Here is a 214269-nt window from a genome sequence, read left to right as displayed (position 1 = left end):
TGTTCACGCTGTGGTTCTCTCTCTCTCTCTCAAAAATAAACTTTTTTTTTTTTTTTTTTTTTTTTTAAGTAGATCAATATTTGCATCAGGGAGCTGAGAAAAAAGTAAAGACTTGTGTCTGGAGTACAATTCCTCGTTTCCCGCACATGCGGTTCAGCATTTAATTCGTGTGGAACATAAATCTGCGACAGTTGGTCAACTGAATCCATCTAGGAATGCTCCCATCCCGACCTCTTTTGTCCCCTGCTCGCGTGTACCTGTCGCAGTCTGCTGGGGCTGCCATCACTATGCGGCGAGGTGTGGGGGGGAGGCTGGAAGTTCAGGATGGGGATGCTTGCAGGGTGCCGTCCCTTCTGAGCCTCCTTTTGGCTCGTCTGCTGGCTGCATCTTGCTCTGTGCTCATGTGACCCCTTTTGTGGGGGGGGGGTAGGGGGGAAGGAGGGGGTAGGGAGAGAGACCGACCCAGAACAGACAGGCAGAGGCTGAGAGCAAGCTCTTCTGGTGTCTCTTCTTAAAAGGGCACTAATGCCACTAATCCCCACCCTCATGACCTTGCCTGACCCTAATTGTCTCCCAAAGGCCCCATCTCCAAATAACATCACACTGTGGGGTTCAGGCTTTTTTTTTTTTTAACTTTTAATTTATTTTGAGAGAGAGAGAGAGAGAGCATGAGTAGAGGAAGGGCAGAGAGAGAGAGGGAGAGAGAGAATCCTAAGCAGGCTTCATACTGTCAGTGCAGAGCCCGACGCAGGGCTCGATCTCATGAACTGAAATCTGAGATCATGACCTGAGCCAAAATCAAGAGTCGGAGTCTTAACTGACTGAGCCACCCAGGCGCCCCTGGGGTTAAGGCTTTAACAAGAATGGAAGGGGACACAGACATTCAGTCTGTAACACTGCCCCGCTGCCTCCAGGCACTGCTGTCTGCACATCTCTGTTTCTTCGGCTCTGCTTGAGAGCTAAACGTGCCTGTATTTTTACGTAACCCTGTCATTGTGACTAAGGAGTACTAAAGTACTTACTTCTTCTTTTGCTCATTCCTCTGACTTTGATGCACTAGCCAGTCTCTGCAGCACAGTGTGGAGCATAAATCATACCGATAGTCATCCTTATCTTATTCCTAGTTTTGAAGGATGCATCTAATGATTTGGCAAAAATCACATTTTCTCAGTGTTTCTGGTAATTATCCATATAACGTTAAGAATATTCACACCCATTCTTCATTTGCAAGAATTCTTTATCATGAATGATTTTCTGTTGTTAAAATATTGTTAACACATTTTCTCTTGTTAAAATACTGGTTTTTCAAGTTTAATTGTACCGTTGAAATTCTTCTACATCTTTGCTAAGTTTCTGTCTGTTTCATCTATTGCCTGCTGGGAGGGTGTGTTAAGACTTTGCTGTGGGAGGGGACTTACCCATTTCTCCTTGTGTTCTGTCAGTTTTGCTTTTTATAGAGGTCCAAGGATTGTGTGTCTTCTTGTGGAATTATTCCTTTAATGATTTTTTTTTCTCTCTAATAAGCTTATATTGCTGATACTAATGCAGCTGGTCTAAAATCATTTTTTAATATTTACTTTTGAGAGAGTGAGAGAGTGCGTGTGCGCATGTGCATGAGTGGGGGAGGGGCAGATAGAGAGGGAAAGAGAGAGAATCCCAAGCAGGCTCCACACTGACAGTAGAGAGCCCAATGTGGGACTCCATCATGACCTGAGCCAAAGTTGAATGCTCAACCAACTGAGCTACCCAGGTGCCCTGGTCCAAAATCTTTCAGAGAATATTAGCCTAGTATCTCTTTCCCATCCTTTTTACTTTTACTTTTTCCCATCCTTTTTAAAAAAATTATTTCCTTCGAATAACCTGTGTACAGAATTAGATTAATTATAATGCTTGATAGGAGTCATGGTCCACGAATGACTAACTACGTTATTAGTTTGGTAACTTAGGTAGTTAATTTAGTACTTAGCACTCATTAACATGCCATTAAACACAAACAAAACAAGTTAAGACCTTGAAAAACACCTGTGTTATCTGATCACTTGGTACCCCTCCCTCATCCCGTACCTCAATTTCCCAATTAAAGGAACATCATCTTAAATCCTGATTTTATAATTTCTTGCTTTCCTATTTTTATACTTTTACTACATATGTTTTCCTACTAACTAGAGTTTTTGTTTTAATTGATTTTAGTAACTCTATAAAATTTTCTGTGTTCAATCTTGTCTTTTAACTCCTCAGTGTAATCCGGTTTTGTCTATTCTGATTGTCAGTTTATTTCTACCACCCAATTTTGTCTTTTCTGTTTTCCATGATTTTTTAAAAAATTTTCTCAGTTCCTGTTTTATGCTGCTTAGTTTGTATTTTCTTCTTTTTTCCCCCATTTACATGTTTGAAAATTACACATTTTTAGTCTTTATTTTTACTGGTTACGTGTAAAATTTTAATATGCCCACCTGACTTGTGAGATTATGAAACTGATCTCTATCTGTGCCCTTCTCCATGATATTACACAAAACCTGAATACCTCCTGTGAACCTGCTCCAGCAGTCCACACCACTGTGGATTAGTATTCTAGTTATGCTTGACCCCAAATTGACCTTGTCATTATAATTATTGTTGTCACTGGGTTTTTAATAGTCAATGACTAATTAGGTTTTCATGTGTGTGTTTTAACAAGTTGATTTTACTCACTGAGGCTTCCTTGGAGATTCATTTCTCTTCTCACTGAAGCATGTCTTTTGGTGGTTTAGCGGTGGTGAGTTCCCTTCGGCTTTGTGTGAACATGCTTTCTTTCCACTCTCCCCCTTGAATGTTGGTTTCCATGTATTTGCAGTGACAGAGCCCCCATTCACTCAGTCTGTGTAGAAGGCTTACAGTTTTTCTCTTTCAGCACTCTGAAGTGCTTCTTCCAACTTGAGATTTATGGCTTCCATCAAGTCGGGCAATTCTCAGTCAACATCTCCGTCCAAATTCTCTCTCAGGAAATACCTCCTCCTGGCTCTCCCGTTACATGTATGCATTGGGCGTTCTCCTGCTGTCTTCCAGGTTCCTCCTTCCCATTGTGTCTTGCTGATCTCTCTGTGATATATGTCTTCAGATCAGTCATATAGTTTACGTATTCTCCATGAGCTGTATTTAATGTGCTGTTTACTGTATGTGATTTTCATCTCAATGCCTTTATATTTCGTTTCCTGATGTTTTACATGATTCTTTTTCAGAACTGTCTCCTGGTAAAATACATTTTACCATTTCCTTCAGATTATCATGTTATCTGAAGCTCTTAGGGAGCAGACTCTGCTATTCATTTCTACAGCCTTTTTCCAGGGTAAATGCTTACTCTGGTTTGTATTTTCTGCCATTGCTCATCCCCAGGAGGGATTCTTTTGATCTGTGGCAGCACCCTGTGTTGGAGGTTATGGAATTGTTGCTACGAGCTTGTTCTGTATTTACTTCTGCTAAATAACTCGAGGGTTTCCTGGACCCAAGACCATAGATACTGATTTCTGAATATATTAATTTTTGGAATTTAAGATTCCTGAAAAGCGGAGGTACTGTGAATTGTGATTACACTTTCTCACCTCCCCTCTTCTCTAATGGGCTTTAAACTTCCATCCAGAGGCTCAGGAGACAAGTCCTCTTAAGTCAGCAGCACAGTTGTTCTTGCTTCTTGTAGGGAGTCTCATTTTTAGTTTCTTTTTGTCTCTTTTTGTTGTGTTTTAACATGTATCCACAAATTCCCTGACACCCCTCCCTTCCAGAGGTAGAGTCTAATCCCATTCTCCTTGAGTGTGAGCTGAATTTATCCTCTGGTTCAGAGATTTTTTTTTTTTTCCCTCACATGTGCCCAGTTTTCTAAGAAGCCCATCAAAAGCACTCTTCATTTTTGTTAACGGTGTTTTTCATCTCTAGCACTTTCTGGTTCTTTCCTAGGATTTCCATCTCTCTGCTGACATTGCCTATCTGTTCTTGCATACTGTCTGCTTTATCTGTTAGAGCCCTTAGCATATTTATCATAGTTATTTTAAATTTGTGGTCTGCCCATTCCAAACTTCCTGCCGTGTCTTGTTCTGATGCTTGCTTGCCTTTTCAAGCTGTGTTTTTTGCTGTTTGGTATGCCTTGTAATTTTTTTCTTGAAAGCTAGACAAGATGTACTGAGTAAAAAGGAAGTGCTGTAAATGTATACATATTTTTTTTAATGCTTATTTTTGAAAGAGAGACAGCACGCGAGCAGGGGAAGGGCAGAGAGAGACTGGAGACCCAGAATCCAAAGGAGGCTCCAGGCTCTGAGCTGTCAGCACAGAGCCCGATGCGGGGCTCAAACCCACGAACCGCGAGATCATGGCCTGAGCTGAAGTTGGACGCTTAGCCAACTGAGCCACACAGGCGCCCCAGGAAGTGCTATAAAATGGCCTCTAGCAATGTGGTTGTGATGTGTGGGAAGCATTCTGTTATTAAAAACAAAACAGGCCCCAAATGCAGTCACTTATGCTAAGTCCCACGTCACCAAACTGAGATGTAACTTAAATACAGTTCCGGCTCTCCTGGAAATGGAATATCAAATAAACTAGTCAATCAGGAATCACCTGGTCAGCACTAGTTAGGTAATATGCCTGGTAGATGCCTGTCATCCCCTAAAGGAAAGTGACCGTTCAAAACCAACCTGCTTTTTCTGCCCAGAGTAGCTCCCTTCTTCCCAGACCTTTCTTCCTTCAAGTCCTTGATTTTTACAGCTCCTCTCCATGCTTCCGCCTGATGGGTGCGATGCTGCGCAATTCATGAATTGCTGAAGCCAGCAAGATCTTTAAAATTTACTCAGTTGAATTTGGCTTTTTATTTTTATTTATTTTTATTTATTTTTAAACTTTGTTTAACGTTTGTTTATTTCTGAGACAGAGAGAGACAGAGCATGAGTGGGGGAGGGGCAGAGAGAGAGGGAGACACAGAATCAGAAGCAGGCTCTGGGCTCCGAGCTGTCGGCACAGAGCCCGACATGGGGCTCGATCCCACGAACTGTGAGATCATGACCTGAGCCACCCAGACACCCCGAATTTGGCTTTTTAATGCTAAAGTCCTTTGATTAGGTCTCAGTGAGTCTGTCTGCACTGAACGTCACAGGTATCTCTCAGCGTTCTCCTCTTAGATGGGATGCGGCAGTTAGGCTAGAGCGAGTGAAATTGGGTATTTCTCTTCCCCCAACCCAGTTAGGATCTGATAATACCCCAGAAGGTCAGGCTCTAGTTAACTAGTCTCCCCTGAAAGCAGGCCTGATTAAAAAGAACAGAGTGCTCTGTTCATTTAAAAATAGTTCCTTTTCCTCTCCTCCAGCTGGAAGCAAAAGGGGCTTTTCTCCAGTATTTACTGTGGGAGCCTGGTTGAGCTCCTGGAGGTAGAACACATAGTGTTGTGCGGCCATCGCTATGACTGGAGGCCTTAACTCCAGGCCTCCCCGGAGGTTTTAACTCTCAGAGTTGCCTTCATTGAGCTCCAGCAATTCCACCGTTAATGTTCAGGTTTTCCAGGAGCGCCTGGGTGGCTCAGTCGGTTAAGCGTCCGACTTTGGCTCCGGTCATGATCTCATGGTTTGTGAGTTCGAGCCCCGCGTTGCGCTCTGCGCTGACAGCTCAGAGCCTGGAGCCTGCTTCGGATTCTGTGTCTCCGTCTCTCTGCCCCTCCCCCACTTGTGCTGTGTCTGTCTCTCAAAAGTAAATAAATGTGAAAAAAAAATTTTTTTTTAATTCAAGTTTTCCTGCCCCCACACTGGTGTCACACTGGTTTTTACACTTAGGTTTCTGCTTCCTACACCTTCCCTCCCTGCATTCATCTGATTGTCTCCAGTCTGGGCAGTTTGCCGTATCCTGCCCTCTCTTCTGATCCAGGAAGCGTTACTGACTTTTCAGTCTGTTCAGCTCTTTCCATGTTAGGTCAGAGTGGTAACTTCCAGGCTCCTCACACTCAGAACCAGGAACCGGACGTTATGTGTGAGCTGAGTGTAGCCACTGGCTTCTCACAACTAGACTGTGGTGGGGGCATCCAACTGCCTCTCGGTGGTTGCCTGGGGGAAGTGAGCTGGGTGGAGAGGCCCAGGTAGCACTGAGCCCTGCTGCTGGCCTGCCGTGCCGGCTAGGAATCCTCCAGTCCCAGTCAAGGATGACAGCAGCCGTGGCTGATACCTTGCCTGCAACCTCACGCAAGACCCTGAGCTAGAATTACTCACTTAATGTATTCTTGAGTTACTGAACTACAGAAATTGTGAAATACAATAAATGCTGTTTCAAGCCACTGAGGTTTGAGGGAATGTGTTATTCAGAAATAGCTCATTCACTGCCTTACTGATGGCCAGCGTCCAGGTACAGTAGCTCTGAAAGTTCCCGTAGCACCATTCCACAACCTTGCATGGTACCTGCAAGTTCCCTCCTTGTTTCTGGCACCTGGAAAATCTCCTGTTCTTTCTTTTGAGCTCAGCTATTTAAATTTTCTTTGGTTATACTTTATCATTTACTTGTGTCGGTTGGCCATGTTAACATATGGTGATTTTCTATAAAATTTTAAATTACTAAAATTCACTCCCGAAAAGATAGAAAGTTTAAAGAGACTGCATATTTCTTAGAATTAAGTTTGACTGAATATGATAAAATAGTCTAAGTAATAGCGGCTTAAATAAAATTTCATTTATCTTTTTTGTAAAAGAAGTATAGAGACAGACAGTTTGGGACTGCTATGGCAGCTCCCCTATATCATATAGGAGATTGATCGATCTATCTACCTATCTATCTATCTAACTATCTATGTCAAGATATCTGCATCTGTTTTGTTTTCAGGGATATAGGCTCATCTTTTTCTGTTAAACCACCATGGTGTCTCGTGACATTTCTCAAGATCAACTTAGAGATCCAGTGAGGCTGCTAGATCTCCAGCAATCACATCTGCGGTATAAGACTAAAGGAGTAAGAAAAGCAGAAGGAAAAATAAACGCCCAGCCCTAGCTGAGTCAACTCCCCGTGGGCACTTCTCAGCAAGTGCCACAGAGCACTTCCACAAGTGCCCCACTGACTTAAACGCAGTCTCTGGGCCACAGCTGGCTGCTAGGGAGACTGCAAAATGTCCTGTAGTGGCACTGCGTCTAGATAAAATCAGGATCATGGGCGTGAGGAGGAAAGGGAAAGTGGACGCTGGGTGCACAGTGAGCAGTCTCTGCCATAGACCAATAACAGAACAAACACAAAACCCGTCACAGTTCTACCCCTAAGACAGCACCAGGTTCACTGAATTACACAGGAAAACCTGTAAACATTCTAAGGAACACGAAGCTGGTTTTATGTAAACTTTTATGGAGCATAGAGAAAGAAAAGGATGTTATTCCAAATTGGGGTTTTGTTTTCGGTGTTCTTGAGAAGTAATTGACATACCTCACTGTGTAAGTTTAAGCCAAGTTCTTTTTATACAGTATTACATTGATATTAAGACCTGTCAACGCTAGCATAGAGAAAACTGCCACTGAAATTTACTCATAAATATTAATTTAGTAATCCTAAGTAAATACTAGCCAAAAAGACCCACAGTTGGGGCGCCTGGGTGGCGCAGTCGGTTAAGCGTCCGACTTCAGCCAGGTCACGATCTCGCGGTCCGTGAGTTCGAGCCCCGCGTCAGGCTCTGGGCTGATGGCTCTGGGCTGATGGCTCGGAGCCTGGAGCCTGTTTCCGATTCTGTGTCTCCCTCTCTCTCTGCCCCTCCCCCGTTCATGCTCTGTTTCTCTCTGTCCCAAAAATAAATAAAAAGCGTTGGAAAAAAAAAAAAAAAAAAAAAAGACCCACAGCATATTAAAAGAAGGATGGGCTATGACTGACAGAGATTTAATACCCATTTAAAAAAAAAAAATTTTTTTTAACGTTTATTTATTTTTGAGACAGAGAGACAGAGCATGAATGGGGGAGGGTCAGAGAGAGGGAGACACAGAATCCGAAACAGGCTCCAGGCTCTGAGCTGTCAGCACAGAGCCGGATGTGAGGCTCGAACTCACGGACCGCAAGATCATGACCTGAGCCGAAGTTGGCTGCTTAACCGACTGAGCCACCCAGGCGCCCCTTAATACCCATTATTAAACTAGGAATAAATAGTTACAAATTTAAATCTTAAAATAACTTCTGAATTGGCAGCATGAGGGGATCCTGGACCTACGCAGGGTGAAACAATCATAACTTGTGAAAACTACCTCATACGGTCTCTGGAAATTGTCCTAAGAGCATACAGCAAATGAGGAAACATTTATTCAAGAAAATCTACTAAATTTTGGTAAGAACACAATCTATGGCACTTTTTCTTTTTAAAGTTTACTTATTTTTAAGGGAGCGACAGAGAGAGTGAGCAGGGGAGGGGCAGAGAGAGGGAGAGAGAATCCTTAGCAGCACTGTCAGCACGGAGCCCAATGTGGGGCTTAAACTCACAAACCGTGAGATCATGACCTGAGCCCAAACCGAGTTGGATGCTTAACTGATTGAGCCACCCAGGTGCCCCAACACAATCTGTGGCACTTGTGCCATGAACTACTTTCTATCCTATCTCTATCCACTGGCTCAGCATGAGGGAAACTCCAATCTGGGTGGATATGTCCAAGAAGATGGGGGTACCAAGCAAAGGCTAAGGTACCACCTTAAGAGGGACAAGACATCAAAGTTTTATTTTTCAGAGACTACATTCCAGGCAAGTGACACCAATTAGGTCGAGCTTTTTCCTCCACCTGGCCCCCATTCATAGGGCAGAGGCTCTACTGCAGACACGGCAGGCTAAGAATACTGGAGCCCAGAAAGCCCTCACACAAGTTCCACACATAGGACAGAGGTTCCATGCTGGGAAGACTAGAGGCTACTGCCTGGCCCAACACCCTAATCATAATGCAGAAGTGTCACTGAGAGGAGTAGGTCACTGTCCCTGTCCTCGATTCTGGAGCAGGGACTCAGAGATTTTGACCTGGGGAGGGGGTGGGTATAAGAGCAGAGGGCTTTGAGGCTCTCCCCAATGGAACTGACTATAGTTGGAACAGATTATGGGAAAGGTCAAGCCTAAAGGTACTCTCCAAAACAATGTCGATTTTGGTAGTAAGCAATTTAAAGTAAGCTAACCATGAAAGCTAAATGATAATTCTTAGGCTGGCTAGTTTACCAAGGAAAACCAGGGAAAAAGACAAGTAAGGAGAGTCCTCTTGGGCTCAGAAAGAAACCTTACACATATTGGCCTCAAAAAGTATCCCTACAAAGGGCTTCAAATTTAATTGGATCACACTTAAATAATTTATGGCAAAAGGCATTGCTGAAATATAGAATAGAGCAATCAGCCACCAATTAATGCTGCCTAACAGCAGGATGTGATACCAACAGAGACGGGTTGCTAACCCAAGAGGAGTGGGGAGATAGAGAGTCCTTCTAAATCACTGTCATGTCATATCCCATTGTGTATATATACTACAGTTTCGTTACCCATTCATCCATAAGTGGACACGTACATTGTTTCCATACCTTGACCATCACAAATAATGTTGTAGTGAACATGGAAGTACATATATATTTTTAAGTGGCGTTTGTCGTTTTTGGGTTTGTCTTTTGTTGTTTGCTTTAATACATACTGACGTGGAGTTGCTGGATTATATGGTAGTTAGATCTTTAATTTTTTGAGGAACCTCCATACTGTCTCCATAGTGGCTGCACTGATTTACATTCCCACAAACAGTGCATGAGGGTTCCCTTTTCTCCACATCCTTGCCAGCATTGTCTTTTTTGATAATAGCCATTCAGACAGGTGTGAGGGGATATCTCATTATGGTTTTGATTTGCATTTCCATGATGATTAATGATGTAGAGCATCTTTTCGTGTGCCTGTTGACCATCTGTGTCTTCTTTGGAAAAAATGGCTACTCAGATCTTTTAGTAGTTGGATTGTTGATGGGTTTTGTTTGTTTGTTTTGCTATTGACTAGTACGAGTTCTTTATGTATTTTGGATATTAGACCTTTATCAGATATGTTATCTGCAGATACCTTCTTCCATTCCATAGGTTGCCTTTTCATTTTGTTGGTGGTCTCCTTTGCTGAGCAGAAGCTTTTTAGTTTGATGCGGCCCCGCTTGTTTACTTTTGTTGCTGTTGCTTTTGGTGTGAGATTCAAAAAAGATTCAAGACCTACATCAGTGAGATTACTGCCTGTGTTTCCTTTAAGGAATTTTATGTTTCAAGTCTCACATTCAAATCTTTAATCCACTTTGAGTTAATTTTTGTATATGGTACAAGATAGTGATCCAGATTCATTATTTTGCATGTGACCGTCCAATTTTCCCAACACCATTTATTGAAGAGACTGACCTTTCCTCATTGTATATTCTTGGCTCCTTTGGCATAAGTTAATTGACCGTATATGTGTGGGCTTATTTCTGGACTATTTTGTTTCATTGATGTACATGCCTGTTTTTACACCAATGCCTTACTCTTAATTACTACAGTTTTGTAATATAGTTAGAAGGCAGGGAGCATGATGACTCCAGCTTTGTTCTTTTTTCAAGATGGCTTTGACTATTCAGGGTCTTTGATGGTTCCATACAAATTTTTAAATTGTTTATTTCTGTGAAAAACGCTATTGGAATTTAAAAAAAAATTTATTTAATGTTTATTCTTGGGGGGGGGGGAGGGTCAGAGAAAGAGGGAGACACAGAATCCAAAGCTGAGTTGTCAGCACAGAGCCCAACGTGGGGCTCGAACTCACCAACCATAAGTTCATGACCTGAGGTGAAGGTGGATTCTTAACAACTGAGCTGCTTAAGTTCTACCGCCATTGGAATTTTAATAGGGATTTCATTGAATCTGTAGATTGCTTCGGGTAGTATGGACATTTTAACAAGATTAAATCTTCTAATTTATTAACATTGGATATCTTTCCATTTATTTGTATCTTCTTCAATTTTTTTTTCACTAATGTCTTATAGTTTTCAGAATATAGATCTTTTACTTCCTTAAGTTTATTCCTGGGTATGTAAATCTTTTTGGTGTAATTGTAAGATTGTTCTCTTAATTTCTCTGATAGTTATTAGTGTATAGAAACACAATAGATTTTTGTGTATTGATTCTGTATCCTGTAATTTATTTCAGTTTTGTGTGTGTGTATGTGTATATATGTGTATATGTGTGTGTAGTCTTTAGCGTTTTCTATGTATATCATGTATACATAGAAATGTATAGTGCTGGGGTGCCTGGGTGGGTCAGTTGGTTGAGCATCCGACTTCGGCTCAGGTCATGATCTCACGGTTCGTGGGTTCGAGCCCCGCGTCGGGCTCTGTGCTGACAGCTCAGATCCTGGAGCCTGCTTCGGATTCTGTGTCTCCTTCTCTCTGTGCCCCGTCCCCGCTCATGCTCTGTCTCTCCCTCAAGAATAAATAAAACATTACAAAAAATTTTTTAAAAAATGTATAGTGCTTTCTATGTATATCCATGTATTACTGTAAATCATGACAGTTTCACTTCTTCGTTTCCAATTTGGATGCCTTTTTTCCCCCTTTTTCATGCCTAATTGTTCTGGCTAGGATAGGACTTTCAATACTATGTTGAATAAAAGTGGTGAGTGGGCAGTCTTGTCTTGTTCCTGATCTTAGAGGGAAAGCTTCCAGCTTTTCACTTTTGAGTATGAGGTTTGCTGTGGGCTTTTCATATATGGAATTTATTATGTTAAATTCCCTTTACACCCACCTTGAGAGTTTTTATGGTAAAACATGTTAAATTTTGTCAGATGTTTTTTCTGCATCTATTGAGATGATCATATGATTTTGCTCCTTCATTTTGCTATGTCACGTGGCGATGTATCACGTTAACTAATTTGCAGATGTTGAACCATCCATGCATCCCTGGAATAAATGCCACTTGATCACATATACAATTCTGTTTATGTATTGTCGAATTTGGCTTGCTTATATTTTGTTTGAGGATTTTTGCATTTATAGTCAATAGGGATATTGGCCTGTAATTTTCTTTTATTATGCCATCTTTGTCTGGTTTTGATGTTAGGGTAATGCTGACTTGATAAAAGGAGTGTGAAATTCCTTCCCCTTTTCTTTTCTGGAAGAATTTAAGATTGTTATTCTTCTTTGAATATTTGGTAGAATTCACCAGTAAAGCCATCTGGTCTTGGACTTTTAGTTTGTTGGGAAGTTTTTGATTACTGACTCAATCTCCTTCATAGTAACTGTTTTGTTCAGATTTTCTATTTCATCAGGATTCAGTCTTGGTAGGTTATATGTTTCTAGGAATTTACCCGTTCCTTCTAGGTTGTCCAAGTTGTTGGCATATAACTGTTCATAGCAGTCTCTTAGGATCCTTTGTATATCTGTGGTATCAGTTGTAACATCTCTTTCATTTTCTGATTTTTTGAGTCCTCTCTCTCTTTTTGGGTAAGTGTAACCAAATGTTTGTCAAGTTTATCTTTTCAAAGAAAGAGCTTTTAGTTTCATTGATTTTCTTTCTATCTTTTTAGTCTCTATTTCATTTATTTCTGCTGTAATCTTTATTATTTTCCTCTACTGACTTTGGGCTTCATTTGTTCTTTTTCTAGTTTCTTGATGTGTAAAGTTAGATGGTTTGACACTTTTTGTTTTTTGAGGTAGGCATTTATCACTATGAACTTCTTGGAACTGCTTTTTGCTGCATTACCTCAATTATAGTATGTTACATTTCTATTTTCATTTGTTTCAGCTATCTTTTGATATTTCCTTTGATTTCTTCCTTGACCCATTAGTTGTTCAGTAGCATGTTGTTTAATCTCCACAGATTAATGAATTTTTCAGTTTTCTTCATGTAATTAATTTCATACTAGTGTGGTTGGAAGATACATGATTCAGTCATTTTAAATTTGTTAAGACTTGTTTTGTGACATATGATCTATCTTGGAAAATATCCCATGTGTTCTTCAGAAGAATGTGTACTCTGTTGCCTTAGGATGGAATGTTCTGTAAATATCTGTTAACTCTGTCTGGTCTAACATTTCCTATCAGGTCGGTGTTTCCTTATTTTCTGTCTGGATGATCTGTCCATCAATCTAAGTCCCTACTATTATTGCACTACTATTTCTCCCTTTATTCCTGTTAATATTTGCTTTATATACTTAGGTGCTCCTATGCTGGTTGCCTAAATATTTAGTGTTACCTCTTCTTGTTGGACTGACCCTTTTATCATTATGTAATGCCTCTCTTTATCTCTTATTAGTCTTTGTTGTAAAGTCTATTTTATCTGCTAGAAGTATAACTACTCCAACTTTCTTTTGATTTCCATTTGCATGAAATGTTTTTCCATCCCTTAACTTTCAGTTTTGTGTGTCCTTACATCTATAGTGAGTATCTTGTAGTCAGTATACAGATAGGTATTGTCTTTTTATCTGTTCAGCCACTCTATGTCTTTTGATTGGAGAATTTAGTCCGTTTACATGGACTTAAGGTAATTATGGATAGGTATATGCTTATTGCCATTTTATTGTTTTCTGGCTGTTTTTGTGGTTCCTCTCTGTTTCTTTCTTCTTTTCTTGTAGCCATACAAATTGGGGCACCAGACTGGGTATGAGCTCCTTTTTGGGTGACACCAAATATTACAGTCCCACGAGACCAGGAATGTAAGCTCCCTGGCCTCCAGAGACAGGTGATCCAAAGGAATCCCCTGAGTGGCAGCCACAAAAATCAGGATACCAGATGCATGTAAAAGCTCCCTTATGAGAGATACTGTGCTCTGAAGCACAGTTAAGGAAGAATACAAAGATGGTGCCTGTTTCCCTCTCTGGAATGTTCCAGCAGGCTCCTAGATATGTATCGAGTTAGATGATTGACGCTGTGGCCAATGTTTTAATATAAGCAAGTGAGCCTCCTTCACTTTCAATCTGGGTGCTATCAGCTGCCTCTGGGCCCTTGGATGGGTGAGTCTGAGCACGTGAGTCCTAGAAGAGCAGTTTCTCAGATCACTTTAGTCTTGTGGGTCTTGGAACACCGGCCCTTGTCGGTTTTCAGATGTATGTTTTGGGGAGTTGTCTCTCAAGTGTATGTCTTAAAAGTTGTTATGCCTAATGTGAGTTGAGCCCAGTGCTCCTCACAAAGAAGCTCCAGGTTTTGAGTTCCTTCCCAGTTGTACGTCACTGTGCCAGGAGTGGGCTTTATGAGGGGATTCTGTCCCGGACTCTTCTATGTGCTTCAACATGTTTTTCTTCTGGTTTGCCCATGTGTAGTTGTCACTCAGCCAGCCTTTGTTTTTTAAGAGGAAATTGTTCCCTTGCAGCTGGACTCAATGTGTGGGAACAGGTGAGTTCAAAGTCTCCTATGGAATCACCCGGAACTACAACCTCCGAGAACTTGTTTGTATAGGTGATCCTCACAACCCCGTGGGTAAGCTGCACCTTTTTTCCTTCTAAAGGAGAAAGCAGAGAAATAGTATTTCATAGGGTTATATGCTTCTTTACCAAAATTAAGAACATGTCTAGAAGGGCTATTCATCAAAAGCTCGTTTCATAATAACTATTCATTCTACCCAAGTGGAAAAAAATATGTCTTAACCAGCCCCTTAACTCATGCAAAGGGAGAAAAAAGAAAATGGAAGACTGCATTGCAGCAGATGGAGGAATTAAGTAGAATGGCTGACCAATCGACACTAAAATTCATAAAAACAATTTTAAAAAGCACAAAAAGTAGCATTTTATTCTACTTTAAATATTGGTTATAGCTTAACTAAGCAACGTATTTTACTGGATCTAATTTCATCTAGAAATAATTTTTTGACCACCTTTTTTCAATAGGCTAGTGTTGAAGCCACTTTATAATTCACTTTATAAACATACCTTTGCTTTATACAAAAGCAAGGTGTCCAAAAGACTATCAACAAGGTAATTTTTTCAGGTGAAATTACACAATACTGCCAGACAGATAATATTTTGATCACGTCAGTGGGTCTCTGGTACTTACTGAATAAAAGTTAAGCTCCTTGCTCTGGCAGTGAAGACCCCTACAATGTATCTACTTTAAACTTGCCCTATTTACTAAATCTGACAAACTCAGTCTTTCTAGCTCTGTCAAACATTGCCCTATCCATGTGATAATAACAGCCCACAGCCAGAAGAAACCTTTTCCTCTCTGAGATTCCACACCCTTCAGCTCACCATTCACAAGGCATTTCTCATGGCACTGATTTATGTACATGTCTTATCGACTTTAGTACACTGAAACCCTAAGCCTAGGTATGTATGTATGTATGCATGTGCTTTATTTATTATTGGACACAGTAGGCACTTGAAAGTATTTTTCTACAATATGTCCTCCTCCACAGAAAAATATTTTAGGCTGGGAAGGAGCGGAAAGAATGAAAGGAGGCACAGTGGTCCCTTGTCAATCTCTATGACTTACACATGTACGCTGTCTAGTTTATCAAAAGCTTTCACATACATTTATCTCCATGACATAAACAAATACCAAAGGAAAATGAACAGTGTTTAAGATCAAGGCTATTAGGAAAAATTTAGAAAAACTAGAGGAAAGGAAATGGCTAGCTTTGCAAAAGTAACAAAAGATTAATTTAAGGAAATTTTAAAAGGCTAAAACAGATTAAATGGAGAAAGTCCATAGAATTTTGGAAAGCTACAGAAGTTCTAAATTAGACTCCAATGAGCAGAAATGAAGACAATGAAAGACTTCAGAGAAGTGGTACAGGGAGAGCCCCACGGTCTGCAGCGTCTCTAGTCAGTTTGCGGTGCTTCAGAGCACGAACCCAGAAAATACCATGTTGGTGACGCAACAAAACATGGTCTGAGATCCATGAGAAATGGAAACCATTTTCGGCACAGCTTGGTAAAGCTGGATGCTGGTGGCATCAGGAAGATGTTAAGTCTCTGAAGAACTCTGTAGAAGGTGATTTGGGTGAAAACAAGAGATATCACAAAATTCTTATTGTGGCTTCACATGTTGATACTTTGGATATTGTGGAGTAGGATTCCCAATGTGATTCTGAACAGATACATTTTCTCTGTCTACACTTGGATTCCCATCCTCATTGGCTGCCTCTGACCCTATCGTCCTATCCCCAACCAACACACCAGTTCTGAAAACATGAGTGAAATTTGTTATAAATATCTGGCATGACTCCTCTAACTTGGAGGAAGCTTAGCTGGTATAAGCTGTGGTGCAACTTGGCTCTGAATTGGGAGAGAGGCATACAGATGCTGTCTTAGCACTTTGTTAGGCCCAAGATAACTACGAGGTGAGAAACAAGCTGTTCAGCATCACAGGATTTCTATCAAAATTCATCATCATTTTGATCTGACTTGATCAATTCATTTATTTACCAGAACGTGAAAGGTTTATCCCATAAAAGGAGCAAAATTAATGTGAACAAATATAATACGGACCAAAGAATGGAGTTACATGGATGGAGCAATCTCACAAATCTAATTAGAAGCTGCTTAAGGCATTCTTACAAGTACTATGCTGGTGAAGAAAAATGGATTCTCCCACCCCAAATCTGACAACCCTAAGTATTTGGTAATAAATGCATTAGACTGACCCAGAATCTAGAACCTCAGAGAATTAGACACAAACACAAATAGCCTTAGAAAGTCCTCAGAAATCTAGACCACGTCAGATTTTCAGAGTTATGGAGGTCACCTCACTGGTGTACTAAATAAACGTTTATAGCACCTACACACAAGGCACAGTGGGGAGTATAATATGGCACAGATCTGACCAACTGGTGAAACATTCGTTATAGGCAAAATGGTCAGAGCAGCAGCCCCATCAGAGCCATCTCGCCAGGAGACGTCATCAAGTGCTGGCTGGAGGTGGTTAGCCAGTCTGGAGGCCCATTTCAGTCCAGTAGGTGAGAACAATCATTTCATGTCCTACCTCTTCCAGACAACTCTCCCAGAGCCTCCTATCAAACAAGCTGTTTCCCAGCCACCTCCTAGAATGTAGAAGACAATGCATCCCTCCAGACTCAGCCTTCTAACAAGATGGCATGTAGCGGTCAGTAAAGCCTCAGCCCCGTTCTGTGAGGAATGAACAACTCTGGCACGTACGACGTGGCTCACTGTGATAGAACTTTCTTTCCAACATGGCTCCTCCGGTGTTGAACAAGGTATGAAGTTCGGGTGAAGCCTTTCCCACATGTGTCGCACTGATAGGGTTTCTCACCAGTGTGGATTTTCTGATGTTCGATAAGGCTTCTACTCCGAGTGAAACTCCTGTCACACTCGTTACATGTGTAAGACGCGGGAGCCTCAACGTTTTCCCACCGGCTTTCCACCCTCCCCTGACTCTCCCAGGTCTCTGCACATTCACGATCCTGCACATTTTTATCGCCGTGGATCCTCTGGTGTCTGAGGAGATGTGAATTCCGCCTAAAAGCTTTGCCACACATGTTGCACTGGTACGGCTTCTCCCCTGTGTGGATTTTGTGATGTTCAAGGAGGCTGCAACTCTGGCTGAAGGTTTTCCCACACTCCTCACACTCGTAGGGCTTCTCCCCAGTGTGGGTTCTCTGGTGTTTGATGAGGTTTGAGCTGTGACTGAACACCTTGCCACATTCCTCACACTCATAGGGTTTCTCCCCAGTGTGGACTCTCTGATGGATGACGAGGGCAGAGCTCCCGATGAAGGTCTTGCCACAGTCTTCACACTCATAGGGTTTCTCCCCGGTGTGGATTCTCCTGTGTTTAGTCAGGCCTGAACTCTGAGCAAAACTCTTTCCACATTCATGACAGTAGTGCCTCCTACTTCCTGCGGCAGTTTTCTGCTTTCTCGGGAACCTGCCCTCCTGTTCGGCAGCTTCAGTGCCTTCAGGAATCTGGGCAGTGTCTTCACGCAGGGGGCGTGGTATTCCCCCGGACTCTTGTACCGGCCGGACCTCGTCCACAGGCAGGGCCCGGATCTCGGCCTCTGTTTCACCACCTGAAATAACAAAGGGCCACACGTGGTCAGTGATGCCCTGCCACGCAGGAAAGCTGTGACTGCAGTCCCACATACGCGGGGATGAGGGTTTCTGTACAATAACGAGGATGGGGACGAAGGGGAGAACGGGTGCTGGAGAGGAAGGAGACTGAGAACGGGCCTGGGGTCATTGGAAGCAGGGTGACGGGGGGTGGAGGAGGGTGGGAAGGCCCGTGCTGGGGACACTCGCAGAGGCTCTAAGTCCTGAGGACGAAGGCAGGGCCCTGCACTGGGGCTGGACTCGAGGAAGGCCGGGCAGATGGCAGCGGTAAGCAGGCACGCGCGAGGGCTTGGAAGTGTTCCGTGCGACACAAGGAGAGCAGGCACGTAGAAAGCGATCGTCGGTCAGGGACGGTCCTCTTGGCTCTTATCCCAGACGAAGGCAGGGGCCCCAACACGACGGGCTTCGGTGCTGACAGATCTGAGCCAGAGCTCCTGCTGCACCATGGTCGAGCTGCACGAGCTCAGACGGGTCAGGCTGTCCCGTTGTCCTGCACCCCGATCTCTAGCTCACTTCTCGCTCTCGCCCTACAGTCCCACGGCCCATTTCCTGAGGACACCCCAGCTCTCGTCCTGTGTCGGAACTAGCAACAGAGAGGGGACCGACGGTGACAGCCCTGCTATGAGCCAGGCCTGTGCTCGGGGCTCTACCTGCCGTGTCCCACTTAACCCGGCCAGGACGCAGCAGGAAAGGGAAGGGAGCCGGGCCGGGAGGGTTAAAGATCGGGTCACGCACGTGGTTAGTAGCTGGGTTCAGAAACGGTGGCTCTGAACGCAGACAGAATTCAGACAGCGTCTTACAGCCCAGTAGGTTCCAACCGACAAAGGAAGCCACGAAGGCCTACGACGAACCAGCCCCCGTCAGTCTTACCCGGGGAGGTCGGGCCGCCGGGGTTCTCCCGCCCTTCATCTCCGTGGAAGCTCCCCCGAGAGGAATCCAGCTGCGCCCAGCCAGAGGAGAAAGCCAGGGCCACGTCTTCCGTTTTCAGCAAGCCCTGAAACGGCACACGGGCCTCCTAGTTCCTCTTACCCAGAGTCCCTCCCGGAGCCGGGTGCTGCGCAGAGGGGCTCAGGCGGTGAGGGGACAGTCCCCGAAGGCTCCGCAGACCAAGCCAGCGCGGCACCTAACGCTACTTCTCCCGGTCTTAAGTGACGGCTTCATCAACAAAACCACTGCGGAAGTAGAGTGACAGCACGTGAGGACAGGGGTCTCCACACAAGTGCTCCAGACACTGCTGTCTCCACGCAAATACCCCGGGCGCCCGCGTCTCCACGCAAATACCCCGGGCGCCCGCGTCTCCACACAAATGATCCGGACACCAGGGCGGAAGGTAAAGAGATTTGGAAAACGAAGGCCACGCCACTGCAAGGACCGGAACTGACCCCCACTAGCGATGGTGGCTCATTTGTATTAACAGTTATTCAGATACAGTGAAACGTGGGTCTGAAGTGAGGAAAGTCAGGGAAGCCAATGGACACCACAGAGCCTCCAGGGCGTGAAGGACCGGGTAAGAAGTTCAGTCCAGTTTAAGCACAGACTGTTGCGATCGTGTGACTAGTTGAGACACGTGGGCATGCCGTATCCGTCCCGGCAAGCTAAGGGACCACGTGGTTACCCCCCGGTAACAGGGCAGGAAAGCAAAAGAAAACCTTCCGAACAAAAGCACCATCACCACAAAAGCTTCAGTTTGCTTTTGCAGAATCACCGTTACTGATGAAGAAGATCCCACTGAAGAAGGGGCTGGCCAAGCACACGGAGTAGGGGTCTGGCAAACGGCACCCAAGCTAGTCATGAAATAGGACAAGGCTCCCAACTAGGCACCAGGAAGTCAGACAGCGACAGACGACACTAGCATACACGAGAAAGTTGACATCCCATCTGGCATTTGGCTGGAGGATGTAGACGGGGAGAGGGCGACCCTCCCAGGATGCACCACGGTAGCGAAGGGCAGGGAGGGGCTCCGGCTCACCTGGGGCTCTGGGGGCAGCCTGGCCGCCACCACTGCGTCTCCTCTGCAGCGCCCTCCCGGGGCAAGCCCAGGACCCTGGAGAACTAGGAAGGAAAGAAGCTCTGGATGAGACGTCCCTGGCACTCAGCCTCCCTCCCTGGCCTGCGGAATCCAAGCTCAAACACTGGGCCTGGAACTTCGTACAGAGTGTGTCTTCCCAAAGGCCCGATCCCTACCCACTCCAGTCCCGGGGCCTAGAGACCTGTGCTGTGCTCTGCCGACACACAAAATCTATGCAAAAACGGCAGGATCCTTGGAAGGGATGGTGAGTTTAAACCACATAAAACAAGCTTTTCATCTGAAGATACTCTGGGTTTTGCTTGCGAAGGGGAGAAGAGTAAGGTTTTGGTTAAAATGCCTTTAGGGGTCATTAAGGGCTTTCTGCTTTGGTTTGGAAGAACTAGAGTCAAAATAAAGCTGGAACCAGAAGGCAGAAATGGGCATCTGCTTGTACAGAACTTGCTCAGCGTCCAGAAGAACCCGCGGTCTCCCTGGAGGAGGCAAACTTTACATGGAGCACAAAACAGCTGGTTTAGCTACAGCCTGTGTTGGAAGTCAGGACTGCGTGTTGGCCGGCGTCTCAGTGCTGTGTGTCTTGGGACACGTTCAGGGCACGTGAGAAGACACCGCAGGACATACAGCCAGTCCTGTGGAGTAAATCCTGCTATTTTCATAAGAGACCCAGGGTTTAGACATTTATACTCTAATCCGCGGTAGTCCTGTGGTCTGTGGGAGATTCCGACGGGCTTTACAGAGTCTGTTCGTTTTCTTCTTGGCACTTACCACTACCGGAAGCTGTACTGTTGTGTGTATGTGCTGTCTTCCCCACTCGAATGTAAACCCCAGTGCCACCAGGAAGGACTCTGTCTCACCAGCGGCCGGTCCTCAGCACCAACCACACTGGCTACCACGTAGGAGGCAGAATTACGTGTTACATGAATGGGGAACCGATTCTTTCCAAACCACCGTTTCAAATTTCCCTTTCAGTCTCAAAGTGGAGTCCGTCAGTGATGGCCAAATAAAGTCGCGGCCAGCGCCCCTATCAGATGATCGTCAGTGAAGCTGGACGAAGTCTGCAGGCTCACGCGCCCAGAAGAGAACACTCACCTGTGCCTGGTAAGGCCCGTGATCCCAGAGATTCATGCTTGAGCAGAGCCCTCACCGGCGGGAACTGGGGACTCCGTGATCCGCGGGAAGGTGTCAGTGCTCCCATCTCGCAACAGACAAGCTCTTGGCCCTGGCCACCACCTGGGACCTAGAGGTTATTCATTCGTTTTCATTATTTGTCAGACATTTCTGGAGCACTTCCCACGTGCCTCACAGTTTCCAGGGCCACGAAAAACATTAACTCAGGTAACACAGACAACAACCTTGAGGTGGGTACCGTTACCGTGATCATTTCACCGATGAGGAAGCGAAGGCACACACAGTGTAAGCAGTTTTCCCAAGGTCACCCAGCTAATAAGTGGCGGTGCTAGGATGGGCACTCGGGCAGAGGGACCCCAGAGCCCGGGCTCTTTGCCATTACCAGGTGCTCCCGCGTTGTATACGTCGTGCTTTTACAAAGACTTTTGGGAACCGGTGCTCGCTCTCAAAATACTCCTATCTTATCTGACAAGTGAGGGTAATAATTTCTCGTTTATAGGGTTTTGTTATTGGTTTTGAGAACCAAGAAAGATCACAGAATGTGAAATCACCTAACGCAGGACACACGGTCTATCCCCACTAAAAGGTGGCTTCCGTGCATTTATGGGCAAATTGCACTTGTCAAGTTACTTTCTCACGTGCAGCTCAGAACTCCCCACATCTTCTGTAATGACTGAGGAGGCTGAAGCTAAGAGACTTGAAACGCCTTCGCTGTGAAGGGCCCGCGGGCAGTGGGCCCCAGTGCAGACCCGTACCTCCTGGTCAGTGGTTAGGAGGCTCTGGCTGCAGTCCCCTGAAGGAACATTAACTGGTGCACAGAGGACACCACCTTAGAACAGACTGGCAAAGCAAGAAGAGGCGGGGAGATCAACCTGTTTTCCACCAGGGGTGTTCTCTAGCCTGGGGTCCTTGGACTCCTCCCATGTGGTCCATGAACTTGGAATAGGAAAGGAGTAGTTTTATTGTTACCAGCCTCTAAGGGAACGTGGCCTTCCCTTCTATTATAAATTGAAGCAGCAATCATGTGGCATAAGCCACGGCACTTCGCCACCAAGAGAAATTGCAGATGTTTTGGGGCGCCTGGGTGGCTCAGTTCGAGCCCCGCATCGGGCTCTGCTCTGACACCTTAGAGCCTGGATGGAGGCTGCTTTGGATTCTGTGTCTCCCTCTCTCTCTCTGCCCCTTCCCCGCTCATGCTCTGTCTCTCTCAAAAATAAACACTTAAAATTTTTTAAAAAGAAAAATTGCAGATGTTTTCACACCACATTACAGCACAACGAACAGTGTCAAAGTCACTCATGCTTCTAACGACTTTGAAACTGCACCTGGGCTATTGGGCCTGTGCCCAGGTCTTACTGATTAGTGCAACATTTTTAAAAAACGCACGCATAACGTTGTCACTAGTTTGTTTAATGCTTTGCTGGCTGTATTTCAAGATAATCGAGTTCTTCTGTGATCCTTCATGTATCTAAAAATTCTGTTACGAGGAGGGGCCCAGGGACTCCACCCGAGTGGCAGAGAGAGAGAGAGAGAGAGAGAGAGACAGAGACAGAGACGGAGAAGTTCCGATGTTGACGGCACGCCCCGCCCTCGCCCCGAGACTTGGGTTAGAAACCGGGCTCGGGGCCTCTACCTGCGGTGTCGGCGCCTCCAGCTGTCTCTGCAAGTGCTCCAGGAGCACCACCACCTCGTCCCCGCTCTCCGGGTGCTGTCCCCGCACCCAGGCCTGGAGCTCGGCGGGCAGGATGGTCAGGAACTGCTCCAGCACCAGCAGCTCCAGGATCTGCTCCTTGCTGTGTATATCCGGGCTCAGCCACTGGCGGCACAGCTCGCGGAGCCGGCGCAGCGCCTCGCGGGGCCCCTCGGCCTCAGGGTAGCGGAAGCCCCGGAAGCGCCGGCGCGAGCGCTCGGGGCCGGGGGCCGGGCTGCCGGGAGCGGCCGTGGGGACGTCCTCCTCCTCCTCCTCCACCTTCACGGTCAGGATGCCCGTCAGCAACCCCGGCCGCTCCTCTGCAGTGCCGGCATCCAAGGTCGCGCTCGCCTTCGACTCCCCGGCCATCCCGGACCTGGCGCTGGCGGACGGCTGCGCTTCTCGGGACGTAAGTCGTGCGTAAGTCACTCCTACGGCTTTCCGCGGCCGGAGCCGTCCTCAGCTCCCGCCCCGGGCCCCGCAGCCAGTCTCCGCGCCGCCGGCCGGAATCCGCTGGCGCCCTCGGCGCGGGAGAGCGGGAGCGCGGGGCCGGAAGCCGGGCCGAGCCACTTCCTGGGCCCTCTAGGACGCGTCTCTTGGTGGCGGCCCGTTAACCCTCCGGCTCTCGGGCCGCCGCCGGCGAGACGGCAAGAGAGGACGGGGGGAGGGGCTGTGGTTTATGCTTGGCTGAAGCCGACGTCTCACGTTGCAGCGAACGCGGGCCCGCTGGGCCCTCAGAGTTCTGGCCTGAGGCTTTCCCCCGCGGCCGTGGACGTCACTGGGCCAGGCTGGGAGAGCAGCGGCTGCACCTGAGCCTGACCAGCTCCGCCTCTCCTGCGAGGCCTGCCGGCGGGAAGACCCTCCCCGCCTCTGACTTCGTCCTCACTTCCATGCATCCTTAACACCTTGTCCGCGTGAACCGCCACCAGCGCCATTGGGATCCTTCCTGCAAAAGCAACCCGAGATCCCCAACGGCCCCCACCAGTTACCACTTTCTATTTTCTGTGGCCTCCCCTCGGGCAGCCAGGCTTGTGCTGCTCCCTGCTTCCAGCCACTCCCGTGTCTTTGACCAGGGGACCCTGTTCACTCCTGGTCGCTCTCTTCTTGTTCCTTCCAGTTCCCATTCACACTCTATCACAGTGAAAGCTACACACTCTCAAGCCACATTACCTGGGCTCCTAATCCTGGCTTTATTTACCACTTACTAGCTGAGTGACCGCAGTTAACTATATAACCTCTCTGTGCCTGACTTTCTGAATCTATAACTGAGGATAGTAATAGATAGGGCTGTGAGCAGTTGGTGAGGTTTTTTATGTAAAGCTCTTAAAATAATGGCTAGCCTGTAATAAGCTAGGCCTACCCTAAAACGGTAGGAAGCCCTGAGATTCCTTTGAGCCAAAGGAGGCTAGATTTTAAGCCAGAAGTGACAGCAGTTATTTTGCTGGACTGAGAAGTCAGTGAGTCTGCTTTCTACTCAGAATGTAAGTTTGGTAGATGTTTTTTAAGTGAAAAAATATCATGGTAGTACCTTCCTGAGTTTTAATTCCTCAGTCTATCTCTTCTATTAATCTCCTGGCCTGGGCATGATTACCCGGTGGGCACACTCAGCTACCTCCACCCCTGCCCAGTCCTAGGGTCTGGCAGCTGCTCACCCCCGGGCCCCTGGTACTCAAGGGCGGCAGGTGCAACCACTTCTCCAGTCTTACATTGGTTCCTGTGTAGACTGGGGTGCGCATTTGAAAGTAAATGCCTTATGCCTTTTGCTGTCAACGCTTAAAAAAGCCGTGTACCAGTGGACCCCTGCAGTTCAAACCCATGTTGTTCAAGGGTCAGCTGTTCTTCATTTAGTCCCATTGCTCCTGCCTTTATCAGGGTAAGAAACATAGGTTGTAGTCATAATACAAGTGTTTGTTTCCTCTTCCCAACATAGATTTCAGTAATCTGGAGCATAGCCATGAGATAACTCCTGTAAAAACACTGTAAAATGTAAATCAGAGCACTGTGTGGAAGTGCAAATATGAGCAGCTGGAGGGGACTGTCAGGTTATGTAAGTGTCATTAGTGAATGACTGCTTTTGTTGCTTGGTGAGTAAAGGTGACCCGCATATTTGTAAAGGCCATAAGCAAATGTAATTTGGAGGGATGTTTAATTCCAGCTTGTTCTCAGAGTTCTATATAACTTGTGTGTTAGGAATTTCTTAGTAATAAGTATAGATTGTGACAAACTAATGTTATGTGCTTACTGCTGAGATACCATAAGAATTATATTCCACCCCTGTGATCTGCCAAACAGAATTACCATAAATCTAATCATGAGGACATTATCAGATAAATTGAAACTGTCAGACATTTTACAAAACAATCACCCCGGACTCAGCAAAACTGTGTCAAGTAATATTTAAAAAGTGGATGTAGAAGTGTAGGTAGAGAAACTATTCTAGATTAAACAGACTAATAAGTAATCACAATCAAATGCATTTAAGGAAACTTGACTGAATTTTAATCCCATTTTAAAGACATTATTGAGGGGTGCTTAGGTGGCTTGGTCGGTTAAGCGTCTCACTTCGGCTCAGGTTATGATCTCCCGGTTTGTGGGTTGAAGCCCCACAGTGGGGCTGGAGCCTGCTTTGGATTCTGTGTCTCAGACTCTGTGCCCTCCCCCATTTGTGCTCTGTTGGCTCTCTTTCTCTCAAAAATAAATAAACATCAAAAAAATTTAAAGACATTATTGGAACAATTGAGGAATTTTGAACATATCCTGCATATTAGATAACACTACCTAATATTTAATGATAATATTAAATTTCTTTAGAATAATGATGGCAGGGGCGCCTGGGTGGCGCAGTCGGTTAAGCGTCCGACTTCAGCCAGGTCACGATCTCGCGCTCCGTGAGTTCGAGCCCCGCGTCAGGCTCTGGGCTGATGGCTTGGAGCCTGGAGCCTGTTTCCGATTCTGCGTCTCCCTCTCTCTCTGCCCCTCCCCCGTTCATGCTCTGTCTCTCTCTGTCCCAAAAATAAATAAAAAACGTTGAAAAAAAAAATTAAAAAAAAAAAAAAAAGAATAATGATGGCATTGTGGTTGTGAAGGAGAATTGTCCTTCTTAGACATTGATTAGTGGAGTATTTATGGGTGAAGCATCATAATGTCTAACTTTCAGTGAGTAAGAAACACAATCTTAACAATTAGTGAATCTAGGTAAAGGATATGCCGGTGTTTAACTTTTCTGTAGGTTTGAAAGTTTTTTTTTAATATTTGGGGGAAATTTATGTAAAACAATTTTGAGAAATTTTGAGAAAGATCTTTCAATACATTTCTGTGCTCTATCTGAATGGATATTTGCTCATCTATAAGTAAAATTAAGAAAATAAGAGACTCTCACCACCAAAAGTTATGGTAGGCATTTATTTTTATTCCTATTGTCATATTTTTTACACCACTGCTTTCTCTACTAAATCAGAGGTCAACAAACTACTGCCTACAGACCAAATTGTTCCCCTGCCTGTTTTTGTATGGCCTTAGCAAGAAATTTTATATTTTTAAATTATAGGGGAAAAATCAGAAGAAGAATAAAAGTTTGTGATATGTGAAAATTAAAGAAATTCAAATTTCAGTGTCTATAAGGAGTTTTATTAGAACACATTCATGTTCATTTACATATTGTCTATAGCTGCTTTCACTCTACAGTGGTAGAACTGCAATTCAGCAAAATATTATTCCTCAAAAAAAATTTTTATACTCTTAGGGTGCCTGGGTGGCTCAGTCAGTTAAGTGTCCAACTTCAGATCAGGTCATGATCTCACAGTTGGAGAGTTTGAGCCCCGTGTCAGGCTCTGTGCTGACAGCCTGGCGCCTCCTTTGGATTCTGTCTGTCTGTCTCTCTCTCTCAGTCCCTCCTCTGCTTATGCTCTGTCTCTCTCTGTCTCTCAAAAATAAGTAAGTGTTAAAAGTTTTGGGGGGCGCCTGGGTAGCTCAGTCAGTTAAACATCCAACTTTGGCTCGGGTCATGATCACACAGTTTGTGGGTTCGAGTCCCGCATCACACTCTGTGCTGATAGCTTGCAGCCTGGAGCCTGCTTCAGATTCTGTGTCTCCCTGTCTCTCTCTGCCCCTCCCCCGCTCACACTCTGTCTCCCTCTCTCTCTCTCTCAAAAATAAATAAACATTAAAAGTATTTTAAAAAATTTATTCTTCCCGTTAGAAGACCTGTGTTACAAAAATGTATTTAATTATATATTTTAACAAAATTAACTTTTATTCAGTTTCTAATCAAATACTATAATACTTTATTTTCTTTCATTAAAAAACGTAAGTATTTACAATTTTATCAGTTTGGGAAGACAAACAGAATAAAAATGGAGAAAAGTGATCAAAAGACAAATTCAATGATAGAATAAATATAGCCTATTTAAATGCCTGCCTGGCCCTGTTGGCTGCTGCCGGAGTGAATTCTCAGCCTCAGAATTAGCATAGTTCAAAATCTCCTTCAGCTTCAAAACGTCCAAGGGAGAGATTTTGGTGACTTCAAAGAAGATCTGGTGAGAATACTTGGAATGCAGAGTCTCCAGCTTATTGCAAGGACACAAAATCAGCAGGATGTTCAACTGGTTGATCAAGGGGTGAAGATCAGAGGTCTTGTAGCCACCGTAATACTCAATGGTAGGAGCCCAGTGTCTGAACTTTTTCACGTAGACGGCCAGGAGGAAGGAGTCAGCAGCTAGCTTGGAAGGACTTTCCAGGATATAGTCCTATTCCTGCAGTCATCTCACATATGAAGCGGCATGGGGTCAATGCCTTCGTGCTGGCATGGAGATACCTAGTATATCTGCACAGGAAGTGATAGGCGATGGGAATACTGATATCAAGTTTGAGAGTTTGCAGTTTGCCAACTTCCATGCATCTTGCTGATAAATTTATAAAAATCTAATTTTATCCTATTCGATTTAATTTCCCACTTCACTGTTTAGAGTCTTAGCATCAGGAAAGCACTTATACCTAAATTCTGATTTAGTTTTTGTCACTTTCCAAGTCTGTTAAATAACTGAGGTCAACTTAACTACAGACAACCAAGGTGATGGTAATGCCTATGTACCTTTTAAGCTAAGAGGGAAATGATCTTGCATGAAATGCTAGCCATTTCAGACAGTGAACACAGTGTATGCATAAACTGGTTCCCAACCACAAAATTCCTGAAGAAATTAACCAAATTAGGAGACATCTACAAGACGGGGTTGGATGCTTCCCTGCATTTCAAGGGTAGAAACGTCTGTGAATTTTAAGAATTAAAATCATGCCTCTGGTCTTCACTTGGCTCAGAGGCTGAGCTTAAACTTTTTGATTCCAAAAGTTCTGGTGCTTGCTTCCAGTAGGAACAGTGGGGTTTTGAAGTCAATAAACGTGCTTCCGCCATGAAACTGGTGGACAGGTTCCTTTCTAAGGGATCAACAAAAGGAGCACGGGAAGTAAGGGGCTCCCACCAAGGGGTGACGATAAAGAGGACCGAGGGGAGCATGGAGACTTGAAGGGTATCAAGATGGTTAAAGGCGAATACCCAAGAGGAGTAGGAGACGTTTGAACAGTATAAGGGTCACTGGCGCAAATTCCTCTATTTGCGTCCCCGAGGGCCAAGGGCAGCGCAGGCAAATCGGAACCGCGAGAGGCGCGGCGCATCTCCACCAAATGCCCCAGAGAAACCTTACGGCCTGACGCCTTCCGCCCTCGCCCGCGCGCCACGCCTTCTCCTACCAACCCACCGGAAGCGGAAGCCTTGCGGGCACCGTTGCTGTGGCGCCTGCGTGGGCGGGAAGTGCCGCTCGTACGCAGTCTCCGTGGCCACTGCTCGGCGTTGGCCGTTTGGTTGCCGGTGGAGGCGTGGCTCATGGCCCCGGTGTCCCAGTCCCGCTATCCCGAGGACGCCGCCGGCTCTCGGAGGCGGCGACGCAGCTCTGTGGGGAGCCCGCCGTCCGCGGTGGCCAGACGCTTCCCTTGTGGAGGCCGCTCCCGCTCTCACTCCCGCGGCCGCGAGGGCCTCAGGCCTTCGTGGGGGGTGTCGGGCGTTGGCGACCCGAGTCCGCTGGGCCGATCTGAGTCTCGGGCACAGCCTTCGGGGCCCCGCAACTACGCGTTCTCGTCCTCTTCCGTCCACTCTGGCGGATACCGCTTCCATCACCACCACTATGCGGGCGACCTGCAGTGGGCCAAAGAGTATGAGAAGGAGAAGGAGAGCTATCGTCAGAGGTGGCTGAAAGAGAGAGAGAGGATTGGGGAGCTGGGAGCTCCTGAGGTGTGGGGGCTCTCTCCAAAGTTTCCTGAGCCGGATTCTGATGAACATACCCCAGTGGAGAATGAAGAGGTAAAGAGTCAGGAGACCAGCAGTTCAGATTCCAGCTCCGAAGAAAAGGGGAATACCAGTCGTTCAAAAAGCAAGAAAAAAAGAAAGAAAAAGTCTAAAACGAAACATAGGAAACATTCTGATAATAGTGATAGTAATTCAGACTCCAACATTAATTCTAGTTCTGATGATAAAAAGAGGGCCAAAAGAGCCAAGAAGAAGGAAAAGAAGAAGAAACACAGGGCAAAAAGAACCAAGAAAAAGAAGAATAAGAAGACTAAGAAAGAATCCAGCGACTCAAGCTTTAAAGATTCAGAAGGGGAGTTGCCAGAAGATACCTGGATTGAGCAGTCAAAGATTACAGATACCATGGATCTAATAGGTCCAGAAGCACCTGTAATACATATCTCTCAAGATGAGAAACCTTTGAACTATGGCCATGCTCTGCTCCCAGGTGAAGGTGCAGCAATGGCTGAATATGTGAAAGCTGGAAAGCGAATCCCACGAAGAGGTGAAATTGGGCTGACAAGTGAAGAGATTGCTTCATTTGAATGCTCAGGTTATGTCATGAGTGGTAGCAGGCATCGTAGAATGGAGGCTGTACGACTGCGTAAAGAGAACCAGATCTACAGTGCTGATGAGAAGAGAGCTCTTGCATCCTTTAACCAAGAAGAAAGACGAAAGAGAGAGAATAAGATTCTAGCCAGTTTCCGAGAGATGGTGTACAGAAAGACAAGAGGGAAAGATGACAAGTAAGGACTTTGTGTTGTACAGTGGGACTTTAACAACAATTTTATGTAATCAAAACAATATGAAAAGACTTAACGGTGCTACTGTATCTATGATGTTAGAAAGTCCTTCAAGAAAAAGCTGCTGAGATCTGTATTTATTTTTAACTTAATATGTGCACATAGTTTGAAAAATATTCAAATGCTATAGTAGAAGTTAATAAAAGGTCTTTTACCCTAGTCGCTAATTCTTCTCCCCAAAGAAATCTTTTTGATGTCTTTTATGTCTGTTCAAAGTTCTGTGTCTATGCAAGCATATTTCAGGATAAAGGCTGGCGATATTAACCTGAAGGTTATTTTCCCTTTTGCTCTGATTTCTCTCTCTCTTGAAGGGCCTTATGGAGCCCTTCATTTGCCCCAAGGAAGACCAGAAGAACCCCAGAAAGAAGAGAGGATTCAATTGAATGTAGACTTCTGGTTGCAATTAACAGCTGGTGTTAAAAAGTAAAGATTTACTGGCTCATGAAATTGCAAAGTCCTCCAGGAGAATGGGTGTCCTGTGTGGCTTTATGCGACTTTGGCTTTCTTCTTCATCATGGGTCATTTTCCTCCTGAGGCTAGTTTCCCTTAAATAACAAAAAGGCTGCCAAAGGTCCTGGATTTGATTATATACTTCCTGGTCCACCTCTGAAGAAAGAACATTTCTGTCTTGGCATTCCAAATAAGGATCCTGAGATTCACCCTGATTGGATTAGCTTAAGTTACATGCCTACTCTCAAAAAAATGTACTGTTGCCATGGAAATAGGCCCACTCCTGGAGCTATAGGTATAGTCAGTTTATAGGCTACATACATGGGGAAGAACTGGAAGGCAGATAGGCAACGAAAAAAATGCCAAATATAGTTGTGAATGATTTCTAAAAACCAATACATGTGCTGAAAGCCAAAATTTTGCTGAAGCTTGGCTTTGAATATTGGGGAATAGCTGATTGGAGGGGACATAGGGTTTATCCATAAAATAGATACAAAGAAGAAAAGATGAAGGTCCATGGTGCTTGGGTCTTCCAAAGAGTGGATTAGCTGCCACCTTAGACTAAGAGGACAAGGAAAGAAATGAGAAGGTATAAAGAAGAATGCAGTTGGTGGAGCTCATGGAAAGGAGATCAGGAGGGACCTCATGGACAACAGAGTTGACATTGAGAACCTGGCTAGCAGCAGTACTGGAGAAGACTTTAGAGTGAGCTCCACTCATGGTCTCTCATAAACCTTTGTTTTTATCCAGTGACATCTGCCTGAAGTTTAAGATTTCATTTCATCACTAGGCAAACTACCTCATTTGAAAAGGGGCCCTGTGGCGCACCTGGGTGGTTCAGTTCAGTTAGCATCCGCTCCACCTCTTGATTTCAGCTCAGGTCACGATCCCAGGACTTGGGCCCCATGTCAGCCCCATGTCAGGCTTGGGATTCTCTCTCCCTCTCTTTCTGCCCCTCTCCCTGGCTCATGCACTATCTCTTAAGAAGAAGGGGAAGTAGAAGCGAGGAGAAGGAGAAGAAAAAGAGAGTAAACTCCCTTTTCAAGGCTCAAGACCCTACTAAGCCCCACAGAACTGAAGGTGAAGGGGTTCTAGAATCTCACAGGCAGTGTGATGCGGAAGGGCACTTTCCTCCTAGTAGATGACATTGACGCCGGACCACACTACCTCGAGAATTTCCCCAAAGAGGGTTGGGCAACACTACTAAAAACCAGTGTTACATATGTATATTTCTATTTTTAGAAACAAACCATACAGCATTACATGCATGGACTTAACACCTTGAATTTTTCACTTAATATATCTTGGAGATGTTGTAATCAGTGCATATAAATCTACCTTATTCTTTTTAATTAATGACTTCATAATATATTGAATGAAAGGACCATATTTTATTGGACGTTTAAGATGTTTCCTATATTTTGCAATTACACAGTAGTGTAGTGAAAATCTTTGTGGATATGGCCACCTAGAAGTAGAGTTCTTGGATCAAAAGGAAAATATTTATTAAGTGCTTTTCTTTTTTTAAATGTGTATAGTGTCTTCTTTTTTTAAGTTACTTATTTATTTTGAGAGAGAGCACTGGGGCGGGGCAGAGACAATCCCATGCAGGCTTTGTGCTGTCAGTGCAGAGCCTGATGCAAGGCTTGAACTCATGAACTTTTGAGATCATGACCTGAGCTGAAACCAAGAGTTAGATGCCTAACCGTCTGAGCCACGCAGGTGCCCCTAATAGGTGCTTTTTATATACTAGGGACTATGCTGGCTGTAAACCAGAGAGCAAATTAAGTTTGATCTTTGCCATCACAGAATTTTACATTCTACTGGAGGAGACAGGCCTTTAAAAAACTAACAGACAATATGTATTAATTGCAGTATGCTGTGAAGAAAATAAAGGACTAGAGACAGTAATTGGGGGACATTTTTGAAGGAGTGTTCAGGAGGGGCACCTGGGTGACTCAGTCGGTTGGGGTCGGACTTCGGCTCAGGTCACGTTCTCACGGTTCGTGGTTCCAGCCCCGCGTTGGGCTCTGTGCTGACAGCTCAGAGTCTGGAGCCTGCTTCCAATTCTGTCTCCCTCTCTCTGGCCCTCCCCCACTCACGCTCTGTCTCACTCTCTCAAAAATAAATAAACATTTTTAAAAAAAATTTTAAAAAGGGTGTTCAGGAAAAGTTTAAGAATGTCACATCTAAGTTCTATGTGTTTTTACATTTTAATAGGATTGCAACATTGCTTTCCAAATAAAATTTACCAGTTCTCACACCTATATCATCAACAATATTGTACTTCTAAACCTTTTGATCTTTGCCAATCTGATGGGTGAAAAGTGGCATTTTATTTTTTTATGTTCATTTAAGAGCAAAGTTGAGCATCTTTTCATATATATATATATACGTATATATATACATATACATATATATATATACACGTATATATATACATACACGTATATGTATATATACGTATATATATGAGTCCTATAATTTTTTTGGTGTGTGTGTGTGAAGTACTCACATAGGCTTTGTCCATTTTCCTACTGGCTTGTTGGTCTTTTCTTATTAATCATAAGAATTCTTCAAATAAATTCTCTCTCTCTCACATGTCTTGGAAATATCTCCCCTCTTGTCTGCCTTCTGAATAGCTTTTCTGGGAAACACTTGATCATATTGTTCTTTAAGGCCCAAAGATTCCCTAATACTAGCCAATTAAGTATCTTTGTCTTTTTCACTTGGCAGAAAGATGCAGCTGAGGAGCTGTGCCTTCTGAGAAGGCAAGGCAGAATTAGAGGGTTTTGCCAAAATGATAAAATACACACAATGCAACACACAGTGCAATGCTCACAGCAGAGTTCCCATGACAGTATTCCGTGCCATCAGTAGGATTGACTTGCTGGTTAATGTTGTTATTAGGGTCCTGCCAATATATCTGCCTTAAAACAAGACTGTGAGATTTATAATTTGATTACAGATCATGTTGTCTCAGGGGAGATAATAAAAGGCAGTAGAACTTTTTTTCCTTTTTAAGTAGTGTTGCCCAGAGTACATGGTTATGGGTTGTGGAATAGAAGAAAAACAGAACAACAAAAAATTTGTGTCATATTTAGGCTTCAAAAACCATCAGAATCATTGTTTACTAAACTCTACTCAAGGAGCCAGTTGAACAGATCAAATAGCTTGAATTAACCACCAGAGTTACACTGAGGGTTTTTATTTTATTATTATTATTATTATTATTATTACTTTATTTATTTAAGAGAGAGAGTAAGGGGAGAGGGGAAGAGGGAGAGAGAAGGAGAATCTTTTTTTTTTAATTTTTTTTAACGTTTATTTTTTTGAGACAGAGAGAGACAGAGCATGAACAGGGGAGGGGCAGAGAGAGAGGGAGACACAGAATCTGAAGCAGGCTCCAGGCTCCGAGCTGTCAGCACAGAGCCCGACGCAGGGCTCGAACCCACAGACCGTGAGATCATGACCTGAGCCAAAGTCTGATGCTTAACCGACTGAGCCACCCAGGTGCCCCAGAGAGGGAGAATCTTATTAAATTTTTTTTTCAACGTTTTTTATTTATTTTGGGACAGAGAGAGACAGAGCATGAACGGGGGAGGGGCAGAGAGAGAGGGAGACACAGAATCGGAAACAGGCTCCAGGCTCCGAGCCATCAGCCCAGAGCCTGACGCGGGGCTCGAACTCACGGACCGCGAGATCGTGACCTGGCTGAAGTCGGACGCTTAACCGACTGCGCCACCCAGGCGCCCCCCAGAGAGGGAGAATCTTAAGCGGGCTCCAGATCAACCTGAAGTCCGACTTGGGGATCAATCCCATGACCCTGGGGTCATGACCTGAGCTGAAATCAAGAGTCAGATGCTCACCCAACTGAGCCACCCAGGCACCCCTACACTTAGTTTTATTCAGTACTGAGAAACAGCCCAAGAAAGCAAATTAGATTGGCTACTGCTGTTTAATTACAATCCATAAATTTTGTGAGACATCGTTAATTTTACCATGAGCCATTATTTTATGACTTTGGGGGATTATGTAAAATAGTGTTTCATGAGATATAAAAACTCCTCCACTGGAATAAGGGGTTCTAATGAGGATTTCACGGTAGATTTTCTCCTTTTCTTCACCTTCTCCTTCTTCTTTAGCACAAGAGGAGATATTTTCTACCTATAGCTATAAGCAACTTAGGGAGTAAGAAATTATTAATTTGGCAAATAGCTGTCTTTTTATTCTTAACAAATTCAGGGGCATTTTTATGAGAATCCTTGTAAGATTTCACAGTCTTGAGGGAGGGTGTTTTTTTTGAGATGTATATGGTTTTGGCATATAAAGGTAGTATCCATCTATTCCTATTTTATTAGGAGTTTCCCCTTTTAATCAGAAATGCATGTCAAATTTTATTAAATGACTTATTAGCATTTAGGGATCATAGGATTTTTCTTTATTTGCCTATTAATAAGATGGTTTAAAGTTATAGATCTCCAGGCGCCTGGGTGGCTCAGTCTGTTAAGTGTCCAACTTTGGCACAGGTTACAATCTTGAGGTTCATGGCTTCAAACTCTGTGTCAGGCTCTTAGTTATCAGTGCGGAGCCAGCTTTGATTCCTCTGTCTCCCTCTCTCTCTGCTTCTCCCCGACTCTCTCTCTTGAGCATGCGCGCTCTCTCTCTGTCTCTCAAAAATAAATACACGTTGAAAAGAATTATAGATTTCCTAATATTAAACTATGAATTAAATTTATTGGACTCATTTGTAGGTATTTGGTCGTTTGTACCACTCACTGGTCACATAATTTTCTATTTAAAATTCAGAATAATGATGGGGCACCTCGGTGGCTCAGATGGTTAAACATCTGACTCTTGATTTTAGCAAGCCCTGTGTCAGGCTCCTCGTTGGCAGCACAGAACCTGCTTGGGATTCTCCTCTCCCTCTCTCTCCCTGCTTGCACTCTCCCTCTCCCAAAATAAATAAATAAACTTTAAAAATTTCAGAATAATTGGGGCGCCTGGGTGGCGCAGTCGGTTAAGCGTCCGACTTCAGCCAGGTCACGATCTCGCGGTCCGTGAGTTCGAGCCCCGCGTCGGGCTCTGGGCTGACGGCTCGGAGCCTGGAGCCTGTTTCCGATTCTGTGTCTCCCTCTCTCTCTGCCCCTCCCCCGTTCATGCTCTGTCTCTCTCTGTCCCAAAAACTAAATAAAAAACGTTGAAAAAAAAAATTAAAAAAAAAATTTCAGAATAATAATATCTTGCTGTACAGGTGGAAGCAGAGAGAAATGCAGAAAGCATCATTACAAAAAGATAACTGCTAATCTTATGCTATAGCACGGTAGCATGACTTGTAACGCAATTGTGCCTCTAGTGATCATATAGAAAAGGAAACTTATTTTTAATATCTTAAGAATGGACCTGATGAAAACATACAGACCACCATTTTGTTTACAAAAATAAGGATAATTCTGGGGGTGCCTGGGTGGCTCAGTCGGTTGGGCGTCCGACTTCAGCTCAGGTCACGATCTCACGGTCCGTGAGTTCGAGCCCCGCGTTGGGCTCTGTGCTGACAGCTCACAGCCTGGAGCCTGCTTCATTCAGATTCTCTGTCTCCCCCTCTCTCTGCCCCTCCCCTGCTCATGCCCTGTCTCTGTCTCAAAAACAAATAGTAACATTAAAAAAAAAAAAAAAAAAACTAAAGATAATTCTGGAAAATGAAAATCTCAAATATGAAAATTGATTTTTGTTATTAGCAACATGTAGACTATCGTGGTAAAAGTAGCATTTTTATTTATTCTCATCTACATCTACCCCTTCCAAAAGATACAGACTACTTAAAAATGCGCACCTTGAATTTTGTAAAAATACTTTGTTAACCTGCATTACTGGTTTTGATTTTCACGGGATATCCAATACAATGCCAATAATCTGAGCCTTGATACTATGAGTGACATTTAAGAAGCCAGCCATCGTAGGGAGTTTGAAAGGGGCAGTAAATGAGTTAAGATCTTTACTTCCTTTTTTAAAACTTTTATTTATTTGTTTGTTTGTTTATTTATTTATTTGAGAGAATACGAGAGGGGGAGGGGCAGAGAGACAGAGGGAGAGAGAGAATCACAAGTAGGCTCCATGCTGCCAGCACAGAGCGTGACATGGGACTTGATCCCACAAACCGTGAGATCATGATCTGAGCTGAAATCAAGAGCTGGGCTCTCAAGTGACTGAGCCACCCAGGCACTCCTATTTACTTCCTTTTTAAATTAAATTTTATAGTTATCCCTTACATAATTTGTGTAAAATATATAAGCCCTTCTTTAGAAAGAGAGAAAATCAGACATGAGTTTTCTGTTCAAGAGAAAATGTTAAGTTCTAATTAGTAAAATATTTGCATTCATTGGATTTGTTTGCCTTAGGAAGTTTTAAAGTGACCATGTTTCGGGGCGCCTGGGTGGCGCAGTCGGTTAAGCGTCCGACTTCAGCCAGGTCACAATCTCGCGGTCCGTGAGTTCGAGCCCCGCGTCGGGCTCTGGGCTGATGGCTCGGAGCCTGGAGCCTGTTTCCGATTCTGTGTCTCCCTCTCTCTCTGCCCCTCCCCCGTTCATGCTCTGTCTCTCTCTGTCCCCCCCCCCCCCCCCAAAAAAAAAAAAGTGAACATGTTTCATTGCTACTTTAAAAGATACTTCCAAGCTTCTGGCACCCAAGGAGGAAAGGGTAACTCTCCTTGTCACAATGAAACGTGTTTTGTTTTTTTTTTTCTTTTGTTGTGATCATTTCAATGCTGAAGACACTGAATAAATTACCTGTCATAAAACAATGATTAGTCTGATATTTAATGATTTTTCAAAACTATTAACTAATTAATCAGACGTTTGTTTAGATTTTTAAAAGGACTTATCTCATTCAAAGACTCTAAATACAGTTTTTGGTAAAATGAACAAGAGGGAATATTCTGTATTCTTCTGTAGAATTTTTGGTAAAGTGATAGCTAATGCTTTTTCCCCTGAAACCTACATTCATTGCAAAGTATTGTAGATTATCCTTTTACAGTAATAGACTGAAATTTCATTACCTTAAATATTCCAGTCCAAATACATTTTCATTGTTCAATTTAATCTTCAGATCTTTGCTACTATGAAAAAAGGGGAAAAACCCCATGCGTTGACTTTTTTTTTGGCCATTGTGTTTAACGACTATTTAAATCGGGGAGAAATGGAAAAGTATGTGACCGTGTTTAATTTATGAAGCAGCAAAGTGGAAACGACGGCTCGTCAGGGAAACACTGAACTGGGCTAGCCTGTTTTTATTTGAAGGAAATTAAGTCCGGCTTAAAAAAGAGAAAAGCTGGCGCGCGCACCTGCACGCCGCGGTAGGGCGGGTTGAGCCGGACACCATCGAGCCGCGGTCCTCCGCGTGCCTAGAGCGGAAGCGACGTCGCGCTGGGGAGCGGGTGTTGGCGCTCGGCGCGTAGCGCAGACGGTGCCGAGCGAGCGTGGCTGCGCCTGCTCGTCAGCTGTCGGGTGCGTAGTGTCAGTGCTGGGGCTGGGGAGGGCCTGCGGCCGAGACTGGGGGGCAGTGGGGCCCCGGGTGCAGGGAAACGCTCGGCGACGAAGGAGCGGGGCGGGGGATGTCAGCTGAACTGGGCACAGCGTCGGCTGCACAGGCGTCGTCCCCTGAGCGCAGTATTAAATCCCTATCGAAGGTAAGCCTCGGAGGCTGGTACTGGAGCAGAAACCTGGAGGACATGGTGAGACCGATGTGGCCTTTGGGGGACGAGCTTTCAGGCAGAGGGAACCGCCTGCTTGACGCACCGGAGGAGTAGCCAGGCCACCAGGCCACCGTGGGCGGGGCTCAGTGTGCGGGGTGGTGTGGAGGTTTTGGAGGGCATCTGTACTTGGGGACTCACGATGAGATGAGACCCGAGGGGCTCTTGAACCAGAGAAGTGGTCAGTAGCGGCCAGATTGCTGACCTACCTGGAAGGTGGAGCCAGCAGGCTTTGCTGTTGGAGCAGATGTGCATTGTGAGAAAGAAGGCAACGATCAGTCCAAGGGTTTGGCCTGCGGCTGCAAGAGCTACTGAAGGAAAGATCTGGGCTTGAGCTTTGGGACCTTGTGTCAGTTATTTAGCTGTCCGTGTCCCGGTACCTTGCTCTGTACAGTGAAATTTGCACTCGTGTCTTGATGCAGCTGTGTGAGGATTAGATGCAGTTGTGTGAGGATTAAATGCATAACTTTCGTAAAGTACATACAACAGTTATGGGGCGCCTGCGTGGCTCAGCCGGTTAAGCGTCTGACTTCGGCTCAGGTCATGATCTCGCGGTTCGTAAGTTTAAGCCCCGCGTCAGGCTCTATGCTGACAGCTCGGAGGCTGGAGCCTGCTTCGGATTCTGTGTCTCCCTCTCTCTCTGCCCCTCCTCTGCTCATGCTCTGTCTCTGTCCCCAAAATAAATAAAACATTAAAAAATTAAAAAAAGTACATGCGACAGTTGTGCTGGCTTATTGTTTCATTATGCTGAGACATGAAGGGTGTGTGGGCACAAATGAGAAAATTGGACGATGAGGAGTGTTCCAGGAAGGAGTAAGACGTGGGAGGACCCAGGAACAGGAGAGCATTGAAAGTCTGAGGAACTGAAAGTTCACTAGTCATAAGAAAATTTTAATTTTTTTTTTTTTTTTTTTTTTTTTTTTTTTTTTTTTGAGAGAAAGAGACTGAATTCAAGCGGTGGAGGGGCAGAGGGAGAAGGAGACACAGAATCCGAAGCAGGCTCCAGGCTCTGAGCTGTCAGCACAGAGCGAGAAGTGGGGCTCGAGCCCACAGACTGGGGAATCATGACCTAAGCCAAAGTCGGACACTTAACCGACTGAGCCACCCAGGTGCTCTGGATTTGACTTTTTGTATCTTAGGTCCATTTTTTGACCAAAAGAAAACGTATATGTATGTATTAGCTGGGACTTACCATGCACACATCCTGGACTATATAACAGCAAGCTGTATTTGGAGCCTAACTGGGTTTTATAGCTCTTTTTAAACCCAGGAGCCATTTTTCACAATTCATTTAGATGTCTGTGTAATCCAGAACAATACTTTTTATTTTTGTGAAATCGACTGTTTTGAGGAGTCCGTGTCTTTTTTTGATAAGCTTCCTTTGGGATTTATCAGAAAGTCTCCTCATTATTAGATTCATGTTAAATATTTAGTGAAAATGCTGCATAAGTGATAAGGCAGAAGGTCAGTAGTTGTCTGTTGTTGTTGCCAGGCTTGATCATTTGATTAGGTTTGTGGCTGCCAGACATCTCCATTTATTTCCTTTTGTAATTAATACACAGCATGATGATTCTTTGAGACCGTGAGAATGCCCTTTTACCCAGTTCTTTTGCCCAGTGCCTTTGCCCATGTGGTCCTGGATTCAGTTGGTTATTTCGTCAAGCTGCAAAATGGTGGTTTTTCAGATGTGTTATTCCCGCTCTGTCAGCCGGCAATCTTCTGTAGAACAGAGTTTTCTCATTCTGTATGTGTGTTCCATTTTTAGGAATGTTTGTTTCAGAGAAAGAAAATTTGATAGCGATTATTGCAAATGTATAAGCCCAACCAAGGCGTGTTGCTGTTGTTATTATTGTTCCTACTACTGTTATTGTTTCCGTGATTCTTGGTTTTACATTTTCAGGAGGAGACCATCAAAAGGAAGTTTTCTGAAGCAGAGAGAGCAAACACGCTGACACTGGGGATGGCGACAGCACCGCTTGGCGCCCGTTCCCCAGCTCCTCTGAATCTGAAGAAGGAGGTGCTTCGGACCATGAAGGGGGATCCCCACTCTACTGGGGAACAGGGAGTCCGGCTGCCGGGAGACGGCACAGGCCCGGGGCAGGAGCCGTTGTGCAAACAGTTCAGGCAGTTGCGCTATGAGGAGACCACAGGGCCCCGGGAGGCGCTGCGCAGGCTCCGCGAGCTGTGCCGCCAGTGGCTGCGGCCCGAGACGCACAGCAAGGAGCAGATCCTGGAGCTGCTGGTGCTGGAGCAGTTCCTGACCATCCTGCCCGCCGAGCTCCAGGCTCGGGTGCGGGAGCACCATCCGGAGAGCGGGGACGAGGTGGTGGTTGTTCTGGAGGATTTGCAGCCAGAGCTTGGAGACGCCGGAAAGCAGGCGGTGAGGACCAGATGTGCCCTTTTGCAGGAAAGCAGGAGTTGGGACCTGGGGCCGGAGGCGAGGGCATGAGCTGGGCACCCGGGGACGGCCTGCGGAGCTCCTGTTCGGGTTCTTTCCAGTCCGGTGCTCAGAGCCATTGGCTCGTCCCACAGTGTCACCTGCTGTCCCCTGGGAGGGACCGGCCGTGCTGCTTCCCCAGCCTCTTCTTTGTCCCCTGGGCTTTCTCCTTCTTCTTCTCACGTGGGAGTGTCTCTCTGAACAGCACTTTCCTCCTCAGCCCACAGGTCCCTAACTGTCCCTGCATGTCCCCGCATGTCCCTAGGACCCAGGCCAGGCTGAAGAGCAGATGATGCTGGCGGGGGCGGCAGCCCCGGTGGAAGCAGTGCGGGGGCGGCGCGCCCAGCCGGAGCGTGAAGTTCTGGAGCCTGAAGGAGACAAGGGTAAGAAGCAGCTGCGTCTCAGGGCGGGAGAGAGGTGGGCATCGGCGTCCCTTCCGAGGCCCCGCTGTCGTGTTTGTCTTGAGGTGGCTCTGTCGAGGTGCGGTGTCCACGTGGTGGAGTGCACTCTGAGAGTCTGGTCCGTTTGTCTCCTCAGACAGGAAGGCAGTCCGTGACGCAGTCACTGCCACAGTCAGGACTGGAGGACTCTCGTCGCCCCACATTTCCCCCCATCCCTTCCGTGGTGTTTGTGTTCAGCTGAAACAGGACTTCTGCTGCCCTGGCCTTCTCCTTCCCTCCTTCGCTGCGGGGGTGAATAAAGAAAGGATGGCTGGTTTCTCACCCAGCCCGTGCTCCATTGCTCATTTTTTCTTGTCTCCTTCAAATTACTGTATGATTATCACTTTTATTTCCAAATGTCACCTAGGTTAGTTTTTACTCTATTGTCTTCGTCATTGAAATCCGCCTTTCGTGTTTCTGTTGCTTACATTTCTCCCCCTCTGTCCGGCCTTGCAATCCTGCTTCCTGCTACTTGCGTCATCTCAGTGCTTCGCTGGGATTCTTACTTCCTGCTCCTTCTCCATCATTTACACTGTTAGATTCATTAACGCTCTTCCCGTCCCTAAAACCCTTCAGTGAGCTGAGTTAGGCTATTTTTTCTACATGTTTTTTTTATCATTTGAAAAATTCCATGATCAAAAGGAAGAAATAAAACCAAGAAGAAACCTACCACCTGCAGTGACTTCCAGCAGGCAGTGAGAGAGGCCTCCCTGGCAGTGGTGTCTACTGCCTTCTCAGCCTCACATCTATGAGCGTGACCTTACCAGTTTGCTTGAGACTTTTAGCACTGACGGTTCCATGTCCTGGGAACCCCTGAGTCCGTTCCCCTATGGCCCCCTCACACCACGGGTCCCCTTAGTCCAGATGAATCAGGACGGTCCATCCCCCTGTGGTCCCATCACACCATGGGTCCCCTTAGTCCTGAAGGAGTGAGAATGGTCTGTCCCCCCGTGGCCCCATCACACTGCATGTCCCCTGAGTCCTGGACAAATCAGGATTGTCCTTCCGCCTGTGACCCTATCACACCGTGGGTCCCCTTCATGCTGAGCTACGTTCTGTTTCCCACTTGCTCCTTGCCGTTTGTCTCCTCTGAGTTTCTCCTGCCACGTTTCTTCTGTCTGGAGTAATTTGTCCTCGCTTTCCCTAATTCGTACTCCTCCTTCAGGGCCTTAGACCTCCCTTTCTCAACCTTCCCAAGGTCCCCCAAACCTGGACGACTTTTCTGTGGAAAAGGACCTGTGTTCCTAGAGCTCCAAGATTTCTCCCATTTGACCACGTCGTATTGTTGCTGGTTCATGTCTTTTTTTCTCCTGCCAGAAAAGGGCAGGACATTGTTTTGTTTCCTGAGTCTGCTATGGCTCCTGGGTCGAACAGACCCTCAGTAAATGTTTGATGAATGGCTGATTGTGATTCTAAACCTTCTTTTACCTTCTTTCCGCCTTCCCTGTTCAATTTCTGAGTCTGTTCAAAGGTCCGCCTAATGGAAATTTGCTGAGCAAAGTAGCTGAAAGAGAGGGGCCTGACTTTTGTGAACAGCCTTGCGGAAATGAATTTAGGCCCTGTCATCCATGATGGGCACTATTTGAAATGCAACAAGTAAATGCAGTCACAGTAGATCCTTGACGCTGTTCCTTGCCCTCTGGGTCTGTTGAAAAATGCTATTTTACACTCAAAGTTCAAGTTATTTTCTGGTTTCAAGACATTCCCCTCTTTTTAGTGCTTATGTCGTTATATCATGGCTGGTAAAGGATCGCTCTTGTCTTCCTGTAACCCCTCCCTCCCCTGTGGGCGGCCTCCCTCCTGCAGAGGGCCTACACACACAAAGTGGCTTGTCCCGCTGAATCTTCCTGCCCCACACGGGACCCACGGGCTCTGGCGGCTCCTTGCCAGTCGTTCACATTACACTGACTCTCGCATGCTCTCACCTTAACGCTGCCTGCTGCTTTCTGTGGCTCACACCGATGAACTCGCATTGGCTGGTTATTCGTGCTGCTTACAATGGCTCCTGCCTGTCGTTCTCACTTTGCGTCTTTGTTCTCACTCCTGTCCTCTTCAACCGCCTGTGCCTGCGGGCCTGAGCTTAGGTGTTATCGGCAGACATTGCTTACGGTCTTTCACGTACCAGAAACGTGAGCTAATTATCCCAGCACCGAGGTCCCCTGTCTTGTTGAACTGCACAGGAAGGCAGCTGCTGCTGTCCAAGGGTATTGGGAAAGCCCAAGACACTTTTGTCAGCTTCATGTCACCCGCAAGGTCTTGTGGTCCAGTGGTTTTGATTCACTGGAGGACACTGAGCCCAGAGGGTTTAAATCACCTTTCTAAGATTACACAGCTAAGCAGTGATACAGTGGGCTTTGTGTCCACGTGTCTTCATTTCCGTTGCTTTCCCTTATGAGCCCCAAGGTCCTCAGTTGACCTCACTTTAAAAAAAATTTTTTTTAAATGTTTATTTATTTTTGAGAGAGAGAGGAGGAGGGAGAGAGACCGTGAGCAGGGAGGGGCGGAGAGAGGGAGACCCAGAATCTGAAGCAGGCTCCAGGCTCTGAGCTGTCAGCACAAAGCTCGATGCGGGGTTCAAACTCATGAACTGCGAGATCATGACCTGAGCTGAAGTTGGACGCTCAACCAACTGAGCCACCCAGGTGCCCTGACCTCATTTTTTTATACTCCAGCTGACAAGCCATTTTGAAGAATGTATAGGCAGGCCTTTTAAGACTGTTTCCTTGTTTGCTAACTGTGTGCTGTGTATATCACATATAAAGTTCAAACCAATGGGGATAAGCTGCCTCCTACCACAATCCCCATCCTCCCCCGAGCAGCCACTGTTAATAGTTTCTTGTGTCCCCTTGCACGTATGTCCTGTTCAGACACACACAACCACAGCATTTCTACCAGCACACACGGCTTGATTTAAATTTATTCCTCCTAGGGGCGCCTGGGTGGCTCAGTTGGTTGGGCGTCCGACTTCGGCTCAGGTCAAGATCTCGTGGTCCGTGAGTTCGAGCCCCGCGTCGGGCTCTGTGCTGACAGCTCAGAGCCTGGAGCCCGTTTCAGATTCTGTGTCTCCCTCTCTCTCTGCTCCTCCCCTGTTCATGCTCTGTCTCTCTCTGTCTCAAAAATGAATAAACGTTAAAAAAAAAAATTTAAATTTATTCCTCCTAAATGCAGGTTCCTTTCCCAAAGCATCAAAAACCAAGTAATTGGTGATATATGTTTAATGTTTCAGGTGAGAAGACCAGGGTTGAGAACGGGAAGGTATTTGCAGAGACAGACTCTTGTGGAGGAGTGGGATCAGCCAGGAAAGTATCTGAACCCATAGAGCCTCGTTCTGAGGAATCTCACTTGGAAAGGCAGCGGGTCGAGCCCAAGGAGAAGCCTGAATATAAGTGCTCAGAATGTGGGGAGGGCTTCACCCGCCCCTCGGACCTGGTCACACACGAAGGCATGCACACGCGAGGGAAGCTCTGTGAGTCTGCGTCACGTCACGGTACTGGTCTTATTGGACGTCAGAAAATCCGCTCTCGAGAGAAAGGTCATCAGTGTCACGAGTGTGGGAAAGCCTTTCAGAGGAGTTCACACCTTGTCAGACACCAGAAAATCCATCTTGGCGAGAAGCCTTACCAGTGCAAAGAGTGCGGGAAGGTCTTTAGCCAGAACACAGGCCTCTTGGAACACTTCCGGATCCACACTGGAGAGAAGCCTTACCTGTGCATCCACTGTGGGAAGACCTTCCGACGCAGCTCCCACCTCAATCGACACCAGAGAATCCACAGTCAGGAGGAGCCCTGTGAGTGCCAGGAGTGTGGGAAAACCTTCAGCCAGGCCCTTCTCCTCACCCACCACCAGAGGACCCACAGCCACTCCGGAAGCCATCGCTGTAATGAGTGTGGGAAAGCCTTCAGTCTGACTTCAGACCTCATTCGACACCATAGGATTCACACCGGAGAGAAGCCGTTCAAGTGTGACACTTGCCAGAAAGCCTTCCGCCTAAACTCCCACCTGGCTCAGCACGTGAGGATCCACAAAGAAGAAAAACCCTATGAGTGTAACAAATGCGGAGAAGCCTTCAGGCAGAGGTCGGGGCTTTTTCAGCATCAGAGATATCACCACAAAGACAGTATGGCTTGACGGGGCGTCCTCACTGCGGAGACCATCACAGACAGGATGTCGACAAGCAAACAGCACGTCAGGAAGAGTCACTGCGGCCAATTCTAGCCTCACAGAACTCACTGGGGGGGGGGGGGCACACGGGAGGCTGTGCACATCCACTTGTGCTCAGCCTTGGCCCATAGAGATCTGACCCTAGAGGGTACCGTGGGAACAAGAGCATTCTTTACTGCAGGACTTCTCTGAGCCTTTAACATGGTAAATGCTTGATTGTGCATCTCCAGGTAGTAGAGAGCCTCATGATTGAGTTAGGGCTTTGAAGTCAGCAGCAAGTCACATATCCACAGATTTATAGGCTTAAACGGAACAAGAGCAGGTTGATAATTTTACATCTGGTGCAGCAACAATGCCTGTAAAATAAAACTAATGACATTTGGAAATATACCACTCTTAAAGGTGTCTTAAAGTGCAGGTTTAATGGTGGACGTTTTCCCCCAGTGGTTTTACTAATCACCCCCTGCTGGCATCCCCCCCCCACCATCTGCAGAAGCATTTTAGAAAAGCAAACACGATCTAATTTTACCATTTCCCACCCCTAGTCTTGCTACAGTACTTCACTCATTCAGGTTAGAAATCTAGGTTAAGCTATGGGAGAGATTTTATAAGTCATGTGAATGAACAGTGCTGAGTGAATCCAGGTAGTAACTGTCTTACTTGATACAAACTTCAGTATCAGGATAGTGGGTCCTCCGTAGACACTGTTTAGGAAATGGGGAAAGAAATTAGACTGTTTTCCTTTAATACTGATGATGCAGTTTAAACATTTTTTTTGTAATGTTTGTTTTTGAGAGAGAGACAGAGCGTGAGCAGGGGAGGGGCAGAGAGAGAGGGAAACAGAGAATGCAAAGCAGTCTCCAGGCTCTGAGCTGTCAGCACAGAGCCCGACATGGGGCTCGAACACATGAACCGTGAGATCGTGACCCGAGCTGAAGTCTTGCGCTTAACCAACTGAGCCACCCAGGCTCCCTGATAATGCAGTTTTAAAATGTTGCCTGTTCTGGGGGCGCCTGGGTGGCGCAGTCGGTTAAGCGTCTGACTTCAGCCAGGTCACGATCTCGCGGTCCGTGAGTTCGAGCCCCGCGTCGGGCTCTGGGCTGATGGCTCGGAGCCTGGAGCCTGTTTCCGATTCTGTGTCTCCCTCTCTCTGCCCCTCCCCCGTTCATGCTCTGTCTCTCTCTGTCCCCAAAATAAATTAAAAAAATAAAAATAAAAAAAATAAAATGTTGCCTGTTCTGGAATTCTTTGGACGCAAACAGTAAAGTCAGCTGGGAGGAGATCATGATCTTTGTACTGTGAATACCAAAATGTCATGGAAATGATAAGAATAGTAAGCTTCAGGGAGTCCACTCATGAACCATCATCACTGCTTGCTGATCGGCAGTAGCTGCTTAGGGTGTAGTGTCTGGGAAAGACTTCTTAGTCTGCCACAGGAGCGAGGCCTCGTGTGTGGCTGAGGATCTATCTAGTTCAGCTGCATATAGATTATGGAAAAAAAGTCGGAGTGATTTCATGAAAGCTTGTTTTTCTCTCAGAATAATCTGGAGATAAGCAGTCCAGGACTGATAAAGTGGTTCCATGACACCGCTAGGGCCCTCCCTCTGCTTTTCTGTTCCAACATGCTAGTGCACACCATCAGCCCTTGAGGTGGTCACATGGTCCTTGGTGGTGCCAAAGCTCCAGTCATCACATGCAAGATGCAGACAGGTGGGACAACAGATCCCTCGCAGGTAAGCCAGCCTTCTGCAAAAACCGTCCTGTAAGTACATATGTCGCACGCCAAAACTTAGGAAAGGGAGTCTGGAGAGTGTCTTGTTTTGGGTTGTAGGGTGCCCAGCTGAAAATCCGCCTTCTGTCACTAAGAAGAAAGGGTAGCATGAAGGCCGGAACAGACGCTTGGCAGTCTTTGACCCACTTCCTTTCGTCCTGCATCCGGCTGTATGCATTCCGACTGAGAGCAATGTCCTGGGGGACACGTACCATGTCCTGGGGGAGGACAGAATCTGTAGGAGAAGCAGTGCAACGTTTTAAAAATTTATTTATATTTTGAGAGAGAGAGAGAGCATGTGCAGAGGAGGGGCAGAGAGAATCCCAAGCAGTGCAGAGCCGGACATGGGGCTTGAGCTCATGAACCATGAGACTGTGACCTGAACTGACCAAGAGTCAGACGCTTAACTGACTGAGCCACACAGGGTTGACCCCAAAGCAGTGCAACTTTTTTTTATTAAAGAAATTTTTTTTAATGTTTATTTTTATTTTTTTAACATTTACTCATTTTTGAAAGGCAGAGAGAGACAAAGGGCGAATGGGTGAGGGGCAGAGAGAGAGGGAGACACAGAAACAGAAGCAGGCTCCAGGCAGTGAGCTATCCGCACAGAGCACGACACGGGGCTCAAACTCTCAGACCACAAGATCATGACCTGAGCCGAAGTCGGCCGCTTCACCGACTGAGCCACCCAGGCACCCCTTAGTGTTTATTTTTGAGAGAGAGAGAGTGACACAGTGTGAGCAGGGGAGGAGCAGAGAGACAGGGAGACACAGAATCTGAAGCAGGCTCCAGGCTCTGAGCTGGCAGCACAGAGCCTGATGCGGGACTCAACCCGTGAGCTGTGAGATCATGACCTGAGCCCAAGTTGGATACCCAACTGACCAAGCTACCCAGGCGCCCCAAAAACAGTGCAACTTTTCAGGCACTTTGGTATTTCATGGAAACACAATCCTATGCCATCCCTCAGGAAGTCTTTTTCTCTGCCTTTATGGGTAAAATTGAGTTGATATCAGGGATGTTCCCCTGTGTGTTTTGAGGGCTGTGCTGAGGTTAATACGTAAGCACTCAGCTCCATGTCCTGGTTTAAGTCTGTTTGATTCTGTTCAGTTTAAGAAGGAAAGAACAGAGAATGTCGTCATTATTCTCATGAAAAAGCAGTGACAATGACAAGAATGTATGAAGTATGAAGAATGATCTACCCTTAAATATCTGGAAATTTTACTTCTGCGTTTTTTTCTGGTGATACTATAGTACACACAGTATAAATTTATAAAGGTTCTAAATTCACTGGCATCTGAAATGAGCTCATTCCTCTCACGGTCCCAGGGGAAAAATGGTGTTCTCATAGGTACCCCCGGGGCACACCCATAACCGCCTAGACACGAATGTAGGATACAGGTAGATTTTATTTTTTATTTGTTTTTCAGATTTGTTTTAGAGAGGAAGCTGGGGAGAGGGGCAGAGGAAGAGAGAGAGAATCCCACACAGCATGGAGCCGAACCGGGGCTTCATCCCATGACCTTGGGATCATGACCCGAGCTGAGACCAAGAGTTGGACGCTCAACTGACTGAGCCACCCAGGTGCCCAATACAGGTATCTTTTAATAATCTGCTTTCCTCATCTATTCTTGAAAATTACAGAAACATTGGGCGCCTGGGTGGCTCAGTCGGTTAAGTGTCTGACTTCAGCTCAGGTGATGATCAAACGATTCGTGGGTTCGAGCCCCATATTGGGCTCTCTGCTGTCAACATGGAGCCTGTTTGGTATCCTCTGTCTCCCTCTGTCTCTGCCCTTCCCTGATTCACACGCATGCTCTCAAAAATGAAATAAACATTTAAAAATTTTTAAAAATTAAATACAGAAACATTGAACAAAGGGCAGATGTTATAACAGGTATTGATGAAAGTTTTGCTTACAATGCAACACATCTTTAAAAAATTTTTTTAATGTTTATTTTATTTTATTTTTTTTTTTAATTTTTTTTCAACGTTTTTAATTTATTTTTGGGACAGAGAGAGACAGAGCATGAACGGGGGAGGGGCAGAGAGAGAGGGAGACACAGAATCGGAAACAGGCTCCAGGCTCCGAGCCATCAGCCCAGAGCCTGACGCGGGGCTCGAACTCACGGACCGCGAGATCGTGACCTGGCTGAAGTCGGACGCTTAACCGACTGCGCCACCCAGGCGCCCCTTAATGTTTATTTTAGAGAGAGAGAGAGCAAGTGGGGGAGAAACAGAGAGGGAGACACAGAATCCGAAGCAGCCTCCAGGCTCTGAGCTGTCAGCACAGAGCCTCATGCGGGGCTCAAACTCACAAACCATGAGATCATGGCATGAGCTGAAGTTGGACGCTTACCCACTGAACCACCCAGGCACCCCACAATGTAACACATCTTAGACACTCTTAAAGCAAAGTTGGAAGTCTGTTTAGACTGCAGGAACCCAGAAAGTATGAGCTGTATTACAGCTCTCTAAAACAAATCTGAAAAACAAATTCTACCGATCAGCATTTCTGTTGGGATAGTATCCTGTAATGTTCAAACAGTAGTGGAATGAAAGTCCTTGTGTGTCTTCATTTCCTGCTCACTTTCTGGTTTAAAAAACATAATGTTATTAATAAATGTGCTGTTATAAAACTAGCATGAAATAATAGGAAAGGGAAAAATAAATCACCCTTTCACTTATCAAAATAATCACTATTCAGTGTGTGTGTATGTGTATATATGTACAAACTAATTGTGATTAGTATTGACAGTTTCTGCTCAATTTAATTTTTGTATTTTTTTAAAGTTTATTTATTTTGAGACAGAGTGAGAGAATCCCAAGCAGGCTCTGCGCTGTCAGCATGGTGACTGATGTGGAGCTTGAACTCATCAACCATGAGATCACGACCTGAGCCGAAATCAAGAGTTGGACGCTCAACCCACTGAGCCACCCAGGCGCCCCTCCGCTCAATTTTTAATATATCATAATTGTCCATGTTGTATCTTCATAAATTCTTAATAAATTAACTCATGTTTACTTATGATAGAAATTCACATAAATTGTAAAAACTGAAAAATATAAAGAAAGCAAATCATCCTGTTCATGGTCCAGATATAATCTCTTAATAATGTATTTTGAGATCCTGAAGCATAGAAACACTTAACTTTTCTCACTGGACTTAATATCATGAACAATTTTTATTTGTAAAAGAAAAGTACAATCAATTTGCTTATCTTCCCAGTCCATTCTAGTCCAGATCTGCCATAATCCTGAGTTGGCAGCTTGCCACGTGATCCTTCTCTGACCACTGAGGATTGGACCAAGAGGGGACCTGTAAGCCAGGTGTGGTCATTTGGATACCCCTAGAAGTTTGATACTGGATCAGATTCTGGTTGGTCTCTGTTAGGCATTTGGATAAGAAACTAATCTAGAGCTCGAACCATTTTTATGATCACATAAAAACCAAATAGAAACAAACCAGCCCAGCAAGAAATAAAGAAGGCAAGTCCTGAAGCTAGGATCCTATGAAGGCTCAGAGACAGGAGAAGCAGGTCTGGCCCTCAGCTTCTCAGGTCCACTGTGCTCCCAGCTGGTCCTGGAGTCCAGGGAATACCCTTGTTTCCTTCTGTTAAAGGTTTCTTTTAAGTTAGTTTGACTGGGTTTCTGAACCTTGCCCACAAATGAACAAAAACAGCCCTGATTAAGACAAACAGATAACCAAAAGTCTTCATGGAAGATAACTTTTAATATAGGTGGCACAATATTCTATATGTTCCCATTGTGAGTCATTTAGTTTATAATTCTGTCACTGTAAACAGTATTTCAGTGAACATCCGTGTACATACAGCTTTGCTCACTTGTACAATTATTTTTCTTCGTTCAATTCTTGTAACTGGACTTAATGAGGCAGAGGGGTAAGCATCTTTCCCTTTTTTCTTTTCTGTCTTTCTCTTCCCTTCCCACCCCGCCCCCACCCGCCCCCATCCCTCTTTCTTAAGTAGACTTCATGCCCAGCACAGAGCCCAATGCAGGGCTTGAAATGACACCCTCAGATCAAGAACTGAGCTGAGATCAAGAGATGCTTAACCCACTGAGCTATCCAAGCACCTGGTAGGCACATTTTCTAAGGCTTTTGATTCATTTGCCAGGTGGTCCTCCAGAAAGATTATACTAATCTACACCTCGTGTTAGCAGTCTATGAAAATGCCCACATTGTTCATACTCACATCAACCCTGGGAATTACTCTTTTGATTTGCCAAGCTGGTACCTTTTAAGTGGTTTTACCAAATATTTTTGCTGTCAAAGTTGAACATCTTTTTATATGTTAATTGGTCAGTTATAATTCTGATTTTGTAAACAGCCGTGTTCACATTTTTCTGGATTTTTCTGTTAGATTTTTCTTTTACTTTAAACAGCAGTGCCCTTAAAAATTCACCAGGGATCTGTATATAAAATTTTAAAAGCACATGCTCTTTAACAGATCAATTCCAATGTGTAGCATTTAACCTGGGATTATAAGCATGTAAAGATACTGAATGTTCTCTGCACCATTACTTACTGTATACACACCCACACCCACACACACACCCACACCCACATATACACACACATATGTGTATACATGTACACATAAAACAGGGATAGTTAGGTAAATTATGGTGCATCCATACAATGGAATATTATTTAGCTGTTAATCAATAAGCTGGTATGGAAAGATCTCCCAGCTATCTTAACAGAAAAAGCTGAGGTGCAAAATCCTATGGTGATCCTAGAGGTCCATATTCACTCAATAAATATTTATTGAGTGCTACTATGTGGCTGGTGGCGTCCTGGGAAAACACACACACAAATTATTAACAATGGTTGACCTTAGGGATGGTGCACTTTTCATTTTACAGTCTGTATGCAACTTGAGTTTCTATGATCTGCATACTTAAATTTTAAGAACTTGTGCTTCTTATTTTGTAATTGTTCATTTATCTGTCTAACCAGCAGCCTGAGAAGATCCTAAACAGTCTCAGTTTTGCCTTTGCCGTCTTGTTTTTAATTGAAAAGATTTACAGAGAGGAGGGTGGGCGCGGGGCGTCGGGACGCGCCTGCGCGGGGCGGAAGGGGCGACGGGGTCCTCCCGGCGCACCAGAGAGAAGCGCGGCCGCCTTCCTAGAGAGGCCGGGACCGCGATCCTAGAAGAGCCGAGACTCGCCTGCCCGTGGGGCGGAAGAAAGAGTTGCGGAGACTCGGCCTCGGGGCTGCCGGGAGGCTGGCGCTCGCGAGACCGTGACGTCTTCGTTGAGCGCGGTCCTTGGGCTTTTGGTGGACTGACCGGTAGTCGGACGAGTACGTATTGAGCGGCAGCCGAGTGCCTCCGGGGTGCCTGAGGCCACCTCGGGGGGTGGGTGGGGGCGTGTGCTGGGCTGCGGGAGCCCTCGGTGCATTCTGCACCCGCCGCGCGGACCGGGCACCAGGTGGGCGCTGGACCGTGTGGACGGGAGCCCCTGTCCTCGGGCGTCCGGCGAAGGGGGACCGGGTGGGCGTGGCTGGTCGGGCTCGCTCTCCGGTTTTCCCGGTGTGGACTTGAGGTTCAGGGAGGTGTTTGCGCTGGGACTTGGGAAATCGGCCCTCCTGGAAGGGCAGTTCTGGCCGCGAGGGAGAAGGCGGGCGGATAGAAATTGAGCAGTCAGCGTGGCAGGGATGCGGAGTTTGCGAAGGCGAGGGCTGTCTAGGGGGCCCGGGCTGTCTTTCATTGCGGGGTTAACATTCCTGCAGGATGAAGACGTGCTCAGATGTCTATCCAGTGACAGACACACCAGTAAAAGCCCAGGGAAGGGCAGGTCCTGGGGAGTGTGAATTTAGTTCAAAAGGAGCAGTTGAAACTCTTTGGTGGGGGAGATGCGTTGAACAAGGTCCCAACTGTACTTTAGGAAATATTAACCCATAATAGAGTGGACTGTGGGGCAGGGATACCACACAGAAAATTACTGTATTGCAAATTTTATTGCCATGTAAATGGTAATAGGGGAATAAAAGGGAAGTAATGGCTGTTAGAGGCGTTTTGGAGGAAGAATTGACTGGACTCAGAATAATATTGTACAGGGGCTGGTTTTAAGCCAGAATGCATGGAGGATGGTGGTGATGCCAATGGAAATATGGGGGAAACAGTGAGTTCAGCTCTGAGGACACTTTGATTTCAGTTTGGGATGTGCTGGAATTACGACCCAGGAGAGGCTGGAAGCTGGAGGCATCCTACTGTCATTTCAAGACGTGAGTCTGGAATGTAAAAGGCAGGTGGAGTCAGCCAGAGATTTGAGTGTTCCTGGAATAGAACTGAAATTGTGATTAGTGAGATCATACAAGAAGAAAGTAAGGAGAGAGAGAACTTGAAGCATGTGTTTCAATGGTCTATTCTTAACATTAAAAAAATTAAAAATTAAAACACCAAAGTTAGTGGCTCAAAACCACCTCAGCTTATTACTTTTCATTGATTTTGTGGGTTGACTGGGCACTTCTCTGGCTGGACTTACCTGTGGTTGCACTCAGGTGGTGAATCAGCTGGGAACAAGGCCCCGCTGGGCTTTAGTTGGGGGCACCTGGGTTCCAATCCACATGCCCTATGCATGGCAGTCTCGTGGCCGTGTGCCAAGAGCTGTAAGCACTTCCTCTTGCAGAACGATTATTCCCGTATTCTCTTGGCCAGAGCAAGTCACAGGCCAGCATAGATTCAAGGGAAGGACAAGTAGACTCCACCTGTTGATGACAGAAGTGACGGAATCTCATCGTACGAAGTTTTAGAGGACAGGAGACTTTGTAAACAGTCTACCTCCCCTGCATTTAAGGTGGAATATTCTGTGGGAAATGCACAGATGAGAGAGTATGTTAGGATTCCTCCACGGATGAAATTCTCTTCTCTCCAGCTGGAGTGTAGGCTGCTCAAGCATCTTGTTCACTCTGCTTCCCTCACAGCCCTTACCTCCTGGATCAACCCCCCCTCAGGGTTCAAGATATAGTTCTCATTAACTTCACTGGCAGTATGGGCAAGCAGGCTCAGTTTCTGAGCATGACTTACAGTGGGGACAAAAATACAAGTATGTTTCATAGAATTTTGAAGCTCTTCTAATTTACTGATCCATTTTTAAAATTATTTTTGTTTTTTTAAGTTTACATCCAAGGTAGTTAGCATATAGTGCAGTAATAATTTCAGAAATAGAATCCAGTAGTTCATCTCCTACATATAACACCCAGTGCTCACCCCAACTAGTGTCCTCCTTAATGCCCCTTGTGCATTTAGCCCATCCCCCCACCCCAACCCCCTCCAACAACCCTGTTTGTTCTCTGTATTTAAGAGTTTCTTATGTTTATGCTAACTAACTTGGATGTAAATTTTAAAAAATAAAATAACATTTAAAAAACAGTTTCTTATGTTTTGTCCCGCTCCCTGTTTTTATATTACTTTTGCTTCCCTTCCCCTGTGTTCATGTTTTGTATCTTAAATTCGACATGCGTGAAATCATATGATATCTGTCTTTCTAATTTCACTTAGCATAATACCCTTCAGTTCCAATCTTGCAAATGGCAAGATTTCATTCTTTTTGATCGCCAAGTAATAATACTCCATTGTATTCTTTATCCATTCATCAGTTGATGGACATCTGGGCTCTTTCCATAATTTGGCTATTGTCGATAACACTGCTATAAACATCGGGGTGGGTGTGCTCCTTCAAATCAGCATTTTAATATCCTTTGGATAAATACCTAGTGGTGCAATTGCTGGGTCGTAGGGTAGTACTATTTTTAATTTTTTGAGGAACCTCCATACTGTTTTCCAGAGTGGCTGCACAAGTTTGCATTCCCATCAGCAGTGCAAAAGGGTTGCCCTTTCTCTGCATCCTTGCCAACACCTGTTGCCTGAGTTGTTAATTTTAGCCATTCTGACAGGTGTGAGGTGATATGTCATTGTGGTTTTGATTTGTATTTCCTTGATGATGAGTGATGTTGAGCATTTTTTCATGTGTCGGCCATCTGGATGTCTTCTTTGGAAAAGTGTGTGTTCATGTCTTTTGCCCATTTCTTCACTGGATTATTTGTTTTTCGGGGTGTTAACTTTGATAAGTTCTTTATAGATTTTGGATACTAACCCTTTATCTGATACCTCATTTGCAAATATCTTCTCCCATTCTGTCGGTGGCCTTTTAGTTTTGCTGATTGTTTCCTTTGCTGTGCAGAAGCTTTTTATTTTGATGAGGTCCCAGTAGTTCATTTTTGCTTTTGTTTCCCTTGCCTCCAGAGATGTGTTGAGTAAGAAGTTGCTGCGGCCAAGGTCAAAGAGGTTTTTGCCTGCTTTCTTCTCTAGGATTTTGATGGCTTCCTGTCCTACGTTTAGGTCTTTCCTCCATTTTGAATTTATTTTTGTGTATGGTGTAAGAAAGTGGTCCAGGTTCATTCTTCTGCGTGTCACCGTTCAGTTTTCCCAGTACCACTTGCTGAAGAGGCTGTCTTTATTCCATTGGATATTCTTTCCTGCTTTGTCAAAGATTAGTTGGCCAGAGGTTTGTGGGTCCGTTTCTGGGTTGTCTCTTCTGTTCCACAGATCTTAATGTCTGTTTCTGTGCTGTTACTGATCCATTCGTATGCCTCAGATGTTCGTTTGGAAAACATTTTGAAGTGTGAACCTGGGCTAAGTGAACCTTTTCCTTTAAGTCTTTAGGCTCACCATGGATGAAGCTGTGCCAGGCCCCGCACCTGAAGGTGCAGACAGCCGCGTGACAGTGAAGGAGGAGGACTCCCCCTGGGAGCAGGTGTGCAGCTCTTGGGAAAGCAGCTGCCACGCTCAGGAGCTGTGCCGCCTGCGCTTCCGGCAGTTCTCCTACCGGGATGTGACTGGGCCCCGCCAGGCTCTGGCCCAACTCCACGAACTCTGCCGCCAGTGGCTGCGGCCCGAGACGCACAGCAAGGAGCAGATCCTGGAGCTGCTGGTGCTGGAGCAGTTCCTGACCGTCCTGCCCGCGGAGCTCCAGGCCTGGGTGCGGGAGCACCATCCGGAGAGCGGGGACGAGGTGGTGATGGCGCTGGAGGATCTGGAGAAGGACACAGGACAGCAGGTTGGAAGAGGATGTGTGCGGTGGCATGGGAGGAGAAGTGGGGAACGTTTGTCTATTAATTTTTAACTTTTTTTTTAATTTTTAAAAATAATTTATAACTTACAGAAGTATCTGGGAAAGTAGTACAGAGAACTGTCTGCTGCTCACCCAGACTCCCTAGTTGTTGACACTGTGTCATGATGTGCCTGCTCTTGTGCAAGCCACCCCCTTTCCTCTCTCTCTGCGTGTCACACACTCTTACACACTCATGCAGTATTTTTTCGACCATTTGAGAGTTATTTGCAGATACTACACTTCTTTATCTCTGAACACTTTAGTGTTCAGTGTGTATTTCTGATGAATGAGGGCGTTCTTTTGTATAACTGGAATACAAAGATCAAGTTTTGGGAAATTAAAATTATTATGGACTATCATCTACACAGTAGTCCTTGTTCGCGTTCTGCCAGGTCACCTCCGTAGTGTTCTCTGTGGCAGTTTTACTCCGATCCAGGATACAGTCCAGCAACCTATGTTGCATTTAATTGCCTCTTTAGTCTCCTTGAATCTGGAACAGTGACTTCGTCTCTTTTTTTTGTTTTTTTAAAGTTTATTTATTTTGAGAGAGAGAGTGTATGTGTAAGCAGGAGAGGGGCTGAGAGGGAAGGAGAGAGAGAATCCCAAGCAGGCTCTGCACTGTCAGCCCAGAGCCCAATGCAGGGCTGGAACTCACGAACTGTGAGGTCATGACCTGAGCTGAAATGAAGAGTGGGTCGCTTAACCAACTGAGCCACCCAGGTCCCCCACTTGGTCTTTCCTTGTCTGCCACGACATTGATATTTGTCTTACATTTTCTCTTGATAAGGTCCATGTTGTTCCTTTTGCCTAGAATGCCACAGAAGATGTGTTTGCCTTAGTGCATCACATCAGGGAGGCACGTGGGGATGGGTTGTTGCATTACTGATGAGCTTAAGGTGGTGTCTGTCAGATTTCTGTTTCCTCAAGTTACCACTTTCCCCTTGGTAGTCCCCTAAGTAGCCTGTGGGAGCTGTCCTGTGATAGTCTCCATCCGCCAGTGTGAGCATCCACCTGGGTTTGTTTGGTTTTCTTTCTGGGCGGGCATCCGCACTGTCTGGCTGCACTGTCCTCGTTTGCCGCGTATCCCCAGCACGTAGAACACACTCCGAGTCTCCGTAGGTGTGCAGTCCCTCTTTACCAAACAGGTGGACATCTCGGTCTGCTACTCTCTTATTTACTGCTGCTTTGAAAGATCAAATGGGGCATGTGTGGTATTTCCTTGAAGATGTCCCTAACTGCTGTTCAGTCCTGTTCCCACCAGGATGCATTTTCAAGGTAAATCTTTTATCCCTAGGCTTCTGTCTATACTCGGGGACAGGACATGCACTCACTGGTGACAGAGTATCAGGGAGCCTCTTCAGAATGTCAGAGCCTCCAGCTCCTGCCCAGGGTAACTGCCTTGAAGTGTGAACCTCCAGAGCTCTGCCAAGAGAACCCCGGAGAAGTGAGTGGTGAGTGCCAGTGCGTGTGTAGTACGGAAGTTGGGAGCAGACACTGACAGGCGCTTGTTTATCTGTGTCTTTCAGTTTTTATAAATAGGTAGGTATATATCTATATCTATATTTATGTCTATATATGTGTGTGTGTGTATCTATCTGTCTATATTTTTTCCCTACCCTGTATCTAAGCAAACTTCTAAAAACATTTGGAATTGTAAAATGTCAGGATCCTGAGATCTTGTCCAATTCCCCTCCCAATAGTTGGGAAAAACAAAAGTCAGGCTGTTTAATGACTTGCCCAGGGTCATCAGAGGCAGAGCAACATCTAGAATTCAAGTCACCTGACCTTCTGACCGGAGGTCTCTCTGCTACTTACCTTTGCTCTACATGTGTAATTCTACACTTGTGGGTGTTTTCAAGATTTACTTAGCAGCTTTCCACAAATTTACCTTTTTCCCCACAATAACATTGTCTTCAGTATCCTCCCTGCGTCTAACCTGGAGTCATTTTAAATGCAGCTGTGGGCTTAAACAGGTTCTCTCTGTTCTCCATTGAAGTGCATTCTTCTGTGTGCAGGGTCCCCCCACTTTCCATACCCAGGCTTCACCTCCAGGAAACCATCCCAACTGTTGCTTATTGTTGAGCTCTGTGCAGGCATCTGGCACAGTGTTTGAGGTCTGCAGATGGATTGGTAACAGGCAGAAGTACACAGAAAGTTCAAAGAAGAGACCTTAGAATTCCACAGTGCAGTGTTTTTTAACCTTCTCATGAGGGGTGCTACTAGTTTTTCCCCGGAAGTTATTGAAAACTTGACTCTCTTCCCTGGAAAATGTAGGTACATGCAAAATTATGCATATGATTTCAGAGGGTTCGTGGTTTACCCCAGTCACGGTTTACCATGGTTTACCAAATTCGCTACGTTGGTGATCTGTGAATACTGATATTTTGACAGTAAGTGTAGAATGAATAAACGGTTCATATAATAAATCACTAGAGGGAGATGAAATGTATATGGCTCGTACTGCTTACGGTGTTTACTCGTATCATGTAGCATGAATAGGACTTGATGCTTCCCTGCTTACTTGGCTGATGGTCCTGTCATATTTCTGCAGCTGTGAAAAACCAGCGTTGCGTAAAGCCCCAGAATAGTTTGTTTATCTGAAGAAGTTGAGAGGTAGTGGGGAGCCCCACAGTGAGCAGACATTGCTGCTTACCTATGAGATGGTGAATATACACCTACTGGAAGCAATCTTGTTTTGACTGGAGAGGAGAGAGGGGTAATGAACAGGGGTGGGCGGCTGTCAGAATGGCGAGGATGGTAGTTGGCAGATGGGGAACAGTGATCGTAGGCTGTAAGATTCTTTCGTGTAAGTGAATGCTGACAACGGCGCGACATGCCTCACAAACCGGACCCCAGCCGCACTGTGGGCAGGACAGTGGCCTCTTGTGGTTTCCTGTGTCCCCAGAGGGAGGCACCACTGCTGTGGTAGGTGTTATCCAGATGAGAACGCTCTCTGGGCCTTCCTGAAGCATGCTTTGTCATTTTCAAAGACTTTTTTTTTTTTTTTTTTTTTTTAATATATATCCTTTTAGCTCCTTCTGAATATTTAAAGACTCTAGCTAAAGGCCTACCTATCAGTTATGAACCCAGCACATTTCTCCAGGCTACCTGACAGTACATGACTTAGACCAATTTCCCAGACTAGTGGGGTTTCTTCCTCCTGTGCTGGGATGGGATAGTAAGTTCACCAGTGTGGCTGGAGGGTAGGGTTTGTTTGCGAAAGAGTGTGTGGGAGGAATGGGGAAGTCATGTGGGAACGTTTTGTGGCATTAAAGTTTGGACTATCATTAAAAAGTTGGGTGGGGGCGCCTGGGTGGCTCAGTCGGTGAAGCGGCCGACTTCGGCTCAGGTCATGATCTCGCGGTCCGTGAGTTCAAGCCCCGCGTCGGGCTCTGTGCTGACAGCTCAGAGCCTGGAGCCTGTTTCGGATTCTGTGTCTCCCTCTCTCTGACCCTCCCCCGTTCATGCTTTGTCTCTCTCTGTCTCAAAAATAAATAAACGTTAAAAAAAAAAAAATTAAAAAAAAAAAAAAGTTGGGTGCCATAGAAGCCTTTTTAAAAAAATTTTTGTATAATGTTTTATTTTTGACAGAGAGAGAGAGAGAGAGAGAGAGAGAGAGAGAGGGAGACAGAATTCGAAGCAGGCTCCAGGCTCTGAGCTGTCAGCACAGAGCCCTATGCGGGGCACGAACCCACAAACATCTCATGACCTGAGATGAAGTTGGACATTCAACCAACTGAGGTGCCGAGGCGCCCCAGCCTTTTTTTTTTTTTAATCAAAAATACGATTTACAGCAATTGTAGTGTGTGTGTATGTGTCTGTGTCTGTGTGTGTGTGTGGTATTCTCATCTGTCGTGGGACACTAGAATTAAATGAAAACTCACGAGTACTGTATTTTTCCCAGTCTCTCAATGCTCAGTTGTGATAGTCTTAGTGTCAGACACATTGTTGAGTGTTTGCATGTTGGTGGAGAAGTAGAAGGGACCTTGAGGTATCACCCGATAGACCACACCTGAAGCCTGCATCCTCCTGTTCTGTCTTGAGCAGGGATGCACAGCAGTAGATCAGTGTGGTGTTTGTATTGAACTTTCCCATATGTGAAAACATCCCTCTGCCTCTTTCTCAGGCTTAACCCTAATGCTCTTCCACCTGAGGAGGATGATAAGGAGCAAACACAAAGTCTGATTTGACCTTTGCTATCTCAGATTTTCCATTGTCTTTGTTTTCTTTCCTCACTGCATTTTATGTTTGCCCCTTTCCATTTTCTTTCCCATCTTCCCCTTCTCAATATAGCCCCTTCTCTGTCACCAGACCTGTTTCACATTGTGCTTTTTTAGTTGAAGGGTTTGGCATGTATGTGTTGTTGGGGGAAGTTGGGGGTAAGGTCGTAACAGTGCATCAGGGACAAGCGTGTTTTTCCAGCAAGCTTTATTAGTTCCTCTAGATACAAAACAACACCAGCGAAAAGATGCTATGGTGATCCATTGTGTCTGGAGCAAAAAAAAGTGATGCTACAGTCTTGGATAAATTCTGGGTTAGAATCATCATGTCTTCTTCATTTAGTTTTGTGTAGCTGGTATTAAGCTGATCTGAAAATATAATAATACATGACCTCAGGGGGGTCTTGCAGTTTTACAAAGAACTTTTGTGTTCATTCATTTGATCTTCACCAGCCCTGTAAAGTGGACTATGTTTTCCCCATGGCACAGATAAGGAATGGGAGGCTTAGCAAGACTGACAGGCCCAAGGTCACATAGCTGCAGCTGTAACCTAGTTCTTTTTTTTCTTTTCTTTTAATTCCAGTGTAGTTAACATACAGTCTTATATCAGTTTGAGCTATATAATACAGTGATTCAACAATTTTGTGTATTAGTGCTCACCATGGTAAATGTTACTCTTAATCCTGGTCACTGATTTCACCCATTCCCCCACCCACCTGCCCTCTGGTAAACGTCTGTTGTTCTATGTAGTTTTTTGGTTTTTTTTTTTTTTTTTAATGTTTTATTTTCAGAGAGAGAGCAAGCAAGCGAGAGCTCAAGCGGGGAAAGGGGCAGAGGACAGAGAATCCCAAACAGGTTCCATCCTGTCAGCATGGAGCCCTATGCAGGGCTCAATCCCACAAACCCTGAGATCATAACCTGAGCTGAAATCAAGAGTCGGACACTTAACTGACTGAGCCACCCTGTTCTATGTAGTTAAGAGTCTTTTTTTGTTTTTCTATGTAGTTAAGAGTCTATATAATTAAGAGTCTTTTTGGTTTTTCTCTTTTTTTCCCTTTGTTTTGTTTCTTATATTCCACATGAATGAAGTCATATGGTATTTGTCTTTCTCTGTCTTATTTTGCTTAGCATAACATTATCTAGCTCCATCCATGTCACTGCAAATGGCAAGGTTTCATCCTTTTTATGACTGAGTAATATTCCTGTGTGTCTGTGTGTGTTGGTGTGACTCCATTCGTGTGTGTGTGTGTGTGCGTGTGTGTATACTTCTATATGCGTACCCCATCTTTATCCATTCATCTATCAGTGGACACTTGGGCTGTTTCCATAGTTTGGCTATTGTAGACAATGCTGCTATAAACAGAGGGGTGCATATATCCTTTTGAATGAGTGTTTTCATATTCTTTGGGTAAATACTCAGTAGTGCGATTACTGGATCATAGGGTAGTTCTATCTTTTATTTTTTAAGGAACCGCCATACTGTTTTCCACAGTGCCTGTACCAGTGCATTAGCCACCAACAATGTGGGAGGATTCTTTTTTGTCCATATTTTCACCAACACTAGTTGTTTCTTATGTTTTTGAGTTTAGCTATTTTCACAGGTGTAAGGTGATACCTCATTGTAGTTTTGATTTGCATTTCCTGATGATAAGTGATGTTAAGCATCGTTTCATGTGTCTGTTGGCCATGTGCATATCTTCTTTGGAGAAGTGTCTGTTCGTGTTTTCTATCCATTTATTAATTGGATTATTTGTTGGTGTTGAGTTGTGTAAGTTCTTTGTATTTTTTGGATTTTAATCCGTTATTGGACATGCTATTTACAAATGTCCTCTCCCATTCAGTAGGTTGTCTTTTAGTTTTGTTATTTCCTTTGCTGTGCAGCTTTATCTCAATATAGTCCCAATAGTTTATCTTGCTTTTATTTTCCTTGCCTCAAGAGATCTATGTAGAAAGATTTTGCTACAGCCATGTCAGAGAAATTACTGCCAATGCTCTTGTCTAGAATTTTATGGTTTCGTGTCTCAAATTTAGGTCCTTAATTTATTTGGGGTTTATTTTTGTGTATGGTGTAAGAAAGTGGTGCAGTTTAATTCTTTCACATGGAGCTGTCTGGTTTTCCCACCACCATTTGTTGAGAAGACGGTTTCTCCCATTGCATATTCCTGCTTCCTTTGTCAAAGATTAATTGACCATATAACCACGGGTTTATTTCTGGGCTTTCTACTCTATTCCATTGATCTATATGTCTGTTTTTGTGCCAATATCATACTGTTTTGATTACTGCTGGTTTGGTTTTTTTTTTTTTTTTTTTAAGTTTATTTATTTATTTTGAGAGTGAGGGAGTGCAAGTGGGGAAGGTGCAGAGAGAGAGGGAGAGAGAATCCCAAGCAGGCTGCATGCTGTCAGCATGGAGCCTGACGCAGGGCTCAGTCCCACCAACTGGAAAATTATGACCTAAGCCTAAATCAAGAGTCAAACACTCGACCGAGTGAACCACCCAGGCTCCCTAATTATTACTGCTTTGTAATATAACTTGAAATCTGGAATTGTAATACCTTCAGCTTTGTTTTTTCCTTTTTAAAGATTGCTTTGGCTATTTGGGGATCTTTTGTGGTTCCATACAATTTTTTAGAATTGTTTGTTCTAGTTCTGTAAAAAATGCTGCTGTAAATTGCTTTGGATAATATGGACATTTTAATTATATTTGTACTTCCAATCCGTGAGTCTTTCATTTGTGTCATCTTCAGTTTCTTTCCTCAGTGTTTTACAACTTCCTTGGTTAAGTTTATTCCTAGATATTTCATTATTTTGGTGGAATTGTAAATGGGATTATTTTCTTAATTTCTCTTTCTGCTGTTTCGTCATTATATAGAAATACAGTGGATTTGTGTACATTGATTTTGTAACCTGTGACCTTACTGAATTATTAATTCTAGTAGTTTCTTGGTTGAGTCTTTTGGGTTTTCTCTACATAGTATCATATCATCTGCAAATAGTGAAAGTTTTCCTGCTTCCTTACCAGTTTGGATGTCCTTTATTCCTCCTTCTTCTCTGATTGCTGTGGCTAGGACTTCCAGTACTATGTTGAATAAAAGTTGTGAGAGTGGACATTCTTGTCTTGTTCCTCACCTTAGGAGAAAAGCTCTCAGTTTTTCCCCTTTGAGACTGATATTAGCTGTGGGTTTTTCATATATTGCCCTTATTATGTTGAGGTTTGTTTCCTCTAAACCTTCTTTGTTGAGTGTATCATGAATAGATATTGTACTTTGCCAAATATTTTTTCTTTTTTTAGTTTCTATTGAAATGATTGTATGGGGGCACCTGGGTGACTCAGTTAAGTGTCCAACTCTGGGTTTCGGCTCAGATCACGATCTCACGGTTTTGTGAGTTTGAGCCCCGCACAGAGCTCTGTGTGCTGTCAGTGTGGAGCTTGCTTGAGATTCTCTCTCCCTCTCTCTCTGCCCCTTCCCCACTCATGCTCTGTCTCTCTCAAATAAATACATAAACTTAAAAACAGAAAGAAATGATCATATGGTTTTTATCCTTTTATTGATATGTCACATTGATGGATTTGCAAATATTTTTTTTTCTTTCATAATTGAGTTTTTATTTGTTGTTCTGAGGATCAGTACAGACAATTCAATTTATACATAATTCTTAACGTACGTACTGAAAACCTAAAAAAACCATGTAGCTGTGGTTCTTTTCTCAAAGTTATTCCAGTGACCTTCCAGCTTAAAATTTGGAGGCAAATTTCCCTTAACAGTATATCAAGTACCGGTATCTTCAAATGTTGATATGCTGTTACACTGTTAAGTCCCATTAATTCACAATTTAATGTCATATACGCTACATACTCAAATTTTCAATCTCGCACAGCACATTAACAAAGTTACTAGGAAACTGGACTACCACGACCAAGATGTTACAGAATGCACAAAATTCTGACAGGGAGAGCCAAGATCAAGGAGTGGTTTTCTTTAGGAAACAATTCTACCAAAAACAACATGGGAATAGAAGTAATTTACATTTTTTTTTTTTTTTTTTTTTTTAATTTATTTTGGGACAGAGAGAGACAGAGCATGAACGGGGGAGGGGCAGAGAGAGAGGGAGACACAGAATCGGAAACAGGCTCCAGGCTCCGAGCCATCAGCCCAGAGCCCGACGCGGGGCTCGAACTCACGGACCGTGAGATCGTGACCTGGCTGAAGTCGGACGCTTAACCGACTGCGCCACCCAGGCGCCCCTGGAATAGAAGTAATTTAAAATGTTCAAGACAGGGGCGCCTGGGTGGCGCAGTCGGTTAAGCAAGTCCGACTTCAGCCAGGTCACGATCTCGCGGTCCGTGAGTTCGAGCCCCGCGTCAGGCTCTGGGCTGATGGCTCGGAGCCTGGAGCCTGTTTCCGCTTCTGTGTCTCCCTCTCTCTCTGCCCCTCCCCGTTCATGCTCTGTCTCTCTCTGTCCCAAAAAAATAAATAAAAAACGTTGAAAAAAAAAAAATTAAAAAAAAAATAAATAAATAAAATGTTCAAGACATATTGAATGCACAACTGACTCCAAATTGCCATTTAGTATGCTTGGTATTATAGGATATAAAAACTACCCCATCTATGGAATGTTAAGCTGACACCCAAGACGATCAAAGCCTCCCATATTCAATATCCCACTATTTTCTGGTTGTACCAAAAAATAAACAACCAGCAAATGATTTCACCTCTTAAAAAAAAGCATTTACACTTAAAAAATGGGATGAGGTGGGATTCCCTCCTTCTTAAAAATGTTTCTAGAGCTACTAAAAAACTTGCATTTACAAAATAGTTGATAAAAATATTCCTCTGGATTGTACGAGAAGGGAGACAGGGACCACTGGTAAGACATGGGGTATGATACTAATCAGACTTGGCTTCTTTCTCTCCTGCTTCATCAGAGGCTGGACTCTCCTCGTTTTTAGTTTCTCCGTTTTCTGCAGGTAAGTCTTCTTTTGTTTCTTGGTTAGCCACTTCAGCCTGTTTTCCCTTTGCTCCCCTTTTCCCCTTTGTTTGCACTTTTTTGTCTGAAGATTTCTCCTTTCCCGCCGCCTTTTTTGGCTTCGCTTCCACTTTTGCAGGAGCAGGTTTAGCTGACAACCTCGCCGACCTCCTCTTGGGCTCCTCCTTCTCCGCCCCCTTGGCGGAGCTGACCTTCCTCTTGGGCATCGTGGCGGCGGGGTGGGCGCGTGCCGGGTGCCTGCGGGCCGCCGCGCGCCGAGAGCCTTCGCGAAGCTGGGCTGCCTGGCCGCTACCGCTCCTCCCGCCGCCGGAGCTGCTGCCGGATTTGCAAATATTGAATCAAATCACTATTGCATCCTTGGAATAAATCCCACTTTATTGTGGTGAATGATATTTTTAATGTATTGTTGGCTTAGGTTTGCTAATATTTTGTTGAGGATTTTTGCATCTGTTCATCAGAGATACTGGCCTGTAGTTCTTTTTTGGTAGTTTTTTTTTTTTTTTTTTTAATCAGGGTAATGCTGGCCTCCTAGAACTAATTTGGGAGCCTTCCTTCCTCTTCTACTTTTTGGAATCATTTGAGAAGAATAGGTGCTAACTCTTCTTTAAATATTTGGTAGAATTTGCCTGTGAAGCCATCTGGTCCTGGACTTTGTTGGGAGTTTCTTGATTGCTAATTTAATCTTCTTGTTGGTAATTAGTCTGTTCAAACTTTCTGTTTCTTCCTGATTCTTTGGTAGTTTCTTTGTTTCTATGAATTTATCCATTTCTTCTAGGTTGTCTAATTTGTTGGCATACAGTTTTTCATAATATTCTATTAGGTTTGTGTTTCAGTGGTGTTGATTGTTATTTATACTCTTTCATTTGTGATTTTGAGTCTGTTTTTGTTTTTAATGAATCTGACTAGAGGTTTATGAATCTGGTTGATCTTTTCAAAGAACCAGCTCCTGGTTTCATTGATCTGTTTTGTTTTTTAATGTTTATCTTTGAGAGTGAGAGCCAGAGTATGGATGGGGGAGGCAGAGAGAGAGAGGGAGACACAGAATCTGAAGCCAGCTCCAGACTCTGAGCTGTCAGCACAGAGCCTGCCTGACACAAGGCTCAAACCCATGAACTGTGAGATCATGACCTGAGCTGAAGTCAGATGCTTAACTGAGCCACCCAGGTGCCCCTCAGATCTGTTCTATTGTGTTTTTAGTTTGTATATCATTTATTTCTGCTCTAATCTTTATTATTTGCTTTCTTCTGGTGGTTTTGGGTTTTGTTTGTTCTTTTTCTAACTCATTCAGGTGTAAGGTTAGGTAGTTTGAGATTTTTCTCGCTTCTTGAGGTAGACCTGTATTGCTATAAACTTCCCCTTAGAATCACTTTTATTGCATCCCCAAGGTTTTGGACTGTTGTATTGTCAATTTCGTTTGTTTCCATGTACTTGTTGATTTCTTTTGTTTCCTGGTTGACCCATTCATTGTTTAGTAGCATGTTATTTAACCTCCATGTTATTTGTGGTCTTTCCAGATTCTTTCTTGTGGTTGATTTCTTGTTTTCCTTCCTTCCTTCATTTAATTTTATTTTCTTTCTTTTTAAAAAAAAATTTTTTTTTAATGTTTATTTTTGACAGAGATAGAGAGAGAGAGAGAGAGAGAGAGAGAGAGAGAGAGAATGAGCGGGGGAGGGGCAGAGAGAGAGGGAGGCACAGAATCTGAAGCAGACTCCAGGCTCTGAGCTGTCAGCACAGAGCCCAACGCGGGGCTTGAACTCACAGACTGCGAGATCATGACCTGAGCCAGAGTCGGATGCTCAACCGACTGAGCCACCCAGGCGCCCCTTTTATTTTCTTTCTTTAGGCTTCACTTCCAGCATGGAGCCCAGTGCAGGGCTCAAACTCACAACCCTCAGATTAAGACCTGAACTGAGATCAAGAATCAGGTGCTTAGCCAACTGAGCCACCCAGGTGCCCTGATTTCTAGTAATATAGTATTGTTGTTAGAAAAGATGCATGGTATGACTTTGATCTTTTTGAATCTTTTGAGATTTGTTTTGTGGCCTAATATGTGATCTATTCTGGGATAATGTTCTGTGTGTAATTGAAAAGAATGTGTGTTGCACCCGGGTGGCTCAGTCGGTTAAGCATTCAACTCTTGGTTTCGGCTCAGGTCATGATCTCACGGTTTGTGAGTTCAAGCCCTGCATCGGGTTCTGTGCTGGCAGCCTGAAGCCTGCTTGGGATTCTGTCTCCCTCTCTCCCTGCCCCTCCCCTGCTTGCTCTCTAACTCTCTCTCTCTCTCTCAAAAATAAATAAACATTAAAAAAAAGAAAAAGAAGAGAATGCGGGGCGCCTGGGTGGCGCAGTCGGTTGAGCGTCCGACTTCAGCCAGGTCACGATCTCGCGGTCCGTGAGTTCGAGCCCCGCGTCAGGCTCTGGGCCGATGGCTCAGAGCCTGGAGCCTGTTTCCGATTCTGTGTCTCCCTCTCTCTCTGCCCCTCCCCCGTTCATGCTCTGTCTCTCTCTGTCCCAAAAATAAAATTTAAAAAATGTTGAAAAAAAAAAAAATTAAAAAAAAAAAAAAGAAAAAGAAGAGAATGTGTATTCTGGCGTTTTAGGATGGAATGTTCTGAATATATCTGTTAAATCCATCTGGTCCATCAAAGCCAGTTTTTCCTTGATGATTTTGTGTTTGGATGATCAGTGCATTAATGCACAAAGGGTGTTAACCCCCTCCCACTATTATTACTGTCATTTATTTCCTTTATGTTTGTTATTAACTGTTTTATGTATTTGGATGCTGCCATGTTGCGTGCATAAATACTTGCAATTGTTATATCTTCTTGTTGGATTTTGCCCTTTCTGACTATATAGTGCTCTTCTTTGTCTCTTTTTACAGTCTTTGTTTTAAAGTCTAGTTTGTCCGATATAAGTATTGCTACTCTGGCTTTATTCATAAGTGTTCCTCCATCCCCTCAATTTCAATCTGCAGCCGCCTTTAGTAGGCGCTTATAGGCAGCATACAGATGGGACTTGTTTTTTTATCTACTGTGTCACCTTATGTCTTTTGATTGGATTTGTTTAGTCCATTTACATTCAACATAATTACTGATAGACAAGTATTTATTGCCATTTTTTACTTTTTTGTGATTGTTTCTATAGATTTTCTTCGTCCTTTCTCCTCTTGCCCTCTTTCATGGCTTGTTGGCTTTCTTTCTTGTGTATTTGGATTTCTTTCTTTTATTCTTTGCATATCTGTGACTGGCTTTTGATTTGTGGTTACCATTAGGTTTGTGTATAACCTCTTCTGCATATAGCAGTCTGCATTTAAAGAGGATGGTCACTTAGTTTTGAACTCATTCTTTATTCCTCTCCCCCTCCCACCATTCAAGTTTTAGGTATATGGTGTCATATTTTTACTAATCTCTTTCTTGACTGATTTTTACAGATATACTCGTTTTTACTTCTTTTCTTTTTTTTTTACTTTTCATACTCTTATGGTCTTTTCTTTCCACTCAAAGAATCCCTTTTAATACTTCTTACAGGACTTTTTTAGTGGTCATGGACTCCTTTAGTTTTTGTTTGTGAGAAACTCTATATCTATCCTTCTATTCTGAATGATAGCCTCACTGGATAGAGTTTTCTTGGCTGCAGATTTTTCCCATTCAGCACTTTGAATATCAGGCCACTCCCTTCTGGCCTGCTAATTTCTGCTGAAAAATCTGATAGCCTTATCAGGTTTCCCTTGTATGCAACTCTCTTCTCTTGATGCTTTTTTTATAAATTTTTTTTTTTCAACATTTTTTATTTATTTTTGGGACAGAGAGAGACAGAGCATGAACGGGGGAGGGGCAGAGAGAGAGGGAGACACAGAATCGGAAACAGGCTCCGAGCCATCAGCCCAGAGCCTGACGCGGGGCTCGAACTCACGGACCGCGAGATCGTGACCTGGCTGAAGTCGGACGCTTAACCGACTGCGCCACCCAGGCGCCCCTCTTGATGCTTTTAAGATTTTTTTCTTTGTCACTACTTTTTGCCTTTTTTATTTTTTTTTACTTTTTGCCGTTTTAATTACTATGTGTCTTGGTGTCGACCTCCTTGAGTTAAATTCTTGGGAGGATCTCTGTGCCTCCTGAATCTATCTGGATATGTTTCCTTCTCCAAATTAGAGATGTTTTCAGCTTTTTTTTTTTTTTTGAGAGAGAGAGAGAGAACGAGTTGGGGAGGGGCAGAGGGATAGGGAGAGAAAGAATCCCAAGCAGGCTCCATGCCCAGCATGGAGCCCAATGCAGGGCTTGATCCCACGACCATGAGATCATGATCCAAGCTGAAATCAAGAGTTGGGTGGTTAGCTGACTGAGACACTGAGACACCCCTCAGTTATTTTTCAAGTCAATTTTCTCCCCCCTCCTTTTTTTAAACGTTTACTTATTTAAGAGAGCATGAGCAGGGGAGAGGGAGGGGCAGAGACAGAGAATCCCAAGCAGGTTCCCCACTGTCAGCACGGAGCCCCACAAGGGGCTCAGGCCTGCATACCATGAGATCATGACCTGAACTGCAATCAAGAGTTGGATTCTCAACTGACTGAACCACCCAGGCAGCCCTCCCTCCTTTCTATCTCTTCTTCTGAGATCCCTATAATATGAATGTTAGGCTTGGTAGAACCACTGAATTCCTTAAGGATTCTTAATTTGCATAATTTGCTTCTCCATTTCTCAGTTTGGTTACTTTCCATTATTCTGTCTTACGGTTTGTTAATTCATTCCTCTTTTTCGACTAGCCTGCTATTTATTCCTTCAAGTGTATTTTTTTCCTCACAATGTGCTTTTTTTTAAAAATTAATTAATTTTAAATTTACATCCAAGTTAGCTTAAAGTGCAACAATGATTTCAGGAGTAGATTCCTTAGTGCCCCTTACCCATTTAGCCCATCTCCCCTCCCACAACCCCTCCAACAACCCTGTTTGTTCTCTATATTTAAGAGTCTCTTATGTTTTGTCCCCCTCCCTGTTTTTATATTACGTTGCTTCCCTTCCCTTATGTTCATCTGTTTGTATCTTAAATTCCACATGAGTGAAGTCATATGGTATTTGTCTTTCTCTAATTTCGCTTAGCATAATACCCTCTAGTTCTGTCCATGTTATTGCAAATGGCAAGATTCATTCTTTTTGATTGCTGGGTAATACTGCATTATATATACCACATCATCTTTATCCGTTCATCTGTCAAACATTTGGGCTCTTTCCATACTTTGGCTGTTGTCGACATCGCTGCTATAAACATTGGGGTGCCTGTGTCCCTTCGAAACAGCACACTTGTATCCCTTGTATAAATACCTAGTAGTGCAATTGCTGAGTTGTAGGGTAGTTCTATTTTTAATTTTTTGAGGAACCTCCATACTGTTTTCCAGAGTGACTGCACCAGCTTGCATTCCCACCAGCAGTGCAAAAGGGTTCCTCTTTCTCCGCATCCTCGCCAACATCTGTTGTTGCCTGAGTTGTTAATGTTAGCCATTCCGACAGGTGTGAAGTGGTATCTCATTGTGGTTTTGATTTGTATTTCCCTGATGACGAGTGACGTTGAGCATTTTTTCCATGTGTCTATTAGCTATCTGGATATCTTCTTTGGAGAAGTGTCTATTCGTGTCTTTTGCCCATTTCTTCACTGGATTATTTGTCCTTCAAGTGTATTTTTTTTTCTTCAACGTTTTTTTGTTTTTTTTTTTAATTTATTTTTGGGACAGAGAGAGACAGAGCATGAATGGGGGAGGGGCAGAGAGAGAGAGGGAGACACAGAATCGGAAACAGGCTCCAGGCTCCGAGCCATCAGCCCAGAGCCTGACACGGGGCTCGAACTCACGGACCGCGAGATCATGACCTGGCTGAAGTCGGACGCTTAACCGACTGCGCCACCCAGGCGCCCCCAAGTGTATTTTTAATTTCATGAATTGTGTTCTTGATCTCTGATTGGTTCTTTTTTGCCATTCTGTTAAGGGTCTCACTGATGTCCTCCACTTTTTTTTTTTCAAGTTCAGTGAGTATCTTTAGGATTATTAAAATCTCTATCAGGCATGTTACTTATATCCATTTCACTGAGGTCTCTTGCTGTGGATTGGTCTTGTTCTGGGACGTATTTCTCTCTCTCCTCATTTTTTCCAGTTCTCTGTGTTTCTGTGTGATAGGAAAGTTAGCTACTTCTCTTGCTCCTAAGGATAAGAGCCTTATGAAGAAGAGGTCCTGTAGTGCCCTGCCCTGCAGTGTCCCCTGTTCCTAGGCCTGGTGCTCCAGGGAGTGTTTTCTAGGTCTCTTGTGTGTGTTCTGCTTTTGAATCTTGGCCTGTTTTTCCGTGAGCCAGTTGTCTGCAGAGCTTCTCTTTGCCTGTTCTGTGCAGTGTTTAGTCCCTAGTGGGAGTGGGGTGTGTTTTAATAAGGGGTGTGAAAGGTCACTTGTGAAAGGTGACCTGCCCTGGTCGCTGCCGGAACTGAGGTCCTACAAAGTGCACTGTCAGGAGATGTGTTGGCAGGGTTTGTGCAGCTCTTCTGCGGGCCGAGGCCCTGGGTGCAGAGACTAATCTGAGGAGGACTAGAAAGGGCAGCTCTGACCACATGCAGGGGTGGGGGCTTGGTGGAAGGAAGTCCTGTTTAGAGTGTTGGAGCTGAGCTGGTTCCTCAGGTGGCTGCTTTTTATGCTGGGGGTGAGGGAGATAAGTGACACCTGCCAGCTCCTTTGTTCCTGGAGGGGTCTCCCTACGACCCCTGTCTCTCCATGCCATGTTCCGAGTTGAGCAAACCACTCTCCTGTCTGCCCCTGCCATTTTTCAGACTGTTCGTTCCACGCTGTACCTGCACGGGCTGTTTGTCACGCTAAGGGTGGGGACTCGTCTTAATACCTTCGGGCTCTCCCAGAACTGAGCCCACCAATTTTTAAAATTCCAGGATGTGAGTCCCACTGGTTATAAGAACTCAAGAAATTTGGCCCCTCTCACTTTCAGAGGCAGATGTTTTGGGAATTTGCCCTCTCTTTTGTGGACTCCCTGTGTGAAGGCCTGTTTTTGCCCGTCATCTTGCCACCAGCTCCCTCCCCACCACGGACGGCCATGGTCTGGTCTGTTTCTCTCTCAGACCGCATCCTTGCCCTTCCTGCCTTCTTCAGCGTGCTCTCTTCTTGGTCTTTAGTTGTGAGTTTGTTCTGTCAGTCTTCAGGTAACTTCCAGGTTATATACACTGATGTGGATATTCTCTAGTTGTTCATGTGGGGCATGGCGAGTGTAAGGTCTGTCTCCTGTGCCATCTTCCCAGCTGACTCTCTTGCTTTTAAAACTCTCCTTGGGGCGCCTGGGTGGCGCAGTCGGTTAAGCGTCCGACTTCAGCCAGGTCACGATCTCGCGGTCCGCGAGTTTGAGCCCCGCGTCAGGCTCTGGGCTGATGGCTCGGAGCCTGGAGCCTGTTTCTGATTCTGTGTCTCCCTCTCTCTGCGCCTCCCCCGTTCATGCTCTGTCTCTCTCTGTCCCAAAAATAAATAAAAAAAAAAAAAAAAAAAAAAAAAAAAAAACTCTCCTTATCGTGACCTTTTGCCGTTTTATTTATCACGTGTCTTGATGTGGACCTCCTTGGTTGAGTTTTTGGGGCGGATCTCTTGCCTCCTGGACCTGGATTTCTTTTTCCTTCCCTGCATTTAGAAGTCTGCAGCTATTATTTCTTCAAATAAATTTTCTTCCCTCTTTTCTCTCCCTACTCCTTCTGGGATCCCTGTGGTGTTAGTGAAGCAGCTTGCGACTGCATCGAGCACGAATGGAGTCAGACCAGGTGTTTGCCAGAGATGCAGTAGCAGGCAACTGTTGGGCACTTTCCCTGTGTTGTCGCCTGAGAAGCTTTTCGTTGGTGGTGGGACCTGCAATCAGACCAGACCAGCTCTCTGCCCCCGGCCCACTGCTGGGGCTATACCTGGAGTGGTACGTAGGACTCTCTTCTCCTCTCCCTGGAGCAGGAGTCACTCTGGAGTGGCGGTGGCTCATTTGGGCTACTTGCATGCTGCCATGCCTGTGGCCCCGGTTTGGATGGGCTCTGGCCACAAGTGTAGTGGAGGGGTGGATCCCCAAGGTGCAGCTTTACTAAGGTTTTCTGCACAGCCCTCTGTGAATGGGGACTGAGGCCAGCTGGGTTGGAAGAGGCGGATCCATCACATTTGCGAGTTGGGGAGAGGTGGTGTTAGCAAGGTTTTCGACCGTCCTCTGGGGAGGGTACCCACAGTGCTGGGGCAGGCCTGGTTGGAGGGGTCAGATCCCCCAAAGTGCAGGGTGAGGTGTAAGTAAGTTAGGTAGTGACTGTTACTGCTGCACTAGCTCCCGCAGGTCTCCATGTGTCTATCCTGGGGGCTGGGGGAGAGAAATGGCACCTGCTGGCTCCTTTGTCCCTGGGGGGTGGTCTTCCAGGGTTCTGTCCCTGCAGACATGCTCTGAGCTTAGCAAAGAACTCTGCCTCCCATAGGCCCCAGGTGTTTTTCCAACTACCGTTTCTATGCTGAATCTCCATGGGCTGTTGTGTCGTCTCTTTAAGGGCAGGGACTTAGTTTTCTCTTGGCCTCCATTCTGTCCCAGAGCGGAGTCTGGTGATTTTTTTCTTAAATGTTTATTTCTGAAAGAGAGAAGGCAGGGATACGAGTGGGGCAGGAGCAGAGAGAGAGAGATGGAGACAGAGGATCAGAAACCGGCTCAGCACTGACAGCAGAGAGCTTGACGCAGGACTTGAACCCACAAACCATGAGATCATGACCCAAGCTGAAGTTGGATGATGAACCAACCGATTGAGCCACTTAAGTGCCCCAAGCCCGGTGATTTTTAAAATTCCAGATTTTAAGTTCTGCTGGTTGTAAGAATCTTGAAATTCTGCCCCTCTGGTTTTCAAAGCCAAATGTTATGAGGCTTCATCTTCCCACATGGGCAACCCTGTGATTGTCTGTCTACCCTCCCTGTGCCTGCAGATGCCCCCACCCCGGGGAGAGTCCTGTGGGTATTAACTCCTCACTGTATCTTCGCCCTTTCTACCTTCTTTGATGTGTCCTCTTCTTTACACTGAGTCGTGGCTCTGTTCTGCCAGCCTTCGGGTTGCTTTCTGGGGCATTTACATCACGGTGAGTGTTAGGTAGTTGTGTCTGAGAAACGAGGTGAGTGCCATCTTCCCAGCAGTCTAACCCCATTCTTTTGCCAGCAAACCCAGTTTGTCTGCATTCTCTTCCTCTGGTCTGTAAACCCAACCCACCGAGAGCAAACTCCTTAGCTTGTACCTCCTTTGCTCCAGGCCCACTGCTGTGCGTATAGTCGAAGCTCAGTTAATAGCTGATGCTGATGAGTGTTCTGGCTCCTGCTGAGTTCGTCTCTTCATTCCTTTGGGGGCCACATAGGACTGGTTCGTGGCCTTCAGTTCTTTGCCTGTGTCCTGTTCTCTGCCTGCCAATTCTATGGCCTCATTATCAGATGACATAGCCCCCATACTCACATAGTTCTTCGCTGTCTTTACCAGAAAATTCCACCCTTCCTTCCCTCCCATGCACCCAAACGATGGTCAGATGGTTGAAAGAGGGAACTGTGCCTCCTCTGAGAATTTTTAGACACACCTCTTCTTACTGTCAGTATTCAGGTGTGAACCTTAAATACAGAACTTGACCACAGAATCTCATTAGGCAGTAACTGATTTTGTAGTATTCTGGTGCCTCTTAGCTCAGGGTGATTTGCAAAATTGCCTCTTGCATTACCCAAGGAATCCAATTTTCTGTTATCTTGAACTTAGATGCTGAGGCAGCAGAGCAGTTAGGAGGAGATAGTGGTCAAGGTTTTCACATTGTGGTACAATATATCGGCATTTGAATGGTGTGATCCCTGCCTTCATTAAAGGGCAGTGGTTTAGGCCTTAGCCTCCAAACTGGAATCCTTCTCTCTCTCAACTGAGCAGGCTGGAGTTGTGCCTGCCTCAGTGGTGTGGTTGCCCCAGCAGCCAAGGCCTTAGGATTGTCCATCAGGGTCAAGACCAGACAGCACGATGGCCTAAAAGTGATGTGAACTGAGGGTCTGGGAGAGCCACTTGCAGCCCACAACCTACTTTCATTCCTGGCATCCTTCAGATGAGAGAAGCATTCTGTCCCCAGGCTCCAGGACAGGAGGAAAACATTCCAGAAAGACAAGAAGAAGGATATGTGGAGGTCTGAATTCCAGCTCTGCTGTCTGCCAACGGTGTGACCTGGGCAAGTTAATTAATGGGTCATTGATTAAGCAGTCAATCAACAAAGGTCTGTTTGGCTTTATGTGCCTTTATTTTAGAATTTTTATTTTAAGTAGGCTCTGAACTCATGACCTTGAGATTAAGAGTCACATACTCTATCAACTGAGCCAGCCAGGTGCCCCTGACTTTACATGCCTTTGAAATTTTTTATTTTAATTTTACCTCCAGCGTAGTTAACATGCAATGTTACATTAGTTTCATGGGTAGTGTAGCTCACTTTTATGTGAGAGAGCGTGTAAGAGTCGGGGAGAGGGACGATTTCAAGCAGGCTCCAGGCCCAGCACAGAGCCCGACCTGGGGCTGGATCCTATGACCCGCACCAAGATCAAGAGTCAGATGCTTAACTGGCTGAGCGCCCCCCTCCCAGGTGCCCCACTTATTGTCGGTCGTTCTGGAATCAGCTCCTATGTGGCACATTCCCAACATTTTTACCTCACGTCTAATGTCACTTGTATTTGTGTCTGGGTGGGGGGGGGGGGGGTCGTTATTTCCCTGTCACCACAACTCTTCCTCTTTTCTACTTTCCCGTTTCCCCCTGGCCTTGTATCTGTTCTCAGCTTAATTTCTCCTTTAGCACTAGCTTCTCCCTCCTCTGCTATGTACAAGTGCATCACCGTAAAGCACTCGACCAGCTCATGAGTACTCAGTTGTGTGGACGGCAGACCCTGAAGTTTTAGAATGGTAGGCTCCCTGGCAAAGTGGACACAGCGATGGGGGATGTTCAATGTACAGCAGAAGGTGTGCAGGCCGGGCCCCCCACAAAAGGCACTCGTCAAGGCTGTCAGGTCTCACGCGGGACTCCTGTCTCCTCCCAGCTCACGGGCGCGTGGGTAGCAGTCCTCACCTGTGGGAGCTTCTGGGGTGGCACCAGCCCCCTGCGTTCCCCTTGTGACGAGAGCAGACCACGCGTGCCTCGCGCAGGGGCTCGTCTCAATGACCGGCTGTTGCCTCATTCTGTACCGTGTGGAGGAGGCACGTCCACGTCTGGAGGGAGGGCGGGCGGGCAGGGAGATGCTTGGTCGCAGACCGTGCCTCCACTCCTTTGAGGCTCAGGGCCTGATGCTTTATTTTGGGAGGTTCCTCCTCACACTCCTTTATATTCTTGGTGTTCCTGCACAGACCTCACAGTTACAATGGTAATGGGAATTCTGTCCTTAGCAAAACTTCACATTACCACAGATGACCCTTTTTTTCCTTGATCTCACGGTGGTTCAATCATTTTCCTAGTCATTTAGTTAAAATTTAAGTCCTGTGTTGCTACCTCAGTTTTCTCAAAACATGTGCCTGTGGAGTCCTCTCCTCACTTGGTCCCTTACTGTGGATTCTAACTGGTTCCTGATCCTGTTGAAGCCAGAGTCTTCTGTTCTTAATTTACTCTTATGAAAAGAATTGTATAGGAAGTAAAACTTACAGGATTTTCAATGTAACTGATGGTGTGGGTTGAATTGTGTCCCCCTGAAAGATCTACTGCATCCCTAACTGTAGGTACCTATGAGTGTGGTCTGATTTTGAAAGACACTCTGTGGGTATAAGCAAGTGAAGATGAGGTTGTACAGGATCTGGGAGGGCCCCAGGGCTGGTGACTGGTGTCCTTATAATGTGAAGGCAGAGATCAGAACAAGGGACCTCCCAGCCAGAGAACCCTCTGGACTGCTGCCGACCCCCACAGCCCAGGAGAGAGGCAAGGATGGTCCTTGTCTTGGCACCACTGGTCTACAGTGTGGAAGCCACCACCCTTCACAACTGGACCCCAGTCCTTACCACAGTGAAGACCCCCAAGAGGCTGTCCTTTGCCGATTTCCCAGAATGGCCACTTCTGAGTCTGGCTCAGAGGAGAGAGAGTTCCTCTATGGGAACTCAGCTCAGAAGGTTACAGACTTCCATCTGATAAGTAGTGACAGCCTCAGGCTGCTCCCCTGTCCCATCATTAACTCTGACCTGGCCCTGGGGAGCCCACATTCCCTCCAGACCCTTGCTTTCCCTTCCGCTTCTCCCCTCTGCCTTCACACTTCTCCGTCTTTACCATTTTGCCTCCCTCCCCGTCAGTCAACTTAATGATTCTTGTTATCTTTTCTGATCATTTCTCACGAGTCCCGCTTTGCTTCCCATTTTCTTCCCTATAAAGGGTTCCATGTAATTGTCATCTTCAGACAGCTCTTCATGTCTGGAAGTCTCACAAACTCCTCTGCCTGATCCCTTCTTCATATTGGAAGAAGTTCTCTTCACTCTCTGAGAATACTATTGTCCATGTAGAATTTTCTCTAAATTTGCTTTGCCTTGTTAGACATTCTCTCCAGCTAACTGACATTTCTTATTATCTTCCCATGCCGTGCCACACTTTGTAGGACTGGCTGTGACGGCACTTCTGGGGCACCTGATGATTATTTTAATTTGAAAATCCTATTCCCTCTGGATATTGAATTGAGGGGGAAAATGCAGATGATGACATTTATATTCTTATTTTAGCTGAAGAAGCTGTAAGTAAAGATGGATTGTTTAATGCAAAGCAAGAAACTTTTGAAGAAATACAGCAAGGTGCTGAGGCCTCAGGAGCACCCAACAGGTGAGTGTCCATGTTAAGTGGAACTGATCCTGCAGCTGTAAGAACAAATTGGAATGACCAGAGAACCTAGTTGGTCAAAGCTGCTTCCCTGGAAGAATACAGGAAGAGAACTACTCTCACTTCAGGAATGGTAGGAGGCCCCGGGCCAGGAAGGGGACCGGTCAGTATCCTCATTATACAAAACCTTCGGTGGGTACACAGTTGCCCCCAGGAATCCTAGCCTGACTCTGTTTACCCTGCCTGGCCACCTTTCCCTGGGTTCCCTTCTGTCTTGGTGGAGCTACAGAGAAGAAAAGCCAGAAAAGAAAGAGAATTCAGACAAGAGTGAGGGCTATCATGGCAGTGAAGAAACGAAGAGCACTGGGAGAGTCCTGAACAAGAACTACCAGGAAAGTAGCTGATGAAGCGGAAATTAAAGACAGTAGTAGGTACTTAATAAGCCTTGGTTGTGGAGGAAAGAGGAAAGGGGAAAGGGGAAAGGGAAGGGAGGGAGATGTAGCACAGATACTCCTAAAGCAGAGAGGGAAGGACCTGATCAAAGGCAGGGGGTTGGATTTGGGTGAGGCCATTGGCTCCTCCGAGATGAGCACAGAGGAGGAAGAAAGCATCATGGGACAATTATCTTGAAGCCTGGGGTGGGGGGACACTTGCTCATCTCAGGGAAATGGGGCTAAATCTTAGTGAAAATGGAAATGTCTTAAAGCTTAAGTGAAATTTTGCATAAAGCTTTTGAGGTCCGAACCAAGCTCTACCAGAAATGTTTTGTGACCATTCTAACTGCAAAATAGGAATATATTGTGCCTGTCAGACATTTAACTTCAGTGAACAGAAACTACTGACTCAGCATCTCCCCACCACTACCCCTGCCCAGCCAGACACACACACACACACACACACACACACACACACACTTACACACTTTCTTTCCCACTTTTTCCCCCACTACTAACTCTCCTTTCCTTCTTCTACCATTTAGGGCCATAATGTGTACCCATTATCAGTATTTGTTTGTAAAAAATATGCACTTTGATGTGAATGTTTTAAACTACTTAAATAGTATTGTGAATATTCTGTCACTCAGCATAACGTTTTAGGAGCTATCTGCACACATCTACTCCTTTACCTACAGCTGCCACATACTATCTGTAACGTACATCTATGGCCTGTCAGCTTCCCCAGAGATGGTCACCCAGCTGCTTCCAGGTCCCCATCAGCTTCCAGGTCCCCATCAGCAGGGACACTGCTGCACGGAACAGCCTCTATGCGCCCCCTGCGCGAGAACTTCTTTGGGACAAACACCTAGGAACAGAATTCTGAGTCGTGTGTTTTACTAAAGTTAGCTCAGTATTGCTGACTTGACTTCTGGGAAGAACACCCCACCTGTACTCGGCTCAGTAGAGGGTTCACACCCTTCCAGCATTTGTCATTACTCAGTTCTCACACTGAAGGATCCAGGCTCTTGGTCTCTTGTTCTACCTTCCTTAGTGTGCTGGTTTCTGACCGAGGACCATGATGGTCCCTGCAACTCGAGCACAGAAAGGAGGTAGGAGGGCATCTTTACCCTTGTTTGTTCCTGGCACCACGAAAGGAGAGGTCTCCCCCCGCCCTCCCCCGTTCCTCACGGGCAGAGATGGACTTCTGTGACCACCTCTGGCTATAAGAGAGGCTGGGGACGGGGGGTACCAAGGAAAGGGGAATGGCATTACTATGCCTGGCTTAGACCAGTTCATGCCTTTACCTGGACACACTGCTGCCCCCAGAACAGGGTCTCTGACTGGCTAAAGGGAAGAGGGCAAGGGGCATTGGCAGGAAAGTCCCCGACTCTGCCACTGTCATGAGGCAGATAATTAGGGAAGCTTTCTCTGGGTGTCACAGGTCAAGGTGAACTAGACAGAGGTATGCATCAAGAACTTGGTTTGGAGAATCCAGGATGAACTGATAGGAGAGGTCAAGAGAGTTTGGTTGACAAGACCATTTTCCAGGCACATCTTTAGAAGTTTCCAACTTAGATATTTTTTTCTTCCACTCATTCAAGAAGCATTTTATCACTTGTATTCAGAGGCCTGTGTGACAGAGACCCCCACCTGCAGTGGGTCATGTGAGGGCACAGTGGAGCAGACAGAACCACAGTGCAGCGGGACATGTGCCTGTGCTGTGGGTATAGAGAGGCACCCGGCCGAGACCTGGGATGCTGGAGGAGGCGTCCCAGAGCACTGACCTCTGAAACAAGACTCGGGCACCAGGCAGGAATTTGCTAGATGGAGAGGAAGCAGAGAAGTGAATGTGCCTGTGCCCAGACAGGGTTGGAGAAGACTGGGAGGAGTTACAGGAGCCATGGAAGGCAGACCGTCTCAATGAGCAGGTTTCTGCCTGAGAAATGGTCCTCTTTGGAGTAGGAAACAAGGCTCTGTTTGCAGATACCAAGATGTGGAGTGTGGGGAAAGGGGATAAAGGGGCAAGAGGGAAGGAGCATCAGTGTCCCTCGTGGGATATCTGCGGCCCTGCTCGCTCTGGGGTGTGGATCGAGAAGAACCAGCCAGGGTCTCCACTGGGTGAAGTTTTGCTGGTCTGGGGCTAGAGGAGGGACACCACAGCAGGGGGTTGATGATCCTGGCCCAAGAGGGGCTGCTGTGATGGATCATGAGGTCCACAAGTAGGGAGGGACGGGAGGAGTTGGTGAGATGGGAGGGCAGCGATTGAGCATGACAACAGGGCCGAGGAGGGTCCCTGCAGTTGAGAGTATTTGGGAACCCTAGGATGGGTGGTGTGTCGAATGGGCCAGACAAGCACACTGGAGACACCTCGGATGATAAAGGCTTTAAGGAAATGAGTCAATACATGTAGTGTGAATTCTATTCCCTTCACTGCTTTTTGCCCTTCAGTCTTTTAGAACTAGACTGTTTAATGTCCTGTTGGTTTCATCTTGGTAACTTTAGCTCGCTTCCTTGTAACCCCATAAAAATCAGTTCAAAGACAGGAAGTTTGAGTTTCTCCCCAGAGAAACTCAGAGTGTCCACCAGATGAATGTAGATCCTTCCGTGTTCAGAAATCCTGAGAGGTGTGAAGGAGCCCAGTAAATAACCTCCTTCCTGGTCCAGGTTTAGAGTCAACTGATAGAGCTACAGGAGTAAAAGGATTCTGGAAAACCTCAGCTTTGTTACTGACAGAAGCTCAACTGGACAGGGAAGCCCTGAAGCAGAGGACTCGGCCCATCTCCCCCTGTAGAGGCTGGGGTGATTCAACTTGGGCCCAAAGGAACATGGGATGTTTGCCACTCGCTCCTGAAGATGGGGGAGGCACTGCCCTCAGCTGCCCAGTTCCTTGTTTCAGACTCAACAGCTACTGGGAGGGAGGCCCCCAGTGTTAGGTCTGGCCGAAGTCCTAGGAGTGAGAAGGGGGTAGTCTTTGCAGAAGAATACTTAGGTGTCACCAGATTCATGATGTCATGGTGAGGAAGACTAAGGATTTTTGTAATATGGTAATTTTTTCATTTCCAGAGATTGTGTGCCCCAGCCACCTGGTACCTCAGTCTGTACTGACAGGACAGTCGTACATATGAACACCCTGAAGGACCGTCACCCAGGTGACTTGTGGGCCCGAATGCACATCTCCTCCTTGGAATATGCTGCAGGAGACATTACCCGAAAAGGGAGAAAAAAGGACAAAGCTCGAGTGAGTGAACTGCTCCAAGGCCTTGCATTTTCTGGTGACTCAGATGTAGAAGAAGAGAACAAGCCTGAGGCCCACCCTGCTCCAAAAAGGCTAAAGATATCAAACGTCCCAGAGAAGAATTGGACCAAAAGAGACCTTAAACCCAACTTTCCAAGCTGGTCAGCACTGGATTCTGGACTTTTGAATCTCAAAAGTGAAAAGTTGAACCCAGTAGAACTCTTTGAATTATTTTTTGATGACGAAACATTCAGCTTGATTGTCAATGAAACCAATAATTATGCATCTCAGAAAAATGTCAACTTAGAAGTCACAGTTCAGGAAATAAGGTGTCTGTTTGGGATCTTGCTTTTGAGTGGATTTGTGAGGCGTCCCAGAAGGGGAATGTATTGGGAAATCTCTGATACCGATCAGAACCTAGTCAAGGATGCAATTAGAAGGGACAGATTTGAATTGATTTTCTCATACCTACATTTTGCAGATAACAACCACCTAGATCAAAAAGATAAGTTTACAAAGTTGAGGCCTCTCATAAAGCAAATGAATAGAAATTTCCTCCTCTATGCTCCCCTTGAAGAACACTATTATTTTGATAAGACAATGTGTGAATGCTTTGATAGTGACCAATTCCTGAATGGGAAACCTATTAGAATTGGCTATAAAATTTGGTGTGGCACAACCACACAGGGTTATCTGGTTTGGTTTGAGCCCCATCAAGAAGAATCATCTGTGATGGTGGATAAGGATCTTAACCTTGGTTTAGGTGGAAATCTAGTGATGCATTTTGCTGATGTCCTTTTAGAGAGAGGCCAATATCCCTATCACCTGTGTTTTGATAGCTTCTTTACAAGTGTCAAATTGGTGTCAGCCTTGAAGAAGAAAGGAGTGAGGGCAACAGGAACAATTCGTGAGAACAGGACTGAAAAATGTCCCCTTATGAATGTAGAACATATGAAAAAAATGAAGAAGGGGTATTTCGATTTCCAAGTCGAAGAAAATGAGGAGATAATTTTGTGTCGTTGGCATGGAGATGGCATCCTCAGTCTGTGCTCCAATGCCGTAGGCATAGAACCAGCCGGTGAGCTAAGTTGTGCCCATGATGAGGAGATCCATCAGATAGCTCAACCGTCTATAGTGAAATTGTATGATGAATGCAAGGAAGGTGTGGCTAAAATGGATGAAATCATTTCCAAATACAGGGTGAGAATAAGAAGCAAAAAATGGTACTCAATTTTAGTGAGCTACATAATTGATGTAGCCATGAACAATGCATGGCAGCTACACAGAGCCTGTAACCCAGATACCTCTCTAGACCTCTTGGATTTTCGGAGATATGTTGCACATTTCTACTTGGAGAACAATGCTAATCTATCAGATTAAGGCAGATAAAATGAGCATAATGCTAGTATTAACAAGATAAAATCACAGGTATATATCAGATTGTACCCTTCCAAAGCAAACCTGATGTAATGAAATTAACATTTTAAAAAGTCGTATCTATGACCTATGTAGAGTTTCAAAGAAGTAATTTAAAAAACTGTATTGACTGAGTGCTACACCTTTTTCTATGACTAATTTTGGTGTGAAACATGTGGCAAATAACTTGGATTAATTTGTGCATTGAAAGGAGGAAATTGTGTCTCTTTAATTCTTTGTGGAGGTTTTATTTGTTTTTTTTTTGTTTTTTTTTTTTAATTCAGGCAATGCCATAATAACCAAAGACCGATGCTGAATCTACAATTGAAAAATTAAGGCGGGGCTCATGATGTACAGATGATCTTAAAACCTTAGGTGATAAGAGGCTGAAGACCTCAGCTTTACTATAAAACTGGATCAGATGGTGCATAGGAGAGAAGGGCCAGGCAAGCATGCTGAAGAAGAGTGCTAAAGAGGAAAAACTGGAAGTGAAACAGTGCCTTTGAAAACAGAAAAATGATGAAATATGAAGCAAATCAGGTAACGACAGCACCATCAGGAAAAGAAGTTAGGAGTAAAGCTGACATAAAGACCCTGTTAAAATCAGTTGAGGAAAACATATGTGCCAATAAACTGGACAACTTAGAAGAAATGGACAAATTCCTAGAAACCTAGCCTCCCAAAGCAAAAGAATAGAAAATTTGAACAGACCAGTCACCAGAAATGAAATTGAATAAGTAATCAAAAAACTCCCAGAAAACAAAAGTCCAGGGCCACACAGCTTCACAGGAAAGTTCTTCACAGGAAAATTCTACCAGACATTTAAAGAAGAATTAATACCCACTCTTGCCAAAATATTCCAAAAATAGAATAGGAAGAAAACTTCCAAATTAATTTTATGAGGCCAGCATTACCCTGATGCCAAAACCAGATAAAGACACCACCAAAAAAACAAACAAACAAACAAAAAAAACCTAAGGGCCAATATCTGATGAACACAGACACAAAAATCCTCAAGAAAATATTAGCAAACTGAATCCAACAGATTTTAAAAAATCATACACTACTATCAAGCAGGATTAATTCCCAGGATGCAAGTGTGGTTAAGTATTCACAAAACAATGTGATACATCACATTAATAAAAGAAAGGATAAAAACAAGGTGACTGTTTCAATAGATGTAGACAAAACATTTGACAAAGTACATTGATTCATGATAACCCTCTGCAAAGCAGGTCTAGAGGGAATATATCTCAGCATAATTAAGGCCTTATACGAAAAATCCATAGCCAACATAATGTGAAAAACAGAGCTTTTCTCCTCAGATCAGGAGCAAGACAAGGAGGTCTGCTATCACCCCCTTTATTCAAAATAGCACTGAGAAGTCCTAGCCAGAACTAGATGACATAAATAAGAGGTATGCATGGTATCCATATTAGTAAGGAATTAGCAAAACACTCACTGTTGGCACAGGACATGACACTATATATGGAAAACTCTAAAGACTCCACCAAAACCTACTAGAACTGATAATGTGTAAGGAAGCAATATACAAAAATCAAGACACAGAAATCTGCATTTCTATACACTTACAATGAGCTAGCAGAAAGAAATAGTCCTATTTACAGTTGCACCAAAAATAATACGTAGGTAACAAATTTAACCAAGGAAGTGAACGACCTGTACTCTGCAAATTATAGAACACTGATGAAAGAAATTGAAGACTACACAAATGGAAGATATTCCATGCTCATGGGTTGGAAGAACAAATACTGTTAAAACATCTATAAATATCCAAAGCAATCTATAGATTTCATGCAATCCTTACCAAAATATGAATAGCATTTTCCAGAACTAGAAAAAAAAAAAAAACCTAAGATTTTCTAAATAAAAGACCTCAAATAGCTAAAGCAATCTAAGGAATCTACTCCTGAAATCACTGTTGTGATATATGCTAAGTTGGATGTAAATTTTTTAAAAATTAAAAAAATTAAATTTTATTTTGGGGATGCCTGGCTGGCTTAGGTTGATAGAGCATATTGCTCTCGATCTTGGAGTTGTGAGTTCAAGCCCCGTGTTGGGTGTAGACGTTACTTAAAATATTTTTAAAGGTTTTCTTTTCATTTTATTATTTTAGAGTGAGAGTGTGCATGAAAGAAGGGCAGAGGGAGAGAGAGAATCTCAAGCAGGCTCCACACTTAGTGCAGAACCCAATGTGGGGCTTGATCCCACAACCGTGGAGTCCTAACCTGAGCATAAATCAAGAGTAGGGTACTTGGGGTGCCTGGGTGGCTCAGTCATTTGGGCATCCGACTTTGGCTCAGGTCATGATCTCATGGTTTGTGAGTTCAGGCCCCGCATCTGGCTCTGCTGACAGCTCAGAGCCTGGAGCCTGCTTTGGATTCTGTGTCTCCCTCACTCTCTGCCCCTCCCCCACATGTGCTCTGTCTCTGCCTCTCAAAAATAAAATTAAAAAAAATTTTTTTAAAGATTAGGGTACTCAACCAGCTGAGCCACCCAGGTGCCCCATGATTTTATTTTAAAGTAACCTCTACACCCAATGTGGAGCTCAAACTCACAATCAAGAGCCATATACTCTACCAACTGAGCCAGCCAGGTGCCCCTGGAGGACCATACACAAAAATAAACTCAAAAATGGATTAAAGACCTAAACGTGAGACCTAAAACCCTAAAAATCTTCAAGGAGCACACAGGCAGTAATTTCTCGGACACTGACCATAGCAGCATTGTTCTCCAGAGCAAGGGAAATAAAAGCAAAAACAAACTATTGGGACTACATCAAAATTAAAAGCTTCGGCACAGCAAAGAAAACAAAACTTAAAGGCAACCTACTAAATTGAAGATATTTGCAAATGACCTATCCAAAATATAGAAAGAACTTCTACAACTCAAGACCAACAAAACAAACACTCTAATAAGCAGAAGACCAAAAACACCATGAAACAGAAACCGAAGGCATGAACAGGCATTTCTCCAAAAAAGACATCGAGATGGTCAACAGTCACATGAAAAGAGGCTCAACATCACTCACCATCAAGGAAATGCAAATCAAAAGTACAATGGGGTATCACCACCTAACACCTTTCAAAATGGTTAAAATTAACAAGAAATTAACACAAAAAATAAGTGTCCTTGCCGAAGTGGAGAAAAAGGAACCCTCTTGCGCTGTTGCTGGGAATGCAAGTTGGTGCAGCCATTATGAAAAACAAGCATGGTGGTTCCTCAAAATATTAAAAAACAGAATTGCCCTATGATTCAAGGATTGCACTATGGGTATTTACCCCCAAATACAAGAACACTAACTCAAAGGGATAGGTGTTAAATAGACTGTCACAAGAAGAAAGGACACTATATAATCATAATCACCAAAACAGAGAAGCTAGTAACAAACATAAAGGAAGTAGCCATAGTAATATACTAATAGGGGACTTTATTACTCCCTATACACGAATGGATCATCCAAACAGAACATCAAGGAAAAAGTGGCTTTGAACGACACATTGGATCAGATGGATCTAACAAATACATTTACAACATTCCATCCTAAAACAGCAGAATGCACTTATTCTCAAGTGCACACAGAACACTATTCGAAATAGATCACAAATTTCAACAAATTCAAATAGACCAAAGTCATACTATGCATTTCCTGCACCCCCATCACAGTGCTGAGGAACTAGAAATCAACCATGAAAAAAATCTGGAAAGAACACCTATAAAAGAAGGTTAAATAACATGCTACTAAACAATGAATGGGTCACACAAGCAATCATGGAGGAAATTTTTTTTTAAAGCATGGAAACAAATGAAAACATTTAGGACAAAAATCTTTTTTTTTTTTTTTTTTAATTTTTTTTTGTTAACGTTTATTTATTTTTGAGACAGAGAGAGACAGAGCATCAACGGGGGAGGGTCAGAGAGAGAGAGACGCAGAATCTGAAACAGGCTCCAGGCTCTGAGCTGTCAGCACAGAGCCCGACACGGGGCTCGAACTCACGGACCGCGAGATCATGACCCAAGCGAAGTCGGCCGCCTAACCGACTGAGCCACCCAGGCGCCCCTAGGACAAAAATCTTTGAAATGCACAAGCGGTTTGTTTATAGCAATACAAGCCTACAACAAAAAGTAAAATCTCAAAAACCATTTAACCTTACACCTAAGGGAGCCAGAAGAAGAAAAAAAAAAAAAAAAAAAGCCAATTCCAACATCAGTAGAAGAAAGGTAAGAAAGATTACAGCAGGGACACCTAGGTGGCTCAGTGGGCTAGGCATCCGACTCGATCTCAGCTCAGGGACTGATCGCAGGGTTGTGAGTTCAGGCCCTGTGTTGGGCTCTGCACTGAACATGAAGACTACTTAATAAAAAAAAATTAAAACTATAAAAAAAAAAAAAAAACAGATCAATGAAACCAGGAGATGGTTTCTTTGAAATGATCAATAAAAATCGATAAACCTTAAACCAGACTCCTAAAATGACTCAAACACAATCAGAAAAAAGATAGCTGACACCCGATACCACAGTAATACAAAGGATTGAGAGAATATGATGAAAAATTACATGCCAAGTTGGACAACCTAGAAGAAATGCATGAATTCCTAAAAACATGTAACATCCCAAAGCTGTATCAAGAAGAAATAGAAAATTTGAACGGAATGATTACAGACTCAAATTTCATTGCTGGTAATCAGCTCCCAAGAAAAAAAAGTCAAGGACCTCATGGTTTCACAGGTGAATTCTACCAAACATTTAAAGAAGCGTTAACATCTACTCTTCCAAACAAAAAAAAAAAAAAAAAAAAAAAAAAAAAAAGGAAGGAAAGCTTTCAAATTCATTCTATGAGGCCAGCATTACCCAGATACCAAAACCAGACAAAGACACCACTAACCAAAAAAGAAAAACTACAGGCCAGTATCTCAGATGAGCACAGACACAAAAATCTTCAAAATACTAGCAAATTTGATTCCAAGAATATATGTTAGAAAGTATGCATCACAATGAAGTGGGATTTATCCCTCAGATGCAAATGTGGTTTGACATTTGCAAATCAACATGCTATCTCACATCAACAAGACAAAGGGTAAAAACCATATGACCCATTTCAATAGATGAAGCATTTGGCAAAGTAGGACATCCATAGTGTAAACCCTCAACAAAGAAGGTTTAGAGGGAACATCCCTCAACATAGAGGCTATATATGAAAAAGCCACAGCTAACATCAAACTCAACAGTGGGGGCGGGGGGGGGGGGGGGGTAGGGGGAAGCTTTTCTCCTCAGATCAGAAACAAGACAAAGATGCCCACTCTCACCACTTTTTTCACCATAGCATTCAAAGTCCTAGCAGCAGCAATCAGACCAGAAAAAGAAATAAAAGGCATCCAAATTGGTAAGGAAAAAGGAAAACTTTCACTATCTGCAGATGACATGACACTACATGGAGTAAATCCTAAAGACACCACCAGAAAACTAGAACTGATAAATGAATTCAGTAAGGTTGCAGAAAACAAAATCAATACACTTACAATGAAGTAGCAGAAGGAAATTAAAACCCTATTTACAATTACACCAAAAACAATCAAATACCTGGGAACAAACTTAACCAAGGAGGTAAAAGGGCTGTACTTTGAAAACTGTAAGAACACTGGTGAAATAAACTGGCAATGACACAGTCAGTCCATGCTCCCCGGAAGCCTGGGCAGCTCAGTTAAGCACCAGCTCAGGTCATGATCTCATGGTTTGTGGGTTGAAGCCCCACATCTGGCACTGGACTGACAGCTGGGATCCTGGATCCTGCTTCTGATTCTGTGTCTCCCTCCCTCTCTGCCCCTCCCCTGCTTGCACACACGTGTTCTCTCAAAAATAAATAAAACATGAACGCTCCTGGAGCGGGAGAACAATTGCTCTTAAAAGATCTATATTACCCAGTGCAATATACCGACTTAATGTAACCACTATGAAAACACCAACAGCATTTTTCACAGAACCAGAACAAATAATCCTAAAATTTGTATAGGAACCACAACAGACCCCATATAGCCAAAACGTTGAAAAAACAAACCTGGAGGTGTCACGATCCCAGATTTCAAGCTATTCTCCCTAACTGTACTAATTGAAACAGTATGGTGCCGGCACAAAAACAGATATAGAAAGCACTGGAACAGAACAGAGATCCAAAAAAAAAAAAATCCAAGATTATATGGTCAATTAAACTTCGACAAAGGAGGCAAAAATATACAATGGAAAAAAGTCTCCTCACAAATGGTGTTGGGACTGGACAGCTCCATGCAAAAGAATAAAACCAGACGACCTTTGTTCACCACAGATGAAAATATGCCCCCAAGATAAATTAAGGACGTAAATATATGATCTGAAACCGTAAGAATCCTAGGTTAAGAGCATAGGCAGTAATTTCTCAACCTTGGTGGCAGCAAAATATTTCTCGATGTGTCTCCCGAGACAAGGGAAACTAAAGCAAAAATAAACTACTGGGAGCACGTGGAGATAAAAGGCTCCTGTGCAGCAAAGGAAACCATCTAAGAGACGAAACAATGAATGGAAGAGATTTACAAACGACATATCCCCTAAAGGGTCAGTATCCAAAACACAAAGCGGGAAGCATGGGTGCGTAGACATAATAAAGTACACTTTTACCATCATTGTTTAATTGAAGGAGATCACATACCGAAGCGCGTGATAAAGGAGGTGTGTTCTATAAAGCAGGGAGGACGCCCGAGCGCAGTGACCACGCACATGTACGTCTGGTAGGTACATAGCATGCGCGCGCGCGCGCGCACACACACACACACACAGAATATTACACCGTGTAAACATACGCCGCCACATGTAAGTAGCAGCACTCACAGACATGGGCCGGGACACCCTCGAGGAAAACCTCAGGCGGCAGACACGAACGGCAAGCGCGCCGGCACATGCGCGGGGAGCCGCTCGTCACTCTCGGTCATGCGCGAGTCCGGCCGGCGATGTCGTCCCCAGCAGCGACCACGGGACACGACCTCCACGCCAGCCCACGGGGAGCAGCCCGCAACGCGCGCCCTCCGCTCTAGGAGGGCCGTAGGGACGAAAGTCCGGCCCGGCCGCCTGAGGAGATTAGCGCTCCTCCCAGACACGGCTCGGAGCCCAAGGAGGCACCGCGTCAGGCCGACGCGGCCCGCGGGCGCGCACCCTAGCGCTCTGTGCCATCACAGACGGCACACGTGCCGAGGCCCGCGCTCACCCGGCCGCGGCGGGGCTACCACCGAGGCTCCGGAGCCGGGCAGGCGAGGCCGCGCGGACCCCCTTCCGGCGCACGCCCGGCCACTTCCGCTGCCTCTCTAGGCTGCTCGGAGGCTGTGTCCGCTCTTTGGCCTCCTCGCGGGCGGCCAGTGGAGGAGTAAGAAGTGCCCCACTCCCCCAAAGCGGACCTCCCGTAGGAAACCAGGCTGGCCCTAGCCTTCCAGTTCCCGGCCCCATCCCACTTCTCACCTGCCGCCTTGCCTCCTGAGATGCGCCCTCCCGCCTGCTCCCCGCCCCCCCAGCCTTCAGCCTTTCCACAGCGGCACAGAGACGTGAGGAGCTCGTCCGCGGGCACACAGCCGCAGAGTAACGAACACCTGCGCTGTGCTGACAAACTAGCATACTTCTCTGCGCCTGCCGCCGGACCCCAGCGCCCCCCAGTCCCCCACCTGCCCCGTCCGTCCCCTCCCAGCCCCCACCCATCTTCTCCCCGTCCCCTACCTGCCGCTCGCCGGCCGTCGGACCTGTCCCCACGCTCAGCGCCGTGTTCTCCCGTGCGCGCGAAGGCTGTGGGCTCCGGACGCTGCAAGTCTCCCAGCAATTACACTGATACCTGTGTGTGAGGCACCACCTACTCCTTCTAGATGAGGAAGGAAAAAGCGACTTTCCAGGTGCACAAAGTTTCCAGGCACTTAATAGGAAACACTAGATGGGGGCGTCAGTCAGCCTCAAATATGAACCTCAATCAAGTACAACATGAAGCCGATGCGGGGCTCCGTTGACGCAGTTATAAAGGCCCGTGGTGAATGCCCATGGCCGCCCCTTCTGCGGGAAGGTAAGGATCATCACACAAACCCAGTGGAAAGCTATCTTCATTCCATCCCTAGGGCCTTTGCTCCACCTCATCCCTTTGCTGGTAGGCGTACCCTCTTCCCAGATTGCACCGAGGGACTCCCTCACTTCCCATGATAAAGGAAATTTTCAGCTTCTCATGTTTGTGGGTCCTGCTCCTGGACTCCCAGGGAAGCTATACTTTAACATTTGCCAAAGTCAGAACAACTGGGCAAAACCTCAAAGCAGGGGTTCTTTCTGCTGTGAACACCCACTGTACCTCTGCCTGGTTAAAGTTACCAGAAAGCATTCTGAACACAAAAGAAAAAGGAATCACCATCCCTGGTTGCAGTAAGTTTAAAGCCATGCTGCCCTGCAGATACTAAAACAGTTCCATAAGCTCCGCGATGACTTGCAACTTTTTATGTAAAAACGTATACACCGCAACACCAAACACTCCCTTACCAGAGCCCTTTTTGAAGATTGTGTATCCCTGGCAGCTGTCCTAACTTGGGCTCCAATTAAAAACTCTTCCTTTTGTAAAGAAATTCTAAAAGGTTTGTTCATTCTGCGCCCAACATTTCTTGGTGTAGCCGGTAGGCGCTCAGAGCAACTTACCCGAAAACCGCGGGGGTGCTCGGGAAAGCACAGCGGGTACCTGCACGGGCCCTTTATACCCCTGACCTCGCGGCCCCTTGAAGGTGTATCTGGTGTGTTCTCCCGCTCTCCAGACCTCGTCAATTTGAGTTGATGGGCTTGTTATTTGAGCGGTCAAAGGTTACAGGTAATGTTCTCTAAGTGGGGATAACCTAGAGGGGGAAGTTTATGGGTTGGTTGTCTTAATTTAGTATTATACTAATTGATGTTATTAATATAAGGCTCGAATAAAATTTTCTGGTTAGAAAAGCGAGAGACTGAATCGCAGCTCAGATGAAGGGACACTTGCTTCTTCTGGCCAAATGGTGCTTTCAGGTGACTGAAAGCCTAGCGGGAGTATGTGAGGAATTCCTTGAGATTTAGCTCTCCCATAGGAATTTCCTGTCTCGTAAGGTAATTCATGATTGGTTTATCGGGGGACGCATCCATAAGGACTGATTGTCCAGTGCTCTGGGCCCCCTAGACGGCCTTAGGCCTTGCTGGGAGAAACTGAGACACATGAGAGTGTATTACAGCTGTTTAGAAGTGACGTTCACAGGCAGCACCCTATCTACCACGTTTAATATCCTTAGATCTTATTCAAGCCTTAGTCTAAAAATAAAACAAATTAGGGGCACCTGGGTGGCTCAGTGCGTTGAGCATCAGACTTCGGCTCAGGTAACGATCTCACAGTTCCTGAGCTCGAGCCCCGCCTCGGGCTCTGTGCTGACAGCTCAGAGCCTGGAGCCTGCTTCCGATTCTGTGTCTCCCTCTCTCTCTGCTCCTCCTCCGCGTGCACTCTGTCTCTCTCTCAAAAATAAACGTTAAAAAAAATTTTAATAAAATAAAAAAATAAAACTAAAAGGAACAGAGAACTGTGTTCCAAAACTCCCGGAAAACCACCTCCCATCCCCAGGGAACTCTGGCAGGCTATACGCACAATACATATGAGCCTATACCTGCAAGTCCTTACTAACCGGAAAATGTAAGGAAAACCAGAGTCTCAGATGTCCCAAGTGGAGTTCTTTTCGACATGTCTGGATTAGTGTCTTGTGCGCAGCATTACAGAAAACCGGCTAGAAGACTAAGCAATCAGAAACTAGGAAGCCATTTGGTTCAGTCAGTAAAGCCTCAACTTTCGGGAGGAACCAACACTCATAGAGACACTCTGGGCTTCGCTTGGTTTGTTTGTTGCCGTAGCATTTGGTATCTTTGGATAAAACGGGCCATGTTCTAACTGGAAAATGGAAAATAAGTAATTAATAGATCCATAAATTATAATGCTATCTTATGATTAGATTTGTTTTAATAAAAGGGAGATATTTGGAAATTGGGTCTTTAAATGTTTTTTCCACAAATATATTTAAAAAAAAATTTTTTTTTTTTTAAATTTTTTTTCAACGTTTTTTATTTTTTATTTTTGGGACAGAGAGAGACAGAGCATGAACGGGGGAGGGGCAGAGAGAGAGGGAGACACAGAATCGGAAACAGGCTCCAGGCTCCGAGCCATCAGCCCAGAGCCTGACGCGGGGCTCAAACTCATGGACCGTGAGATCATGACCTGGCTGAAGTCGGACGCTTAACCGACTGCGCCACCCAGGCGCCCCTTAAAAAAATTTTTAATGTTTATTTATTTTTGAGAGAGAGAGAGCGCAAATGGAGGAGGAGCAGAGAGAGAAGGAGACACAGAATCTGAAGCAGGTTCCAGGCTCTGAGCTGTTAGCACAGAGCCCGACGCAGGGCTCAAACTCATGAACCGTGAGATCATGACCTGAGCTGAAGTCGGACACTCAACCAACTGAGCCACCCAGGCACCCCATGTTTTTTCCACAAATATTAATGAAACTTAGAGTAGCAGTTGTTTAGGAATGCCTGGAGGTTAGCAAAGGGGAAGTCAGGGCCAGCTATGGAGAGGGTCAGAGACCTGTCCTGGCAGCATTCCAGAACAAAGCACAGGCCCAAGATTACTGACAAGGTAGGCCGGAAACCCCTGACCAAATAATGAAGAAAAGGCCCAAAACAAACAACCAAAAAATCCTGCTTCCAAGAAATTCCTGCTCCAAATAATGGATATTCCACCCCCTTAACAACTGTCAATAAAAAACACAAGCCCTAGGGACACAGAGCATGCACGGGGCGGGGCGGGGCGGGGGGGGGGGGGGAGAGAGGGAGAGAGAGAGAGAGAGAGAGAGAGAGAGAGAGAGAGAATCCTAAGCAGGCTCTGAGCTGTCAGCACAGAGCCCGATGTGGGTCTCCAACTCATGAACTGCGAGGTCATGACCCGAGCTCAAGTTGGACGCTGAACCAACTGAGCCCCCCTAGGCGCCCCTCAAGAGCGTACTTTATAAATAAACTTTCCCCCTTGTGTCGCTCATTTGCTGTGTCCTTGCATTCTTTCTTCTGATCAGACCAAAAACCTCCTGTTTAAAATAAACATCTTTGGGACAGGCTGGGTGGAGACTTCAGGGCCCAGAGTCTCCCCAGTTTACTGGGCAACACTTGGACTAGATTATTGAAACAGAACCTGAAAAATAAAATGAAAACATTCCCAGATTCTCCCTTCCATTTTCTCCCTGCTGCAGGCTCGCCCTGAATTAGGCCTTTCTTCCAGACTCTCCCCCTGCACCCCTCAGAAGGCCTCCTCTCCCCCACCTCCTGCTTTTCTCCTTTGCCCCTCTGGCTTCCTGTGGCTGCTTTCTCCTCTGTGGGCTTTTCTTTGCCTTCCCGAATAGAGAAGGGAAGGAGGGAAGGAGACTGGAACGTGCGGAACCCTGGGGTGGGGAACCCAGAGGGGCAGACTCCAGTTCAGGGCGGTATGTGGGAGGGGCAGGTACAGACACCTCCGCGGGGACCTGGTCCCTGGGTCCTGGATGCCCAGGGTCCCCGGGAGGGCCGGGGGTGAGGGCCGGCAGGTCTGCGGTGTGCTCGTGGGCGCGGGGCAGCTCCTGGGCCTTCACCCCCGGAGCTCAGGCACAGTTCAGGCACGAAGGACGAGGACCGCAGCTTTCTCTAGGCGAACATGGAGGGCATCTTTCAGACTCCCCGGGTGAAGGTCGGGCTGGATTTGCCTGTGCCAGACACCGCCTCCCCCTCCGCCCTCTTGCGCGGGAGCACAGCTCTGGGGACTACACGCTGCCGCCCACGGAGGCTGCAGGACGGAGGGGGCGGGAGGGAAACCGCACAGGCCTGGCGCCCCTTCGCATTTCCGAAGGGCCGCGTGGCCTTGGTGCTCTGGGAACCAGCAGCAGCGCCGGGAGCGTGCTGAAAATGCAGATTGCTGGGCTCCGCTCCGACCTTTGGAATTAGAGTCTGTATTTTAAGATCGCAGGTGATTTGTAGATACTCTAAAATTTGATAAGCATTATTCTAGGATAATCTGAATTTAGCCAATTGTTCTACTCACAAATGAAACAGTCAAGGAATTTTAAAGAAGCACCCCCCCCCAAGCTGTAAGAGCTATAAGGGAAACCACACACACACACATTCTAATTTTTTAAAAGTAAACTTCAAAAACAAAGGTTTAGCACAGTATACTTTAAAGCTGAACTTTTACTTCCTCTTTTTAGAAATTCTGCCTCAGATTTTGACCGTGGAGACAAGTATAATGAGAATGTCCGCAGGGGCATTTAATATCCTAGGGAGTCCCAGCGTGCTCACAATGCCACCTATATTCATTAGATGGTATCGTTTCTTTTCTCTGGCTTAAGTGTTTCAAAGTTTGTGTTAACTTAGTCTTTTTTTTTTTTTTTTTTTAATGTTTATTTACCTTTGAGACAATGCGAGAGACAGAGTGCAAGCAGCAGAGGGGCAGACAGAGGGAGACACAGAATCTGAAGCAGACTCCAGGCTCTGAGCTGTCAGCCCAGAGCCCGACGCGGGGCTCAAACTCACGGACAGTGAGATCGTGACCTGAGCCAAAGTCGGACGCTTAACCGACAGAGCCACTCAGGCGCCCGTGTTAAGTCTCATGTGCCCCGTGCGAAGGGTGCCGTCAGCACCCCGTTATAGGTGGGGAGACTGTAGCGCAGGGTCTAGAGTGAGTTACCCAAGGTCGCACGGCTCACAAACAGAGGGCAGGACTGGAACCCACGCTGTCTGGTGCCAGAGCCTGTGCTGAACTCTGACAGCAGACGGTCTGTGCGTGCTGGTCTCTCCAGTTAAGCAGCAGGCCGCCCCAGGTCAGCGGCCCCCCTCCTCCACAGAGCCCCCTCCATGATTCTTGCAAGGGCACTCAACGTCACCGTCGCCGACTGACCTCCAAAAGGCAGAGGCAGGGGAAGAATGCTGACGGAGAGGCTGCAAGTCAAAGAGTGCACCGAGCAAGCGCTCAAGTGTCCCCTCATTATTTACAACAAAACTGGAAACCTGAAATATGGTAACGACCTGCACTTAGATATCTCCCGCACACAGCGCTCTAAGCTGTCAGGACCACACGTTTCACGCCACAGACAACGCTGCTTAGATAGTACACCACCCCCTCTGATGGTCATCCACCACATTCCTCGGGGAGACCACGGCACTGGTCATTCCCAACCCTTAGGTGTGTATAAAATGTAACTTTTACGGGGGGGGTGGGGGTGGGGAGCACCTCGTCTTGATATTCTTTGAATTTACCCAATCTTTAAATTTTTTTTTAATGTTTATTCATTTTTTGAGACAGAGAGAGACAGAACATGAGTGGGGGAGGAACCGAGAGAGAGGGAGACACAGGATCCGAAGCAGGCTCCAGGCTCTGAACTGACAGCACAGAGCCCGACGTGGGGCTCGAACCCACCAACTGTGAGATCATGACCTGAGCCGAAGTCAGATGCTTAACCGACTGAGCCACCCAGGCACCCCTGGATTTACCTAATCTTTAAAGAGTATACTGAGGCCCCCGGCGCTCCTGGATTTACCCAATCTTTAAAACGTATACACATACACAGAAACCAGTTTTTCAGAGTTGTTCAGTATTCAGTAACACCCAAGAACAGCCCCTCCACAGCAATTTATTTCCAGGTGATTTCGGTCTCTTTTGAGGGAAATCATTAGAAACGAACCAAAGGATAGGGAAGAAGGGGGGTACCCGGAACCGCCCACAACCACGGCCGTTCACCGGGAGACCCCGGCACCGAGTCTGCAGATGAACTACTCGTTCCGGAGCACCATAAATTTGGCCAAAACAAAATGAGCCACGTGAAAAGCCGACTTTCCAAGACGGCCCCATCTAGGAGTCGGGGGGTCCGGGGAATTAGTCCGGTTTGGCAATGGTATGGATTCTAAAATGCCTGATGAGGTTGCAGTGGTGGCCGAAGGCCTTCCCGCACTCGTCACACGTGTACGGTCTCTCCCCAGTGTGGCTCCTCTGGTGCTTGCCGAGCAGGGTCCGCCGGCTAAAGCGCTTGCCGCACTGGCCGCACTGGAAGGGCTTCTCCCCCGTGTGGACGCGGAGATGCTGGAAGAGCCCCGCGTTCTGGCTGAAGGCCTTCCCGCACTCGCCACAGCGGTAGCGCTTCTCCCCCGTGTGGATCCTCTGGTGCTGAACGAGGTACGAGCTCAGGCGGAAGGCTCTCCCGCACTCCTCACAGCCGTAGGGCTTCTCCCCCGTGTGGATCCTCCTGTGTCTGATGAGGCCGTTGCTAGCACTGAAGGCTCTCCCGCACTCGTCGCACACGTAGGGCTTCTCCCCGGTGTGGCTCCGCTGATGCTCGACCAGGCCGGAGCGCTGGCTGAAGGCTCTCCCGCACTCCTCGCACTCGTAGGGCTTCTCCCCGGTGTGGGTTCTCTGGTGCTGAGTGAGGACCGAGCTCTGAGCGAAGCCTTTCCCGCACTCGCTGCACCTGTGCGGTCGCTCTCCGGCGGCGCGTCCCCTCGGCTTTCCCGCCCTGCTCTCCCGCTTCCAAGCTTCCCGGCACTGAGAGTCCAGGGGAGCGTCTCTTTGGAGTCGGCTATTTCCAAAATGTTCCATTTCCTTCAAAACTTCTTGCCGCACCGCCGGCTCCTGGCTTTCTGGTACAACGTCAGCACCTGGAACGGTAAGTGCACGGACAACGTCACGTCTTTGTCCTTTCGGGACAGCACAGCCACAGGACGGGGCATCGGAAGATCCTGTCCAAGCACACGCGTTCTAAGAGCACAGAACTGGCGGAGTGAGGAAGACAAGGGCTCCGGAGGCACCTGAGACCAGAGCGGGGTCAGGAGCACTGCTGTGATGGCTGCAGGGGCCCCGGAGAGGGCGAGGCTCCCGAAAGGATGTGTGTAAGCAGGCGCGGTTCCACCTCTTTCACACACATTAACTCAGGAAATCCCCAAACGACTCTAGGACTGTAATGATTTCCATCCCATGGATGCGTCAACCAAAGGTGCCGGATGGCCACCTGGCCTGCCCAATGTCACAGAGCTGCTAAGTGGCCGTGCTTAAGTTACAACACAGGCACTCTGACCCCAGAGTCCACGGTCTTAACTGCTACCCTACACAGGGCCACCAGAGATCCCAGGTGGACCCATCAAAGTCCTTACCTTGTTCCCCAATTTTGTGGGGACCAAGAGATTCACATTTGAGCTGTGTCACCGTGGCCTGAAGCTGGATGGCTCTTGATTCCTGCTTGGCCTTCACATGCACCCCATCCTCTGACAGCACTTCTGAATGGCCAGGGGCATCGTCTGGGGCCTGGAGGCAGGTAGGTATATTTGGGTTCATAAGAGAGGGACACGGGAGCCCAGGCTAATATACTATGGAAGGAACCGTCCGAAACATTGTGTAGAGGGATGGCATGGGGACAGGTCCAGAGTTCAATCCCTACTCCTGCCTGATTCCCTCCCCTTGAGTGTGAGCTGTACTTAGTGACTCAGAAGCAATGGTCTACAACTTCTGAGACTAAGTCATACAAAGCACTGTGGCTCTATCCTCATGCTCCTTGTCTGTCTGTCTGTCTGTCTGTCTGTCTCTCTCTCTCTCTCTCGGGGAAGACAGCTGACATGCGAGGACACTCAGCCGAGGCAGAAACCCACGCGGCAAAGATCTAAGCCCTCCGGCCAACACCAGTGAGGAACCGGGGCGCCCACCAGCACCCACAGGGGGAGCAGTCTCAGAAGTGGATCCACCAGCCCCAGGCAAGCCGGGAGGGGGCTCCCCTGTGCACGGGGCTGGAATAGGCCCCAGCCCTGCAGCCACCCACTCCAGCGACCCCGGCGCTACACCTCGCCTCACCGTGTCTGGGTTCTGGGTGACGGGATTAATGGGGGGCCTGTGGCCCTGACTCACTGTAAGGCCCTGTTGCTCTGTGCCTCAGTTTCCCTCTCCACCTCAGGAGAGTGGGTTAGATCACCCCAGCCTCAGAGGACTGGTAAAAAGACAATCCAAGTTAAGAAAACAAATCTTCACTGCAACCCCGTGAGAGACCCTCCTAAGCAGCTCCCTAGGTCCTGACGCACAGAGTCCGTGAGGTAGTGCTGGGGTTGTTTAAGCCATCACGCTTGGGGGTAGTCTGTTACACAGCAACTGAGAACTGGCTGCAGCCAGCTGGCCCGGATCACTCGGTACGCGGCGTCTGGGAGCCCATCTTCCTACTCTCACCTGGTTCTCAGGCTCACTGAACTCCCTCTCCAGACCCTCCAGCGCCGTCACCACCTCGTCCCCGCTCTGCGGGTGCTGTCCCCGCACCCAGGCCTGGAGCTCGGCGGGCAGGATGGTGAGGAACTGCTCCAGCACCAGAAGCTCCAGGATCTGCTCCTTGCTGTGCGTCTCGGGCCGCAGCCACTGGCGGCACAGCTCGCGGAGACGGCGCAGCGCCTCGCGGGGCCCGGGGGACTCTTGGTAACAAAAGTGCCTGAAAAGTTGGCGGGAGGCCTCCTGAGTAGAAATGCCGCTCTCTCGAAGGAAGGTCTCCTGGTCCCAGACACGGTCCTCCTCCACCTTCACGGCTCTAAGTCCGGGCTGCTCCTCCGCCGAAGCCATCCTGCTCAGAAGGCTCGCCCCAGCCCAGGCAAGGGAAGCGGATTCAAGGCTCCCTGGCCTGCTCTTCTTGAAGAGCACACACCTGACGATAAAACATTATGTATTCATGGAAGTGAAAAAGTGCCGGGGGAAAAAGTAAAGCACGGGAACAACAAGCATCGTGCTACCGTTTATGTTCATGAAAGTACATCTAGGCTTTTACTTACCTTTGTCCAGAATCTGGAGAAAAGCATGTGGCACATAACCGCCCGGCCTCCTCACTCTTTCCAGCGCCTTCCCACTGGGAGTCTGTGCTCAACCACGTGACTGGATCTGGCCACTGTGCCATCAGCAAATGCGACACAAACAAAGGTTTGGGAAGAACTTGTGTGACACAGCCCCCGGGCTTGCTCTCCACGACCGTGAGGAGGAGGACCCACTGCCCCCCCCCCCCCCCGCCCCGATGACAGAGGCACATGGACACTCCCGGCTCAGCTGACAGGCAGCTGGCCCCCAGACGTGTGAGCCTGGACGCGTCTGCCGAGACGCTCGGCGGCCCCCCAGCTCACTGCAGACACGCGGGTAAGCCCTGCCCAATCAGCTGCACCCCACAGATTCTTGTGCTAAATAAATGTGTATTGCTGCAGGCCGCGAAGTTTTACGGTTGTTACACCATGTTATTATGGCCACGAAAAACTGAGACACAGCCTTGGCCACTGGGGAGGGAACCAGGCAGGTGCAGAACAAGAATAAGGGAAATCTACTTTACACAGAATACTCTCTACTTTTCCTGATTTTTGTATCATTTGAAATTGTTATTGCAAGAAAACAAACAAAAATAAATAGTGATTTAAAAACCTGCTAGACAGTCAATACACAGTAGCATCAGGTAAAGAACAGGACACACAAGACTAGCTATAAAATCAAATGATGGGGGCGCCGGGGTGGCTCAGTCGGGTAAGCGTCCAACTTCGGCTCAGGTCACAATCTCACGACTCGTGGGTTCGAGCCCCGCATCAGGCTCTGTGCTGACAGCTCAGAGCCTGGAACCTGCTTCTGATTCTGTGATTCCCTCCCTCTCTGCCCCTCCCCTGCTCACGCTCTGTCTCTGTCTCTCAAAAATAAATAAATGTGAAAAAAAAATCAAGTGATGAGTGCTATAACAGAGGATTTAACCAAATATCCAGAAAGCAAAGAGTAGGAAAAGATCACTCTGACTGGGTATGGAGCAGTGAAAACATGTGGCTTACGGGCAAATGCATTTGAATTAGGCCTAAAATAACAAACAGGAATTTGTCAGGCAAAGAAAGGGCGACAGGAGGAGACCCAACAGGACCAAAGCTCTCTAAGGTTACAGGGCACAGAAGATCTAGGGACCGGTGTGGGTGCTGGTGGCTGGACTACAGATAACAGGGTGTGGGCAGAAAACGTGTGGGAAGAGGTAAGGTGGGAACAGAAAACAGCCTTGAACTCCAGGCTGAGATGTTTAGACTCTATCCTACGGAAAACTGAGGGGCAGTGAGGCTTTCATGTCACTGTCACAGCATTAGATCTGTGTTTAGAAATACTGAGGAAGATTCAGGAAGGAAATCGTGAGAATATGTTGCAGGGTTGTGGACTGTAAGCTGGGAGGCCGAATGGTGGTTACACTGACAGTTTACTTTAATGGTAGCATTTGAGTTTTATACATGGCCTCAGGCCACTGTTAACAGAATTACTGGGGTGCCTGGGGGGCTCAGTTAAATGTCCGACTTCGGCTCAGGTCATGATCTTGCAGTTTGTGAGTTCCAGCCCCGTGTCGGGCTCTGTGCTGACAGCTCACAGCCTGGAGCCTGCTTCGGATTCTGTGTCTCCCTCTCTCTTTGCCCATCCCCTACTTGCTGCCTCTCTCTCTCTCAAAAATAAACATTAAAAAATAGAATTATCAATGTCTGAGAGAATTTACAAGTTTTCCAGTTGTACTTTATTGCGGGAAAATGCATTTATCCCATTCATTCAAATACATGTGCTGACCAGATGCCTGACATAGTGCTCAGGTCAGAGCGGTGAGAGGAAACAGACTTGGTCCTTGCCTTTATGGCGCTTACGGTGGGGGAGACAGACGCTCGTGTGACATCTACATGAACAACGTTATGGTGTTGAGAAAACGGGAGAGTCACAGAGACTGGAGCTTATGCTTTGCCAATGTCCACGGCCAATTGCATTGTTTTTACTCTTTACTGCAGTACCGAGTATCAGGTTTTTTGAGTCTTCAGTCCAAGAAGACTGTAAGTCTCAGAAGTCCTAACTATGGATTTGCATTTAACTTCATGATTGTTAAAAGTGTGGCTTACCACGGGGTTACATTTACAGGCAACAACTGTTCTGTGATTATGCTTAATGCTGCCAAGAACCCCAGAGCAGCGCAGGCAAATCCTCCACACACCCAAAGCCACAGGCGGGCAGCCTCTGTCTGTTCTCCCCACAGCCGCCGGGTGAGATCTTACCTCCTGCTCTTATGCCGCCCTGAACCTGTCTTTACTCATGGACGTTTGTGGACCAAGAAATGAATTTTCCCTTTTCATTTCATCAAGACGTGGCAAGGAACGGGAAGGGAAGAAGGACGGGAAACACCCTCTTTCCCTTCTCCCCAAGCTCCCCCCCCCAACCCCCCCAGAGATCTGTCAGCATTATCTGGTGCCCAGGTCTCTCTCCACTCCCGATCACATCCCAACTTGCTACAGATCCCAAACACCTCTTATGACAAAATGCCTAGAAGATGTACAAGTCTACATTTGCCATAACATTATGGATGGAACTTTCTTCAATGTTTTACTTACCTGATTTATTCAATTAAGTGCCCTGATTCAATTAAGTACAATTTGGTGTCATCTGATTTCCTAGGAGGAAGCAGGTAGCTGATACACATCTGATGAACCAAATGTAATGAGTTAAAATTTTTTTAATGTTTACTTATTTTTGAGAGAGAGAGAGAGAGAGAGAGAGAGAGAGAGCACAAGTGGGGGAGGGCAGAAAGAGAGGGAGACACAGAATCTGAAGCAGTCTCCAGGCTCTGAGCTGTCAGCACAGAGCTCAACGTGTGGCTTAGCCCACAAACCACAAGATCATGACATTAGCTGAAGTCGGATGCTTAACTGAGCCACCCAGGTGCCCCCGTCATTGAATTCTTTATGTGACCAAGACCCTTTGGTGACATCCTTGGGATTACTAGGTGAAAGCCTCAGGGCCAGGGAGTCTCTCCAGTTCTCACAGCAACATAATTAAGGTTACTAATTAGTGGACCTTATGATAGGAAGATAGATCTCTGGGTGGGGCTACACTACTTCTATGACTTTTTAAAAATTTTTAAATTTTATTTTAGAGACAGAAAGAGAGAGAGAGAGAGAGAGCATGAGTAGGGGAGGGGACACAGGGAGAGAGAATCTCAAGCAGGCTCCATGTGTAGCCCAACGGAGGGTGGGGTGGGGATCATGACCTGAGCTGAAATCAAGAGTTAGACACTCAACCCTCTGGGCCGCCCTGGTGCTCCCTTACATGATCTCTTTAAATGTAGACTATTCTCTGGCTGGTAGCAGATGAGGAATTCAGAGATTTGAAGCATGAGGAGGATTTGATGCACATTTGCTGGCTGGTCACTGGAGGAAGGGGCCACGTGTAAAGGAAGCTGAGACCAGTGTCCTGCTGGCAGCCAGCAAGGAAAGGGGGACCTCAGTTTTACCAGGAACTTCTGTCCTACAACTGCAAGAAATTGAGTTTTGACAACTTGTATTTCTAAAATATAGTGGATAGATTTGGTGCCGTTTTTGTTACACACTCAAAGTTTCAAAGTTTTCCTATTTGATTTCTTCTGATGTCGATTCCTGTGTTCTAGATCGATGTTGCCATCTCCTCACTCATTTTACTCCGTAAACGTTCCCTGAGCACCTACAATGCATCAGGCCACTTAGCGAGGCACCAGAGATATAATCGTCAAAAAGACGGACCCCGCCCCTGTTTTGCTGGGGCTTATGAAAGACAAAACAAAAGTAAGAGCAACAATGGTAAAAGTGAGGAGGCAAATGATACAATGACAGTCGTGGTAAGTACTGTGAGGAAAATCAACCACTGAGTTACCAAATAAATGGAGGACCTGTTAAGACAGGTGGATGGGAGGTAAACGTGTAAGCTGAGCCCTTAACAGCAAAAAGGAAGCGAGCCACGCAAAAAGCAGAGATGGGGGACAGGAAGAGCACGTGACACCGTTCAAGGCCCATGTGGTCACACACATGAAAGGCTGGAGCGGATACAGACAGAAAGACTTCCGCCTGAATAATGTATTCTTCAAGTTTATTTAACTCTGAAAAATACAACTGAAAGGCAAAACAGCTTAATTTTTACTGTACAAAAATGCTTCAGTCTTTGGACAGATGTTTATGGAGCTGTGCTAAGAGCTGGGTTTACAGAGTTTATAGCTCAAGGGGAGAGAATTACAATTTGGTGAAATACAAGGCATGATTTTGGAGGTGTGTTCAGGCAGACTCCTGGAGGAAGTAAGTGAGCTCATCCTAAATCCAGTATTCAGTTTCTTTCTTTCTTTTTTTTTTTTTAAGTTTACTTATTTTGAGAGAGAGAGAGAGAGAGAGAGAAAGAGAGACAGAGAGAGACAGAGTGAGTGGGGTAGAATCCCAAGCAGGCTCCACACTGTCAGCACAGAGCCCGACTTGGGGCTTGATTCCACAAACCATGAAATCATGACCTGAGCAGCAATCAAGAGTCGGACGCTCAACCTACTGAGCCACCCCTAATAGTCAGCTCCTAGAATTACCTATAACCCACTAAAGAACTCACAGATACTAAGTGTCAATGATGTGCCAGGCAGCAAACACATGCATCCTCCTGTTCCTTAGCTGAACTAAAAACACGGGAGAAAAAAGCATAAAAGAGCATTTTTCTTATTAGCTTCAGCGCATTAGCAACAGAGAGATCACAAAAATCGTAAACCACTTGTGTTGTAAAATACAACCCAAAGCACGACCAACTGCAACGACGAGTAGAGGAACGGCAGGTAAATCCAGAAACGACGGTGCTCTCCTCCTGGAGGTCTGTCAACTCCTCCCTTCAACGGACAGGGAGAAGCGAGGGGAAAGGCAGGACTCGTTTTTAAATGTTAAAAGACAACTCCTTGCAATGAATAGTCTTTAGCTGGATCCTAGTTGGTGCACATCAGTTGGAAAAGACATCCGTAGGACGACTAGGGACTAGGTGTTAGGTGATCTTAGGGAATGCTCCTACATCTAGTCAGGTGCGTTAGTGATTTGCTTCCATAAAACCTCAATTTTTAAACTAGGAATGACAAGTCAGGACGCTTGTGAGGTCTTTCGAAATATTTAGAGAAAAAAACAGATGCAATAATGCTAACACTGGCGACGCACAGGGGGCGGGTACCGGGGAGTCCGGCCTTCCCCAGGGAGCAGGACCCGCCGCCGAGCGCCTCTTCCCCGCCCCCTGCGGGGGTCTCTCCCACCGCCCGACGGGGCGGGACCGTCTTCCGGGAGCCCGGGGCGAGGGGCGAGGGGCGAGGGCTCCGAAACTCACCTCGGGTCCAGGGAAGCTCCGGGGCCGCGGCGGGTAGCGGCGCCCTGGCAACCAAGCGGCCGTGAAGGCCGGAAGTTCGTCAGCCGCCTGAGCCCCCGCTGTCTTCCAGGAGCTTTCCTGTCCTCTCTAGGACCCCGCAGGTCGCTGCGTCTCGGTGGCCACCCCGCCAACCAGCTCCGGCTCCCGCGAGCCCCGCCAGCCCTCCCGTTTGGGCGGCCTCGGGCACGCAGCAGTTCCGCCAGTTCCAGCGCTCGCCACCCGTGGCCCTCTCGGTGTTGGCCGCACCACAGGAGATGGTGGTTGTGGGGGTGATTGATTTACTCTTGACCGTCGTCTGGATTCTCGGAGTCGAGGAGGAGACGCGGACACGTGAACAAGTGACTACATAAAGCTGATGTGTAGCCGAAATGAAATAAATGTTTGTAAATCGACCAGGCTGTAGTGACCGCTGTGTACTTAGAACACAGACAACCGTACTAAGCCGAATAGGCGGCCCAGAAGGCATAGGAGAGCTGGCGTAGCGCGGGGAGCATCCGGGGAGAATCCGGGAGGAGCGCGGAGAGCATCGGAGGAGGATCCGGGGAGGAGCATCAGAGGAGGATCAGAGAGGAGCGCGGAGAGCATCGGAGGGTCACGGAGGAGCGCGGGGAGCATCGGACGAGGACCAGGGGAGGAGCGCGGGGAGAAGCAGGAGGAGAAGCACGACAGGACTGTGTGTGACCACTGCTGGATGGCGCAGGATGGGACTTGTACTGGTCCCTCAGCAGGAGTTAGGTGATTGGAGCACATGTTACTGTGGCTGTGGTCGCAGGATGGGAAGCATCTGAGACGAAGGGGGACCAGTGAGGAGACTACTTCCAGGAGCACAGGCGGCCAGGACCACCGAGTGCACGCTGACAGCCACGCGCCAGGCTCGCAGGTGGCGGGGACCACGCAGCGCACGCGGACGTCAGGCGCCGGGACCTCTGGTGGCTGGGACCACCGAGTGGCGGCCGGCGGCGGCTAGAGAGGCCCAAAAGTCCTTCGCGCAGCCGCAGCCCCGCCCCGCCCCGCCCCGGGGGCGCTACTTTCGGAAGTGTTGGGGTGCGGCGATCCGGCTCCCCTGGTCCGGGTGGGGTTGCCGAGGAGCCGCCTCCTCCCGCGAGGGGACCCGGGGAGGCAGCGCCCGCCTCCGGGTAGGTGCCGCAGCCTCGCAGTGTGTGCAATCGGGACTCCGGGGGACACACGCACGCACGCACGCACAGACACCCGCCGCGACGATGGGGGCCAGGTAGCGCTCCATTCGAAGACAAGGTCAGTGCCCGGGTCCTAAGTCTCTGTGCGGTCAGGCCGCCTGGTTCGACTCATCCCCCTGCCACGTATTGGCTTTGTGGCTTTTGGCCGGTCCCTTGACCTCTCTGTGCTTCACCTGACTGCTTTGTAAACCGGGGAAAATGATATCACCTAAGTCGTGGGGTTGTTGTGAGGCTTCAGCGAGTTAAGATGCGTAACACGCACCAGGCACAGAGTAAGAACGATTCAAAGATTTGCTGTTATCATTGCTATTGATACTTCTCATTATGACGGCCTGTTCTCTTTCATGAGTGATCTTGGCTTTTCTTACGTTTAAGTTTTAGGGCCATCTGTCAGTTTTCTTCGTGATGAACGATTTCTCTATTTTAGAAAGGAAAATAAAATACTCTCAAGAAGAGCCTGTCCCTAAGCAAAGACCCAAGCTGGTATGTGTTGTGATGCTGAGACTCCCCCAAGGCTTTAAAATTTGGGAGTGCCCCTTCCTCGAGGCGCCTGGATTCACTAGGAGCAGGAATGGTTTAACAGTGAAGGTTTCGGACCCCAGTGTTAGAGGTCACGGGTCCTGTCCCCGAGCTGCAGATCTTCGAGTTTGCAAGCCTCCAGGAGAGCCCTACGTGCTAGCCTGATGTATTTGTCTGTAACTTAGTGTTTCTACTTGTAGGTTTCCTTGTTACTATTATTTGGGAAACTGAGTTCATACCAACACCTGTAACTCCAGTCCTAATAACAGGACTTACACTCGATTTTGTTTCCATATTTGTAACTCTCTTCTATGATAGTGGGAAATTCTGCTCTCCTTATCTTCAAGATATTTACTTATTTGATCACACTTCCTGTTTATAGCAGGTCCCCCAATCCAGTGCCTTCTCACTCTGTTCATTTGGGCTTAGACCCCAAATACCACCGGTGGTGAAACCTGGATGGGGAATGTGAGATTGATGGTAGTGATGAATCAGTGCTAATCTTCCTGTCACACGTGCCTCCCCCCAGCTCTGGGGATGCCCTCCTCACACCACTTGGGCTCCCAGGTGGCTGGCCGAGGCCCTCTCACCTCGTGTGACCCCACCTAAATGCTTCTAGACTGTATTGGTCAGGAAGGGAAAAAGGAAGGTAGGATGTTAATTTTTAAATGGGGGGTGGGGGAATGTCTAACCTAGGTCAATGTAGAGAACACTACCATGAACCCCAGTATGCCCATCACTGAGCTTTAACAACTACTATCTATGTCCATTTTCTTTTTTCTTTTTTAAGTTTATTTTGACAGAGTGTGAGCAGGGGAGGGGCAGAAAGGGAGAGAGAGAATCCCAACCAGGCTCTGCACCATCAGTGCACAGCCCGACAGGGAGCTCAAACTTAAACAAACCGTGAGATCTTGACGTGAGCCAAGAACAAGAGTCGGAAGCTTAACCAATTGAACCACCCAAGAGCCCCTGTTTTGGCCGTTTTCTTTCATACCTCTATCCCCTCCTTCCTCTCTCTTTCTTTCCCTTGCCGCCCCCCCCCATCCTTCCTTCCCTTGTTTCCCTCTTTCTTTCAGTACTTTAAGGAAAATTCCAGCGATCATCTCTGTTCACCCATAAATACAACTACAGTACTTCAATGTTAATTTCTAACAAATAGAATTTTTAATGTAATCATAGCATTATCACACTCAACAAAATTGCCGGTAATTCCTTAATATTGTATTCAAATTTTCCTGATTGTTTGAAATATGTATTTTAAGATTTTATTTTGTTTTTATTTTTTTATTGTTTATTTTTGAGAGACAGAGCATGAGCAGGGGAGGGGAAGAGAGAGGGAGGCACAGAATCTGAAGCAGGCTCCAGGCTCTGAGCTGTCAGCACAGAGCCCAACTCGGGGCTGGAACTCATGAACTGTGAGATCATGACCTGAGCCGAAGTTGGATGCTCAACCGACTGAGCCACCCAGGCGTCCCTAAGATTTTATTTTTAAGTAATCTCTACACCTAACGTGGGGCTCAAACTCACAACCCCAGGGTCAAGAGTTGCATGCTCTCCTGACTGAGCCAGCCAGGCACTCCTGAAACGACCTTTTTACAGCTGGTTTTATTTTTTTCCCCTATAGGGTCCAAATACAATTTACCATTTGGATTTGGCTGATTTGTCTATTCAGTCCTTTTTAATCTATGACATTTTTCTTTCCCTCCTCCTCTCTTTTTTTTTTTTTTTTGATGTTTATTTGTTTTGAGAGAGCGAGCAGGGGAGGGGCAGAGAGAAGAGAGAGAATCCCAAGCAGGCCCCGCACTGTCAGTGCAGAGCCTGATAGGGCTCTCTCTTCCACTCTTCCCTTCTCCCTTTCCTGGATCAGTGGACTCATGGGGTGGGGGGAGTGGCAGGAAAGGTGGGAGAAGAGTTTTCTTACCTGTCTGTGCTAAAATTGGAGGGGACGGATCTATAATCCCATCCTCTTCCATTTATTCCAATAAATGCTTCTGTGTATCAGACAGCGTTCTTAAGTGCTTTACAGATATCATATGTGTAACTGCATGAAGTAGACCCTTTTGTTATCTCCCTTTTCGAGACAGGGAGACTGAGGCACCGAGAAGTTAATAGGCAACATGTCCAGCGTCACTCAGCAAACAAGTGGCAGAGGTGGGATGTGACCCTCATGTCCGTGTTCTAACCACGAGGAGGGTAGTTTACGCAGCCTGGTGCTGGCACTAGTTATGGTTAATGCCTGCTGTCCTGTGAGGTGGCTCTCCTGTGACCCTCCTGACATCTGACACTCCCCAGTGTCAGAGCAGTGGTCACCCTTCCCTTGGCTCCTCCTTGGGACTGTCTGCAGGGGACACAGACCCCCAGCCTGTTTGCACACCCTGCTGCTGCCGGTGTCCAACCAGGGGACCCCTGGGTCCCTACAGTGCCTGCCTCTGTTCCCTGGGGGCAGCTTTGCCCTGACTCACCTGCCAGGGGAGTCCCTCCTCTGGTCCCAAGTTACCCCCAAACTGAGACTAAGCACATTCTGTGAATGCAGGGTTTCTAAACTATGGCCCTTTAGCTCCCAAGGTAAAATTCAGCAATGTCTGGAGACATTTTTTCGATTGTCATAACTGGGAGTGGACGGAGCTACTGGCATTTAGTGGGCAGAGGACGGGGGGGTGCTGAACATCCTGCTCTACCGAGAAGCACCCCCAGCCTCCCAGACACACAGTTAATCCCACCAAAATGTCAGTGGTGTCCAAGTGGAGAATCCATGGCTTACAGAAATAACTAATTACCTAGTGCTTTTTTTTTTAAAGTAGGCTCCTCACCCAACTTGGGGCTTGAACTCACAACCCCAAGGTCAAAAGTCAAATGGTGTACTGACCGAGCCAAGCAGGCACCCTTTGTGTCTAATGCTTTTGCATTCATTCATCGGTTCACTTACTACGTGTCAGGACCTAGGAATACAAACATGGGTAAGCTAAAGACAGAGCTGTTGGCAGGAGGCTCACAGTCCATCAGGTTTGGCAGAATTTTAAATAGAGAACAAAGATGCACAAGGACTGTTGTTTTTCATACGAATTTGAGTACTCCGGTGTGCTTTCCATAAGCTCTCTTGTTTGGTTTTCCTGAGGAAGGTAGGAAGTGTCAGGGGAGGAGACCTCATTCTGCCTAAGAGGGTGGAAAAGGTGCTAGGCAGGGGGCATTTCAGCTTCAGAGCTGGCGTGGCTGGCCTGCAGAGATGTGACATCCTGGAAACGAATACGTTAAGCTGTCAGGGCAGCAGCTGGCCTCCTACAGATTTGGGCAAACTTTGTGCCCACTGAAAAGCCGATACCTCCGTTGACTGGACACCATCTGAGGGCCTTGGATGGTGAGCCCTACCTGAGCCCCCCTGGCTCCTTGGCTGGGTGCATTTAGCAGTTCTCAGCCTGCAGGACCAGAGTTTATTTACCAATTCATGGGGACAGAGGATGAGTAGTGGGTGTGAGAAGAAACAAGTGCTTTACTTGGGTAAGAATGCCAGCGGAAAGGGGCACCTGGGTGGCTCAGTCGGTTAAGTGTCCGACTTTGGCTTAGGTCATGATCTCACTGTTCATGAGTTGGAGCCCCATATCGGGCTCTATGCTGACAGCTCAGAGCCTGGAGCCTGCTTGGGATTCTCTCTCTCCCTCTCTCTCAAGAATAAACAAACATTAAAAAAAAAAAAAAAAAAAAGGAATGGCAGAGGAGGGACTTGATTAAGTATGTATTTTAGAAGAGGTCCCTTGGGGGGAAGGTGGGGAGGAAGAGAAGCATTGAAAGCAGAAAAGGCTAGAGACAGTGCTGAGGACCTGGGCCAGGACAAGGACAAGAGCAGACAAGAAGGGACAGCTCTGGAGACATCCCAAGGGTAGAATAGATGAGGGAAAACCTGGCAGGTGGTGCTGCTGTTTCTAGAGAATGCCAGACTGGGGAAGGAGCAGAGTAGGGGGAAGAAAACCAGCATGGTCTGAATTGGGTTTATTTGTAGGATTTCCAGCCAGAACTGCCTGGGAGGAAGTTCAGAATAGGGATTAGGAGTCTTTAGCCTAGAAGTGAGAGTTAAAATCTTGCAGGTGGTTGAAGACAGTCCTGGGGAAGAATGTGGAGAAAGGAAAGGGTGAAGAACAGAATGGAGAAAGGCCAGTGAACTATATGCTATTAGCTGACATGTACGTGCTACTTACCACCAGCCAGGCAGTGTCATAAGAACTGTATGCACAGGGGCGCCTGGGTGGCGCAGTCGGTTAAGCGTCCGACTTCAGCCAGGTCACGATCTCGCGGTCCGTGAGTTCGAGCCCCGCGTCAGGCTCTGGGCTGATGGCTCAGAGCCTGGAGCCTGTTTCCGCTTCTGTGTCTCCCTCTGTCTCTGCCCCTCCCCCGTTCATGCTCTGTCTCTCTCTGTCCCAAAAATAAAAATTAAAAACGTTGAAAAAAAAATTTAAAAAAAAAAAAAAAAAAAAAAAAAAAAAAAAAAAAAAGAACTGTATGCACATACTTCATGCTCCCAATATCCCTGGTACGGTGGGGGAGGTGAGGCAGAGATGTGGACTAATTTGCCACGGCCACTCAGTAAGGAAGCAGTGGAGCCAAGATCATGAGCCTGGCTGTCTGGCGGGAGAGTTCACCTGACCAGGCTGTAAATGGGGGCTGGAAAGAAACGGGAAGGAGACAAGCAGGAGTGGGGCCCGGGATCGGGGACAAGACTGTTTCCGGAAGTGGACAGCAGCATCAGCTTCTTGAGAAGCAGCCACGGAAAAGGCCAGCTGGGGGCGCACCTCTGGCACAGGAGCTCTCAGTGGTCACCGCTGGTGGCTTGCTGCTGACGGCGTGCCGAAGGCCAGCGGGAGTCTGGATGTTTCCTTTCAAGAAGTTCAGCTTGAAGGGGAGGAGGAGTGGCAGGGTGAGGATTGCTAAGGACGAGGTGCAGCCACTCGGTGCTGGTTTCCGCTGCTTTGATGTTTCTCACAGACACTAAAGGTCTCCAGCCCAAAGCTGGGAGGGGCCTAGGGAAGCCCTACTTTCAGCTGAATTTGGGTCAGTTTTATGCCTGTTGTTTGGTGAGACTCACCTCAGAGAGAACTGGGAGCCTCACTGGCAGGTGTCCAGGGCTTAAATCCAGTCCTACTGCTTTTGATTCAGGGCCTGCCTTTTCCTAATCTCTTCCCCCAAATGTGCGGCCTCGATGGCAGAAAAGGAGCTGGTATTCACTTTCCGCTGCTGCGTGACAATCTACACAATCTGTCTGCTTAAAATGACCAGATGTTCCCCATCCCGTAGGTCAGAAGCCAGGCAGGCTCAGCAGACTCCTCATCTTACAGTCTTCCAAGGCCAAATTCAGGGTGCTGGTAGGGCGGTTCTGGGGTGGGATCTGCTTACAAGCTCGTGGAAGTTGCTGGAATTCAGTTCCTTGTGCTCAGTCCAGGCATGAGAGCTACGAGCTACATCATCATATTCAAATCCTGGGACCTGGGCAGGACTCCTTGGGGTCTTAGAACTAGGCCACCCACAAAGCAGGCTGCAAATGGGATGATCTGAGCAGTCACTGTTTCTTTCCTGACTAGTCTTGAGATGGGGGGTGGGGGGTTTCAGGCCCACCCCCTAGGATCCCGTTGTGGGATTATGGTTTCAGGTGCTGCAGAGGATGGAGCTAGAAATCGCAGCTGCCCCCTGGCCATGTCTGGGCCCCCGGGCCTGAGCGGAGGGGGCTGCCAGCACTGTGCTGGTTAATAGTGATTTTCCACCGGTAGGATCCTCCTGCAGGAGCACGGCGGCCCACTAGAGCCAGATCCAGGATGGCTGGAGAATCGGCGGAGAGCACAGCCTGGGACGCCAAGTCCGCAGAGAACCACATGGGGCCTCTGGTGGTGAAGACGGAAGCGGGAGAGGCCTCTGCCCTCGTGCAGGACGCCAGCCCCCATCGGGGTCCTGAAGACTCCCGCCGGCGCTTCCGGGGCTTCCGCTACCCTGAGGCCGAGGGGCCCCGCGAGGCGCTGCGCCGGCTCCGCGAGCTGTGCCGCCAGTGGCTGAGCCCGGATATACACAGCAAGGAGCAGATCCTGGAGCTGCTGGTGCTGGAGCAGTTCCTGACCATCCTGCCCGCCGAGCTCCAGGCCTGGGTGCGGGGACAGCACCCGGAGAGCGGGGACGAGGTGGTGATGCTCCTGGAGCACTTGCAGAGACAGCTGGAGGCGCCGACACCGCAGGTAGAGGCCCCGAGCCCGGTTTCTAACCCAAGTCTCGGGGCGAGGGCGGGGCGTGCCGTCAACATCGGAACTTCTCCTTCTCTGTCTCTGTCTCTGTCTCTGTCTCTCTCTCTCTCTCTCTGCCACTCGGGTGGAGTCCCTGGGCCCCTCCTCGTAACACAATTTTTAGATACATGAAGGATCACAGAAGAACTCGATTATGTTGAAATACAGCCAGCAAAGCATTAAACAAACTAGTGACAACGTTATGCGTGCGTTTTTTAAAAATGTTGCACTAATCAGTAAGACCTGGGCACAGGCCCAATAGCCCAGGTGCAGTTTCAAAGTCGTTAGAAGCATGAGTGACTTTGACACTGTTCGTTGTGCTGTAATGTGGTGTGAAAACATCTGCAATTTTTCTTTTTAAAAAATTTTAAGTGTTTATTTTTGAGAGAGACAGAGCATGAGCGGGGAAGGGGCAGAGAGAGAGAGGGAGACACAGAATCCAAAGCAGCCTCCATCCAGGCTCTAAGGTGTCAGAGCAGAGCCCGATGCGGGGCTCGAACTGAGCCACCCAGGCGCCCCAAAACATCTGCAATTTCTCTTGGTGGCGAAGTGCCGTGGCTTATGCCACATGATTGCTGCTTCAATTTATAATAGAAGGGAAGGCCACGTTCCCTTAGAGGCTGGTAACAATAAAACTACTCCTTTCCTATTCCAAGTTCATGGACCACATGGGAGGAGTCCAAGGACCCCAGGCTAGAGAACACCCCTGGTGGAAAACAGGTTGATCTCCCCGCCTCTTCTTGCTTTGCCAGTCTGTTCTAAGGTGGTGTCCTCTGTGCACCAGTTAATGTTCCTTCAGGGGACTGCAGCCAGAGCCTCCTAACCACTGACCAGGAGGTACGGGTCTGCACTGGGGCCCACTGCCCGCGGGCCCTTCACAGCGAAGGCGTTTCAAGTCTCTTAGCTTCAGCCTCCTCAGTCATTACAGAAGATGTGGGGAGTTCTGAGCTGCACGTGAGAAAGTAACTTGACAAGTGCAATTTGCCCATAAATGCACGGAAGCCACCTTTTAGTGGGGATAGACCGTGTGTCCTGCGTTAGGTGATTTCACATTCTGTGATCTTTCTTGGTTCTCAAAACCAATAACAAAACCCTATAAACGAGAAATTATTACCCTCACTTGTCAGATAAGATAGGAGTATTTTGAGAGCGAGCACCGGTTCCCAAAAGTCTTTGTAAAAGCACGACGTATACAACGCGGGAGCACCTGGTAATGGCAAAGAGCCCGGGCTCTGGGGTCCCTCTGCCCGAGTGCCCATCCTAGCACCGCCACTTATTAGCTGGGTGACCTTGGGAAAACTGCTTACACTGTGTGTGCCTTCGCTTCCTCATCGGTGAAATGATCACGGTAACGGTACCCACCTCAAGGTTGTTGTCTGTGTTACCTGAGTTAATGTTTTTCGTGGCCCTGGAAACTGTGAGGCACGTGGGAAGTGCTCCAGAAATGTCTGACAAATAATGAAAACGAATGAATAACCTCTAGGTCCCAGGTGGTGGCCAGGGCCAAGAGCTTGTCTGTTGCGAGATGGGAGCACTGACACCTTCCCGCGGATCACGGAGTCCCCAGTTCCCGCCGGTGAGGGCTCTGCTCAAGCATGAATCTCTGGGATCACGGGCCTTACCAGGCACAGGTGAGTGTTCTCTTCTGGGCGCGTGAGCCTGCAGACTTCGTCCAGCTTCACTGACGATCATCTGATAGGGGCGCTGGCCGCGACTTTATTTGGCCATCACTGACGGACTCCACTTTGAGACTGAAAGGGAAATTTGAAACGGTGGTTTGGAAAGAATCGGTTCCCCATTCATGTAACATGTAATTCTGCCTCCTACGTGGTAGCCAGTGTGGTTGGTGCTGAGGACCGGCCGCTGGTGAGACAGAGTCCTTCCTGGTGGCACTGGGGTTTACATTCGAGTGGGGAAGACAGCACATACACACAACAGTACAGCTTCCGGTAGTGGTAAGTGCCAAGAAGAAAACGAACAGACTCTGTAAAGCCCGTCGGAATCTCCCACAGACCACAGGACTACCGCGGATTAGAGTATAAATGTCTAAACCCTGGGTCTCTTATGAAAATAGCAGGATTTACTCCACAGGACTGGCTGTATGTCCTGCGGTGTCTTCTCACGTGCCCTGAACGTGTCCCAAGACACACAGCACTGAGACGCCGGCCAACACGCAGTCCTGACTTCCAACACAGGCTGTAGCTAAACCAGCTGTTTTGTGCTCCATGTAAAGTTTGCCTCCTCCAGGGAGACCGCGGGTTCTTCTGGACGCTGAGCAAGTTCTGTACAAGCAGATGCCCATTTCTGCCTTCTGGTTCCAGCTTTATTTTGACTCTAGTTCTTCCAAACCAAAGCAGAAAGCCCTTAATGACCCCTAAAGGCATTTTAACCAAAATCTTACTCTTCTCCCCTTCGCAAGCAAAACCCAGAGTATCTTCAGATGAAAAGCTTGTTTTATGTGGTTTAAACTCACCATCCCTTCCAAGGATCCTGCCGTTTTTGCATAGATTTTGTGTGTCGGCAGAGCACAGCACAGGTCTCTAGGCCCCGGGACTGGAGTGGGTAGGGATCGGGCCTTTGGGAAGACACACTCTGTACGAAGTTCCAGGCCCAGTGTTTGAGCTTGGATTCCGCAGGCCAGGGAGGGAGGCTGAGTGCCAGGGACGTCTCATCCAGAGCTTCTTTCCTTCCTAGTTCTCCAGGGTCCTGGGCTTGCCCCGGGAGGGCGCTGCAGAGGAGACGCAGTGGTGGCGGCCAGGCTGCCCCCAGAGCCCCAGGTGAGCCGGAGCCCCTCCCTGCCCTTCGCTACCGTGGTGCATCCTGGGAGGGTCGCCCTCTCCCCGTCTACATCCTCCAGCCAAATGCCAGATGGGATGTCAACTTTCTCGTGTATGCTAGTGTCGTCTGTCGCTGTCTGACTTCCTGGTGCCTAGTTGGGAGCCTCGTCCTATTTCATGACTAGCTTGGGTGCCGTTTGCCAGACCCCTACTCCGTGTGCTTGGCCAGCCCCTTCTTCAGTGGGATCTTCTTCATCAGTAACGGTGATTCTGCAAAAGCAAACTGAAGCTTTTGTGGTGATGGTGCTTTTGTTCGGAAGGTTTTCTTTTGCTTTCCTGCCCTGTTACCGGGGGGTAACCACGTGGTCCCTTAGCTTGCCGGGACGGATACGGCATGCCCACGTGTCTCAACTAGTCACACGATCGCAACAGTCTGTGCTTAAACTGGACTGAACTTCTTACCCGGTCCTTCACGCCCTGGAGGCTCTGTGGTGTCCACTGGCTTCCCTGACTTTCCTCACTTCAGACCCACGTTTCACTGTATCTGAATAACTGTTAATACAAATGAGCCACCATCGCTAGTGGGGGTCAGTTCCGGTCCTTGCAGTGGCGTGGCCTTCGTTTTCCAAATCTCTTTACCTTCCGCCCTGGTGTCCGGATCATTTGTGTGGAGACGCGGGCGCCCGGGGTATTTGCGTGGAGACAGCAGTGTCTGGAGCACTTGTGTGGAGACCCCTGTCCTCACGTGCTGTCACTCTACTTCCGCAGTGGTTTTGTTGATGAAGCCGTCACTTAAGACCGGGAGAAGTAGCGTTAGGTGCCGCGCTGGCTTGGTCTGCGGAGCCTTCGGGGACTGTCCCCTCACCGCCTGAGCCCCTCTGCGCAGCACCCGGCTCCGGGAGGGACTCTGGGTAAGAGGAACTAGGAGGCCCGTGTGCCGTTTCAGGGCTTGCTGAAAACGGAAGACGTGGCCCTGGCTTTCTCCTCTGGCTGGGCGCAGCTGGATTCCTCTCGGGGGAGCTTCCACGGAGATGAAGGGCGGGAGAACCCCGGCGGCCCGACCTCCCCGGGTAAGACTGACGGGGGCTGGTTCGTCGTAGGCCTTCGTGGCTTCCTTTGTCCGTTGGAACCTACTGGGCTGTAAGACGCTGTCTGAATTCTGTCTGCGTTCAGAGCCACCGTTTCTGAACCCAGCTACTAACCACGTGCGTGACCCGATCTTTAACCCTCCCGGCCCGGCTCCCTTCCCTTTCCTGCTGCGTCCTGGCCGGGTTAAGTGGGACACGGCAGGTAGGGCCCCGAGCACAGGCCTGGCTCATAGCAGGGCTGTCACCGTCGGTCCCCTCTCTGTTGCTAGTTCCGACACAGGACGAGAGCTGGGGTGTCCTCAGGAAATGGGCCGTGGGACTGTAGGGCGAGAGCGAGAAGTGAGCTAGAGATCGGGGTGCAGGACACACGGGACAGCCTGACGCGTCTGAGCTCGTGCAGCTCGACCATGGTGCAGCAGGAGCTCTGGCTCAGATCTGTCAGCACCGAAGCCCGTCGTGTTGGGGCCCCTGCCTTCGTCTGGGATAAGAGCCAAGAGGACCGTCCCTGACCGACGATCGCTTTCTACGTGCCTGCTCTCCTTGTGTCGCACGGAACACTTCCAAGCCCTCGCGCGTGCCTGCTTACCGCTGCCATCTGCCCGGCCTTCCTCGAGTCCAGCCCCAGTGCAGGGCCCTGCCTTCGTCCTCAGGACTTAGAGCCTCTGCGAGTGTCCCCAGCACGGGCCTTCCCACCCTCCTCCACCCCCCGTCACCCTGCTTCCAATGACCCCAGGCCCGTTCTCAGTCTCCTTCCTCTCCAGCACCCGTTCTCCCCTTCGTCCCCATCCTCATTATTGTACAGAAACCCTCATCCCCGCGTATGTGGAACTGCAGTCACAGCTTTCCTGCGTGGCAGGGCATCACTGACCACGTGTGGCCCTTTGTTATTTCAGGTGGTGAAACAGAGGCCGAGATCCGGGCCCTGCCTGTGGACGAGGTCCGGCCGGTACAAGAGTCCGGGGGAATACCACGCCCCCTGCGTGAAGACACTGCCCAGATTCCTGAAGGCACTGAAGCTGCCGAATAGGAGGGCAGGTTCCCGAGAAAGCAGAAAACTGCCGCAGGAAGTAGGAGGCACTACTGTCATGAATGTGGAAAGAGTTTTGCTCAGAGTTCAGGCCTGACTAAACACAGGAGAATCCACACCGGGGAGAAACCCTATGAGTGTGAAGACTGTGGCAAGACCTTCATCGGGAGCTCTGCCCTCGTCATCCATCAGAGAGTCCACACTGGGGAGAAACCCTATGAGTGTGAGGAATGTGGCAAGGTGTTCAGTCACAGCTCAAACCTCATCAAACACCAGAGAACCCACACTGGGGAGAAGCCCTACGAGTGTGAGGAGTGTGGGAAAACCTTCAGCCAGAGTTGCAGCCTCCTTGAACATCACAAAATCCACACAGGGGAGAAGCCGTACCAGTGCAACATGTGTGGCAAAGCTTTTAGGCGGAATTCACATCTCCTCAGACACCAGAGGATCCACGGCGATAAAAATGTGCAGGATCGTGAATGTGCAGAGACCTGGGAGAGTCAGGGGAGGGTGGAAAGCCGGTGGGAAAACGTTGAGGCTCCCGCGTCTTACACATGTAACGAGTGTGACAGGAGTTTCACTCGGAGTAGAAGCCTTCTCGAACATCAGAAAATCCACACTGGTGAGAAACCCTATCAGTGTGACACGTGGGAAAGGCTTCACCCGAACTTCATACCTTGTTCAACACCGGAGGAGCCATGTTGGAAAGAAAGTTCTATCACAGTGAGCCACGTCGTACGTGCCAGAGTTGTTCATTCCTCACAGAACGGGGCTGAGGCTTTACTGACCGCTACATGCCATCTTGTTAGAAGGCTGAGTCTGGAGGGATGCATTGTCTTCTACATTCTAGAAGGTGGCTGGGAAACAGCTTGTTTGATAGGAGGCTCTGGGAGAGTTGTCTGGAAGAGGTAGGACATGAAATGATTGTTCTCACCTACTGGACTGAAATGGGCCTCCAGACTGGCCAGCACTTGATGACGTCTCCTGGCGAGATGGCTCTGATGTGGGGGCTGCTGCTGTGACTGTTCATTTTACATATAATGGATCCTCCACTGTCAGATTTGTGACATCTTATGCCTCCCAGTGTGCCTTAAACACAGGTGCTAATAAACATTAAATTTAACACTGAAATGACCTTCGTAGATCTGCATCACAATACCACCTAGATTTGTGAGGAACTTCTCATGAAACCTGGTGGAGCTTGTGTCTAATTCGGAGGCTCTAGACTCTGAGTTAATCTAGTGCATTTTTTGCCTATCAGAGGATTGGCAGAGTGGGGTGCGTGTGGGGTTACTGTGATAGAAGGAATCCAATTTCTTGACCAGACTAGGAATTTTCATGTGAATACCTCAAACAGGCTCTTCATCATTAAATCACTGTGAATGTGTGCCACTCTTGGGATTCCATTCGTTAATATCGCTACTCTTTGCAGAGAAAATAATCCTATGCGGACTGTATGAAAATTAAATCAAAATAAAATGATAAATTCTCTAATGCTCAGCATCTTTATTCTCACCTTTTCGTTCTCTTGGGCCCAGTGCTCTCTAAAGCTACAGACACTATCCTGCCCATAGCCCACTCCACCGAAAAGGATAGTAGACCGAGTCACGACCTATGCCTCCTAAGTTCAAACTTCCTTTAGGTCAGTAGATTCATACCAAATATTTAAAGCAAGTATTACTTAGGCTTCAAAATTCCATTATTAATGTGGGACCGTCTTGGTCTTAAATATTAATTTCCACGTCACCAATGTGGTACCATCTCCTTAATTATTCACGATGAGAATTTTAGCCATGAAGTTAATTCATGAGGCTATCTACTTTCCTTAATATTTAAAAAAAAAAATTTTTTTTTTTTAATTTTAGAAAGAGAGAGTGTGAGCAGGGGAGAGGGACATAGCAGGCACCATGCTCAGCACGTAGTCCAACACGGGGCTTGATCCCACGACCCTGGGATCATGACCTGAGCCGAAATCAAGTCAGACACTCAACTAAGCCACCCAGGCACCCCTATCACTTTTCTGAAGCACACTCTGTAGAGTGTCCTTTTTTCCCCTCATGATAGTCAAATTTTGTTGAGAAAAATTTTTGCAAGTCAGCATTACAGTGACCCTTGAACAACAGTGGTTTGAACTGCACAGGTCCACGTATTTGCAGATTTTTTTCGATAAATACAGTACTGTCAGTATATTTTCCTTACTATTAGTAACATTTTCTCTATTTAATGTAAGAAAATAGTATATAATTATATATAGCAAAAAATACATGTTAATTGACTTTATTGTTGTCTTCTGGGCAACAAGCTATTAGTAATTAAGTTTTGGGGGAGTCAAAAGTTATGTGCAGATTTTCAACTGGGCAGGGGTTGCTTTCCCAAGCCCCATATTGTTCAGGCGTCAACTGTAGTATTTTTATTTATTTATTTATTTTTGACAGAGAGAGACCGTTTGAGCAGGGGAGGGGCAGAAAGAGAAGGAGACATAGAATCCGAAGCAGGGTCCAGGCTCTGAGCTGTCAGCACAGTGCCCAACAAGGAGCTCGAACTCACAAACTGTGAGATCATGACCTAAGCCACAGTTGGATGCCCAACCGACTGAGCCACCCAGGTGCTCTTACTTTTCAGTTACTTTAAATCCGTGAGAGGTACAGCATCACACAGGTTTTGTGGCCCGTGGCCTTAGGAGGAAGGCTGCTTTGGAATTTGTCACGACCCATGCCACTGTTTCCCTAAGCACAAGTTACTTTTGCCCAGATTACCCTGGTTTTATTCGGTTTGCCACCAGGAATCACTGTGGTGTTCTCTGCTTTGCACACATAAGCACATCTCTTGCCTAGACAGAATTCAGTTCTGAAGCATAAACACCTTCAATTTTAAGAAGAGCTGTGTGCTCCCTCTGGTTCCGGAGACCCCACTTATAGCCAGCAAAAATGGCTTTGGACCACAGCCTTCCAGACATATTTGTCGTTTCAGGAGTCCTGAATCCACAGGCTCCAAGATGGTGGAAAGAGTCACAGAACAACACTTTTACATTTTGGTGAAGAACAAATTATTAACTGTTCCTTTAATCACCATGCTTTTGATACCAATTCTAAGAATCTTTGCCTAAATCTAGGTCCTGATTATTTCCTATGCTTTCTTCTAAAAGCTTTATAGGTTTTGGTCTTATATTTTCATCCATGATTCATTTTGAGCTGATTTTTGTCTAGGGTGTGAGATTTAGGCTGTTTTTGTTCTGTTTGACCTATGGACATCCATTTGTGCCAGCACCATTTTCTGAAAAGGCTATCCTTTCTCCCCTGAATTGCTTCTGCACCTTTGCAAAGAATCAGTTGGGCATTTCTGTGTGGACCTGTGGTCCACAGCACTGAACTCTGTTTGCACCACTGTGGATGGTAAGCTTACATCAGGCTCATTGACTCCTCCTACTTTATTCTTTTTCATATTTTAGTTTTTCCCAGATCCCTTGGCTTTCCATATAAATTTTAGAAGAAGCTTATCTGTATCTACGAAAACTCTTTGCTAAGATTTGATAGGATCTGTATCAAACCTGATTTATTGTCGGTGTAGGGAGAACAGATCCCTACTGTGTTGTGTCTTTTAATCCATGAACACAGTGTGTCTCCATTCATTCAGATCTTCTTTGCTTTCTTCTATCAGGATTTGGGGAACCCAGTTCCGAACTGAAGTCCACCAATGAACTTGGAATCAGATTCTTTCCAGGGGCCTACCAGGAAGAACCCAACTGGCTGACACCTTGATTCTGGCCCTTGTGAAACCTGGAGTAGAGAAACCAGCTGGGTTAACTGGGACTTCTGAGATAATAAATTTAGGTTGTTTTAAACTACCGAGTTTGTGGTAATCTGTTAAGATGGCAGTAGAAAATGAATAAAGATAATATAAGTGTCACCTGGGAACTTATTAAAAATTAAGATCCAGACCTACAGATACCGAATCTACATTTAACAGGATCCCAGGTGATTTGCTTATACTCATTTTTGAAAATCAGTGGTAAAACTTTGCCTGCTGTAGAAGTGAAACAAAGAAACTGAAAAAGAACCCAGGCTTGAATGTTCAAAGAAAGAAATTTTAATGACCAGAAAAGAAAAAGAACACCTTATAAGGAACGCGGGCCAAAGACTCTGGGTTCAGAGAGTCTTATTTTCCCCGTACCAGTCAGGGTTCAACCAGAGAACAGAGGATATCTGTCTAGCTACCTAATTACCATCTGTGTATCTGTCAACAGGCTTATGCCTTTGGGGGGCTGGCTAAACAGCCTTCATGAGGCTCCAAAGCCCACAAGCAGGTAGTCAGAAAGGGAAGATCACAAGCCAGCAAACCTGTCTGTTCGTTTGACATTTGTGACAAAGGTATCCTGTGGAAAGTGAACCTGTGTGGAGCTGAACACACAGGGCTGGGTCAGGAGTCAACCAGAAGGAAGATCCAGGTACCTGAGACCAACCGGGTGAGCCAGCGGCTTAGCAACAGCACCTGTGTGCCACCTAGTGGCTGCGGCCTCCTGCCTGCCCGGTAACTCTCAAGGGACCATCTTTGCAGCCCATCCTAATCGCAACATACTCGAAAGAGGATTCTGGGGAGTGTAGTTTAGCTTGGCCAAGCTGACGCAACATAAGCCATCAAAATCCACCCCTGCGACGTGGTACCAATACCCATTTCCTTAACCATACTTAGTCGCCTAATAAAGACAGTTACAAAACTGCACTTCTGTCTAACCGATACTGGAACCCTCATAGAACCATCACCACACTCTGTCCTCAAGAAACAATACAAAGTCCCTCTCCCTCTCCTTACCCCTCCCCTACTTTTTTTTTTTTTTTGTCTTTGCTGATGTTCATTCATCTCCTACCTGATTCACTCCTTTTGAAACCCCATAACCCAAATACTGAAGTATAAACTTAACTTTATATCGACATGTTGCCAGCAACAGGTGTTAAATGATAAGGAGAGACAACAAAAAATCTGGTTGATACACATAAACATTCATAGCAAAACAAGAAACAGTCATAACTACCACTGTGCTTTTTTTTGCAACTAGTCACATGGTCTTCACTGTTATTTGTAACAACCTTCTTTCACTATCCATTCCATGTTCCCATTGCCCCAGCAATCACCTCAGCTGCTTGTGGTTCTCTGCCCCGTGGAGTGACCCAAGCCTTCATTCCCAAAGAGACTGAGGCCCGTGCTGGGTTGTCACAGTCATCCACTGACGTTAACCACAGGTGATATAGCACTGAAATATGCCCAGAAACTCCTGGATTCCTCCTTATTCCTCATTGTCTAGTACCAACCCACTTTCCCCTTGGGGTGATAAGTCACCCCAGCCAGTCTTGTGACACTTTGTTGATTCAGGGGCATTGTGGAGCCCAAAGCGGCCAGCTATCAGTCTCAACTTCCAGTCAATGGAATCCTTGTGGTGCCAGGTGGTGTCGTCTAGGTGAGCATTCCTCCCTAGACCAGCAGAAACTAAGGTCAGTATCAGAAATAAAAATTTTGCTAGTGCGTTTCTGGTAGGGGTAGAGTGAGTGAAGTATCTTCTATTTCTACCCCTTGATTTCTGGACTTTTTGACCCTCCCTATGGGAGAAATAGAATCATATATTAGATGTTGATTTAGAGCATATATCGCATCCTGGAAAACAATACCAATTCTGCAAAGCATGTCCACTTAGCTGAGCCATAATTGAGGCTTTAAAATGCCACTTTACTGTTTTATCAAGCCACGTGCTTCAGGATGATGAGGACTATGGTAAGACCAGGGAGATCCATGAACACAGTCCCAGTGTCCACTTCGCTTGCTATGAAGTGGGTTCCCAGGTCAGAAGTGATGCTGTGTGGGGCACCTGGGTGGCTCAGTCGGTAAGCATCTGGCTTCAGCTCAGGTCATGATCTCATGGTTCATGAGTTCCACATCGGGCTCTGTGCTGAAAGCTCAGAGCCTGGATTCTGCTTCGGATTCTGTGTCTCCCTCTCTCTCTGCTCCTCCCCCACTCGCACTCTGTCTCTCTCTCAAAAATAAACAAACATTAAAAAAAATTTAAAAAGAAAAAAAAAGAAAAGTGACACTGTGTGGAATACCATGATGGTGGATAAGACATTCTGTAAGTGCACAGAAGGCAGCTTCGGCAGAAGCACTGCAGGCCAGGAAGGCAAATCCATATCCAGAGTAAGTGTCTATTCCAGTGTGAACAAAACACTTCCCTTTCATGGTGGAAGCAGCTGAGTGTACTTAAGGAGCTGGCTGATCACACCGAGAAATGATGCATCCTGAGAGTTTAGTGTCGGTTTCTGTTGTTGACACATAGATTACTCAGCAGCGGCTCTAACAAGGCTGGCCTTGGTGAGTGGAAGTGAGCCCATGCGTAAACTCAATCCCTGCATCCATGGCCACTTTGTTCAGGACCCCATTAAGCAACAACAGGAGTATCTACGGAAAGAGGCTGACAACTATGACACAGGTCACCCTACCCGCCCAATTATTAAAATCCTCTGCTGAGGTCACCCTTTGGTGAAACACTTAATGGTACATGTGTAACTTCATGTTCTTGCTCATTTGGAGAGGTCTATTCAGTATTCCCCAGACCTCCTTCTAATGGTTCCTTGAACATTTCAGCCAAACCAAGAACCACAACCCAAAATTGTTAGACTCCTACTTCTGGCCATCTCTCTCCTAAACAAAATAAACAACCAGGGGCACTGCTTGAAGTTAGGTCTCCTGGGGAACTTCCTTTTATCACTGTTCTAGACTGTCCATCCCAGAGTAGGCCTATAGTGCTGCAATGGTCTGCTTTTGTAGATGTCATGCAGATTCATCCGTAAACCAGGCCCGAGTTGTTTTCTTACTCCTTCAACTGGTCATAGAGAACTCCTCATGAGGCTATAGGTTCAGGCAAATAGAGAAGTAATGCAACAAGAGTAAAGGTCTTGAGTACTTGGGTCACTTCCTCATGCAACTTACATTTGTCCGCAAGACTGCTCAAGCCTGACCATATGTATACAACTTCCATTTGATAATGAAGCTGCTGTGCGTGCCCAATTTTAAGGCTTGGTATATCGGATAACATCCAATTCATGATGAACAGATCAGGTTACATGACAACTTAGTGGTCTGTGCCCAAACATTTATTCTCTAGTAAGGTCCAGTAGCAAGCCAATAGCTGTTTCTCAGAAAGAGAATAAGTATTTGAAAAGAATGGCATGGCTTTGCTCCAAAACCCTAAGAGTCTGTTCTGTGATTAACCTATAGGAATCTGCCAATGTCCTTTTTTTTTGAAAGTTTTTATTTAAATTCCAGTTGGTTAACACAGTGTAATATTAGTTTTAGGTGTACAATATTATGATTCAACATTTCCATACAACACCCAGTGCTCATCACAACAAAGTGCCCTCCTTAATCCCCATCACCCATTTAGCCCATCCCCCCCCACCCAGCTCCCCTCTGGTGACCATCAGTTTGTTTTCTTTTTTTTTTTTTTAATTTTTTTTCAACGTTTTTTATTTATTTTTGGGACAGAGAGAGACAGAGCATGAACGGGGGAGGGGCAGAGAGAGAGGGAGACACAGAATCGGAAACAGGCTCCAGGCTCCGAGCCATCAGCCCAGAGCCTGACGCGGGGCTCGAACTCACGGACCGCGAGATCGTGACCTGGCTGAAGTCGGACGCTTAACCGACTGCGCCACCGAGGCGCCCCCATCAGTTTGTTTTCTACAGTTGAGTCTATTTCTTGGTTTGCCTCTCTTTTCCCTCTTTGCTCGTTTGTTTTGTTTCTTAAATTCCACATGAATGAAATAATATATTTGTCTTTCTCTGACTTATTTCACTTAGTATAATCCTCTCTAGCTCCATCCATCATTGCAAATGGCAAGACTTCATTCTTTTTTATGGTTGAGTGTGTATACATATATATATATATATATATATATGTATACACACACACACACACACACACACACACACACACATACACATACATATTACATCTTTATCCATTCTTCAGTCGATGGACACTTGGGCTATTTCCAAAATTTGGCTACTGTATATAATGCTGCTATAAACATCAGGGTGCATGTATCCCTTTGAATTAGCATTTTTATATTCTCTGGATAAATACCTTCCAGCAAATTGCTGCATGGTACAGGTAGCTCTATTTTTAACTTTTTGAGGAACCTCCATACTGTTTTTCAGAGTGGCTGCACCAGTTTGCATTCCCACCAGCAGTGCAAAAGGGTTCCCTTTTCTCCACATTGTTGCCAACATGTTGTTTCTTGTGTTGTTGACTTTAGCCATTCTGACAGATGTGAGGTGATAGCTCACTGTAGTTTTGATTTTCATTTCCCTGACGGTAAGGGACGATCAACATCTTTTCATGTGTCTGTTGGCCATCTGTATGTCTTCTTTGGATAAATGTCTATTCATGTCTCCCCACCCCACTTTTTCTTTAAAGTAGGCTCCATGCCCAGTGTGAAGCCCAAGGCAGGTCTTGAACTCATGACTCTGAAATCAAGACCTGAGCTGAGATCAAGAGTTAGACGCTTAACCAACTGAGCCACCCAGGCACCTTTTTTTTTTCCCTACTCATGTCTTCTGCCCATTTTTTAAACTGGCTTATTTATTTTTTGGGTGTTGGGTTTTAAAAGTTCTCTATGTATTTTGGATACTAACCCTTTATCAGATATGTCATTTGCAAATATATTACCCCATTCCATAGGTTCCCTTTTAGTTTCATTGACTGTTTGCTTTGCCGTGCAGAAGCTTTTTCTTTTAAGTGTCCATAGTTTATTTTTGCTTTTGTTTCCCTTGCCTCAGGAAACATATCTAGAAAGAAGTTGCTACAGCTTATGTTAAAGAGGTTACTGCCTATGTTCTCTTCTAGGATTCTGATGGTTTCCTGTTTCACATTTTAGGTCTTTAATCCATTTTTTTAATTAAAAAAATTGTTTTTAAATTTATTTTTGAGAGAGAGAGAGAGAGAGACAGAGTACAAGTGAGGGAGCAGAAGAAAGAGGGAGACACCAAACCCAAAGCAGGCTCCAGGCTCTGAACTGTCAGCACAGAGCCTGACATGTGGCTCGAACTCACGAACCATGAGATCATGACCTGAGACGAAGTTGGACACTCAACCGAGCCATCCAGGAGCCCCAGGTCTTTAATCCATTTTGAATTTATTTTTGTGTATGATGTAAGAAAGTGGTCTGGTTTCATTCTTTTGCATGTTGCTGTCCAGTGTTCCCAGCACTATTTGTTGAATAGACTTTTTCCCATTGGATAGTCTTTCCTGCTTTGTTAAAGATTAATTGACCATATAGTTGTGGCTTCATTTCTAGATTTTCTATTCTGTTCTATTGGTCTAAGTGTCTATTTTTGTGCCAGTACCATACTGTTTTGATTACTATAGCTTTGTTTATATAACTTGAAGTCCAGAATTGTGACGCCTCCAGCTTTTTTTTTTTCAAGTTTGTTATGGCTTTTCAGCATCCTTTGTGATTCCATACAAATTTTAGAACTATTTATTCTAGCTCTATGGAAAATGCTGTTAGTGTTTTGACAGAGATTGCACTGGGATATGCCAGTGTTTTTAAGAAACATCTCTATCTAACACTGGATACGCTCTATTATGTGGGAGGAATTTCTAGTTCCTAAAAGAGCAGCACTTAAAGGGGCTGTAATCTGGGGCACCTGAGTGGCTCAGTCGGTTAAGTGGCCGAATTCGGCTAAGGGCATGATCTTGCAGTTTGGGGAGTTTGAGCCCCATGTTGGATTCTGCACTGACAGCTCAGAGCCTGCTTGGGATTCTGTCTCCCTCCCCCTCTGCCCCTCCCCAGCTCATGTGTGCTCTCTCTCTCTCTCTCAGAAATGAATAAATAAACTTTAAAAAGAGGGGGGGAGGGCGTAATCCAACCTACTTAAAAGGAGAATCTGGAAAGTTTGGGTTATTTTAGAGAGTAGGGAGCCAAAGATGGATTTGACTTAAATGGCCTTTAGATAAGCATGTAAAGAAATGGTCATTGGTAAAGGCTGGGTGCTACTAGACATCTAACAGGGAGGAAAGTAGGTGAAGAGACAAGTACTAGTATTTAGTGACTATCCTCTGTATGCCAGGTACTGTGCTGGGCTTACATTTATGATGCTTATATTGATGCTCGAATTCCTACAAGTGACCAATTTAGGTATTATAATCTGTTTACAAATGAGGAAACTGAAGTTCAGAATAGTTCAGTGACATATGCAAGAAAAAAGGAAGAAACTAAAGCTTTTTTTTACTTAAACATAGGTCTCTAACTCCAAAATTCATATGCCTTTCACTACTTTGGCCAATTAACTGAAAGGAAGAAAGTAGCCGTAGATTGCAGGGAGGACTATCATTTAGGAAAACTAGATGGAGGAGGGAATAAAGGGGAAAGGGGGGGTGAAAAAGGCAGATAGTTACTAAATGAGCAAGATGGCTGCCCTTCAAGGAGTAAAAGCAGGGCAAGTTAAAAGGTGTCATTGTGAGTGCTGGCCTCCTATACCTACATAGGCATGCATTTTGAGGGAAATAGAATTAAAAAAAATTTTTTTAACATGTATTCATTTTTGAAAGGCAGAGAGAGACAGAGCGTGAATGGGGGAGGGGCAGAGAGAGAGGGAAACACAGAAACAGAAGCAGGCTCCAGGCTCTGAGCTGTCAGCACAGAGCCCGACACAGGGTTTGAACTCACGGACCTCAAGATCGTGACCTGAGCCGACGTCGGCCGCTTAACTGACTGAGCCACCCAGGCGCCCCGGAAATAGAATTTTTAGAAAATAGTTACACATGCAAAGTTTTGTCACCGTAAAACTGAAAGGCAACAAATGAATCTAAAAAGAAAATCCACAAAGGGTGCTCCATATGAGATAGATATGCATGGACAGTCAGACTTAGACACACCAAATAAACAAGACTACAAGGGGCACCAACAAGGATTATGTCTTCTGCCCCAAAAGCCATCTTCTAGGGGAGGTTTTACCCATACAGAGTTAGAAAGTAAAACACGTTGCTACCCAGGCCCCCAAATATATACATTTTTGGAGATGTAAATTTTAAATGATATTAATGACTGATTCTTCGGCTAAATTATACTTCCTTATTTGAATATGTACAATTTAGTTGGTACATATATCTTTTAAACCCTCAAGTTATTCAGTGGATGCCTCAGAGTGACTGGATTTCTGTTAATAGAAAAGGTTATGTCCTAGCAATAATCCTGTGTAATTAATGTTTTGTACCTTCCCCAAAAGATGTGTTAAGTGATTAAGGACTCTAAGTATGTTGAATTCCATCTTTTGCTAGTAACACTAAAAATGTGAAGAACATGAAAATGGAGTAGCTAAAATGTCAGAAAACAGAAAATTGTTAATCCCATTTGTCTCATTCCAAGTCCAATAGCAAATATCCCAGACCTGATATCCAAGTAAGTCCGAACGACTCCTACAAAACCCGAAACAACCAACCAGCAAAAATTCCCAGCAAACAAAAACAACCTAAGAGTGAAGCATGTGAGCTAAAGCATTCTCAATGAGATCACAAACACTCCATTTTCCTTTTCATTTCACATTTTAATTTCTACCTGCATTATTTCCAGGGAACAGAGTGTTGTGTTTTTTAGCTCTGTATTCCCTGAAAAATCCAATGTAACCTCAAGTCATTTGGCCACTGATGTCTGTGATGCTGAAACTGGATGCTGGGTAAAAATCAGTATAATAAAACAACCCAGAGTGCCTACTGGTGAGAGGCAAAAATGATTACATTAGCACTTTCTGTCACTGCTAGCCATGTGGTTCTTTGCTATTTATGTTATACATACATACATACATACATACATACAATTAGCTCTCCTTTTTTCCCTGTTGCCCTAAAAGCCTCTCTCTGCTAAGAATCTCTACCTCCAGCGTCCAGCTCAGTGCCCTACTCAGAAGCATTTACTGACACAGCTTAACTAATCACAGAAAATCTGTTTCCTTTCTTTGTCATAAGGTTCTGGCAAGAACCTCATTCATTCATTCATTCATTCATTCATTCATTCATTCATTCATTCGAGAAACACTGAGTTCCTACTACGTCCCAGGCCTGTTTTAGGCGCCCCAGATGCTGCCTGAACAAAATAGTAACAGTCGACACGTACAGTTGTTAACTCCCGCCAGGCACGGTTCTGGGCAATTTACATTTCTTACTCACGAGTTAAAAACAGACACGAATCTCTGCCGTCGGGGGCTCAGACCCATGTCGGGGTGGGAGTGAGTTGGCTGTGAGGCAATAAGCAACAGACGAAAACGAAGAGCGGGTTCTAGAGGACACGAAGCAGTAGGAGCTGTATGAAGAGCAGCAGGGATGCACGTAGGACAGGCCTCCCTGAGATGACCCCTGAGTCCCGCAGGCCACGGAGCGGGGCCCGGACCCTCCACCCGTGGCCGAAGCCTCCCAAAGGCCATGCCGCGGCTCCCCAGCCACCACGCGCGGTCCCGCCCCGGGCCGACTTCGGTGCGGGGCCGCCGGGGAGGGGCCAGGAGGGAAGGACGATGGAGGCCTCCCCGGGCCCGACCCCCAACTCCGCGTCCTCCCGGGGCTCCCAGCCCTACCTGCAGAAGACGGCAACCGAGAACAGCTTCCGCAGCGCGCCCCCGGCCACCGCGGGAGCCGCCGCGCTTTGCGTCTGCCGGATGCGCTTCCGGGCCGCTCTAGGATGGCATGAAGGTCCCTAACTCGATGGTTGTCTTGAGGACGTTGTAGGGAGCGGCTGGCTGGGCCTAGCGGGCCACGGGGTGCCGTTCTCCAGGCTCGCCTTCCCTTTCCCTGCCAAAGCTGGCGCTCTGCACCCCTTCCTCCCGCGGACTGTGGGGGCTCAACTCCGTTTGTAAGCCTATAAGGCTTTCCTTATAGGGTTGTTTGCCCACTTGACCAGGCTTGTTCTATATGGTCCTTTAGCAAGTAAGTGCTTTGTGAGTACTTGCTAGATAAAAATAGCGCCTTACCCCTACCGGCCTGCTACTTATCTGTCCTGCCTTTGATCAGGGACCAGCCAATGAACATGCAAGATCCAAAAGAAGTGCCTTGCTCGTAGGAAATATGAGTGGGCAGCCCCGTTGATTCTTCTTCCTCCTCCTGGTTCTTTCTCCTTTCTTCCCCCTTCTTTCTGTTAATATACCCTGCTGAGAAAACAAACTTCCCACAGAAAAACTTTGTAGGGTATTAAATTCAATACTGGTGGGGACATGAGTCAAAGGATGACGATTTCAGCGTTTCATTTCCTGGTTGAGAGAATACAGCCTAAGGAATCAGGTAGTACATTTAAAAAGCTAGTCTTGGGGTGTCTGGGGGGCTCAATCAGTTAAGCATCTGACTTTGGCTTAGGTCATGATCTCAGGTTAGTGAGTTCCAGCCCCACATTGGGCTCTCCGCTATCTTCGCAGAGTCAGCTTTGAATCCTCTGTGTTCCTGTCTCTCTGCCCCTCTACCCTGCTCTCTCTCGCAAAAATAAAATAAACATTAAAAAAAAAAAAAAAAAAAAAGCAAGCAAGCAAGCTCAGAAACTTTCCAGAATTTAAACCAAGAAAACATGTGTTTCCTACTTCCATTTCTTGCCAGTTTTCTTCTTTTCAACAAATCTCTCAACTTCAGCACTATTTACATTTTGGGCTGAATAATTTTGTTGTGAGGGGCTGTCCTGTGCATTGTACGATCAGCAGTATCCCTGACCTCCACCCACTAGATTCCAGTATCTCCTTCCTCTCCCCTCCCAACCACTAACTCACCTCCCCCAACACTGACCCCCCACCTTCCTGCCAGCTGTGAAACAAGTCTCTTGATATGGCAAATGACTCCCAGGGGACAAAGTCACTCTGGTTGAGAAGACATTTGAAAACACTCATAAAAGACCTTCTTCATATAGTCTTTTCCCACCCACATCTCGTGGCAACTCCACTGAAGCAGTCCAAGCAGCCCTTTTTTCCCGACCTTTCAGATTCCAGTAGTCCATATTAAATCTAAGTTACCTCATTAAAAAAAAAAATTGTTTTAAGTTTATTTGAGAGAGTGGGGGAGGGGCAGAGAGAGAGAGAGAGAGAGAGAGAGAGAGAGGGAGAGAGAGAATCCCAAGCAGGCTCCTTGCTGTCAGCACAGAGCCCAATGCAGGGCTCAAACTCATGAACCATAAGATCATGACTTAAGCTGAAACCAATAGTAAGGCACTTCGACTGAGCCACCTAGGCGCCCCTAAGTTACTTCATTTTTAGCATGAAGTCTAATGATGTGTCACCACTCTACCTCTTCTGTTATGGCTGACAGCATTGCCCTTGTAGGGTAAAAGCAGTGGAATGAAACTATTTTTTAAAGTTTATTTATTTTGAGAGAGAGACAGAGACAGAGAGTGCATAAGCAGGGGAGGGGCAGAGAGAGAGGAGAGAAAGAATCCCAAGAAGGCTATGTGCTCAGTGCAGAGCCCGACGTGGGACTCGATGCCACAAACCGTGAGATCATGACCTGAGCTGAAATCAAGAGTCAGATGCTCAACTGATTGAGCCACCCAGGTGCCCCAGTAGAATGAAACTATGAATAAACTGTCAGGGCTCCAGATCATGGATTTCTTTCATACCTACAGACCAGCGAAGAAAACTGTATCATGAAGGGATGTATGGAGTGAGGGGTAGTTGGTCATTTCTATGTGATGGCGGTAGCTCCATAGGTATTCTTGGGGTATAAAGTTCTGTCTTCCCAATTAGTAAGTTCCCTAGAGGTTAGAAGGTCATATTTTTCTACCTCGCTTTTGCATTTAGCAAATGGCTGACCCAGCACAATACACCTATCAAAGCTGACTGACATAATGGTACTTCTTAGAGAAGGGGAAAAATGGGCAAAAACTTGAACAGATACTTCAGGAAAAGGCTTTATAGGAACGACAAATGCTCCCATGAAAAGATGCTCAATATCATTAGTCATTAGGAAATGCAAATCACAATTACAATAAGGTCCTACTGCACACCTATTAGAACATGTGAAATGAAACACCGACCTTACCAAGTATTAGAAGAATGTGTAGTGAAGGAAAGCTCGTGCGCTGCTGGTACGGGTGTGAAAGAGGACAGACACTAGAAAACAATTTGAGTTTCTTTAAAAGTTAAAAATATTCTCATCACGTAGATCCAACCATCCCACTCCTAGGTATTTACTGAAAACAAATGAAAGTATATGTCTATACAAAGACTTGTACACAAATGTCTATACCAACTTCATTTTAGGAGCCCCCAAATGGAAATAACCCAAATGTCCATCAAAGGGTAACTGTATAAACAAACTGGTGTATCCATACAATGAAATACTCAACAATAAAAAGAATGGATTATTGATATATGCAGCAACATGGATGAATATCAAAATAATTATGCTGAATGAAAGAAGCCTAAAAAAGGAAGGAACATACTGTATTCCATCTATACATAATTCTAAAAAATGCAAATTTATAATAATTTATAGGATTTCTAGCAGAGATTGTCTGGAGATGACGGCAGGGTGCAGGGAAGTGTGGAAGGGAGGAATTGCCAAAACACACAAGGCAACTTTTTTGGGTGATATGTTCGTTATATTGATTGTGGTGATCATTTCACAGGTGTGTACATGTTAAAACATATGTACAACTGTATACCTTTGCAGTTTACTGTACATCAGTTTCCCTCAATAAAGCTATTTAAAAAGTCATAACTGATTATATTGCAGATTCGAGGCAAATAAATTTTAAAATATAGATGAAATGGTTAATTTTCTAGGCAAATATTAGATCACCAAAATTGACCCCCATTATAAATAGAAAGCCCAAAAGGGCTTTTTATTTATTTATTTTTAACATTTATTCATTTTTGAGAGAGAGACACAGAGAACGAGTGGGGGAGGGCAGAGAGAGAGGGAGACACAGGATCTAAAGCAGGCTCCAGGCTCTGTGCCACAGAGCCTGATGTGGGGCTCAAACCCACAAACCACAAGATCATGACCTGAGCTGAAGTCAGATGCCCAACTGACTGAGCCGCCCAGGTGCCCTCCAAACAGACTATTTTTTAATGGAAGAAACAGAGAAGGTTACCAAGGAACTATCCCACAGAAAAGCACTCAGCCCAGATGGTTTTACATCAGAATCCAAACTTCAGAGACTAGCTAATTCCAATGCTCTATAAATTGTTCTAGAGTATTAACAATGAAAAAAAATGTAATTACTTTAAAAATGCAGTTAAAATGTTGAAACCTAGGGGTGCCTGGGTGGCTCACTTGGTTAAGCATCTGGCTTCATCTCAGGTCATGATCTCATGGCTTGTGGGTTCAAGCCCCGCGTCCGGCTCTGTGCTGACAGCTGGGAGTCTAGAGCCTGCTTTGAATTCTTCCCCTTTCTCTCTGCCCCTCCCCTGCTTGCACTCCGTCTCTCTCTCTCTCTCAAAAATAAATAAAACAGTTTTTAAAAATTTATAAAATGTTGAAACCTAAACCTGAAAAATATAGTACAAAAAAAAATTACAGACCAATTTCACATAAACATTGAAGAAAATGGAGTAAATAAAATATTAGCAGTCAAACTCATTAACACATTAAAAGAATACACCATGACTAAGCAGGACTTATTGCAGGAATGCAATGTTGGTTCAATATTAGAAAAGCCTTGCACATAATATAATAATGACGTTAAAAAATAATTTAAAAAAAACGTGATTTCTATAGATGCTAAAAAGACCTTTTATAGAATGCAGTCCATCTTCTAAATGGACTGTAATACCTATGCAAAAAAAAAAAAAATAGGGATGTACAGCAAATATACTCAGAATTCTGAAATAATCATTGCAAAGTTTTAAAATCTATATTTATTCCTATATTTAGGAATTCCTAAATTCCTATATTCCTAAGTATTCCTGTATTTAGTAACCCAGTATAAAATACATAAGCCTCATTCTGTCTCATAGCGATTGGGCTATATTAACAACTTGCTGAAAAGCTTCTAAACATCCTTTCCCCTTTTAGTTTGTTTCAGAACTGAAAAGGATAATAAGCAAGTTACATAAAGTATTAGCCTTCACATTATATAATGTATTATCTATAAGGGGAAATATCTTCAACATTACTTCTCAATTTCACTATCTTAAAAACAACAACAACAATTAAACCAAAGCTGGAAAATATATACTCTGAAGGATACTTGCATGGCCTTATGCTGGAGAACACAGAAGCAGTCCCAAATTTAGGGGAGCATCCAACAAATTAATGACGTGGTTCTTCATTACATGTACTGAAACTTTATAAATGTGATTTGTGTGTCCTGGGGTACAGACACAAACCTATTCAGCCCATAAACAAGTAAAATAAAATGACCACAGTAGACAGTAATCTGCTCTTGTTGAATGAAGCTCTGAGAAGAGCATGTCTGGGAGAAACATGTCCCCAGTGTGCACTGTCACCCAGGAGACAGTGTCCCAAGTCCTGACATGCAGGTGAGCAGCTCATTTCAAAATTCCTGGTTGCTCACATCTATAGACTCCTCTAGATAGCAAGAAAGAACTGCTGACCTTTCCTTTTCTTGATCTGAGGCATCCACTGAATGTTTTTATTGGCCAAATTGGGCAATTAAGAATACCCATTCCATGGGGAATGGAACCTGTGCACTTATATTAAATTAATTTTTCAATACTGTGGAGATTCTGTTGTTGAGATTTGGTCTCTGCCCATACAACTTCCTGTGATCCTGCCATTTATAAGAAGCTCTCTCATACGGATTCACTGATGTTTACCAAGGTGGAACCACCCTGAAGACTTCCATAATCCTCACACTGTCTGGGTTTCTCTTTAGTGCGAATTCTCCACTGCTGAATGATAAAGCTGGTGATTCCATGCAAAGCATGCCCACATTCATCCCGCTGACAAGATCTCCCTCCTGCGTAGACTCTCTGGTGCAGTCGGTCCTGACTTCTGGGTCAAGGTGTTCCCATTTCCTTCACGTACAGTTCGTTGAGGTTCTGTGCTGAATGAAGGCCTCCTCACAGTCACCACATCTATGCAGTCTCTCGTTTATGTGGATTCTCTGATGTAAAATAAGGCCACAATACATGAAAGCATGCCCACACTCCTAACACGGAGCATTTTTCCTTGTGGTGGATCCCCTGGCAGGAAAGGAGGGACCCGCTACAAAGAAAAGCCTTTCCAAACCTGTTGCCCTCAAGGAGGTTCTCTGCAGCATCTGTATTCCCTGATGCTGAGTAAGGACTCACCAGTTACTAAAGCTGCTACTACACTGACCGCATAGATGTTGCAGTTCTAGAGAGATCCCACCACAGCATTTCACATCTGCAGAATTGGAAACAAGTCCTTATTTTTATTCTTAGTATAACCATCTAAAAAAACGCACAGATAATTCAAATGTCAGTTGTCTCTTCTGCTGAGATAATGAGACTAAAAATGAAGAACAGTGACAAAGGTAAAACCCAGTTTTAAAGTACACGCCTTTATGTATCTAAACTGTCATCTCAGGTTGGCAAAGTGCCCAAAAAGGCACGTGAGGTTCCACTTTGAGTGAGAAGAGACAGCTGGGCAGAAAGTTTGGAAGAGCAAGGAGGATTTTCCCACAAAATGTGACAAAGAACCAGGAAGGTATAATCAAAAAACTTAAGAAGAGATCAGTTTGAATCCAGACATAAAAAATAGAATATAATGAAATCAAGAGAAATTTTAATTTGTTGGGACTACTTAAAAGGATCATTTATACCAACTGAAATGTACCTAGGCCACTACTACAGACAAATAAATGCTCTACAAATATTGGTTGAGTGAATCAATGAATAGTGGGATATGACAAAAGTTAACTTGAAGCAACAGCTAGGTTTCAGTTATAAAATACACACTGTTTTGATATGGGAAAATGTTTCAAAATTACATACTATTTTGATATGGAAAAACTAAAGTGGGGAAAAATAATTTTCCAGTAATGTTCAGGACTAAAACATAAGAAAGCAGCACTTTGAAGTAAAGTAGCTGAATAGGTCAAACCAAACAACAAAACTGCTCACAAATATAGCTGAGTTTCCACCTAAAGAACTGGGCAGACAACAAGGAGACAGGGGCAAGTTTTCAAGGGAAAGGACATGAACTAACGAGAGACCGAAAAAGCTTCTTTTCAAGGATCTCTTCTCTCTGCAGACACCCTTCCTCACTGGCTTTCTGTTTCAAAAGGCAATAATGGTGAAAGTCAAACTAAAATTGGGTCTCAACAGGCTGCATGTGAAGCCTCAGATTCCGAAGTACTTTGTCTGCCATATCTTGTTCTATCCTTTAGCCTGGACCCTAGAGCCAATAGGATGAAGCTGGTCTTGGAAAACCGAATTTGAAGTTAAACACTCAGTAAAAACACCCAAACAACAACCCAACATCGGAAGTTTCCCGGTGTGCACAAATACCAGGGCGAATTAAAGCCCCGAGGGAGGCGCTGGGTTTTCGCTTCAGAGACATATGGCGGATCCTACAGTTCAGCTTTACTGCTTTCTGTGCCATTCCAGAAGGCTGTCACTAGTCAAGCCATAACATAAGCGATTATCCTGACCCTTTCCACCTGATGGCTTTCCCTCCAAGCTGTCTCCAACTTCTCTAGCACAAGTGATGCCTCTTCTCCACATTCTGGGTATTATCCCTGCCTAGGGATAATACCCCTAGGTAGGTGTCAGGACCTCCTTCAGCACCTGCTCCTTGGTCTGTTTCTGATCTCAGCACCTGCAAGTAAAGTTGTCTGAGTCTTCTGGCAGCCCCGGGGTGGGGGGCAGGCAGCTATCTTGGGTAGTAGCAACTTAAAAGTCTGAAGGAATATCCGTGACTTCTTTGTCAGCGTGGTCCCAGGCACAGCCCTCTCCCTCGGCCATCAGTCACGTTAGGGACCTTCCCACAGGAGGAACCCCATTCTGGAATGAGAGCACTCAGGAGAAGATTCACTCCAGCTTGAGGTTCACGCTGGTTTTTCAGAAGTATTTCCTTGTAGTCGGTCTTCTTCCTGGGACACAAAATAAGATTGTTAACAAAACCTCTAAACTTTGTTAAGCTCTTTTTTTACTCAAGAACTCACTACTCAGACAATGCACTGAAAGAAAAAGGAACTTTGTTAAGAAGCTAAATACATTAGAAGAGTGGGAGTGGCTTTGCAAATTATTAGCTAGCACCCTATGCTAAAATATTTTAGTTCCTAAATATTAGTGAATAAAGCTTGAAAGACCATGACGCTCTTCCCTTCGGTTCTTCCCAGAGAATCCCAAATAAATGGTAAGAGGATAACATGAGAAATGAGAAAATAGTAACAGCTAATATTTATTTAAAAGTGACTACAAATTTACTCATTTAAGTAGACACTATTATAATTCCACTGACAGCTGAATGATACTGTGGCACAGAGGGATCAAATCGTTTGCTAAATCACATAACCGGGAAGTGGCTTCTAGTCGTGAGTCAGATCACCTCCCCAGCCACTCCCACTGTCCCACAGCCAAGGTATCCTAATACAATTCAAAACTCGGAGGCCATGCTTGACTTCCCCTGGAACGCTGAAGTCTGACCGAAGCCCCCTCCCCCCCCGCCCCCCGTCCCCGCCCCCGCAGTCCCAGATGCCGGGTCAGAGGCGGAGCCAGCCTGGCGCGCGCAGGTGCACCGCCCCCTCTCCCCATACAGGTGCGCGCCGAGGCCGGCGGAGCGCGCGCTTCCCGGTCAGCTGCGGGGCCCCAGCCGCGGCGCCGCCGGTCTCCTCTAGGAATCTGGAGGCTTTCTCCTCTCGGTGGTTGCCTGGCAGAGTCCCCAGCCCCGCAGAGCATCCCGGCGGGGCCCACCTCCCGCCGCACGACCGAGCCAGAGCCGCCTTCCCCCACCCCCGAAGACGAAGGGCGCGAACCTGGGCTGCGTCATCTCCGGTAACCACGGGGAGGCCTGTCCCCACGGAGGACAGTGACTGCGGGACTGGGTGGCGCACCTGGCACCAGTCCTGGGGGAACTGCGCGCGGGGACGGGTGACCTCTGCGGCGGGCGCTCCCGGTGACCGAACACCGCAAACGGCGGTACAGCACCTCAGAGGCGCTAAGCGCCGTCCCAGTGCTTCGCGTGTAACCCACTCAGCCCACCTGACTGCCCCAGGAGATGGTGGTACTATTGCCATGTTCCCCAAGGGGCAAGTGAGACACAAGGCTAGTAAACCGCTTGCCCAAACTCACTCAGCTGGAATTTACAGTAAACTGCAAGCTGCCACTTTTAGCGGGTATGAAATGATGAGATACCTGCTCCTAAGTATCTCAGTGAAGAAGGCACACTGAAGCACTAGCTCAAAAAGTAAAATATGCGTATCAGGCTTAGAGAGGAACCAATAAACACCTAACCCTTGGTTGTTACTAGTTACTTTCTAGTACAGTTACCTAACTAGTACAGTTAGGTTACTGGTTACTAGTAACCTTCACTTAGAAAGCCCTTGGGACATCCAGGACCAGGCCTTTTAGGCTAAAGACCTACCCAAAGACCACCTTCAACTGAGACGGGTGGAAGACGAGCCTTGACTGAAGGGCTGATGGGCGTTCAGACCCATGGGTGAGAATCAATGGTTTCCATGAAATCAAGGGAAAACTCCTGGCTTTCAACGGTGGTCTTATGTGAGCTAAGGAGCTGAGCAACTGAGAAGCTGAAAATACTCATCACGGTTGGCTTTGTCAAAATCTTATTGTATGTATAAAACACACACATTTTTATAAAATATATTCATACGTACTCTCCATATATTTACAGAAATACATGTGTAAAAAATGTGCAAGGACTCCTTACCAATTATACCCAGTATTTGGAATGGCAGGATCTACAGAAATTCCAATAAAAGGAACTGCTAGAGCAGCTGTGACAGAACTTTTCAGTGCCAAAGGATGGACGTTGAAAATAAAGGTTATCACATGATTATCACCAAGTTGAACAAGCACTTGCTGCTCCAATTCTGGGCTGTGGGGACAGGACAGGCACCTCAAAGAACGACTTTATATAATAATGATGGGTTCTTTCATCTTAGAAGTGGTATTAGCTACATAGAAGAGATCCATTTGGGCTACTGGGTAGATCCAAAACGGGACAGCTTTCTGATGTGCATCAATGGAGACTGCCAACAATCTCCTATTGTGTCAGAAAGGAGAGTGAATTTCAGCTCTAAGCCAGGAGGGGGATCCCTTTCTCTAAAGAGCCCGTTTTTAGCGGAAATGTCTCCTGTGGACACCATCCTCGTGAGGCAACAAGAATTAGGGCTCATGTTATGCTGACCAAACCTCATCCAAGAGTTGGTATGCAGAGAGGGTGGTGGTGGTATTATTAGCCTTGGGTGTTTGGACCCAGGACTCTGGGGTTTCTGAAGTATCTTCCAGAATAGTGACAGATTTTCCAGATAATTACTTGATTATGACTGCAACACAGGGTTCCTTCAACTGAACTAGACAAGGAAGCATGGGCTCTGGAACTGGGCCGCTGGCCTTCCAATCTTGGCCCCGCCACATTCGAACTTTGTGACCGGAGGCAGCTTCAACTCCTCCCATTCACGGCTAAAAATAAAACCATGTAAAGCACTTTAGTAATGCCTGGCCCTTAATAAGCTGTTAATGTTACATGTTACTAACAAACCCTTTTCCTGACTCCAAACGGTGGCCGATAAGGACTCCGACTCTAAGAGCTCTGGAACAGATCATCTATGGACCGTAACAGGAGGCTACTTCCATTCAGGGTACGGGAGTGCAGAGCTGCTCCACGTTCTGGTACCTTCGTGCTCTCCACCTCTGCCCTCAACACACAGCGGACATTTCTCAATTTGGAGCCCTGCTCAGTCCCACTTTTTCCGCATTAGCTTTATCTCATACCCAAAATTCCAGGAGCCTGTTCCCACAACTGAGGTTTCTTTTGGAGGAGGCCCATCTTTCTTCCCTTTGCAACCCCTTTTACACCCCCTGGAGCTCCTGTTTGTCACGTTACTTTTCATCCCGAGCCTCCTTCACTTTTCACTGCTTTAGCAATTTGATTCTCCCCCAAACCCTACAGGAGCTTTTTGTCTTAAACACGGAGTATCTTGTTTAACTTGAATCAACCAGAAAAGAGAAGCCAGTCAATCTCACTCTTATCCTTAATGTTATTTCCAAGCCACCGCTTCGCGATTCATCATTTGAGTGTTGCACCAATTGCTCAAGCTGGCTGTTAGGTTACTCTGGACTGACATTATTTCTACCTTGGACTTGCTTCAGTGTCCTTTTTCCTCTCCGTCCTGCCACCTGTTGTTGATGGTTTCAAAATCTGCAAAGATAAGCTATTCAAACGACCCTAGAGCCTGTCGCTGTTCTACGTCTACCTTTTATTCAGAACGTCGTACCGTCGTACATTCTCTGTGCACCGCACTCCCCAATTCTGTGTCTCACCTCGGTCACGGCCTCCACTTGCCCCTCAGGGTCTCCTACCCCTGTGTTGCCCATTTAGCTCCAATTGTTCTATTTTCTTATCCTGGAAAGTTTGAGCCCCTTTGATGTCTACCTGGAAACGCCAGGTCACTCACCTTTTCTTGGTAGTGCAACTACGTTTAAGCATAAGAAACAACCAGAGCAAAACCCCCACCTTTATTTTTAACCAAGTTATGAACTGTATCCTATATGATAGGCATATCCCACTCTTCTGGATCTTTGTCTAGGGTTCATTCATATTAAGCAAGTAAAGGTGTTAGAGGCAAATGGAGGAACACGTCTGCCCTGAGAGGATGTGTTTAGCAGCAGATGAAGGGCGGAACCCACAGATAACAGCACTGAGAGCCGAAAGCAAGTTTGAATTAAGAGTCGTGTTCCAGGGGCGCCTGGGTGGTGCCGTCGGTTAAGCATCCGACTTCAGTCAGGTCACGATCTCGCGGTCCGTGAGTTCGAGCCCCGCGTCAGGCTCTGGGCTGATGGCTCGGAGCCTGGAGCCTGTTTCCGATTCTGTGTCTCCCTCTCTCTCTGCCCCTCCCCCGTTCATGCTCTGTCTCTCTCTGTCCCAAAAATAAATTTAAAACGTTGAAAAAAAAAATTAAAAAAAAAAAAAAAAAAAAAAGAGTCGTGTTCCAGTGAGCAGTAAGATTAGAGGTTTGAGGTTACTATGAAGAGTAACTTCAGTCTGGATAACATGTCCGAAATCAGGCAAGGTGACAAGCATGGACAGCATCTGAAGGACATTCTCATTTGGGTTCTCATCTCTAAGCAACGTCCCCTCCAACAAAGAGCTTGCAAGAGTGAGAGACGCATGGCAGGGGAAGCTGGGAAGAGAACAGGAACACACCCGGCTGAGAACCCCCAGCCCCACTCAGGGAAACAAACTCAGTTTTCTGGAAGTAAAAAAGGAGGTACCCAACCCCAGCTGCCTCGACGCCTTCTGTGTGCAGCTCCAATGTTGGTCTTAGGATATAACACCTCAAGGGTCCTCAACCTGAGAATGAGCTGTTTTTCAATTTGCTTTCCTCTATTGTGAACTCAGGATGTTTTCCCTTAGTCACGGAAATTCCAATCCCAAAAGCAAATCTGACACACAATGTATCTAAATTATAGTACTAATACCATTATTATTATTATTATATTATGAAAATGTGCTCACACTTAAAGCTTAGAAGCTAGAACATATCAATTTCTCCAGGGACTTCTGGTTCCAACCAGTGATGATACTGTGTTCTGGATAGGGTGATGGATAGAGGGGCAAGAGATGGGGGCCGTCGGGAAAAGGGGGCAGAGTACATACAGGAGTGGGGAGGAAACAGGATAGACATGGCAGCTGGACGGAACGGCAGTTAGGAGTAAAGACGCTAACTACCCTCGTTTCTCCCCTGTCCCTTGTGTGTCTCACCACTTCAGACCCACTAAGGAGCTAGAGGTGTGGGGAGAAGAGGATCCTGGAGTTGTGTGGGATGATCTGGGGGAGAGGGCGTGGGGCAGTCCCAGAAGTTGTAGGGCCTGTTGCGGTGAGGTACAAAGGGAAGGAAATCAGAGGACATGTCAATGAAGATTAAAAATAATCTCTGTAAATAAAAAGATAAACGGGGTGCCTGGGTGGCTCAGTCAGTTAAGCATCTGACTCTGGATTTCAGCTCAGGTCATGATCCCAGGGCTGTGGATTCAAGCCCCTCCTCGGGCTCTGCACTATCAGTGCAGAGTCCTCTCTCTCACTCCCTCTCCAAATAAATAAACATTAAAAGAAAAAAAAGAAGAGATAAACTGAGCAGGAGCCACATGTGCGTGCCTGTTGTCCACGACTCAGTCACAGGCCCTCATCTACAACAGAACTGCTTACTCAGTGATACGGGAGTCCGGTCAACTAGCTTTTGGTTGATGTTTTTGCACAAGCCTTAAGGGATAGAGTCACCAATCTTTGGCTCTTTTATGTGCTCAAGAAGGTATACAAACCAAAAAATTGTAAACCAGTTTTGAAGAGCAACTATTAGGGAATTCAGAACATAAGCTGGGAAAAAAGAGAGGTTAGGAGCAAACCAGAACACCAGCACTCTCCCCTAACACACAGCCTTGTGCTCTAGTGCCTCACAATGTTAGGTCAGTCTCCGATTTCCTTAAGACTTAAGTTGGAAGAGGTGGAAAGGCCATCCCGAAGCCCCTGATGCTGGATGGCTGTCTAATTTCCCTGTTCACTCCTGTCCTTCAGAGCTTTCCCCAAGCTAAGAATCTGCAGTGGCCTGTGTTCAGTGGCCCGTGTTCACGCTTCCCCACCTCACAGGCGACCATGAAGGCAGCTGCGATTCAATGCAGTGTTCCTCGAATTTTAGAATCAGGTGACTGTGGAGCTTGCACAATGGGGATTCTCGGCCCCCGCCCCAGACTTCACGAAGCAGGATGTGAGGGGGTCGCAGGCATCTTAACCAAACTCCACAGGGGACTCTGACGTGCACTGAAGGGGAGAACCACGAGAACAAGGGACAGGACAAGTCAGAGACCTACTGCCGGCCCCTCCCTGTGACACTGTAGCTAGGTCACCCTCTCCAGAAGCAGGCGTACCCTCACTTTTAAAACAGAGAAGGACTTTAATTTACAGGCAGATCTTAGGAGTTAAGAAAAGTGCTTTGTGCCTTTTGTAAGAGGCACCGTCCACGCCCTCCCAGCCCGGCCCAAGCCGTTCCCAGGGTATCTCTGCCACTGCCCACCTGAACAGATGCCCCACCTCAGGCTGCCACTGGCGCCACAAGCCCTGAGTGTCCTCGCCTCCCCCTACGTGGGCTTTACCCTGGTTTCCACCCCGCCTTCCAAATCTGCCCACTGAACCCCGATCTTCAATACAATCTTGGCTGACCCGCTCAGGCACTGGTGATCCGTCCTTGAGAATGGACAGCACTGGCCGCCACCCGCCACCTCACAGACAGGCGGCTTAGATCACTTCTGCCATCCTGCAGTCCGATCTAAGCTCACACGTGACCTGACGGACCCCAGGCTCCACCGTAAACTGGCGAGAAGAGGACTTTCGTGTTACGCTCTTTGTCCTACACACCAGCTGATGTCACGCACGGCACATGGCGAACCCTTTACAAGACATCTGAGGTGTCCTTGTAGCAACGGTGACTGCCGTTGGAATCACTCCCAAGCTAGTATTCCTCTCCAGCCTGAACTCTGGGACACAGCGTCCCCATGGTCATCCCAGAAACAGATTCCTCCCCTCTGTGGACAGTCCGCTGCTGCCTACGAGATGAGGGCTGCCTGAACGACTCCCCACACTCATTAGAGGGAGCACCTCTACTATGGATTCTCTGGTGTTTGCTAAGATCTGACCTCTGCCTGAAGGCTTTGCCGCACTGGTCACATCGGTAGGGTTTCTCCCCAGTGTGGATCCTGTGATGCTGAATGAGGCTGGTGATGCCTCGGAAGGTGTTCCCACAGTCGTCACACTTGTACGGTCTCTCTCCGGTGTGGGTTCTCTGGTGTTCCGTGAGAACTGATCTCTGAGTGAAGGCCTTCTCACACTTATCACACTTGTAAGGTCTCTCTCCAGTGTGAACTCGCTGATGTTCTACAAGGCTTGTCCTCTGAATAAATGCTTTTGCACATACGTCACACTTGTAAGGTTTCTCCCCAGTGTGGATTCTCTGATGCTGAACAAGGCCACTCTGACTGAAGGATTTCCCACACTCCTTACACTGATGGCACTTTTCTTTGTGGTGGATCTCCTGGTGGGAAACCAGGGAGGAGTTATAAACGAAGGCTTTCCCGCACTCGCTGCACTCATAGGGCTTTGCCCCAGTATGAACTCCTTGGTGTTGAGTGAGTATTGAACGCCGACTAAAACTTTTATTGCACTGAGCACAATGGTATGGTTTGTCTCTCGTGTGGGTCTTGAGATGGTGAAAGAGGCCCGCTTTCTGGCTAAAGGCTTTGCCGCATTCGTTACAGTGGTAGTGTTTCTCTCCTGTGTGGAGCCTCTGATGTTGGTTAAGAGCTGACCAGCGGCCAAAGGCTTTGCCACACTCATTACATTTATATGGTTTCTCTCCGGTGTGTATTATTTTGTGCCGAATCAGCACAGTTCTCCCACGGAAAGTTTTCCCACATTCCTCACATTTGTAGGGCCTGTCTCCAGTGTGGACCCTCTGATGTTCTAAGAGGTTCGAGTGCTGACTGAAGGCTTTTCCACACTCCTCGCACTCATGAGGTTTTTCTCCTGGACAGACCCTCTGCTGTTCAGTCAGACGGAGTCTGTTCTCATCACCCGCAGACTGTTCACCTTCCCTGGAGTGTCCAGAAGACTCTTCTGTTTCTGCTTCGGATCCGTAAGCTTCTCTGCACCTAGCCGACTGGGACATGTCACTTTCAAATCCGCTACACATATTCCCCTGCGGTGCTGCTTCTTCAGACACTTCTTGCTTTAGAGTTAAATTCCTGTACTTATTTCCAGTCTCAACACCTGAAACTGCAATGGATCACAGTTACTAGTTTGCACCTCATTAGACAACATATTCACCTCATCAGACACTCATTATTCAGGTGAAAAACATATTAAGAACCCAGAGTTTCTGCAGGACTGTACAATGGTATTAAAACATACAACAGACCTAATACATAAAACACTCCAAAAATTGTTATGGAAAAGACCAATAATCCAATAAAAACTGGGGAAAGGAAAAGTTGTTTCCAGGAAAGGAAATACAATAGCTCTTAAAGATGCCCACCTCAAAATAAGAGAAAAGCAAATTTGAGTATTGAGGTACAATTTGCACCCATCACCTCCACCCATCAGTAGAACACTGTTCATGCAATGGGTATACATCGCCAGTGGGAGTGTAAACTGACCTGGGCTTCATACAGACCAACTTGCCAATGTCCATCAAAATGACAACTGTATTTAACCTTGGGGCTAGAATTCCACACATGGGAATTTATACTGAAGTACTCACACACGCTCACCACAGCACTACCTGTTACAGCAAATCACTGGGGACAACTGGGGAATGGACAAGTTAATTGTGTGGTTCATCCATACATTAAAATTTTTTTTTTTTTAACATTTATTTTTGAGAGACAGAGAGAGACAGAGCATGAGCCGGGGAGGGGCAGAGAGAGAGAGAGAGAGAGAAGGAGACACAGAATCTGAAGCAGGCTGCAGGCTCTGAGCAAGCTGTCAGCACAGAGCCTGACGCAGGGCTCGAACCCACAAACCATAAGATCATGACCTGAGCCGAAGTCGGATGTTCAACTGACTAAGCCACCCAGGCACCCCCATCCGTACATTTTAATATTAAGGTGCTGTTAGGAAATAAAAAATATGGGGCGCCTGGGTGGCGTCCATCTGACTCTTGATTTCGGCTCAGGTCATGATCTCACGGTTGTAAGATAGAGTCCAGAGTCGGGCTTTGCTCTGAGCGTAGAGCCTGCTTGGGACTCTCTCCCCTGCTGCCCTTCCCCCACTCATGTGCGTGCATGCATGCTGTATTTAAAATTTTTTTTAGGGGCGCCTGGGTGGCTTACTCGGTTAAGCGTCTGACTTCTGCTCAGGTCACGATCTCACTGTCCGTGAGTTTGAGCCCCGCGTCGGGCTCTGTGCTGACAGCTCAGAGCCTGGAGCCCGTTTCAGATTCTGTGTCTCCCTCTGTCTGCCCCTCCGCTGCTTGCACTCTGTCTCTCGCATTGTCTCAAAAAATAGACATTAAAAAAATAATAATAAATAAATTAAAAAAATAAAAATTTTTTAAAAAACACAAACTTTTACCATCTTAGTAATAAAGAGAAGAAAATGTATTTGCTTGAATGTGGAAAAATGTATACATATAAAAAGATCTCTAGAGAAGCACATACAAGAAACAGAACAGTGACAACTCATCTCAGGGCAGGGAGAAGACCAGATGGCCGAGGGAATGAGTGGAAGGAAAACTTGTCACTGGGTAACTTTAAATCTTTATCTTTTAACTATATGAATTTTTTACCTATTTTTAAAAATTAAAAGTAGAGAACACAGAGATAAGGAATATGGGGTCTTTCGCACATTCACCAACTTAACATTCTGCCACATTTGCTGTGTTCCTCCTTTTCCTAAGAGTACACATATATATGCTTTCTCCTGAACCATCTGAAAACTGCAGACATCCTGGGCCAAAACCTGGTTACTGAAGGCAGGAGGACAGTAGCACCATCTGACAGGATAAAGGCCAGAAATAGTAGGGAAGTCAGTATGAAGGAAAGTAACTATCAGAAGGACTCAATTAAGTGATCTCATAAAATACTGCAGGAGTGGAGAACAAAATATTAACATGAAGAGAAAATGAGAGTTGAAGCGTGACAAACCGAACCAGCTGAGAGTCCGTGCACGAGAGGTCTTCCTGACTGTGACGAGGAGAAACGGTACACGGAACTAAAGAGGCCCCAGGTCCTGTGCCTGCCTGTCTTCCCTTCCTCCCAAGCTGCTCCGTCTTCCTTACCTTGTTCTTCCGGCTGGGCTCCAGGTCCTGGAGATTCATACTTCAGCCGGGCAACCCCAGATGGGAGGGACATGCCGGGCTCCCGTCCTGTTCCCACAAGGGCCGTCTCCTGCAAGAGCGTGTCCTGTTCCTCAGTGTGGACAGGGACACGGTGGCCACATTCATCCTGCCAACAGGAAACAACGGTATAGGATCCGATCCGAGGCAGTGACACCCGGCTCTCCGGCACCTGCACTTCTTTCCAGACATCAGCCTGCTGTAACGCGCCTCATTCTTCAAGGCCTGTATACAAGCCATCTCCTCCAGGAACCCCGCCCTTCTGTTCTGAACCGCTAAAAAATGCTGCCTGTGCCACTGTCACGTCTTTGTCTTATGCTCAAAGTGGAGATGTGAGAGGAAGAAAATAGGAAGGAGAGAAGGAAGAGAAGGTAAAGGGAAGCAACGAGCACAAGAAAAGAACTTGGGGGAAATTAAAACAGAAGAGAAAAAGAAGAAAAGGACGGGGTAAGTGAAGAGAAATGATGGAGAAATGAGGCAAAAAGGCAGAGGGAACAAAGGAGAAAGAGGGAGGAAAGACAGGGGATGGGAGGAGGAAGCTGTTCCCTACAGTCTCTGCTCTTCTGAGGCTCCTCCCCCACTTCCTTCCAGGAGATGACCTTGTTCTCTCCTTGTCCAAGGTCATGGTCACATCAGAGATCACCCACTCTTTTCTTCATCACCCCACATACACTTACTCCCTTCCACTTAGAGGAAGAGGACTTTGCTTCATCAAGGCCCGTACCTTGTAACCTCAACTCTTGCCTTCAACCCCATTCCTTCCTGCACCTCTGACCTCTGCTCCCTAAACTCACTCACTCTGGCTTCCACTCCTCCACGGAATCACTCCCTCTTGTATTTAAAAATAAATCGTATTTCCCCAGCGTGGTATGAAAGGCAGCGATTCGGGGGCCACTTAGTTGCTTCTTGGTTCAGGAGCTCCATGTCCCTGGGTGGTTTCTCAGACCGTGCATGACTCAGACTATGCATGAGGCACATTGTGGGGGCACCGGCATACAACAGACCCTCAAGTTACCCCCCAATCCTGCAACAGCTACATTCTGGGAGTAAGAAATCACCACACGCTGCCTCTACTTCCAACACAGCTTCGTTCTGTAACTTCTGACCCCAGAATAAGAGCCAAAGTCAGTAGGATGCTCTCAGAGGCGGACAGAAAAAGGTTTTCAGACCTCAAATTTGGAAGGAGAAAAAGGCCGGTACAGTGAGCTGTGCCTTCCTTCTGTCCCTGGATCTCTGGTGAGGCCTCAGAAATCAGGATGAAATTCCATCAGCCACCCCCAGCATGCTTTGAGGGAAAGGGCAGTACAAAGACAACATGTTTAAAACCAAATTACTTCTGCCCACACTTGGGAGTGCCAGTCTTTCTTCTGGTTCTCTTCCCATCTCCCTGGCCACTCCCTCTCAGTTTCCACCGTCCTGTCGATCCTTTTGTTCCACAGCTTTAAATATCACCCATATTATGACAAGCTCCAATTTTGTTATTTCCAGCACACATCCCTCTGCTGAGTGGAGTTGCTTGCCCAACTTTTCCAATTGGGTTCTAAGAGGAATCTACAATTCAACACATCCAAAACCTAGTAACTCTAGATTCCCGCCCCTACTCCAAACCTTCTTCTTTCCCCGCCTTTATCATCTCCTTGAATGACAAACCCATGTGACACGATGCGATGTTCAAACAAACCCCCTCAAGATCCAACTGCATCTCGCTGCTTCCACTGCTACTGTCACAGTTCAAGCCACTGGTACCTCCTGCCTGGATTAGTGCTGATTGAGCTTCCCGGCTTTGACCTTTGACCCTGGGCCTCCAGCACTCCCACCACGAACCCTAATCTAGGACTCTTCCAACAGAGCGGCTGGAGTGATTATTTTTAAAATTTAGGTCATAGGGCGCCTAGGTGGCTCAGTCGGTTAAGCGTCCGACTTCGGCTCAGGGTCATAATCTCACGGTTCGTGGGTTCGAGCCCCGCGTCGGGCTCTGTGCCGACAGCTGGGAGCCTGGAGCCTGGAGCCTGCTTCGCTGTGTCTCCCTCTCCCTCTGCCCTCGTCCTCCTCATGCTCTTTCTCTCAAAAATAAATAAACATTAAAAAAATAAAAATAAATAAATAACATTTAGGTCAGATTAAACCTCTCTGCTGTTCAAAACCCTCCAATGACTTTCCATCTCAGAATAAAATCCAAAGTCCTTATAACGGTCTGTAAGTGCCCCCATGATTTGATCTCGTTATAACTACCTGATTTCATCTCCTATATCTCTACCACGATAAGCACATTCTCACCTGCCCACTATTTCCTCTGGCTGAATGTCCTCAGCCTAGGTGACTGCACAGCCTGATCTCTGCTCTAAATGTCACCCCATCTGGAAGGCCTTCCCTCACCAGTCTGTCAAAAATCGCACAGTCTCCGCTTCATTCACTGTTTACCTTTTTCCCGCTTCATTGCTGTTTTCATATAGGATTTATTTCCACCTGGCACCACCTGGTTACTACTCTCATTAGACTAGAATCTGTTTACAAGACAGAGGCAACTTCTGTGCTTTGTGCACTGCTGCGTTTCCAGTGCCTAGAATGGTGCCTGGTGCATATTAAACATTCAATAAATGTCTTCTGAACGAATGAACTTTCCCCCAATCCACCATCCCCGATAGCCTTGAACTCTGTTAGGAGCACCTCAATTACGCTAGTCTCTCAAGCTTGAAATCCCCCACGCTTAGCCTAGACTCGATGGCTCCGTAGAGAGTTTTCCCTTTTTTATCCATCTAATCTATCATCGTTTCCAATTAATACTTACCTAAGACATGCCTCATCCTTCATAGCCTCACCGTCTTGACTCTACTTCAAACTCAGATCTTCAAACTCTGCCACATGTTCCTCCCCCTTGCCAATGCTGGGTTGCATTTCTTGCTTTATTACTTCCCTGTTTTATACTCTTCATACCAAGACTTCTGAGTCTTGATTCTATTGACACGTTGGGTCAGAAAAATCCCTGTTATAAGACGCCATCCTATACGTGATAAGATATTCCAAAACATCCTTACCCTTTAGCCACTCGATGCCAGTAGCACCTCCCCCCACTATGACAACCAAAAATGTGCCAAGACATCACCAAATGCCCTTCAGGGCAGAAAATTGCCACTGGTTGAGAACTGCTGTCTTTTATCAGTGTTGGAACAAAATAGAACAGAATTCTACATAATTTGGTTAGATCCTGGCGTTAGAGAAGTTCACTTAAAGAGGAAAGGTTAGAAGCTTGTGTCCTACAGAACAGACTGTACACTCCACAGGTGATACTCAAGGTCCTGGACTCTGTTCTCAAGCCTTCTACTCACTACCCATGTGTCGGACCTACCTGGGCTCTACCACTCCAGGAATCTCGTCCCTGCTCTCTGAACCTTCCTCTCTGCTCTGACCTCACATTCCTCCAAGATGGCGACCTTGATTTCTCCATCTTTTAATCCTTTAATGGATGCAGAGCAGTGGATATACCTGCAAGACCTTATTTCTTAATTACTTGTGTCCTGCAACAGAAGCGATGTCCCTTCCAAGAGACTGCTGCGCACCCCGTTACGCTCACTTAACATTTTCTCTTAGAAATCTTATTTCTAAAGAAGACATCCAGATGGCTGACACGTGAAAAAATGCTCCACATCACTCATCATCAAAACCACAATGAGATACCACCTGACACCTGTCAAAATGGCTAACAGTAACAGTAATGCTAGTCAGGCAACAACAGATGTTGGCGAGGATGCGGAGAAAGAGGAACCCTTTTGCGCTGCTGGTGGGAATGCAAGCTGGTGCAGCCACTCTGGAAAACAGTATGGAGGTTCCTCAAAAAATTAAAAGTAGAACTACCCTACGACCCAGCACTGCACTACTAGGTATTTACCAAGGGATACAGGTGGGCTGTTTCAAAGGGACACATGCACCCCCATGTTTATAGCAGCACTGTCGACAATAGCCAAAGTATGGAAAGAGCCCAGATGTCCATCAACAGATGAATGGATAAAGAAGATATGGTGTGTGTGTGTGTGTGTGTGTGTGTGTGTGTGTGTGTGTATACACAATGGAGTATCACTCGGCAATCAAAAAGAATGAAATCTTGACATTTGCAACTACGTGGATGGAACTGGAGAGTATTATGCTAAGCGAAATTAGTTACAGAAAGACAAGTATCATATAACTTCACTCATATGAGGAATTTAAGATACAAAACAGATGAATATAAGGGAAGGGAAGCAAAAATAATATAACAACAGGGAGGGGGACAAACAGAAGAGACTCATAAATATGGAGAACAAACTGGGGGTTCCGGGAGGGGTTGTGGGAGAGGGGATGGGCTAAATGGGTAAGGGGCACTAAGGAATCTACTCCTGAAATCATTGTTGCACTATATGCTAACTTGGATGTAAATTAAAAAAATAATAATGAAATAAATCTTGTTTCTAGTGTTTCTGAGTAGCATTTCATCAACTAGAAACCATAAGCTCACTACAGAAATACAGGATCCTCCCATAAAAAAGATATAAATAAGTTAGGACTACATTAACCAAATTTCCATGACTTGGTGGAATAATGCTGTCCTTCGCTCTGGCCTACAAATCCGTAACTTACCTTATCTCAATCACAAACCATCTCTCACTTTCTCACCTGCTCTCCAGGCTCATCCAGCTCCCGTTCCAGATCCTCCAGCACGGTCACCACCTCGTCCCCGCTCTCCGGGTGCTGTCCCCGCACCCAGGCCTGGAGTTCCTCGGGCAGGATGGTCAGGAACTGCTCCAGCACCAGCAGCTCCAGGATCTGCTCCTTGGTGTGCGTTTCTGGGCTCAGCCACTGGCGGCACAGCTCGCGGAGCCGGCGCAGCGCCTCGCGGGGTCCAGGAGTCTCCTGGTAACAGAAGTGTCTGAAGTACTGTCGGAAGACCTCCCTGCTGTGGGTGTTGTTCTTCTGCAGGTTCTGATCCCGTCTGGTGGTATTCCTGTACTCCTCCTCCTCCTCCACCTTTACTTCCAGAAGCGCACCCGGTTCCTCGTGGGCCGGCGCAGCCCAGGCCGACGCCATAGCGGCCGTGCAGAAGCTCTAGCGGTGCTTCCAGCAAGGGTGGACCTGAGGGAGAAGCCGTCGCTTTTAACACAAGCTACACCATAAGCGAAAACTGCAAATTCTAACAATTTACCTCTGCGCATTGCAAGCCACCCCCAGGGTAATTCACGACACTCACGGAAACTGAATACGAAAGACTTAAGAACACATTAGAGAAAGATTCAGTAAAAGGTGCTAAGGGTTTAAGGACTTCACAAAGGCAACACTTCCATTTAGCCCTAGAATAAAGGACGACCATGGAACACAACCAACGTTCAGAGCAAACAAGTAATAATAAAACACTGAGACGGCCTCTTTTAACGGGCAGGAGTGTGGCGGAAACCACGAAACCGGCGCGGCAGCCCCGCAGCAGGTGAAAGGGCGGCGGACGCCGCTCCCGAAGGCTGCCCCCCGCCCCTGCGGCTTCTCGGGCCGGCGGGGAAGGGCAGGGGAGAGCAGCAGCGCGCTCACCTGCAGCTCCCGAGGCCGGCAGCCGGGTCCCTCCCGGGGAGACCACGGGTCACGCGGTCCAAGGCGCCGGGAGCCCGAACAGCCCACAGCGCCCCACAAAGGCCGGAAGCGAGCCGGGCGGGAGCGCGCGCACTTCCGCTCCAGCCTCAGGAAGGGGCGGGCACTCGCCGAGCGGATCCCGCGCTGCCCCACGAGGTCGCGAGAGTGGGCCCGGTGGGCGCGAGCGCACTTCCGCTACAGCCGGAGGCCCCACGGGTCGCGGCAGGTGTCCGGGGAGCTGACTGATGTTGCAGGTCTCGGCCCTGCCGGTCCCGCCCGCCGTCCCCGCTGCCCCGCCCCACGGTGAGCGAGGCCTGGCACACCTGGAATCGGTGCCACTTTGTCATGTGTGTAATTCATTTTATAGATTTTTAGCGTCAACTTGCCAGTGTTTTGTTGGGGACTTGGCGTCTCTGCTCGTGGGACATCTTGGCCCGTCGTCTTCCCTTCTGTGACTTCGTCCGATTCTGTAGGCTCCGCCGCGTGGGTGCCAGCCCCAGGCACGACCTGCGCGCTGCGGGTCTCGTCACCGGTGCAAGTGCCAGGAGAAAGCACCTGCGCGTCGAGGAGCAAGACACGGGAAGCCGAGGAGCAGAGTTCCTGTCTCGTACACGCGGGAAACCCAGGGATGTAGGGGCACAGAATAGACGTTAGTTTATTACTAACATTTGGACAATTTATAAACCAGGTGATTCCAACATTTAAAAAATGCCGTCTCCTGTGATATTTTGATAAGTCTTCTACTTCTAAAATGAAAAGAGAAAAATTCACTCAAATGGTGAAACTGTAATGTCAGATCACTTTGTTACTTTGTACATAAAAAATGAGCACAGATACACTTGATTGGCTCAGAGTCATGCTGGGTGTCTTTAGGGAAGTTAAAAAGGAGGCAAGAAAGGAGAAAAAAATTAATTATATAGAGAATCCAAAAACAGCTTTATTATTTTTTCCCCAGGCTTCATATCTGGGTGGATAAGGGTATTTTGGAAAATTAAAGATGACTACAAATTCTTCCGTGCTTTTCCTGTTTAGCTGTGGAGTCTGTGTCATTTCCCCTTGAGTCTTGAGTGGGCTGGAGGACAGCTCAAATAAAATACAGCAAAACTGATGCTGTTTTAGTTTCCCAGCCTGAGCCCTTAAGGACAGCAGCAGCTTTCACTGTTTTTTGGAACAATTGCTCCTGGAGTCCTGAGCCACCACAGAAAGAGTCCGATGGCCCTACTGCAAAGATCACATAAGGAGGCCCCAAGACCGTCCTTCTAGCTGTTCTCGCCCCAAGGCACTGGGCATGGCAGTGCAGCTTGGATTTTCCAACAAACCCAGCTGCCAGATAAACACCACCAAGTGCCACTGTAAGATGCCACACGAAATGGAAGAAATTTCCAGCTGAGACCTCACCAAATTCCTGGCCAGAAATCTCATGGGATGGTTATTCTAAGCAACTGTTTCATTTTTTTGTTTGCTTGTTTAAGTTTATTTACTTTGAGAAAGCATGAGCAGAGTTGAAGCAGGGAAGGAGGGAGGGAGACAGAGAACCCAAGCAGGCTCCACACAGTCAGCCCAGAGTCTGATGTGGGGCTTGAACTCACAAACTGTGAGATCATGACCTGAGCCAAAATCAAGAGTCGGATGCTTAACCCACTGAGCCACCCAGGCGCTCCCAACTATATTCTTAAGTGCCTGTAGAAGCAAAAGTAAATCCAGAGGAAGGTAACATCATTCAGAACCTTTCAGAACCTCAGCTTTTTTTCACACGTAGTGTGACTCTTGATCTTGGGGTCCTGAGTTTGAGCTCTACACTGGGGGTAGGGATTACTTTTAAAAAATTTTAAAAACTGAAAAAAATTTTTTTTCTTTGTATACAGTATGTGATGCATATAACATACAAAATATGTGTTCAACTCTTCAGGTTATGAGCAAGTCTTCTGGTCAATAGTAGGCTCTTGATGATTAAGTGTTTGGGGGTCAAGTTATACTGAGATTTTTGTATAGGGGATCAATACCCCTAACTGCATGTTGTCCAAGGGTCAACTGTACTATACTCAAGAGTAGGAAAAGATCATTGTTTATGGTGGTCGCAATGAATAACTAACCTGATCATCTTTCTCCTGTAGAATTCAAAATCAATAAAGAGAATCCTAACAATTTCCCTGAAACTAATGCAATGTAAAATAGTGGTTTTTGTTTTTCTTTGTGACTCTAGGATTGCTTCATTTTTATTACCTGCCTTTTCTGGGCATTTGAGTTAGCTTATTCTCCCTTGAACACGAACTTGGGTCTTTTCTGTTTTCCTAATACAAATCAATACACCTCTTTTTGAAAAAAAGATGCACCTGGGGCTCCTGGGTGGCTCAGTCAGTTGAGTGTCCAAACTCTTGGTTTCAGCTCAGGTCATGATCTCACGGTTCGTGAGTTCAATCCCCATATTGGGCTCCCTGCTGACTGTGGAGCCTGCTTGGGATCCTCTCTTGCCACTTCCCTGCTCATGTGTGCACACTCTTTCTCTCAAAATAAAAAAAATAAATAAATAAACTTTAAAAAATAAATAAAGATGCATCTTTCTTGTCTGGAGTCTTAACTGGGGGCTACATGTCATACATCATACCCTAGATAGGAACGGAAGGCGCAAGAACTCACCATGTCATCATTAAAAAGATGCTGAACAAGTTTTTTGACTTGGCAAATCATAACTGCAGCATTTAAAATAATTAACCATCTAATAACATTCCTATTTGTATTTTATACATAACTTAAATTTTCACTAAAATAATTTAACAGTCCAAGCTTTTGTAAGAACCGTATTTAAGAACTAATTAAAACATCTGGAAATCTGAACTGGTGGTCCATAAGCAGCCCTTTGAATCACTAAAATAATGTAGCTGCTTGAGGAGACTTAAAAAAAATTTTTTTTTCAATGTTTATTTTTGAGAAAGAGTGCAAGTTGGGGAGGGGCAGACAGAGAGACACAGAATCTGAAGCAGGATCCAGGCTCTGAGTTGTCAGCACAGAGCTGGACACAGGGCTCAAACTCACGAACTGCGAGATCATGACCTGAGTTGAAGCTGGACATTCAACTGACTGAACCACCCAGGCACCTTGCTTGAGGAGACGGTTAAGGAAAAGTAAATGGCTTGTTCTGTTGAATCTGACAAGGTTTTGAGGGACATTCTGAAAGGCCAGTTCCCATCAAAGACCACCCAGAGGTCTGGTATGGAGAAATTCTGCCTTGCTGATTTCAGATGCTGGACACTTTAAGAGTTTGTTTTGTTTTGTTTTGTTTACAGAGAGTGAGCGAGCGCAAGCAGGGCAGATGGGCAAGAGAATCTTGAGCAGGCTCCATGCCGAGTGTAGAGCCTGACATCGGCCTCGATATCACAACCCCAAGATCATGACCTGAGCTGAAATACAGACACTTAACTGAGCCACCCAGGCTCCCCTAAAATTTTTAATGTTAGATGAGATGCTACTGTTCACAGGCTTTTCCATTCACATTTACCAACTTCTCACACTCGAGTTTTCTGGTATTTAATAAGGAATGAAATACCCAGGAAAATTCTTACTACATTAATTAAACGAAGAGTTTCTCTCCAACACAGACTCTGATACAGTGAAAAATCTCTGTGTTCTGACTGTAACCTTTCCCACACTTAAGATGGTAACACCTCTCCTTGGTGTGAAGTCTCTGGTCCTGGTTAAGGGCTGACCGTCCAAGGCTTTACCATACTTATCACTTTTATTATAGGGTCCCTCTCCAGCATGGGTTCTCTGTGATGAACTAGTCCAGTGTCTGCACTGAGAGCTTTTCCATATTCTCCATATTTGTGGGTCTAATTCAGTGGGAATTCTCTTATCTTCAATGAAGCCAGTACTCTTGGACTAAAAGCTTTTCCACACTTCTCATTTTCATGGCATTTCTCCTGGGTATCTCGGATGCTGGATAAGGATGGAGCTCTGAAACTCATTCCACATTCATCACTTATGCAATCATAGATCTATTTCTAGGGTTCTCTGGTATTTTGGGACTTCTACATAATTCAGGCACTTAAGAATATTGCCATCAAATCTAACAGTGTGTCCCTGTTGGCATGTTATTTCTTCAGATTTCTTCTACTTTGGAAACACCTTCTCATTTTCCAGTTTGATAAAATCACCTGAAAGAAGAGATTGAAAATTTCAGCCTAATTCCCTCATTCACACATACCTTACTCAGTTACTTGCTCACTGAACAAGTCTTATTCAAACTACATGCTAGAGGGAAGAAAAAATGTTTCATGTAAGACAGATGTGTATTGAGTTTATGACTTAAACTATAGTGTGTTACTTTAATTTTTTTATTATTTAAAAAAAATTTTTAATGTTTATTTATTTTTGAGAGAGAGAGAGAGAGAGAGAGAGAGCAAGCGGAGGAGAGGCAGAGAGAGAGGGAGACACAGAATCCAAAGCAGGCTCCAGGCTGAGCTGTCAGCACAGAGCCAGATGCAGGGTTTGATCTCACCAACTGTGAGATCATGACCTGAGCCAAAGTCAGATGCTTAACTGACTGAGCCACTAGGCACCCCTATAGTGTGTTATTTTTAAAAGGGAAGGGTGTGCATGTATACATGTGCCTATAATAAATAAATAAATAATAAAGGGATAAACCATTAAAGTAAAGAGCAAAAAAGATTACCTACATGAGAGAGGGAACAGGAAGAGGAAAAGGAGAATTTCCTTGAAAACATTTTATAGATTTCATGTATAAAATTTTGTATTTCACATAATTTAAAAAATGAAAAAAAAATTTAAATAATAAAATAAAAAAAGCAATCCCTAAACATTGAAACAGAAATGAAACAAACTGAATTTAAATGTGTACCTGCTGGTGACATAAGCACACAAAAGGGAAATTATTTCCAATGTCCTTCGAAGAGTAATTTTTTTGTATATACCCAATGATATAGAACTTAAGGACAAAAGAATGGAAAAATCGGGCACCACCATTAAGCTGTTTATAAAAACCATATTTGATAGTAATGTTAACATTTTTTTTTGAGGCCACTGAGATACTGTGGGATAAAACAGATGAGTATTTGATACTCTATCATTCCCGGTGTCTTTGAGAAGTCTCTAAAAGGAGATGCAAATGAAAGATTAAGGCCCTGAATTTGAACTCGAACTGTCAGTATGAATTCACAATACATACTTTATCTTAAATTCTTCCTAGCTCTGAGCACTGAAAGGCCTAGGAACAATGTCCAATAACAATATGAGCATTCCTAGTACCTTATTTTTGGTTTTAAAATACCATTTCTCACTAAACAGAATCTGGGGTCCTTGGGAAAATGATTGATTTCAGGAGGAGGAAAGGAATTAGATGAGTTTATACTTCTTTTTATACCAGAAACAAGAAAGCTGTCAAATGCCTAGACTCATGTCATAAATATAGGAGACCAGCAGCTGAGAAGTGCGCAGAAGAGAAACCCACTATGTAAGACAAGAAGCCTGCTGCATAAGCTTCAGTTTATTTGTTCCATAAATGTCAAATCATTCTGGACAGCTAATTTTTTTTTTTTTAATTTTTTTTTTTTTCAACGTTTTTTATTTATTTTTGGGACAGAGAGAGACAGAGCATGAACGGGGGAGGGGCAGAGAGAGAGGGAGACACAGAATCGGAAACAGGCTCCAGGCTCCGAGCCATCAGCCCAGAGCCTGACGCGGGGCTCGAACTCACAGACCGCGAGATCGTGACCTGGCTGAAGTCGGACGCTTAACCGACTGCGCCACCCAGGCGCCCCTGGACAGCTAATTTTTAATAAAGACCTGATTAAAGTAAAAATGAAAAATAATTTGATATCTGTACAATGGAGCTTATGTCAGCCATATGTATACATTACATGTAACTCTTGGGAAATATGTCCATAATGTAATACTAAATTCAAAAGTACTGTCAGTTGGTATGTTCAGTATGATTACAATTTGGGCATATATGTGTGCTTGTCCAATGAGCACATAAAAATACTAAATAAGTTTTGTTTTCTACACGAAGTCTTTGAAAATACACATTTAATAACTTTTCTATTGTATGTAGCCTTTGAGTCATTTTCTATTGGCTTCAATGTAGAAAAATGTTGTCCTGCCTTTGGCATAAAAGGTCAGGCCCAGGGAAGCTGGCAGTATTCAGTTAGAATGGAGAAACAACCCTTCAATAGAATCAGGATTTTCAACAACGTTAGTGCAAAGTAGTGAAGGGAGAATGACAATCAAGGTTAAAACAATGTGCTTAGAGGGACAAGGTAAAAATGAAAGAAGACATCAAGTGAAAGGTAGGCCAAAGGTTTAGTGATGAGGTTCATTTGGAAAAACACAAAAGACATTTCTGATCTTTTCCCCGGTAGGATCTCCTCTTTCTCCTCAGTAGATTCAGATCTGAGCTGCCCTGTTTCTGGCTGGAGCTGCCCTGCCCTCCCCACCCCGTGAGTCTTAATGCTGCTGCCAGGCAAGCCATTTGCCCTTAGGGCCCTCGTTTGCCCTTCCTGTCCCCACAGGAGGACAAAGGACCCAGGGACAATTAGAGAAATTTGACCAGGGTGATATCTGCTAGGGTTCTAGAGCTTAGATCCCAGTATTAATCGGGGAACAGAAGAGGAGGACAGAAAGCAGAGTTTCCTTTGACCTACAAGGACAGGGAATAAACGGACAGGGAGGGGAACACAACTCTGGCCAATGCATCTTAGCCATTTCCTCTCACTACACTTGAGAGGAAACTTCAAGTCTCTGCTGTCTCTCTGGAGAGAATACCTGCCTCTGGTAATAGATTGTTTCTTCCTTATCTCACCTTCCTCCTGGATGGTCCAGCTTCCTCAACAAGCCCCCAGTCCAGTAACAGCCTCCTCCCTATACACTGGATGCTGCCCCCACACCCAGGCCTGGAGCTCCGCGGGCAGGATGGTCATGAGCTGCTCCAGCACCAGCAGCTCCAGGATCTGCTCCTTGCTGTGCGTCTCAGGCCGCAGCTACTGGCGGCGGAGAGCCTGCCTGGAGCTGGACTCCTGAGGCCCAAGGGAATCCTCCTAACAGAACTGCCATGAGTTTTGTCCGAAGAACTGTCAGAAGCACCATTTCTGTGCAGGCTAGATGCTTTAACTATTTGACATCCCTTCTGTTCTTCTGCAGCCCAAAAGGGTTGGACTGAATCATTCCTGGGCAAAGCAGTTCACCACAACAGTAGCAGGGGCTTAATAAGGCTGGTGATAAGGCATAACACATCACTGTTAACAGAGATCAACTCCAAACTAAGAACATATTTACTCAGAGTGAATCGCTGTGGTCAAGTCAATGATTTGAAGGTAAAGAGGCCCTGTAAAAGATAAGACAAGCACAAAATGTCATTAGAAAAATGTCCTAAAATTGACTTATAGACAATTCGGTTACTTTAGGACTAAAGAACAATACTAGTAGCTTTTAGATCTAGAAACTGGAGTGAAATATTCAGATAACGTGAAATATCCCGATAACAAAAACAATGCGAACAGCTTTGCTTACTTGAATTGCGTGTCATAGATTTAGTCAATCATATTTATAAATCAACCTCTCTGTGCCAAGAATTATGCTAGATTCTTTCAAAGGCATTTTTAGTTTTAGAAAAGAACAGTGTGCATGTCAGTTGGGGTGTCCCACATTTGAGTTAGGGGTCCCAAGTCAATTAACCAAAGCCCCCCTTGTATACAAACCCAGTGAGTATTTTTCAGTCCTTTACTTACCAGATGCCCCCGCAGTCCCTAACACTCTAACCACTCCCAATCTTCTAAGGAACTGCAATCTTCTGGCTGTTTTCCCATGAGCTGGCTTTTGTAAAGTGCTTAGACCAACCCTTGGTGCTCAAGCTTATATAAGGACTGTCAAAAGCTCATTCTTAAGTCCACTTTATGGCTTTTCTTCAGCTTGCCAAGAAATGTCCGGTTACCCTAAGCTGGGATCCGGCCTTCTCATTCCACATTCATTCTGGGCAATCTCGTCCATTCAGTAGCATCTGAGAACTGAGACGCTTTCACCTAACAACTCCTAAATCTATTCTTTTTTCCCAGTCTTACTTTGGAGATCAAGACCATTATAGTCCAATGGTATAAGAACTCTTCCAGTCCTAGGTCTTAAAAGCACCTCAACACCACCAAAACTTAACTCATCGTTTCCCCCTCATAATCAATGGCTTTTCCAAAACTACTCATTTCTTTTTATTTTTTTTTTAACTTTACTTTGCTCCGGCACTGTCAGCACAGAGCCCAACTAGGGCTCCCAGAAACCACAAGATGTTGAGCCGAAACCAAGAGCCGGACACTTAACGACTGAGCCATTCAGGCGGCCCTACCCATTTCTTTAAAAATGACACATTCATTCCCCTTACCATCTATCTAATCCAAAAACCTAATCATCCCTAACTATGTTAAAAATAAAGCTTGTAATACGTACTACGTGCCGGGCATTGTCCTCAGCACCTTTTCAACAATCTTTCTCCCTTAGACATCAAGTGGAGTTAAATCCGCGTCTTCCACACAACCCACTCCACCCTCGTCACTTCCACGGCCAGCACCTGGCTTTCACCAACTTACAGTACCGGCTCTTTCCGTGACGCCTGCGCATCTCTCCCCTCTCTTGCTTCCAGTCCTACCCCCTTCCAATCCATCTGCCACCCCGCTCCTGGAATTTCTAGAAGCCTAGTAAGATGACGCTGCTCCCTTGCGTGAAGACAGGGACTCCCGTCTCTGCGGAGTCCGCCTTCCGGAACAGCGCCAGCACATTGACCACCTGGGTTACGAGGCGGCCGCGCGCGGACCCGGGGCAGCGTAGCCGGGGCCTGCTCCCTTCTGCGAGGCAGTGTGCGCACACACATCGCGTGCATTCTGTGCGGGAGCCGTCACACGGAAAGGACGGAGAGGCACACTGCCTTTTCAAGTCCAAGTTCCCTGGGGGTATCGCAGCTGTCACCTGCTCATCCTCTCTGCCCCGGCCACAGCACACCCACCTTCCCTCGGCTGCCTCCGGTCGCCCGTTTCCGCTCAGCTCTCCGTCTCTCCGGGAGGTGCCCCCACCCCCGGCTCCGGGCATCCGCGCGGTATCGCAGGGGTGTTCCCCTCGTCCCCACGGCACTGTGAGCTGGAGGGGTCTTAAAAGCACCTGGAGACCCGCACTACGCGACCGGCAGCCCATGTCCGCTCGAAGGACGCGCTCACTTCTCAACGTTCTCTGAGCCGAGGAAATCACACTGTCCTCCGTTTTCTAAGTCCTGAGATCCCGTCACCGTACGTCCTCCGGGACGAACCCTCCCGGCATGGGCGTGCAAGGTTATGACCACCGCCACGAAGGCCTCGATGAAAACAGGACTCCGGAGGGGGACAGAAAACCACCGCCGGCCGTAAAGACGCACCAGCGCCCGGAGCGCCGATGCGGGTGGTCCGCGCAGCGCTCGCGTCCACGTCCGCGGGCGGCGACACAGACGAGCCTGCGTCCCAGGGAGCGGCCACCAAGCCTCGCCGGCACCTCCCGCCGGAAAAGGCTCGCGCTAGCTGTGGCTCACACGAGACCGGAAGTACGTCACGACGCCCGGGCACGCCTCCACCCGCTCTACACCGCCCCTCTAGGAAGCACAGAGGTCCTGCATCTCAGTGGTTGGCCCGCTCCCACCGCAGAGGCCCTCGGTGGCCTCTGCACAGCGCAGGCGGGTCCACCGGGTGTCCAGCAGCCACTCAGCCTAGGCCCGTCTCTCTGTTACACTGAGGGAATGCGACGCAGTCCTCCGTTCCCTAGGACCCTGGTCCCGTGATACCCATTGTCCACTCGGCCCCCAGGGTCTGAAGCAATAATCGACACCCACCTGAGCAAAGCGGCCTTAAGAGGGACAGGTGCTGGTTTGCTGTCCACCGTCTCAATCTTTGTGCATGTGACTCCTGTCCTTTTGAGTAACCTAACCATTTACAGATCCCTGACTCTGCAGAATTAGCACAAAGTGAGGGGAAGCCACATGCCCGGTCCCCGCTGTGAATGGCCCCGGGGCAACTGCGGAATGTGGGGCCTGGTCAGCCTGTGTTTGGTACCCTGCGGTGTTAAGAGCGCTCTGGCTGCACAGCCCGTGAAGAATGTGCATCAATTATGATAACTTAGGAAACTTGGCACAATATCTGGACCTCATTCATCCTAGCTACTTGCTTCAAACGGCTTGCCCTCTGCCTTATTCCTGCCAGGTTGTGATCTGGCGCGCTATATTCCCACGCTTCCTCTGTGTGTTAGAGGTGAACAGCCCTTACTAGTCCATCGATCCTCTACCACTGAAATGCTCCTATGCTTCTGGAACGTCATCTCTCTTGTCTGGTAAGCCATAGCCTCAACAGGCTCATCTTAGGTAACTAGCTATTTTAAGCGTTTTGTTGTTGTTTGTGGGTTTTTTTTTGGGGGGGGGAGGGCTTTTCTGGGTGGGTGTTGTTTTTATAGGCATACCCACCCCTTCTTACCTAATCCAATAAATGTGTTAATGGGGATTATTTCAAACCAGGCAGACGGTGGCTACTTTGGTCTAGGTGGCTACACCTAAACATCCCACAGCCTCCTTCATAGATGCTCTACCTTAGCTTTCATGAGAACATTGTATTCTTCCGGTCTCTTCTATCTCCTCAGCAGGAAAAGTCTTAAGTAGGAAGACCATACATCCTGATTTATGCCTCTTGGCTGGCTGTAATTATAACAGCAATCCCTTTCATTCTCAGAAGTGTCCTAGATTGGGCAATACATTATATATAGTTACCTCAAGTCTGACAACCACCGATACGCTAGCTGAAATGCAGATTCCCAGGTCCTGCCCTCACAAACATTCAGCCAGTCTGTGCTAGTGCCCAGGAAACTGCAGTTCAAACAACCCAGGTGATTCTAACACAGGTATATATTCAGAAGCAGTGGCTTCATCATAGAGCTGAGATGTTGGCATGGAAAACTGGGTGTGAGTCCAGAGAGACCTAAAAAAAAGAAATCAGTGATTTACACACTGTGCTTGCATCCTCTTTGTTACGTAGAGCACTGAGAAGAGTGAGGAGTGAAGAGCAGTGGGACTCTTTTCACTGCTAAGACACATGGACCAATTGAGAGCCGGAGGGCTAATAGGTATTATTTACAGACAAAGCACGTTTCTTGGTAACAACGTCTCTTTTTATTTTTTCCTTCTCTTTGGTCACCACTTGTTGGCCTAATCCAGTTTTAGCGTGTAAGTTTGCCTGCTTCCTTTTTATGTTCTCCCATTTCGTTCTTCCCTTTCCTTTTTCCATCCTGTTTTGTTGCTGCTGTTGCTGTTTGCAGAGGCCTAAAAGGTTCTGAGCCTCCAAGTCCAAGTGCCTGTGAAACCTTATATAATTCACAATGATCTTTGTTCGCAGTTTTGTTTTAAACATTTTTAAGATTTTTAACTTTAAAATTTTTTTTTTTCAACGTTTTTTTTTTTTTTTTTTTTTAATTTATTTTTGGGACAGAGAGAGACAGAGCATGAACGGGGGAGGGGCAGAGAGAGAGGGAGACACAGAATCGGAAACAGGCTCCAGGCTCCGAGCCATCAGCCCAGAGCCCGACGCGGGGCTCGAACTCACGGACCGCGAGATCGTGACCTGGCTGAAGTCGGACGCTTAACCGACTGCGCCACCCAGGCGCCCCTTAACTTTAAAATTTTTAATGTGATTAAAAAATAGATCACTACGAGTGTTTAACCACTTTGGACTTCACTTTTCTCATGCAGGTATGAAATTGGTCAACTCAAAATTTCTTCTTAAAGCTATTATTTTCTGATTTTTTGTCAAGAAACTCCTATAGCACAACAAAATACTTTCAATGATTCCATTATGCTTTAACAAAGTGTTCCGTGACCTCTGCATCTGGCCCCCACCCCTGCACACTCATGGCTCTTGAGCCTGTCTTAGCTGGGCCTTCTTCACCCTGTTTCCTCTATCGCAGACACTTTCTGCTATCTTCCAGCTCCTTCTACAAATAATCTACTTTCCTCTCAACTTTTACGTTCTCTCTCAACTTCTAACTCAACATTTAACCAGTGACACACATGTATACTGGTACATAGATTTCAAAACTGCTCCTGAGAAGATACTTCATATTTTATAATTTTGACTTTAGATATGCCATTGTTTTTTTTGTTTTTTTTGTATTTTTTTATTTTTGAGACAGAGCATGAACGGGGGAGGGGCAGAGAGAGAGGGAGACACAGAATAGGAAACAGGCTCCAGGCTCCGAGCCATCAGCTCAGAGCCTGATGCGGGGCTCGAACTCACGGACCGGACCGCGAGATCATGACCTGGCTGAAGTCGGACGCTTAACCGACTGCGCCACCCAGGCGCCCCTAGATATGCCATTGTTTTAAAATTTTCTCAGAGGTATTTTTTGTCTTATTGGAAAAATGTAAAACAATCTTCCACTATAAATTGTTTTTTAAAGGAAAAATATTGTCAGATAGAGAAAATAGAAGTCATTTTCAAATACAAAATCTGGACAGAGACTTGGTTCTCCTTGAAGATTTGGTTCCTCAAATAAAAATTATAGTGAAAGAGAATCTTCAGGGCTTTTACCTACAGCTCTAGATAGCTTTCAGTTGCAAAATTCTCAGTCATTTCTTGACATACAGTGTTCACTGTCCTAACAATGCTCAGAGGGGTGCTGTACTATTCCTCAAGAACCAGTAAGGCTTCTTTATATTTTTAGTAATCTCTACACCCAACGTGGGGCTCAAAATCATGACCCTGTGATCAAGAGTCACACACTCTTCTGAGTGAGACAGCCAGGCATCCCTCGAACCAATAAGTCTTTTTAATTGGATTTGAATCAATACTTCTTACACCTTGCTCAGCCATAAAACTGACTAGTCTTTCAGACTGGGGCTTTTCAAAGGCATAAGGAGAGATGGTTACTGGTTTACAGAGCAGCTGAAAGAAGATCAATGCCAGAGACTCGATGGGTTGAGTGAAAAGAGCCAGGGTAGAAAAAGAAAAGAGAAGTGAGGGTAATTCAGAAATGTAAAGGGAGACAACACCTAAGAGCACCCTGCCAGGAAGGCTGGAGTAATCACAGGAAAGGCCAGGGCCTACATGCCCCTGTCTAGCAGTTAAGTCAACTAATGACAAATGTGCATCCCAGATAAAAGAATTAGAAGAAGTATTCGTATCAGAAAACAAGGCAAGTTAGTTTGCCTTGTCAGTAGTTTTAATCATGTTAACCATCACTGCACTCGAGTGGTATATGCCTCTACAGCACAGATAACATCTTTTCTTTCTTGGCATTTTTATCAGTTATTGAGAAAATTTAGAATTTTTGAAAAGCTGTGAAAACAAAAAAACAAAAACAAGCACAAAACAAACCAAACATTCAATCTTCAATTGCAGCTGTAAAAACAATCCATTAGAACTATATCCTTTAAAATCCTGATCTGTTCATATTTTAAATCTTTTAAGAGCTGATATAATGGAATTATCCAAACATGCTGTTTTGGCATATGCAGAGGCATCTGTGATGCTTACAAACTCAGGTTATTAGAGTGTATGTCTCATATCACTGAACGGAATATATGTTTACTTGAGAAGTTGATTTTATTTCAAACTTAAGTCTACTAGATCTTTCTTCACTTTAAAATCTGTATGTATTTCCTTTGGAAATAGTTAAACCTCAAGATACAGTAAAATACAATCTTGAGAAAATTTAAGATTTTTGAGAAGACCTACAATTACCCATAAGCGGCGACACTAATGGTTTGAAATGCTGAGAATACCTAACAGAGCCAAATACACGAGACTGAAACCATCCCCACCACTCTGCATTTCTCTGTAGAAGAATTATGTCCACCTCTAGTTGCCGAAACCCTGTTTGCCAGCTCACGTGGAAGTTGTTAGCTTTTAAAGTTTGACTTGAAGTACATTTGGGAGGAGAATGAAATAATCTGTAACATTTCAAAGTAGTGGTTGTGCATTTACACCAGTGTGTTAAAGTATGGAGCATCAGCAAATGAGATACTGTCCACTTGTAAACAGAGAGGAGGCTGGCTGTTTCTCTAAAGATTGTATTGTTTCATGAACACAGCAAGGGGTTGAAGAGTGTAAATATACACCATCTTTCCATGGAACAAAGGAAATAAGGTTATATATGTTCACGTTTTCTTGTATTTCCATGAAGAAACACTGAAGATATGTAAGATACTAGAAAAATGGCTACCTATGAGGGAAAAGATAGGCTCCCTTTTTAATGTTGCTTTCATACTTGAATCAGGCGAAGAATGAACTATCTTCTTGAAAAGTCCCTCTAAGTAAAAGTTAAAAAAAAAATCATTCACTACAAAAATAAATAAGGGGCACATGAGTGGCTCAGTTGGTAAGCGTCTGACTTCGGCTCAGGTCATGATCTCGTGGTTTGTGGGTTCATGCCCCATGTCGGGCTCTGTGCTGACAGCTCAGAGCCTGGAGCCTGCTTTGGATTCTGTGTCTCCCTCTCTCTCTGCCCCTCCCCTGCTTGTGTTTTGTGTCTGTCTCAAAAATAAATAAACATTAAAAATAAATAAATAAAATGCCCCAAATGAGGGATCAGTGGAAGGAGTCCTTCCTGGAACTCAGCTGTAAACCGAACAGAGCAACATGCACAGACGGGAGGCTTTATTGAGCTGTGCCTCAGTGCCTTCTAAATCCTGGAAGTTCCTTCTAACCTCAGTGCCTTCTAAATCCTGGAAGTTCCTTATACTAGTCATTTCTACATGGTGATAAAATGCTTCCAGGTGCTTAGAAAGAACACTAGGAATCAGGAGACAGGGTTTCAGCTCCAGCTCGGTGACCCAGCTGAAAGGTCCGCAGTCACTTCCAGCCTCCATTTCTGTATCATATAAGGGGCACAGAAGTGATCTGTAGGGTCCCTTATGATGTTTCTATCATGGTTAAGTGACCTGCAGTGTATTTGGTACTCCAATCTGGATTGTCATCACCATAGATTCCCATTTCTTTGTGTCCTAGGCTTAGTATAAAGCTTGGTAAACGTTCAATCAGTGTTAAGGGAAAGAAGTTTTTTAAAGCATGGCCTTGGTGGTAATTAATAGGTAATGCTGAGAAGCATGGAGCTTATAAAAAACAATCAATGTGGAAGACTGATCATACTTTTCAACTTCTGTATATGTTTGAAATTTTGTATAACTAAGGGTTAAATAAAGAAAGCAAAATCCAAAAATGCTTATAAATCACAGGAAAAATGCAAAGAGGCCTATATTTTCGTAATGAAGATCAGAAGTGAGATACCAGATTTTTAGATAAGTTTCTTGGTCTACACAAATCTGTAATCTCGAGCAACAGTAACACATTGATGTGTCCTCACTTGGGTCCTTGGTTCCTCACTGAAGGCGGAGTCAGTGGAACTCTACAGAGTTCTTAACAGGGAGAAGCCTTCTGTGTATCTATGGGAGGATTTATCTGTCCCCTTTTGTAGGTTAAAAAGCAAATTATCATATCTTATGAGAAAACAATCAAATCGTTTAAGTTGCAAGTTTTACTGCCATTATTTTTAAATTAATTTTTAAATACTCAAACTACTTTTAACATAATTGTGTATTCAGGTAGCATGTAATTTTTTAAAACTTTTTAAAAAAAGTTTCTTAGAACTCGGACGAAGGAGTTTTCCTAGAGCATACCTGGAGAACTTTCTGCACAGACAGGTGTGGGACCAGTTGATGAAGTCACCACAACAGTGTTCACTACTGCAAACACGGATGTCACAGACCCCAGAGAAGCTGACAGATGGACTTAACATATTATGCTTCTCTCAGCATAAAAACACGGACACCTTCCACAGTCTGCACTCCAGAGGACCGAACGATTCTTTTCCTAGGATTCTGCTTCAGGGACAAAGTGAGAGCCTGCCCCACCACCTCCACTAGGGTCCGACACCGGGAGCCTCTGCCCTACCTGCTCCAGGGGGCTAGCGGCACCCACCCCAGGGTGGACCTTCCGATGCTGGACGAGGTTGCAGTGATAAATAAAGTTCTTGCCACAGTCTTCACATTCGTAAGGCCTTTCTCCGGTGTGAATTCGCTGATGCTTAATGAGGACAGAACGTCGGCTGAAGCTCTTCCTGCACTGGCTGCACTGGAAGGGCTTCTCCCCCGTGTGGATCCGGAGGTGATGGAAGAGCCCCGCGTTCTGGCTGAACGCTTTGCCACAGATGCCACACTGGTAGCGCTTCTCCCCGGTGTGGAGTCTCTGGTGCTGGAACAGACCCGAGCGCTGGCTGAAGGCCCGTCCGCACTCATCACACCCGTAGGGCTTCTCCCCGGTGTGTGTCCTCTGGTGCTCGATCAGGATGGAGTTCTGGGTGAAGCTCTTCCCACACTCACCACAGACGTAGGGTCTCTCCACCGAGGAGCTGGCCCGCTGCCTCTCCCACCTGCCCTCCTGGTCACGTGTGTCTGCGCACTCAGGCCCCAGAAGAGTGTCACCGTTCAGTTTCTCAGGAACTTCCACAAGACGTTTCTTTTCTTTACAGAGCTCCCTCTTCGGGGCTGACTGCACACTCCAAGCCCCAGCCTCATCCCCTGAAATGAGAAACGGATCACATGAATGTCATGTTTCCAAATGGAAAAGAAAAAAGCAACCAGGAGGGTGGGTGGCAGGGGACACATAAGCACGGTTCTGTGTACTTCCCCCACCTAGACAAGGCTGCCCGGACCTCAGGGAGAAGACACACTGAACTGTAACTGTCAGGGGACTGTCTTCCCCCAACCAGGCCGCAAACCTCCTTGCTGGTCACCGTGTCCCCAGGACCAAGCACAACGCCTGGCACACAGTAGACGCTGAGCAGATGGACGGTGAGGGAGTGAGGGAGGCCTCTGAGGAAGTTCCAGTCCTCACCGATCTCCCGAAGCAGGCACACCTCCCGCGACCTGCACTGATGCGGCCCTTCCAAGGTTGGGGGCTGGCCGCTTGATGAGTCCTGGGCTGCTCCCCGACCTGCCTCCTCCTTCACCAACTCTTCCTGCTCACGGGCACAGGCTGGAACCTGCTGGAAATTAAGGACGGTTAGAAATCAAATGTCAGAGAAGACATCGTAAGGAGGCCTCCTCAGGCCCACTGCACGGGCAAAGAAGGACCAAGAAACTGGCAGGAAGAAACAGGCAGAAGGATGGGGCACCCACAATAGACCACATCAGGCACAAAGAAATCCTCGTCCTCTTCCTCTTGCTGCACAGAAACCCCACACTCATTCTTACAGCTACCGACCTCTGTCCTGCCCTCTCCCACCTGTTCTCCCGGCTCGTCCAGCTCCCGCTCCAGATCCTCCAGCACGGTCACCGCCTGCTCCCCGCTCTCCGGGTGCTGTCCCCGCACCCAGGCCTGGAGCTCCTCGGGCAGGATGGTCAGGAACTGCTCCAGCACCAGCAGCTCCAGGATCTGCTCCTTGCTGTGCGTTTCTGGGCTCAGCCACTGGCGGCACAGCTCGCGGAGCCTTCGAAGAGCCTCGCGGGGTCCAGGGGTCTCCTGGTAGCAGAACTGCCTGAAGCGTCTACGGAAGATCTCTCTGCTATGCGGGTGATCTCTCCACGGGCCAGATTCCTGCCCAGAGGCACAATCCCCCTCTTCCTCTTCTACCTTTACTGCCAGACGTCCTTCCTGCATCTCTGGAGTCTGAAGGACGGAGGCTGTGGCCATCTTAGGCTTCACTATTCAGAAAAAGAATCTATCCTTGATGACACCCTTTGATCTTTTCCTCTGAAAATCCTAAAATCTAAAACCTATTTTGCAGAGAAAAAAAAACATTAAAATGTAAAAAATCTTTTCTGCTCGCGGGCACTGGGGTGTTTATAGCAAAAGCAGTCACTGTCTAGTGAAGAGCAGAGAATGCATGACTAACAGTAAGGACTTTGCAAATCCTGAGGCAGGTGACACAGGGGAAGGAAAACAGAAACAGAACACGTTCCCCAGAACCGGCCCCCCCCAACCACGGTTTTATTGAAGAAGGGACCATTTTGATCATCCTCAATGAATCAGCTCAAGTAACTCAGTTAGAATAAACTGAGTTTCCATTTGAATGGCAAGATCCTGGACGTGGCGTGTCATGCTGAATGGAGGTAAACGAGCATCATGGTGCCAAGTGGTCACAGAGGACACTAAGAGTCAAGGAGAAAAGGGAAACAAAATGGAGAAGGGAGAAGTAAAGATAAAAGGACAGAATGAGGAGCCAAAGAAATGTACTGGGGAGGAGAGGCCAAGTCCGTCCAGTCGGGTGAGGTGTGCAGGAAAGAGTTCTGTATTTGGGCTGAGACCCGATCTTCCAGGTACAATCTGTGCGGGCCCATCTTTCTAGGGGATATGAAGATAAAATAAGATCATGGATAAAGAGCACAAGAAGCTGGCAGCTTGGTAAATCCTAAACTATGATAAATTACTACTATTGTCATTTTTCTTATAAATCTTATTGAAGGAATAAATGAATCCTAGCAATCAAAACACCATGGCAAAAGAATCAGAAAGTAGTCAAGAGATATTAAAATGAAAGAAATATTGGTTCTGATATTTTAGAATTTTTTTTTTTAATTTGAGAGAGAGAAAGAGAGAGCGCACGTGTGCACACGGTGGAGGGGCAGAGGACCAGGGAGAATCTTAAGCAGACTCCACACTCAGTACGCAGCCCAATGCAGGGCTCGATCCCACAACCCTGGGATCGTGACCTGAGCCTACTGAGTTGGACATTCAATCGACTGATCCAAGCCTCTGGTTCTGATATTTTAAAACAGGGGTAGGGTCTGAGCTGTTTCTCGTCCTTTAATTTCCTGGAAATTGTTTATCTTTGAGACTTTGAGGATGGACAGTGGACAGCAATGCATAAAATAAAACCAGTGCTCATAAAGACACAAATGTCTATGACCACATAAAGCTTATGAAAGAATCTAAACCAGAATAATTAATGAAAGCAATTTTCTGAAAGAATATTATGTAGCCTAGTGATTTCAAAGGATCATTTTTGGGCAGAGGCTTTCAAACTTTTTTGACCAGGACCCGCAGTAAGAGGTATTTTATACTGAGACCCAGAACACATATATGCATGTGTGTGTACATGAATGTATATGAGACACGCACACACATAACTGAAATAATAACTTCACAAAAACTAAGCACCCTTATTTATGTGATATGTATTATTCTTTTTCTAAATCCTGGTTGTTGTTTTTAAACCCCAAAACAAAAAACCCTGGTCACAGCCCACATGGACTTCATGATCCACATGAGTCATGACCTATAGCTTTAAAAAGTTGCCAAATTTAAGTAAAATTATTATAATTCATTGTAAATATAACCCAACACTGTTCTTAGGTATTGGAATCCATCACAAAATAAAAAGAAAAACTAAGGAGAGGGTATTTAATTACAACTGAACATGGATCACTTACGAGTACAAGAGAAGTTAAATCTGCATCGCCAGTATTAGGCATACTTATCAAGAAGAGAAAGACTACCAGGGCAGGGAAGCATCGTTCTGGGTAATCTGCAAATATTATCCTTTCCACAAATTTCTAACATTTCTGGCTTCACTAACTTTTATAGTCACCACTCCAGGAGAAGTGGAGAGAGTTTTTTCCTCCAAAGGCAGGATCCCTGAGCTCATATTCCCTCCCCAGCTTTGCCTGGCACTGACTCACCATCACTTTGAGTACCACGTTATCTTTTTCTGTCCAAACCTCTCACACACCACCCATGCATCTAGCCAACATTTACTTAGAGCCTGCCATATTCCAGGTTCCGTTCTATGCACTAGAGATAAGCTGCAAAAAAAAAAAACAAAGTCCCTACTTCCATGGGATTTACATTCTAATAACAATATCAGTAACAGCTGACGTATATTGTTTTTGAGGTACCGGGCATTGTACTAGACGCTTTACATATATTACCTCATTTCATCCTCAAACAACCTCAAGTAAGCTTTTGTAATTACCCAGTATCATAGATGAGAAAATGGAGGCGCAAAGACTTTAAATCTTCGTGAAACAAGTTTCACAGGCCTAGGTGGGGAAGCCGCCTTTTAAACCCCACAAATCTAACTTCAGAATTCAGTCTTGAGCACTACACCACTCGTTCTCCTCTACGTGGGAAGGAAGGCGGAAGGGGCCAACAGGGACAGACGGTAATATGCCAAATAGCAGCAAACTCTACAGAGAAAATTCAAGGTAAAGGAGATGGGGAGAAAGGTCTCCATTTCATGTGGGGCATCAGGGAATGCCTTGCGGATAAGGTAACGTCTGAGCAGAGACTCGAGAAGTGAGTGGCGGTCACAGGACTCCCTGGAGAAGGATGGTTCCACGCAAAGGGAACAGAGTCCTTGGAGGCCGGAGCACGGCTGCGTTCTTCAAGCAACAACCAGTTGAACAATGTGGTGACAGCAGAGAGAGCAAAGGGTACAGTGACAGAGTCAGGTCGGGAGATTATGAAACGCCACGTGAGGGCTCTGCCTTCTAGTCTAAGACATGTGGAAAGCCATTGAGGTTTACAGTGGGGTGGGGGGTGGCGACGAAATGTTACTTACACTTAATATGAAAGTATAACCAGCTGCCGTGATAACAGACTATGGGAAAAGTGGAAGCAGAGACAGAAGCTATCTAGTCTTTGCGGGAGCGATGACTGTGGCTGCAAGCGTGGTCTGCAGGGTCTATTCTAGGGTGTGGAAGTTTGGGGTGCAAGTATCAAACAGGTAAATGAAGGACATGCGCTCTGATGTCACTCAGTTAACCCAACACAGGTTCAAAGGATTAAACGGCTACTCATGCCCTCTTGTTTTGTCAATCTTCTAGGCCCTGAAAAAGGTCTCTTTCCTATTTGCTGCCCGTCTGCTTTGGCTTTAAGTCAAAGATTTTCTATTCACAGAAAATGCAGCTGAAGCTTTGAGTTCTGCTCATAGAAAGTCATCTCCGCTCTGTGGTGTTTCAAATTTTTACTCAGTTTCACGAAGATCGATTTCCCTCTCTTCTCTGGATAGGCTCCCTTTCGCTTTCCTCCCGATTTCATTTCTGTCTGGTGGCCTCACACCGGCACATCTTTGCTGCTTTTTGAACCCAGTGCTGCCCTCCTGCTCACAAACATACAGCTATTAATCTCACTTAGGTTCACCACCCCATTGTACACACCTTCCTTGACTTAGCGTGGGGCTACGTCCTGATGAACCCACCATGAGTTGAAAATATCATAGGCTGAAAATGCACTGAGTCCACCTAACCGACCACACATCACAGCTTAGCCTCACTTACCGTAAACATGAGCCTACAGCGGGGCAAAATCACCTAACACAAATCCTGTTTTGTTGTTAAGTGCTGAAAATCTCATGTACCTTAGGGAATATTGTCCTGACAGTGAAAAACAGAATGGTTATAAATGTATCCGTTATTTCTCACGAGCAACTCGAGAAAGATCAAACTCATAATTCGAAGTAGTATGAACGTGCACCACCCTTTGTAGGGGACCATCGGTACATGCCAGGTAGAGAATTAGCATAATAATCTCTCACACTTAACAGAACCACATCTGCATTTTAAAGGCGGTTTCTCCTAGAGTCTCAGCAAGCTTGATACTCCCAAATCTACCACTGCCCTCAGGGAGGAATGCTCTTTACCAAAGAAATACACGCTGCTGAAGATCAAGCAGCATGCAACCAAGTATGTTTTTATCATAACGCACCCCCAAACCCTCCCCCCTGACATCACCATCTAAGGCCCCCCACTACTTACTGGATGCAGCCACAGACTCTCCCCGCTGAGGTCACCATCTAAGGCCCCCGACTACTTACTGTACGCACTCCCAAACCCTCCCCCCTGATATCACCATCTAAGGCCCCCAAAACACTCAAGCTCGGCTCAAGACCACTCAGGTCTCTAGCTTCAACTGTTGGGCCCCTCTTGTTTTCCCATGTTCCACATGCAAAACCTGCCCGCTCCACTCCGGCTTCTCTTCTCACTGTTCTTTAGTCAGGCTTTCCTCATCCCTGCTCCATATCCGTGGTCTTGCCAGCTGCACTTGTTCCAACCCTACTCAACCTCTGCACCTTGATTTGAATCTCACATCCTTTGAGGTCTTCCTCATGCATTCCAGCCCACCCTCTTCCTCCTTCCAGCTCTTCTATCATTTTGCCCCCAGTCTCTATCTTGCAGTTAGCTCTCACATTAAAACAAAATCCCAGAAGTACAGAATAGCCAATTCCTTCATCAAGCTCGACTCCCCAGAAGTAGACACCGTTAAAGATTAGACTGTATCAGGGGTGCCTGGGGGGCTCAGTCGGTTGAGCGTCCGACTTTGGCTCAAGTCACCATCTTGCGGTTTGTGGGTTCGGGCCCCGCGTCGGGCTCTGTGCTGACAGCTCAGAGCCTGGAGCCCGCTTCGGATTCTGTGTCTCCCTCTCTCTCTGCCCCTACCCTGCTCATGCTCTGTCTCTGTCTCAAAAATAAATAAAACATTAAAAAAAAAATTAAAAAGATTAGAATGTATCTTTTCGTCGTCTGTGCATCTTTAATGTGTGCACGCGCGCACACACACACACACACACACACAACCTTTCCTATTCATCTGCAATAAGTAGAAAGTGGTATAAGGTAGCAGATTTAGTTATGAATTCTGACTAACAACGTGATCTTGAGCAAGTTACTTGACTGGTTTTTCTGATCCTCAATCTCGTGTACAAAATGAGGACAGTTCCTTTGCAAAGTTGTCAAGAGTATTACAGGAGACAATGCATACAAAATGGTTCGGCACAAAGCCTGGCACGCAATAAACTTCCACTTTTAAAGAAATACTGTACAATTTTTGGCTTCAGGTGGCTTAATCAATACCTGCTACCTACCCTTGGGGCCAAGACTGTAAGGTTTCCTTCCTATTGCCCAAAGCACAGCAAGGGTAAGTGGGCGGGGAAGCACGTGTTAACACACCACTAAAGTAGCTGTTTCACCAACCTTGCAAACATACTCTGGAAGACATCCATGTGTTCAGGTAACACTTTACTCTTAAATCCTAACCGGAAGCCCAGGACTCCTGAGGCCTGAAAGTGAGGAGGACCAGATTCAAACGAGGTAAGTAACCCCTGGGCTGTGGCCGTGAAGCTAATATAGAAAAGAACAGAGTCAGCACAGCAGCAGGTTTAAGAAAACGGCCTGGATCTGAACCCTGACTACACCCCTTAGCAGCTGGTATGAGTTGGGTCGAGTGAGTGGGCCTCGCTTTCCTTCTCGATGTTAGAAAAGGGGGCAGGAGAGGGCTGGTCCGTACTCGGAGCATACCTACATACGTTACTACCTGGGAAGTGCTTTGAACAACGCCTGCCCAGAACGTACTACCTGCTGCTGAAATATTCGCTTAACAAACATAAGCAAATCGCGAGCGCCCCTGTGGGTGGTGAACCAGACCCCGAGAGGCCGAGAGGAACGCTCCTCCGTCGGCGCCTGTCCCCTCATCCTACTATGGGGACGGAGACGGCCCGAGGCGCCCGAGCTCGGGTCCGGCCAGGACGCCCCCGCCTCCCGCACCCGGCCCGGTGACAGAGCTCACACACCGGCGCGGCCCGACTCCGAAGCTCACCGAGCATCCGCGGGAGGAGAGGCCACCCCGCCAGGCCCCACCGCCTCCCCGTCCTTGACAACCACAGCCCGCACAGTGACCGGCTACAAAGGCCGGAAGTGCGTAACGCGTGCCACCTCCGGGACGGCGTTCCGGCCGCTTTCCTTCTAGCAAGCCCGGAGGTCTCACGCCTCTATGGTCGCCCCGCCGAATCGGCATGATTTTTGACTGCACAGGGGTCAGAACGCCAATCCCTGCCTTGTTCAAGGGTCAGCTATATACTCATGCCCCATTTTCATTGGTTTTAATTTATCCTGTCCTTCCTTCCTCTTTCCTTCCTTCTCTCCTCTCCTTTCTCTTGCAAAAATAAGCACCTGCCTTCTTTACCTCCATAAATTATATTATATACACTCTTTTATACCTTGCTTTATCACTTATTAAAAAACCTGGAGGGGCGCCTGGGTGGCGCAGTCGGTTAAGCGTCCGACTTCAGCCAGGTCACGATCTCGCGCTCCGTGAGTTCGAGCCCCGCGTCAGGCTCTGGGCTGATGGCTCGGAGCCTGGAGCCTGTTTCCGATTCTGTGTCTCCCTCTCTCTCTGCCCCTCCCCCGTTCATGCTCTGTCTCTCTCTGTCCCAAAAATAAATAAAAAACGTTGAAAAAAAAAATTAAAAAAAAAAAAACACCTGGAAATTATTCTAAATTTGTTCATTGAAATTTTTTTTTTTTTTTTTTTTTTTTTTTTTACAGTGGCATAGTACTCCATCATGTGGCTTTTTCAACTAGTCTTTGAGGGATGGGTATTTGGATTGTTTCCAATATTTTAACAAACAATGCTGCAATGATCAATGATCAATGAAGAAACAGAAATGAGAAGTGAGGAGAGAGAAAGGGAGGTGTCTTTGTAAGGGCTGTATTACTTTGCACTCTGAGAGTGCCTGTTTTCACATAGCCTCCCAGACTGTATGTTCTTAAACATTCAAATTTTGTTAATATGACAGGTCATTAGGTATTTCTTATGCAATCATAACCCCAATGATTAAATCCTTGTTAAAAATGGATTCATAGTATATTATGAATAATAGAAAAAGTTGGAGATAACAGAAACAAAGATATTCCATGCTCATTAACTGCAAGAACCAATATTGTTAAAACATGCACACTACCCAATGCAATCTACTGATTAAATGCAATCTCTAACAAAATACTAAAAACATTTTTCACAGAACTAGAACAAATAATACTAAAATTTGTATGGAACCACAAGACCTTGAATAATCAAAGCAATCTTGAAAAAGAACAAAGCTGGAGGTATTACAATCCAGATTTCAAGATATACTATAAAGCTGTCATAATCAGAACAGTGTGGTACTGGCACAAAAACAGACACACTGATCAATGGAACAGAATGGAAAACCCACATATAAACCCACACGTATGTGGTCAATTAATCTTCGACAAAGGAGTTAAGAATATCCAATGGGGTAAAAGACAGTCTCTTCAATGAATGGTGCTTGGAAAACTGAATAGCTACATGCAAAAGAATGGAACTGGACCACTTTCTTACACCATACACAAAAATAAACTAACAGATTAAAGACCTAAATGTGAGACCTAAAACCATAAAACTCCTAGGAGAAAACATAGGCAGTAATTTCTTTGACATTGACCGGAGAATCATTTTTCTGGATATGTCTCCTCTGGCAAGGGAAACAAAAGCAAAATTAAACTATTTAGACTACACCAAAATAAACAGCTTTTGCACAGCAAAGGAAAGCATCAACAAAATAACAAGGCAATCTACCGAATGGGAGAAGATATTTGCAAATGATATATCCAATAAAGGGTTAACATACAAAATGTATAAGGAATTTCTATAACTCAGCACCAAAAAGGCCCAAATAATCCGATTAAAAAATGGGCACAGGACCTGAATAGACACTTTTCCATGGAAGACATTCAGATGGCTAACAGACACGTGAAAAGATGCTCAACATCACAAATCATCAGGAAAATGCGAATCAAAACCACAGTATCACTTCACACCTGTCAGAATGGCTAAAATAAAAAAGACAAGAAATCAAGAAATAACAAGTGTTGATGAGGATGTGGAGAAAGAGGAATCCTGTACGCTACCAGTGGGCATGTAAATTGGTACCACCACTGTGGAAAACAGTATGGAGGTTCCTCAAAAAAAAATTAATAGAATTGCCACATGATCAAACGGAAGGCCTTCCCACGTTCATCAGGTTTCTCTCCAGTGTGGATTCTGTGATGTCTGTTCAGGTCAGAACTTCCACTAAAGACTTTCCCACATTCATCACATTCCTAGGGTTTTTCTCCTATATGAACTCGCTCATGTTTGGGGAGGTTTGAACTCACTGAAAACCCTCCCACAGTCAGTGTGCTGGTTTAAGGAACGGCATCTCCAATGAGCGAGTCCTGTGCTGTTACTGAAGGTTTTACCACGTTCGCTCCTCATAAGCTTCCTCCCCAGTGTGATTTCTCTGACATCTAAGAAGGACTGAGTCTTGACTAAAACTTTTCCCACACTGGTCACACTAATATCGTTTTTCACCCATGTGAATCAGGGGGCACTTAAAAAGCTTTGTTTTGACTGAAGGCTCTCCCACACTCTTCACATTGAAATGGCTTGTTCCCCGCGTGGATTCTCTGACATCCAAGAAGACTGATGCTGCACATGAAGCTTTTCCCACACTGATCACATCTGTGTGGCTCTCCTTCCTCTGAATTTCCTTGATGCCTGCCAGACCTGTCCTTGCATTCATGAAGGTCTCCAAGATGGGTCCCCTGGAAACTGGTCCTGCCTCTGCAGATTCCACAGAGTATCATCTTCTGTTGATTCCATTCCTTTGGACACTTCCTGCCTCCCGGCCAATGTCCCAGCCTTGGGCTTGGTCTCACTATCTAAACTAGGACATGGATCGTTCCAATGTCACTTTCTTTCCAAACTTTTTGTTATGGAAAATTTTAAACATCTATAAAAGTAAACAAAATGGAAATGTCACCTGTTTCAGCTGATGGTCTATTACACCCCAAGGGACCATTTTTCTCTTTTGTGGTCATGTTCCCCCAACAATCAATAAATATGTCCTCAGCTCAGTTAAGGAAGGCAAGTACTAGAGAGGAAAGGTGAAAGTGGTACTTACCAAGGTAGGACAGAGAACAGAATTTACCAAAGGGCACATATTATTAAAATGTTTGTTAAAAGTCTAAGTTTATAGGAGGTGCCTGGGTGGCTCTGTTGGTTAAGCATCAGACTCTTCACTTCAACTCATGATCTCGTAGTTTGTGGGATCAAGCCCCGAGTCAGGCTCTGCACTAACAGCACAGAGACTGCTTGGGATTTTCTGTCTGTTCCTCCCCAGCTTGTGCTTGCTCTCTCTCTCTCAAAATACATAAATAAACTTAAGAAAAAAAGCCTAAGTGTATAAAGAGCACTTTAAACTGCAATCAAATTCAATTATAGCAGACAGGCAAAAGTGTATTCATTCTATTGCTTGGAAAGGAAACTTCCTCTTAATCTTCCCCCAAATAGGGCACTTCTTGAAGATTCAGTGTAAACTGATAATTCCCTTATATTAACTAAGATATGGAAAAACAGTTTTACTGAAATTTGGCCCCAGGGAGATAAATGTCCCACCAAACTCATTAAGATGAAGATTCTAGGGGCGCCTGGGTGGCTCATTCGGTTAAGCGTCCGACTTCAGCCAGGTCACGATCTCGCGGTCCGTGAGTTCGAGCCCCGTGTCAGGCTCTGGGCTGATGGCTCGGAGCTTGGAGCCTGTTTCCAATTCTGTGTGTCTCCCTCTCTCTCTGCCCCTTCCCCGTTCATGCTCTGTCTCTCTCTGTCCCAAAAATAAATTAAAAAAACCGTTGAAAAAAAAAAATTTTAAAAGATGAAGATTCTACCTCAACTCAAAGGAAATACCGGAAAAGGTCTGATTTCTTGGCTGTTCTGGTCACTTTATCCCTATTTTCTGGAGATTGTGAAGGGGATCAGGATGTAAAAAGGGGATCAGGAAACTTTGTTAGTGGGAAGCACATCTGACATGCTGTGTATGAAGTTCTTCCTGACATGGAGAGAATGTGGGAGGGAAAAAGGGTTGAAAGTAAGACTGGAGTAACATGCAGGGAAAGGTATGGGCATGAAAACAGGAGGGAATTTAATGTGGAAGAAGATAGGAGCAGTGCAGTCAAAGTGAAAGGTTTAAAAGGTGGCTCTATCCTAACGGGTAGAGAAAACTCTTAGAAAGACAGGATAGGGCAAGACACTGAGGAGGCCTCTGTAAAGATCATAATGGAGAGATAATATAAGAAGCCACTGAATGATGTGATAATTCCACGTTTTAATGAAAAGCAAAGATGGGTATGTTAAAGTAAGTCAGTGAATAAGTAAATAAAAATCTTTTGCTTAAAAGGTCAAGAATACCGGTTATACTTTGCAAACAGAGAGGCAGATGAGCCAGGGAGGATTTTGGGTGAAATCATGCACGGCCATCAGTCTTCTTGGATACTACTCCTGATTAAACTGTAAAGAATGGCTGTGATTGGCCAAGCAGGAGCCCAGCTACCCTGATCCACCTTTCCAGACAGATCCTCCTCTTTCTCCTCACCTCTCTCTAGGGAATGGGGCTCCAAGGTCATGCTGGACGGGGTCTCCACGTGCTGGAGCTGATCACATGGTGACTGGCAGCCCGCTCCCAGGGATGTCACTTCCTCCCAGAGCACTTCCTGTCCATCTGCTTGGAATGTGCCCTGGGGACAATTAGGGACCACGGGGCTTGGGAAGAAAGTGCCCTGAGAACTAGATGTAAAACCTTGGGAAGTACTTCCTATGGAACCAGGACAGGGAGAAAGGACTCAACAGGCTTAGAAGGAGAGATGAGGCAGGAAAAGGAACAGACACAAACAATGATGCAGGACAGGGACGGAAGCTCATGGCTGCCCTCACAGCTCTCCTACTGACCTAACCGGTAAATGCTGCACTTTGTCACCACAGAACATGCCTCTCTTCCCACCTGCTCTCCGGGCTCGTCCAGCAACCGCTCCAGATCCTCCAGCACGGTCACCACCTCCTCCCCGCTCTCCGGGTGGTGCTCCCGCACCCAGGCCTGGAGCTCCTCGGGCAGGATGGTCAGGAACTGCTCCAGCACCAGCAGCTCCAGGATCTGCTCCTTGCTGTGCGTTTCTGGGCTCAGCCACTGGCGGCACAGCTCGCGGAGCCGGCGCAGCGCCTCGCGGGGTCCAGGCGTCTCCTGGGAAGGGAAGAGCCTGAAGCGCTGGTGGAAGATCTGATTGGACTGGCTGTTCAGCTGCAAGTCAGTTTCTTGTACGTAAAAGTGATCTTCCTCCACCTTTACCATCTCAGGTCCTTCCCGTTGTCCATCTTGGATAAGATCTGTAGCCATTTTCTCTCAGCTGGGGGCGAGGGGAGGGGTCCGTGAAGAGGGCTCTCTGCTGCAAGGAGATTCCCCTTCACAAAATGTAGGAAAGTGCTAAGATGAAAAATTGCCACCAGTTAAAAAGGAAAATCTACAATTTAATCTACGTTAAAGGCTGCCCAGAGGACAGAAAAAGAGGACAGAAAAGACTTTTGAAGTTTGGCTAACAACGATTGATGTAGATGATTGGAGGAGTTGACATTCTTGGTAATGGATTTTTTTTTTTCTAATGGAAATTTCTGACTATTTCCGAAATGAAGGGAATAATCCTTTTCCTACCAGTCTTTCCTGTGCTCGCTCTACTCCAATTAAACCCTTTTCAATTTTATTAATTTTTTTTCAAGTTTATTTATTTTTCTTGAGAAAGAGGGAGAGCACACACAAGTTGGGGAGGGAAAGGGAAGAGGGAATCCCAAGCAGGCTCGGCCTGCTTTGCAAACAGCACAGAGCCGGATGTGGGGCTCCCCTCTGACACTCCGGACAGCCCTGGGGAGGGGAGCCGCCGGGGCGGGCCCTCGTGGGTCACCAGGAGACCCGTCTCCTGCCTGCGGGGTCTTACCCTCGGCGCGGCGGGTCCGGAGCTAAGTCGGTGAGCTTGGGCTCACTCACCCGGAAGCCAAGAAACCCCACTTCCGGCCGGCCTATAACACGGAAGTGCGCCGTGCCGCTCTAGGAGTTCTCGTCTCTGTGGCTCCCGCCGGCCGGAAACCGCTGCGTTTTGTCCCAGGTGGTCTCGCGTGGCCTGGGAATTGGCAGAACAAGGGCTCTGCCGGGTCAACACCTGGCTGGCTGGTCCAGAAATGACCGTCAGTCTGGAGATACTGATTTTGTTCTTCTTCCACTCTCCGCCCCCCCCCCCCCCCAACGGTTTTCCTCTTCCTCTCTCCACCTCTGCCATCCCGAAGTCTACACTTCCCCTTGTCCCTTTCCGCATTTTCCTCCCGGCTCGTGTGATCATATATGCAGACACATGTTCATGTGCAATTACAGACGGGCACTGTGGTGTTTAACCGGTCGGTTAGTTTTGTGCTATGGATTGTGGGGGAGCAAGAATACCTGTTGCCCTAAAGATCCTTCTAGCCCAAAAAGAATCAAATTGACGGATTGAAGGGAGAACATCAAATTTAATAGTATACGTGAGGGGAAGCCACACAGACATGAAATTCCAAAGACTGGCAAAATGAGGCACATATGTCATTCTCAACTAAAGAGAAGGGATCGGAGTCTGAGACTCCAAGGGAAGGAATGCAGTTCACCAGATGAAAAAGAGTTACGTGTCTGGTAAACAAACGTTTTCACGACCGCTCAGAAACAATGGGAAATAGAGGAGGACCCTGATCAAAGAAGCCTTGCCAGGTTCCTCTCTGTCCACCATGCCTACTTCATACCATAGTGTGGTTGTCCATGGTTACCGCTCTTCCTGGAGCAGCTCTTCTACCTAAATTCTTTTTAGGTAATTGTGGGGGCGGTAAAGAGCTTTTCCAGAATCTGCTGGGTTTCTACTGCTTTTTAACTCAAAATAGCCTTCACTCCTAGGAGGCCCATTTTGGGACAGCCTGCCCTTGGTCCCTACAGGATCCAGTTACTAAATCTCTGTGTACCTCATTTCCTTATCTGTAAAATAAGAATAACAGTACACATATCAGGCAGTTATCATGTGTAAAGAGCCCCTACAGCCAGATAGATCCTTCCAAGTCATCTGGAATAATTTTTAAGCATTATTTTTAATGGTCTTAAGGCATTTATTTTAATAGCTAATTTACTATCAATAGCATACTAAAATATATTTCTTTTTGTTTTGACGTTTCTTTATTTCTAAAGAGAGATAAAGTGCGCAGGAAAGGGGCAGAGAGAGGGAGAGAGAGAATCTCAAGCAGGCTTCCCACGGTCAATGCAGAGCTCAACTCAGGGCTCGATCCCACAACTGTGAGATCACAACCCCAGCTGATATCAAGGCTTGGACACTTAACTAACGGAGCGAGCCACCCAGGATCCCCCTAAAAAATATTTCTTTTGTTGTTGTTGTTGTTGTTATAATGAACAAGTCTGCAATATTTATTTATTTTTTTAATTTTTTAAATGTTTATTTACTTTGAGAGACAGAGAGAGACAGAGCACAAGTGGGGAAGGAGCAGAGAGAGGAAGACACAGAATCCGAAGCGGGCTCCAGGCTCTGAGCTGTCAGCACAGAGCCTGACTCCGGGTTCAAACTCATGAACCACGAGATCATGACCTGAGCCGAAGTTGGCTCTTAACCAACTGAGCCACCCAGGTGCCCCTGCAGCATTTATTCTTATGCATGCCCTCCTCACAGATGATTTTATTTCTAGTAAAATTGCTGGGTAGAAGAACATATATATTTCTAATAATAACAGGTCCTGTTAGATTGCTTTCCAAAAGGCTGTAACCACCTCATATTTCAAAGAACAACAGACATCTTAGCTTTTCCAAAATGAGGACAAGGATCCCCTCATGTCACATGGGAGCGAGAAGGTTTTCCCAAGATTATCCTCTAGTCTTGGCCCTCAAAGCTCTTTCTCTAGGGTCCTGTTGCCCTCCAGATAACAGCACTAAGCTAATTTACATATTCCAACTATTTCTCACATTTAAAAAATGTTATTTTCTAAGACCCCTCAACTTCTTTCATATACCTATCACATTTCCCAGCTTGTATTAGCAGAAGGAGCCAGGAACCCACGTCAGTTTGCAACCTTGCCTGCATTTTTAAAAATTTGTTTGCAAGACCAAGTTTTGTCACATAATGGTATATTGCCCTATGTTTCCCCATACATAAACTATCTGTATATTTATCTATTAGCTGTTGCTTATTTAGTGATTGCAGGGTAATGTATATATTATATAATTATTATATTTTGCATAGAAAAAATATACTATTGGCTACACTTTCAAAACCACAACTTTACTTTTTATGTTTATTTTGTGACACACATCTTTATCATTTCTATTCATCTTGTTTGGTCTTACATTCCATTTATTCAATTGTCATAAATTCAATTCCCTTCTACAAATGTGACAGAAAAATATACTATTTTTCATGAAAAGCTTTTTAAAATGTTAACTTTCTGATTCAAATATAATTTGTTATAATTTATACTATGAAGAATAGACCCAAATTAAGTAGTTACCATACCAACTTTTTGATTCACATTTAATTTGTTGCAATTAACAACACCTGTTGTAAATGTGTTTTTTATGAAGGTGCTTATTTTCATAAGCAAAGTGTGAGAAAAAGAAATATATATTTGGTCTTTGCCCCCAGTTCCTGATACAGAACTTGTGTTTTCCTGAGTGATAGGGGTGATAGGAGCATCTTTTATTATTCATAACAAGCCCTTCCAGTCATACTTGAGTTTATCCTAATAACGTGATTCATGGCCTCAGGATGAAGGGGCTGGTTGCCAGAGGGAACAACCTCTATTGGAGGGTTGGAATTTCTGGCCCCTTCCCTGGATTCCCGGGAGGGGAAGAGGCTGGAGATTGAATCACTCACCAATAATTTAATCAATCATGCTTGTGTAATGGAGCTTTCATAAAACCCCCTAAACAATGGGGTTTAGAGAGTTTCAAGGTTGGTAAACACATTGAGGTGCTGGGAGGTGTCATGCTCTGAGAATGAATGGACACCCTACCCACCCCCGTCCCTCCCAAGCCTCACCACATGCACCTCTTGCATTCAGCACTTCCTAGGTGGTTTTGTTTTGTTTTGTTTTTTTTAGTAACAAACTGGTAAAAGTAAGAAAAATGTTTCCTTGAGTTTTATATACTGTTCTGGCCAATTATCAAACCTGAGGAGGTTGTAGAAATCCTTGACTTAGTTTGTGGGTCATAAGTGTAGGTGGCCTGGACTTCTGCTTGACATCCAAGGTGGAGGCTGTTTTTGTGGGACTGAGCCCTTAAGTTGTGGAGTCTATGCTAACTCTGGGTAGTTAGTATCAGAATTGAATCGAATTGTAGGCCACCCCATTGGTGTCAGAGAATTGGCTGGTGTTGGAAATAAACCAACATAACTGGTGTTAAAAGTGGTGTAGATAGGGGCGCCTGGGTGGCGCAGTCGGTTAAGCGTCCGACTTCAGCCAGGTCACGATCTCGCGGTCTGTGAGTTCGAGCCCCGCGTCAGGCTCTGGGCTGATGGCTCGGAACCTGGAGCCTGTTTCCGATTCTGTGTCTCCCTCTCTCTGCCCCTCCCCCGTTCATGCTCTGTCTCTCTCTGTCCCAAAAAAAAAAAAAAAAAAAAAAGTGGTGTAGATAAATATAGCACATGAAGGTTTTCTTGACTTGGCTTTTTTTTTTTTCAACGTTTTTTTTTTTTTTAATTTTATTTATTTTTGGGACAGAGAGAGACAGAGCATGAACGGGGGAGGGGCAGAGAGAGAGGGAGACACAGAATCGGAAACAGGCTCCAGGCTCCGAGCCGTCAGCCCAGAGCCCGACGCGGGGCTCGAACTCACGGACCGCGAGATCGTGACCTGGCTGAAGTCGGACGCCCAACCGACTGCGCCACCCAGGCGCCCCTAAGGTTGATTTTAAAACCCCAAGTTAGCAGAAGCTTTGAAGACATGAGAAAAAATATACTTTTATGCGAGACAGGTGGGGGACATGCTCAATATAAATCCTAACATTAATGAATATCATAATTATAGTTAACATTATAAAGTAACATTTGAAAAGCCCTTTCAGTAGAGAAAGTGCTTTCAAATCTATCTATATCTATATTATCTATATCTATAGCTATCTATCTCTATCTCTATCTATATGTATCTATATGTATCTATGTATCTATCTCTTTCCTAAATCAAAGCACCGTGTGATAGGTTAGTGGACATCAGTGGTTGTGGCTCTTCTGTATGATTAAAGAAGCCATTGGGAGGTGGGCAGTGTATTCTTCTCCCAGCAACCTTGAGCTAAAGGGTACGTGTGATCTACATGTGGTCAGTCAGACTCTTCTACACAGGATTTGAATCTTGGTAAAATGATGCAAAAGAATGGGGAGGAGGAAACGGACTGTCAGAGCAGGTGCCTCCCTGACTGATGTCCCATGTGACAGCATTAAAGGATATATCCTTCATCGTCTTTCTGGAGTGGGATCTTGGCTATGTCTTGCTTCCCTTCATTTCTGCTTGTTGATCAAGTTTGGTTCTTCTCCTTTTGTGCTGTAAACTACCACTCTTCCAATATCTCCTTTCTGCTTAACTTATCATAATCATTATCTTTGTTTACGACCAGGGACCTTGACTGAAACAGAAAATGGTACCAGAAAGTGGGTTGAAATTTTCTGCAGGTCTCTCGTAAGTCGGGGCACTGAGGAGGAAAGAGCGGGACTCCAAGAATTGGAATGAGGATATAGGTGGCATCCAGATAAATCAGGATGACAGGATCCCAAAGACTTCCAGAGGGGAAAATATGCATATGAAGTACAATAAAATAAAAAATGGTACTGAACTTTCTAACAGCAACCATGGAAGTGAGAAGGGAAGGGCGATGATTTTAAAATTCTCAAGGAAATGACTTCTAACCTAGAATTCTATTCACAACCAAGCAATCAAGTATGAAGTTAGAAGAAGACATTTGAAGGCATGAACAAAACCCCAAATGCCATTTCCCAGGCACCATTTCTTAGGGAGTTATCGGAAGCTATGCACCTTCAAAATAGGGGCGAGAACAAAACAATAGGACGACCCCAGGAGACAGGGAACCCGGGATGAGGGGCAATCCCATAACAACAGCAATGGGGCGTCTTGGGAACGTGCTAGAGTACAGCAAGGGTCGAACAGCATAGCTCCAAAAATGAAAAAAATAAAAATAAAAAAGAGGAATTTTGTACCATCTGCGATAGAACTGAGAGGAGAGTTTTAAGCAGCTGTGGTTCATTACATGATTCCATCGTTACTAACGTTTACACAGTCACGAAAGCGTAAACCCTCAATGCTGCTGTAACTAAACAGTGTGATGTGTGAATACTCGGAGGGTGAGGCATAGAGCGCTCTCTCTCTGTCTTCTCTCATTTGCTCTTCCTTTCACTCTCTCTTTGTTATGTAAGGGTTAAAGTTTCTCTCTTTTTTTTTTTTAACGTTTTATTTAGTTTTGAGACAGAGAGAGACAGAGCATGAACGGGGGAGGGGCAGAGAGAGAGGGAGACACAGAATCGGAAGCAGGCTCCAGGCTCTGAGCCATCAGCCCAGAGCCCGACGCGGGGCTCGAACTCACGGACCGCGAGATCGTGACCTGGCTGAAGTCAGCCGCTTAACCGACTGAGCCACCCAGGCGCCCCTCTCATTTTTCATAGTAAACAAATCATGTTTAAAGTGAAAAAATCCAAATAGAATGAAAGCTGGTTATTAGGAAATATGGGTGAATAGAAGAAAACACCAAAATTATTAAAAATGTGTTACCTCAGGCGAACAGGAATCAAGAGTGAGGAGCGATGAGGAAGGCTTTTCGATGCGAGCTCATAGTATTCTCTTATTTCTTAACTTTGAACATAAATGAAAATTAAATGAAAAGGGATGGAAGGGGATCTTGAGATCTCTAAGTGATGGCAAAGGGCATTAGAGAGAGACGCATTTTTTTGAAAACTGGAAGCACGCACTGATGATGCAGCCTAGGATGCATAGACTGGTGCAGTGGAAAACCAGGTTGTAGAAATAACTTGAGTCCAGGATACGGAAAATCTTGAATGTGAGGTTAAGGGGTCTGAGCAAATCAGGACTTTTTTCAGAAGGGCTGTGAAATGACGGGAGCGGCACTCCGAACATTTACTAGGGCTGCAGAATGAGGGATTGAGGGGAGGAGACTGGAAACTGGGGGGTCGGTTGGAAATTTGCTGCAGGAGTCCAGGGAGAGAGGCTGAGAGTGTCAGCTAGGAAATGATCAGGAGCCAGGTATGTGTGCAAGACAGAGGAAGCAGTGGAGAGAAATCTGAAGTGTTAGTCCGAGGTGCTGAGAGAATGGAAATGCAATGAACAGGAAGGGGCTTGTATGTGAGGATTGATAGGAGTATGTGATTTAACCAAAAAAGGCATCCTAAAAAAAGGTAAATTTAAAGCTTGGCCTGTAACAAAGGGTCCTCAGGGTCCAGAGGATGAATTCTGCTTCTCAAGTCACTTCTGTGTCAACTTGACCAACTTCCCATTCATGAAGTGTCACACAACCACCTGAATCTACGGTTAGGACGCTTTGTTGCTGCTATCTCACCACCAAGGACAGATATCAGGGCAGAGGCAGTGGTAAGGGAACATGTCTCCGAAAACAGAGGACAGGGGCACCCAGGGTGGCTCAGTCGGTTAAGTGGGCAACTTTGTCTCAGGTCATGATCTCGCTGTTCATTGGTTCAAGCCCCATGTTGGGCGCTGGGCTGACAGCTCAGAGCCTGGAGCCTGCTTCAGATTCTGTCTCCCTCTCTCTCTGCCCCCCTTACTCATGCTCTCTCTCTCTCTCTCTCTCAAAAATAAATTAAAAACACAAAACAGAGAACATAATAAACTACATTTGCCAGGAAGTTCCTACATCTGCATATGAAATGGCAGAGGAAAAGAATAAAACAAGATCCCACAGCATCCCCTCCCCCACCAAAAATCCTCAATACTTTGGCTTATTGGTCACTGTTCACAACGTTTGATCTTCACATTTATCTTCAGAGTATTGGACTTTAGAGAACTGATTTTTAGTGACACCTGCTCTCTTTCCTCCTGTCTCCTAGACAATGGGATCTTTTGCACATAATTCTGGACTGAAGTGGATACACGCTCGCCATTGGTCTGACAGAATGAGAATTCATTTAGCTCGTGGGGTCGCCTCACCATGCTTGATCTTGTTCACAGTTTGGAACCTTCACTTTCTGTCTCAAAACAAAATAAAACTGAACAATACCCATTTCCCTCTTGGCTGGTGTGACTAGAAAGAGACATCATCAGAACATACCTCTTCTCATTTGAACTTGTATTAAGCAGGTGTCTTTAGCTATAGAAGCTTTTAGTCAGGAGAAAGATTGCAAAAGGGTTGGATCCCAAAAGTCCTGGGAGAGGGAAGCAAGTACAATTCGGCTTCAGTAAGAGCCACTAAGGGTCTTGATGCAGCAGGTAGGGTGAATGTGTTTCCTGAGGCCTGGGTTCCAAGTCTGGTTCAAAGGCATATAAAGCCAGTTCTCACCCATTATGCCAGTGGTCCCTGGGGGCGGGGTGGGGCACATCCCTGGCAAGTGAATCTCCCTGGGGAAACAGCATCCATCTTTTATTTACAGTTTGGGTTATGATTATAGAGGGCGTCACTGCCTCCACTCATTAGTCCCATTGTAATAGCAAGGGTGAGTAGGATTTACCCCAACAATTTGCAGAAAGCATATATTGCATTAATGATGATGATGATGATAGTAGCTTAATATATCCTAGACACTTTACACGAATGTTCTCATACAATGCTCCTAACAACTCCTTGAGATGGGCACTATGAATGTTCTCATTTTATTTTATTTTTTTTAATGTTTATTTTCTTTTGAGAGAGAGAGAGAGAGAGAGAGAGAGAGACAGAGTGCAAGCAGGGGAGGGACAGAGAGAGAGAGAGAGAGAGAGAGAGAGAGAGAGAGAGACGGAGACACAGAATCCGAAGCAGGCTTCAGGCTCTGAGCTGTCAGCCCAGAGCCCAATGCAGGGCTTGAACTCACAAACCACGAGATCATGACCTGAGCCAAAGGTGGACACTTAACCAACTGAGCCACCCAGGCGCCCGTAATGTCCTAATTTTTTTAAACAAATTTTTTTTAACGTTTATTTATTTTTGAGAGAGAGAGAGACAGAGCATGAACGGGGGAGGGTCAGAGAGAGAGGGAGACACAGAATCTGAAACAGGCTCCAGGCTCTGAGCTGTCAGCACAGAGCCGGACGCGGGGCTTGAACTCACGGACCGTGAGATCGTGACCTGAGCCGAAGTCGGACGCTTAACCGACCGAGCCACCCAGGCGCCCCCTAATGTCCTAATTTTATAGCTGAGGAACTTGAAGCTTAAAAAGGTGTAATTTGTCCAATGTACCCAAGGCTCACACATTTCCAGAATTCAGACACCAAGTGAATTCTTTGCAAATGTCATGAGTAAGCATTGGTTTTCTTATGTCTGTAGTGTTTAGGATATGTGTTTATTTGGTCTTTTCAACCATATTGGAGGTTCCTTGGAGACAAGGCTCATGTCTTTCTCAGCTGGCTTCAGGATGGTGTTAATCAAATTAAGTCCTTTTATTTCCTACAAAGGCTGGGAAAATTTCCAGCTATCTCCATTATGATATGGGAGAATATGCCAGACCAGGTCACTCCTCAGGACCAGGCAGAACAGAAAAAGTCATTTAAAAAGTGTTTTAAAGGCCAAATCCTTGCTGACTATATGACAACACTTTTTTCTCAACACTTTCTTCACATCCACAAAGCTCCCTTTTCAGCAGGTAGCACTTTAGCACCTCTTAGATGCTGTCATGACGAAGTTGTTCCTCAGAGCTCAGCCACACAATTCTCCCTCTCCTGCTTGTTATGGGCTGAATTGTGCCCCCCCCCACCCCCACCCTTCCAACTCATAACTCATATGTTGAAGCCCTAACCCCTAATGTGCCTGTATTTGGGGAAAGGGTCTTTAAGGAATTAATTAAGATTAACTGAGGTCATAAGGGTGGCGCCCTTACTTAAAAAGACTGGTGTCCATGGGGCGCCTGGGTGGCGCAGTCGGTTAAGCGTCCGACTTCAGCCAGGTCACGATCTCGCGGTCCGTGAGTTCGAGCCCCGCGTCAGGCTCTGGGCTGATGGCTCAGAGCCTGGAGCCTGTTTCCGATTCTGTGTCTCCCTCTCTCTCTGCCCCTCCCCCGTTCATGCTCTGTCTCTCTGTCCCAAAAATAAATTAAAAACGTTGAAAAAAAAATTTAAATAAAAAAAAAAAAAAAAAAAGACTGGTGTCCTGATAAGAAGGGAAAGAGCCAGCAGATCTATCACAGTGTCTTGCTGTCTCTCTCTCCCCTTGAAAAGCCATGTGAGGATTCAGCAGGAAGGCTGATGTCTACAAGGTGGAGGAGAGGCCTCACCAGAAAACCACTCTGATGGCACCTTGGTCTTGGACTTTTAGCCTCCAGAACTATGAGAAGATAAACTTCTGTTGTTTAAACCACCCAGTCTGTGATATTTTGTTACAGCAGCCCCAGCTGACTAATACACTATGTTTAAATCAAAAGAAGCAGGGGATGAGGAGAGCTTGTCCAGGGCAAAAGAAGATAGATCCTAGGAGACAGGCCTGGTTTGTTCACAGGGTCTGTTCATTCCTCACGGAGAACTTCTTACATCATTTCCTGAGGTTTTGTTTTACATTTTCCTCTTCCATGATTCAAACATGAGTTGAGCAGTCATTCACTGGGCAAGAATTTTCTCAAACAAACAAACAAAAACCAGAGTTATCTCCTGCTCCCAAACCCATTGGACTAGGTTTGAGATCAGTCCAAGTCACTTAACTTTGTTCAGCTCTGTGACCAAAGACTTCATTATTGACTCTAATAAAATAGAAGACATGTATCATGAGAAAAGCATGGGTTCTAGAATCAGACAGGCTTGGGTTTGACATTGAACTTTGTCCTTAACTATGTGTCTGTGAACATTATCGAGGCTGTTTTCATATTGACAAAGATCTATTTATTACACGTGTTCGACAGGATTGGTGGGTTAAGAGAGGGTGGGTCTGGAAACACCTGGAATATTGTAGACGTCCCACAATTCGAACTTGATGATAGGAGGGTAAGTGGATGTTCGTGAACCAGCACAAAAATGCGAAGGGCATACACCCACCTCCCTCTGGGTTCAGCTCTGTCTGTAATATTTTAAGCTGGAGTTTTGCAAAGGTAATTGCTAAAAGTACACACAGCTGGGTCCTTCACCAAATTAAAACCTCTGGGGATGAGTCCCAAGAAACTGTTTTAACAAGTTCCCTAGGTGACTCCAGTGCATACCCAGCTTGGCAATCACTGCGTTGTAGGATCGTTCTGCGTTTTAAACTGCAGAACTGAAGTTCAGTTTCCCGTGGGGCCAATTTATTTAGTTTCTTGGGGACTAAAAGCCTCCCTTGAAGACTGAAGACACATAAGAAAATATAAATTACTATTTTATAATTTAGTAGTATTTGGAAAATCACATGTAAAACATACCATGCTGGGTTTTCTAGAATCACTAATAAATTCTGTGGGAGTTCGGAAAAAGGTTTTAAGAGTTGGGAACATTTATATTGTCTCCCCCCCCTCCCTCGCCACTTCCCTCCCCCCAAAAAAGCGAGGACACGGAGGAGCTTCAGCAAAGTAGGGAGTTGCCGATTTCTGTGTTTCTCGGCTCTGAGAGTCACCGGAGGTCCATTTCTATTGATTCCCTCTCTTACAGTTGTTATCACTTTGATCATAAAGGAACATCACTTTCCCTTGAGAGTGAGAATTTCACAGTCACAAGTGCTTTATGAATGATTGTGTCAGAATTTATAGAAACACTGAATACAGTGCAGAACAAGGAGCAGAAGGGGTTAATGGATCAATAAGAGAAAAGCCGAGGCCCCACTGGGACTCGAACCCAGGATCTCCTGTTTACAAGACAGGCGCTTTAACCAACTAAGCCATGGGGCCTGCGCACGCAGCGGGGTCGGTGCTAGGTCTGTCCTCGCTCTCAGACTAAACGTTCCCGCCCCAGCAGGTGCAGGTGCAGGACCCGGTGGGAAGCGGACACGCTCCGCGCCTCTGCCCTGTTAGGCCTCCCAGCGCTTCGTTCGGTCCAAGGATAACCCACAGCACCTCTATCAGGCCGAGGCTAGCCCTCAGTAAGTCGACGCCATCCCCCGTAACCCCCAAGCGGGATGACGTCTTCCAAAATCACACCTTGCGGGGGCTGCGCCTCTTCTGTAACGTGGACTCCACCTTCGAATGTGCGAAGTTGGGGTCTCTAACAAAGGAGCTTCACGCAGGACTCTCGGAGCGCCGCCCGGGCACCCGGCACCTGCACTGCGCAAGCAGTCACTTGCAGGGAGGGTCAGGAGCTGGGAGCGGGATGCCGGGGTGTGGACCTCGGCCAAGCGAGGCATGCAGCGTCTCCAATCCACGACGCCCGCGCGGAGGGCGCTGCCGGGACCCGCGCAGGTGCCCCGCTGGAGGCGAAGGGGAGGCGGAGAGGCCCCCGGCGCCCCAGCTGGTTCCTGGGTCCGGGTCGGCCCTCCTGGGGCTTTATGGTTCCTGCTCCGCCCACCCCGCGCAGCCCAGGCCGCCTGAGAGGGAGGGGCGTCTTCAGCTGGCTACGGGGACGCTTTCTCCCCTCTAGCACCACCCCCCGAGGTCTCATCCCCCGCGGTGATCCGCCCCAACCCCCGAGGTCGCACCAACCCGTGACCCGCTCCCCGACTCCCCCTCGAAGTCGCATCCCTCGCGGTGACCCACCCCCCCGCCCCCCAAGTCGCACCCAGCCGTGACCCGCCCCCTCCCCCCGCCTCCCCGACGTCGCACCCCACAGTGACCCGACCCACGCCCTCGAGGTCGCACCTCCCTGCAATGACCCGCCCCCCCTGCCCCCCGCGAGGTCGCATCCCTCTCGGTGACCCGCACCCCGCACCCGAGGTCGCACCCCAGTGATGGCCCGCACCCCCTCCCCAAGGTCGTACCCAGGGCCCCGAGAGCCAGGCGCACAAGCTAGCACCTGGTCTCGCTGCGCCCCCGGAAAGGCTCCGCGACTGACGGGGGGTGGGGTCTGGGACTGGGGGGATGTCTGCGGGCAGGGGTCCTGGACACCCGGAGGTGAGGGGCGGAGGGCGGGAGACCGGGAGGCAGGGACCGGCGTGGGAGGACGCGCCCAGACCGCGTGTGGACTCTGCCCCGCGTGACATCCGCACCGAATTCCAAAGGACCTAAACTCCGGGTCTTTGTTTTTCTCCCTCCCTCCCCAAACTTCTCTCCCTCCCTTCCTTCCCCTCCCCCCCCCCCCTCCGCCAGTCAGGCAAGCACAACCCCGAATGCAGCTCCCCTGGGGGGGAGGCAGGGACGGGGAGGGAACCCCGGTGACTTCCACCTGCAGACCTTGAAAACATTTCCCTGCTGTCTACCCGGACCGCAGACCCGAGACTCAACACAGCCTGATAGATTCAAGGAAATCCCAACCCAAACTCCAGCAAGTTACTTAGAATATTGACAAACCGATTCCAAAGTTGAGACAAATGGCTCAGAATAACCAACACAAAACTGAAGAAGAACAGATTTCGAGGACTGTCACTACCTGACCTCGGATTTACTAGAAAGCCATAGTGATCAAGACAGTGTGGTGTTGGTGGGAAAAATAGAATGGAACAGAATAGAGCCCAGAAATAGATCCAAAAGGGACTGGGGAACTTCATTTTGAACTTGCTCAGGACTGGTGCCTCCTTCTTCCCTCAAGGGCTTCCCTTTGCAGGGGGAGTCTCTACCATGGTTATCTATGCCTGTCCCACCACTGCATTTGGGGGAGCAGATAGCCTGTGAATTTCACACATTTGCAAACGGGGAGGAATTGTGTCCGGAATCGCTCACACGTAGAGCCACCGCTCACACACCCTTCCTAACTGGGCGATTTAGACGAGTTGAGATCTGGGGAGACTGGGCTGGGGTGCGTGCTTTGTCCTGGGGGACCCGTGGAAGGCTTTGGGGAGCCGGGGGCAGGTTGTTAGGTGCGATAGCGTCTCCCCGACCCCTCCCCGGGATCTCCGCTTCCCAACCTCCAAACCTGTGAGCACGGTGTCCTGCAGGGCAAAAGGGGCGTGGAGGACGGGAGTGAGTCACGGGTCTTGAGGCGCGGTAGTGGCCTGGCTTCTTGGTCCACAAGGCGTGGGGAGGGGACAAAAGTCGCGTGCCTTCTCTGAGGCTCGAACTCAGGACCTTCAGATTATGAGACTGACGCGCTGCCCGCTGCGCTAAGAAGGCGCCTGCCCCGCGGGCCTCTCGGCCTCTCCATCCGGTCCAGCCCCGGCACCCGAGGCACACCCCGGACCCGGGAGGTCCTGCCCGCTGTCGTGCGGCCCTCCGCGGACACTGTGTCCCCGGCAGGTCACAGTGACCGATCCGAGTCCCCGGGGTTTACCCTCGAGGAAAGAGCCCGCCCCGAGCGGCGCCGCCACAGGGCTGATTTCACGTCGGCCCCGCGTGGGGCCAGGGCGCGCACCCTCCCCACCCCCCGACCCCCGCGGGACCTCCGGACCGCGGGCCCCGCGCCCGCCCCGCACACCTGCCCCCTGCCCCCGGGCGGCCGCGACCCCCCGTCCCCGGCGTCCAGGCAGCAGGTGCGGCGGGACCTCCGAGGACGGGGAAGGAGCCGCCGGGTCGGCCCCGGAAGACCACCGGCCACGCGGACCGCGTCCTGACTCAGTGCAGGCCTCCCACGTGCCATCTGGCAGCCCAGGAAACGATTCGCTTGGTTTTCCTGCGAGTAGAAGTTCCTGATTGGAAGGGCCTCGTGGAAGGGCTTCGTGATGTGCGAAACGGGATGACGTCTAACAGGAGTGTTTATGCCACCGAACCCTGGACACAAGACGGCCGCGGATGCTCGGGAGGGACGGGGGTAGTGACGGTGATTGGTATAGCAAATAAAAGGTCCAAAGGAGGGAGCGGCAAATATATCCATTAGAGTATGATAACAGTGGCAACTAAGTAAACAGAGCAGGAGGGATTGCTCAGCGTGTGGTGTTGCGTAGTTACTTGGGAAAACAAAGCTTACATCAATACACCACCTGCAATAATAAAAGTTTCCAAGTAGATACAAGTTTTACAAGTGGGGGGGGCAGAAATATAATTATTAGCACTGCCAAGGGAGACATTTTTATGATTTTGGTGTAGAAAACGAGTTTTTGCAAAAAAAATTCAGAAACAATGAAAGTGACGTAACTCACTATATTAAAGCCATATTCTGCTTAGATACTCCGTCGTCCCCTCAAGGAAATTGCATACGCAAAGCAAAAAATCAAATGAACAAGTGGTGGGGAAATGTGTAAGTTGTGTTGTGAAGTTAATTTTCCTAATATAAGTAACTTCTATACCTCAGCAAGTACATTCCAACTCACAGGAAAGACGTGCAAAGGGTATAGACACTGAGTTCATGAAAAGGGAAAAACAAATGGCTGTGAAACATGGAAATATTATTAATCTTTTAATAATTATAAGATGTATGAGATTATAATAAGTAATATTATTCTTAAGAGAAATGCAAAAATGCAGCTACAGAACTGCAGTGAAACCCCACGTTGCACCTATCAGACTGGCAATCAAAGAAGCTAACAAAAACAATTGTTTGGGCTGGTGTTGCTTAGCATTTACACACACTGATTTAGAGTCCCAGGCTCCTGTGACAGGTTACCACCGGCTCAGCAGCTTGAAGCCACAGGTATTTCCTCCCAGCGCTGGAGGCCACAAGTCCCAACGTCAGTGTTACTGGGGGGAAATCAAGGCGCTGACAGGGTCGCAGTGGCTTGTCTCGGCCTCATATCCATACCCTTTTTCTTTCCCCCTCTCTCTTGGACAGTTGTGAGGCAGTTGAGGTCCGCCTGAACCATCCAGGATAATTTCCCCATTTCAACTTTTTGCCATATAAGGTGATATTTACAGCTTCCAGGAATGGGGAGGAAGGGGTATTTTTCAGTCTACTACCGTCACTACGTCCTGAATCCACCTACAGGCACGGGGTTTCCTGGTCTTAACTTTAGTCTCCTTCTCTCCTTGCATCTCTAATGTAAATCTCCTTGCCTATTATTGAGAATATTAGATGGCTTAATATGTGTAAGGAACCCATGACAGTATCAGGGGACTAGCAGGACATAAGTGGCAGTTGTGATGCTCACACTGCGCGACAGGCTGGCAGGGAACCAGGACCTTCCCAGGCGCTATAGGAAGACAGTTTAGTAACATCTGGGGGAGGCCAGACTCAACAAAAGTGCCACCCGAGGCCGGGTCTCACGACCACTCCCCTGGTACCGCACACCTGCCGTTTAGGGAGCTCGGTGTGGCTGGTGGAGATCTCACTTCCGTGTGAACCTCATGACCTTACATTACATATAAATAATTAGCAGCCAGACTTTTTTCTAAGGTCTGCTCACAATATAAAGGCTGGCAGCGGTGGGATTCGAACCCACGCCCCCGAAGAGACTGGAGCCTTAATCCAGCGCCTTAGACCGCTCGGCCACGCTACCTCACACCTGTCGTTCGTGGATCCTGCGGGTGATGAGGAACCTCCCTCCCGCCCCCCCTCCTCCCCGCGATCCTTCCCCGGGGTTCTCCCCCTCCCACGACCCCACGGGCCAGAACACCGCACACCCCGCGGGGTCCGCACGGGGGGGGGGGGGACGCCGCTTACAGCCCCAGCGCCGCAGCGTGCAGGGGTGCGGCCGGGCAGTGCACCCCCGCCCCCCTCTCGCCCAGGCCCGGGCCACTGCCCATCTACACCGTGGACATAAACGTGCGCACAGAAGTGATGGAGAGACGTGTGTCACTTCAGGTAAGTGTCTTCAAAGAGCACGTCCCAGGGGAGCTCACCGTCACTACCCGCGTCCCTCCCGAGCATCCGCGGCCGTCTTGTGTCCAGGGTTCGGTGGCATAAACACTCCTGTTAGACGTCATCCCGTTTCGCACATCACGAAGCCCTTCCACGAGGCCCTTCCAATCAGGAACTTCTACTCGCAGGAAAACCAAGCGAATCGTTTCCTGGGCTGCCAGATGGCACGTGGGAGGCCTGCACTGAGTCAGGACGCGGTCCGCGTGGCCGGTGGTCTTCCGGGGCCGACCCGGCGGCTCCTTCCCCGTCCTCGGAGGTCCCGCCGCACCTGCTGCCTGGACGCCGGGGACGGGGGTCGCGGCCGCCCGGGGGCAGGGGGCAGGTGTGCGGGGCGGGCGCGGGGCCCGCGGTCCGGAGGTCCCGCGGGGGTCGGGGGGTGGGGAGGGTGCGCGCCCTGGCCCCACGCGGGGCCGACGTGAAATCAGCCCTGTGGCGGCGCCGCTCGGGGCGGGCTCTTTCCTCGAGGGTAAACCCCGGGGACTCGGATCGGTCACTGTGACCTGCCGGGGACACAGTGTCCGCGGAGGGCCGCACGACAGCGGGCAGGACCTCCCGGGTCCGGGGTGTGCCTCGGGTGCCGGGGCTGGACCGGATGGAGAGGCCGAGAGGCCCGCGGGGCAGGCGCCTTCTTAGCGCAGCGGGCAGCGCGTCAGTCTCATAATCTGAAGGTCCTGAGTTCGAGCCTCAGAGAAGGCACGCGACTTTTGTCCCCTCCCCACGCCTTGTGGACCAAGAAGCCAGGCCACTACCGCGCCTCAAGACCCGTGACTCACTCCCGTCCTCCACGCCCCTTTTGCCCTGCAGGACACCGTGCTCACAGGTTTGGAGGTTGGGAAGCGGAGATCCCGGGGAGGGGTCGGGGAGACGCTATCGCACCTAACAACCTGCCCCCGGCTCCCCAAAGCCTTCCACGGGTCCCCCAGGACAAAGCACGCACCCCAGCCCAGTCTCCCCAGATCTCAACTCGTCTAAATCGCCCAGTTAGGAAGGGTGTGTGAGCGGTGGCTCTACGTGTGAGCGATTCCGGACACAATTCCTCCCCGTTTGCAAATGTGTGAAATTCACAGGCTATCTGCTCCCCCAAATGCAGTGGTGGGACAGGCATAGATAACCATGGTAGAGACTCCCCCTGCAAAGGGAAGCCCTTGAGGGAAGAAGGAGGCACCAGTCCTGAGCAAGTTCAAAATGAAGTTCCCCAGTCCCTTTTGGATTTTCGTGTTGGGCCGGCTCTCCAGGCCTGGGAAAAGTCCCCTCCCGCCCGGTCACCGCCATGGGAGTTGGGCTTCCTTCCCCCTGAAGGCAGCGCATGTTCCCGGCCAGGCAGGACGCTCAGCCGGCTCCCTCACTCTGACATCTTGGGAGTTAAGCGTCCTTCCGGGTGGTCTGCCTTCTGTCCCAGCTGGCAGAGTGTCTGCCCATCTCACACTCAAGACCCGGGTGAGTGTCCTGTGGATGCCATGCAGAGTGTGCGCTCCACGGATGACAGGCTTGGGGCAGGAGGCCCTTCCTCCCCGAAGTTGCCAGGCTCCAGATCACCCTTTTCCGTAAAAGACTTCATTCAGTTGGTGTCAAGTCCCCGCACCTCCTGGAAGGCGGTTTGAGGAGGAAACGGTAAAGAAATCACCATTTCAATCCCAGGTCTACATGGGCTTTTCTCGGAATCCATTCAGCGTGGACAAGGGTGAAGTACTGAGAGGCGTTACTGCTACATCACACGGTGAGACTCTGTTTCATTTTGTAAGAAACTGCCAGGCTCTCTTCCAAGGTGGCTGCCCCATTTTGCTTCCGCACCGGCAACGAATCAGAGCTCCTGTGTTGCTCCACGTGGTCACCAACAGTTGGTGTTGTTCCTGTATTGGAGTTTGGCCATAGCAGTAGCCACCTAGTGGTATCCCAGTGCTGTTTCAGTCTGCAATCCCCAGATATGGCAGACGGTGTTGAACACCTTTCCGGAAATATGCTTATTTGCCAACTCTATCTTGGTTGCGTTGCTTGTTCAGATATTTGCACATTTAAAAAATTGAGTGGTTTGGGATTACATCAAAATACAAAGCTTCTGGGGGCGCCTGGGTGGCTCAGTCGGTTAAGCGGCTGACTTCGGCTCAGGTCACGATCTCGTGGTCCGTGAGTTTGAGCCCCGCATCGGGCTCTGTGCTGACAGCTCAGAGCCTGGAGCCTGCTTCCGATTCTGTGTCTCCCTCTCTCTCTGCCCCTCCCCTGTTCATGCTCTGTCTCTCTCTGTCTCAAAAATAAATAAACGTTAAAAAAAAATACAAAGCTTCTGCACAGCAAAGGAAACAATCAACAACACTGAAAGGCAACCGACAGAATGGGAGAAGATATTTGCAAATGACATATCAGATAAAGGGTTAGTATCCAAAATCTATAAAGAACTGATACAACTCAACACCCAAAAAACAAATGACCCAATTAAAAATGGGTAGAAGACATGAACAGACATTTCTCCAAAGAAGCCATACAGATGGCCAGGGGTGCCAGGGTGGATCAGTCAGTTAATCCTCTAACTCTCGATTTTGGCTCATGTAATGATCTCGAAGTTTGTGAGATTGAACCCCGCATGTGAGCTCTGTGCTGACAGCTTGGAGCCTGCTTGGAAACTTCTCTCTGCCTCTTCCCCGCTCTCTCTTCCTCCCTCTCAGAATAAATAAATAAACCTTAAACATAAAAAAAGAAGACTTCCAGATGGCTAACAGACACATGAAAATATGCTCAACATCACTCATCATCAGGGAAATACAAATAACCATAATGAACTATCACCTCACACAAAACGGCTAACATCAAAAACACAAGAAATAATTAGTGTTGGTGAGGATGTGGACAAAAAGGACCCCTCTTGCAGGTGGGAATGCAAATTGGTGCAGCTGCTGTGGAAAACTGTATGGAGTTTCCTCAAATAATTAAAAATAAAACTAACCTATGATCCAGGAATCACACCACTAGATACTTACCTCCCCAAAATATAAAAACACTAATTCTAAGGTATACACGCACCTGGATGTTTATTGCAGCATTATCTACAATAGCCAAATTATGGAAACATCCCAAGTGTCCATGGATACATGAATGGATAAAGAAGATGTGGCATAGAATATACAGTGGAATATTACTCAGCCTTAAAAAGAATGAAATCTTGCCATTTGCAACAAGATGGATGGAGCTAGAGAGTATAATGCTGAGCAAAATGTCAGTCAGTCAGAGAAAGACAAATACCATATGACCACTCACATGTGGAATTTAAGAGACGAAATAGGCAAAGGAAAACAAGAGAGAGAGAGAGAGAAACCAAGAAACAGACTCCTAACTATAGAGAACAAACTGATGGTTACTGGAGGGGAGGTAGGTGGGGGGCTGGGGGAGATAGGGAGTAGGGATTAAAGAGTACTACAGTTATCATGATTAAAAAAAATAAAATAATTGAGTTGTTTGGGGTTTTTTTAGGAGTTATCTTTTCATGTGTCTGTTAGCCATCTGGATGTCTTCTTTTTTATTTTTAAGGTTTATTTATTTATTTTGAGAGGGAGGGAGAGAGAGCGGGGGAGGGGCAGGGAGAGAGAGAGGGAGAGAGAGAGAATTCCAAGCAGGCTCCAAGCTGTCAGCACAGAGCCCACATGCAGGGTTCAATCTTACAAACTTCGTTTCAAACGAAGTGGCCTTAGGTGTCCCCCAACCTGCTCTTTTCCCACAGTAACTTTGTCCTCCCCTGGGAATTCTTGGGTCCCGGACATTTTAACTTCCAGTTGATCATTATTCCTAAAGTTTCCTTAAGAGGATTAACAAGGGATCTTAACTGTTTATTCTCCACACCGCCCCCCCACCAACACCCCGTTTTCTCTGTAGTGAACAGAGGATTCATGGTTCATGAATTTCTCTTATTTTATGAAAGCATTATAAATAGAGCTGGAGATTGCTAGAATTTAGAGACATTACGCATTTCTCCGTGTCTGCCTGCTTTAAACTGTAACACCCCGCAGGTGCTCAAACACCCTTCTACTAGGAAAAGCATCCTTCCTCGGCAGTGGGTCGCATTTGAACTGTCATCTCCCTAAGAATCCACTTTTCAGGAGCAAGGAGCTCGAGCAAGCTGCAACCGAACAGCTCGGGTTCCACCGCTGGGAGATTGGTGAGAGTTTGGGGGGTGAGTAGGACTGACTCGAGGGGCCTCGCCAACGTAAAACGATTCTCAGGAAGAGTGGGTTTCAGAAAACGCCAGGCCCTACTGGGAGTCGAACCCAGGATCTCCTGTTTACGAGACAGGCGCTTTAACCAGCTAAGCCATAGAGCCACCCGGGAGCCGGCACCGCGCTGAGGCCTCGTGTCCCTTGGACAGGGTGGAAGCGAGCTCGCATCGCGGTCGTCTCCGGAAGACACGCAGGTGCGGAGGGAGGCTTCTCTCCCGCAGGACGCGCTGGGGGCAGAACACCAGAAGCACCAGGAGGCCGCAGGGGCGGACCAAGGGTTTTTCTATTACCCGGAGGAAGAGTGCCACAGAGAGTCGAGGCCACGCAATCCGCGGTGAAGACCGTGACAAGAAGGGCTATTTACAACTTAAAGATGACCGCAGGATTTGCACAGAGCGGCCGGGCCCGGGCACCCGCGTACCTGCCCGAGGCGCCTGCAGCCTCCAGATCCGGGACACGAAGAGCCGCGCGTCCCCGGGCGAGCGGAGGAGGCCGGGGTCAGGGGGCCCTCAGCGACAGGTGGCAGCGGGCCCCCGGCCCTGTTCCAGGGCTCAGCCAACATCTGCGGGAACGACTCTGCAGGGGGCGCCTCTCGGGAGGGGTGCGCAGTGCGAGCCACGTGGTCAAGTTTTGAAGCATCCACGAGGAAAAAGCCGTTTGTCGGCTGGTTTCCCGCATCTCCGGTCCCCTCGGTTGCTCTCGGCGACAGTCTGAAAATCAGCTCGCCAAGCATGGCAGGCCTGCTCCGCTCGAACCCGCCGCGCCCTCAGGTGACCCCTTCCCCCCCCCCACCCGAGGTCGCCCCCTGAGGTGACCTGGCCCTCCCAGGTCACCCCTGCCCCCTCCAGGTCGCCCTCCTGCAGTGACTCGCCCCCCCCCAGGTCATCCCTGCCCCCCTCCCGAGGTCGCAGCCCCGCGGTGACCCTCACCTCCTCGGTTGCACCCTGGACCCGGAAGGCGCCCTGTTGCGCTGCGCGGGCGGGAGGCGCGGCGTCAGGGCGGGGCGGGGCCTGGGACCCGAGGGTCTGCGGGGTGGGGGGGACCTGGACGGGTCGGGACTGGGGGCGGCGGGGAGGCCAGAACGGCAATGGGGGTAGAGTCGGGGGCCCACCCGGACCGCGCGGGGGTTCGGGGTCGGATTTTATTCCCCGGCCGGGTCCCCCTCCGCACCCCCAGCCCCGTGTCCCGGGGGCAGAGTTCAGGCGGAGGATCCAATCCGGGAGCTCGGCACCTGGCGTCCGGTCGGTGGGCTCAAGGGGCGGTCTAAGCACACGCGTCGCCTCGGACTGTGCGGGTTGCAGGCCGTGGGACTCCCGACGCCTGTGCCAAAGGGAGTGGGTGACGCGCACGTGGCCGCCTGGTGTGTGTTCTCCACACGGGAAATAGCTCCGAAAGAATCGTGTGTGTGTGCGCGCGCGTGCGCGCGCATGTGTGTGTGGGGCGCGTGTGGGCGATGAACTGTGAATATTACTTTTGGGTCAGTTACTCATTTATCTTTTCACTTTACTTGGAAGTTTTGTTTGTTTTTTGAATCTCGGCAAACTATTTTGACGTTCACAAACTGAGGGAAAATAGACATGACTCACCAGACACTTGAGGGATCTGAAGTGTCTATTATGGTCATGGAGGTAGGAGAGAGGTTCTGGCCGCTCTATTTAGCCAGAAGTCATGAGACCACAGTCTGCATTTGTAAAATGAGTTTTGCCATTAAAAAAAAAAAAAAAATCCTTGGACTCCTGGAGTGAGTTTTGTTTGGTGCTGTTGAATTAACTATTCTTGCTGGATTCTTAGTTATATTTTATTTGAGATGTTGATCTTTAGACGTTAGAGTTAAATTGTTCTCACTTGGTTTTCTTTTGGGTGCTACTTATATCCGGTTTTGGTGGCCCTGACCAGCAGATCAGGCAGCTTTCCATTTCTTATGCCCTGGAACTGTTTTCAACTGACCACGGGAGTGATCTGATCCTTGGCAATTTGAAGGAACTTGCCTAAGGGAGTGAGTGCTTCTCAGAGTGGAAAAGAGGCCTGACGCCCTGTTCATTTGCTTCTCTGGTTAACATTCCAGCAGAATGTTTAACTTGGGCATGTCCTACTGTCTGTGATTCTCGGTGTATTTGTTGACAGACAACGACAGTAAAAGACTAACTGATCCACTGTGTCTATTGTCCTCGTATATTGTCCTCCTGACACAGGCAAGCCTTCAGTCAATGTTGCTCATTATTATTATCACATCAATGTTGGTCATTTATATTGTCCTAAACTCAGTCATTCATTACTCTTATCACCAGATACAGAGGTATAAAGTTGTAAATAATATTTGATTTTTGCTTAAACTATCTCTCATCTATTCATATATCTACACTTTCATTACTAATTTTGAATTCTGATTTTATATTTTCCTTTGATTAGACTTTCCACTGGGTTGTATTTTGGTTTCATTTGTCAAGAAGACTTTTTTAGCTCTCCTAGCATGTAAACAGTTTTTCTTTTTAAATTTCTTTCTTCCATTTTCATTTGATAGGTTTTGTGGTCTTTTATTTACTTTTTAAGTGGTATACTAAACAGTAATTCAGTCATTTTTCATCTTATTCTTTAAAAAATGCATCTGAAGTTATGAATTGTTCCCACTGACATGCTTTAGTTACATCCTACTGGTAATAATATACGTTGTCTTCTCATTCTGTTGTGCATAGCCTTCAGTTTTAGTTTTGATTTTCTCTTTGAGATATTTTAAGAAGAATTTGATTTTTTTAAGCAAAAAAATTTATATTTTTAAATTATATTTTGATTCTTATTTTTTTATCCTTATTTTCTAGTACATTATTTTCTAAATTAAGAAAATATTTTGACAGTTTCTTACTGACCAATATATAGTCAAGTTATGAAATTCCATGGGTAATTTTAAAATGGTGTATTCTCCATCTTTAGGAAATAATTTGATTGTATTTATCAGGTTAGTTTTGTTGATTATTTTTAAAGTTTATTATTGCTTCTTTGTCCATTGATATTTCTTGGAGTGAGAATGGTAAATTAAAGCCAATTATTAATTGTGTCTTTCTACTTGTATCTCTGATGAATTTCTGCTGAATGAAAATTGCTGCTTTATTTTTTTGAGCATAAGTATTGAAAGGCAAAAATCTTTGTAACTCCACTTATAACTTTTAGTATTTTTAAATCCATGGTTTTGAAATTTTAAAATGCTGGGAAAAACTGCAATTGAGATTTTTGAATAGACCTACTGTGTGCCTTTTAGAGAAATTCTAGGGGTAATGGAATCTCTCATTCTGGCCAAGAACTTCCCAGAGACTTGAATAAAATGTGTTTCTGACCTGAAAATCTGGGACGAGTGGGAGAATCACCCTTTTAATGTTGGTGTTTTCTAGGTCGCATCCTTCATTGTCCTACTTTTCCTGGAGAGAATATTCATACTATTCCATACATTCACATCTCCCAACTACCCAAAATAGGCTGATGGCTTCTAAATATCTTTCTCACAAAGACCTCTGTAGAATTTCATAGGATTGTAGACAGCTGCCTATGAGACATTTCCACCTTATTATCTCACAGACACCTGAGCACATTCAGTCCTTCCTATTCTTTTCTCCTTGTTAACACCACAATCCAGAAACCGGGTAAGTACCTGAGATGATGCTCCATCATCCATTCCCTCCTCACGCATGTATTCATAAGGGAATATACAGTCACGGCTGTTTAGGCTCAAATAGGGATCTCTTCCTAACTCACCACGGCAATCACAGCATTAGTAGAGTGTTCCAAGTGGCGCCTGCTACTGTGAAATCATAATTTGATGTCATTGAGAGTTTTTGCTATTAATGCAGGTAACCCATCAATAAACCAGCTATTCCAAAGATAAAATTCTAGTTTTAATCTGATATTGTCTCTAAAGAACCTTGTAGTTTAAGTAGATACAAACCTGAGGTTTTGCCTGGACAAAAACATTCTGGATCAAGTTTCCCATGAGGGATAGTTGAATTTGCCCCCCAAATTATGAAAAACAATCCTAAGTGATGCTATGTAGCGTCCCAAGTTTGTCCTTCTTGGCATGGAGGGAATTGTAGACATCGGGTGACCTCCTGGCTGGGACCATGAAGGGCAGAATGAGCCGCAGCCCCGTGGCACCTCAAAACTTCAAGGCAAGCGTTTGTCCTCGCCTTCTTGCTACCTTCTGTCCCCTGATGGACGGTACCTCTTAAAATGCAGGACAGGTGTGGGCTTTGGTTCCTGATGAATAATCCAGTTATGGAGCGCCTGCCACAGTCTTGCGTCCCCAGGTCTTATGCTCCATGTGGCTAATGCCAGGCTCACATCAACTACTCATCCTCTTTGCACTGAGAGAAGACAAGTAGAAAGTTTAAAGTTAGCTCACATTTTGGCTAGGGTTTTTAGACATGGTCCGTGAAAATGTACTGGCATAAAGTGGCTGATTTCAGGAGAACTTGATAGCAGACATAGAGGCATGGCTTCTACATAACTTTGCAAATTAGGAATATATGTTGAAGCCAGGAGATACCCTTAGAACACAGTGATTGATCACGATTTATTTTATATTAGAATTTTATTATTTTTAATTTTTTTGTTTATTTATTTTGAAAGAAAGAGAGAGAGAAAGAGAAAGAGAGAGAATCCAAGCAGGCTCCACACTGTCAGCAGAGCCCAACGTGGGGCTCAAACCTACAAACCATGAGATCATGACCTGAGCCAAAATCAAGAGTCAGACACTTAACTGACTCCGTCACCCAGGCACCCCCAATTTTATATTAGAATTTTAAATAGACTATTAAAGTCGTAAATTATTTTCTCTCCTTTGGTGGGAAGTCACTGTCTGAGACTCAGTTTTCCCTAATTAAGGGAATAGAAAAATTGCCCTGCTGAGTATCACTTAGTTTTGATTACCATTTCTAAGTAACAGTCCTCATTGTTCCATCATATAATCCGTGTATTCCATGTATTCCTTATATTCCATTTAGTTTATCTTCCAAGTTACTAATGTCCTTGGTATCTATATTTAACACAATTAGGAATTCCGCCTGTCTCACCAGCGACTTATTATCTATGCTTCCCACATCCTATGAAGTTTTGCCTTTATCTCATGAGCTACTACCTTAATTACCCCCTAGATAGGCTTTATCCATCCGATTTGCTTTCCCACTTTCCATATCACATATTATCAAATAGTACAGCAAACTCCTATTTCATGACCCACCAACTGAGCATTCTGTATTTCTGGGCAGGCTAACAGTGTCCTGTACACGAACGGTCCTGAGGTCCCAGAGGTGAAGACAGAGCTCCAGGCCCAGGCTGGCAGGGTTACGTGTGAGATTCAAGGTATCAGCATATCAGGTTCTTCAAAACTAATTTGTTGGGTGATACTCAATTTCAATTCCTACAGATTTGCCTGCCGGAAGCAAAGAAATTGGAAAGAGAGAAAAGATCTGAAAAAAGAAAAGATCCCCAGTCATCTTTTCTCTAGTCCCTCTGAAATTATAATCTAAAAATTGACGGGGTGCCTGGGTGGCTCAGTTGGTTGGGCATCCAACTTCAAATTATGATCTCATGGCTCATGGGTTCAAGCCCTGCATCAGGCTCTGTGCTGACAGCTGAGAGCCTGGAGTCTTCTTCCGATTCTGTGTCTCCCTCTCCCTCTCTCTCCGTACTCCCCTACTCATGCTCTGTCTCTCTCAAAAATGAATAAATGTTATAAGAATTTTTTAAAAAATAAAAAAACCCTAAAACTAAGAATTGGTATGCGCTGTACGTCTGCCCTAGGTGTCGCTCTGAGGTGACAAAATGGTTTGCACCGTGTTGAGGCCACTACATTTCTTAAATTTTTTTTTTTAATGTTTTTTATTTATTTTTGGGACAGAGAGAGACAGAGCATGAACGGGCGGGAGAGGGGCAGAGAGAGAGGGAGACACAGAATCGGAAACAGGCTCCAGGCTCCGAGCCATCAGCCCAGAGCCCGACGCGGGGCTCGAACTCACGGACCGCGAGATCGTGACCTGGCTGAAGTCGGACGCTTAACCGACTGCGCCACCCAGGCGCCCCGAGGCCACTACATTTCTGAGGCCAAACGGCGTCTGAAAGAATTCAACGAATTCAAGAATTGCTCTTTCCTTTTAGAAGAACAAAAGGGTGGGTAGTCTGTGTGATTTCACAAGGAAAATTTGGGTGGGGGGCGGGGAAGGGGAACAGAATCTCTATCAGGAACTTCCCAGATTCAAAGAAAATAATGTTTCTGACCTGAAACTTGAGGAAAGCAAGAGAAAATTCTGTAGTCAGAGCAGCGGGTGAGGTGGACTGGCAGGCGGGGTGGTGACGGGAGAAGAGAAAGTGAGACTTTTCCTGGGCTCCAAATCACATTGCAAGTCTGAGTCTTTGGGAAGATAAAGGAAAATTGTTTTGACTTGTTCAAACGGACAGAAGACTTTATCTAAGACATCTGCAACAGAGCCCAAAGTTTGGAAATAGGGGAGCCAGACTGAACTCTGCTCTCACACAGCAGGGACGTGTGGGCACTTACAGCTGACAAGCAGGGTGAGGGGAAGTGGGCCAAGCACTACTGAGATGTAGCAGGATTCTTGGCAAAGCCTGGCCAACATCAAGTCCTAGATGAGAAGGGGGATCGGAGGAGCCTGACCAAGGTCTGGTCAAGGAGGTGTGTGAGATGATACACCTTGAATTTGGGCCCACGTGGAGACCACAGAGGTCAGACACTGAGGGCACTGACAGCCGGGGGATGGCTGAACGGTCTATGTCAACCCTGGGTCTTAGGAGCACCTACCGGCTGAACGGGGGAGGCAGTGGGGCTGAGGCTGAGCACAGTGGGCGACCACGTGAAGTGCAGGGGCAATTCTTTCATCCTGTGTCAAGACGCCAGCATTTTGTGCACAGCCTCCACTCCCCAGGGCAGCATATACTAGGATCGCCCAGAAGGCCTTTTATTATTTTTTTTATTTTTATTAAAAAAAAATTTTTTTAACGTTTATTTATTTTTGAGACAGAGAGAGACAGAGCATGAGCAGGGGAGGGTCAGAGAGAGAGGGAGACACAGAATCTGAAACAGGCTCCAGGCTCTGAGCTGTCAGCACAGAGCCCGACGCGGGGCTTGAACTCACGGACCACGAGATCGTGACCTGAGCCGAAGTCGGCGGCTTAACCTACTGAGCCACCCAGGCAGAAGGCCTTTTAAAGCACACACTGCTGTTCTCACCCCCAGAGTTTCTGATTCAGTAAGTCTGGGAGCGAGCTAAAAACTGCATTTGTCAAATATTTTTAATGTTTATTCATTTTTGAGACGAGGGGGGAGGGGCAGAGAGAGGAGGACAGAGGATGTGAAGCAGGCTCTGTGCTGACAACACAGAGCCCAATGCGGGGCTCCAACTCAGGCACCGCGAGATCATGACCTGGGCTGAAGTCGGACGCTCAACCGACTGAGCCCCCAGGCGCCCCTCAGAACTGCGTTTCTAACAAGTTCTCAGATGATGCTGTTGCTGCTGGTCCTGGTCAGGACACATCGCCGAGAGAATGAACTCCCTATGGATGGAGGGTGAGGAGGGGAACACGTGGGTGGGTGGAGACTCTCGGGGGTCCCTCTGGGTAAGGAACCGTGGAGGGTAGTGGGCAGTCTCCATGGCCTTACCCAGGTCTGCTTTGGCAGGATGGTGCCCCTGCCCCCGCCTGTGGCCCCCAGCTGCCCCTTCCAGCCAGAGGAGTCACCTCACCTGGAGGTCTCACCCTGGGGCTGGGGGCGACCCCACAGCCAATGGTTGACTGACCTGAGTTACAAAAGACCATCCCTCTTCCTTCAAGGTGGAATGATGATAGTGGGCTTTATCCCGAGGTAATCTCCAGCAGAAATCCCGCGTTATCTTCTTTCTTCCTCTGCCCCATCCTGCATCACTGGTCCCTTCTTCTGAGACCACTCAGTAAGCGACATGTGTCCACATCTCAGTCTCAGTCTGCTTCCTGGGAACCGAAGCCAAGTCAAGGGGTATTTGTGGGGGTCACAGGATGAGATCCGATGTGCTCTGGCATGGACCCTGGCCCTCCCTTTCTCAGATTTGGGGACTCCAGCTTCCAGAACGAACAGGTGCTCCCAAAGCCCAGGAACGCCAACGTTCACGCAGTCCTCGGGGAGGCCTGGTTTCTACGTGGTAACTGCCGGAGGGAGAGTGTGTTGGGGTCTGGCCTCCGGGAGTGGCCGCATCTCAACTCTGGGAGTAGGCGGTTAGAGGGTCTGAGTCCTGGTTCCCTGGACTTTGGAAACCGCACCCCACCCCCCATCCTGCCTGGGGACTGTCCTCAAAGGTTTTGTGATCCGCAGAGCAATAGTCATTTCAGACACCTGTTAGGTGGCTGGTGGGGTAGATGCCTGTGAAAACACCGCACCAAGTGTATCTAATTTGCATGATAGTTTGTGGGAACTTCTGGTTGGAAGAAAAAACTCCGCAGCAATAATAGAGCCAGTGAGGTCATGATGAGCACCAAGACGGCAACAGTAGGGTTCCAACTTCCTTAACGGACGTGAGCAGTCCTGCGCAGCCCGCCCGCTCCCAGAAGGTTCTGTGTGTGGCTTTCCCGGGGGACCAAGATCTGTCACAGGGGCCGGTGAGGAGGGGAGAAGCGGGCACTTTATCTCCGGATCCCCCCTTTAGAAAGACTTCTACATTCTCCTCATCATTGCCACCATCGTCTGCAACACCTGCCCCACACCTGCCCCAGTTCCCCCACCTCCCAGCGCCAGGAAGTTCCCCCCCTTCTCTGGCCTCAGATCAGCCTTTCTGTTCCCTGCAGGGTCAGCCTTGGGGGGGCATCAAGGATTCCCTGCAGGGTCAGCCCTGGGGGGAGGCATCACGGAGGGAAGCTGCATTTTTCACAGCAGCTACAGGATGGAGCCTGTCACAGACGCTCAGCGTAACCACTCGGGGAAGCCGAGCCCTCTTCCTTCTTGGCTTCGGGACTCTCCCACGGACTGGGGACTTGCTGCCCGGAGCACTCACTCTCACACAGCAGTTCTCTGCTTTATGCTGAACTGGAACCTCGAGTGGCCCCCGCCTCCTGCACCCACTTCCTGGCCCCTGATGATCCTCATCGGAAAGGAGTAACAGGTGTGGAAGCTTCTGAGGCCTTGCTACGGTCCCTGGGGGTTCTCAGGAGAAACTCCACAAGGAACACATCTCCCACCGTGACCGGAGAGGCCCTGCAGCCCCTCCTCACTCCCTCCCTGCTTGGCGAGGCCTCTGGGGGTCTCACGGCCAGGCTTTGTTTTCCTGACTGGATTTTTTTTTTTTAATGTTTATTTATTTTTGAGACAGAGAGAGACACAGCATGAGCAGGGAAGGGGCAGAGAGAGCGAGGGAGACACAGAATGTGAAGCAGGCTCCAGGCTCTGAGCTGTCAGCACAGAGCCCGACGCGGGGCTCGAACTCACGGACCGCGAGATCATGACCTGAGCTGAAGTCGGACGCTTAACCGACTGAGCCACCCAGGCGCCCCATCCTGACTGGATTTTGAGTGCAAGAAGACAAAACATCCAAATGTGGGGAAAACATTTTCCTCTGAGGTCAGACACAGCCCAGCCCTGGAGGCCAGACCCCAAGAGTCTCCGCGGCAGTTCTTCCAGGAGGCCAGGTCTTCCCCGAGGACCGTGTGAACGCCTGCGTTCCTGGGCTCCCAGAGCACCTGTTCCTTCTGGAAGCTGGAGTCCCCAGGTCTGAATCTCTTCCCCTGCCATCGCTGGCCTTGCCAGTTTGCACGTTCTACACAGAGGTTAAGTCAGGGATTGCTTCCGTCCCGGCGCACAGCCGATGATCATGTCTCACCACTGACACTTAAATTCCCTCTACATTTTAAGTGCAAAAAAATATTTAAAGTGCAAAAAAAATTTGAAATTTGTTGAAAGTAATTTCTGAAAGGGAAAAGAAAAACAGCTATTTCGCTTCACTTCCTCGTACAAGCCTCTCCTAGTTTCTGGTGTTCTGCAGTCTGTGCTCACAGAAAGGACTGAACCCCGGTGATAAAACAGCCGCTGGACGGGGCATCCCAGCACGTTCTTTGCCCCTGATTGGGGGGCATTTTGTTTCACTTTTCTTCTGTTTTTCTGTGTTTTTAGATTTTTAACTGTGAGCAGGAATTTTACAGAATGTTTGTGTCTTTGGAGAGAAGCAGGGCTACCTCACATGTGGGCCCCCAGGAGACCCCAGTGGGAGGGGGCGGCTGCCTCTGCAAGGTCAGTGTCCACGGTTACAGCCGCCAGCCTCACCTGGTGTCTGGATGGGCCAGGGAAGCATCCAGAGTGCATGTGGGAAACACAGAATACGGAGGGTGCAGGGATGTAATCCGGGAGCGGGGAGACACCTCGGGAAACCAACTCTGCTGCAGAATTTCCTTTATTTGAGTCAGTGATGAGAAGAGGTATGTGTGTGGCGGGGGAGGCTCAGGGTGAGGACAGAGCCCCAAGTTCAGAATGAAGGGACATCCCTGCCCTGGAACCACTAAGGGACAGGGGCCAAGGAAGCTTGGGTAGGTCCAACCCAGAGGG

At 46.6% G+C, this 214269-nt stretch overlaps 11 protein-coding genes, 4 long non-coding RNA genes, 5 other non-coding genes and 1 pseudogene across 40 annotated transcripts; 7 read left to right on the top strand and 14 right to left on the bottom strand.

Annotated features, from left to right (window-relative positions):
- Positions 1-15545: 15545 nt before the first annotated feature.
- ZKSCAN4 (zinc finger with KRAB and SCAN domains 4) lies at positions 15546-23425 on the bottom strand. Its single transcript, XM_058732692.1, has 5 exons — positions 22764-23425; positions 21092-21239; positions 19946-20028; positions 18847-18970; positions 15546-17936 (listed from the first exon to the last, which is right to left on the bottom strand). The coding sequence occupies exons 1-5, from the start codon at positions 23187-23189 to the stop codon at positions 17074-17076; spliced, it is 1644 nt and encodes a 547-aa protein (XP_058588675.1). The 5' UTR covers positions 23190-23425; the 3' UTR covers positions 15546-17073.
- On the top strand, positions 20024-22379 carry LOC131513606 (uncharacterized). Its single transcript, XR_009262672.1, has 2 exons — positions 20024-21100; positions 21630-22379. It is a non-coding gene; the product is annotated as an uncharacterized LOC131513606 (long non-coding RNA).
- Positions 23426-28584: 5159 nt separating the features above from the next.
- NKAPL (NFKB activating protein like) lies at positions 28585-30124 on the top strand. Its single transcript, XM_058732712.1, has one exon. It carries the CDS (start codon positions 28696-28698, stop codon positions 29902-29904), a length of 1209 nt encoding a protein of 402 aa, XP_058588695.1. The 5' UTR covers positions 28585-28695; the 3' UTR covers positions 29905-30124.
- A 7704-nt stretch (positions 30125-37828) lies between these two features.
- On the top strand, positions 37829-45582 carry ZSCAN26 (zinc finger and SCAN domain containing 26). Of its 2 annotated transcripts, none has more exons than XM_058732699.1 (4): positions 37829-37909; positions 40055-40534; positions 40857-40974; positions 44258-45582. In XM_058732699.1, the coding sequence occupies exons 2-4, from the start codon at positions 40115-40117 to the stop codon at positions 45157-45159; spliced, it is 1440 nt and encodes a 479-aa protein (XP_058588682.1). In that variant the 5' UTR covers positions 37829-37909; positions 40055-40114; the 3' UTR covers positions 45160-45582. The 2 variants fall into 2 exon arrangements, with proteins under 2 accessions (XP_058588682.1, XP_058588681.1); XM_058732698.1 differs by lacking the exon at positions 37829-37909 and adding an exon at positions 37916-38091.
- An 838-nt stretch (positions 45583-46420) lies between these two features.
- LOC131513607 (uncharacterized) lies at positions 46421-50049 on the top strand. The gene is made up of 2 exons (XR_009262673.1): positions 46421-48557; positions 49754-50049. It is a non-coding gene; the product is annotated as an uncharacterized LOC131513607 (long non-coding RNA).
- A 1921-nt stretch (positions 50050-51970) lies between these two features.
- On the bottom strand, positions 51971-91016 carry LOC131513599 (nascent polypeptide-associated complex subunit alpha, muscle-specific form-like). 6 transcript variants are annotated; one of them, XR_009262668.1, is made up of 4 exons: positions 90962-91016; positions 73797-73920; positions 53471-53792; positions 52925-53273 (listed from the first exon to the last, which is right to left on the bottom strand). XR_009262668.1 is itself a non-coding variant. In XM_058732713.1 (3 exons), exons 2-3 carry the CDS (start codon positions 53563-53565, stop codon positions 52133-52135), a joined length of 672 nt encoding a protein of 223 aa, XP_058588696.1. In that variant the 5' UTR covers positions 53566-53792; positions 90089-90546; the 3' UTR covers positions 51971-52132. The 6 variants fall into 6 exon arrangements, 1 of the variants encoding a protein (XP_058588696.1); XM_058732713.1 differs by lacking the exons at positions 52925-53273; positions 73797-73920; positions 90962-91016 and adding exons at positions 51971-52709; positions 90089-90546; XR_009262666.1 differs by lacking the exon at positions 90962-91016 and having other exon boundaries at positions 73797-78033.
- Positions 52174-87056, top strand: PGBD1 (piggyBac transposable element derived 1). 4 transcript variants are annotated; one of them, XM_058732687.1, is made up of 5 exons: positions 52174-52286; positions 55651-56044; positions 57393-57549; positions 78028-78124; positions 81622-83441. In XM_058732687.1, exons 2-5 carry the CDS (start codon positions 55658-55660, stop codon positions 83171-83173), a joined length of 2193 nt encoding a protein of 730 aa, XP_058588670.1. In that variant the 5' UTR covers positions 52174-52286; positions 55651-55657; the 3' UTR covers positions 83174-83441. The 4 variants fall into 4 exon arrangements, with proteins under 4 accessions (XP_058588670.1, XP_058588671.1, XP_058588668.1 ...); XM_058732688.1 differs by lacking the exon at positions 81622-83441 and adding an exon at positions 83494-87056 and having other exon boundaries at positions 52178-52286; positions 55644-56044; XM_058732685.1 differs by having other exon boundaries at positions 52178-52286; positions 55644-56044.
- LOC131513604 (non-histone chromosomal protein HMG-14-like) lies at positions 64880-65617 on the bottom strand. The gene has a single exon (XM_058732724.1). The coding sequence runs from the start codon at positions 65511-65513 to the stop codon at positions 65208-65210; it is 306 nt and encodes a 101-aa protein (XP_058588707.1). The 5' UTR covers positions 65514-65617; the 3' UTR covers positions 64880-65207.
- Positions 91017-95406: 4390 nt separating the features above from the next.
- On the bottom strand, positions 95407-105519 carry ZSCAN31 (zinc finger and SCAN domain containing 31). 4 transcript variants are annotated; one of them, XM_058732695.1, is made up of 5 exons: positions 105417-105488; positions 100070-100175; positions 99483-99945; positions 98426-98576; positions 95407-97933 (listed from the first exon to the last, which is right to left on the bottom strand). In XM_058732695.1, the coding sequence occupies exons 3-5, from the start codon at positions 99861-99863 to the stop codon at positions 97158-97160; spliced, it is 1308 nt and encodes a 435-aa protein (XP_058588678.1). In that variant the 5' UTR covers positions 99864-99945; positions 100070-100175; positions 105417-105488; the 3' UTR covers positions 95407-97157. The 4 variants fall into 4 exon arrangements, with proteins under 4 accessions (XP_058588678.1, XP_058588679.1, XP_058588677.1 ...); XM_058732696.1 differs by having other exon boundaries at positions 100070-100182; positions 105417-105470; XM_058732694.1 differs by lacking the exon at positions 100070-100175 and having other exon boundaries at positions 105417-105519.
- A 74-nt stretch (positions 105520-105593) lies between these two features.
- On the top strand, positions 105594-119287 carry LOC131513590 (zinc finger protein with KRAB and SCAN domains 4-like). The gene is given in 8 exon segments (XM_058732691.1): positions 105594-107134; positions 108247-108300; positions 112924-113379; positions 114908-115055; positions 116119-116201; positions 117148-117271; positions 118183-118963; positions 118965-119287. Coding segments are annotated over 8 exon segments (1803 nt in total). The 5' UTR covers positions 105594-107056; the 3' UTR covers positions 119044-119287.
- LOC131513605 (uncharacterized) lies at positions 113768-131335 on the bottom strand. Its single transcript, XR_009262671.1, has 2 exons — positions 130926-131335; positions 113768-115175 (listed from the first exon to the last, which is right to left on the bottom strand). It is a non-coding gene; the product is annotated as an uncharacterized LOC131513605 (long non-coding RNA).
- LOC131513603 (large ribosomal subunit protein eL33-like) lies at positions 119283-125770 on the bottom strand (annotated as a pseudogene).
- LOC131513608 (uncharacterized) lies at positions 127682-130919 on the bottom strand. Its single transcript, XR_009262674.1, has 2 exons — positions 129247-130919; positions 127682-129046 (listed from the first exon to the last, which is right to left on the bottom strand). It is a non-coding gene; the product is annotated as an uncharacterized LOC131513608 (long non-coding RNA).
- Positions 131336-133436: 2101 nt separating the features above from the next.
- On the bottom strand, positions 133437-153983 carry ZSCAN12 (zinc finger and SCAN domain containing 12). Of its 2 annotated transcripts, XM_058732690.1 has the most exons (5): positions 153872-153983; positions 152969-153424; positions 148265-148430; positions 145128-146262; positions 133437-138346 (listed from the first exon to the last, which is right to left on the bottom strand). In XM_058732690.1, the coding sequence occupies exons 2-5, from the start codon at positions 153377-153379 to the stop codon at positions 138181-138183; spliced, it is 1878 nt and encodes a 625-aa protein (XP_058588673.1). In that variant the 5' UTR covers positions 153380-153424; positions 153872-153983; the 3' UTR covers positions 133437-138180. The 2 variants fall into 2 exon arrangements, with proteins under 2 accessions (XP_058588673.1, XP_058588672.1); XM_058732689.1 differs by lacking the exon at positions 133437-138346 and having other exon boundaries at positions 144365-146262.
- Positions 153984-157419: 3436 nt separating this feature from the next.
- Positions 157420-177598, bottom strand: ZSCAN23 (zinc finger and SCAN domain containing 23). Of its 8 annotated transcripts, XM_058732703.1 has the most exons (8): positions 177496-177598; positions 171187-171670; positions 170797-170947; positions 169855-170480; positions 164682-164889; positions 162909-163871; positions 160725-161246; positions 157420-158061 (listed from the first exon to the last, which is right to left on the bottom strand). In XM_058732703.1, exons 2-5 carry the CDS (start codon positions 171592-171594, stop codon positions 164839-164841), a joined length of 1236 nt encoding a protein of 411 aa, XP_058588686.1. In that variant the 5' UTR covers positions 171595-171670; positions 177496-177598; the 3' UTR covers positions 157420-158061; positions 160725-161246; positions 162909-163871; positions 164682-164838. The 8 variants fall into 8 exon arrangements, with proteins under 8 accessions (XP_058588686.1, XP_058588685.1, XP_058588687.1 ...); XM_058732702.1 differs by having other exon boundaries at positions 162909-164889; XM_058732704.1 differs by having other exon boundaries at positions 163061-164889.
- Positions 177599-178370: 772 nt separating this feature from the next.
- Positions 178371-183579, bottom strand: LOC131513602 (zinc finger and SCAN domain-containing protein 31-like). Its single transcript, XM_058732723.1, has 3 exons — positions 183498-183579; positions 182516-182992; positions 178371-180472 (listed from the first exon to the last, which is right to left on the bottom strand). The coding sequence occupies exons 2-3, from the start codon at positions 182903-182905 to the stop codon at positions 180407-180409; spliced, it is 456 nt and encodes a 151-aa protein (XP_058588706.1). The 5' UTR covers positions 182906-182992; positions 183498-183579; the 3' UTR covers positions 178371-180406.
- Positions 183580-194505: 10926 nt separating this feature from the next.
- Positions 194506-194579, bottom strand: TRNAT-UGU (transfer RNA threonine (anticodon UGU)). Its single transcript has one exon. It is a non-coding gene; the product is annotated as a tRNA-Thr (tRNA).
- Positions 194580-196816: 2237 nt separating this feature from the next.
- Positions 196817-196889, bottom strand: TRNAM-CAU (transfer RNA methionine (anticodon CAU)). Its single transcript has one exon. It is a non-coding gene; the product is annotated as a tRNA-Met (tRNA).
- Positions 196890-199062: 2173 nt separating this feature from the next.
- TRNAL-AAG (transfer RNA leucine (anticodon AAG)) lies at positions 199063-199144 on the bottom strand. The gene has a single exon. It is a non-coding gene; the product is annotated as a tRNA-Leu (tRNA).
- Positions 199145-200129: 985 nt separating this feature from the next.
- On the top strand, positions 200130-200202 carry TRNAM-CAU (transfer RNA methionine (anticodon CAU)). Its single transcript has one exon. It is a non-coding gene; the product is annotated as a tRNA-Met (tRNA).
- A 3536-nt stretch (positions 200203-203738) lies between these two features.
- Positions 203739-203812, bottom strand: TRNAT-CGU (transfer RNA threonine (anticodon CGU)). The gene has a single exon. It is a non-coding gene; the product is annotated as a tRNA-Thr (tRNA).
- Between the last annotated feature and the right edge of the window lie 10457 nt (positions 203813-214269).

This window comes from Neofelis nebulosa, chromosome 6 (genome assembly GCF_028018385.1).
Source record: "Neofelis nebulosa isolate mNeoNeb1 chromosome 6, mNeoNeb1.pri, whole genome shotgun sequence".
Taxonomy (NCBI): domain Eukaryota; kingdom Metazoa; phylum Chordata; class Mammalia; order Carnivora; family Felidae; genus Neofelis; species Neofelis nebulosa.
Note: the sequence above shows the minus strand (reverse complement) of the source record. Positions and strands in the feature narration are given on the sequence as shown.

Bases quoted from the DNA above. Each gene is read 5' to 3' on its own strand.
- ZKSCAN4 (XM_058732692.1), bottom strand. From the start codon at position 23,189: ATGGCCGGGGAGTCGAAGGCGAGCGCGACCTTGGATGCCGGCACTGCA. The intron at 18,971-19,945 runs GTGAGCCGGAGC...GTGCCGTTTCAG, and splicing joins GGCTGCCCCCAGAGCCCCAG to GGCTTGCTGAAAACGGAAGA. The intron at 17,937-18,846 runs GTAAGACTGACG...TTGTTATTTCAG, and splicing joins CGGCGGCCCGACCTCCCCGG to GTGGTGAAACAGAGGCCGAG.
- NKAPL (XM_058732712.1), top strand. From the start codon at position 28,696: ATGGCCCCGGTGTCCCAGTCCCGCTATCCCGAGGACGCCGCCGGCTCT.
- ZSCAN26 (XM_058732698.1), top strand. From the start codon at position 38,017: ATGTCAGCTGAACTGGGCACAGCGTCGGCTGCACAGGCGTCGTCCCCT. The intron at 38,092-40,054 runs GTAAGCCTCGGA...TTACATTTTCAG, and splicing joins GTATTAAATCCCTATCGAAG to GAGGAGACCATCAAAAGGAA. The intron at 40,535-40,856 runs GTGAGGACCAGA...GCATGTCCCTAG, and splicing joins GAGACGCCGGAAAGCAGGCG to GACCCAGGCCAGGCTGAAGA.
- LOC131513599 (XM_058732713.1), bottom strand. From the start codon at position 53,565: ATGCATAGGGCATGTGGATTGGAACCCAGGTGCCCCCAACTAAAGCCC. The intron at 52,710-53,470 runs GTAAGTCCAGCC...TTCATCCTGCAG, and splicing joins CCACCTGAGTGCAACCACAG to GAATGTTAACCCCGCAATGA.
- PGBD1 (XM_058732687.1), top strand. From the start codon at position 55,658: ATGGATGAAGCTGTGCCAGGCCCCGCACCTGAAGGTGCAGACAGCCGC. The intron at 56,045-57,392 runs GTTGGAAGAGGA...TTTTATCCCTAG, and splicing joins AGAAGGACACAGGACAGCAG to GCTTCTGTCTATACTCGGGG. The intron at 57,550-78,027 runs GTGAGTGCCAGT...TTCTTATTTTAG, and splicing joins GAACCCCGGAGAAGTGAGTG to CTGAAGAAGCTGTAAGTAAA.
- LOC131513604 (XM_058732724.1), bottom strand. From the start codon at position 65,513: ATGCCCAAGAGGAAGGTCAGCTCCGCCAAGGGGGCGGAGAAGGAGGAG.
- ZSCAN31 (XM_058732693.1), bottom strand. From the start codon at position 100,320: ATGTGCCTCTGTCATCGGGGCGGGGGGGGGGGGGGGCAGTGGGTCCTC. The intron at 99,946-100,069 runs GTAAGTAAAAGC...TTTTATCGTCAG, and splicing joins TCTCCAGATTCTGGACAAAG to GTGTGTGCTCTTCAAGAAGA. The intron at 97,934-98,425 runs GTAAGGACTTTG...TTACCGTTCCAG, and splicing joins CCACAAAATTGGGGAACAAG to GTGCTGACGTTGTACCAGAA.
- ZSCAN12 (XM_058732689.1), bottom strand. From the start codon at position 153,379: ATGGCGTCGGCCTGGGCTGCGCCGGCCCACGAGGAACCGGGTGCGCTT. The intron at 148,431-152,968 runs GTGAGAAAGTGA...TCCTGTTGGCAG, and splicing joins TGGATGAGCCTGGAGAGCAG to GATGAATGTGGCCACCGTGT. The intron at 146,263-148,264 runs GTAAGGAAGACG...GATCCATTGCAG, and splicing joins AGCCCAGCCGGAAGAACAAG to TTTCAGGTGTTGAGACTGGA.
- ZSCAN23 (XM_058732700.1), bottom strand. From the start codon at position 171,594: ATGGCCACAGCCTCCGTCCTTCAGACTCCAGAGATGCAGGAAGGACGT. The intron at 170,948-171,186 runs GTGGGAGAGGGC...CTTAATTTCCAG, and splicing joins TGGACGAGCCGGGAGAACAG to CAGGTTCCAGCCTGTGCCCG. The intron at 170,481-170,796 runs GTGAGGACTGGA...TTCTCATTTCAG, and splicing joins GTGCCTGCTTCGGGAGATCG to GGGATGAGGCTGGGGCTTGG.
- LOC131513602 (XM_058732723.1), bottom strand. From the start codon at position 182,905: ATGGCTACAGATCTTATCCAAGATGGACAACGGGAAGGACCTGAGATG. The intron at 180,473-182,515 runs GTGGGAAGAGAG...TTACTTTTATAG, and splicing joins TGGACGAGCCCGGAGAGCAG to ATGTTTAAAATTTTCCATAA.